General features: G+C 43.6%; 4 protein-coding genes, 1 long non-coding RNA gene and 1 pseudogene across 6 annotated transcripts in view; 4 read left to right on the forward strand and 2 right to left on the reverse strand.

Annotated features, from left to right (window-relative positions):
* Positions 1 to 34,193: 34,193 nt before the first annotated feature.
* Positions 34,194 to 161,383, forward strand: LGR5 (leucine rich repeat containing G protein-coupled receptor 5). The gene is made up of 18 exons (XM_072768773.1): positions 34,194 to 34,405; positions 91,789 to 91,860; positions 108,025 to 108,096; positions 117,206 to 117,277; positions 133,690 to 133,905; positions 135,868 to 135,939; positions 138,577 to 138,645; positions 139,970 to 140,041; positions 143,377 to 143,448; positions 143,607 to 143,675; positions 145,131 to 145,202; positions 148,854 to 148,919; positions 149,991 to 150,062; positions 153,945 to 154,016; positions 155,074 to 155,199; positions 156,262 to 156,407; positions 158,187 to 158,270; positions 160,377 to 161,383. The coding sequence occupies exons 1-18, from the start codon at positions 34,194 to 34,196 to the stop codon at positions 161,366 to 161,368; spliced, it is 2,628 nt and encodes an 875-aa protein (XP_072624874.1). The 3' UTR covers positions 161,369 to 161,383.
* Positions 161,384 to 184,463: 23,080 nt separating this feature from the next.
* On the reverse strand, positions 184,464 to 241,743 carry ZFC3H1 (zinc finger C3H1-type containing). Its single transcript, XM_072843278.1, has 35 exons — positions 241,098 to 241,743; positions 234,780 to 235,196; positions 226,798 to 226,862; positions 223,018 to 223,216; positions 222,555 to 222,778; positions 220,683 to 220,806; positions 218,191 to 218,288; positions 216,554 to 216,763; positions 216,201 to 216,365; positions 214,739 to 214,876; positions 213,584 to 213,705; positions 212,876 to 213,025; positions 209,847 to 210,021; positions 209,464 to 209,595; positions 208,348 to 208,890; positions 208,153 to 208,262; positions 206,832 to 206,963; positions 206,604 to 206,725; positions 205,539 to 205,640; positions 205,083 to 205,202; positions 203,381 to 203,564; positions 201,678 to 201,864; positions 198,793 to 198,981; positions 197,931 to 198,168; positions 194,960 to 195,065; positions 194,675 to 194,873; positions 194,017 to 194,111; positions 190,184 to 190,294; positions 189,818 to 189,922; positions 189,530 to 189,695; positions 188,368 to 188,468; positions 186,476 to 186,577; positions 185,792 to 185,831; positions 185,483 to 185,545; positions 184,464 to 185,353 (listed from the first exon to the last, which is right to left on the reverse strand). Exons 1-35 carry the CDS (start codon positions 241,708 to 241,710, stop codon positions 185,216 to 185,218), a joined length of 5,985 nt encoding a protein of 1,994 aa, XP_072699379.1. The 5' UTR covers positions 241,711 to 241,743; the 3' UTR covers positions 184,464 to 185,215.
* On the forward strand, positions 225,428 to 225,784 carry LOC140642546 (large ribosomal subunit protein eL36-like; annotated as a pseudogene).
* Positions 241,744 to 241,969: 226 nt separating the features above from the next.
* THAP2 (THAP domain containing 2) lies at positions 241,970 to 253,665 on the forward strand. The gene is made up of 3 exons (XM_072843279.1): positions 241,970 to 242,503; positions 250,550 to 250,745; positions 252,654 to 253,665. Exons 1-3 carry the CDS (start codon positions 242,433 to 242,435, stop codon positions 253,041 to 253,043), a joined length of 657 nt encoding a protein of 218 aa, XP_072699380.1. The 5' UTR covers positions 241,970 to 242,432; the 3' UTR covers positions 253,044 to 253,665.
* A 5,117-nt stretch (positions 253,666 to 258,782) lies between these two features.
* TMEM19 (transmembrane protein 19) lies at positions 258,783 to 279,944 on the forward strand. Its single transcript, XM_072843283.1, has 6 exons — positions 258,783 to 259,113; positions 260,340 to 260,453; positions 272,975 to 273,112; positions 273,496 to 273,750; positions 274,255 to 274,464; positions 275,810 to 279,944. The coding sequence occupies exons 1-6, from the start codon at positions 258,984 to 258,986 to the stop codon at positions 275,971 to 275,973; spliced, it is 1,011 nt and encodes a 336-aa protein (XP_072699384.1). The 5' UTR covers positions 258,783 to 258,983; the 3' UTR covers positions 275,974 to 279,944.
* LOC140642550 (uncharacterized) overlaps positions 263,035 to 288,358 on the reverse strand; it is a 49,506-nt gene continuing 24,182 nt past the window's right edge. The window contains exons 3-4 of one of the 2 annotated variants that reach the window (XR_012038997.1): positions 283,092 to 283,389; positions 263,035 to 264,271 (exon numbers count right to left, since the gene is read on the reverse strand). This is a non-coding gene — a long non-coding RNA (uncharacterized lncRNA). Of the gene's footprint in view, positions 264,272 to 275,848; positions 283,390 to 288,358 lie in introns of those variants that run through there. The other variant, XR_012038996.1, reaches the window with a different exon arrangement.

Genomic DNA, 288,358 nt, shown 5'->3' on the forward strand with positions numbered 1-288,358 from the left:
TTTTCTTTTTCTTTTTTTTTAAGATTTTATTTATTTATTTGTTTGTTTGTTTGTTTGTTTGTTTAGAAGCACGCAAGTCAGGGGAGGGGCAGAGGGAGAGGGAGATAGGGAATCTCAAGCAGACTTCATGCTGCAGCATGGAGCCTGACTGAGGACTCGATCTCACAATCCTGAGATCGTGTCCTGAGCTGAAATCAAGAGTCGGACGCTAAGCCGACTGAGCCACCTAGGTACCCTATCCCAAGGCCAATTTTCTTATGAGAGAAGCTCAGTGTTAGGGACAAACAAAGCCCAAGTATCAAATTAAAGTCCAAAGTAAGCAATCAACTTAAAAGAATATTGATTAATCTGTGCTTAGTCATTCAAAAGTACTAGTGATACAATTTCTTGTCCACTCTTATAATAGCCACCAGTTCATTACCTGTATTTCTGGAAAATATTACTAATGCAGTTGTTCATATGCTTTTTAAGAACCATAAAAATGGGAATCCCTGGGTGGCTCAGCGGTTTAGCGCCTGCCTTTGGCCCAGGGCGCGATCCTGGAGACCCAGGATCGAATCCCACGTCGGGCTCCCGGTGCATGGAGCCTGCTTCTCCCTCTGCCTGTGTCTCTGCCTCTCTGTGTGACTATCATAAAATTAAAAAAAATAAAAATAAAAAATAATAGAACCATAAAAATGAGGGCACCTGGATGGTTCAGTCAGTTAAGTGTCTGCCTTCAGTTCAGGTCCTGATTCCGGGGTCCCGGTATGGATCCCCACATTGGGCTCCCTGCTCAGTGAGGAATCTGCTTCTCACTTTCCCTCTGCCCCCAACTCATGCTTGCTCTCTCTATATATAGTGCTCTCTCACTCTGTCTCATAAATAAATAAATAAATAATAAAATCTTTTTAAAAAAGAACCATAAAAATGATTTTTATGTTAAATATTTAGAGTAGTCATAATGCTACATAGGACTTTAAGATGGCTTCCAGTGTAGCAATGCTACTGGTTTTCCTCTTCTCAGTTTGCTCCTATTTGGTCTGCTTTGTTCCTCTCAAATTCCTGATCTTTTAACACTTACTTGGAATATTGCAGCATTCCATCTTCCAATATCTCTATATACCTTGATTATTTCAACTTTTAGGGCTTTAAAGACCATCAAAATGCTGAGGATGGCCAAATTTATGTCACTAGTTCTAAACTTCAAATGCACATAAACAATTGCTTACTCAGTACTTCCACGTGGACATCTACCATATATCTCAAGGTTTATGTGTCCAAAATTGAGTGCCTGATATTCTAACGTCCCCATTTCTGAATCCTCTCCACCTCCATTAATAACAACATCTAGTAGTTCAGGAGAAAAACATTGAGGTCATCTTTGATTTCCCTCTTTCCCTCACATCCCACATCCAAACCATCAGAAAATATTAGCTCCAAACTATCTCTACAGTGAGAGAGATCAGAATAGTCATTACCTCTGGGAAGCTGCTGAGGGTATTGACAAAATGAACAAGGGGTAGTGGAAAGGAGGTGGGCAGGGGGATGGGGTGACTGGGTGACGGGCACTGAGGGGGGCACTTGACAGGATGAACACTGGGTGTTATGCTATATGTTGGCAAATCGAATTCCAATAAAAAATATACAAAAAAAAAGAAAAGTCATACAAAAAAATATTAGAGGTGAAATGCTCTATAGTCAGATCTGGGTGATGGTTATGAGGATCCATAAATATGTTAAAATCCATCAAATTGGTTACTTAAAATTCATGAATTTTACTGTATACAGATCGTACTTCAAATAATTATAATACATGTGTGCTATATGCCTTGGAAGGGTCAAAAGGACCAGGGTCTTTGATCACAAAAAGGACTCTTAAAAGATTAAATACATTACTCATAGATTTCCCCGGACCATCTCAATAAAACAATGGGATGGGATTATCTAGGAGAGACCAATTGAAGGGACTCTTGTCTAATGGAATAAATCCCAAAATGTACACAAGACACACGCAAAACTCAAAAATTTTATAAAAGCAGAACTAGTGTGGACTGAAAAAGACAGACAACAAATGAGAAAGGCTGTCAGACTTCCAAAATTCTACAAACAGTAAGCAGACTGATAAAACTACTCAGATACAAACCCATACTACTCTTCATGGAAGAGTATGGACAGCTTCAAAGGGGGAGCCATAAACCCAAAGACCTTGAAACAATGTTGTTTGCCCACCTAGATTCAAAATTACTTGGGACTGGTGACTTCTTTTTCCTTCCATTTTCTCTCTTTTTGAATGGAAATGTCTATAACTTTTATCCCATGCCCATCCCACCACTGTATTTTTGGAGCAGCTAACTTGTTTCTTGAGTTTCATAGGTTCACAGATGGAGAGGAATTATGCCTTAGGACGGATTACACTCAGAGCCTTTAATGTATCTGGTTAGATTATGAGATCTGGGACTTGTAAACTAGTGAGATTTAGATGAGGTTGTCTGGACTTTGAGAGTTGCTGTTGTAATTAGTTGAGACTTTGGGAGATGTTAGGATTGGAAGAATGCATTATGTATGTCGGACAGATCTGAATCTTTTGGGGGCCAGAGGGTGGGCTGTGGTAGGCAAAATACTAGCCCTCCAAAAATATTCACATCCTAATAACAAAAATCTGTGACTATGTTACATTACATGGCAAAAAGGACCTTGCCGGTGTGATTAAGTTAAAGACTTTCTAAAGATTATCCTGGATTATCCATGTGGGCCCAACATAACTATGAGGGTCCTTAAGAGATAGTGAGAAGGATCTGAAGGATCTGAAGATGGAGAAAGGAACCAAACAATACAGGTGGCCTCTGGAAGCTGGAAAAAGCAAGGAAATAGATTATCCCCTAGAGCCTCCAAAAGGAATGCAATCCTGCTGACCCCTTGATTTTAGCCCAGTGGGATTTCTGACCTACAGAATTATAAGACAATACATTTGTATTGGTTTAAACTTGTAATAAATTTGTATTGGTAAATTTGTAGAAATTCATTATAGCACAGATAGGAAACTAATACACGCACCTACAGTTTATTTTTAATCTGACAGAGTGATCCTGTTAAAACATTAGATCATATCACTTCTCCCTTAAAACTCTCCAGTTCAGAGGCACCTGGGTGGCTCAGTGGTTGAGCCTCTGCCTTTGGCTCAGGTAATGACCCTGGAGACCTGGGATCAAGTCCCACATCGGGCTCCCTGCAGGGAGCTTGCTTCTCCCTCTGCCTGTGTCTCTGCCTCTCTCTGTCTCTCACGAATAAGTAAATAAAATCATTAAAATTTAAAAAAAACCCTCCAGTCCAGTTGCTGTCCTCCTTCTTCTTACACAGAGCAAAAAGCCAAAGACCTTAGACCAACCTTCCAGATCATACAAATCTACTCCTCACCCTACCCGCCACACCCTCCCGACTCCTCTTTCCCTATGCTCCACTTTTCCCCTTCCTCACTGCTCCCTATTATGTCCTGTAGGCTCCTTCTCACTTCTAGGCTCAGCAGAGCCCATCTGTTTAGAATAGTTTTCCCCCAGATAATCTCATGTCTTTCCTTCTCAACTCCTGCAGGTCTTTGCTCAAATGTCACCTCTAAGTAGGCTTTTCCTCACCACCTTATTCAGAAGTAGACATTCTCTACCCCAACCTCTAGCACATTACTCTCCTTTTACAGCTTTAATTTACTTTTGTTTTTCAGAGTACTAATCACCCCCTCCCACGTGCATCCTATATGTTACTCATTTTGTTCACTGCCTCTCTTCTCCCACAAGAATTAAAGATCCCTCAAAACCAATCATCGCCGGATGCATGGCAAGCATTCCATAAGCAATTGGGATATAAATGAAGTCAATACATTATCTTTAGCAACTACAACAGAACTTGCAGAGGAACTTCCTGAGCTCCTTGTGGGCAAAAGCCAGGTCTTATATTGCTTACGGAAATGTCTCTTCCCCCAGCTCAGGACTAAACACAGAGTAGACGTGAAACACACATGTACCGACTTTATTATTTTTTGTGATAAAATACACATAAAATTTACCATATTAACCATTTTTAAGTGTATGGTTCTATGGATTAGTACATTCCCATTATTGTACACCCATCTCCACTATCCTAACCAGAATTTGTTCATCTTCCTGACAAACTGTGTACCCATTAAACAGTAATTCCCATTCCCCTCTCCCCCAGCCTCTGGTAACCCTCATTTTACTTTCTGTCTCTATGAATTTGACTGTTCTAGGTACCTCATCTACGTGGAACAACACAATATTTGTCCTTTGTGACTAGCTTATTTCACTTAGCATAATGTCTTCAAAGTCCATCCGTGTTGCAGAATTTCCTCCCTTTTTAAAGCTGAATGATACTCTAACGTATGTTACACCGCATCTTGTTTCTTTATCTATTGATAAGCATTTCCTTCGTTTCTACCTTTTGGCTACCGTGAATAATGTTACTATTAACATGGGTGTACAAATATCTGTACCAGTCCCTGCTTTCATTTCATAGATAGATAGATAGATAGATAGATAGATAGATAGATAGATAGATATAGATATAGATATATAACTGGAATTGCTGGATCACATGATAATTCTATATGCAATTATTTCAGGAAGTATCATACAGTTTTCTACAGTGACTGTACCATTTTATTTTCCCACCCATAATGCACAAGGGTTCCTCAATTTCTCTACATCCTTGTTGACACTTATTATCTGTTTCTTTGGATTTTTTAATAGTAGCCATCCTAATGTGTGTAGAGGTCTATCTCATTGTGGTTTTGGTTTGCAGTTCCCTAATGATTAGTGATGTCGAACATCTTTTCATGTGCTTATTGGTCATTTATATACCTTCTTTGGAGAAAGGTATATTCAAGTCCTTGGACCACTTTTAATTAGGTTGCTTTGTTGTTGAATTGTAGGAGTTCTTCACATATTCTGGATATCAATCCCTTATTAGAAATGTGATTTGGAAAAATTTCCTCCCGTTCCATAGATTGCCTTTCCACTCTCTTGATAGTATCTTTTGATGTGCAAAACTTTTTAATTTTTATGAAACCTGACCTTCTTTTTGGCCTCTTGGGGTTTTGGTATTGTATTTGAGAAATTTCTGCCAAATCCAATGTCATGAGTTCTTTGTCCTCTGTTTTGGTCTGTGAGTTTCATAGTTTTAGCTCCATGCTTGGGTCTTTGATTCAAGTTAATTTTTATATATGGTTTAATGAAAGGGCCCAAACATCATTTTTTTGCATGTGGATATCCAGTTTTCCCAGCACCACTTGTTGAAAAAAACTGCCCTTTATCCATTCAATAGTCTTGGCACTGTACTTCGGACATTTTAATTAAGTCACTTTGTAATGAATTCTGCTATAAGTATTATCTAATAAAGTTACAGTTTATTACATAAATAATAAATACACTTGCTGTCTCATTCCCTACTTCTAAAATTATTTGACTCTTAGGGCTCTTGGCTGGCTCAATTGGTAGAGCGTGTGACTCTTGATCTTAGGGTTGTAAGTTTGAGCCTCATATTGGGTGTAGGGATCACTTAAAAATAAAATCTATAAATAAATAAATAAATAAATAAATAAAGTATTTGACTCTAAAAGGTGCAGTACATTTCATTATATATCACTTGTACCTAATAGATATAGAAAACCTTTGAAGAATATAATAAAGTAGAATGCAGAGGAAATAAAATCTACCTAAAATGGAGAAAATGAAGAGTTTTAAGTCAATGGTTCTGAATTCCTAGATTAGTTAGACTCAGTTCAAAGTCAACCCAAGAGTTATATTGATTTTGTGTTTTCCTTCTTAATTTTCCTTTGCTCTACCATTCACCCTCATACTTTACTGTTATTATCCCCCGAGATCTCATTAACCTTAGCAATCATAATTCAATATATTTTAGTCACTAGGCTATCTAAAAGGAAGTAGAGAGCCTTATAGTGCTCATAAAAATAAAGCTATGGTAATGAAACTATATCTGTATTATTTTTTATTTTTAGTTTCTATTCAATATATGTATGTGATTAGTCAAAAATACAGACAAAAGTAATAGTGGTAATTGAAATAGTAGAAGTAGAGGAAGCTAATATTCATTGAATGATCATAATGCGCTAAGGACTTAATATTAAATTTCACTTAATCCTCAAAATAGCCATATGAGATAGGTACTGTTATTATCACATTTTACTGTTGAGGAGACCGAAATTTAGAAAAGATTTTATGCTCATCCAAGTCATGAACTTAATGGAAGAGACTTTAAGTCCAAAGTCTGTGCCTTTACCAGTTACACCAATACTTCACAAGCTTTAATCAGTAAAGTACAATTTTCATTTATTTGAAATATTTATTTACAAAATGTACTTCTATTATTATTTACTTATATTTTACCTTAAAATTAACTTCTTTTTAAGAAATGTTCTTTTTAACGATACCAAAAAGAATAAGAAAAAAAGTCTCTAATGATACATTAATACCTACTGAGACTGAGTATGAATCCTGCTCCTCTTCTTTAAGATGAAAAAGTCAGTGTTTGAAAAATATAACTGTAATTAACATCAAACTAAGACTGACTTTTAAATTAATCAGAAGAATGGAAAGAAAATTCAAAAACAGTGATTTACTCACTATCTCATCATCGAATGTTCTTTAAAGCCTATCATATCAAACAGCCTGAGGAATCATTTACTATTCCTTCTTGGCACCTGCCCTTCACCTTGGGGAAACAATACAGTGTTCTCAGTTGTGCCTGGAGGTGCTATTTATACCAAGAGCAAGTTAACTCTCCTATCAAACTACTACATAAGTGAAGTGTCTACAACAAGAGAATCCTCAAGATTTTCATGTCTACTATAAACAACAAGGGAGAGGGAAGAGTCTGGTGGGGGGAAAAGACAAGTTAATTTGCAAAGTCACTGATAAGAGGTCATAAATAGGTCTAAGAGAAGGTTCAGGTCTCTTTAAAAAAACAAATGGAATTAAGGATTAAGGAATAATAATGTCCTATTTAAGGCCAAAATATAAAAGAAAAGATAGATAAGATATTCCATTATAAGATTTCATAAATTGTAAATCTTTTTAAAATCTATACTTTAATCTTCACAAAGTGTCTGTTATTAATTTCATAAATACCATATCTTCAATCTAAGTATGAGACTATGCAAAAATTTTTAACAAAAGGACGATCTTTATTTTTAAAATTTAAGTTAGTATGCACTTAAATACCTGTGAATTTCTTTCCTCAAAGCAGACCCAGGTGCTAGGTTGAGAAATGAATGACTGCTCTACACCCTGACCTCAAGGCACCTCACATCCCCGCTCACCAAAGTGCACCACCAAGAGTTCTACTGTCACTCTGCCTTTCTCTATCTTATAAATAAGGGTAAGAGTATTTGTGAACCTATAAATGGAATTAAGTCTAATTAATCCAGAAAAATTTTGTATTTCTTGTTTATAATTTGTCTTGTTCGATTTCAATTATGAATGTTGATCAGCTTCATCAGTAAATAAGATTTTAAGCACTTGTATGTGTTGGAAACCATAAAAGAAGAAAAAATACGGGGGAAAAAATGAACAGTAGCTAATACTAAAATTTTTTCTAATAGTTAAATGATAATTACTCAAGAGCAGATTTTGAGGAATAAATACAAATAATAATTAAGTTATCTAAATTTAGAACATAGGCAGTTCCCTGACACTGATGGGTCAATGGAGAGTTGGGCCACATTTAGCCTGACTAGAAAGTACAATAATATCTGGAATATTTCCCCACAGGACAGGTGTCTTGGGTAAAAAGGAGAAGGTCCTAAAGGGCTCAGGAAGCCCGTACTGAGTTTTGGAAGACAACTCCAGCATGGAGTCACCCTAAGACAAAGGTAGGACTCCAACACAGACAACAGGAGTCTACGATGTGACACAGAGCTTTCGCAACAGCTAGACAAACCCTTGCTTCAGGGATCCTAATCCGGTACTGCGGAAGACAAAGCACAGGGAAGGCTGTTGCTTTGTCCTGAGCATATAGTCTGCAAAGTGTCCTCTAGTGTCCAAAAGCTTTCATTGCATGTCAAAAATAGAAACCTTTCTCAGTTCCTAAGATCAAGGACCCACTCCCTCTTACCACAGCCTGATACTCGGTAATCAACCTGGTGATCCTTATTTTTCAAGTTTCCACATGTTTTCCACTTAATCTTGATATCAGAGACAAAGCAAACAATGTAATCAAAAGCCTACTGATTTAGGGGCCTAAAGGAGGCAATAGAGAAATTATTCTATCACAGGCCCAAGCCTCGGAGCCATCCAATGGAGTGACATGAGTATCCCACTGTAATTTAAGGTTAAGTTGAAGCCTGCGGGCATTACAACAAGATCCAACTCAACCATCACTGGCATATCTTCAGATGGGAATATCCTTACAGGTGCACAGAAAGCAACTCACACCCCACACTCTCAGGTTCCATTAAATAGAATCTCCCATGTCCCACTCATGGCTCCATTTATATCTCCTTCCAGGAGTAATTGCCTCAATAGAATGTTTCCTGGCTGCAAGCACATCCAACACAAGATCTCAAATAATCAGTTTAGAATAAAACATATGAAATGAGATTTTTTTTATTTTTTTTTTTGAGAATTTTTTTTTAAACACTACATTTTGAAGTCTAGAGTCATGAAAAATGTGTAATTGATTTCCACCTCTCCTCGTGTGGAACTGTTTATTTAAACTTGTTATTGGATATGGAAAAAGTAACTGGCAATTGCTGAGCCCTGCAAGATACTCTATATAGGTGCCTTCATTTGATTTAATTCTTACAACAACAATCCAGTAAGATCGATATTATCCCTGACATTTTATAACCAGGGAGAGGGGCTTAAGGGTGCCGAGAGCCATGCCCTCCAAACCTCCATAGCTTCCAAGTCTTTCCCACCTCAGTAAATGTCACTACCACCCTTCCAGTTGCCCAAAGAGAAAAAAACCTATGTGACATCCTTGAAGTTTATGCATGTCTTCATGTCCACTACTCTCAGCAATCAGAATAACCATCATTTATTATTTGAACTACTGCAAGAGCCTCTTAACTCATGTCCCTGTTTCCACACTTGTCCACTCCATACCCCAGCCCACCACCCAGAGTGATCTTTGTGAAAACATAACTCATAACATAAACTGTGATTCCCCACCATATTTAAAATAGAAGCCACGTTATTTCATCCCGTACACAAAACCCTGGATAATCTGCCAAGAACTCTAACTTCAAGCCTTTTCTTCCCTCTCTCCAGCCATCAAGACCCATTTTCTGGAACACTGTGAGCTAGCTCCTAATCTAGGGCTCTTGTTCTCCAACTATCTTCACACAGCTCTTCACATGAAAAATTCATTGTCATTGATATTGCAGCTGGAATATCCCCTCTTCAGATGAGTCTTTTCTCATGACAACCTGAAGCAGCCCATTCCCATCATCTTATCACACTACCCAGTTTTATTTTATCGCAGTACTAATTACTCCTTGCTGTTTCCTTTTTTTTATTATTATTTTGTACTTCTTTCTTCCTGTATCCTCCCACTAAAATGCATGCTATTAGGTGCCCTGCCTGTCACATTTAGCATTGTAACTCCAGCACCTAAAACGCTGTCCAAGATATTATAAGGACTCAATAAATGTGAGTTGAGCAGTGCTTAAGCTGACACTGCTAGTTCCAGAGCAAGGATTAAAATTTAGGTGTCCATCGACGTATTCCTCTGACTACATTCTGACTCTTACATCAGTTTTTCTTGGAATATAATACATTTTGAATTTTACTACTTATTTTACATATATGACCTTTATCACCTCCTTAAAATTAAAATTATGCTTATCCTTCAAGGCCTGGTTTATTATCACCATGGTGCTTTTTTTTCATCCCCCAATCAAGTTTCATATTTCCTTCTCAGTATCAGTGAGATACTTATATTCCATTTTTGAAACAGCTTGCCTTGCTTTTTATCTGTCCCTCACCTAAACTATAAGTTATTTGAGACTAGGAATCATGTCTGATTGTTTTTCATTTCTCCCAATACCTATAAGACTGTCTCGAACATAGGAGTGATTCAATAAATTCTTGCTGAATTATTTTCTCTCCATGCAAAGATCCTGTCGATTTCCAGAAATACAGGGTGATCATAATACAATAAAAATCACTCAAGGAGGCAGAACAACCTGTTTATTGACAATAATGATACTTCCAGGGAATATGTTGGAATGACTAAGGTTCAAGGCAATATTCCACACATTCTCGAATGAATTCCATGGAGGAATAAATTGCATCTCACTGACTCAGAACCTATAAATATTTTTCAAGTAATATCTACACAGAATGTTAAATTCCAAACAACTTTTGAAAACCACTAATCATTTACATTCTTCCCCAAATGTCACACAGTATAAAACTGATGAATCTTTTGTGACCTGATGACATTTGTCTCCATTCCTAAAGGCATCATAATGGAAATGTGGTCTTCTATCATCCTGCTACAGTTGGTAAAAATCCACTAGATACTTTTTAAAAATATTTTGGGAACACGCAGTCATGCAAACCAATGTCTGCCTGTCCCAGCAGGGGATAGTAAAAGACTTTACAAACACCAGATGGGATTTAACAACGTTAGTAAAACATGAAATGCTCCAAGAGTGCTAAGTCACTTCATGAACAACTCAAAGCAAATATAGTTGATTTCCATTATACACATTTTTCTTGCTTAAGGAATTCTAAAATTTTCCAATAAAAGTTGTAGCGTAGTCCTCTAACATTTTAATTTCTCTTGAAATTAAATTATAATTATTTACCTTTTGGGTATTATGTATAGGTTACTATTTGCGGGTATATTAAAAACTTTCTAATTTCATCACAAGTCTAGAACATATGGAGTTCTAAATAAGCATTTACTTGATTTCAACATGTTAAATGTTTGCTTCCCCAGAAATTCAAACAATCCAGCGTGACTTTTTATTTTTGTCCTACCTAACTTTAAACTTATTACTATGCATTTATTGATATTTTAATAAATATTTTATAAAATAGTAATTGCAAACCATTTAATAAAATGTGCCCTAGAAAGCTATTGTTATCTAATTTTGTTTTAAAGGTGATTTTAAAACAAATCAAATTTAGACTTTTCAAGGAATGTAAGATTGTGATCATAAAATAGAATCAATTTTCGGGGATCCCTGGGTGGCTCAGCGGTTTAGCACCTGCCTTTGGCCCAGGGTGCGATCCTGGAGACCCGGGATCGAATCCCATGTCGGGCTCCCGGTGCATGGAGCCTGCTTCTCCCTCCTCCTGTGTCTCTGCCTCTCTCTCTCTCTCTGTCTATCGTAAATAAATACATAAATCTTTAAAAAAATAAAATGTTTAAAATAGAATCAATTTTCTAATTTATTCATGAGAGACACCGAGAGAGGCAGAGACACAGGCAGAGGGAGAAGCAGACCCCCTATGGGGAGCCCGATGGGGGACTCAATCCCAGGACCCTGGGATCATGACCTTGGCCAAAGCCAGATGCTCAACCACTGAGCCACCCAGGTGTCCCAGAATCAATTTTCTATTCAGAGTGAGCAGCATGGATAACCTTCATGCCCTCTCCCCACTCCACAACCCCCTCCCAAATCATGTATGCAATTAGATTTCATTGTGTGTTTCATTCAAATAACAAGCAGCAGGTTGAGAGTAAGAAGAGACGAAGTGTCTACAAATGTTCTTTCCCATTGTTTTACTTAGATTAACCATGAGAAAATGGTTTGCTTTGCCTAACCAACTCTCAGTAAATGGTTGCAATCGAGAAGAAAGCCCTTGAAACTCAACCTGAAGACTAAATTTTAGCTATATTTAATACATTAAGTATAGGCAATAAGGCAAATCTAGAAAAAATGTATTTGTGTGGCCCACATCAAGGGCCCCAGCCTTATGTGCAAGCAGAAATGCTCCTTTCTCATCCTAGGAACCACCCCACTTTGAGAAGGAAATAATTCAGAGCCATAGGGTTATAACAGAAATCAGAGCAGCAGAAGTCAAATACCTGCTGGATGATACTGTGGTCACTTGATGACAATCCTAAAACCAAAGAGGTCAAAGTCATAGATTCGCTCTACTGGGGGGTCAAGAAAGGGTCTCTGTTCACACTATATCTTTAATCTCAAAGAGAGTGAACATCACTGCAAGCAAATCTAATTATGTCATTCTCCCACTTAAAACTCTTCAGTGGCTCCCCTCTGACCTCAGGAGAAAGTTCAAACTCCCTGGAACGCCTTCCCAACTCCTTCAGGAAACGAGCTTGCTTACTTTTTCTGGTTTCCCAACCTGCCCACTCCTGATCTTGCCGCTGTTCATCCACAGACCACTCCCCAAGAACCCGCTAACCCTTCAACCTAGCACATCCCTCTCTTATTTTCTTCTGACTTATTCCCATTCATAACCCAAGTGTCCATGTAGAGGGCAGCTCTTTGAGGAAGTTCTGCATACCCAAAGACCTGGAACAGCAGAAAATCCTCCTGCAAGCTGTTCCCAGGGCTCTATACCTACATCCCATGGATATCACTGTATTCCAACTCCAGGGTTGTTTCTCTATCTCCTCTACTGGCCTGTATTATTTAATCTCACGAAACCCAATGAGGTAAGCCGTACTGAGCTATTTTACAGATTAAGAGATGAAGACTCAGAGAGTAACTTACTTAAGGTCACTAAATTAGTGATAGAAGAACAACAAAAACCCTATACCTTCCCTTAACCATCATACTATGCAGCCATCCAGGATGGAGGTGTTAATCCAAACATTACGAACTGATATTATAGTAAATAAGATCATATATGTATGTATGTTTGTATACATAAATACTGCTCAGCATAGGGCTTGTGACATACGCTATGTGCTCAATAATATTAGCCATCATCATCATCATCATCATCACTAGCATTAGTGTTGCTGCTGTTTATGCAGAGCTCACCTCCATGGGGGCAAAATTCCAGGAATCCTGACAAACCCAGGATCTTTCCAAACAGTGGGAATAACCATAAGTGATAATTTTCTCACACTATTTCCCCTCCTTTCTCGCCTCAGATATCTTTAAGACCAACCTGTCTTGTGCTTCTCAAGCAGACAAAACCTATTATTCTCAGTTGAAAATCCTTTTCACTTCCATCCACCAGCAATCACTCCTTGGTTACGGAGGGCTACATTAAAAAGTCTAAAAAAAGTATGTGTTTCACATCTTTGGTGTTGTTATTCTATCACTGTTTTAGCGTGATATCCATCTTGATCCTTCTGGCTTGACTTAGGCTCATTATATGTGAGGCCAAGGTAGAGTGGATTTTTACAAAACTCTTTATTTCTTTAGGGATGTGAAACTGAACCTTGTCCCAATGGCAGCAGCATCTATTTAAAGACAATCTGATTTTGTAGGAACTTAGATGGAAAACAATGAAAACAGGAACTGTCTGCTATTAAATATGTTTCCTGTAACCCAAGCTCAGTAAATTGAGTCTCTTGGTTTTGCTCTTGTTCCACCTCTGGGAGTCTTGTTTAAATCAACAGGGTTTTGTGAGTACAGATCAATGGCAGGATTTTTGGTTTCACAGAGAAACAAAGCTTTCCAGGGGAAAGAATCAGCCAGTGTACAGCAAGCACAGGGTCTTAATTGCAAGTACACCTTAGAGCTCTGAAAAATTTTAATTCATTGAATCTGGAATTTGTCCCTCCACGTTACAAACTAAGTGCGCAATTTAACATACTTGGCATTTTCTTTTTAAGGGCAATCCAAAATTTGAAATGCCTTTTGCATTACAGGTCCAAAAAGCCCTCATGAAAAAAAAATACAACAAAATCTTTGATTAGCATCTTATTCAAGTAGCAGATTGGAGTTGCAGTTTATAACTTTCAAGTTCCTTAAGAGTAAAGTTAACATATCTAGCCATAAAAATAGTCCAATTTATAAATGCCCATGCACTTTTTCCAATCAGAGATTCAGCTTCTTGATTTAGAATTCATTTTAAATTTCTGGGTAAGAGTGAAGAGCTAAAATTTGACCTCATCTCTGTAGTACGACACTAGATGATGAATCCAACTAAGCCTGTAGGTGTAGGAAGAGTATATCTCACACGATACACATGGCGCTGGGTATTTGGGGAGGTGGGAAGAAAGCAGAGGAATTGCTCAGGTAAGAGAACGAAGCCAAAGAAGAGGGCAGAACAGAGGGGAAATCTTGAGGCATCATCCTCGATTATGAGCATCTACGTAAAGTGCCCTCATTTCACACCTGAGCCCAACTCGATATTGCAAGTTCTAGAGATCAAGGGGGAACTCCTCAGCCAGTAGGGAATGAACCTCAAAGCACGAGCCACTTTCCAACTCTTTTGTCTTCATAGTCTTGGAGAAGTGGACAGAGCTCCAAGGTCTAGGAGAAACTTTTGGACTATTCGCAGAACTCAAGGCTCCTGGAAACATCAGAAGGAACCACAGTCCTCCCTAGGTGCTGCCTCCCCCGTCCATCCCAGCATGGAAAAAGGCCATCACATTCTCCATTCTGCTCTCCTGCGTTTGTGTACAAAATGTTCAAGGCTTTCATAAACACAAACCTGGTCTCATCACAGTGAAGCTCAAGAATCTTACATACTTGGGAGCCATGGCATTGTTCTCTGAGTATTTTTTTTTTGTCTCTGTTGGACCAAGAGCTTAAGCTCATACTATCTCCCTAAAATCTACGAGTATAATCTTTTTTTAAAACTATAGGGTAAAGGGATGCCTGGGTGGCTCAGCAGTTGAGCATCTGCCTTCGGCTCAGGGCATGATCCCGGGGTCTTGGGATCGAGTCTCGCATCGGGTTCCCTGCCTGGAGCCTGCTTCTCCCTCTGCCTGTGTCTCTGCCTCTCTCTCTCTCTCTCTGGGTCTTTCATGAATAAATAAATAAAATCTGAAAAAAAAAACCTGTAGGGTAAAAATAAATTGAACATTTTAATGGTTCAAGCACAACAATTTTACATGCATTTTCCAAGTTTTCCTAAGGAAAATGAAAATAGAATTTTTTAAGGTAAAAATAAGGAATTTCATAATGCCGAAGGGAGCTACATAATCTTTCATGCTCAATGCACTTATTAGCATGGACTTCCATGGTCTTTAGGGCCTCAGTGTATGTACCCTGAAAGTTTATGCAAATTTTGGGTATATACATGTGTGAGTATTTTTTGTAGACAGGGTTTATTGCTTTTATAAGATTTTAAATAGGGTAAATGGGCTCAAAAAATTTTAGAGGAGCTAAATTAATAAGAAGTTCGAAATCCCTATCTCATCCTATTTTTCAGCCCTTTAATGCCACAAAATTTTTGCCAAGGTTGAGCATTTTGCTTTTAAAGATACAGGTATAGACTGAAGATTCCACATAACATACGGGCATGTTCATACAACAGCAATCATCCTAATTGTTTACTCTTTTCCTCTTCCTGTTTTCTAAAGGAGCCATTATTAAATGAAGTACCCATTCTTCTCCAGGAGCAATCTCTACATCTACCGACCTATTCATAGTTCCACCTCCAGGTCCAAAGAGCTCAGAGGGAAAAGGTAGACTAATAATAATAGCCAGTATTTACTGAGAGCTCCCTGCATATGAACCTGGCCCTATGCAAAGCACGTTGTCCCATTTAATCTCCATAACAATCCCATTAGATTACCACTAGCAATATTTCCATTTTATACACAAGACTTAGAAAATTAAATCTTTGCCCAATGAGAAAGTGGTGGACCAAGGATCTAAACTCAGATAGCCTGACTCAAGAGTCAACACTTGAAGCCACTTCTCCAGAAGGACTTTTACAGCAATGTCATTGAGGAAGCTAATGATCAAGACAATATTTGTTTTTTTTTTATTCTCACCTAATAGTTTTTTTTATTGGTGTTCAATTTACTAACATACAGAATAACCCCCAGTGCCCGTCACCCATTCACTCCCACCCCCCGCCCTCCTCCCCTTCTACCACCCCTAGTTCGTTTCCCAGAGTTAGCAGTCTTTACGTTCTGTCTCCCTTTCTGATATTTCCCACACATTTCTTCTCCCTTCCCTTATATTCCCTTTCACTATTATTTATATTCCCCAAATGAATGAGAACATATAATGTTTGTCCTTCTCCGATTGACTTACTTCACTCAGCATCATACCCTCCAGTTCCATCCACGTTGAAGCAAATGGTGGGTATTTGTCATTTCTAATAGCTGAGTAATATTCCATTGTATACATAAACCACATCTTCTTTATCCATTCATCTGTCGATGGACACCGAGGCTCCTTCCACTGTTTGGCTATTGTGGACATTGCTGCTATAAACATCGGGGTGCAGGTGTCCCAGCGTTTCATTGCATCTGTATCTTTGGGGTAATTCCCCAGCAGTGCAATTGTTGGGTCGTAGGGCAGGTCTATTTTTAACTCTTTGAGGAACCTCCACACAGTTTTCCAGAGTGGCTGCACCAGTTCCCATTCCCACCAACAGTGTAAGAGGGTTCCCTTTTCTCCGCATCCTCTCCAACATTTGTTGTTTCCTGCCTTGTTAATTTGCCCCATTCTCACTGGTGTGAGGTGGTATCTCATTGTGGTTTTGATTTGTATTTCCCTCACCTAATAGTTTTTAGCTGAGTGGAAGCTTAGACATTATTTCATCACCCATCCCTTCAGGAGAGAAAACTAAAGAGATTTCACAATAGTAATGGAGAAAAAGAGATAGTGAGCCACAATAAAAAGGCAAATGAAGGCAACATAAAAGTACTTAAGGAAAATGGAAGAATAATTGATATTTACTAAACTGAGGTTCTCTTTCTCTTAAGTACTAGTTTTTTAAACTATCCAAAAGAGCGTGTGTGTGAGAATGTAAAACAGTGCACCCACTTTGGAAAGTAATTTGGCAGTCCCTCAACTGCTAAATACAGATATGACCCAGCAATTCTACTCTTAAGTATACACACTATAGAACTGAATACATGTGCCCACATAAAACCTACTTGTACACTCACATTCACGGTGGCATCATTTATAATAGCAAAAAAAAAGTGGAGACAACAACCCAAGTGTCCATTGACTACAGAAAAAATCAACGAACATGGTATATCTATAAAATGGAATACTGTTTAGCAATAAAAAGCAATGAAGTATTGATACGTGTTGAACCTCCAAAACAGCAATGCTGTTTGAACCTCCAAACAGCAAGCTAAGTGAAATAAGGCAATAACAAAATACCACGTCATAATATGATCCCATCTATACAAAAGGTCCAAAATAGGTAAATTTATAGAGACAGACAGTAGGTTAGTGGTTGCCAGGAGGCTAGGGGCAGGAGGAAATGGATGGAGAAATGAGGAGTGATGGATAATGGATGGAAGGTTTCTTGGGGGGGATGAAAACGTTTCTAAAATTAGATTATAGAGGATGGTTGTGCAATTTTACAAATATGCTAAAAAACTACTTTAAACAGGTGAACTTTGTAACACTAAACTGTATCTCAACACGCCTTCTGCTAGAAGAGTCACTCACCACCAGCAGGGGGGGCTAACACAATAGCTTTACCCAGTCTCTGCTCCCAGTTCTGTTTCCTGGGAGGACAGAAAAAGAATTATGTCCAAATTCAGAGAAAATAAAGGATAGATGACTTTTTTTCATCTTTAATTATCCCATCAAAGTAATATGAGTTGATATGAATATTAGCCTCTTTAAAAGAAACCCATACCGACACACTTACATACCCCAGCTTCTCAACTGCATGGTGTTCTCTGCAACATGTCTAGATAGAACAGAACAGACCATGACGTCTGACCCAATCCTTCGATGCCCCTTCCCTATCCCTTGCTTTTAAGGCAGTCTGTGAAATCCAGAAGAAAACTCGAGTTAGTGTAACTACCTATAAAACATCTTCACCGTTACTGACTATATACATGTACCTGCTGTCTTGGCTCGAGCTGTATATCATTGTGGTGCTTAGGGTGTGAGTACAAAATAAATTTTACCCTTTTTGTTGTGCTCCAGGCTGAGAAGTTTGTGAACGTGCATTCATTTACTTAAGAAATTGTATTGCGTATCTACTATAAGCCAGACAGTAGTGGCGGGGGGCAGGGGAGGCAGGTATAGAAACTGTCCTCCTGTGGCTTATGCTCATGTGAAGGAAAAGTGATATGGAGCAAACATACAAATAAAATGCAATCCTAAGTTGGTATAAGTACTTGGAAGTAAAAGCACAAGGTCATCAGAGAAATGATAACCAAGGGTCTAATCTAGATTGGGTCATCAAGGAGGACCTCTAAGGTGGTATCAGCTACCCTGACAATAAAGGAGCAAAAGTTCTAGGCAAATGAAATAGTATTATGGGAGACCTGAATTTAGAAAAACCTTGAAGGAGCTTCAAGAAGGCCTGGGGGCTGGAACACAATGGGCTGACGGGAAATGGTGCCAGCCTGAGGCTGGAGAGTAGGACAAGGGCCAGGTCCCATCACACCCCATAGGCTATAGACAGTAGTCTGTATTTATACTAAATACATAGTATTTATACTATATTTATATATTTATAATTTGTATATTTATGTATTTATACTATATTTATATATTTATAGTATTTATACTATATTTATATTAAATATAACAGAGAGTCATTGAGGAACTGTAAGCACGTAAGTGGGTTATCAGAGTTGCATTTTTTTTTAATGATAGTCACACACAGAGAGAGAGAGAGAGAGAGGCAGAGACACAGGCAGAGGGAGAAGCAGGCTCCATGCACCGGGAGACCGACGTGGGATTCGATCCCGGGTCTCCAGGATCGTGCCCTCGGCCAAAGGCAGGCGCTAAACCGCTGCACCACCCAGGGATCCCCCAGAGTTGCATTTTTAATAGACCATTCTGGCCATAAAGTGGCAGCTTGACTAAAGAGGCTCAAAGGTAGACACGGGGAAGAGCATGCTCATTTAAAGAAACCAATACTTTTGTTGTGAATGCGATGTGAGGTTGGGGCAGGTTGGGGGGTGTTGGGCAATGGGAAATTGTAAGATTATTCTAGAAAAACAATACATACTCTCTGGCCCATTTCATGGCAGGCTCCAGGATCTGCGGCATAACCCTGTGTTCACTGCAGTTCTCTCCCCACGCCAATCCCAGCTACATCCTCAAAAAAGATCAACAACTATGGAAAGTATAGCCAAGGAAACAGTAATACTGGTGGGGATTTTTCCCCCCTCTATAGGTTTAGGTAGAACCAATCCTAATACAGGAAAAAAAAAATCAACCCACTGAACATATTTCCCAGAGAAAATTTGTCTAATTAAAAAATGTATACGTGCTTCCTAAAATTTCGGCCCTGGTTGCGCCAGCTGTTAGAGTCACAATGGTGCATCAGATGAGGGTAATCAATTTTACACAGATGAGGAAAGATAATATTTCAAGCCGTTCTTTGGAATTAACTAAATTTGTATGCATGTTGTAGTGGAAAGAGCATGGAATGTAATTTCAGAGGACGTGGGGTCAGTCCCTACTCCACCACTTACCAGCTCGGTGCCTGGGCAACGTATCCAACTTCTCCAAACCTCTGGTTCCCCATCTGTAAAATGTATATGATGACAACCTCCACCTCACAGAGTGCTTGTGAACATGAAAGAGCCATGGTAAATGCTCAGTGGTTTTCCTTCCAGATCTTTATGGTAAGAATGTACCTCCAAAAATGTAATCAAGTTCCTCCGAATAAACTTCTATACAACAAACTTCTATAGAAATCATTCTAGAGAACTGCACTCTAATAACATTTTAGTATGATTGACCATGTAAATCTAATTCAAGAAGTTGAAGCATTTGGGGTCATTTTTTTTGCATTAAAAAAGGGGGAAACATGGGATCCCTGGGTGGCGCAGCGGTTTGGCGCCTGCCTTTGGCCCAGGGCGTGATCCTGGAGACCCGGGATCAAATCCCACGTCGGGCCCCTGGTGCATGGAGCCTGCTTCCCCCTCTGCCTGCGTCTCTGCCTCTCTCTCTCCTCTCTGTGCATTCTCATGAATAAATAAATAAAATCTTAAAAAAAAAAGGGGGGGGGGAAACAACTACTAAAGCAACTGGATATAAATTTTCAATATTGTAGAAGCACTCCATAGCGCTCCATATCTGGAAAATAGAGACACCTGAAATACATGGGATGGACAAAATGAAGGAATGATACTTCGTTTCTAAAGAATGAGACCATTAAACTTCTAACAAACAAGTTATATCTTGGAAACAAATAATCACCTTAAGAGAATTATGAAAGTACATTCAACATCCTAGGTCCATCAAGTCACTCATTATATGACCTTAGAAAAGCCCCTTAACCTTTGCAAATTTCAATTTCCTCACATAAAATGGAGATAACTAGCATCTAACTCATAGATTTACTGTGAAGGTCAGATAAATTCAGCACTTCTGCTTGACAGTGCCGGGCTCACGTAGGTGCTAAATAAATGTCAGTTGTTTTTTGTCTCAATTCCTAAAAGTCTGCTTTTGGTCTTTCTCAGAGTATTTTTGGAGTGCGCTATTTATCTCACATTTTCAAGTGGATTAAATGACTTCTATTGTTATTTCAAAAAGCTTAAGCGAATCATTCCAAGTAGACTCTGTTCCCGTCACTCCATCAAAATTGCTCTTATGAAAATTATTAATGACCTGCGCCGTGCTGAACTCCATAGACAGTTCTCTCTCTTCTTCTTCAATCTATTAGGAGCATATTTTACTGTTAATCATGCATTCCCATCTGAAATGTTTTATTCTCTTGGCTGCCAGGACACATCTTTCTCCTGACTTTCCTCCTCCCTCGCTGACCTTCACTGGAAATGTTTCTGTGTCCCAGTCTCTACAGTTGACCTGTTACAGGGTAGACTTCAGAGTATTTCAAGTCGGGTCTTGGATCTCTTCTCTTTTCTATCTGCACTCACTCCCTTAATAATCTCAAAAAGTCTTGTGGTTTTTAATACCTCCTTTCTTCTGACTACTATCAATTTTAAGTTTCCAGCCTAGAGTCTCTGGATGCCAGACATATATATACAACTACACATTCAGTACTTCCATCTAGACATATACTATCCTCTCAAAGTTAACATGTTCAATTTCAACCTCCTCCGTCCCCCAAACCTTTTCTTCCCACAGCCTCTCCATCTCAATCAATGGCAACTTCAATCCGTCCAGTTGCTCAGGTCAAAAACCCTAAATTCTTCCCTGATTCCTCCCTCCTTCTCACAAAGCCCACATCCAATCCATCAGTAAGTTCAGTCAGCTGTACTCTCAACATATCCAGGAGGCAGCCCCTAATCCTGTCCCTTGTCATCACCTCCCTGCTACCACCCTGGCCCAAGCCATCACTTGGGCTACAACAGCCTTGCCTTTTCATTTAGCTCTCCTCATAAATCATCTTTTCCCCACCTAGCAGACAAAATCATTCTTTTAAATGTAAATGACACCAAATGGCTCCTCGGCTCAAACCCTCCAGTGGCTCTCACCTCACTCGGAGTAAAAGCCAGAGTCCTTGCAATGACCCTTCCCTCTTCAGTGTCCTCTGGCTGCCCTAGCCTCCCTCCTGCACTCAAACATGGCAGGCCTGCTCCTGCCCATTCGTGGCCCTTTGCCTTTGTTATCTTTTCTGCCTGGAAAGGTCCTCCACGCAGAGGTCTGCAAGTCCCAGTTCCCACTTCCTTCAGGTCTTTGCTTCCACGTCCCCTCTCTGTGAATCCTGCCCTGGCCCCTCTACCTTCAAATTGCATCCACCCTCCTTGCTCACACACCTCCTAGCTCCCCATCCCTGCTTTATTTTAGCTAATTACCTCCCGCTTCCCTATATATTTCAGTGATGTATTTGTTAATTGTCTCTCTAGAATGTAAACTCTCTGGAATGTAAAAGGGCAAGAATTTTGGTCTGTTTTGTTTGTTTGCTGTGTCTCCAAAACCAAGAGCAACATCGTGCCTTAGCAGGCACTTAGCAACTATTGGTTGAATAAGTGAACATGATGAAGGGGTAGGTTTCCTAGGCCAAGAAAAGATGTTAATTAACCTCCTAAATATAATTAAAGCCTTAAGGCTTTTGGCACTTACGTAGATCAGTTTTAAATTTTAAAAACTTGCTTACGAAACAAAATCTAGTGTAGCACACATAACAGTTGGTCCCTTCGCATCCAGTAGTCTGTGTGTGGGGTGTGTGTCTGCGTCTGTATTTGTGTCTGTGTATACATATACGTACGTAAATATATATCACCCACTAGGCAAACACATTCCTTTTATAGTACCTCACTAAGTGTAGTGTATACATCAAACTAGAATTTAAGACTTAGCAATCCACCAAAAAAAAAAAAAAAAAAAAAAAAAGACTTAGCAATCCGCTGCTGCTCTTTTTCTTCCACCAATCTTGCTTCTCTTTGAGGGTAACAGCGATTACTCACAAAGCAGCCCCTTTTTGGAAGGATAGTTAATGTATAAGAATCTAAATTAGAAGTCAGGGAGCAGCTTCCCCTCCTTCAGGAGAGTCCTCAACAGAGTGAAAATAATCTACTACTTCTTTCTAGAACCCAAGCGAAATAGCCAAGAGGGAAGGAAGTCACAGGGCAGGCGAAATTCCCTTACAAGCTCTTTATTAATCACATTTTTTTTTATTTTCAGGTTTGCTTTTTGTTTTTACTACCATCTAGTACTTCAAAAAATTCTGATCTTAAAAAAAAAAAATTCTGATCTTCATAAGAAGCTATCCTGGAGCTCTGGCCCATAAACCAGCATAAGATCCTATGTTCTTCTAGTATCAGTGAAATATTATTATTAGAATAAAGGTTTTCTTTCACTCTTCTAACTCTACCAGTTAAAGAAGTGCTCCTTTTAATACTCTTTCATCATACACTTTTTAAATTATTTCTGTCGTCTTATCCATATTACATAAAATAAAGATTGTACATTTTAAATGGCTTTTAGTGAAAAAACTTTACGTATTTCAGCAGTTTCCAAGGAAAGAATAATTTTTTTTAAGTGTATATATTTTCCATTTGCGCTGCATAACAAGCTAAGTTGTTATTTATTTATTTTCTTCTCAAAGTAGTCTCTTCTTTGGGATTTCTCTCCATTTCCAAGGTCGGTAATATTCACTTTTTTTTTCTTTGTAACTAATACACCTATTCCTCGAAAAGAAGAAGACTTGCCAGATTTTTGCCACATGTTCTGTTTGGGGCGATGATCACAGGCTCTCAGTGTGAAGGTTGAAAGCATTTGGAATGGAAGAAAAGCATGTTGTCCAGTGTTTTGAATTTCATGGAAAAATACGACCTGTTCCGACATTTTATATATAGACAAATCCACAGCACAAAACAACGTTAGAAGTCAACATTTGTGTCAATTAACAATTGACTGTCCATTGTGACTGGGCACTAGAGTGGTCACTATAGATTTTTTTTAACACTCTGTAGAAAACATCAGTCTTGTTCTTGAAAGATTTCAATTTAATAAGTATCTAAGGAAGTTCAGCGATGTAACAGAGTTACCCATCTTCATGCTGAAGACAACACACACACCTCTTACAACCCTCAAAGCAGCCAGAAAAGTAAGGTGTAAAAACCCCATTTATCAATAGGATTCCTTGCTCCATTTTCAACGTCCCCTTGCCGCTAGGAAGAACTTGCAACTAACAGGCCTTCACCGCAATGATATGGCTTCATAAGCCATGGAAAAATAAAAAGAGAGAGGGAAAAAAATTGCCTAAATTTAAAAAGGCAGATGAAAAGTAAAACTGTACCCCCACTAACTGAGAAGGAGAATCATTGAATTAATATTCAGTGTCTGCTTCATCTTCCATGAGAAGGAGGACGGCTCAACAAGTTAATGATATAAAAACCATTCTAAGGAATGGAGCTTGTTTTTGCCTGTGATTTTATTTTATTCTTTCATTGGTAAATCTTGCTTCCCGAAAAGATCATTCATGGCACTCAGGTCAGTTTGTAAACAAATGTTTGTGTGTGTCTGTTTTTAATCACCATCTGTGACTCCCACTAGGCCACTAGCTTCAGGAGGCCAGATTTCTGGTCTACTCTCCCTGTATCGCCAGTGCCAAACACAGTGCCAAGCCCAGAGTACGTTCTCAATAAATATTTATTCAACAAATAAATAATTGTGCCTTTTATGGCCCTCCATGCCCGGCATACTTGAATCGGTAACAGCGGTTAATAAATTCTTACTGAATTGCATTAAGAGGATAGTCTTGAGGGAGGTGGTTCTGGAATTACAAATTGATTCATTAAAACACTGAAATAATAATTGGAAGTCATTTGTAACTTCCCTTCAGGCGTGTGCTTAATTTGACATAATTTTGTTAAACCGAATTCCGGTTATAGTTTTCTTTTCTGTTCATGCCCTAAATTATTAAATGCATTTCTTTTCAGCAAAACACACAAGTCAGACTCTCCTCTCCCTTGGATAAATTATTCCTTCAGGTATTCAAAATTATTAGAGGGTGTGCTTACATCAAATCTCCAGCGATTAGTAATTAGTCGTGGTGTTGAAAAACTAGGAGTATTTAAATGTAGATAGAGAGTATTCTCAACCAACCAGGTACTAGTTGCCTCATTGCCATATTTCTTCTGAATATCCCTCCTGGATAAGTAAGTGAAGAAAACCTTGTTTCCAACCATGTAGATGAAGCCTTGGTGTCCCACAGACACCTGCTTCGTGACAACTATGACGAACCCGTCCACGGACACAGAATGCCCACAGTATCTGATACTGTGCCTCCCCACCATCCTGGCAGCAGCCTCTCTTGGCTTCTTTCCCGTGCTTTATTTTAACTGCTCCTTTTTGGTTTCTGCTCCCTCCTCTTCCTGACTTCTCCTCTATGGGTGAATGGTCCTCAGATTTGTTTCCTCTCTCCCTTCAGTCTGGGAAGCAGCATAAAGTCGGGCCTGACGACATAGGTTTAGAGTCAGCCTGCTTGAGGCAAAATCCCAGATCTAACACTTTCTAGCTGGGTGACCTTGGGCCTCAGTTTCCTCATCTACCCAGCGGGAGTTTCTATAAAGTGAGGATGTTAACAGTATCTCTCTCATTGGGTTGTTGTGAAGATTCAATGAGACAGTAGCTATAAAATGCTCAGAACAGTTCCCAACGAGTAGTTAGTGCTCAACAAATGTTAGCTATTTATCTACCATCTCCCTCCTTAATTTCATCAGTCCCTACACTTAGATCCATCATCTTTCAATATCAGTATCAACCAGGACCACCTCATGAACCAAATTCTTAGACGTAAGACATCTACCCCTGCCCTCTCTCTGAGGCACCACCAGCCTGAATACCCAACTGAGTCTTGAGTCGCTCAAACTCAACAGAACCAGATGTGGACTCTTCTTCCCCAAGTCTGCTCGTTTTTAAGTAGCATGACCCTTCTTCCAAACAACCAACTTGGAAACTTCTCTGTGGTTGCATTCTAGTCAGCATGCTGGCACATAACGGTGCTCAGCAAGCACACACCGAGTCAATGGTCTTTCAGCCACCTTCTCCCTTCAGTGCGCCACCCACCCCGCTGCCCTAGTAAGCCTCCTAAGGAATAGTCTTTCACCTCACATCTTGTATTCGTCTTGTAACTGACTCATCAAACAAGCATTTATAGAAACTATGTTATGGCCCAATAATATAAAAAGGATTAAGAAGAGAGACATTTTATAAGAATAAATATTAAGACAGGTTATTAGGGTAATAGATGAAGCTTAGTAACATCCAAAAAAATCAAGGGAGGGGGATATTTATACCTTCAAAATGCATCAAACTTCAGTCACACTGTGACTTGGAAAAGCTCAAGTACCATAAAGAACTTCAGAAAAAAAAATGTACCAAAAATATTTGCCCCCATAATTGGTCAGGACACCAAGGCAGTGCCTGAGTTTTTGTTTTTTAGAGCCCTGCATCCATCCAGTCTACCATCGGGAGAACGCACTACAGAGAGGCCATTGTGTCAAGCCTGTGATCAAGAATCTATGTCTGGCTGAAATCAAAGAGTCCACATCAAGAAAGATTTGAAGCTGCAAAGGTCCACGTTAAGAGTCAGCACCTTTCATGATTTTGGAAACTTTTCTCAACTGCAAACTCAACATATCCAAAGTTAAATTTACAACCTTCTTTTCAAAGCCTGCTCCCTTTCCAGGGCTTAAAAGCATGGCGTTAGAGTCCAGGAGACCACAGATTCAACGTCAACTCTGCCACTTATTGGCAGAGTGACTTTGGAAAGTTACTTAGTTTCTCCGAGCCCCATTTTCCTTATTTGTTTAAGAGGGTAACTATATTTACCTCCAGGTTGAGAGGAATGAATGAGTAAAAGAATGTGCTTAAGTCACCCAGCATAGCACCTGGCACAAATAAGGACTCAAGAATGGTAACCATATTTTGCAGTCAATAATCAGCATCTACCCAGCCTCCCAGGCCAGAGACACCAGAGGTGTTACTGCTGTGCTGTTCCCTGGAGTCACCCAATCACCAAGTTCTGCCAATTGTGCCCCCAGAAGATTCCAGAAATCTAAGATCCGCCTCCTCCCCACGCCCACCTCTAATACGCTGACTGCTGCCTCCTGCTCAGCTCTGCAGACGCCAATCAGGACTAACTCCTTACTCTTGCTCCTACCTCTCATCTCTGACTTCTCCAACAGGACCCTGTAGAGACACCACTGTTCTCTTTTCCCAGAGATGAAATAGGACGATGTCATTCCCCTGCAGTAATGGGCCTGGGCCCCTAGTTGCAAAGATCAAGCCTGAGCTTAGGAAGATGGTATTTAGTACCCATTCTCACAATCCCCCTGCCTCGGTGCGTCTCTCCAGCTTTACCTTCTGCTGGTCTCCCAAGCTTCACGTGTATTCACCCTAAGCTGGAGCCGCCCTAATCATCACCTACAGACTACATTTGGTCCCCATCCGGCTCCCAAGGATATCCTTCTACTCCTCTTCACTTCACAAATTCCTGGTGCCCTTGTCTAGGAAGGCTTTCTCACTTAGTTGTTCCTCCTTTTTCACCCTAACTGCATTTTTCCCATCTCTGGATTTTACATACTGCATTTTAATGATCTGTTCTCCGTATCTGTCTTCTCAACTTAATAGTAAATCACTTGAAAGCGGGCGCCATATGTATTTATCCCCCATTCCCGGATCTGGGCATCTCTCCATACGCAAGAGTTGCTTTTGATTAAATACATTCTAATTAAAACTGGGAACTGAGGCTTTACTACAACTGAAAACCGAGGTATGCTGAATGAAACCCAGGCTGCTTCACTAGCAAATATTCCCTATCAAGGTGAACTCAAAATTTCATGATATATTTCTACTCTCATGTGAAACCACAGTAAACGTTCAAAGTACTCAAGTCATTAGCAAAAGAAAAAAAAAAGTGAAAGACCCATTTGCTACTTCCTATTCTACCGTCTCTATAGAGTCAAACAGACTTTGTTAAGGGGACAACTCGACAACTCTTGAAGAGTTCAGTGATTCTTACCTTCTAATCATGGAAAGTCCCCTATCATTGCCATATATTAAGTGCTTATTGCATGTCAAGCCCTGTAATGCATTAGCCCTTGTTCTGCTAAGGGGTCTACTATTTATTTGTCCTCACCTTGCAGATGAGAAACTGGGCTTCGGGGATGAAGCTGCTCCAAGCCCTACAGGTGGTAAATGACGGAGCAGGGACTTGAAGCCTAGTCTGTGAGAACCCCAAACTCAGACTGCACTGCTGTGCCACGCTGCCCTTCCCCTGTGACCCAACCAATGGCCCTCATGCTATTCACCCTCTCCCAGCAATCTTGAGGGGAAGTTAGGAAGAAAATGGGAGTGGGAAAAACAGAGAGACCGTAAACAAAGGAGAGTGAAGGTTAATAAGGAAATGAAAGGGATCAACTCTTAGAAAATAACTGTTTCTTGAAACTGCAAAGAGAGTTCTTTCTGCCAAGTACTGATCTAACAATCTAGGCAAAAGAAGAAAAATCTATGAAACTTAAAATTAAAATGTTAGCCCTAGTTAAAGAAAAATTAAAACAAACAGGCTCATTTTATTAATCCACAAACCTAACAACACTCAACAAAAGGTTTCTGTAAATTTTAATTGCAGCAATCTGGACAATGTTTTATTATGACTCATTTACTTGAACCACAATGTTTGTGCAATATATTTTGCCCCGCTTTATGGGATTGTAATTGCAGTGAAATGCTACTATGCATACTCAATTAAAATACACCAGACTTATCAAAATAAAGCATTTTGGGAAACAGCATACTCTGTATTCGTTTATTTTACTTTACAAATCCTGCAAATCCATAAATTCGTTCTTCTAGGTAAGCTCCACATTTTCTTCTCCTTTTACTATTTCTGCCTAACATCTCTGGTTTTTCTTGTCCGAAATATGCTTACCATTTGTTATTTATTCTTCAGTGCTTGAGAGAACTAACTTCTAATATATAGGATGTTTTCTACTAGCCATTTCCCAAACGTATGCCCAGAACAAGAGACGTAACTTCCTGTTACGTCTCTGCAAAGGACAACATGTTCAGGGATGGCCACTCACTCACCTGAGCTACTCCCTTTCTCTTCTAAGTCTTGCTCTTGATGATATGTGTTTTTTTTTTAAGTTTTTATTTATTTATGCATGAGAGACAGAGAGAGAGAGGCAGAGACACAGGCAGAGGGAGAAGCAGGCTCCATGCAGGGAGCCCGATGCGGGACTCAATCCCTGGACCCCAGAATCATGCCCTGAGCTGAAGACAGACGCTCAACCCCCTAGCCACCAAGGTGTCCCACTGATATGGGTTCTAATATTCCTTTTTTGTCTTTCTTTTTCCCCTGAAAATTGTTTATGAAATAAATATTCCAAATATAAATATAGGTCCACAATCCCCTTGCCAAAAATGCCAGGGTCCCAGATCTTGCCAAATGCAGAATTTTGAAAGATTTAAAAACTTAACTATATTGAGAAGGAGACCCCATATATTACATGAAACTCCCATGGGAACCCGGGATAGCATGCTGCAATCGAGGACATCAATATTTCTACAGCAAACTGAGTGAATGTTAACAGGAAATGCAAGAAAGACTCACATCCACTCAGTTCAGATTGTGCCACCAAATTTGTTCAGAAAACCTTTCTGTTTACAGAGCTCTTAGGATTTCGGAATTGCGGATGAGGGGTTGTAGATTTCTATATACTCTAGCAACATGCCTTGGGGGAAGCAGTTCTGGGAATAGGAACCTATTAGCACCTCATCATCGTTTTGGAATAAGGTCTACGCTCTATCTGAGCCCTGCCGGGTAAATAAGAGCATGTGTACATGGTAGACGGTTAGAAATCTGAAAAGTCTACTTCTAAAAAGACCAGGAAAAGATCCATCATATTGGGCAAATGGAAGGCTTTGTCTGGATACTCAGGTAGTCCTTAGCAGAATCAAATAAAGCATGTGAATAAGCAGTAAGTTCATTTAATTTGAAGTATTTTATTATATTTTTCTCACTTACTTTATTTTTAGTTTGAAGAGAAAAATCTATCTCTGGTTTACATGTGAGTTTGATTAGACATTCGTTCTCAGGAAGTAGGCCTCATACCAGTAGAACCATGTTCATTATCATACATGAAATAAGACAAGAGGATCAAATGAGCTAACGAATTGATAATATCATACACCACTGTCTTTTCTTTTAGCCTGCTGTGAGCATGTGGATATATTTAAAGGTTTCCTTTTTGTTGGATAATATCAAAGACAGATCCAATTGATTTTATACAACAGGCTATTTCAAAGTAATGAACTAGCCGAACTAATGCTTTCTTGCAAAATAAATAATTCTGGAAGAAAAATAGATCTCTATTCTTAAATCCTCCTCCCTTCCCAATTAATTAGATTTTGTTGGTGAAAGGAAGTTAAGAAATTCAGCATAAGCCTGATTATATCATGAATGTAAAATGAGCAGGGCAAATAATGGGCTCTATACGCTTTCAAACAAGTTAAATAAGTCCATAATAGCCCACCAGTTGTGTAAACACTATTTCACTATACTTGTAAAAGAAATATTGACTTACCTGTTAACTAAAATTATCCTGGCATGCTTCAACTAAGCTTATTAGTAATTCTTGTGGTGTACATGAATGTTTCTAGTTGTGGACTTTTATCAAAGATTAAAGAATTAGGAAATCATCCATTTAGCAAGCCCCGAAAGTAGACACGTACCAGATTGCGCTTTACCAGAATCGATTTTAGGAACTTGCAATCAAAGAGTCTGAGAAGCAATAAGCGATTTAAATTCTGGCATGAGATCTTCCATTACATACCAGCTCATTAACACTGAGATACCTTCCAAAATCATCAATAAGAACATTTCACCCAGACAAAATACTAAACAAATCTGCTTTAGCCTATAGCTTGCTATCACAGGTAAAGGTACTGTTGTTTTGCTCTGACATCTCACCTGTATGTATTCCTGTGAGTTGTCAAGAGAGAACAGAAATGCATATATTTAAGACGAAGAAGTTTGAATGTATACTTGCCTTTACTCTGCACATAAAGAGCCACCATTCTCAGCTCCAGTAGGGTCCACTGCAGCCCAAAAGACTATACTTTTTTTTTTATTAAAGAAAATATGTAATGGTGTCCCTGGCTGCCTCACTCAGTAGAGCATGCAACTCTTGATCTCGGGGTTGTAAATTCAAGCCCCACACTGAGTGTAGAGATTGCTTGAAAAATTAAATCGTTAAGAAATTGTTTTAAATGTGAATTTCTTTCTTAAAGAAATGACAGTAAACCCAAGATCTTATCCAGTTAAAGTCTATACATACATGTTTGGGGGTCGGGGTGGGGTGGCGGTGGTGGTGGTGGTGCTCAGAATTCTCAAGGGATTTGGAAAAGAATCTAAAGCCATAAGTCTCAGAATGTTAGTTCTATCACTGACTTGCTGGTCTCCATTAGGAAAACTACTTGCATTTCCTATCCTTAAAATTGGGGTAAGAATACTATCATCTCATAAGGTTCCAGGGAGGATAAATGTATAAAGGGCTGAGTCAATGCTGATGGTCATTATGATGCAATTTGAGAGCCTGATCTTATAAATTAAATGGCATTTGCCACAAAATAGACAAAGTGTTCTCACTAGAACTGTTGTTTTGTCTTTGGTGTGCAAGGAATCTGATTTGCTATGTTTTCATCTTTATTAGTTCAGACAAAGTGACTAACAACTAACCTACATGCATTCAATCAATAAAATTACCATTAGCCAAATCATTCTTACTTGCAACCTATGAGATTTTCTTTTAAGATCTACAAGACATTGGGGGTTTATCAAGTCACTCTTAAATGTTCATACTTCCTGTGCTTTCAGGTTTTTACTGAACATTCTTGCTTGTAAGTGATCACAACTAAATCCTCACTCACTACCTCAAACAAAACAAAACAAAATTGATTGATTCACCAACCTAGAGGTGATGGGTAGAAACAGCCTTAGATCCAGGTGTTTAAAAGATGACCCAAGGATTTTGTTTCTCGCTTTGCTAGTGCTAATCATGTCCAGTGAGTTTTCTCTACAGCAGAATGACACCCACCTACCACCCACCCCCCGAATCTAAATCTCCTTGTCCTTACAACTCAAGAAACCAGGGATCTTGTCCACCCTGGGGTCTACGAAAATCCCCTAAACAGATTCGGGTTGCTCTGCTTGGGTCGTAAACCTGCCCAGGGCAGGGAGGCAGAGCCACACAATAGACAGCGTCACCAGACCCACTTAAAGTTTCCCAAGGAGAAGTGTGGAGTGTTCCTACCTATGGGAAAGGGGAGAAATGTTGGCATGAAGACAGACAGACAGATCTATGACAGATGCTCATTACACCTGGCTTCATTAAGCACAGCTGCCTACCCCTTTAATTGAGTCAGAAATAGCCTCTGCTCTACATGAATTCATAGAGAAATTTCAATTCCTGAAAAAGAAGAGGAAAGGTGCAAACGCCCGTTGAAAATCTACTTTGCTCTAGGCCAAGTCCCAGACATTTTCACATTGAGAACGACGCAGGCAAATAATTATCCCCCTTTTACAGAGAAGGCATCTGAGACAGGTGGGCTCATTCCATGCCTCTGATCAAATAGCCTGAAACTTGCAGAGCCTACATTTAAATTTGGTTCTGCCCCGTTCACTCAAAACTGAAGTGTTATGCTCTCCTCGGCAACGCTGAAGTCAAGAAAGTATTGCCAAAAGTTTTCAGGCAGACGGTGGACACAACCGTATTTGGATGCCCATCTTGATAAATCAATCAGTCAGTAAATATTTGTTAGGTTTGGGGTCACGACCGTGAGCTCCAGTCCTATAGGTAAAGATAAAACAAATGGCATGGTCACTGCCTCCAAAGTTATCACAATAAAGTTGGCCAAATGAAACAAATATGCTTTCAAGAAAGCTGCAGAACTACATTTTGTGCTATTTACAACATACTGTTCAGTGAGACTCATCTTCTGTGGGATTCCTATCAGGAGCCTAAGGTCCCCTGTAGACTGCAAGCCCCTTGCGGAGAGCTAACTTGCCCCTCTGGTCGCGGCCGCATCACGATCCTCGCTTTTCTACAAATACTGCTTGCTTGATGATTAATGCAGACTGTGGGCATGGGAGGTTTCATAGAAAAAAGTAAATCTTGAGTTGCACTGACAGCCTAAGTAATCTAGGGAAAGAAAAAAAAGCGGGGAGGAAAATTAGCAATTAGAAGTCATTCTCTACCTGTGGAAGGGATGGCTAGGAGGAACAGGAATGAGGGGAGAGCAAGCAAAGTGATGGTAGGGGATGTGGTGTGCACCAAACACAGTCCAGAGCTGGGCACCGCACTGACGGCCAAAGACCAGGCTTAACTCACAGTTTGCAGTAGCCGCTGTCAAATTTTCCAAAATCTCTGGACCACAGTTCCTTTATTTGCAAAATGAGGAGGATGGAGTTTATAATTCCTAGGCACTCTGCTTCCCACCCACCCCCCAGCCCCCACCTAACCCGGACACTCACAAACTTGCCAATAAAGGGATTCACTCCAGAAAAGGACACATCCGTAATACTGATTCCAGTCCGGGTACCTGTTTAATCGGAAAAGCTGCACAGGTGATTGATGAGGCAGGTGTGGGGATCACTCCTTCAGCGAAGGAGGGTAAACATGCCTAACCAAACAGGAAGAGCACTTCCCAGCTGTAAAATTCAGAAGTTTATGTGGGAAATTCGGTGGGAAAGGCTAAGTGGGAGAAGATTAAGAGAGGCCTTGAGACCCAAAAGGGTTCTCCACCTTCCTGAAACAAGGAGGCATTGTGCCCCAGAGAGCAAATCGTGCGTGTTTGTAGGTTGATGTGACAGGCCTGGGCACTGACTTGTCCCCACGGAGGCCTTCTCTGCAAGAAAGCCCTAAGTCCCTTTCCTCCTTTCTCCCATCCGCTCACTTGTCTCACTTGTCTCACTGCAGGAGACGCACGTCCTGCTCTCGCCCCCCCCCCCGCCCCCCGGGTTGGGGTGGAGGTGGAGGGGTGCTGCATTCGGAGGACCCCGGAGCACCTGGCAGGTTAAGGCCCCTCGCTGGACGAAAGCAAGCAGCTCCCTGTGCACCTAAAGGTGCCTTCCCAGGGATCGTGAAGCACCTGGGAAAAGGAGCCCCCTGGCCCTCCGGCGCCGGGTTCAGCCAGTGCCCCCGCCCCTGGGGGTCAGGGCCCCGGGGGGGCAAGACTGCTGTGGGCGAGGCTTGGAGGGGCCCTGCCGTCTCCAGGGATGCCTGCCTCCTTACCCTGGTGACCGGGACTGTGTTTCTGGATTGAATTTTAGTCCTTTTTTTTTTTTTTTTAAATCACTCCGTGTATCCCATCCCTTATTTGACGTGGCCCTTCGCCCGGGGGTGGGGTCCCCGCGCCCCGGCCCCGAGGAGGGAGGGGGCCCGGGAGGGAAAGTGCGGCCGCGGGGGGGGAGGGGGGAGCCGGGCCGCGCTGACGTCACCGCGCGCGCGATTCGGGCCGGAGCGCTTTAAAACAGCGGCGTGCGAGCGGAGATGCTGCTCCTCGCCGAGCGGGCGGCCCGCCGCAGCAGCGCCCTCGGCCCCCGCGGCGGCGGCAGCGCGCACGGCGGGACCCGCAGCCCGAGCCCCGGCCCCGGCCCCGGCCCCGGCCCCGGCCCCAGCCCGCGCTGAGCGCCCGCGGCCCCGCACCCACGATGCCCGCCGCCCCCGCCGGTGCCCTCCTGGCGCTGCCCGCGCTGCTGCAGCTGGCGGCCGTGGGCGGCTCGCCCGGGCCCCGCGCGCTCCTGCGGGGCTGCCCCGCGCGCTGTCAGTGCGAGCCCGACGGCAGGACGCTGCTCCGGGCCGACTGCTCCGACCGCGGGCTCTCGGAGCTGCCCTCCAACCTCAGCGTCTTCACCTCCTACCTGTGAGTGCGCCGCGCTCGGCCGCGGCGGGGGCGGGGGGCGCACCGGGGAGCAGAGCGCAGACGCTCACCTGGGGGGTCCGGGGGGGCACATCGGGAGGGACAGGGCAGCCGCGCACCGAGGGGGGCACATCGGGGAGGAGAGGGCAGCCGCGCACCTGGGGGGCCCGGGAGGGCACATCGGGGAGGAAAGGTCAGCCGCGCACCGAGGGGGGGTGCAGATCGGGGATGAGAAGCCAGCCGCTCAGCGAGGGGGGTTGCTGGGGGGGCACATCGAGGATGAGCGGCCAGCTGCACGGGGGGGGGGAGTGCTGGGGGTGCAGGTCAGGGATGAGAGGCCAGCCGCGCACCGAGGGGGGGTCACATCGGGGATGAGCGGCCAGACGCACACCTGGGGGAAGACCTGGGGGGGTCGGGGGGTGCAGATCGGGGATGAGGGGCCAGACGCACACCTGGGGGGGCCCAGGGAGGGGCACATCGGGGAGGAGCTGCCGGCCGCACACCTTGGGGGATCCAGGGAGGTGCACATCGGGGAGGAGCTGCCAGCTGCACACCGGGGGACTCCGGGGGGTCCCGGGGACGCCGGGCGAGTACGCAGAGGGCGTCTCGGGCACACGCGCGAGGCCGCAGGGCCAGGGTGGCGGGGTCGGCGGGGGGGGGGGGGGCAGCCCGAGCGCAGGTTTAGGGCCGCGGAGGCCCCGCTGCAAGTGCAAGCCCGGGAAGCGCCGGGGCGTCGGCGCCGAGATGCGGCTGCAGGCAGGTCGCGGGCCGGTTCGCCTGGAACCCAGCGGGCGGGCGCCCGACGACCCCTGCCTCGACCTCCCCTCCGCGGCCTCCCGCCCCCGCGGGCAGCCGAAGGCGACTGTCCCCGAAGGGGAGCCCCGACTTGCCCAGCCCGGGAGGGACTCACTGTGCATCCCCTGCGCCAGCGCGGGATGGGATCTTTTTTTTCCTCTTCTCTTCTCTTTTCTTCTTTTCTTTCCTTTCTTTTTCTTTTCTTTTCTTTTTTTTTAAATGAAGTGATTAGAGTGTGGCAACCACAGGAGTGTTATCTCCACCTTTGGCTGCCCGCGCCGCCCTTTGAAGTGGCCGCGGCCCGTGTAATCTTTAACCGTCTCCCCCTCCCGGGGAGGAAGGGGCAAGTGGGGCGGGGGAGGGGGGGCGACACCCTCGGGATGAGCCCCAACCCCAACCCGGCCCGAAGGTAACAGGTGTCTGTGCAGCTGCGGGGACCCACACACTGCTCGCCCCCAGCCCCGTGCAGTATCTCCAGGCACCGAGACCAGGGGCAGCGGGTCACGGTGGGTCACGGGGTGGTCACAGGTGGCACGTTCAGGGCCTAATGGGAGCCACCGTCCGGGGGCCCCCCCCCAAACCCACGCAATCCCCATCGCGGCTTCTCTGATGTCCCTTGGCAGGAGCCAGTCGGGATGTTTGTGTGAACTCGTTCCTTCCTCTGTTCCGTTGTTTTCTGGAGAAAAGAAACATGAAGAGGCTTGCACAACACCTTCCACTACCTAGCCATTCTCTTTCTACAGAGACAGAATAGGACAGAAAAGAAAAATTCTGTTTTTTGTTTTTTGTTTTTTGTTTTTATTGGCTTTACTACTGCTTTGAAAAGAGGGGACCCTCCTGCGGGATAGTAGCATCAGCAGAGGGCAGTCCCCTTGTCATCTGCCATAAAGCTGTTGTTGGTGCTTTGCTTGACTTGAAAAGCTTCCAGGACTATTTCTTTCCCCACCAGGTTTCTCCAGTGGCACCCATAGCACAGGTAGTGACGTATTTGTTCACTGGTGATGGAGACCGAGACGGAGATGGCCCTTCCCTAGGATTTCACATCTCTTCTCCCTCAACAGCTTGTCTGTGCTGCCCAGTGAAACGCTCATACCCCAGCCTCTGGTTTAAAAATGCAAGACTCGTGGTTTCGAGAATCATGCGGTCTTCTGAATGGTGAATTTTTGAGAGCAGTTTGGCAACTAGATTTACGAGCCCGAAACTACTCTTCTCCACCTCCCTGAAGAAATCAGTTGGATACAAGGGAGGTGTACAATCCCCCCCGCCCCCAAACACTTACCTATGTAAGTCGTGCACTTGTCATAAAGCATGTTTGAGAATACAGAAAATACATTTATGAGTCGCGTCGGGATGCTTTTTTCTCCCACTTGCAAGAATGAACATTTGTTAGGCTTCTGTTACTAAAAGTTGGCATCAAATGCGGTTTCAAATTATTTCCCACATACCTCAGATGCACTTAACTGTGTCCTCCGTGTGTCAGGAGATCCTTCTGCCACCGTTCCTTATCTATCTATCACTACAGATAACCTCTTGGCGTTAGGATAGCATTAGGAAGTTAATTGTCATCGTTTTTCTCGTGCTGCTTGATGACAGCCTGTGCTCCAGCCTAAGGAGAAATTGTCTCAGTGCCCTATAAAATATTAATCTTGAAGGCTCTGAAACGTGTCTCAGGGAATGTTAAATACTTGCTCCTCGTGCTAAATCAGTCCTGAAGTGAACAACCAAAGTGCTGTGCTGCATAAAGGGGCGATTCCAGAATTCGGTCTCCACGGAGAGCTACAAAATGTCAGGAACCGTGGGATGCCCTTTCTTCCGGGGTTCAGGGGCTTGGGGTTTTTTTGGGGGGATTTTGTTTTCATGACCAGAGGAACTCTGCAAGCATCAAGGGTAGATGGTGCCCTCTTTTGGTTACACCTAGAATAATCTGACCGTGTCTGCCTTCACATGTGCTCTCCTAACCTAAAAGAGAAGTTTTTATTTACTCATATGCAAATAAATAAAGTATGTGTTATACCGGTTTACTTATTTTAAGAAATAACTTCCCTTTGCTCTTGAAAGAGACCACTAGGCTATAGCCCCATACCGCTGGGGCCCCGGCGTGATTAAGCTTTGGCAAGAACTTCAAAATGCGCAGGGACTGATGTGGGTCAAAAGCCAGACTACTATCTTTTATTGTTTGTAGTAGGTTATCACCATTTATTTGAGTCAAAATATTATCTCTCAATCTTCCTCCCCTCCCCACAAAAGAACAAGCGTTTCATTTTCTTCAAACAGATTGATGATGGCAAATTTGTGTGTACAGATTGCAGCTGTACACATTCGGCCAGTGGATTTGCCATAATCCGATAGCTGGCTGGCTAGTCAGACTCATAGGTAAAGAAAGTTTCCTAAACCTCTTCATAGGAGGCAAGGGCTATTTATGTGCAGTTTCATAAGCTTTGGTCCCCCAGAAAAGCTCAATCTTAAGCCAGTCTAAACATCAATATTAATTCTCTTTTTTCTTTTTTTTTTTTTTTTAACTGAACTGCATTCCCCAGTAGATCTGTAATTGGGCCACTGAACATGGTGGAAACACTGGAAAATTTCAATCTTCTCTTTCTCTTTCCCTCTCTCTCTTCCAGTCATTTTGGGCTCTGATTTCACAAAACAATAAATAGGCTTAATAAATAGGCTAATAAAGCTCACTCTGCATAAAATACGGAAAAACGCTAAGGTTGAGACATAAAAGCAGGCAATAATTGTTTACAATGTTTAATACATCTCTATCTACCAGTAATGATCTGTCAGAAATAAAGTAGCTCCGGCATATGATCTTATTATAGGGAAATTATTTTAATGCATGAAACGTGGATGTGTTTTGCTAATCCAGTCTTAAAAATAAGTTCCCCTCTGCCACTTAGATGTGTCTTTCATCCAGTTAGTGTGACATCCAGATAGAAAACTAAATCCTTAAGAACTTCCTAATATAGTTCTAGTAGAGAAAATATACTTTTCTTTATTGACCTGGAGCAGCTATTTTATTTGTAAATGCAAACTGAGTTTTTCCCTGCTGTTGCTTAAAGATGTGAACATTTCATCCACAAGCAAATTCATGTCACATGAACCAAAGCAACCGGGAGAATGACTTTTTTTTATTTTTTATTTTTATGTAGCTTGCTTACTTTTCCATATGTAACTTTATAACAAAATTTAATTTTACACATAGTTAGCAAAACTGGTATTAATAAAAACTGATCAAAAACCTCAATTATAACTAATTAAGTATGGCCCTGGTGTCATACATATGTTTTAAGCATTTAAGATGCAGTTTCAAAATTAAAGAATATTTTTAGAATCTTCTTTGAAATGGTTTAATATATTTCTGCTTCCCTTCAAGCAAAGAAAAGTATTTTAAATCAAGGAGAATGTTTGTAGCTTAGAAATGGTTACAAAAGCCTTTAGCTGTTGTAACAGTCTTAAATTTTAGATCAATTGCAAAATTTATACAGTTTGCTCTACAGACTGCTTTCAGAATTCGTTGAAAGTATAATGATGTCAGTGACTTTTCTTCATTTTGAAGAAGTTCTTTCTTTTCCCCCAGGATTCCCAGGGTTGCTTCAGTCGTGTTTTTGTTATGGGGGCAATTACTGAAACTAATCGACTAAATTATTCCGAGTGATTTTTCATTTTAAAGCAGTAGTTCTGATTCAATTTTTCGGCGTGAATTTAAAATAAGTATTTTATTGAATATGATCAACATGTGCACGACAGAGTTTGTGTGATGAGAATGAAGTTTTACATGTAAGAAATACGATCTTCAATAGGATCTTCAATCTTTTTTTTGTACTTATGCGTTTTTTTCAAAGTAAAGGAGCTCTGATAGCAATCACAAATGAATTAGAAGATTGGAATTAAAAAGAACTTTCGTAGTTAAATAAAATGTGTTTTGATAATGGAACTGTTCCCACTTGGATGTGTTTGAAGAATTTCAAAAACACTAAGCTGGTCTATGATTTCTTATAGTTAAATTTTTTATCTGAACGATTTGATTTTTTTTTTAATTTTCAAGGTATCTGTCAAAGGCATAGAACTAGTATCCATGTAAACGATTAACCTCAAATATATAATTAAAGGCATTGCAGAATATTTGTAGTTCTAAAACTGATACCTAATAACTACCTACCTTAGTAAAGCATTTTAAAATATTTTTTCTATTAAACTCATACGTTTAAGTAATTTTAGCTATAAATTGAAGTATGTCTCCAATTAATCCAAATCATATGCCATAAGATAGAAATGAAAAACAGTAGTGAGCTTTGCACTGAGCATTTTGTGGGGTAAATTTTTGTTCTTTTTCAGTTATTTCTATAAATTTAGAATAATGCTAAATGGTACATTTCCTCATAAACACTCCACAAGTGGATGTTTTTGGTAAATTGAATTCTTCGTGAAAAGGCAAATTCCTTCCTATGAGTTTCAACCTCTTCAATCCTGTTGGCAATGTTTTCCTTTATGGAGTCTCATTTTCTAGCAGAAAGACAAATCAGACTGGCATCGGAGCCACGACTGATCTATTACGTACCAAAGAAAACAAGCTGAATATCTGGTCCTGTTGCTATTTTTTATGTATCTTAGCAGAATTTCATGTGTTGAATGTATCCACGAGTTCTAACCTGCTGCAACTCTTTTATTCCCATATCTGTCAGCTTCAATCCACATTTGTACTCACTCATTATAGACGCCAACTTCCACACTCCGTTTCACCCAGGCAACTCATTTTCTACGGTAAAGGGAGATATTTCATGGGCTAGTAGGGGGAGATTTTCATAAAATTTTTCATGATTCAAAATTAATCTTGTTCTCCAGAGGCGGGAAGCAGGCTCGTTCTTGAAATCCCTGGTATTTTCTCCTACCTCTCCCAATTCTTTTTTTTTTTTTTTTTTTTTAAATACATGGAGCAAGCCCAGTGGAAATGCCTTATTTGAAACTGGTAGGGGGAAGTCATTTGATTTCAAGCGATGGGGTGACCTGACCTACCGGTGACACTAAAGGACTGTTAGCAGGGTGTCTGCCTTAGTAGAAGAGCTGTTTAAGGGACCCCCAGCTTCCAGGAAGAAGCTGGACTCCTTCCTCATCCCTTCATAAATTTATTACCCCTGTGGTCAGTGTTTAAGTCTGGGCTTGGAGAAGCAGAGGTTGGCTTTGAGAGGACACAGAAGAACTGACCATGTCCGTGAAAGCATCTCCCTTAAGGTCAGATGGTGTGACACTCCAGGGTGTGATGATGAGCTCTCCTCCCTTCCCAGCTTATCCTCCCCCCTAGACTGTGGACTTCTCCAGAGACGAGGAAATTTTCCACTTGGTAGCCCCGCGCCCACACCAGTGCCTGACACTCCCGGGATGTTCCCGAAGCATTGATGGTGTTGAAGGACTGGAGTTGGCTGAGCCAGCTGCTAAAATCCCAGTGGCTAAAAGAGGCCTGTCTGGCCGAGCCCCACTTGAAATACAATTAAATTGTATTCAGCTTAAAGGATGCAACGAGTTGCTGATTTTAACAAACACACCATAATTTACATATCTAAATCACTTTTATTGTAATAAGAGCTGACATTTATATCGTTTCTCCTGAGTACTAGGCATTATGCTAAGTACTTGACTTTTCCGTAGGCCCTGCAGAGGCCCTGTGAGGCAGATACTATCATCATCCCTAACTTGCAGGCCTGTCTGCATATTCCAAGGTATTTACATTGCTCCGTGGGTTTGGGGGCCTCTCTGAAATCATCTTCAGGGCCAGTTTACCAGAAGCATAAGAATACCGGCCTTCTAATTCATAGTCATGCTTCACGGGAATTATAATTGGTGCTGAAATATTTAAGCACTTTTTTTTTTCCCCAGGAACGCAATTTATGAAGCTCTAATACCAAAAATATTTCTTCAACTGGCTGGGAAATGGCAGTTTTTAATTTTTAGTAGAATGAGAATAACATTATATAGCTGACGACCAGTGTTTGCAGTTTAGTAGGTATCTTTCCATAGATACATTTTCCTACTACCACCAAAACAATGTTTCTCATCTCCAAGTCAGAGATAAATTGTGGTAGCTGCCCCAGCATCTTAAGGAGTGATCAGTTGACTAATAACTTCTAAGGCGAGGATAAAACAGATTTTTTTTCCTATGACCAGAGCTGTGTGTCAAATAAAGTAGACAACCTCTTTGGAACTATTTCTCCATTCAGAGAGACATGAACTTTCTTAATAGGCAAATTTTATTTGAATTTGTATTCACCTTTAAAACCGATAAGATGAATTGATGTCATAAAGGCTGCCTTACTGGCATTTGATTCAGAATGGAAATTATTTCAACGTTTTTTCTACTTAGATCTATCTGGAAACTGCATGCTTTAACAGTCAGGCCAGGGACACAGACTTCTGTGTGAACTAGAAATCTGGATAAATCGGAGAAAAGTTCCCTCCTTCGGACAAAGAAAAACTCTTCCTAAACCGTCCATCCTAGTTCATCAGTCTTTCATTTCCCTTGCTGCTGGAAATCTAATGTGTGTTAATCACTCACCGTACTACAAAGTCAACAATATGAAAAACCCCCAACTGGCCAATTAATTATAAACTGTATTCAGTAGAAAGAGCACCCCATCAAGTACGAATTGATGTTTAGGAAATGTCAGCTGCATACGGATTTAATCTCCAAATCCCCCTCGCATGCCCCTCCATTGTAGTTTTGTATTAACATCAACAATTTAAAATTCTTAAAAAAAAAAATAAAAAAAAAATTTAAATTAAATTCTGCAGCAGTCATTTGCAGGCGTCTCATTTGTGAGGCCTGCACATTTGTATCTGCAGTCGGGTGATCCTGCCTGCCTTTCGGAGGAGCTTGCTTTCGCCTTCTAACAAGGGCTGTGGTTGTCAAGGGGCAGGAGGGCCATCTCTGTCACGCACACACCAACACACACAGCCCCGACGTACCAATCAGAGACCGTGTCCTTTGTCCCAGTCGCACAAATGGAAATGATACATAAGGTTGACATGGCCTGGCGGTGCAGGGCCAAGGCTTTCAAGGGAAGACACTGAGTGGCTGGCTGTCTGGAGGCACCTTCAGTTTAGTTCAGAAGCTGAAATGCAGAAGACAATCGTCCTGGCAAAGGGAGCCCAGCTCCAGCTGAGAACGCGTGCACTGAGCTGACCTCCGTGGTCAGCCTGCCAGCTGAGATTAAGCTTCCCTCAAGTGGTCCCTTGTCAGCCCAGCCTTTTCCCCCAGTGTTGCTCATCTTTCACAACTGGAAGCCAAGTGTTTCAAACTGTTACTCAATTTTGCAGCCAAATTCCTTTATTTCCTCTTTCCTCCTCCTTTTCTCCCTCACACACGCACACACACACACACACACACACACACACACACGCACTGTGATGGCTAACCTTACATCCCTGCCTTCTTTCCAAAGCCTATACTCAGAAAGGAAGCTAAGAATTTTGATGTGTCACTAAAAAAAATAATAATAATAAAAAAATTAAAAAAAAAACAGTAAATATTTTTGTGCTTCTTTTTTTTTTTTTTCTTGAAACCTTGATTAAGGAGAACAAGGGACCTCTACAAAAGATGTCTATTTGCAAAAATAACCTGCCTTTGATCAAAAAAGCCACAGAAGTGTACTTCTCAGGGAAGTAGAAAACCACACATGATCTCAAGTGGAAAAAATATAAAGAATTTGCTGAATTTTTAACCTTAGTACATAACAAAGATATTATTTTAAAGTTGGTTGGTTAATGTGGGCTGTGTTAGAAATTTCATTGTGTTGTGTTTGGGTTTGCCCAATGTTATTTTAATGAGTTTATTGGTTCAACACACAAAACACCACATGGCACTTGAAGCTTTCAGGTTATAAATTTTCTTGTGAGGCGCTTCGTTGGAGTAACTCTGTTACATAATCAGTTGGTCTTTAAATCTATCAGCATAAAATCACTTCTCACTTTTTGTATACATATACGGACGGTGAAGATTATTTGATTATAAAAACCAAGTAAAACTGTCCATGGAAGGAGTCACATTCCTAAGTCATCTACTTTTTTTTTTTTTTTTTTTTTTTGGTATATATATATTGAGACTTCTGTAATAAACATTTATTTCCCAATGTTTGTTGACTGAATCTACAGAATGAGTTTGGAGTCTTCTCGTGAAACCTGAAATAAGAAATCTTCCTTATTTTCCCTTCAAACTTCCTGTCCTGGGAGATCCTTAGCAGACATGCCTGCATGTGGCTGTAGACCTATTCTGTGTCCCTTAAGAGTGTCCATTGCCCAAGAAAGTAAAGCCTGGGGGGGGAAAATGCCAAGAGAGGTGGAAAGACAAGTGAGGACATCTGCTACCCAAGAAACTTGGGGTGGGACTGAGAGACTACAAGACCTCTGCTAGGGTCCCTGACGCACAGGATGCACGTCTGTGTCTCTCCCTGTCCTTGTCCATCCCTCGCTTCCACCTGGCATCAGAGGCCTGGAAGCCTGCACCTTCCTTATCTCAGACACTTTCCCCTAGGGCTTCAAGCTGCGGGATGAAGGGAGGTTTAGAGAGAAGAGTCTCTCTTGGAATTAAAGTATCAACTCTTGATGCACCGAAATCGGGGTCTCTGATTTTAACTCGGGGAAGCCACAGCCCTCTCCCTGCAGAAGGCGGGAGGCCTGCACTCCTGCAGCCCCGCTCGGCAGCTGTTGTTCTCGGAGGCTCAGGGCCACAGAGGAAGTTCCAGATCTTTTTTCATGGACTCTTCAAGCTCGGGTCGCAGAAGGAAATCCTAGTTAAACCGGATTCTCCCAGGGTGTAAGCATATCTCATTTGAAGATCTCAAAAGTTTTAGCAACATGATTAAGTGACAAGAAGTGTGTACCTTCCACCTTACAGCTGCTGGCCGTGCGGCATCAAGTCCGCTCCCCAGGGTCTTGTAATCACAAGAAGTGTTAGGTGGACATAGCCTGGTCCCCAGTGACCAGTAGGTGGTAATTTGAAGCCCCCTTGGCCTTCACGGTAGAAACTCCTCAAAACGTAGCTGATTGCATATTGGGAAAGAAAAGGCTAATTTTGATAGATTGCTGTTAATTATACTACAAGTTCAGAGGGTGAGCCACGTGTAGAGGACGTTCTGCTGTAAGGAACTGAGGATCATCTTCTATGCGCAGGTTACCAGCAGGACCGACCCGTGTACCCAGGGTCACGTTACACTGTGCAAAAATGGAGTTTAATCGTGATTGCGGGAGCATTGCCCCAACTGCCCACATAACGGAATGCAAGTCCCTGAGCTAGGTTGTGGCCGTGTTCTCATGAGCCCCCGTGCTGTGTCCGCCTGAGGGAGTTAGAACGTGAAGGGCCTGTGAGGTCACCTAATCCAGCACCTTCATTTCACAGCTGATGACATTCCCCAAAACACATGGCTGGCAAAGGAGCAATCGGGCCCCAGCTCTCCTGAAAACCCCGGTTGACTGTCCCTTCTTGTCACTTTTTTATTCCGATGCCAGATAGCCCAGTGAACTCTAAAACTCCCAGTTACTTTTCCAGATGTCGCCAAATCATACCGTTGCTTACACGTGCTACCTACGGAAAATACGTGTGCTTAGCTTTTAACTGCGTCGTCTTTTTTTGGGGCCCATTGTGGGTACAGATAAAGTGTCTCTGTATCACCCAAAAAATCTGCCACATGGAAGGGAACAATCAGATTTAGTCTGACGAATAAATAAATAATAGTTCCCCAAATTTCTGTTCATAGTGGTTAAACGTGTGTTTAGTGTCATCGGAATTTCCTTTGCGACCTTAACCCGACCACGTTCAGATTGTCTTCGTGTCCCCTGAAGGTGCGCCCCACCTGCTTCGGCACCGAAATCACCTGAGTTCGGGCTCCCTTTGCTGTCTGCACCCGCGTCCCTTCCCAGCACACTCTTGTCTACACCGCAGCTCCGATCATGTCGCCTTCTATTCAATCCTCCAAACGGTTTTCTGTGGCTTTCACGATGAAGTTTAACTTCTCAGTTTAGCCCGCGGAATAGGCCTCTCTTGCCTCGCTCCTGCACACCTGGCCAGGTCCCCCACCTGGGCCCGCCCACTCTCCTCACTGCAGCCTTGTTGGACGCGGCCTGCACTCCTCCGCTGTTCACATGTGTTGGTGTCTGCTTGCAGGGCCTTTCTCTTTTTATTTATTTATTTATTTATTTATTTATTTATTTATTTATGATAGTCACAGAGAGAGAGAGAGGCAGAGACACAGGCAGAGGGAGAAGCAGGCTCCATGCACCGGGAGCCCGACGTGGGATTCGATCCCGAGTCTCCAGGATCGCGCCCTGGGCCAAAGGCAGGCGCCAAACCGCTGTGCCACCCAGGGATCCTTGCGGGGCCTTTCTGTGTCACTTGGCCGACTTCTGGGAGTCTTCCATACTCAGCTCAAACAAACAATACCTCTTCTGGAAGGCCACCTGTGACCCACCGCTCCAGAAACAAGAATCTGGAAGCTCTAGCTTCCCATCCTGCTGAGCCCACCTCCGGGATAGACCTCACCGCACGTGGTCATCCTACCTGTCTGCTTGTCTGAAACACTTGTCTGTTTTCAGTACTAGGCTATGTATAACCCCCCCCTCCCCGAATTATAGATTTTCTTGAACCAAAGGGATTTAGATCAGAACATACAAACCCCATGTATTTTTTTTTTCGGAATCCCTGTGTGTTAATCATGTGTCTCATATTCTGTGTTTTGTGATGTTTTGCTCTCTTATGGACGTGCTGACCCAGGAGAGAGGGCTCCTAACTCTCAGGGCTGCCTAAACCCCCTGGAGATAGAGATGACTCCTCTGCAAGTGTGCCTTTCATATGCAAACCAACCAATCCAAAGCCCAGACCCAGCGCCTTCATTTTTCGGTTTTTACAGGGCTTTTACACTCTAGGTCAATATTTCCTACCCTAATGACCCCAGGGCCAGGTCCCAGACAAGTCTGGACAGCCCCTGGACCCCAGAGCCTGCTGAAATTATTCCAGCTAGCCAGGTCCTCGCCTGCTTCACCTGTCTACTCCTTTACATGGGAACCCCAGTAGAAGTCCATCGTGCCCATGCTTTCCTCGTCTCCTTCTTCCTGACTGACCCTGGTGCTCTGGCCCCGGTGGATCCTGCAAGGCCCCAGGGGCTCCCAGCTCTTGGCAACTGCGAGGAACAAACTGTCTTTTCACCAGCAGTTGTCTCCTGACCTATTGGCCATCTCGTACCTAAACAACATCAAGACCTACATTTTAAGTCACCCTCTGTGCATGCATGCCCATCCTGGGCCATGCTCAAGGGAGAGTCATTTTCTCTGTCCAGGGGGCACTCTCCTGTCCCCTAAACTCAATGGAAAATAGCACTTTCCTGCATCTAAGATACAGGGCACCATTTTTCTGGCTGTCAGACGTGTAGCAGAAAGTGGGGCAAGCTGATATAATCTCTGGTCTCATATTGTGATAGCAGAGGTCCTTCCCTCTGAACTTGGCAGACTGCATTGTTTGTAAACTCCCAAGAGAGACAGGAAAAAACAATTCAGAAAGTGCTTTTATAACACTTTTGCCCTCGATGCCTCATGCGACCCCCATAGCTGGCGGTAAAATAGTCGTAATTCTCCCTACTTTATTTTTGTTATGGATTTTCTTTATTTTTATTATTTTTATTTATTTTATTTATTTTTTATTGGTGCTCAATTTGCCAACATATAGAATAATACCCAGTGCTCATCCCATCAAGTGCTCCCTACTTTAGAAATGAGAACTGCTTTGACAAAGATCGTAGGCCTGTCTGGAGTAACCCAGGCAGGTTGCTCCGTGTCTTGGTTTTCTCACGTGTAAAATGGCAATAAGTACATCTACATCGCGGGATTGGGAAACCCATTCGTGTAAAGCACTCTGCGCGGCACCTCATATACAGAGCACCCGTTACCTGTCAGGTGCTATTGCCTTTGCTGGCGATGAGGTTACACTTGTTAAAACACTAAACCCATGCACTTTTTGTTTTTAATTTTTTAAGATTTTATGTATTTAGAGAGAGCATGCACAGAGGGGGCCTCAGAGAGAGAGAGGGAGAGAGAGAATCTCAAGCAGACTGCGCATTGAGTCTGGAGCCTGACACGGGTCTCGATCTCAGGACCCTGAGATCATGACTGGAGCGGAAACCTAGAGTCGGTCGCTTAACCGACCGAGCCCCCCCCGGGTGGCCCTCAACCCATGCTTTTTAAATACAGTGTTGCCTTTTATTGCTCTTGCCCCAAGTAGTTAAATTTATTGCCCTAAAACTGTATAATTTTCCTTAAACAAGAGTTTCTACCTACCGGGTAAAAGAATAGGGGAAGCCAAAAGGGGCAGCTTCACATGAATAGTGCATCACCCAACACCTGTTTTAAGTTTAAAAGGTTCTGTTGTCTTTGATCCTCGGTATCAAATAGATAAAAGATTCTGTGCATTGAATGAAGTCTCATTCACGTGGGTGCCTGGCATTTTGTAGGCGCCGCACAGACCTCCGGGGTGGCTGGTAACTGGGCAGACGCTTTGTCACAGAGTGCGGGCCAGCGGCCTCATGCTAAAAGCCCACTCTTTAGACAGGATTCAGCGAATGGCCCGCAGTCTGTAGTCCTGGGCTGAAACTATTTTTCTCCTCTCATTTTCATTTTACCCCTCCCCATGATTTTTCCTGAGTAGGTAGGAACGAATCGGTGTGGGGATTCCTTGGGCTCTCAGAAGCCCAGTCTCAGCAGTTGACTTGCTGTAGCTGCAGGCGAGAGATGATGGATTGCTAGGGGGGGGCAGAGGAGACACAGGGAATCCGGCCTTTTCTCAGAGCCAGAGAGGCACCCAGGAAAACTATGTCTTCAACACAACAAAAATGAGTTCGATTTTTTAAATACATTAACAGCTGAAAAAAAATAATTCTAAGGAAAAAAAACCCATATAAGGAATATGTCTATCTGAAAATACCTTCAAAGAGTTGAATTTTCATGAGGAATGACGGTAGCTGTCTTTGAAAACAGGCAGTTAGTTCCGTGCAGTTGTGGGAAGGATCTTTGCAGTCAGCGATGCCAACGAGGCTAAAATTATTTCCTGGAGAAGAATAGATACCAATGACTTGACTCTGCGAGGGGGAAGGGATTCCAAGTTAAATACAGAGTCAAAGCACCACTCAGGCTTGTCTCTGAGCAGGGGGACCTTGGAATTAGGCCCAGGGATCCCCAGCAGAGAGGAGAGATGGGTGGGCGGTTATTGGACCAGACAGCCTTTTAATTCTGCTGGATGAGCCCCGGGTCACCATCTCTACAGATTCTCCGCACCCCCCGCCTCTGCAGAAGAGGCAAGCTGCTTCACCCCGCCCGTGACCAATGAAATCCAGAGAGCAGGTCTGAAAGGGACAAGGGAGATCTCCCCCTCTAAGGACACGTTCACATCTTACGACGTGCGAAAGGATGATTCTGGAATTCTCAAGTGCGCACTGAATCACTAAAGTAGGAAGCTGGTTTATTTTACAGCCCTAAAGCCAAAACCAAAGGAAGTTGCGGGCGGATGTCTGTGATGGTTGCCCAGCAGCTCAGATCGGGCAAGAGGGCTCTATCAGCCTGGGTTAGTAAGCAGTGTAGACAATCACCAAGCCAGGCCGAATCCGAGGGCAGCAGAAGGCGAACAATTCCAAACGGAGAGTCAGAAGGATCTCCCTCCAGCAAAGCCCAGTTCTCCCGGCAGAGAGAGGAGGTAAGAGGACAGCAACAGGCCAGAGGAGACTGTGGCAAGGACGGAGAGAATAAAGAAGAGTCCTGAAAGCCTCAAAGGTGAGGTCAACTGCAGGATGGGGAGAAAAGTGAGGTGCGGCCCCAGCAACCGTCTCCGCGGCAGGGTGGGCTCACCCCTGGGTAGATGTCAGTCCCTGGCAGTGTCTACATACCTACTCCGCCTGCTACACACACACACACACACACACACACACACGCACACGGGCAAGGCTTTGCATTCACACATGGAAGAAACTAACTCTTTTTGGAAACAACATCCAAATCTCCAAGCACAGGGGTCTACTCCGCCCATAGGATGGTGAGCGCCCCCGCATGGTCCTAGGAGCTGGGGTGCACACCCCACACCCTGGTGTAGCGAGACACACCCGACGTGCACAGGAGCAGGGGCTGGGTCCCAACTCCAGGCCGTGGTCCTCTACTTGTCTGCACCATAGCTGTACCTGGAACCCAATGCTGAGCATCCTGAGGCCTGGATCATGCACCAAACCAACCCAGGCAGCATCTCTGGGGGAGGAAGCTGCACTTCGGAATGATTTTTTACTCCCCCAGGGAAGCTTAATATATGCAGCCCAGTTTGGGGACCCACGGGACTAGGTCTAGCGAGTCACCCCACTCATCAGCCGGGGGCGCATCTCCGGCAGGACACCTACCCTCCCTGCTTCAGTTTGCACATCTGTAAAGAAAGAAAGGTGCAGCCCCTCCAGGGCTGCGGGAATCTGTCAGCCTGACATTTGCCCGAGGGTTCCAGGACAGGTGTGGCCAGGTGCTAGGAGACGGGGGGCGGCCACACCCGCAGGCCTCTTGCACCAAATCGGGAGCACTGTTTCCTCTCCTGCCACGAGCATTACTTGGACCGACTGTATTTGTTTTGCAGCGAGAGGGCCTCGTAGGCAGCCTCGGGAGCCCATTCATTTCATTAACATTAAATCAACAAGCAGACCTTCTTTCCACTGCTCTCCAGCAGGATTAATGGCTTTTGGCCTGATTTGTGCATCTAGCAGCAAAAGCTCTTGCTGAGAAAGCTAGCAGCCTTGACTAATTCCCAGCAGTGCTAACTTCATAAACTTACCATAAGCTTTTAACTTTGACTGAAGATTAAAGGTAATGACTTCTCGCTGTCACATCTGAACGTGTGATACTCGAGATGCACAGAAACTCTGTAGAAAGGACACGCTGTCTGATGAACTGACACTGCATAAGGTGTCTGCGCGCACGCGTGCGTGGGTATACATGTGCATGCGTGTGTATGGTTTTTACGCTGATGAAAATCCGCAGTTCTGCGTAGACTAAGATCCTTTTAACACAGAAAAGGATTTATGCCATAAGTGATCTACCCCAGATAGAGTATTGACAGGTGTCTATGTGGTGCAAGCGCGAGAGCCTGCGGTTCGAACTCGGTAAAGGCGCCAACGCAGGAAGGCCCAGCTTTGTGTGAAGCTGTAAGGCGACGGGCTGTTGAATATGAGCCATTTTCTAAGAAGCGAAATGATTCTGCTCTATGTGACCCCCTATAAATAATGATCCCACGTATGACTACGCTTCTATTTTTTTTTTCCTTCTAGACAGTCTTTAAATCCAAAATCCAGAGAAGTCTGCGTGAAGAAGAGAGAGGCAAGGGAAAAATACAATATTTCCAACCCATCTGACAAGACTACATAAAAAGCTTTTGATCAAAGGGCCTTAAGTACACTTTACTGGTGTGACAAACAACATTTTTATCCCTTTATTAGATTTATTTGCTTCTGAAAACTGCAGTGACCAGGGTGCGGGTCTGTGAAAGAAAGCTGGCAGGGTTGTGTTCTTTGATTCCTAATTAACACCTTCAGTCTCAAAAGAGAACCAACAGAAATACCATAAAATGTTGCAGCTGCATTGTGATTCCGCTTGGTTGGTTTGTTAAAAGTCGGCTGGGCATTGGCAGCTGCAATAAAGGGAGAGCTCAATGGCTGTTTTGTATTGTGCCCACTGAAGTGAGAGAAGGCAACCATTTTAGTTTTCAAATGGGCAGCTGCAGAGGGAGGTTTAAATGGAGCTAAATACAAGATTTACTGTTAATTTATAGTAAATAAATAAGGGAAAGGAACCCTAACTTGCAACTTCTTACAGTCACATAGGGACGCTAACAAGAAGTTATTAGGGACGACAATTTTTGCAGCTTTTGAGCAACTCGTTTGGGGAACCTGGCAACCAGGAATGGCACTCATTATTAAAACCCAAATAGCCTTTTTCCAGAGAGCAGAGCAAGCCAGAGCTTTGGAAGTTGCCATTTCCTCTTTGAAAGGTAAAGGTATATCTTTCCTGTCTTGGGTAATATAACCCCCTCGTCCCACTTCATTGAAACCCTCACATTTATTCAGATCGGAATTAAGTAAGACTCACACATACACACACACACACACACACACACACACACACACCCTCTTTTTTTTTCTTTTTTTTTTCTTTTTTTCTTTTTTTCTTTTTTTTTTTAAGAGCACAGAGTTGAATTTTGCCCTGGGTAGGGGAATAAAAGAGGCATTTAACTCTGGTCAGATAAATCTTACTCACATTCAAAAATGCAATTAAGGAAATATGTAAATCTAGATGTTTCATCAAATGCTGGCAAAGGGGTTACTGGTTCTTTTCGAACACAATGACTGGACTAAAGAACTTCAGTGTCTGTGTGAGGACCATTGTCCGGGCTGCGGTCCCTGTTGGAAACAGAGTCCAGCCTGGCCGTGGGAAACACCTACGTATTTGACACAGGCCCTCGTCCTGAGAGAAAGGGGGTGGGAGGGAGAGTGTGGCGATTTTACTGTTGCATTCTAATCAGCCGTGATCTGCCTAATTTGCTTTGATTGGAAGATAAACTAATTTTTCTATGGGCTGGATCAAAGTAAGCAGCTCAGCCAAAGCTTTCGTGTTATTTCAAAAGGGCCAAAGTAAAGAGGATCAGAAATCGTACTGGTGGGAGCTAAATACATCTTTTCGGCCCATCTGGGAGCATTGTTGGTTCAAAACAGGACAGTGACACAGAAATGGGACCCTGGCACAGGGTAGCCCCGTGGGCTGTGCCACCGTTGTAAGCGCCGGAGCCTGCAAGGCTGTGTGGCCGAGCAGAATGACCAAGGGCTGGCTGGTGATTGGCGTCCGTGGTACGGAGCCTGCTCTTCCCTGGGGACCCCTTCATCTGGGTGCATGAAGGCCCAGTTCTTGCCTCGCCCTGGACACCTGGCTGGTGTTGCCAGCGACTCAGCCTTGACGTGGTCACATAGGAGCTGGGGTGCCTAGATGCGTCCGCTGGCACCCCGAGCGGCTGCTCACAGACGCAGCTGGCTTGAGGCTCCACGACCCTGGACATACTCGGCCGGGAGCTGAGATCAAACTGCAAAAGCTCATCAGGAACCCGACGCTCCAGATGCTTCTATTTCACAGCCTGGCCCCCTGGGGTTTGTGCCCGTTACCAGCTTCGGGAATGCCGCGTCCTCGCCTCTTGCTTTTTTTTTTTTTTTTTTTTTTTTTTTTTGCCAAGCACCCAAACACATTTAGTTATCAGATGAGAAAGAAAGATTTGGAGAATATGGGATTCTGTGTCTTACCACCCCCCCAAAATAAATAAATAAATGTGCTATTTAATGTCACTTTATTTTTTTCTTGTTGATATGACCTTTGCTGTACTCCCTTTGCCAGGCTGTTGTACTCGATACAGTATCTGTGACCCTCCCGTAGGCGTCATTGCTTTTTGGGCTGCTAATCTCCTTTGCTAGGGCTTCTTAGACACCAAAGTGTACAGTTCATGTCGCCCTCAATGTGTCTTAGAGAATAAGCGGATCTTTTCACGGGATCTCTCCGTGAGGTTGGAGCTCAGCAGCCTTCAGGGTTATGTAGAAGCTGTTGTTGACAGAATGATTGCAAAGGAAACTGGGAACTAGAACCACCCTTCCAGCCTGCCTTTAAAATTCCTTGAGACAATCTGGCGGACTTTTGCTCATGGTCTTCTCCTCCTTTCAGAAAGCTGCAGTCGACATTTTAACTCGTTTATCGTTGTTTTAAAAGTTCTTTAAAAAAGAAAAAGTTCTTGGCCATAAAAAAATTAAATACATACATAAATACATACACACAAATAAATAAATAAATGCATATAAATAAATAAAAAGTTATTGGCCATAAGTGCTTAAAAATACCAAGAAGTCTATTTCACTTTCTTGTGGACTGTTGAAAGGTCTAGAAAAGATGGCAAGTCTCGGGAATAAGAACTCAGTCTACGGCTGGGGAGCAAATCCTCCGCTGTGTTAACATCATGTTCCTGCGTGTTCATGAACTCCCTCCCGAAATTAATGTTCGTCTATTGCCGACTGTTCTGGATGCAGAGAGGATGGCCGCGGGGCCCTCGCGGGGGAGACAAACATGAAGTAAAGGCTTATTTAAATTTATGTTATTAGAATTATGAAAAGAGGGGATGTGTGGGGGGCTCAGCGGTGGAGCGTCTGCCTTGGGCCCAGGGTGTGACCCCAGGGTCCCGGGATCGAGTCCCATGTTGGGCTCCCTGCATGGAGCCTGCTGCTCCCTCTGCCTGTGTCTCTGCCTCTCTCTCTCTCTCTCTCTCTCTCTCTCTCTCCTTGTGTCTCTTATTAATAAATACATAAAATCTTTGAAAAAGAAATGTGAAAAGACTGATGGGGACTTTTAGTGCGCTCCAGGGGAACCGAGACGACCGTCACTGTGCCTCCGGGACAGGAGGACGAGGTGGCATTGGCAGGAGGAGAGGGAGAGCATTCCGGACCAACTGTCCCACTCCAGTGTGGACACTGGCTGGATCCTCTCCGTGCTGTCGGCCGCTGCAACATGGAGCAGGAGGCAGGGACCTCCAAGGACTCGGGCTGCAGGAAGTCATCACACGGTTCCCCTCCGGGGGCAGGATCCTCCTTTCAGATCTGACCTGTCATCACCGAGAAGCATCCCGTAAGGACGTAGTTCCGAGGTCTGTGTGGCAGGAGGCTCCGCAGCCGTGTGCCGGTCCCGCCCGTGTACCCTGTGCTTTGCCAGCCGATCCTTTTACTGGGCACGCTGAACCCACTGCCCCCATAGTTCAAGAACTACGGACTCACTCGCTTGCACCCCCAAGAATAACCTGGAAAGAAGAAGCAGTTGTTGTGTTGCACAGGCCTGTGTCCCCACCTGCATGGTGGGGAGCCAAGGGGCGGGGGGCAAGCTCTGCCTCCACCCTTCTCTCGCTCACAGCAAACGCTTCCAGTTCCTCTTCACGGGGGGCCTGGTCAGACCCGGCTGTGCACACTTATTCATTCTTTAAACTATTCACCCACTTGCCCCTTACCCTCTCGACTAGGCCCGAGAACCCAAGATGAACCCAGTAGCCTCTGCTCTCTGGAGCTCACAGCGTAGTTGAGGAAGATGGGCTGGGAAACCAAGGCAGCCTCGTGGTCGGGGCCACATTCTGGAGCCACGCTCCCCGCTGGAGTCCTGATGCTGCACCTGCCACCTTGGGCAGAGCACTGTACTGCTCTGCGGCCCGGCCTCCCCACCTGCAGCAGGACGTTTCTCACGGGCCTGATCATGAGGGTCATTACGTGCACAGCACTTAGGACAGGGCCTGACACGCCGGCCACGACAGCTATGACCCTCACTCCGGGGTCAGTGTGGAGTCCTGAGGGGGCAGGACAAGGAACCCACTCACCCCCCTACAGCTGAACAGACTTGCCAGAGAGGATGGGCCGGGCCCTGCTTCTAGAGGCTGGGGAGGATGCTGCCCCACGGACGGGACGTGGCCCATGGAGGCACAGGAGCAGAGGCGCTACGAGCAGGAAAGCACATGGGAGGAAACTTCCTGAAGCTCTCCTTCAGTTCCTTGCAGGCACCTGTGCCTGGAAATGGGAGCGCTCTGAAGAGGCCGAGAGCCCAGAAAGCATCTGAGTGGCTAAGGGCTCCTGGGAAGACACCGAGTGTTCAGGGTGGAGAAACGTGCTGAAGCACAGTTCCAGTGTGGGCAACACCTGCCAGGTGAAGCCCTGGGCCTTGATCCAGGTTTTCCCTCAAACGACGGAGCTCCTCACAGTAGGCCACACCCCTGAGGCTCAGGGTTTTGATCTTGCCCTGCGACTGATTGATTATATGCCCACGGGGACCTTCTGTTTTGTCATCTGCTGAGTAAGAGAGGCCATCCAGTGTCCATTTTAGTGCAGTTGTCACCCTGGGTTGACTTTACATCCAGGAATGAAGGCTGGACTTGCAAGCCAAGGCCCCCGCCGGGTTTCAGCCACGGGGGTTGCATGTCCTCAACCCCCTGGGAGAGCGGCCGTGGAGTCAGGCCGGGGCCTCCTCCAGCTCTGAGCCCTCACCACGCTGGCTTCCGAGCCAGCCTGCCTTCGACCCCACTCCCATTCCCAGCTGTAAAACCGGGTTAGGTTGCTTCCTTCTCCGTGTCCTTTCCCAAACCCCCAGAGTAAGAACACATGAACCAACGGTTTCTGGATGATACTCTCAAGCCTGCTGTCTCTTGAAAGTCAAGCCCACCCACTTCTGAGGGTCAATCGCTGCTGTCCTGCTGAAAACCAGATTACGACGGCTGTTTCCCAGAAATGGCTCCTTATCCCTTCTCCTTGCCAGAGCATCTCCCATTTGAGGGTCATAATCTCAACTCCTGCCCCTTTGGTGACCATAAGGCCTGCATCTGGAATCCACCCTTGAGCTTTAGCTCGGCCTCCAGGCTTCTGTCGACCTATGAGCCCCCCACCCCATCCCTCCTTCCCTCGAGTCTCCAAAGGCTTTGCCAAAGCTGCCCCTCATCTTCGAGTTCCCTTCTTTCTCGGGGACCCATGGTTTATTCCTTCGGTGCACCTTTGATGGAGAGCATGCCATGCAAGGTACTGGAGGGGACACACAGGTGAAGACCAGATCCCTGGATTATCTCGTAGAAGTTTGAAATCTAGGGATCCCTGGGTGGCTCAGCGGTTTAGCACCTGCCTTTGGCCCAGGGTGTGATCCTGGGGTCCTGGGATCGAGTCCTACCTCGGGCTCCAGGCATGGAACCTGCTTCTCCCTCTGCCTGTCTCTCTCTCTCTCTCTCTCTCTCTCATAAATTAATCAAATCTTTAAAAAAAAAAGAAATCTAAAATGTTGGTATTAATTTATGTATTAAATGTGGTCACCGGGCAGCCCCAGTGGCGCAGCGGTTTGGCGCCGCCTGCAGCCCAGGGTGTGATCCTGGAGACCCCGGGATCGAATCCCACATCGGGCTCCCTGCATGGAGCCTGCTTCTCCCTCTGCCTGTGTCTCTGTCTCTCTCTCTAGCTGTGTCTCTATGAATAAATAAATAAAATCTTTAAAAAAAAATAAAAAAAAACAATAAAAAAAATAAAAATAAATAAATAAATGTGGTCACCTGGCATGTTATCCGACAAAGGGATTTCCCTTTAGAGATGGTTGTTCCGGAACATCGTCTTTCATCTACGTATGGTCGTGTCCCCACTACCTAGCATAGCAGCTGACACACATGTGCATCCTACAGATGTCTTCTCTGGTGGAAGGAGGGATGCCTCCCCTCTGTGCTGCTATTTCCCCAAATGGTTGCTTCTCTTTCTCCTTCCTCTCACCGCCGAAATTCTTTTTTTTTTTTTTTTTATTTCTTTGACAGAGGGAGACAGAGAGAGAGAGAGAGAGGACAGAGCACAAGCAGGGGAAGGAGCAAAGGGAGAGGGAGTAGCAGACTCCCTGCTGAGCAGGGAGTCGGATACAGGGCCCCATCCCGGGACCCTGGGTCATGACCTGAGCCAAAGGCAGATGCTTACCCGACTGAGCCCCCCAGGGGCCCCTCATTGCCAAAATTCCTGAAAGGGGAGGTGGTTTTCGCTGGTGCCATTCCATTCCCACCCACTCACTCTTCCATTCCTTGTGCAGTCAGCCTGCCACTCCCATCATCCAACCGAAATCACTCTCTCTTCCACCCGCCCCACCTCCGACTGCCAAATCCACGAGACCTTTCCTCAGCCCTCAGGCCTTCTAGACCTCTTTGCAGCATTAGCCCTGCCCGCTAGCACTATTCCCACCCTCAGCCAAGCGAGTGCGCTACCCTGCCAACCATCCAGTGCACGCGTTTTGGAATCCGCCAGGCCCGAGCCTGGCCACAGCCCAAAGCTCAGTTTCCTTATCTGGGAAATGGGGCTAATAAAGCCTACTATCTGTGTCTGGCACACACGCTCAGCCTCCTAATTGCTCCCCTGACCTCGCTCCTGTGACATGTGCGCGGCTGCCAAGCTGACCTTCCTGAGCTTCACCAACCGTGTCACTTCCCTGCTGGGGCAGCTCGGCCCCATCTGCCGGGGCCCCACGGCCAGCTCAAGTGTGCCAGCGGGGCTCACCAACGGGAATCCCGGAGACGGCTCCATTTGGCTTCTACTGGCCGCTTAATCTCTCTCTATCTCGCGTGTCTCCATCAGCAAATTGAAATGTTAGATTCATTTAGAGCTAATGCTCCAGTTGGCCATAAAAGTCGGTGATTTTACATGTTGGCCTCATTTTTCCATATTTTTCCTGGCAAATTTTCTATTCTTCTGGCCAATGGGAAGGGACCCCATTTCCCCAACATGCCCCTCGCTTTCCTGCCTCTCTACTTCTCTTCCCAATCTCTCTGGCCGGACTGGCTGCTTTCCTATCTCCACGTGTACAGATTCTTCCTTCAGGCTCTTCTCAGGTGTCATCTCCTCTTTCATGGCCAGGAGTCATTGTCCCACCCAGAGGGTATCGATCATCCTCTTTTACGTTGGATTCACCTTAGGGAAGTCCCGTTTGGACCACTGTTTCCTCACTCTTCCCCCACTGCCTCACCTTTGCACTTTGGTCAAGTCTGTCTTCCTCTTGCCAGCTCTGGTTGTGCCACCCCCTGCTTAAAGATCCACCAGGCCTTGACATTGCCCAACGCCTCTAATCCAACACCTTTTACCCAAAGCTTCAGAAAACTTCACTGACACGTTCCAAATAACCTTTGTTCTCTCATCTGTCAACCACTATTCACAGCAAACTTAAGCCAATATAACTGCAGTCATACAAGGAGACCAGTGAGCTGAGCTGCAAGGAGCCTGAATTTTTAATATTTAATTATATCATGACCAGGAAAATGCATTTACACATTAGTATAAAATCAGAAAATAGGAAAAAAATGTACTTAAAAAGACTTCAACTGTGATTACATTTTATTAAAAATTTGGTTACAGTATTATGGTTGTAGCACATTTATCCACCTAACAATAGGTCTTAGGTGAAACCCATAAATATTTCATTGTATTTATACTCTAGTTCAAGAGTTTATAACTGGGGCAAAAGTCAGAATCATCTATGGAGTTTTTTTTAAAGTCCACATTCCTGATTCTGACTGGGTAGACCTGGAAATGAACCTGGGCATCTGTGTTTGAACAGTGCCCCAGCGGCCAAGCTCACCGAATCGCACAACCCTGGGAACTGTGCAGTGCACAGCTCTGGGCAGCAGCCTGGCACAGTTTCTGCTTGCAGTCCCTCAGCCTCCGTTGAGTGCTACCCAGACTTTAGCAAAACCAGAAGCATTTGCGTTAGAATTTGCTTTGTCACTTATTAGTTGTGGGACTTGGAGGAAATTGCTTTATCTCTCTAAACCTTGGTTTCCCCGTTTGTAAAATGAGACAATCCTGAGACTTCCTTTATGGGAAGATCAAATCAGATCGAATCCAGAGTATTCAAGACAGCACCTGCCACGCAGCAAGTAATCAATAAATGTTGACTGTGACGATGACAATGATTATTTAAGTCCCTCTCTTGACAATGGTGATGATTTAAGTCCCTCTCTTCAAGTGTCTAAGCGGCCAGGTAGCTTCAAAACCAATTTACACAGTACTGAAGGAAATATTAACGTAAGTGAATTGATCCCTCTACTGGTAAAGATTATATATCTCTTATATTTCTTATTTATGTCTCTGAAGGTTATTAGAATGAGTTTTAGCATATATGAATTATACTTTATACATGTAATGTATGTGTGTGTGTGTGTAATCTCTAATATTTTAAGCGGCCATATAAAAGTCCTTGACCTTATCTGGCATTTAAGCCAAAAGAGTTAGGAGGCCTTTTTTTTGGCACAGGTAAAAACAAAGCCCTGTCTCAGAGGTTACTAGATAGCCCTTTGATGTGTCCACCTTTGGTCAAAGTAACATAGAAGCCTTTGCCAGAATATAAAATTATGTAGTGGAGCTTACATGTTAGTTTAATAAAGATTATTTAAATCATTTTTGCACCAAAATATCTTATTTTTCTTCACAACATTTACAGTTATAATTAAATAATTACTTGCCTTACAATGAGTTAACTGTCTGTTTCCATGACAAATATCTCAATGTGAGATTCCAGAAAGACAGGAACTATGTGTGTGTTGTTTACCATTGAATCCCCTGAACCCAGCGTGGTGCCTGCCACATAGTAAGTACCAAGAAAATGCTTGTAGAGTGAGAACAAGAAAGGAAGATGAGAAAAGGGAAATGGGGGAGGGCAGCACTCCCACATATTTATCCCAGAACCAGGAGCAGTGCACAGAATAAACTTGGAACCACATGTGAAATATAAAGAAGACTTAAAAAAACAACAACAACAACAACAAAATATAAAGACTATGACAACCTCAACTTACCAAAGTTTAAAATCTAACTAGTGTAGTGATACCTGAAATATTTAGAAATATTTACTGTCCAGTACACTTAATAAATGTTTTTAGGAAGATGATGACTGTTCAGGGGGGTTAACATAAGCAGAGGAGAAGTAGGACTCCAAGCTGATCCTGAAGATGGGGGTGAAAAAGAGACCGAAAAATAAACAACCAGTTAAGAAAAATCAGAATTCTATCACAGAAGCTACAGTGATAGCCCTGGAATAGGTACAAGGGAAATAGTCCTAAGTCCATATCAAAGTGAGTTTCAACAAGCTGGACTGTGGGAGGATATGGATATTGTTTGAGGATGTGGTGCGTTCAATACTGTCATTGCTTTGATTTATTCTTGTAGTGATATTTCATTTGAAATTCTTCGAACATTAAAAATCGGCATGAGATTTCTATGTTCAAAAAACAGGATTGGAGGTTAGAAAAGAAAAGTTTTCCTGGGAAGTAGGCTCAGAGCTGTAGATTGGAGGGCAGAAAGTTTCCTGGGGCATCAAGGTGACACCCGTAGTGGGGAGGGAGAAGTAGGACCGAGATGAGGTTGCAGCAAAGTCCTCAGGAGGCTCCCTCTAATTGCTCGACAGGGAGATTCAGGGGGAGCCCTAGCTGTGGGGGTGAGCCATTCGGTCCCGAAGGTGGGGCACCTGGACAGCGTGCCGTCACATTCCCTACAACTGGTCAAGAAAGAATTAGTCTGGAAGTGGGAGGGAACATGCCAGGCGGCCGTGCTTCTTAGGAGAGCAACTGGGCTTGACTCACTATATTGAGGCCGTGCTACTCTGAGAACGGCCAACCCACAGCAAGATCCTGAAAATGCTTTCAGACTTTAATTATTCTCCTCCTCCTCCTCCATTTTTTCTTTTTCTTCTGTTCCACAGGCTCCCTTATAAAGTCCTAACCAGTTTCCCATCTTAATCATATGTATACATGTTTCTGCATTTCTACTGTCCCAAGGAATGTGTATATGCTCTTTGGCTTTCCTCCACTGTCTTTAAACAAATCTCTGTCTCCTAAGATTCCCCAGGGAGTTATAGAAGAGCCTCCGAATGCTACCATGCTAGCACAGCCCCATCTCCCGAACAGTTGCATACATTTTCTCCCTTCCTATATTTACATTCTCCTGGCCCATCGGGTAAGCCTCATGCCCTTTAAAACCTGGCAGAGGTGTGTCTCTCAATTCCTCTAGTAGAAACTCACCTCAAAATTCCCTTTTTAGGTAACATAAACTGATTAACTGGAAATGAGAAAACAAGCAGTCCCTGGTAATTCACCCAGCGCAGAGGTTATCAGATGCCACTTCCTAACTACTCAGAAAAATCTAAGTAAAAATAATTTGGTGAAACAGCAGCAGCAAAGACAAACGTTTTGTTGGTCTTCAACCATGAGCTCCTGAAAGGCAGTAATTGTTGCACCTGTTCTGCACGCCTTTCCATTGCACAATGTCTAGCACACTGTTAGAACTCAATAGAATGAGATAATATTTTATCCAACACTGCACCTGGGAAGACTGGCAGGCTGCCACCAACTAGATGGCTGGTGTACTTGAGTGATTCCTGTGCCTTTAGGTAGAAGTAGAAAGTCATGAATTAAAGACAGACTGCTATGAGGATTATCCATTGAATAGAACAGTTTTTTGTTTGTATTTTTTTAATGAGGACAAAATATACTGGTATAATCTTTCTTTATGAATCAAGAGGAGAATTAAAGGAGCAAGGAGGATTATAAAATTATGTTACTTCTGTAATATCAATCCTGAGAGAGGGCTTAACATTCCTTCATTTCATTTTAGCAAAGATTTCCTTTTATTAAATCTGAGATGCTCTTACTAAGCTTGCAGTAATTCAGGACTTCTGGCTTGATAAAATACTATATGATGTGCAAATGAGGGCATCATACAGAGAAAAATTGTCTTGCATCGATACCTTTAAACTGGGAAGATGATGAAGAAATGCAATGCAAATAAATATAGCTTAAATAAAAGTCACCCAGTTATTTGGGGGATAAAAAGAAAGTAATACATTAATGATGACACTATTTTGCATTTATGTTACCTGCCAAAAAAAAAATAGAATCTATATATGATTAATGATATCCTCTGGCTGTCCTGGCCTTTCATGAGTAGTATCTAAGGAAATCTGGCAAATTATAAGGAATTAAAAAATTAAAAGGCTTTTTTTGGGTATCTAAGATCTGGTTGTCATTTTCAGATTTTCCAAATTTAAGGAAATTGTGGGAATAGAAACATAACTATGGTTCTTTCAGGAGCTATTATTAAATGAAATTGGCAACATGTCCTCACTGGAAATAAGGAGAATGCAACTGATTTGAACATTGCAGTGGATCCTGAGTGATAATGAGAGTTACCAAAATAGTTATGTGAGGCAGGGTCTGAATACTTGGAGAATGAGGAATGCAAAGAAGAAAATAATGTAGACCAGATTTTTTTTAACCAAAATAGCCACCGTTTATGATGTGCCAGATTTCCCATATGTTATCTTATTCACCGCTGATGCCAAGCCAGTGAGATGTGTTATTTCTATTCTATAAATAAAGAAATCAAAGTAGTTGAAGAATTTTCCAAGGTCATAAACCTAATAAATGGTGGAGAGAGAGGATCTGAAAAGAGGTCTGTCTGATTCCTACGCTTTCCCCAGGACTACACAAAGAATTTCCAAATACTTTGCCTTCATGTCAGCTATGATGACTACTTTAGAAGGTTGAAGTTTTCATGCATAAAAAGAGACTTTAAAAGGTGGTAAAGGCAATTGTACAATTGCAAGAGTGTTGCTCAAGATTTCACTGGTATGGAAGTACTTTTAGGATGGTTTTGGCCTGGAGAAATGGAAGCACCAAAAATTGCTAGGGACCTCAGGACCAAAGATGCTATGGAGTCTCCATTATTGTCATGATTAAGATCTGCATCAGGAATGGCCGGCTGGCATTCCAACTGTGTCTGGTTATCTTGATCTTTCTTGGGGTAATCAAAGTGGTTGGTTTGTTTGTTGGCCAGTTAGTAGTGTTGTTTCCTAAGGACAGTGTTATCTGCATGTAACTTCAGTGACCGTTAGTACCTTCAAAAAATATCTTGGATCAAGTCCCACATCGGGCCCCTGCATGGAGCCTGCTTCTCCCTCTGCCTATGTCTCTGCCTCTCTCTGTGTGTGTCTCTCATGAATAAATTTAAAAATATATATCTTGGAATGATGGTAGATATCAAAGTGGATATTTTCCACTGGACCTGAGACACTGGAAAAACTGAGGCCAAACTGGCAGGTGCCGTGAAAATGACACAGACGGTAATTTTAGTTGCCATAATTCTGAATATCGTGCCTAGAAACTACTTGTTCTGTTCATGTCATTTCCATGAAAATGCTGAAAGTTCTAGAGATGAACCTCAGGTGAAATCCCTCGATAGATATGCCTTAATTTCATGAAAATCCTAAGAAGTGTTTTATTGTTTAAACTCGTATAGCAACACTACATGCAAGAACATCCCAGGGTCTTATCCAAATTTTTATTAATTCTCACAGTATTTCTCTAAATTGGATGCAAATACTTTTAAAAATATTGAAGAGAACAAAAAACATTATGTAATAGTGATGTGTGATGAGCAGATTAATTTTCACTAGACATTGCGAAAGTTAAAAATTAAAACTGAATATTGTTCATGCATCAGACTTCATCTGCCTCGTTTCTATCTTTAAAGGCCAGAAACTGTGCTATAAATCATGAACTAGCAAGCAAGACAGCCCTCAAGACAGGTACAGGTAGTTGGAGCAGGACTACTGGTGCACTTGGAGAAATAAAATAAAATGTTGTCTCTTTTAAATGGTAACAATTGTAAAGTTGTCAAACTAAGGCTCTTATTTGAACTGATTACACTTGATGAAAAAAAACAAACTGTGACAAATAGGGCAATATTTCAGTAATTCACTAAAGAATGTCTCTACTCAAAGCTTTGTTGGGGGGGCTGCTGGGAGGGGAATGTCTTGTTTGGGGCACAATTGCAGAGTTGAAATAACAACAGCCCATGAATACCCTGGAGAAATGACTATGTACCCAAGGTGAATGCTAAAGCCTTCCCTCTTGAATGAGCCTTTTAATCAAGGCATTCTCTAGGTTCTGAAAAAGTCTTCAGTGGTCCTACCTAAAGATTAATGGGAAAAGCCGAAACTGAGTTGGCCTATTTGCAGAAACAATTTTAAAGATTTACTGATGGTTGACAAATGCCATTTAAGCTTTCAAAGCCAGCCATATGCTTTTGAAAAGGATTTAAAGGAAATCCTCCCACTATAGAAGACGACTTTGAAGAATCTCTGTGGTAGCCTCTGGTTTTTAGGTGTGTGGATGTGTTGCGTTTTCTCTTTCCTGCCTTCTTCACCCCTCTCTGCATCTTTGCTGAATTCCTAAAATATGTGGCTCAGAACAAGAAGATGATGAACCTTCCTCTAACGTATTTCCACGTTTGGAAGGTACCCGTATGCTTCCATCAGGGAGAATGAGATAAATCCTTCCAGACAGTTGTGCACACAGAGTGTCTTTCTCAAATACCTTTCTACTAAAATGGAAGCTGTAAATAGCGCCCCAGTATTGAAAGTTCAGAATAACATTGTCAAGTATACAATTAAAGCTTTTCAAAGGTGCTTGGAAATTTTTTTTTAGGTTTTTTTGGTATGTACATTACCTTAGACTTCTAGAATGTCATGGCCTCATAGACATTATAAATCAGATTTTAATGAACATTGGCATCGTTTTCCTTGCCAGTCAGTCTTCTGTGCATCTTCCCATTGGTTTTTTTTTTTTTTTTTTTTTTTTTTTATTTTTTTAATTTTTATTTATTTATGACAGTCACAGAGAGAGAGAGAGAGGCGCAGAGACACAGGCAGAGGGAGAAGCAGGCTCCATGCACCGGGAGCCCGATGTGGGACTCGATCCCGGGTCTCCAGGATCGCGCCCTGGGCCAAAGGCAGGCGCCAAACCGCTGCGCCACCCAGGGATCCCCCCATTGGTTTTTTTGGCGCAAGGAAAATGTAATTCAGCCTGAAGAGGAACATTTCCAAAGAGATTATATTCAACATGTTTCTTCATAGGATAAAAATCTGAATGCAGTTTTCAAGTATTATGCAATTATAAAATACCAGGTCACAATGTGGATTAGAATTGGCCCCACTTTATACTTTGTCATCACCTTCTTCTCCTCACTTCAGTGAAATCTCAAGAGGATTTCCTAAACAAGATGACACCTCCTATCCTCTTGACTGATCCCCGGATTGCTGGATGAATCACTTAGTGCTGGGTGCGGCCTGTGCAGCTCCAGCTGCCCCGTCGCTGCCCCAGGCGCCGGCGGGGTCGGGAGCAGCCTATGCTCTGGCCTTGTTTGCCCTTTTCGTCGCTGACAATGATCTGAAGAAAGCAACACTGACACAAAGAAGCCGAAAGGGGCAGGAGATGGGGATGAGGTCAAAGCAGAGAAACTGAGAAAATCCAGTGAAGTGGAAGCAGGGAGGATAAACACATGAGGGCTAAGGGCAGGTTTCTGTGCTTCCATCAGTTGGCCACCACCAACGCCACCCCAACCAAGGAAGAAATGCTCCCACTTCACTGCCTTGGTAATAGTTATGAGCCCAATGCCATGAAGGAAGGATGTGTACACATGAGCCTCCAGCCCCTCCCGCGGCAGCTAAAAAGCCTGGTACTCACTTTCCTACTCTTTTAAAAGTTAGCACCCGGTAAAGGCTCACCCACAACCAGAGTAGCATCACAACACACACACACACGGGACGATCTCTCTGGGAATGCCATCCTAATATCATACATGTTTCTCCCAAAAAACTTGGGTGACTCCTTGGGTACCCATACCCAACAGTATCTGAGTATTGGTACTTGGTCACTGAATCTAAACCAATGCCTCACCTAGTGGGAAAGTTACTCCCTTTCCGATTCTTTTTCAACCTGCTGGCTTCATCAGTGGGAGGACCTCAACGAGGCCTGGTTTGTCTTCCACATCTCTCTTGAACCCACTACATCCCGTTCTTTTCAAAGGGAATACGAGTTTCGGGCTCAGTTTGACTTGGCAGTTATAACGAGGAATCTAATTAGAATTTAATGACATCATTTGGTTTTCATTGTATATACTTTAACAGTTTCCTTCTATTTATGAGAGGTGATTCTTGTTTTCCACTTACAGGTAGGGATAGAAATGTTCCGTTTTTGTGAGACTTACCTAAGCAATCTGAGTCAATTAATATATGTCTACCTATCTATAGGTACATCGACACATGTGCCTAGCTGTAGATGTAGATGTATGCAGATATGTGAGGAATATAAAATCATAGTTCAGGGATGCCCGGGTGGCTCAGCGGTTTAGCACCTGCCTTCGGCCCAGGGCGTGATCCTGGAGACCTGGGATCAAGTCCCACGTCGGGCTCCCTGCATAGAGCCTGCTTCTCCCTCTGCCTGTGTCTCTGCCTCTCTCTCTCTCTCTCTCTCTCTCTCTCTGTCTTTCATGAATAAATAAATTAAGTATTTTTAAAAAAATGTTTTTATTCATAGTTCAGCTACTGTCCTTCTATGCCAGAATCATGACCGGATACTTGGGGAAACACAGAACTATGAAATAAAGTCCGAACTCCTTATATGGCCTATAAATCCCGCTATAATCTCTCACTCACTCCTGTCTCCGGGAGGCTCAGATCCCTCCACTGCCTCATGCACATCCTGTAACAAGTCATAACAACTCATGGATGGCAAACTGCATGTACCACACGTGGTACACGCTGGGCCCCCGTGTAGAGCACACGCAGTCTCTCTACCTACATTGTCTCCCTCATCCTTCTCCACGTATCCCTAGTCCTCCCTCTGGTTTTGGCCCTAGGGCACCCCCTCAAGAAAGCCTTTCTGCCCCATTATCTTGCCCACCCTTTGCACATGCTCCCCTTGTTGAATTAGGATCCCTTCCGTGGAGCTCCCACAACATCTTGGTTACATCTTTATTAGAGCATTTATTGATGTAAGAAAAGACGTTAGGGTTCCAAGCCGACGGCCAAGAAAGAATTCTTGAGACATCTTTGGTGCACAAAAGTGGTTTTATGAAAGCACGGGGCACAGGAGCCGTGGGCAGGAGGAGCTGCACCACGTGATGAGGAGCCGCCCGTTCTGTACTTTCAAGTTGGGAGGGGGTGAGGGATGGACTAAGTCTCTAAGGGATGGGGAAGCAAGGGTTCCAGGGCCTTGAGGGGGCTGGCTATTGTTGGGAAAAGGTCACTTATTGCCATCTCATAAAACCTGAGTCATGAGGCCCTTCGGATGTGTATCGGTGGTCATATATTTGGCGGGAGGGATGATCGCCAACACATATCCTGGGGGGTTTAGAGATGAAGGAAGTTTCTAAAGGAATTTTTATATATTAAAGTAGATTTACAGCATGCTGGGTTCGAGCTAACATTGCCTTTTGCCCTGAGCAAAGTATCAACATCGAGGCAGCTGCACCCTAGAGGAAGATCACTCTGCCCATTTCAAGGACTTGTCAATGGGCTGTAGGTAGTAAGGAAATTTAATGTTTTTTCTTCTGCCTTTGTTCCCACATCATTTATCACTTTTGTAATTCAAATTGTTTACCTCTCTTCCTATGCAATAAACCCCACGAGGACAGGAATTTCCTTTAGGTCTCTGACACACCTGTCTGGAATTTGACGTTGAGTCAATAAATGTTTGATCAATCAACACATTATTTTTATCTGGAAGGCATATGAGCAAGATATCCGATAAATAAACCTTAATAATAGTACAGTAAATGATTCATAAATAATGCAGCCTACCAAAATATGGCAATAGCCCAAATGCCCACGGTTGAGAAGGCAGGGGGGTATTGGTTAGTGACTGCTGATGGGCACAAGGTTTCTTTTTGGGCTGACGAAAATGTTCTAAAATTAGATTTTAGAGGGTTGCCCAACTCTGTGGATATACTTTAAAAAATTATTGACTGGCACACTTTTAACAGGTGAATTTTATGTGTGAATGATAGCTCAGTAAAGCTGTTTTATAAAAACAAGGTGAAGGCTCCAAGTCAGATCGTCAGATCCTCCATAATTTACCAGGTAGTGATCATGGGCAAGGTAGTTAGCTTCTCTGTGACTCAGTTTCTCTTCCACAAAACAAAAGTAATAATAGTACCCATCACAGAGGATCATTATGAACACTGAATATGCCTAGCACACCTAGCACACTGCCTGTGAAATGATAGCACTCAAAAAGCACCACGTACCGTGACTGCTAAAAGATTAGGTAGGGCACACGGAGTCGTGAGGGGGAAATGTGACAAATGTTAACGTACTTGTAATATGAACTGTCGTAGTTCTTGCACAAGTGGTGATATACCTGTAGCATATTGAATATTTTATGGTCAATACGCCATCCTGCATGCACCATGGACAGCTCATCATAAAATGCACGCATATACACACATTAGGTTACAGTTTACCCTACGGGACAACCCGTGAGATAACTACTACTTGTCCCCGATTTATGGACAAGTGAAGGAGTACACAGAGAGGACAACTTGCTCAACTTCCCGTGCCTCATAAGTGCAGAATGGAAGGCATCCGACCCCTCAGTCAGTGCCCTTTCCGGTACACCAGGGGTGCCCACAGACACCCCCCCAAAACAGGGCAGTTGCCCACGGAGAGCACCGGCTCAGTGGCAGTGGCGGACTTCACAGTGCTTTCCTCATTTAAACACATCTCCCACGTGAAACTGCCACAACAGGCCCTCCTGTCTTGTCTGAGGTTTTACAATAAGAAATATTCTTTTGAAATGGAAAATAGGCAGAGGCTTTGTCTCAAGAATGCTGTTAAATAAATATAACCTCAGAAAGGGTAGGCCTGGGGGGTCTGTAGCAGAAGAGTGTGAGCCTTTTCTCTCAACACCAGCATTATGACACTATTAAGAATAGCGCTTATAACATCTGACTTCAATCACTGTAGTCAGTAGCAAAAAATGTGTTACACATGGCGTATGCATACCGCAACACAAGTTGATTGTATGAAGCACATCCTATGATCAAAAAGGACAATGCAAAACTAATCCTAAGTGGATAGTAGAATTCACTTGGAACATCTGGGAACAAAGTTTATGGGGCTTCAGATTAAATTCTCTCTCTCCAAGAGTATTCGATGAATCCATAGGTCAAACTTCCCCCACATATGCTAGATTATAAATAATTAATATATGGTCAGAGCCATGTGTAGTATTTAATTCTCACTAAACCTCTGCTGTCAAAGGGATTACAATCTAGTCTGAGAGATTCTCACAGTGTTCACGTCTTACTGGATTTTATATTCCCAGCGCTTTCCGTGGATCTGGCACATGGAAGGCTCTCAGTTAAGTGTTGGTCGAGTCAATAAATGAGTAAATGAGTGAGTGAATTTGGGGGGAAGTTGCATGGCACATTTATAAATTAACATCTATCTACTCAACACTTTTTTAAATGTTCATCATTAATTTATTGAATGACGAATGAATGGACTTTAAATGCATTTCGTAATTCATTTCATAATGTATGTAATCGTTGAATCACTGTTGCACACTTGAAACTAATATAATACTGTATGTCGACTACGCTTCAGTTTTTAAAAATTAGATAAATAATATGTCGAATGATGGATGAATGGATTACTATGACAAGCTGCATTTTTGGAAAGAGACCAAAGCATGAATAAGATTTTCATTAATGTTCACTATCCTGTCTGTGTAATTCGTTTAAAAATGTTTTTACATGGAGAGACTCCTAACCCTGGGGAATGAACAAGGGGTAGTGGAAGGGGAGGTGGGCGGGGGGATGCGGTGACTGGGTGACGGGCACTGAGGGGGGCACTTGACGGGATGAGCACTGGGTGTTATGCTATATGTTGGCAAATCGAACTCCAATTTAAAAATATACAAAAATAGGGATCCCTGGGTGGCGCAGCGGTTTGGCGCCTGCCTTTGGCCCAGGGCGTGATCCTGGAGATCCGGGATCGAATCCCACGTCAGGCTCCCGGTGCATGGAGCCTGCTTCTCCCTCTGCCTGTGTCTCTGCCTCTCTCTCTCTCTCACTGTGTGCCTATCATGAATAAATAAAAATTTAAAAAATAATAATAAAAATAAAAATATACAAAAATAAATAAATAGATAGATGATAGATAGATAGATAGATAGATAGATAAAAATGTTTTTAAAATTTGCTTTAAAAAAGAAAGGTAAATTTGGGGTGCTAAGCTAAGTCTTCCTTAATTTTGAGCATATGTTTTTTTTTAATGAAATTGAAATGTGATTTCAAAGTATGGCACTCAGCGAAATTATGAAAGTTTTTTATATATATATATATATCTTCTGTATATATATACATATCTTCTATACACTTTGTGTTCATCAGGAACCATCAGAGTCGGGGTCATACAGGGCAGATGAGTAACACCTCTCTTTCCCAGAGGTCAGTTTTCCAGCAACTTTAGACAGAGCCAGGAAATGTAATAGGACTCTGAGCATCAAATATTACTGTACAAATCCCATACACTTAAGCCTCTTTGAAAAGGAGGCTTTGACTCTCTTTCACACTCTCTTTGGGGTTTTTCACGTATAATCTTGATAAGGTTGATTATTTAGCTTCTGAATGCATGTTTAGTATAAACAGCAATTATATAAAAGTTGAAGACTAAGAAGTCTTTCACTTTTCATTGATAACTGTGAGATGTATCAACTGGTAACCCAATCAATAGCAAAGGAGAAAGAATTTCTAAACTAAGCCCTCCAAATAAAACAACCCTATCTGCCATCACCCGGTGTACAGACAAGGAATCCTGTGGCCCTCACTGAACCGTTTCAAAAGAAGCTTCAGTGCAGGTACTGGTGTTTTTACAATGGTAACCATGAGCAATTTAATTTAAGATGGCATTAAAGTATAGAACCAAAATTTTTAAAGTTTTCTATATGTGGTTTTAACATTGAAAAAAAAATTAGACATTTTAAAGGATAAGATTCAATTTAAGTGGGTAACTCATATGTATGGAATATCTGTTCTAAGATATATCCAGCAAATGAGGGGAAATTTTTTCACATTTAAAGTTTATACATGAAAAAAAATAAAGTTTATACATGAGTGTTCTTTACCTTCAAAACCTTTGAAAATACTAGATTAATAAAAATATTTTAAAGCCACATGTGTTAATACGCTCTAGATTATGTCCTTGCCTATGTTCAGTTTCACGTGACAATATGTGGAAAATCAATTTACTTAACTCCAAGCTTGTAAGGCTCCTTTTAGACGATGGTAAAAACTATAAACAATGTGACAACTGACCATTTGCAGGAATGAGGCTGATAAAAAAAGGGAATTATATAATGCTTAAACTTGGGAAACGAGGAAAAATATATCATAGCATAGAGTTACTTTAAAGCTGTAATGTTGGCCAAGGGAGATTAAATTGCCTTTGGGGTGTACAGATGCAGAAGATTCCATTGGTGTGCTTTTCAAAGCAAAGACAGATGATATTAGGAAATAAAGCATGAGGACTTCTGCTTTAATCTGTCCACATTAATGTTTTGATCTATGACTAATTGGAATTGCAAGTCAGGTTGGGGAGATTCTTACAGCCAGTCTGAGGCTAGCAGACATGTAAAGTCTCCTAAAAATGTGTCTAGAAGGAATCCCTGGCCACAAAAGAAATAACGTGTGAAGAACTGTTCTGATTTAAGCCTCTTAGTGTGTCTAACTCAAAATGAATATGTAATATGCACAAAAAATGACACAAAATTCAGTGCTTGCTCCCAAGAGAGAACATAAAGTAAAATATATTACCCGACCCCCCGACCCCATAAAACATCACTCCTTTTTTTACATCTTTAAATAAAAGAAAAAGAACTATTGCCCCAGAGATGTACTAAATGCAAAGATGATTTCTCTGCTTCAAATCCTGCAGTGGCTCTCAGAGCCTCCAGGATGGTCTGAGCTTCTGTGTATGGCCCATGAGGCCAGCTGGCCTTGGCTCTGGCCATTGGCCCTCACCCCAGGCCTTGGTGTGTGGGGTCATATTGCGACATGAGCACTTCCATTCAACCCTGCCGCACCACTGGGGGCTTCTGGAGGATGGCCTGCTTTCCTAGGCCCTGATGCTTCTGCGCATGGTCCTACACTCCAGAAGTGCTCTTCCCTGTTCCACCCCTCCCTGGTCTCAGCCAGCACATCTCTCAAAGCCTCAGTGTAAGTGTTGGTCCTCTCAGAACTCTGGTATTAGGGGCACTGTGATTAACATAGGTTAATAAAAGGAAGTTCTTTGAGAGTTTGGTCGCAGAAGATTTTCATTCCTAACCAGCTAAGATCTGGGAGGGATTTTATGGGGAGATTGGGCTTATACTGGATTTTCTAGGGCTAAGCAACTTCTACCATTTTTATCCCTGCTTAGAAAATGAAGACTTTTATTCTGTACATTTCATTTCCTCTTTGGTCATTTTACTTCCACCTTGGGATCTTGAGAGCTAGCCTGGAGTTGCTAATAGGCTAGAAAAATCACCAATATGTCAATGCTTAAAACATAGGCTTCCTTTGGTTAGGAGGATTTTTCTCTTTGAGCTAAGCAGATGGGACTGACCTATTAATGAGGGAAGATTAGGGTACTCTCTGCCAGCCAGATCAGTAGGTGGACAGCAGAGTTACCCAAACCCCTCGGTTGGGACTCCAGCCACTCCCTTTGTTGTGGGTTTTGGGTTTGTTGGGGCTTTTTTTTTAGGATTTTATTTATTTATTTATTTATTTATTTATTTATTTATTTGAGAGAGAGAGTGCAGGGGGGGAGGGACAGAGGGAGAGGGAGAAATCTCAAGCAGATTCTGTGCTGAGCACAGAGCTCCACTTGGGTTTGATCCCATGACCCTGAGATCATGACCTGAGCTGAAATCAAGAATCCGACACTCAACCGACTGAGCCACCCAGGCACCCCAGCAGCTACTCCCTTAGAACAGCCACTTTACCTTACTATTACTCTTCTTTGGACACTAAAAACACTGCTGAAATCTTAACTCCTTCAAGAAGCCCTCTCTAACTAAATGTATTGACAGCTTTCTGGACCCGCAGTACTTACAGACTTGTTCTTGGAGGCATATAGACTTATAAGCGGAATCAGTACGGGTAAATTTCTTAACCTGCATCCACGTTGTCTCTATTTTGGGATTCAAGCATGACTGAGGAAGGGTTTATTTATATGGGGGAAACTTCTCGGAAGTATCGAAAAGAAATCGTGCCTAACTGCAGAAGTTTGGGTCCAGAGCATATGGGCGACGGTGGTGGCCCTGGTGATGTTGGGAGCGATAGAGCCCTGGATGCTTTGTAGTCTCAGGTGGAAAATGCCTGGGATGATTATCTGGGTATAAACTGATTGATCATTGATAGCATTTTGTTTGACACATCACTGTGGCAACTTTGGGCAGAAGAGGGGCTAAACAGCAGATACCATCCTGTGGTCAAAAACACGAGTTCTGGCATTGCAGATGAGTCATCCCAGCCAAAGCTGGAACTTCCAGAATGATTTGGGAAGGAAATCTGTTGGAGACTAAACCTCCTAAGTGCCGTGTGACTGGGAACCACACCCTGTAAGTGATATATCATGGCTATTTCTAATCAGGCTGGCATGGATTGGAATAATGAAACATTACTCCTAACACAAGTAGATATCGGAATAATTGGCCTGTGGCTCCAGCTTAAGAAAAATGTCAGAAACACATAAGAGATTACACATGCGTTTACCTCAGACAGCTGCAAAGTAGTTTGAAGAGCATAAACCTACAAAGACAAAGAGAAGAGGAGAGAAAATGATAATACAGGAGATGTCTCAACAAATTTGGGACAAGAGTTAGCAGAGACATGGCATACGGTTGGTCAAGCAGCAACCCAATTCCTAGAAAAGAGTATTTCTGAAAGTCCAACTACTGGTAAAAATAGGGAGGTTCATTGAAAGTCTTAATAAGAAGCAGCTAGACATCTCTTACCTCATACAGCCCGACAACTCTTTCCTCACCACCCAAACTTCCGGCACAAACGATAATCCTGTTTGAGGCCTGAAAAGAATGAGCCCGGAGAGACTCTGGCCTCAGATGTACAAATGGATGATATATATATATATATATGTGATATATCTATCACATAGATAATATATTATAATCAATATGTATTATAATGCATATGTATCTAGGTGCAAATGTATGATCACTTTGACCTAAAATAAAATTTAATTTTAATTTAAGGAAGTCAAATAAAAAAATAAGTTTCATATTCGTGAAAATGCAATTAAAAACTACACAGTATTGTACCAACGAAGAAAATCCTTGTCCTGTCACCAGTACTTTCTTCCACCAGCTGCGCCGGGCATTGTCACGATGACCTCCTCTCCTGATGCTCGCTGCCAGTCCCTGGTGGGCAGGATGGTCACACGGCTGTGTGCGGCCCAGCAGCACGGGAGCTGGGATGGGCAGTGGGACCACCAATGGTCAGGGTCCGAGTGTTAGGGCGCTCCTTCTTGCTCTGGAACTCGTAGTGAGACTTGTAAACCCACCTCCTCGAGGTTGGTACAACTACTTGCCTTGGTTTTTGTTTGGCCTTGGTTTTTGTTTGGCTTAATCATCAGCACGTGCTTGTTAAATTCCCACGTAGGATATTCGGTGCCTTTAACAAGATTCATTGTAAAAATACAAGCATGGATTTTCCCCCATTTCTTTTTCTCTTCCATCTTTTCTCAGTTAATAATGAGGCCTTTGATACAGCTTACACTGACATTTTTATATCTCTACTTATAATCTGTAGTCACACTTGGTGTGAAAGACCCTAAATGTCATACTTATGTCTACATTTTCTGAAGCTTTGTAACTCATTAACCAATAACAGTGAATAATTACGCCTTGGGTTGTTTTTAAAAGTTCATGGGTGACTTATTGGCTCTCTAGGCAACTCTGAGCATATAAATGAATGTTCCATAGCAAATGCTTAAGAAAAGCAGACACTTGCTTTATGACGGATGCTTGGGAAGCTAAAGAGATAAACCCCGTGAGTGGCAGCCAAAATGAAATCTTTTCTATTGCTCAAATTGGTTTAGCATTTGATCTTTTTCACTGTTGAGTGTCCGAGGTTTTGAAATCTCTCTTCTCTGGTCGTTGACTCGGCCTCCACACCTGGAAGGTTGGTTGAGGGGGAAAAGCGGTTTACCTGAAATGGAATAGTGTCCCTCTGGAGCTGCCCCAGCAGTCCCAGAGAGAAGCAAAGGCAAACATTAAGTTAGATTATTCCCACTGCTTAATTGAAAAGTATCACCACCACATGAAGGCACGTTTCGTCTTTCCTCTTTTGAAGGCGAGCAGCAGAGTGATGCAGCGTCCAGAGAGCTACGTTAGTCTAAAGAAGAGGAATCTTAAATCAAACTTTCAGGTAGTTGAATTTGATTCAAAGTCTATCTTGTAGCATTTGTTCTTTCGGAGACTTAGATTTCTGTTTTTACTATTTTGAGCTTAAAAATGCTTAAAAGCACTGCAAAAATAACAGGAGCTCATTGAGCATTAAGTAGACACTTCAAAGGATCTCAGAATATGCTTTATAAATATTTCATTCACATTCCCCACATGACTGAGCTAAGAACTGTAAAGATTTTTCCATTTAGCGGGAGGGAAAATTCAATTTAGGGAGAAATTTGTCTATGCAGGTTCAGCTACTGTCCAATAGCAAAATAAAAATACAGCAATTTTTATTTATTTATTTTACTGTCCAATAGCAAAATAAAAATGCAAAAAAACAAATACCCTATTTGTTTAAAACGCAGTCATGTTTCTACATCTTCCCTACTCAGCTAGAACTAATTCAAAAATTACTCAGCAGGACTGAGTTCCTTTTTATTTTTTTCCTATCCATTGTTCATTAATATATTTTCAATAAATAGATTAGCATTTATAGTCATGTTATTTTTAAAAGTTATTTTTAAGACACTGCGGCCAACTGTTTAAAGGCACCACGGCGTAGACACAGTGTTCTTTAATCTGCTTGCTATACTCTCCTCGGAGACCCACAAAAGCATACTTAGTAAAAATAATCCTCCCAGAAATAAGAAAGGAAGGGAATAATGCCAGAGAATGCAGCATTCATTCAGCTGGTCAGTCACTCACCAAGAGTATTTATTGATTGTCAACCCTGTGCCAGACGCTGGGCTAAGAGCTGGTGATTTAGCACACCCTGCCTTCGTGGCGTTCAGGAAAGGAAGACAGGAAGGGAAATAAAGAGGTGACCACAAAAAGGAAGGGTGGGGGAGGCAGCCAGGCAGGAGGAGGGCCGGGGTCGGCGGGAGGAAGAGCAGGGAAGGGGGAGAGGCCTGCTCTGGACTGGGAGAGGCTGAGAGGAGCACCTGAAACAAGGATCATTTAAGGAAGAAGAGGAGCCAAGCTTTGGAAGTAGGAGGGTGAGGTGCAGGTGAACGGACAGGACCGGCTGCAGGGAGGGAAGGGGGGGCTGCAAGGGGAGCTGTGCCCTGGGTGCAGGTGAACAGACAGGATGGGCCACAGGGAAGGAAGCCTGTCGGGGGGTGCTGCAAGGATAGCCGTGCCCTGGATGCAGGTGAACGGACAGGACGGGCTGCAGGGAGGGAAGACTGTGGGGTGGGGGGCCTGCAAGGTGAGCTGTGCCCTGGGTGCAGGTGAACGGACAGGACAGGCTGCAGGGAGGGAAGCCCGTGGGGGGTGGGGGGCCGCAAGGGGAGCTGTGCCCTGGGTGCGGCCAGGGAGAGGCCGGGGGCCAGGTCGAGCATGAAAGCCTAGGCCTTGGGGCCCGTCAGCCAGGCCTGAGGCATTTGGGTTTAATCTAAGAGAAAACAGGAATCCGCTGGAAGATTCCAGGCAGTGCCAGGGAATTGTCTGTTTTTGAAAGGCTGGCTTTGGCCTCGGTGCAGAGCCTGCTGGAAGCCCGGGGCAGGGAAGGGCAGGGGAGGGAGCATCGGGGAGCCTCAGGCCTCTGGGCCCCTGCCCTGGAGCACGAGCCCCCTTGGAAGTGACAGCTGTGTCCCTGGGGGCACGAACCCCGGGTGCAGGCCGCGGCCCAAAGCAGCCGGCCCCTGCTCCCAGCTCACCTGGCTGGCCTGGGCGCTGTCCCGGCTTCAGGCTCAGTGGGAGCCCGCCGGAGTGGGGGTCCTTGGGCCCTTCGGCCTCTGGGGACCCTGGGCGGGAGGCAGCTCCACAGGCCCACGTGGCCCCACATGGTGGCCACCGCTCAGAGGCCAGGCCGGCACCGGGAGGCTTGGCACGACCCCGCTCCTCGAGGGCGGCCCGGCCAAGCCGCGTGCTCGGCAGGCGAGGGTCCTGCAGGCGTCGGGCCTCCGGAGTTTTGCACTTGGGTCGGGCTGTGAGGGTGTGACTCGAGCATAGGGAAGGCGGATCTGCACTCGGGAAATTTGGGGACATTGACCTAACCCAGCGAGGCGGGACTGGGCCCTGGGGACCTCGGCCCACCACCAGGAAGCCCTTCCAAGGGCCCCACCCGGCCAAGGGTGTGAACCCACCTTAGGTCACTTAATCCTCACTGTGGCCCCATGAAACAGGTGCTACGACAGGATATCAAGAAGCTAAGGGCTCGGGGCGCCCGGGGGGCTGTTGGTGGAGCGTCTGCCTTCAGCTCAGGGCGTGACCCCGGGATCCTGGGATCGAGTCCCGCATCCGGCTCCCTGCAGCGATCCTGCTTCTCCCTCTTCCTCTGCTGCTCCCCCTGCTTGTGTGCACACTCACTCTCTCTGTCAAATAGATAAGTAAAATCTTTTAAAAAGAAGAAGTCAAGGCCACAAAAGCAAAAAAAAGGGGGGGGAGGGGGAGACAGGATCTAACAGCAAGGTGGTGGCAAAACCATCATTCAAGACCCTGACTTCCAAATCTGTAACCCACTTTCCTCTCCGCGGACCACGCCTAGATGACAGTATTTAGGCTCCATTTTGCAGATGGTACATAATCAACAAAGGCTTTTTGAACCCCTGGGATACTATAGGGTGATGAATCATATCTGCCTTTTAAATAATAACCCAGATTCTTCGCATGTGCTCAGCACGTTAGATGGAATAGGAAGATCTCATCCTGTTGGCGTGGAAGGATCCCTTAGTCACACCAGGTTGCTTGCAAGATCTTTCAGCATCCTGCTTCCTGCGCAGCACAGGAAAAACAATGGGAATTTCCACCTGGGTGGAATAAAGTGGGTCTAGTCCCTTTAATGAAAGCTCTTGAAAGATTTTCTTTGCAACCCGGGCCTGGAGTCTCTTCAGTGTAATCATTATGGAGCCATCAGACACAGCCACAGGCCCAGTGTCATCCACCCACAGACACATGCAGGGTAGATCCCAGAGCCTTTTACTCTCTTTCTTGTATATTTTTGTTGTCCAATAATTAAGCAATGAGTTTATCTGCTAAAAGGCAGGTATGGTGTGAAAGAGGAGTGGGGAGGAAAGGTTTTCCTACATTTCCTCTTTTGAAGAAAAAAAGTCATTAGGAACTAACTTCTGTCATCGCAAAAGGCAAAATGAATAGTCCCCTGTGTATAATTGGCGTGTGCCAGTTTAGCGATTCTCAGCCCGGGGTGATTGGCCCCCAGAGAACATCTATTTGGCCATGTCTGTACACAAGGTTCCCAGGGCCGCCGGAGCAAAGCACCCCCGACTGGGTGACTGAAACAACAGAAATGCATGCTCTCACAGTTCTGGAGGCTGGGAAATCCGAGATCAAGGTGTTGGCAGCGTTGTTTTCTTCTGAGTCCTTTCTCCTTGGCTTGTGGCTAGCTGGTTTCTCCCTGTGTCCTCACATGGTCTTCCCTCTGTCCCTGTGTCCAAATGTCCTCTCCTCATCAGGACACCAGTCCTAGCAGAGTAGGATCCACCCTAATGACCTCATTTTAACGTAATTGTTGAAAGAATCTGTCTCCAAATCAATCACATACCAAGTTACGGAGCATGAGAACGTCAGTATACAAATGGGGGGGGGTGCGGGGTGGAATATAAGTCACCCTGTCACAGTCTATACAAGTTCTTGGTTCCTACACCTGGAGGAGTGGTGATGCTCCTGGCACCTGGTGGGTAGAGCTGGGAGTGCTGCTCAACACCTTACGAGGCATGGGATAGCCTCCCTGCACCAAAAAAGAATCCTCAAGCCCCCAAATCAATAGTGCCAATTTTAAGAAACCCTGTTCTAGTTCCAAACTTGGTTGGTCTGATTTTTTTCTAGTGTAAAGAGAAACAGAATATATCACTCACATGAACATTCCTGTTGTGAGTTATAGCACAGTCTTGAGTAGGACTCTACTAATATCCGTATTCAGCTGCCTCACGCTGAGACCAATTTGTGGCATGAACGAGCTTCCTAAACTGTTTAGACAAATAAAAGGAGTCATTGTTAAAAGGGAAAAAAAGGAAGCACAATGTAAAATATTAGCTCCTTCATCCCTCAGGGGAAAACCAATCAAGATAACTTCTGGTGGACTGGAAAGGGGGAACAGAATGAAGAAGAGAGGACCATGAAGATTCCATTGAAATTGCTTGACCTCTCTTTCCTCCCAGATAAGTGAAAGGCCCGGGGTTCCAACTGGAATCCTGAAATCTGGGGCTGGGAGAGGAATGGGCCACGGGCTCCACACCATGGAGCCAAGAAGGACCCAAAATATGGATTCCAAAGGCCAAGTGGAAGCAGAGTGGATGGTCTGGGGGGCGGTGTTCTCAAATAGAGTCACTCCAGGGGCTAGCTAAGAGGTAAAAGCAGCCAGACGTGCCGCACAGAAGTGTGAACGGTAGAGAGGGGACTTTTCCGAGGCGCCTTCTTAGATAACATGGTACTGAAGAGTCAAAAAGGGTGAGGAAATATTAGGACCCGAGCTTAAGCTATGGCAGGAAATCAGATCATGGATTCCAGCTGCAAAGGACTGGTCCCATGGACCGGGTTCAGACTTTGGCTTTCCACTCAACTGCTAGGGTCATCCTAGGAAAGCTAGAGTTCTGTGTGCCTCTATTTCCTCATCTGTAAACTGGATTGTAACCTGAAGATTCCTTAGATGGTGTGTGTGTGTATGTGTGTCAGAGAGAGAAAGAGAGAGAAATGCTAGTTATTATTAATTATCTGACACAGGCAACTGTTATAATCAGTGAGACTAATGACCACTTAGAGAGTGGGGGCGACTGGTAGACAGGGTGTTGTATACGTAGATAAATAAGCCTGAGGCCTCCAGGATGGTCACTTGAAAGAACCAGGATGCACTCACTGGGGATATGAGGAAGCACCAGGGGGGAAAGGGAGAAAACGATAAATTCAGCTAGAAACGTACTGAGTTTTAAGTGACCAGTTGACTAACCACATGGAGAAGTTCAGAAATAAAGCTTGGAGAAGTACAGATCTGCAAACAGCTGCCCACCCAAGGCTGGAGATTGTTCCCAGAGACTAGAGAAAAACAGAAGAGATGGAACCTCAGGGAATTCCTGGATATGTAATTTTTCCTGGTGATTTCTGGTGATTGCACAGCCCTTTCGACTGTTCAAGGCACTACCCTGTAGCGGAGGGGAAACTCAGTTCCGAATCGGTTGAGACCTTTTGAAACGCTATGGCTAGACCTCTTACACTCCGTGGCCAAAGACCTGTGTGTTTGATGACGACAGTGCTGCTGCTGATGGCATTTGGCTTCTTTTTTTAAAAAAAGATTTCATTTATTCATTTGAGAGAGAGAGAGAGAACGAGCAAGGGAACAAGCGTGCCGGGGCTGGGGAGAGGCCCAGCTAAGGGCCTGGGGCCGGACATGGGGCTGGAGATGGGGCTGGACACGGGCCCACCAGGACCCGGGGTCGTGACCCAAGCCACGGCCGGCGCCTCACCCGGGGCACCCTGGCATTTGACTTCGTAAGTCTGCTTTCCCACCTCCTTGCCAACCCTGTCACGTTTGCTTCTCACGGTGATTTGCTGGACTTCAAATCAGAACAAGAACCTCACCCAGGACTCTCCCAGAGTACTTCCCTTCCGACCGAGGCCGCTCCCTCCGGCAGGTGCAGGGCCGCTCGCGACCACCGTGGGCTGCGGATCCGACAGCTTCGGGTGAAGGTTGGAAGGTTGGGTTGGCCTTACTCTTTTTCTTTGTCCATCCGTGTGCGGTTCCCTTTGTCGCCTGCCCGCCTACCCCCCGTGTGCAGCGGGTGCTCGGGGCCCAGACTCTCCAGTCAGTGGCCGCTCCCCGCGGGTGCTCAGGGGGCGGGTGTCCCGAGGGCCGGGCCTAGCGCAGCGACTGTGCAGGAGGCTGCGGCAGCCAGAGGCTCACCTGCAGCAGACGAAGGGCAGGGGAGGTCCCTGAGCTCAGCACACCGGGGGGCTGCGGGCGGGACAGCGCGGGGACTTCGGGGAGGCCAGGGAGGCGCTGGGCATCCAGGGGGCCAGTGACCAGGTGTGGGCGCATGGAGTCTCCCTCCTTGGCAGCTGCGCCCGGGGCTGCAGGCCCGTTGGTCAGTTAGGGCCTCTGGGTGCTGGCAGGTGGGTCCCTGGGGGCCTGCATGGACCCAGCCTGGGGGTGCAGTGGGCCCCATCCGCATCCTGTCGCTCAGTCCTGGGTGCCTAGATGCGGCCTCTACATCTATCTCTTCTCTTGTTACTAAATAATATAAGTAAGGTACATGACTACCCAGTCACGTTAACTATCTCTATTAGAAAAGGATGACAATGTAAACTTTTTTCAAATGAGCTTTGCTCTGAGGCTCTGTCTTTTAAGTTTCCATTAAAAATTTAATAAAGCAGGGGCACCTGAGGGGCTCAGCAGTTGAGCGTCTGCCCTCGGCTCAGTTTGTGACCCCGGGGTCCTGGGATCGAGTCCGGCATCAGGCTCCCCGCAGGGAGCCTGCTTCTCCCTCGGCCTGTGTCTTGCCTCTCTCTCTTTGTGTCTCTCATGAATAAATAAAATATTTTTTTAATAAAATTAAAAAATAAAGGTCATCAAATCAAATCAAATATTCTTCTGGAGTTTTGCAGGAAAGGGTATCCTGATGGCCAAAAGTCATATGAAAAGGTATTTGACTCTCCTAGACATGCGGGAAATGCAAATTAAAACCACAGTGAAATACCATTGTACGTTTAGCAAAAATGACTAAAATGTAATAGAGAAATAATACCAATTTTGATGATAATAAATGGAGAAAAACAGGGGTGAAACCATCGGAATTCTCATACACTGCTAGTGGAGGTATGACTCAACATAACCACTTTAGAAAACTGCTTGGCAGGATCTATTAAAGCTGAATATAGGGCATCCCGGGTGGTTCAGTGGTTTAGCACTGCCTTAGGCCCAGGGTGTGATCCTGGAGTCCTGGGATCGAGTCCCACGTCGGGCTCCCTGTATGGAGCCTGCTTCTCCCTCTCCGGGTGTCTCTGCCTCTGTGTGTGTGTGTGTCTCTCATGAACAAATGAATAAAATATTTTTTAAAAATTAAAAAATAAAATAAATAAAGCTGAACATATGCATACCCCAAGACCCAGCAATTCAACTCCTATACCCAATAGAAATGCATATTTCTCATGTATACGCAACAACATATATGTGTATATATGTGTGTGTATACATATTAGTATATATACACTCATATATATATACCCAATAGAAATGCATACATTGCATATATGCTCAACAAAAGATGTATTTAAGAATGTTTATAGGGGCACTACTTACTCATCATGAGCACAAACTGACCCAAATGCCCATCAAGAGTTGAGTTGTGGTATAATAACAAAACAAGATACTGTATTAGATTGAGATGGAATAAACTAGTGCTACATGCAACACATGGACAAATCTCATAAACATGATGAGCGAGAGAAGCTAGGAAAACACAAGAACTTGGCTCGGTACTACTAAGTGAAAGAAGCCAGTCTGAGAAGCCTACCTATTGTATGATTTCAACTATATGACGTTCTGAAAAAGGCAAAACTATGAAGAAAATAGAAGGTTCAGGATAACCAGGATTGAGGATTGGGGATGGAAGGATGAGTAGATAGAGCACAGAGGATTTTGGGGTAGTGAAAATGCTCTGTATGATGCTATAATGGTGGATACATTTGTCCAAACCCATTGAATGTACGACCCCAAGAGTGAACCCTCCTGTAAACTACAGAGTTTGGGTGATCATGAAGCTTCAATAGGTTCGTTTTGCTTGTTACAATTGTGTAACAAATATACCACCCTGGTGGGGAATGTTGATCACAGGGGAAGCTGCGCATGTGTGGAGGCAAGAGGCGCATGGGAAATTTCTGCAGTGTCCTCTTAAAACCGCTATAAAAAATAAAATGTGTTTAAAAAAATAATTATGCACCGTGTAATTCTATATATAGATAGATCAAAACCAAGCAAAACTAATATAAAATGTTGGAAGTCAGCAGACTGGTTCCCTTTGGGGGAGAAGTGGGTGGAAGGGAACATAAGGGAGCTTCTGAGGCAATGACTAGGTTCTATTTCTGGATTTGTGTGGATTTGTGAAGGTATGTTCACACTGAAAATTCAGTGGGCTGGACAGTTAAGATTTGTTCATTTTCCCATATATGTTACACTTCAATAAAAAAATGTTTTTCAAAGATACATTATTTTGAAGTTAATGACATGAGAAAATTATGTGGAAATAACATTATTCATACTATCATAAAATGCTACTCAAGCCTGCACCTTTCCCTTTGAAGTTCACAGGAGGGCTTATCTCTAGAAGCATATTTGAAAAGTGATCGATTTAAAAAGTGCTGGAATGGCTCCAGCCTGGATCCATTGTTAGCAAAGGTATCTGGCAGAAAGCTAAATGCTACTGGATCTCCCAAGATGAATTTAAAATGACTGTGCTTAGAAGAAATGGGAATAGCACTGCGCTGCTAAAGAAGAAAATATTTGTCTTCAACGGTGGCCGAGATTAAAGAACCATTTTGGGGAGTTGTTTTCTTAATTTGTTTAATAGCCACACTATAAGGAATGTCCTCTTTGTTCACTGATGCATGTACTGAGTCTCCCATATAAACAGAATAGCTGGATTTTAAGACAGTGGATTAAGTACCTAATGCAGTCATTCCTCCCACAATGTATCTAAAGAAATGATAGGAAAGATATTTTAGCAGGAGAAAGAGGAGAAAGGGAAAAGTAGAAAGAAGGAGAGGAAGAGAAAGGAGGAGGAGGGGAAGAGGACAGGAAGAGGAAGCAATAGTAGCAAGGTAGAGGCACTTGGGTATGGGAGTAGAAGGCGAACTTTCAATGAACAAGAATCTTTGAGGAATCTCTAGGACAGAAGCAGGCTGACTGAAGAGAAAAAGGGTAACACTAATTTTGAGCAAAAATCAATCATTGTGGAAGGTGGGTACCCTCCAAGTGGGTCTTGTTCCCAAAAGTGTCCAATACTAGAAGTGTGATATATACCTCACACTTAGAAGCAATGTAGCCATTTGATGAGAAACAGGATTTTTTTTTTTTTAAATGGATCAGGTAAAATCATCAGCTCACTTACAGGAAGGCCACAGTAGAGGAGAGTTCAATTCAGCATTCACCGAGTCTCTCTTTTATGGCAAGACTCAACTAGACACTAGAAGCAGTCTAATGGAAAAGAAACAAAAACCAAAAAAACAGCCACTGACCATGAGGAGTCCCAGCCTACTGTAGGAGAGAGGCCCATAAACGCATCACTTCAATATGATGCCATTAAATGTCTGGATGATATGGGAGGACAGAGGGCAAATCACTTACCCTAACCTTGCAGTTGGGGCAAAGGCTTCCTCCTCTTCCTCCCAGGAGGAGATGACATCTTACCTGAGCCTTGAAAACAGAAGGGAAGTCAATATGCCAGAGTAGTGAAGTATCGGTGTGCTGCGCAATGGAGCTTGTACGCAGGACTAACAAATGTGGATTTCATTTGGAAAATTATAGTAACTGAGAGGTCTTAAGTAGGATGGTCATTTGGCTAATTCTGCATTTTTGGATGTATCTCTAGTCATTAGAGGGTGAGCCTAAAGGGATAAGACTGATGATAGCAGGCAACCACAGAGTTGGGAGACAATTTCAGATGACTGAGGCAGCTGTAGCAGGGAAGAGGAAAGAGAGAGGACAAGAGGATAGGCAGATAGGATGAAAATTTTAAGAAAGGAAAACTTGAATAGTATCTAAGATTTGGACTTTTTGACAGGGAGGTAGTGATGGCACTCACTAGAAACTGGCACTACAGAAAAAGAAACAAGTTTGGAACAGGAAATAATTTTTCCATTTTGGACATGGTGCATTCCTGCAAGATCGCTAAATGGACGTATGCAGAAGGAAATCAGATTACATGGTTCTGAAATTTAGGGGAGAGGGATTAAGACGAGGAATATGGATGTGGGGAGTTATGGGCATCTAAGAGGCACTTGAACCCATGAAAGTAAGTAATAATCTCCAAGAAGAAAGGGCAGAGATTGAAGAGCGCTAGGCCAAGGGCGGAATTCCAGAGAACACTGACATTTACGGAATAAATAGAATAAAATCCCACAAAGGAGCCTATAAAGTAGAAAGGTTGGAAAATATGGAAAGAATCCTGAGAGAATGATGACTTGGAAACCAATAGAGTATAGAGTTTCCAGAAAGAGCAAATCTAATGCAGGAAAGAGGCTCAGTAAGTCCTGTGTTCCTTAAATCTGACAATATGGAGGTCACTGTTTCTTTGGCAAGAACAATTTCATTGAGGTATAGGGATGGGGAGCGGAGACTACTATGGTAGACGATAAACAACTCCAAAGGGAATGGGAAAGACTGAGTAGCAAGTACAGGAAGACATGAAATTGGAAGGTCCCACTTCCCATCTGTTTTAATAGTGGAAAAGACTCGATTCTGTTTATACATGGAGAGAGAAGAAAAATAGGTGGAAAATAGAGGAAGTGGAAGGAATTATTCATGGAGTAATGAGCTATAGCATCGTAGAGGGGATGGGACCCATAAGCAAGGCTAAGCAAGTAGAAAAGTATGGGTATAGTAAGGAGGGGACAAAAAAAAAGAATAAGAATTTTATTTATTTATTTCATGTTTGGTGGCCTACAGAATCTCGGTTGTTTCTGTGAAGTAAGAAGGAAGGTGTCCCATGATGGGAGTCATTGTTGATTAAGAGTTTTGAGGCAAGTGGTAAAGATTGGCCACAGTTCCTATGGGAGTGAATTGAGCAATCCCAAATAACAGGATTGTGCAGCTGTGTTGAGAACCCACAAAGATCATGAATTTATAGTCACCAGTCTGCACATTTGTGAGTTTCCCTTTTCTAGTAGTGCTCAGTACCCTGGGATAGTAACAGAGAGAATGAATTATGGTGTTTTTCCAGGGCTGGGATTTTGCCAGGAGAATGAAACAAAAGACAAGGGACCAGGGGGTTGAGGGTGTGGGTGAGGTAGCGATCCAGGTGACCAATGTGTGGTCTAAGCTAGATTCTTGGGCGAAGACAAAGCTTTCGTACTGGAGGTATCAAAGGACTAGAGACTGAAATAGAAAACTAAGCTGGAAAGATAAAAGCCTGTGTCAGAAACACAAGGGTCTGTAAAGCTAGATCTTGAATCGGGGTGAGGGGAGGGTGGGAGGCATTTGGAAATAAAGAGGCTAATGCATTCTAGGGAAAGAAAATCACATGTGTAAAAACAGATGCAAAGGGCAACATTAAGAATTCCAAGTGTGTGACTGGCCCACACATGCAGAGAGGAAAGTGACATAAAATAGAGGTGGAAACACACATTAAGGCCAGATCGTGAAGAGCCTAAATAGTTGAGGCCTTCGTTCCTCTACGAAGCCTGGAGCCTGCAGGAGTTCTCAGATGGAGGAGGCCCATATGGCCACAGCTGTGCAAGCCTGCCCTGAACGGGGACTACTCCGTCGGGGCTGAACTCCAGGCCAGGCGCTGCTTGCAAACCATTCCCCTTGTGCTTCTGCTTCAGTGCAAACAAGAGGATGCTTTCTGTCGCTCACATGCCCACCTACAGAGGAGGCCCCTTTTCCTGTGGATGCACCTGAGGGGTTGCCTTTCTTATTGGCTAACAGTGGCTCTGAGCCCACATAGATGGGCTCTTCAGGGTGACCTCACTGGCTGGGGCGTAGAAGATGAACTAGACCCAGTATGAGGGGGCTCAGTGATTACCGCATGGAGAGCACAACCATGATCCCCATCACAAGGACCTGACCAAAGGTAGCAGCCAGGAAGAAGGAAGGGAGGCCAGATCCAGAAGAAAGCTGTATGGAATTAATACTGGGTGTTTTAAGGACATAGGGAAAGCAGGAAAGGGAAAAGTTGAAGATGACTTGGGGATTGATTCTCCCCACTGGGTCCCTAGATCTGCCCACAATTAATGTTCAACTCACATTTGTCAAATGAGGAAAAACAATAGAGCTGCAAGCAACGAAGACATTGGCAGGAGAGAGCTACCGTCTGTTTGGACGGAAGTCTATTCCTAGGGAACAGTTAGGCCTCCTGAATTCTTAAGTGAGTCACAGAGCTCAGAGCACTCACCTGGAAATTTGGGGGCGGGGGGGGCTCCTTGCCTGAATGTTCCAATCACAGCAAAAGGTCTTAAATATCTCCGTGCCCATACTAGACCAATCAACTCAGGTGCTCTGGGGATGGGACGCAGACCTCAATATCCCATAAAGCTCCTGAGGTGATTCCAATACACAGTCAACTGCTCCCATAGAGCCTTGCAACCCCCGGTTCTAGATTTCCAGACATGGTCATCAACACACCACCACCAAGAGCGGGGTCAGAGGCAGGGCAGGATGGGTGAACATATCTGAGCATCTTGTCACAGTAAACCCTCCGTGTCTTATGAAATCTTGGTGCATGGTGGCCACTTCTTCAAAATTAATTCCCACATCTTGGCAAAAGATGAAAAAAATTAAAGAAATCCATCACGTTGTTTCACCAATGTTAGGAAACTGAATTATAGACAAAATATGGTGCAACATGAGGCCGCCTTTTAAAATCATCGTTTTGAAAAATAAACGTGTACGGGTTTGGAAATTATTTTAAGACTCCTGATTTCCTGCTAAGGTTATATGTGTTCCGGGTGCCAGAGAGACCAAATACTAAAAAGAAAGGTTTTTACAAATCATTTAAGTAAGAAAGAGAGTATTTTTGTACAGAGTTTTAATGTTCTCATTCTATAATTTTTAACTCAAAATTGACATGAAACCAAGAAGAGCATTGCTAATCAAAGAGTGGTCCAGGGAAGCGTCCTTCCCAGCACAAGGCGGTTTTTTACTGATCCACAACAGATAAGAATTTGAGAGTAAAGATTTGGAAATTTTTATAGTAACTGAATAATCTCTGTCAAATCACATAACAAAGTATTCAGCTCCTGTTTTATGCATTTTAGTGTTTTCAGTTCCCTTTTCTAGTAATTAATTTTACTATTTTTTAAAAAAAAAAGAATTTTAAACCCACGGCAAATTCAGAATTCTTTAAAGTTGGTCTTTCAGGATGGATAGTTTAGTTTGGGAAGCACCAAGCTAGAGGCCCCGTGTTCCACTTAACTATCAACGCAAAGGTTAACACAAGAAAAAAGGGAATGCAGACAAATTCTTTTTTACCTTATCTGCTTTGAATTTATATTTCAGAGGCCCACTTTCATTTTACCCTATTGATATTAGAAGCTGTTTTTCTGCCATAAGCTTACACGCATTGCTTGGAAGCTCTTTATTTTTTTTTTTAATATTTTTTTTTTATTGGTGTTCAATTTACTAACATACAGAATAATACCCAGTGCCCGTCACCCATTCACTCCCACCCCCCGCCCTCCTCCCCTTCTACCACCCCTACTTCGTTTCCCAGAGTTAGCAGTCTTTACGTTCTGTCTCCCTTTCTGATATTTCCCACACATTTCTTCTCCCTTCCCTTATTTTCCCTTTCACTATTATTTATATTCCCCAAATGAATGAGAACATATAATGTTTGTCCTTCTCCGACTGACTTACTTCACTCAGCATTGGAAGCTCTTTAAAAGAAAGCAGACTCGGGGCGCCTGGGTGGTTCAGTTGGTTGAGCATCCAACTCTTGGTTTCAGCTGAGGTCTGATCTTGCAGTCGCGGGTTTGAGCCCCACACCAGGCTCTGCATTCGCCGGGGAGTCTGCTTCAGATTCTCTCTCGCTCGCCCTCCCCACTTGCTGTCTCCCAAATAAATACATTAATTAATTAATTAATTAATTAAATCTTTAAAAAAGAAAACATATGTCTTAGAAAATAGTGGTAAAGGGACAGTTTAGCAGCATTTGCTCATTTTCTGAGAGGAACCCCCAGCATCAGGTAACACAGAGACGTTACTAAATCATTTTGGGAAGGGGACACACTCTTTAAGAAACAAGTCACTCAAAAAAAAAAAAAGAAAGAAAGAAAGAAACAAGTCACTCTTTTGACTGGAAACAGCTAGCAATACTCTAATAGCATAAACTACTCATCCAGGGACACTAGAGTTTAAATACAAGGAAGCCTGCCACGCGGACATTAATTCTCCCAAGACCATGCAGCTTGTGAAGGGGGAGAGTCAGGATTCAAACCCAAGACACTACACACTTGTTCCAGGGGAAACCCTGGGAGCAAAGGCTTATATAAGCTGCACTGCCAGGAACCTGAAATAGGATAATAAGTCAAATAGGATAATAGGATAATAAGTCAAAACAACAATGTTTATGAATCTCCTTAACATTTAATTCCCTTGTTCTAGTTAGAGCTTTCTGCATATAGACAAGAGCGAAGGTTGTCCCAAACTCATTTGCACATCACGCAGGCAAACCCAAGAGGCCAGGAAACTTCGTGCCAGCCCTACCAGCTGCCTTGACGTTGGAACTGGTTTGATCAGGGTTGCTAATCAACGTGCTCCCAAAGCAAACCCCCTTGATTCTTTTAGGACGTAAGTGGGCTGTCAACGAGACATAAGTGAGCACCTCAGATCTCTCTAGACGTCGCAGGGATTGTACATCCCCGTGAGGAATCCAGAAACTTCATTGAGTAGTTTAATCCATGTCTGTTCAGTGAACTAATACACCTTTGCTACTACACAGCAATATCTGCATGACAAATTTAAATTGCTAATCAATTATTTGGCGCTCTTACCTCGACCGAAAATCACCCCGATTTGTAATAAACGGAAACATAAGGGTTTTTTTAGTGTGTATTTTTGGCATGGTTTAGTTTGTGCTTGAGAATATAGCATTTTGCTCAGCTATAAACTGCTCAGTAGCAGATAATAAAATTTATAATTTTTTAAGCATACATCTGAAACATTTAAACTGAATAATTTATCTCCCTGTATATTGCTGACTTGTTAAAGAGTAAATGATCGATCCCTCAATTCTTTCCATCAATGATTAAAAGTTAATATTTAAGGACTCCTGCGTGGCCGGATTGGTTAAGCGTCTGCCTTCAGCTCAGTTCGTGATCCCGGGGGTTCCGGGATCGAGTCCCACGTCTAGCTCCCTGCTCCTTGGGGAGTCTGCTTCTCCCTCTGCCCTACTCATGTTCTTGCTCTCTCTCGCTCAAATAAATAAAAATCTATTTTTTTTAAAAAGTTAATATTTGATAAAGGAACCAAGCAATCCATACTGACATCAGCTGGTCAGACGCTATGGGGGTGGCCACTTAAATAACAGGAATAATTCGGATTTTTTTTAAAGCTCATGGGTGAAATAGGTGAAGGTGGTCAAAAGATACAAACTTCCAATTATATGAGAAACAAATTTCGGGGGATATAAGGTACAGCAGGATGAATATAGTTAATAATTCTGGGTTGTTTATTTGAAAGTTGCTACGAGAGTAAATCTTAAGAGTTCTCATCGCAAGAAAAAATGTGCGGTGATGGATGTTAGCTTAACTTAGTGCAGTAATCGTTTTGCAGTATAGACATATATCACTTCATCACGTCGGACGCCGAAAATTAATACCATGTCCTATGCCAATTGAGTCCATTTTTAAATAATTAATAAAAAGCCCATTGTCTTATCCTGAGCGAAGTTTTAAGTTTGTACACCTGACCTGAGATCATAATGAATCCTGAATATAATCTGAATCTTCAGGTTTGAGCAAGGAGGACTTTTTTTTTTTTTTTTTAAGTCAACCTTCTGCTGACTGTTGCATAAAGTCTTAGCCGGTCTTGATGACAATCTGTCCCACCACCGTAGGTCTTTTGTCCTCTGCGATACAGATGGCAGATGTCAACCATGCTGTGGGGTTATGTGGGAGACAGTAAAGAAATAGAAACATAAAAAACAGAATAAAATCTAATTACACGGCGTTTCCCTTAAAACAAAAATTGATTGAGTTCTGCCCAAAGTGGCTTGTTTCCTGTGCCAGGAACTACTGTGCCGGCCCAGCAGGAAGTGTGCTACGGAGCAGGATCACATTACACCCTTGTTTTATGGTTCATTTCACGTATTTAATGCAATCCGAGAACCTGCAAAGGGAACATGTTAGAAGGAGGGAATAGGCCTTTTTTTTGTTTTGTTTTGTCTTGTTTTGTTTTGTTTTTTTAAGTTTTCTTGAATCAAAACAGTGGTTTGTACAAGGTGCTTGTAGCCTTGCAGAGCTGCATGCTGAAGACGTTGCTCTTTGTGGCCAAATTCAGAGCAAGATGCAACGTAGGGTTCTGTCCCAGCCCGAGTTACGCCTGGTCCCTCTGCTGTCTGCCTCATGTCATTTCAAACATGGGGTGGGGGGACCCCTGGGTAGCTCAGTGGTGGAGCACCTGCCTTTAGCCCAGGGCCTGATCTTAGAGACCTGGGATCGAGGCCCACGTCGGGCTCCCTGCAGGGAGCCTGCTTCTCCCTCTGCCTGTGTCTCTGCCTCTCTCTCTCTCTCTCTGTGTCTCTCATGAATAAATAAATAAAATATTAAAAAAAAAAAAAAACCACGGGGTGGGACAACCATGCCCGGGAACAGTCTGGATCCTTTGCAGTTCCTCTACTGTGGCACAGGGCACCCGGGATGCACGGGGCTGCGGGGAGGCTGTGCTTCAGAGGCAAAGTAGCAGCTCACCTGGCAAGCAGAGGAGTGGGGTGGTTTGGCTGGTTTGCTTGAAAGCGTGTGCAGCAAGCGGCTGGACTTCCCCGCGGTGGCGCTCGCAACCCCTCACGTGCTGTCTGTCCTTCCTCTCCAGGGACCTCAGTATGAACAACATCAGCCAGCTGCCCCCGAGCGCCCTGGCCCGTCTCCGCTTCCTGGAGGAGCTGTAAGTACCGCCTCGCACTTGCTGGGGGACCAGACGGACCAAGGCCCGAGAAAACAAGCAAAAAAAAAAAAAAAAAAAGCTGTCAGCACCAACAATCTTGGCACATGAGGAAACGCTTAGTTGGGAGGGGAGGAAAGAAAAAAAGAATTGCCTCTGATTCTGGAAATCAACTTATACAAGAGTTTACCATGAGGCTACAACTTTCTAAGGTGAGACCCGGCCAAACAAATTAAAATTTTAAAACAAAAGCTGTTTAAGAGCGCTGGATGTCTCTTTGGAAAGAGTTAAGCAGCAGGATATTAAAAGTTTGAATACCGGCTCATGTTTATTAAAAAGAAAAAAATAGCAAGTAAAGCTATAATCAAAACCAAAAACTGCCGCTCGGTTCGGGTTGTGACGGAGAGGACGGAGTCCACGCTCCGTGGCACCGAATCGTCGCGGCCTAATCACTTTTAATCACTATTTTCCGACTCCCTAATTGAGCTGCCCTCAAGGCTTGAGCAGAAAGACGTGAAAGCCACAGAGGACTTGAGGCCGGGCTCTCCCAAAGTCACTGCAAAAAATAAATAAATAAGTAAATAAAAAGGGAGGAAGCTAAAATTAGCTAATGATACACAGAAGAATCTTGATTGAGTCTCGTAATCACTTGCCAGAAGATGAAAAAGAACTGTATAGTCCAAAAATCTGCATTTAAAAATTCATGTGATCCTCTTACCCTTTGGAGTGAGGGAGGCCGAGGGAGCCCCGTGCAGTCGCAGGCGCCGCGAAGAAAGCTTGGCACCATGGCCCGAGTCAGTCCTCCCACTGCTGATTAAAGGAGTTGTGTGGAGGCAACGACCTCTTTTGAAAATACTTATTTCATAAATCCGGGAGTCAGGGTCCAATCTGGAGAGTGATTGTAATGGTGCAAGTGCTGCGTGATCCACCGCGGGAAGTGGGAGGAATGTTCCATCTTAACCACATGACACTATGTCCACCTTTTCAGAAGGAGGGTATTCTCAAGTCTCCCCCCTTAGGGTTTCATCTGTATTTTTGATGGCCTTGTATTTTTAGCAAGTGCTGTTGTTTTACTACTGAAATCAGTTGAATATCTGCCCAGATTATTACCCAGGGATACGGTGGGGGCCGGGGGAGGGCTCAGATGATGAGACTGTCCAGCAAGTTTGTATCATTTGTGGGTTTTCGCTCGGGGTTGTCCAGGCTCCCCTTCGCCCCTCTTCTCTTTTCTCTCTGGCGATTTCCATCACTGAAGAGTAACCTTGGTCAGGGCCGAGTCCTCCTCATCTTGGTCAAGGCTTGGATGTTATAAATAACCAGCATTTTTTTGCTGGATGAACCCACGCGTGAATGAATACTGAGAAAACAGGACATGTGAACAGTTAGCTGCCTTAGGAAAAAAAACGGATGGGATAGACACTAGCCAATATTTCTAAAGGTTACCTGTAGCAAATTTCAAGTAAGGTTTTTCTCCTGATTTCCATCCTTCCCATCCTCCCTTCCTCACTGTAATTAATACATGATGCTCAGTCCCATTTACACCCTCCCAGACCGTATTTCGAAGGTGTGCATTTGCTCTGCTTTCCTCTTAAATGTCCTCACGCCCCGCGATGGCACAGGCCTGAGTCCTGAGTCAACATGCACCTCAACTGTAGACCACGAACTGAATCAATAAACCATTCACTTCCCCAAGGACTTTGTTCAGCAGAGTTCCTCCCTCCTCGACCCAACTCATTCAAAATAACTCCTCTTTCTTCATGAAGTAAACGTTAATTCTGTTCCAAGGCCGTTTTTTCAAAAGGTAATTGAGAAAACTCAAGGAAGAAAAATTTAAAAAAAAAAAGAGGGAGGGGACTACCCTTTGAAAAAGATATTTTTCTGTATTGTCTTAGTTTTATATCTGGAAAGTCCATTAAGCGTGTCGACCGTGGAATCACGGAATTTCAGAAATCGCAGGGACCCTTAAAGGGCTATTCATTCTAGTTTTTTCATTCTGTTCTGGAATTCCCTCTGCTGAGCTGGCTGACTTGCGGAATTCAAAAGCTAGACCGCTTTCACATATATAATCCTGTGTTGCATCTGACTGATGTTTCGAAGACATCGTTTTTCATTTCGTGGCAGAAGGGCATAGTATTCATAGAACCTGGAGAAATGCTCAACTCCCCTTGGTTTATTCCTTTGTTCCCAAGGCTAATTTTAGGGTGTTGTCTTTAAAACAAAACAAACCATAACGAGAAAGCACCTGTTTTGCAGAGCGTTGCGATTATGCCTCAGTTAGATTGCTGATCATTTCTATCAGACTTAGCTGTGCTTAAGTCTCTCTTCTCTTCCAGAGTGTAAGAGCTTCAAAATAATGACATGTTATATTATAAGGACAACAAATAGTGGTTTACTCTGTACCAGGAACTTTCAAAACACTATATACACGTTTTCCCACTAAACCCTCCTAACAGGAGATCCCTGGGGGGTCAGCAGTTTAGCATCTGCCTTTGGCCCAAGGCGTGACCCCGGGGTCCCGGGATCGAGTCCCGTATCAGGCTCCTTGCATGGAGCCTGCTTCTCCCTCTGCCTGTGTCTCTGCCTCTCTCCGTGTGTGTCTCTCATGAATAAATAAATAAAGTATTTATAAAAAAATAAAAATAAATAAACCCTCCTAACAGCCCCATAAACGTAGTTTGTTTGTTTGTTTGTTTGTTTTTAAGAAATGATGAACAGAGAAAATAAGGAACTGGTTCCAGATCATGCCCATAAAAGTAGATTTTTTTTCTTTTCTTTTCTTTTTTTTTTGTTTTTTAGTTTTTGTTTTTGTTTTTTAAGAAATGACGAACAGAGAAAATAAGGAACCAGTTCCAGATCATGCGATGGTTAAGTGTCAGGGCTAAGATTCAAACCCACCTTCGAAGCTACCCTCACAAAGTTGAGGGAGGCTTAGGAATTGCACATGGTTTGTCCGTGCATTTCTCTCCCCTAACAGGGCCTAGAACAGCAGTTTGCACAGTTGAATCCTTTAAAGTGTTGTGTTAAACTGAGTTTGGTAATGATCGGTCTGTCATATTCTCTGTCTGTGCGTTTGTGGAGGAATGAAAAAGAGACAGTGATTCATCCCTCGTCCGTCCCCGGAGCTTGACAAAGGTGTCACAGTTTAAACTCCTCTAAGAGGGATCCCTGGGTGGCGCAGCAGTTTAACGCCTGCCTTTGGCCCAGGGCGCGATCCTGGAGACCCGGGATCGAATCCCACGTCAGGCTCCCAGTGCATGGAGCCTGCTTCTCCTTCTGCCTGTGTCTCTGCCTCTCTCTCTGTGTGTGTGACTATAATAAATAAATAAAAATTAAAAAAATAAATAAAATAAATAAACTCCTCTAAGAATCCAGAAAATCCTAAAGGCACTCACTGGCTCCGCATTTAGAAATACACGGTTATTACAATCACTGGAGAAAGTGACTGCCTGAAGCAAGTGTTTAAGAAGAATAAAAGCGATCACCGTTCATGGTCTCCCCTTCCTCGTGACATTCTGGAATGCTTCCTACCTGTGCCACGTGTGTTGGCACACTCATGTCCTGCTTATCGTTTGTTATTCCTTTTCCTAACTCTGCATGGTGACCAAACATGCACAGGCCAAATGTCCTGTTGTGGCAAAGAGGAGGAGAGCCTTTTCCTTCCGGAAACAAAAGCAAAAAACAAAAATCGTATGAGTGTGGCAAGGCTGCGCTGTGTAGAGAGAAAAAGCACAGTATTTAGAGGCAACACGCAGGACTCTTGTCCTGTCTCTGCCATTCCCTAGCTGATAATCCACTTGGCCCCGCTGGGCCTGCGAGGGTAGCAGTGAGAGCTACCTGCCTGCGTCTTGGGATGTCTCTGAGAATCGAATGAAATGATGATGAGAGAACTTTGCTAGACTCTAATTCATGCCCTGAGCTGTATTAGCAAAATGGGAGCACCTTCGGGAAGATTCTAACCTCCCTCTTTCCTATTTCCTGAGCCCGATTGTGCGGCCACTCGGGGATCCAGGACTTGGGAAGGAAAAGTTGTTTCAAGCTGTGAACTCTAAAGGGTTTACAGGATCAGGGCGGGATGGCCCTTTACCACATTGGGACAATCCGTGCACTCATTGCGTTTCTCTCCAACAGTGTCTCTCTTGGTTCTGTTGATTTGGTTCTAACAAGGACTTGTCTTCATGTTCGCTCTTTGGACAAATAAAAGATCCTACATTTGAGCCCTCAGAGCGTATTTAGATGAGAAGAGCTAATGGGAGAGCATGCCTAGGGCGGACATCTACTGGTCCCATGAAACTTAGGTTCGTAGGCTGGTGAAACCAGAGGGGAAAATGAACTGTTACCATTTTAAACAGTGTGCGTTTGAAGGCCTTTGTTTCCGAGGAGTATTTTAAAATCTTTCCAGATTCTAATGCTATTGGAATCAAATACTCGATTTAGCCGTCAAGGAAACATGAGAAGCTCTAGGGAGGTCTGTTTTTAAGTTACTATTGTTCCTTGGAACTATTTGCTCATATTATGGTTGGCCTTGAAGAATCTCTACATAAATAGTAGATACCGATTATTGCAGATGAAATGTGTAATGAGAAATACCACCAAACTTCCTGAAAGCACAATCTATGCTTGTTACTTCTGCTTCCTCATCATGTTGCTGAAAGTGCTGAGAGCTGTCCTGCCTGTCTTTTGAGATTTTTTTTTCCTAAGGATCAAATGAAATGATGATGAAAGAACTTTGGTAAACTGTAATTCACATACTGGTTGTGTTAGTAAAGTGGAAACACCTTCATGCCCGTGAGTAATCTTCCTGCCCCTTGGCTTTGTCACAGTGCTCAGTCCCTTGTCTTTGTAGGTCTGGCAAATGATGAAAAATGCTGCCTCTTTGAAATTCTTTTTCTCTAATGTTATTTCATGGCAGTTATTTTGGTTCTCTTCCGAATGTCTACCCATATAGCTAGAGATAGACATTTAAGGAGCTGTCCCCGGGTGTGTGCACACGTGTATGTACCTTTTGTTATGACATTTTTGGCAGTGTTCTGCAAGTGCCCTACCTCTCTGGCTCCTCTTCTTTTTCTCTTTAGCATCCTTTCCCCTCCACTCCCAACTCCTATAAAATGTAGGTGTTCCCCAGATCATTGCAGTTCATTTCATTGTTTCCTTTCTCAGGTACTTTTCAGTTCATTCATTGAATACATCTTTATGGAGCCACCAGGAATGTAACAGAGAAGAGTTGCTATGGTTCACCCGCTCATTCAACAGGTCCCCATCCCAGGGGAGCTCACAGTTTAGTCAGAGACAGATATACTCAGTGAGGAAACCAGCACCTATGCTATTTGTATCAAGAGTGAGGAAGAACACAAACACAGGTGGAGAATAACTAACAAGAGAGGACAAGGATCAGAAAGTATCTCTAAGAAGATGACATCTAAACTGAGATCAGGAGATCAGGAGAATGAAAGGACATTGGTGGTCCTAAGGGCTGGGATAGAATGTTTCTGGCAAAAGAGTAGTGTAAGTAGAGGTCTTGAGGTAGGAAAGAACATGACATGTCAGTGGGCATGGAATAAGGTCATCAGGGCTGAAACATAGTCGGAGGCAGGGGGATTGACACAGGATGAGGTTGGAGAAGCAAAGACGAGATCATGCACGACCAATCAGGCTACGTATAGAATTCAAATAAGAGCAGCGGAAAACCATTGGAGGGTTGCGTAGAGCTAGTGAAGCAATAGGGTTTATGATTTTAGAAGATTTCTCTGATTTCTGTATGCAGAAGAGATTGGGGAATTACAGAAGCAGAGGAACCTGATAGGAGGCTACAGACCCATTAGGAGACAACTGCAGTTGTCTGGAAAGAAACCCAAGAGTTGAACTATTTTTGTTAAGATAGATGACCACCAAATCAATATTTCTTTTGTCTTTGACCGCTGCACCAGTGGTTCTCAAAGCATGGTCCCTGGACCTGCAGTATTGGCACCTCCCGTGGACTTGTTAGAAATGCAAATCCTGTGCCCCATTCCAACCTAGTGAATCAGAAATTCTGGGATTGGGCCCAGGAAACTGCCTTTAATAAGCTCTTTAGGTGATTTTGATTCATGATAAATTTGAGGACCATTACTCTAGGCCAGGGGTTCTTGAATTCTAGTGAGATCAGAATCTTCTGGAGTGCTTGCTAAACCTATCACTGAGACCCAACACAGCATTTCTTCACCAAGTTGGACGTGGGAGGGGAAGATGTCAAGAATTTGCATTTATATAACATTATCAGGGGATGCTGGTACTACTAGTCTAAGGTCCACATTTTGAGAATCATCTGCCAAGTGACACTTCCACCTAGCCTACCAATACTTTAAAACCTAACAAGTGCAGAACCAGATTTCCTCGTCCAGCCCCCCCCAACAAGCTTTTTCTCTTGCCTTTCCTGCTTGCCATCAGCATTCTTACCCAAATTTGTGATCACTGTGTCTGTCACTCCTTTTGTTCTGTAATTCTTTCTCTCACCCCCAGTATCCGCCAATTTCCAAGATCCAGAACCCACAATTCCACAACTGTCTTTCCCATTCGTTTGCTCAATTTTATCACCACATAGTTCAGGTTCCTACTGTCTCTTCTGGATAACTATTAAAATCCATTAAATAATCACCTCTCCTAATTCTCCAACAAGTAATGAATGAATCATCGTTTCTGGGAATGGAAACCATAAAGGCCTTTTGTTGATCTTATCAATATTATACTGAGAGAACTATTTCAGAGTTTCCCATCTTCGCATATGCATTAGTATCATCTGGAGCATTTTTAAAACTACTAATTACTGGGACTTATTCCCAGAGATTCTGCTATAATGGGTCTCAGTGGGGACCCAGACAGAATTTTTTTAAAGCTCTGCAGGTGGGCTGAGACCCACTGGGTTATATGGAAGCATCACAGCGCAGGAAGACAGTCAGGGACTCATCAGTTGATTGATAAGGGGGTCAAATGGAAGTCCGAAGGTGAGAGATGATTGTGAGTAAAGTTATGAGACTAGATGCCAGAAGACTCGTGAGAGGTAGTCAGTGAAACAGGGAATTCAATGAAGGGCAACAACTGATATTTTGGAGGCAGGGGATGTCTTGTTTTGATACGTGTAGGACATCCAAATGGAGGTGTCATTAACACAGTTGGAATGTGAGTCTTGAGCATGGTGACTGTGTTCCAGAAATAATGACTAGAGAGTTGTTTACAAAGAGGTGATTTGCGGGGCACCTGGGTGGCTAAGTCAGTTAAGCGTCTATTGATTTTGGCTCAGGTCGTGATCTCAGGGTTGTAAGATCAAGCCCCATGCTGGGTGAGGAGCCTGCTTAGGATTCTCTCTCTCCGTCTCCTTCTGCTCTTCTCCACCCCTCTCTCTTCCTCTAAAAAACAAAACAAAACAAAAAAAGAAGTGATTTTTGAAGGTGCTGGGGCAGATGAGAACCTTGAGAGAAGGTATAGGCTCTGTGTTTCCCAGTGTGGCCCTCACCCATATTAAAATCACCTGGGCTGATACAGATCCCTGAATCCTTCCCCTTAGAAACTCTTGATTCACTAAATCTGGGTTGAGGCCTGGGGATCTGAATTTTTTGTGGCTTCTCAGGAGATGACAATACACACTAAAGTTTGAGCACACTAGACAGAGAAAAAAGAAAAGATGTAAGGACAGAAACTTGAGGACCATCTATGTTTGGAGGATGAGAATTAAAAGAGGGCTAGCGAGAAGAAAGAGAGACTGCCAGTGATAGTGGTGAGAGCAACAAGGTTGCAAAGATCTGGAGAGCCATCAAGGAATCTGAGTAAGAAGCAGTGAGTACGGTTTTCTTCTGGCCTAAACCACAGTGATGCAGCTATTTGTGTCCTTGTGTTCTTCCTGTTTTAGATGGATTTTTCCTGACCAACCTAAGTTCCGGAGCACCCTACTTTTAGCCAAAGTAATGGTTAAAAACTCAAATTTTTGAGCCAAAATGCTATGATGAACCAAATTCTCTTGTGTAAACTTTTCTATGTAAGCATGAGCAAATAACCTCTCTCAGGCTCATTTTCCCCTCTGTAAAAGGGGAATAGTCGTGTTGTTTAATATGATTTTATAACAATTAAATAGAACAATATATGGAAAGTACTTAACATTGTGCCCGGCGCTTATGAATTAACTAATAAGGGGTAGATACTACTTTTACGCCACAAAGCACCGTATGTGGCATATTGGAAGTACTCACAGGAAGGGCACCTGGGTGGCTCAGTCGGTTAAGCATCTATCTGCCTTTGGCTCAGGTCATGGTCTCAGGTTCCTGGAATTGAGCCCTGCACTGGGCTTTCTGCTCAGTGGAGAGTCTGTTTGTCCCTCTGCCCCTCCCTCTGCTCGTGCTCTCTATCTCTCTCAAATAAATTTTTTAAAAAAATTTTAAGTACTCAAAGAAATTGCTGAATTTAAATTTGATACATAACGAAGGAATATTCTTCAGCTGTTTCTGGTCTGGTTATGTGACTGACCAGGCATCTTGGAATAGTTATGCCAGACCAGAAGCAACTGTAGCACGATGGCCAACTGTCTTTAGAAACAAGATCAAATGATCCATCAATACTTATTGATTCGGCTACCTGCTCTGTGGGAGCAGTAAGATTCCTGACCTTAGGAATCTATAATCCAATGGGGTAAACTACAAATAAAAAGGTAGAAAATGAACCTTCATAGACATAAAATATGTCCTACACGAAAGTTGACTGTGGACTGAAGTAATTAAGGGAAACCTCACAAAGGAGTTAATATTGAACTTTACTAGTCTGTGATTAAAGAAACCATAGGACTTTATGCCCTCTGAAGTATTATTCTCTGTTACCCTGAAGAGTTCATTTATTCACTCCAGTGGTCTTAGCCTTTGAAACTTGAAATCTGAATATCATTATCCTAATAATGAAAACAAAATGGATAGCTCACAAATACACAGAAAAAAAAGAACGATTTTTGACTGGACTTGACCAATGGGATATGCTTAACTTATGGAGGCGGAGGGATGGAAACCATATTTTTTTTTGAAAATCACAATTTCTTGAAACATATTAGGAAAGACACTTATTTCTTCCAATGGGAAGAAAAAGAGTTGATAGGATTTCAAGGTCCTTGCATCCAAGACTGCTAAATAGGCTTCAGCAAACCTTACCAAAGATGAATACCAGTGGGTTAATGTCTAAGCATCTGGGCCCTTCTGAGTAGCGTGGACATCTTATAAAAGAAAACCCACCACGGTGAGCTTGGTCAATTACAAAGATGATGCATTACATCCAGCAGAGATAAGATTAGTAGATGACATCTCATTAAGAGTTTCATCCTATTTATGTCTAACTCTTCATCATCCAGACACTTGGCTCCTTTAAGGACAACCCAAAACCACACTCATCAATGGACGGGGTGGCCCCAAAAGCAAGAAGAGCACTTAATCCGTAGAGTTGAATAATGAATGGCCAATCTGAATTGACCATGAGGTTTGTTTTCATCACTTTGTCTTTTGAAAGTCATCAATTACAAAATTATTACAGTTCTTGCTAATTTTATTATAGAAGAACTTTTTCACATGAGAATATTTTGATGCATCATGCAGGAATAGGAAACTTTAGAGATTTCATGTTTAAGTGATAGTTTAACTACAATTATTGATCACAACCCAGAAGAATGAAAAGACGTTTAGAAACAGTAACAGAGTCACTGGAAACTGATATCAGAAAATCACAGAGAAGGAAAACAGTACCAGAACACTGGAAATCAGCAGGTGTCATCCAGAGCTTCAGAACAGGAAGAGCGGGGGCAACTACTACCATCAAGCCTGATCTTAGCCGTCACCAAATTTCTAGAACAAATTAATTTTGCAAGGATGGCATGTGTGCTGTCCGGGTCTCATGTACTCTGTAAAAAAATTGGAAAATAAAGCAGTAATTTCTAGGAGCAAAGCATGAATTTGCTAAGTAGTCAGAAATGTCTTCTTTTAATTAATTAATTTATTTATTTATTTATTTATTTTTATTTTTAGAGAGGGGAGTGTAGAGGAGCAGGAGAGGGAGAGAGGAAATCTCAAGCAGACTCCCCACACAGAGCCCGACTCAGAACTCGATCTCATAACCCTGAGATCATGACCTGAACCAAAAACCAGGAGTCTGACATTTAATGGACTGAGCCCCCCAGACGCCCCAGAAATGTCTTCTTTTAAATCATAAGGGTTATCATATTCAAGCTCATCCTGCTCTGATTATTTAAGTAGCCCTGCTGCTACATAACTGCTGTGCTCCCTAACAAAGACTACATTACGTGTAAGTAAAACTGGGCAAAGGACACTGGTTTCCATTTTACATAAAACCTTTCTGAGCTTTGGTATCTTTACCTACAAAATATGGACTATAATAATCTCTGATCTATGTCCTGCTATGAAGTAAGGGAAAATGAAAATGTTACACGGCGAGGGCAGCGCCTGGGTGGCTCAGTCAGTTTAATTGTCAGATTCTTGGTCTCAACTCAGATCATGATCTCAGGGTCCTGGGGTTGAGCCCCAGATCGGGCTTGTCTGCTTAAAAATTCTCTCCCTCTCCCCTCCTCCAATGCACCCTTGCTCCCCCTCCCTCCCTCTCTCCAAAATAAATAAATAAATCTTTTTTTAAAATGTTACAAAGAAAAAAATAATAATAAACTGATTAATAAGTAAATAAAATTTTAAAATGTTACATAGGGGCACCTGAGTGGTTCAGCCAGTTAAGCATCTGACTTTTTTTTAAGATTTTATTTATTTATTCATGAGAGACACAGAGAGAGAGAGAGAGAGAGAGAGAGAGGTAGAGACACAGGCAGAGGGAGAAACAGGCTCCATGCAGGGAGCCCAACGTGGGACTCGATCCTGGGACCCCGGGGTCATGCCCTGGGCCGCAGGCAGATGCTAAACCGCTGAGCCACCCAGGAGTCCCCAAGCATCTGACTCTTGTCAGTAAAACTAACAATAGAGGGACAACATGAATCTTACATCTGGAGCAGTATCTTTAGGAATAAAAACGTTTTTTTATGCCATATAAAAAATATATAAAAAGTCTTCCTTATTAAGTGGTATCTTAGTATAGAAATGAAGATGATGGAAGAGATATTCCCATGAAATAATTTTAGAAATAGGAAAAAAAAAAACTTTCAGACCAATGGTATGTGGGTCTCTGGGGCTGGAACAGTTGCCGGAGATTTGTTAGTTCAAATCATCCCAGGAAAGATGTGTGCACAGTTCTCATTATCTGTGTATTTGTTTGAAAGCCTTCTTTCCTCTATAGTTTATATGTATTTGATTTTAGAGTTCCTGAGAGCATCCCACATGGTGAAGAAATCAGAGGGGGACCCAGTGATTGCCGTCAACGGTTGTTTTTGTCAGTGAGCTGGGACTTGCAGCAGCCCAGCAGGTAGCTAACAGCGCCATGTGAATCCCTTTAGGATGAGCTCCCCGGAAGCACAGGTTCCCGGGTCCACGGGTTAGTTGTGGATGCAGACTTGGGCTTCGCAGCCCTCGCCCAGGAAACAGAAACAATGCGTGGGAAGTGATAGGAAGGTATTTGGCCTGACAACGATTTCCACTAACAAGATAAGTAAATAAAAAGTTTGGACTCCCTCCCTTTCATCTCCAACGTCTGCATCTCAGGAACCATCAAGGCTCCTTGATGACCCTGGTGGCTTTGGTGGCCCAGGAGCCGAGCCCACGTTTGAAAGCTCTGCCCTGGACTCAGAAAGGTACCATTGAGGTTCGGGCCGCGAGCAGGGGCAGTTAGGGACCCTTGGGATGAAATGACCATTATCTGTCAGCTCAGTGTAACTGGTCAAGTCACATGTCACCAGCCAAGCCTGAGTGGGCCCTCGATCCGTAACCGGCTCCCACCCACACGCAGCTCCTTAGCAGGCTGCACCAGCACGTAGGGTAGCCGGCCGACGTGAGTGACCTACGCTATGGCCATAAACAGAAAGCGCTCTTCTTCTGGGGCAGCCTGTGTTTCACCCCGACCCTCGGAGGCTGCCGGCTGGGCCTCCCTGTCTCCTGCCCCACATGCCTGCGCCAGCGCCCCCACCTGACCTGCTCTGGTCACCCCCACACACACACTTCCACTCCACTCTCGCCTTTAAAAGCTCCTGGCAGAAGGACCAGTTTAAGGCACAGATGCGGGGCTCCAGGGGGCTCTGTCAGGTAAGCGGCGGCCTTTGGCTCGGGTGATGTCCGGGGCCTCGGGGTACAGGCCAGCCTCGGGCTCCGGGCTCCGCTGGGAGCCTGCTGCTGCCTCCACCTCTGCCCCTCCGCTGCTCACTCGCTCTCCCCCTCCTCTTAAATGAAGAAATAAAATCTTCAAAAACTAAACCACCTAAAGCCCAGATCTGATGACATGCCCTCTCCTGGGCCGTGGCCGCCAGAGCCCTGCGGGAGGTAGGCCCGGGCGCCTCTCCAAGTCACCCCTGCCCTTGTCTCCGTCTGTCACCCCGCTCCGGCTGCGCGGGCCTCCCTGTAGTACCCGCTCAGGGCCTTTGCACGACCGCTGCCCTCACCCAGGGGCCCGCGTGGCTCAAATGTCCGCTGAAACGCCGTCCCCGCCGAGAGGCTCCCGTGCAACCTCGGGGCTGAAATACTATCTCGCTGCCCCACACGCTGCTCGCCAGCCCCCTACCCTGGTGGGTTTCTCGGAGTGGGTCTCGTGTGGCGTGTTGCTGTGGCATCGCCAACGACTGCGTGGCCCGTTAGCAAGGAGGCTGGCAGGGCCTGGGCCAGGCGCACCTGGTGGGGTCAGAGCTGGGCATACCTGGAGGGGTCCGGGTGGGGCGCACCTGGCGGGGTCTGGGCTGGGCGCACCTGACAGGGTCAGGGCCGGGCGCACCTGGTGGGAGCCGGGCCGGGCGCACCTGGTGGGGTCTGGGCACACCTGGCAAGGTCGGGCCGGGCGCACCTGGCGGGGTCAGAGCCAGGCACATCTGGCCCCCCTCAGGCCTCCTCAGCACCCCACAACGCAGGCACAGGCTGCCGGAAGGAAGGGGAAGGCCATGTCCCCCTGCTTCAGCATGGCTGTCAGGAGCACGGCGACAGCAGTGCCCCAGAGAGCTTGGAGTGTGGCTGCCAGCCACCATGCGAGGACCAAGGGAGGTCAAGCGAGGCGACGACGCCGCAGTCGGAACACTGGCTGCAAACGTGGTCCCTCGAGCCCGGCATCTAGAAAGGTCTGTGACAGGGGAGGCCAACCAGCCTCGCCAGCTGATTAATCTGACTTGAGGGCCGGGCGGCTGCGCCCCGTGAAGCCCTCGGGGGCCCAGGGCCACTTGCGCCTCCCTGTCCTTGCCACGCCTTCCTCGGAGGGCTCTCCAGGCCAGCGCTGCCCGCAGGAGCTCCCCGTCAGGCAGAGCGGAGGACAAGCAGCCTCTCTCGGGGGTGACCCAGGACCCCCCAACGGCGCTCTGCTCACAGCCCGGTGCGGCTCCAAGGAAGGCCGGCAGGTGTGGTCTCGAGCCGGGTGACTGGACAGTCCACTAAGCTCTGGGTACAGGCAGCTCTTCTGGAAGGAGGGGGCGACGGAGGCAGGGGACAGCTGGTGGTGTCCACTCCGATGTATGGGGCAGCCCCTTCAGGGCCAGGCGCTGCAGAAGGGCCTACCCTGGATACACAGGATTCCCACACCTAGGGAATAGCCGGTGTCATGTCTGTGACGGGACAAGTGCACACCGGACGCGAAGTGGCCAGTGAACCCACTAGAGAGGCACAAAGTGCCCCCAAAGCGGGGCCAGGCCAAGGGGAGGTTGCCCATCAAGCTTGGAAAGCGAAGTGATGCAGTCGCTGAGAGGGCCGGGCAGGGAGAGCAAGGGGCCGGGGGGGATGCTGAGGCCAGCGAGCCTCGGGTGCGCGCACTCCAGCACCCAGCTCAGGCCCTGGATGGCGGGGGCGGCTGAGGATGCGGCCTTCCTTTCCATCTGGCTTGGGAACCGGTGAAGGATGCTGAGCAGGGCAGTGATAAGGTCAGAGTTGGTGTCCCAAAGACCACCAGCGGACGCAGGATGAGTGGGGGTGGGGGATCCAATGTGGGAGGCCGGCTGGAGGCCATCCTGGGAGCCTCAAGGGGTGTTCTAGAAAGACAACCTCATAGGAAACAAGCAAAACACCCGTGGACCCACCCCGGTTACATATTGGCTGACTCCCACGTCACCGACTCGCAGTGGAAGCCTTCACCGTGCTCTGCGCTGGCGGCCCTCACACTCTTCTGACCACAGGCAGGAGGAAATCACTTTCTTCCCCGCAAGCCAGTTCCACCAACATATTTCGAAACAAAGCTTTCATAAAATGGTACTTTTACTAGAGTAGAAAATTCAGTCTGTGGTTGTTGTACTTTGGGTTTGTTTTATTTTTTCTCGATTCTCTTCCAAGCCAGTCAATTTATGTCGGGTTTGAGAAAGACTCCCGTGGCCACCACACGGAAGGCAGGGGAGCACGCTGTGAAAGCTGTCCACGTCTCGACATGACTAGATTGGTTAACAGAAGGGAAAACAGATGAACCCAAGACGAGTCGGAGAAACCAGAGTTCCAGAGCTAGGGAGACCTGAATAGCTACGTTATCTCCATCTTTCACGGGATCAGGGAGGAAATGAAACTTAGAAATACAAACGTACTTGACAGCTAGAGCAAGATGACAATTGTGATCTATTCTCATTTCAAGTCGATTTGACTTGGATCGAACAAATCATGCTTCCTAATGCACGTATGAAAAGCGCCATTCAGAAGTTCTGTGTATGGGATCCTACTTACGTCAATCCTCAGAGTTTAGGGGCCCCTGGGTGGCTCAGCGACTGGGCACCTGCCTTCCGCCCAGGGCGTGACCCCAGGGTCCTGGGAGCGAGTCCCGCATTGGGCTCCCCGCATGGAGCCTGCTTCTCCCTTTGCCTGGGTCTCTGCCTCTGTTTCCGGGTCTCTCATAAATAAATAAATAAATAAATAAATAAATAAATAAATAAATAAAATCTTTTTTTAAAAAATGCTCAGAGTTTACTATTAGCGTGTGGACCCGCACAGGATGCTGATTGGAAGGCACACGCCCAATGGTCAGGGGACCATTTCAGTCCCATCAGGGGAACTCAGCAGAACTGAGTTCTGTCTCATTTGGAGATAATATCAAAATATGAATGTGAAGCTGTTAAGCCCTTCAGGAATAAGCGTCAGTCAAGTAGGCCCCTCCACCCTCTACCTCCATCTCCATCTCCATCAAGAAAACACAGGGGTGTCTTGATTCCCAGTGTTACCCGCCCCTCTCCAGTGTGATCAGCTCCGTAAAAGGTCCTGTGCTCTCCTGAGTCACTGTGTTGGTGGTGTTGGATTTTCCATCTTGTGGGACCATCGAATACCCAAGGTTATGGGACTTTGAAAAAGGACTGAACCGGATGCTCTGGGGGCCATACCTTGCCCATCTTTTTTGCATATGTTGCCACCTTGACTGTTTTCCACTCAGAAAAACATTATAGGCTTTTTAAGTTTTACCGGTTCATGATGTCAAAACCTTCCATTACATAAACCATGTTAATGTCTTTCATACTAAACACGCTTTATTGGTTTTCACTTTTTAAGGCATCGCTCAATCACACCGTTAATTAAGCTACTCTACCCTTTTCCGATAGGGTTTGGGGGAAAGAAACAGTAATAGTCTACATTCTTATTTGCCAACAAGTAAGAAAGTTGGGTATTTTGTGAGATAATTGCAACAGAAATACTCTTATGTTACTTATGCTTATAGAGGTTAATTGTAAAAATCATGTGACCATCACATTTGGACGATACAATTTTTGAAGGATATTATGTGTTGCTAACTTCTGTATAAAATTTTTTAGAAAAAAAATAAAATAAATAAAAATTTAAAAATAAAAAAAATTTTTTAGAAAGGAGAACTGCATATAGTCTAAGCTAGTAAATGATTTATTGTCTGATAGGTCATGTATTATATGCCTTCGCAGGCATCTCTTTTGCCAGTTTTTTTATTAGAAATTTACACAAACTTTTCACGGAATATGACAAGACAAAGTTTTTTACAGTTATCTTTGGCGTTTGTGGTTTGAACAAAATTCTATTGCATTTCTTAACAACTAAATGAATTCCACATGAAGAGAACTCTGCTCACTGTCTCTCCTCTCCTTGAAACCCACAGACGTCTTGCCGGAAACGCTTTGACATACATTCCCAAGGGAGCATTTGCTGGCCTTCACAGTCTTAAAGTTCTGTAAGTAAACAGAGTGTTATTTGTTATATATTTTTTGGTCATGTTTCTGTTTTTAGTGTCAAGTGGATGCTAATTAACTTGTAAAGACTAAAGTCCTCTAATAAGCTCTTTAGAACCATAAGATAATTCATTTAAATTCAAGTCTACTGGGTAGCCGGGGTGGCTCAGCAGTTCAGCACCACCTTCGGCCCAGGGCGTGATCCTGGAGTCCCGGGATCGAGTCCCACATCGGGGTCCCTGCATGGAGCCTGCTTCTCCCTCTGCCTGTGTCTCTGCCTCTCTCTCTCCCTCTCTCTCTCTGTCTCTCTCTGTCTCTCATGAATAAATAAAATCTTTTAAAAAATAAAAATAAAAAATAAATTCAAGTCTACCTTCACTGGTACTGCAGAACCACATTATACCTGGCTGGATTCATGTATGAAAAGAAATTCATGTCTTCTCTTCTAATTTAATATCTAAAATGCCCCTAAAGAAGCAACTTAGCTCAAACTCTTAATAGAGCATTTCCCTTTCCTTTTGTGTAATGAAGTTGGGGACAGTGTCTTGGATCATTTTCATCCCCAAGTGAATAAATCATTATGATGCTGACATCATGAGACCACAGCCTCAAACCATTTGTCAAGCTGGTTTCCATGTAATGCACCGAATAAGGATTAGCTAAAAAAAAAAAAAAAAAAAAAAAAAAAAAAAAAAAAAAAAAAACCTCCACCAAGTTTATGTTCCACTTGTGAATAGAGAAAAGCCTAGTGCATAACAAATATACTGAGTAGTTATTTCATTGAGAATCATTCATTCATTGAGACTTGTAAAGGTAGTTTTCTTATTATTTAATATCCAGTTTCCCAGTGTGTTCATCAGAAAATTCACTATTACTGAATACGTTTTTCTTCTAGTACTCACTGCTAGATATTTTTTCACTTTATTCCTGTAGGGAAAAAAAAAGTCACCTAGGTAGAGAAAATAGGTAACATGAGTTGAAAATCATACCAAAAAGAAAAAAAAAATCAAACCAGGAAAATTTTATCTCAGAGAATATACTGATAAATATCCTTTTTTCTTGAGATAAAAGTTATGAACTCTAGGGAGGTATTTGATATACTTCTCCTTAATGGGAATTGCATTTCACTGGCATGAGACACTCATAGGTTATTAGAAAAGCAGTTTTATTTAAAATTAGCATTTCATTAAAAATTAAATTTAACAGCAGAACCATCAGTTTGGTCTGCTTACATAGTTAAGTTTGATCCCCCTATGCTTAATTTGGTTCGCTATTAGTCAGAAATCTCTTTAGGTTGTCCTATTACCAAATCCTCATGTTAATTCATTACGTGGTTAAATTTTGAGCTATAGCATCAACTCTTTAGCGCACTGACAACTCCATGTACCCAGCAAAATACTTGGAACCATTCAAAATGCGTCATAAATTAATCAAGTTTAGATTAGACAAATAAGATGTTGTTTTGTCAAGGTTGAGGTATGTGCCACAGAGTATTTTGGATACTTGTTAAATAAATGATACTAGAATCAACTATTTTAATTCACTTCACAAAATGTGTTTTGGGTGTACTGAGCAAGACAGAGCGCACATGTGTGTGCATGCACGGGATTGAACACATTTTTGCTAAAAATACAAAAATCAATAGGTGTGGTCCATACCCTTGGAAAGTTTATAATATAGTGATGGGCTGTGGGGTCAGGATAGTAGGACGAAGACCAACAGATCTCTGATTCATCTGAGAAGTGTGTCTAGAAATTTATGCAAGACACTGTGGAACTCCAGAGGTTGGGAAACGTTTACTCTGGTCTGATGGGTCAGGTTTAGCTTCCTGGGAGAGATGTTTTTCCAGAGATGACCTGGGAGCTGAACCTTGGCACACCTATGAAATAGCCATCCATAGCAGGTGGCCACCTGAGGGGATAATGTCCCCAGAGACACAGAGGCAGCTCTAAGAAGGTTGGTACTCATCCTTTGGCAAAAGGTGCAAAGTATCTGGAGAAGAGCCTGGACAGATAGAAAAGGTCCTGGTCCCGGGGATCGTGTACATCACGGCAAAAACACACGGGCGTTATCCTGTTCTGGGCATAATGAGGACTCAAGGAAAAGCTGTCAACATAGGAGTGGCAGTTTCAGACTTAGCAGTTCAGCGGGATCGCTGTGCACCTGAAGAGGACCTTAGAGGAGCAAGACCTCTGCCAGGAGGGGTCTTCACTCTTCCTTTGCCCACTGATACTCAATGAGCAAATTCAGTCAGCAAATATTTTGAAAATGTGTTGACAGTAGAACAAGGGTCCTCAACCACGGTCACTTTGCCTGCCACCGAGTGGTGTGGAAATGCATGGGGACCTCTTTGGTTTTCCAGATGATCGGCACAGAGTAAACTGTCCTGTGATGTGCTACTCAGCCCAGCATAAAGGAATCTCCCGCACATGACCTGACGTCAGTCTGTCCCTCCAGGCCAAATGGAAATCAATAATATCTTCATGCATAATAATACTAAAAGGTTTTACAAGAAGTTCTGCATAAGCCTGATAATTTGTACAGGAGAAGTTAAATGGCATAAGTATATTCTCTTAAAACCATTGAACAATTCTGTTTATGCATTATTCCAGGTATTGAATGAAATATTTAGTTGAAAATAATGTTAGTGAGGTGGATTACTTCAAAAGCCACAGAACAAATTAAAGATGAATAAAGGCGGAGGTGTAAAACTTCTTAAAAAATAATTGCCATTAAATCGGAAGAGAAACATGAAACATAAGGGTCTCACTGAATTTCATTAACAGAGGTTGTTTTATAAATACTTTGTATTTTGGGCCCTTAAAAGGTTTAGGAGAATAGTCATTTAAAAAAAATCTAGGTTGTGACGATTACATAATAATTTCTTTATTGGGGGTGGCCTGTTGCTTTTGTAACCTTGCTCTTCCACTCTCCACCCCTGTCTACCACCCAACTTCTATGAAGGCAATAGTGTGATATTCCTTTTTCCAATTTGGCTTCAATTCCCCATTGCCTATATGTTCTCCAGGACCTCTTGAACGACTGGAGAATGAATGCTTGCCGCAGCGTGTGATGGAGCTTTAACATAGGATAAACGTTCCCTGTGGTATTTCAACCCTACCTTTATCTTGTCCTAGTGGAGAATTATTTTGACACTACTCTTCTCTATAAGGAAGTCATTTGTGAAAATATCCATGCTCATTTGTGAGAGTCTAACATTTCCTGACTTTCTCCCCTAGAACATCTAAAATTTGTCTTAACATGTTATCTTTATTTTAATAAAGGTTGTTTCCATCCTTCCCATAAAAATATAGTCTGTTATATATCTTAACTCTAGTTCTTATTCTAGCATCCATGAAGACCTATAATCTCATTCCCTCTTCTTGAACAGAATAGCTTCGGATCATGTTGTTCCTCTCGTGCCCAACCTTATTCATCAAAAGGAGAGGCAGATATCTGACTCGTTCATAAAGATGTCTCCTATCTGAACATCATGTGTGTAATGATACATGTATCACTTTATTATAAATTTCTTTTTATTTGTCCTTCATAATATAGTCAGGGCAGGACATTATACTGACTTTTTTCTTCAAAATGATGTGTAAATATTTTTTATGAATTTTTATCTAAATATAATAAAGAGGGTATTATAAAATATTTCATATTAAAGAGAGACTTGGGTCTAGGAGGAAGAAAGAAATAACTGATAACAGTATAGCATGATAAGAAAGGTAATATAAAAGTTATAGTTACGTGGGTCCCTGACCAGCATAGAGAGGGTAAGGATTTTTTATTAAAAAAAGAGAGAGAGTGCGAGAGAGAGGAGGAGAGAATAATAATCCAGTCCATTAAGACAATGAAGATAGCAACGCCCTCCTTGGCTAGCACTCTCTTATATCTGAAATCTTGCTACTGTGAACTCTGGAAGATCATTAATATTTAAGAGTACCCCTGTATCCTGGCCTCATAAAAAAATAAGTTATTGGTTCTGTATTGCAAAATATCCAATCCAATGGAATTCTGAACCAGGCTCTCATTTGCGAGGTTCATTTTCTCGTGTAGGCCATTGAGTCATCCTGCCACCCAGCACCAGAACCAAAGCCATGTGGAAGTAATGGGTAAAACCCACCGCAGGAAAGTCACCAGTAGCCAAAATTCTCTCATTGCCACATAGACTTACAACAGAGCCTCCACAGTTACTTGATATCTAAATGCAGAACAATTAGGCAGAAGGAATACCAAGCCACCGATCATGAGGAAGTCCCCTGGAAGTCCCCTTGCAACATAGGATTTCATCTCCCTTTGCTTCGCTGTACCTATTCTCAATCAGTCCTGTTGGCAAAAGAGATAACCAAACATTGTATTATTAAGAAGCATGGGGTGCTGTAGGAAATAATATTTTGCATGTTTAATAATTTAAAAATTTTAGATTTTTAATGAATTTTAAAAATAAAAATATTTTAAGATTTTTAGTATTTGAAAATCAGAGAAAGAAATTAAGAAAATATGATGCACAAAAAAAAAATGATGCAGCCATCCTCTGTCTCTAGAGAAAGTGTTTTATTTTCTTTTCTCACCCATATGCAAATGATAAAAATGAAGCTAACAGTGCCTGAACCCATATTCAGTTCTCAGTGCTTTCTGCTGATATTCAATGCACTGAATAAAGAGTATTTGCAAAAGAAATCAGTAGCCATGTTGTGAATGCCTTCTGTTTTAATTGCACTCCTTAGTGCTATAAACCCTTTAATTGTTTTGTCTCCCACTAGGCTATCTTAAACAAAAACAGAATTTTTTAATTAACTCACTGGAGACTTATAAGGATATAATGGAGATAACTTGCTCTTATTTTGTCATTTAAAAGTAATTAAATAGAAGTTCATTATTTTAGGGAAAGATCAGGACTTGAGTGATTTTTTTTAATTATAATTTTGGTATTTTACTGGTAGTAGAAGTAGTTCAAAAATTAAATAGCTGAGAGGTAGTGCAGGAGTAGCTCTAAAAATTATCATTGGCAAAGCTCATGTAAGCTCTGTTTTCTGAAACCCGATACATAAAACTTCAGAAAGAGTTTGCAACTACTTGATGAAGGAAAACCATCTGAATAAGTCTTATCCTCTACTTCAATCTTACAATTTTTTTAAAAGAAGTCCACCTTTTAATAGTTCCACTGTTTGGTTAGCAAAGCATAGAGGGACAGTCCAATAAATACTTTATAGAGTGATATATTACCTACAAAGTTTAGACATCGATTTAAGTCCATTATTTGTGTCTTACCATCATTTAAATTTATCACTCAATTACTGAGTGACTTAGAAAATCTTTCTGTGGTTTAACATAATATATTAGAACTACTTGGAAAAGTGTAACATACCCTGGAAATGTAAAATTGTAATATTCAGGTAAATTATGCAAAATACGGAATTCAAGCTACAGTTTTCCCAGTTCCTTAACACGTATGTATAGTGTGAGAGCTTCCTAAAATTTGACTTTGTTCCCAAGGAACCAATACACTTGACCCTCTTAATTTATGAAATGTTAACTGAATTCAAGTTGAATAATGAAATTATCTCGGTATACTTTTGGAACACAAGTGACATGATTCTATTCCTGATTAAACAGGATCTCAGCCGCGGTAAGAAAAGTATAAATTTTATGACCTCTGAATATTTTTCATGTCTTACTTATTTACAAACGCGTATCTGTGCAGATGAAAGGGTTATAAACGCCTTCATGTTTCAAACCTCAAACACCCCATCCATCACTCTTATTCTCCCATTTTACAGATAAATGACCAAGGGTCGGGGAGATTCCATGGGTTGCTCCTTAAGACTCCGCTCAGTGTAGCCTCAAGTCTAGGAGACATATGCTACCAGCAACAACTTAGTGCAGCAGAGGGTGATGCTTAGTGTGTGGTGCCTTTGCCCTTCAGCACTGGGATCACCTGAAAGTTTGTGCAAAATGCAAAATCTCTGGCTCCTACCCAGACCTACTGAACCGGAAACTTTGAGGGTGGGGCCCAGCAAGCTGCGTTTTTTTAACAAGTCTTCCTGTGAATTCTGATAAACCCTAAAGTCTGAGAACCACTGGCACAGATTTTTTTTGGGGGGGGGGTGCATTTTATCTTCTGGTCAATTAAAATGTCACATCCAGTATGATCTCATTATATTGCTCGTTTTGACAAGGAGTCCATCAATTCATACAAAAAGGGACAACCTTCATTGAATGCTTACCACGCAGCAAGGATTGTTCCATGTACTTTGGCTCATGGGATCATGGCAGTAAGCCCTCGGGGTAGGTGTTACTATGGGTCACTGAAATGTGGAGAAATTGAATGATTTCCCCAAGGCGACACTGCTGGAGGCAGGGGAGAGGTGGACAGATTCAAGAACCCACCCTCTTGGGCAGCCCAGGTGGCTCAGCGGTTTAGTGCCACCTTCAGCCCAGGGCCTGATCCTGGAGACCCGGGATCGAGTCCCATTTCGGGCTCCCTGCATGGAGCCTGCTTCTCCCTCTGCCTGTGTCTCTGCCTTTCTCTCTCTGCATCTCTCTGTGTCTCTCATTAATAAATAAAATATTTTTTAAAAAAAGAACCCACCCTCCTACCCACCCGTACCTTAATCATACCATCCGCCATGTGACCTGGGAATCTGTACATTGAGCAAATACCCCTCAGGAGAACGCTGCAAGGTGCTGCAAAAAGCACACCAAGGTCGGAGTCAGATGTCCCTGGGGCTGGATCCCCACTGGTCGCCTAATGTAAAGAAACGTCCATTGTGCAGAAGAGAACTAGACAAATGGTCTGAGATCCAAATGTAAGCTGGTAACCTAACAAACAGAAATGTTTCTGAAAAAAAAAAAATGTTTCCGCCAAATGTCTGCTTTCCTAAAATAGTCTTCTGCCTCTGGTTTACATAAACTATGGAATACAGGGGGAATGCCTGCAAAATTAGGGTGTTGTAAACATTTATGAATAAGATAGCAAAATACAAGGCATCTAATGGGGATTTTTTTCCTTGCTAGTTCACTGCCCGCAACGATATATTTTTATTTCTTTTTTTTATATTTTTTTATTTCATTGTTACCAGGTGTTTCTATTCCATGGTCCTCACGTCCTAAAAAGAACTGTTGAACCCCTGTGAGCAAAAGTGCAACAGCTCTGTATTAAAATAGGACCACACACAAGAAGAAAGGGGATCTTGAATAGCTTCCTAGTGTATCCATATTTCCATTTTGCCTAATTTATATAGTCATCAGAGTGGTCTTTTAAAAACATAAATAAAACCAGTGCTGGTGAGGATGTGGAGAAAGCATGGGGGGCTCTTGTCCACTGATGGTGGGAATGCCTATCAGGTAAGCCGCTGTGGCGAAAAGCATGGAGGTTCCTCAAAAAGTCAAAAATGGAAATCCCATACGTTCCAATAATTCCACTCTTGGGGATTTACCAAAAGAAGACAAATACACTAAGCAATAAATAATAAATTTATTTAAAAAAAGATAACTAAAAAAAAAGAAGACAAATACACTAGTTTGAAAAGATACATGCACCACTGTCTTTACTGCGGTGTCACTTACGGTGACCAAGATATGAAAGCAACCCACGTGCCCATCAGTAGGTGAATGGATAAGGAAAATGTGTGTGAGAGAATATTATGCAGCCATGAAAAGGATGAGGTCATGCCACTTGAGACCACGTGGATGGACTCGGAGAGTGTTATGCTAAGGAAAATAAATCCGACTAAGGACAAATACCACATGATTCCACTCATAAGTTGAATTTTTTTTTAATGAATAAACAAACAGAAAGCAGACTCAGGGCAGCCCCGGTGGCGCAGCGGCTTAGCGCCGCCTGCGGCCCGGGGTGTGATCCTGGAGACCCGGGATCGAGTCCCATGTCAGGCTCCCTGCGTGCAGCCTGCTTCTCTCTCTGCCTGTGTCTCTGCCTCTCTTTCGCTCTAAATAAATAAATAAATAAATATTTAAAAAAAAAAAAAAAAAAGAAAGCAGACTCAGACCTATAAATACAGAGGACAAACTGATGGTTGCCCGAGGGGGCCGGGGGTAAGGGTGGTGAGCAGAATCAGTGAAGGGAAGTAGGAGATACAGGCTTCCGGTTATGGGATGAATAAGTCGCAGTAATAAAATGCAGAGCCCAAGGAACACAGTAGGCGACCTCGTAATAACAGCCACGTAGGGGCCCGTGGTCGCTACACGTGTGATGAACATAGCGTAAGTCACATCAACAGGTCATGCACCTGAAACTAGGGTTACATTGTGTGCCGATTCTACTGAACTTTTTAAAAAGGGGGGGGAAAAAAACATAAATAAGATCCTATAATTTCCCTACATAAACCTTTCAATTCGTTTCTCGCCACACCTAAAGCCTCACCGGAGCCTGCAAGGCCTCCATGGGATGGCCTCAGTTTCTCCCAACCTCTTGCACTCACTCACTCCTCCTCACTCGGATCCTTTGCTGCTCCTTGAACGAGTCAGGCAAGTTCCAGCCTCTGGGCCTTTGCACTTACTCCACCCCCCCCCCTCAGAAATTCTTCCCAGATGTTCACACGAATTGCTCCCTGACTCCATTCTGGTTTCCACTCAACTGTCACCTCCTAAGAAGGATCTTCTCTGACCACCTTTAAAATAAAAAATATCACCCCTGTAGCCATCTATCCCAAATCCATGTTTTGTTTTCTATCCACAGTACCTATCCCTTGTCTGATACCATACGCTCATCCGTTCATATTTAATTATCTTTCAGTCCACACAGGAATGGGAGCTCCCCAAAGGGCCAAGACTCGGTCTGAGGCTCTGCTGCTTCCCTGACACCTAAATCAGTGCCTGGCACTGCTATGGCCGGTTATTATTGATTTTAACCGTATAATTATATAATTATTGATTAGGTTGAGCATCTGCCTTGGGCCCAGGGCGTGATCCTGGGGTCCCAGGATTGAGTCCCACATCAGGCTCCCTGCAGGGAGCCTGCTTCTCCCTCTGCCTGTGTCTCTGCCCCTCTCTGTGTGTCTCTTATGAATAAATAAATAAAATATTGTAAAAAGAAATTATTGTGAACCTCCTTTAATGCTTTTCTTCATCTGTTTTCACATGCAGCATGCTGCAGAATAATCACCTAGGACAGGTTCCCTCGGAAGCTCTGCAGAACCTGCGAAGCCTTCAGTCCCTGTAAGTATAAATTGCAGATGTTCTCAGGATCAATATGGGAAGGAGCTCAATATGGGAAATGTCCAGATGACCATTTTAATAAACTCCTTGGTTGGGGACCAAACCTACATAGGTGGTGCAGGAGAGTTTTCCTTAGAGCGACAGTCCTTCGCATCCTCATTAAGCAGTATGTGTGGAGTTCCCCATCAGACGATCCCAGCACCTGCAGTGAAAAGCCTCTCGTCCCTGCTGGGATCACAGGACAGACCATCCAGGATCTCGCCCTGCATTCCCCTGTAACATTTTAGTTCTGGAGGTCAAAGTAGAAATCATGCTTTCTCCTTTTATCTAGAAAAAAAAATGAGTCTCACAACCTAGATATCGTGGCCTCTTCTGTTTTTAGATTATCTGAGCTGCTTGCCATAAAATGTGTGCTGAGTCAAAGATTTAACATTTAAAGTTCTTTATGTTCATTAGGGGTCCTCATATCAGTAAATGAGGATCTAATGGTACGTCTTGCAGCCTCACACACACACACAACACACAGCAGGGGTGTTATCGTTCCTTGTTCTGAACACACGAGTTCTCCATCAGGAGTCTCCATTCTTCATTGAGTTAGAATCTCTGGATAAGCAAAAATGAGTTATTTCTCACAAAAAAAAAAAAAAGCCCTTTCCTACCAACTAAATGTTTTAGAGCTTGGGGTGCAAGCATTTGTTGACAGTGATTATTTGGCAAGACCGTGCCATGAGTGGCTGGCCAGGAAATCCTCATCTCCTCGGGATGTGTAGGTGTTCACGTCCCATCACATAATTCCCGATATATCATGTGTGATACCTGCTTTTGTCTTACTTGCACTGGAAGTCTTCCTCCCCCCAACAAAATACCGGCGCCCGGTCTGGCACGATGAGGGAGAGAAGTGCATTAAAAAGCCAAACACGTGCCGCAGACTCTGGCTGAAAAGCTGAAAAGTGTTTCAAAGGATCAATTGGTTCATCACGGGGCCCCCCGGGGGCTCAGTCGCTTGAGCCACCGACTCTTGATTTCCAGTCAGGTCATGGGCTCGAGGTTGTGAGGTCGAGCCCCAGCCGGGCTCCACTCTCAGAGGAGAGTCGGCTTAAGGTTCTCTCCCTCCCTCTCCCTCCGCCCCTCCCCTTTCAAAGAAGAAGAAAAAGTAAACCAAGAGAGAGATCCATGGGTCAGGGTCAATCGTTATATATAGTCTGCTAATGCTTCTCAGCGGCTGGCCCAGAGAAGGACAGAGAAGGACAGCGAGGTTCAAGATGAGACCTTCCTCCTTTGATCTTTTTCTTCTTAATGAAAGCAAATCTGTGCTTGGAGACCATGCGAAGGGCTGTAGCGCAGCCAAACGGCCTTCCCAGGGCGTCAGGGCCCTGGATCAACAGACGCACAAGGGCCCCTTTGTGGGCCCCACAGGGCTGCGGCATTTCAGGAGCGCCCTCAGGCCACCCCGGGATCGCTCCTCCTCCAGGGGCTGTGTGCCGGGGGGAGGGGGGGGGCCTGGGTGCAGCAGGGGGACCCAGACCAGGGTGGGGGGGCCCTGGGTGCAGCACAGGGACCCCAGGACTGGGGTGTGTGCGTGCTCCCTGCCCCCCATACCTCCTACCTGCCCCCACCCTGCCTCCTACCCACACCCCCACTTCTTACCTGGACTCTCCCCTTCTTACCTAGCCTCCATCACCCACACCCCACCTCCACCCGCGGTCTCCTACCCAGCCCCCTCCCCAGGCTTCTCACCTGGCCTCATCCCCCCAACTCGGCCTCCTACTCAGCCTCCCCAGGCTCCTTACCTGGCCTCCCCCCACCCAGCCTCCTACCCAGCACCCCTTCTTACCTGGCCTCCCTCCCTCCTACCCCACCCCCTCCCACCTCCTACACCCCCCTCCCACCTCCTACACCCCCCCTTCTCACCTGGTGTCCACCCCCCCACCCCCGGCCTCCTACCCAGCCCCCCCCCAGGCTTCCTACCTAGCCTTCCCCCACCCCGGCCTCCCCCCACCCACCTCCTACCCACACCCTCCCACCCCCCAGGCCCATGCACTGCAGCCAGTCAGCCCCTTGGGTCCCGGGGCCTCCTCTTTCTCTCTCTGGGAGTCACTACTTCTCTCACATTCCCCCTCGGCTCCCTGGGCAGCACCCTGCACCGCCGGAGCTGGGGTGCATCACCCCCGTGGCGCCTGGACTGGGGGCTTCTCAAGCCCAAAGCCTGAGGCTGTGTTCCCTGGGGCCTTCCTGCCTGGCCCGACGGTAACGCTAGGCGCCCTCCGAGGACCGGGAGCCGGAGCTGGGCGGCCCCCCGAGCTGTGCTGGAGCCCGAACTCCTGGCCTAACCCACACTCAGCTTTCCAGGAGGAAGCAATGTGTGCTAAGAATAGGACGGAGAACCGGGGCTTGCACTGTTGTGTGGACTTAAAATAGCGCACGTGCGCCTATTAACTCTGCTGACAGTCTGGGGCCCCTAAAGACAGGAGGCCAGGCTGCTACCCTAACGGGTCCATCACAGCCCCCGCAGCTCTGAGCTGCCCAGGAAACCGGCCTCATCTCCGTCTTGATCAGAAACCTCATCCTAACAAACTCTGGGGATCGGTGTGGCCGACACGCTTGGGAAATGACCATCCGCATTGTTCTATGAGCTCAGGAGTGATCCACATACCCAGAGCGGCCCATCCCCACTGAAATAGATCCTTGGTACACCTGCTCCACCCTGTGGACTTGGCTTCATGGAATATGGTTGGAGAAACGGGATATATTAAAATCGGTAACGTTGCTGTGAGCAAGAGACGAATCGTGCTCGCGTTTCAAGAGACGTCATCTTCATTCATTTAACATGAGCGAAAGTCATTCGCCTTTGTCCATGATTAAAGCACACAGGTACACCTGTGTTCTTGTAACCCGCTCCTGATGCTTACGAACTCCTTGCCTAAAGCCTAAGAGGTCAAGGCCGTGCGCCAGAGCCCGGCAGCCCAGAGCTGGCCCCTGCACGGCACGGCTGTCTGCTTCTGCATGGCAATGACCGCCCAGACACCAGGTGGCTTTGGGTAATGTGATCGAATATAACTTAACTTCCTTTCTGTCTCTTTGGGACGGAATAGGAAATGTAATCAGAATTCACAATGAGTTGTATTTCACCAAGAAACTGTTGGCATAATAGTCATCTGAGGACTAGGTTCAGATTACAGTGATTTGATGGAAACCCGAAACTTCCCCTCCCGGGCCCTCACACCTTTGTATCTGTAGTTAAGAGATCGGTCTATGAAAAAGAATCACTGCTTCATCCGTTGACAGTCATCTCGCCGCCCGTGGTGAAGTCCAAGGTGATCCAACAGAGTGACGTAGGCGTGTCGGCCCAGTGTTATTTAATACACGTTAGTTCTCGTGGGTTCCACGTTCGCGCTGGAGAAGCCAATTGTGTTGACGTATCTGCAGTGTGGTCTCTATCCTCCGACCGGCTGATGTTCATCTTCAGAGCGTAAGGCCTTGTTTTTAAAACCTACGGAGAACACGTAGCTCGTGCCCGGACCATGATGTGCCCCTGCATCTTGCAATGGCAGCTTCCCAGCCACCGGCTCCCCCTCTGAGCCCTGTGAGGCTGTAATAGCCTCACCGGCCCACGGCCCACTGTGTGGGGTTTTGCTGCCAAGAGTCCCCAGGAGAATAAGCAAGAAGAAGAGACGAGGAGGAAGGGGCAGGGCTCGCAGAGCTGAGCAAGAAGCAAGGCAAGCCTAGAACCAGCCACCGGCTTCTCCCTCTGACATCCAGGAGCCTATTGGGTTTCAGACCCTGGATAAAGACTGGGAAGGACGGAACAAAAGACAAGGTGCTGTAAGCAGACAAGAAGAAAGCAGGGTGAGGTAACCCAGAGGAGAAGTTTAAAAGACCAAAGGGATTAAAAAAACAACGAAAAACAAACAATGGTTTCGTATTAGTGACATTATTCCTTCCACCTAAGATGGTCTCCCGAAAGAAAAATTACAAGCTTACGCAATAAAAAGGCACATCCAGTAAGTAAAAAAAAAAAAAAAAATTTAGTTTGGTTTTTTTCCACCAAAGTGCCAGCATATTAGGTACAGCCTGGGATGGAGGCGGACTTAGATGTTGCAGAGGCCGCGGCGTGCGCCTGATGCACTGTGAGGAGCTCACTTCCCGGAGCCACGTGCACACCAGCACCCAGCGACCTGTCAGGAGGACAAGGTTTCCTGGTCTCCCTCCCCGCGTGCAAGCAGGAGGCAAAAGCTATTTCCAGAGGGGGGCCCTTCCTACAGCGCGTTTGCTGCGAGTTGGGGCACAGTCCTCAGGATCACGTATGGGACAAGAAATGCGAGCACTTACGGCAAGGCCCCCCGCCTGAGGCTTTCTGCAGCGGGCCCTGTGCCCGGGCCCCGGGAAAATCCCGGAGGGGACCGTCCTGTCAGCTGGATAAAGAGCCCCGCGAGAGCGAGGATGTCATCGATGAGCAGTAAAATGCCACTTTTCTCAGTCTCGTGATAGGAAAGGAGGCCTTCCTTTGGAAAATACGTTAGACTCTGAAGAAGCCAAAGGAAGGGCCTCACTGGGAAGGCGCATGGCCAAAGGGGGGCTGTGTCCCCCCTCCTCGGGGTAGGCGAGGTCAGGACAGAATTGCAAAAAGGCACATGAGGAAGCAGCAAAGCCTGGGAAGGCTGCTGGAAGCGCCCCAGGAGGTCAGCCCCCCGGGGTCATGGGAGCAGCAGCCCCTGCTCTTGGTGAGGCGCGTGTACACGGCTCCGTCCTGGAAGCAGCATCCCCCGGGGACGAGCCGAGATGCTCCCTTCCTCAGCAAGGAGGAGGCCGGAAGCTCAGAGGTTCAGTGACCTCCTCAAGGTCATCGGGCTCCTAGCGGAGTCAGGCCGGGGCTGAGGCTCAGCTAAGACCTCCCACATCTGCACGTTTGCCACCGCGCTACCTTGCGGCCTCCGGAGTGCAGGCCGGACAATGGGCGCACGGCCGCGGGTGCCGGAGCTCCTGGGAGTGAGCCCTGGAAGGGGGCGAGCCAATCACACCTGCCCTCCGGAGTGCTCCGGGGAGGTTGGCAGGGGGGCAGGCGGTGCCGCAGGTGGCTGGAGAGGGGCAGGGGGGCAGGCTGCTGAGCAGCGCCCGCGGAGCCCCGCTGTCTCCCTGGGCCTCGCGCTGCCCCGGCCTCTGTGCCTGTGGGTGGGGCTCGTCTCCACCCTGTTGATGCGGGAACCATAGGCACGAAAGGGTATCTCGGCCCTTCTGCAAAGGTGAGAGTCGATCAGACAAAGACAAGAGGGAAGAACATTCGAGACGGAGGGACTACGCAGGCACTGGTCGCCGTCGGGGAGCCAGGGCCCTCGTGCATCAGGGCCAGAAGCCAGGAAGCCAAGGCCACAGGGCTGAAGCGGGAAAAGTGCGCTGCAAGGTGTCCCAGCAGAGTCCAGCAGGCGGCCGGCCCGACACCCCGAGGGCCGTTGGGGGTGCCAAGGCCTTGGTGTCCGTGGCCAGAGCGGACGGAGTCCACGGGAGGTGCGCCGGCAGCAAGGCCGTCGTCCGGCCTGGGTCACCGGGACAGTCTCGCAGACGGAGGACTTTACCAGGGTTGGGCCCGTGGAGATGGCAAAATGGAAACAGGCTTGAGAAATAGGTGAAGTCGCCGGCACTGGGAACGAATTGGCGACGGAGGACGCAGGAAGACGGGGAGTCGCGTGGGTGTTAGTGAGGCCCGTCGCCGAGACCAGCAACACGGGGACCGGGGCCGCACGGGGGGGCAGCGGCAGGAGATGACCGGCCTGGTCTCGCACGTGGGTGCTGTGGAGGAAAGACTGAGTCGAAACAGCTGGAAAGGCGGCCTGGCTCCCGAGGAAAAGGGAACTGTGGGTTAGGTCCTCCCACCATACAGTCCCCTTCACCTAACGTCTCGTTTGTGATGATTGTCTGGCTGCACTTTAGGAAACAAGCTCCTTAAATGTTGGATGGACGCGTCTAGAAAGCGTGCTCACGCCTGCCACGTTTGCCATCAGGTCTCCAGCACCCGGAGCAGGACCTACAGAAAACGTGCTCAGGAAATATTTATTGAGTTTATTGCACCAAAGCCCTAAGTGATGTCCTCAGCATCTGCTCGGACCAGCCAGCCTCCCCTGGGGGGCTGTGGCCCCATCCCCGGCTCTCCCAGGTGCCAGGCTCTCACCTGCCACCCGGGCCTCTCCTACCTGCCCTCCCGAGCTGGCGGTTGCGCCGCAGGGCTTCCTCCGGGGCCTCGGCGTCGATGTGTCCGCACGACTTGGCTTTCCACGGTCTCAGCCCGTCTCTGCTTTGGGAACCCAAGGGGCAGGCTCGGGGCAAAGGGGCTTAAGAGGGACTAATTCCCAACTGTCAAACAAACGAGTCGCAGAGGTGAAGAGGGCCGGACAGGGATCGTGATCGTCGTAGTGTCCTAATGTGGCACGGTGACAGACAGACGGTGACCGCTCTTAGCGTCGTGAGCGTGGAGTAGCCCGTAGAGCTGTTGAATGTCAATGCCGTGCGCCTGAAGCCACGGCGGCGACACGGGGCAGGTCAACTGTACCACGATAACTTTTTTTTTTTTAAAGGGGGGAGGGAGTAGGGTTCGAGGAAGGACCTTAATGTGAGGCCTTGGAGGGCTGGTGAGATTCAGATGGGCAGGAAGGAGGGGATGCTCCTGGGGACAAGGCCCCGGAGTACCTGGGGGGGGGTGGGGGCGAACCCGCGACAGCCTGACGGGGACCAAGAGGCCGGTGGGTAAGGTGGACGGCAAGCCCTGATGGGACAGGCACCGAGAGGCAGGTGGGTAAGGTGGATGCTGAGCTCTGATGGGACGAGACCGAGGGGCAGGTGGATAAGGTGGATGCTGAGCTCTGATGGGCCGCCCCAGGAGCCGGGCCACAGCCCAGGGAGTGATTGCAGAGATAAGAGATCAAAGGCAGGGGAGCAGCTCAGGGACTGTTGCAGGCCCCGCAGGTGTTAAGAGATAAGAGGCTGAAGCAGACAGTGGAGAGTTTGGGAGATAAAGGGAGAGGGCTTGGTGCAGGATTGGCTGGAAGGCTGAGAAGATCCAAAAGAATGACCTGCAGGTTTCAGGCCCTGATGGGCCTGGGAGACCAAGGCTGCCCTTGGCAAAAAAAAAAAAACAAATAAATAAAAGCCTTTGTTTTCTCTGGAGAAAAGTGAACCTGGAGATGGGAATGCTCCTGGTGCTTGAGGCCCTGATACAAAACTCATAGCAGCAGGGACCCCTGAGGAGCTGAGCAGGCTTGCAAATTGACTTTAAGACTGGGTGTTATTCAAAAGAAAAAAAAAAAAAAAAGACTGGGTGTTATTCTGTATGTTGGCAAATTGAACACCAATAAAAAATAAGTTTATTATTAAAAAAAAAAAGACCCAGTTGTCACCGCCCAATGGCGCCGCGGACACCGGGTCCCTTAGGTGGCTGTGGCCAGGCCCACTCGCCCGCTTCTAGGGTTCTGCTGTCCCGGGCACTGGAGGCTGTCTCGCCCCCCAAGCCGCGGAGATGAGCCGACTTGCTCACCTTTTCAGAGTTTAAAGCACTAATTTATGTTCCTGGTTTACAGTAAGTGTAGCGACGAATAGGATGGGGACTAGAAAGGGAGGCACAGAACCGCCCACGTCAGCTCTCGTGCTGCTCCTGTGAATTCACACATGTCGTGCGTTGCCAGCATATGGGTGGGATCTCATCCAAAGAGAAATCCCACCTTGTGGTCACTCGGCAAATATTAAATAATAGTAAAAACAGCTCCTATTAGTATAAGGAGTTCTATAAATCAACATGAATCCCATCTCTAAGAGCTCCCAGCGATACAATTCTGTCCCAAGAGTATTATCACGACGACCTGACAAATTCAATTTCCAGTGATCCCCTGGCTCCAGGGCGATGCAATTTCCAAGCGGTAGAACTTGACCGTAACAAATATTTCAGCTGCCACATCAGATTGTATGACGTACGAGCTTGGAACTCTGTGCTTTTCACCTCACAGGCAAAGCAAGGTAATCACTGAAAATGCTTTCGTTTTTTAAAGATTTTATAAATAAACTAAATGGTTGTGTTCTTCTGACCCTTCATGGATTGCTCGGAGTGGTCTCAGAAAATGCAGGAATGTCCGTGCCAGTGAGTCAGTCATTCCCGTTAGACTTAGAGAGAAAATTGCTCATCCAAATATAAAACAGAAAGGTCAAAAAAATAAATAAATAAAAAATAAAAAATAAAATAAAACAGAAAGGTCAGTGATGAAAACGCCATGCTTCTCAATTGTGTCAATTGAGAGAACCCCCATAAACTTCTATTATACCTGCAGCTGCAACATTTTCACACTTTTGGCTTTTTTTTCTCAAGTCATCTATGTTAATAATTGACATCAGCACAGCCATCTCAGATGCGGAATTAGCCAAGATCTACGGCTTATCTTCCGACTAACGCTTTCTTCCTTGTAGTCTGTGGCTTATCAAAAAACATTCTCAAACAGAGATATGAGTCTGTGTGATACATTGGCAAGGTATCATATATGAGATAGATGTAAAGGGCCTTTTTCTGGAAAAACAATAGCAGGCATGATCTCATAGCTTCTCTAATCCCTACAGTAATGCCACTGATAAATCAAAAATTCCTTTCTGGAGTAGGGAACAGATTGGCAAATTGTTTCTCTTAAAAGAGAAAAACGTGTAAAATCCAGCATCTACACATGAAAAGATCATGGAGGAAAAAAAATCTTTAGACAAAAGGTAAGAACATGAGCTTTTTACATGTTCTTTTTGGTTTTTTGTGTGTTTTGTTTGTTTTTGTTTTTGTTTTTGCCATGGCCTGACATGAAAGATTGCTTTTCTTGCCCGTAAGTCTTCATCACACAGGACACTCCGTGCTCACAGAGTGTAATGTAACATGTGCACGTTCACAGCGAACATGCGGTTTTATTTTGTTTCTAGTTCACATAATACTGGGTAACATTCATCCCTGCTCTTGTGTGATCCCCACCTGCCCAGGCGCCCCGGAGGGCACATGGAGTCACGGTGGGGCCCACAGCCGACAAGTGACCACGTTCTCTCCCGCGCGTCCATTTGGCCTCCTTTAGCGCAGTTATCCAGACTAAATGTCTACCTTGGATACTCAAAAGCACCGAAGCCTGTCAGGGTGACCTTGGATGGCCCTGACAAGTTCCCGGCGGCGAGGAGGGACGACCCCAGGTCCATGAGGGACAGTCCCGTTGGCCAAACAGTTTGGGCAGCAGATTCCCTTTGGTAATTATGGAGTCCTCCAACCTCAAGGCCTCCCTACAGAGAGGTAGTTATTTCAACACATGCCCCACAGTCTTGACAGATCTGCTTGGCCTTGATGGTAGTCCTCAAGGTCACACTGCCCAGACTCACACTTGATGACAATTCTGTTCTTGCACCAAGTGATGTCATAGTTTTCCTCAGCCATGTTCACCTTCTGGGCCTTTCTGGGCCTTTCTGGGCCTTCTTGACCTTTGCGGGCCTAACACAGAAGGTGTGTGTGCTCCTTTGTCCGTGATGGGAGGCTTCCTAGACTCAAAACACGCAGCGTAGCTACTGACCTTACGTAGGAAGGATTACGGGGACTAGAAAAGCGGCAGGCCTGCCAGCCCATAGGACCCCCTCAAAAATATGTCCATCTCCATTTAGAGATTTGAAACGACAAAGGGTTAAGAACCTTCAGGAAAAATTCGGGAAACCTTTGTTGGGGGGGGAGGGGGGCGGCGGAAATGTTATCACTCCCTAAACGTGAAGATTTTTCTCAAGTAATAACACCTGTCATTTGTAGAGCGCTTTACTACTTACAAAACACTTGCACATGTTTTCTCGCTTAATTCCCGCCGCAGTTCTGTGACCTGTTATGCTCTCCAGATATAAAAAGTGACCCTCGGAGAAATTAATTGGTGTGTCTCCACATCTCAGGATTAATCACTGACGGAGACTTGACTCAATTTGTCTTGATTTTTCTAATTCAGTGCACTTTCCAGGAACCACATGCACGTAGTTGTTACCACATAGAAAAGAGCGTGAAATGTCTTACCTATCAGTTTGCTAGAATTTATAAGTGACGGAAGGAGCATAAAAGGGGTCCCATTTCCATACAGTGATCACTTTGCAGAACACCTTTCGAGACCATGATGAAGAGGTTTTATTTGCCTAAAAGGTGATGGGTCCACTCCCGTTGTTTAAAGGCTTTAGTTCGCTACACCTACCAGCGTGCAGGTTTTGTGCTACGTCTTCACAGTCTTGCTAGATACTTAAACGCCAAGACCCCCAGTAGGACGTGTCTCTGAGAACGTGCTATCACGTGTCACCTCTCCTCCCTTACCTTTGGAATGAAGATGTGCCACTCGCTAAAGTATCGGGAACAAAACCCTTTGCCCTTTGTGATTCTACACGTGCACGTGCACACACATGTCATTGTGATGCTGAAGGCTGAAAAATAAGGGTAACTTCTAGTAAGTCTAAGTGCGGACACCTCTTAATTTTTTTTGTTTGTTTTTTTATAAATTTATTTTTTATTGGTGTTCAATTTGCCAACATATAGAATAACACCCAGTGCTCATCCCGTCAAGTGTCCCCCTCAGTGCCCGTCACCCTGTCACCCCGACCCCCACCCACCTCCCCTTCCACCACCCCCAGTTCGTTTCCCAGAGTTAGTAGTCTTTCATGTTCTGTCTCCCTTTCTGATATTTCCCACTCATTTTTCCTCCTTTCCCCTTTATTCCCTTTCACTATTTTTTATATTCCCCAAATGAATGAGACCATATACTGTTTGTCCTTCTCCGATTGACTTACTTCATTCAGCATAATACCCTCCAGTTCCATCCACGTCAAAGCAAATGGTGGGTATTTGTCATTTCTAATGGCTGAGGAATATTCCATTGTATACATAGACCACAGCTTCTTTATCCATTCATCTTTCGATGGACACCAAGGTCCTTCCACAGTTTGGCTATCGTGGCCATTGCTGCTATAAACATCAGGGTGCAGGTGTCCCGGCGTTTCATTGCATCTGAATCTTTGGGGTAAATCCCCAACAGTGCAATTGCTGGGTCGTAGGGCAGGTCTATTTTTAACTCTTTGAGGAACCTCCACACAGTTTTCCAGAGGGGCTGCACCAGTTCACATTCCCACCAACAGTGCAGGAGGGTTCCCCTTTCTCCACATCCTCTCCAACATTTGTGGTTTCCTGCCTTGTTAATTTTCCTCATTCTCACTGGGGTGAGGTGGGATCTCATGGTGGTTTTCATGTGTATTTCCCTTATGGCCAGTGACGCAGAACATTTTCTCATGTACTTGTTGGCCATGTCTATGTCTTCCTCTGTGAGATTTCTGTTCCTGTCTTTTGCCCATTTCCTGATTGGATTGTTTGTTTCTTTGGTGTTGAGTTTAAGAAGTTCTTTATAGATCTTGGAAACTAACCCTTTATCTGATATGTCATTTGCAAATCTCTTCTCCCGTTCTGTAGGTTGTCTTTTAGTTTTGTTGACTGTTTCCTTTACTGTGCAAAAGCTTCTTATCTCGATGAAGTCACAATAGTTCATTTTTGCTTTTGTTTCTTTTGCCTTCGTGGATGAATCTTGCAAGAAGTTACTGTGGCCGAGTTCAAAAAGGGTGTTGCCTGTGTTCTCCTCTAGGATTTTAATGGAATCTTATCTCACATTTCCATCTTTCATCCATTTTGAGTTTATCTTTGTGTATGGTGTAAGAGAGTGGTCTAGTTTCATTCTTCTGCATGTGGATGTCCAATGTTCCCAGCACCATTTATTGAAGAGACCAGACACCTCTTAATTATCTCTGTCGTGAGCAATGAAAGAAGTAGCATTTTTCAGACCCGAAATTCACCGACAACATAGGATTCCTTTTGGCCAACTTTTAGGCAAAATTTGAGTCTACCTTTTTTTTTCTCAGGGGTTTCCATGGTCAAAAAATAAAAATACAAATACAAACTGTAACCAGCCTCAAGTAATAATAATTTAAAATCATTAAGGCGATTTATAGTTTGGTGTATGTGTTCCTTTAATCATGAAGCAACCCTATAAAATAGCTGTTACTCCCATTTTACAGGTGCAAAGGCTGAAGTCTATTGATTTGACCACGGTCACACACAGCTGCTGTGCACTGACTTGGACCTGACGTTTCTCGTCCCAAATCTCTGCACTAATTCAGATTTTAAGCTGCCTACACACACACACACACACACACACACACACACACTTTGTGTCTTGGCATGAAATAGAAATAATAGCAAAGAAACACTTAAAAAAGTGGAGCTATAGAGTGCAGTCATTTTTCTTTGTCATCTTTGGTAATATTACAGAGCTGTGTTTTTCGATGCTCTGTGGTGATGTTTTTCTTATACGCCAGCACTTAAATATTGCATTTTCCAAGCATATGAATAGAAAATGCCCAGCAGCCCCAAACCAGATTGACATGATATGATCTTTTTGTTTACTCACTGAATAGGCACAACTTGTGCCCTGCCAACGGCTTTGTCAGCAGTCTTAACCTTGTTCTGTGAGAACCACATGTACGAGGGGCCTGATAATGAATTCCATACTCCAGTTTAGCCTTAGGATCTTCTGTTAGGATTGAATCAGGTAATGCCTCTGGGTGTGAACAATACACCACTCGCTGTTTGGGCCACCGAGGCAGGTGGACAAGGACTTCCAAACACGGCATTTAGAAGAACTGTGGTTTATGGGGAGCTTCTTAAATGAAGGAACTATTTTTTTTAATTTATTTTTTATTTGTGTTCAATTTACTAACATACAGAATAACCCCCAGTGCCTGTCACCCATTCACTCCCACCCCCCGCCCTTCTCCCCTTCTACCACCCCTAGTTCGTTTCCCAGAGTTAGCAGTCTTTACGTTCTGTCTCCCTTTCTGATATTTCCCACATATTTCTTCTCCCTTCCCTTATATTCCCTTTCACTATTATTTATATTCCCCAAATGAATGAGAACATATAATGTTTGTCCTTCACCGACTGACTTACTTCACTCAGCATAATACCCTCCAGTTCCATCCACGTTGAAGCAAATGGTGGGTATTTGTCATTTCTAATAGCTGAGTAATATTCCATTGTATACATAAACCACATCTTCTTTATCCATTCATCTTTCGTTGGACACCGAGGCTCCTTCCACAGTTTGGCTATCGTGGACATTGCTGCTAGAAACATCAGGGTGCAGGTGTCCCGGCGTTTCATTGCATCTGTATCTTTGGGGTAAATCCCCAACAGTGCAATTGCTGGGTCATAGGGCAGGTCTATTTTTAACTCTTTGAGGAACCTCCACACAGTTTTCCAGAGTGGCTGCACCAGTTCCCATTCCCACCAACAGTGTAAGAGGGTTCCCTTTTCTCCGCATCCTCTCCAACATTTGTTGTTTCCTGCCTTGTTAATTTGCCCCATTCTCGCTGGTGTGAGGTGGTATCTCATTGTGGTTTTGATTTGTATTTCCCTGACGGCAAGTGATGCAGAGCATTTTCTCATGTGCATGTTGGCCATGTCTATGTCTTCCTCTGTGAGATTTCTGTTCATGTCTTTTGCCCATTTCATGATTGGATTGTTTGTTTCTTTGGTGTTGAGTTTAAGAAGTTCTTTATAGATCTTGGAAACTATCCCTTTATCTGATATGTCATTTGCAAATATATGAAGGAACTATTGAGGCAGAGACCCGTTTTAGTGCCACACTCAGGACACCTGGGAGTATTGGTACCTGAAGGGATAGGACTGTGCAAAATTGCCCTAAGCTTACAATGTGGAAGGCAGATCATGTTCTTTTCTCGAGGGGAAAAAAAGTGATGCCTAAATTATAAACGATAAATTAATTTTTTTCATAAATTCATCTATCCAGAGAAATGGGTTTATTAACATTGAAAACTGAGACCCGGGTCACTTCGAGATCCAGCAGGGACGTTAGCGGGAACCTAAGGCTGGAAGAAGACAGGCCTCTGTCTCGCGCTGAGAGCCTTCACTGTAAATGGGCCCCAACGTTTGCACCGAACTTTAAGATGAGTCATCTTCAGGCCTCTAGAAGCCACTTGCTGCATCACATAAGCAACTGGCCATGATCCTACAATCTGTCACCTAGAACGTGGAGGCTCGTATTATTTAAATAAAGTCCCCGGTCTTTAATCGGTGTAGTCGTTACGAGAGTTTCCCTCCGTGCTTCACTTCTGGTCAAAGGAAAACCATCACCTCCTCCCCCTGATGAAATCATTTCTGATTTGAACCCGGGCTGAACGGGTTGTCACTGGAGGCATGAGGAGGAGGCAGCGTTGGGTTTTCCTAAACCTTTCGGGTTCTGTTTATTGGCAGGACCTTGAGATCCTTGGAACCTGCATTTATTGTTCCCTCCCATGACCGCTGCCCTCCTGGAGATGTGCTCGTGAGGGGGCTCTAACCCCAAACCCTGCAAATTCATCCCAGGTGACCTTATCTCAGTTATTGTCAAAACCTGGTCCAGGGCCAGGCATCACTTGTCCCCATTTGGTCAAGAAGAGGAGGAGCCGGGGACGAGTGAAGTGACAAATGTGACCAAAAGCGAGGAAGCTGCTTTCCAAAGAGATTAGCTCCCCACTAGAGAGACTTCTATTTCTAAACTGTTTAAATTTGGTTTGCAAGGGATTATTTCATGATCCTGGTGTGCCTCCTGCATCTGTTTAGTCTTAAATGCTTCCTAAAACATTTTTCAGAATCCACTCGTGATTTTCTAATCCTTCCTAATACATGGGCTGCTTAAAATGCAACCCTTTTTTTTTTTAAATCCTAGCTTTGGAAATGCAAACAAATGTGTGAGCCTTACGAACAAATTGGAAAAGTGAGTGAGGGTCATTGGAAGCATAGCAGAGTGGTGGTGGTTCCGTTGTTCACGCACCTTACAGAAAATTGCAACTTCCAATAAGAAAAGTCCAGTCGTTGTCACTACCGCCGGAGTTTCTGTTGGGTAGGGACGAAGTAAGTGCATTGCACTCCCTCTGCTGGTTCTGAAGCTGCAACAGCCTGGGGACCAGACCTCTATCAGACATAATGGCCTGCAAAAAAATAAATAAATAACGGTGTGTGGAAGAAAGAAGCAAAAGCTGGGAAAGCTGCTAATTTTATTATTATTTAAAATGTTGGGAGAAACAAATACCTGCCTCATGCAGATGGTTAGAAGGAGCCAGAAAGCTGGCAGTTTTTGCGCGCTCAGCACTGTGCTGAGTAATGGGCGGGGGGGGGGGGGGGGGGGCTGCATCTTCTCTCACTGCGGGTTCGCCCTGCAGCCTGCATGACCCCCGATCCTCACCCACAGCTCGGTGGGCAAAGCAGTGGGATGGTGAGTTTGTGTGTTTGCACAGCAGAGGCCCAGGGGCGCCGGGGAGGCTCGGCCCTTTAAGCATCTGCTGGGGGCTCGGGTCATGATCTCAGGGTCCTGGGGTCACAATCTCACGGTCCTGGGGTCATGATCTCAGGGTCCTGGGGTCGCAATCTCATGGTCCTGAAGTCACAATCTCACGATCCTGGGGTCACGATCTCAGGGTCCTGGGATCACGGTCTCACGGTCCTGGGGTCACGATCTCAGGGTCCTGGGGTCACGGTCTCATGGTCCTGGGGTCGTGATCTCAGCGTCCTGGGTTCACAGTCTCACGGTCCTGGGGTCACGATCTCAGGGTCCTGGGGTCACGGTCTCACGGTCCTGGGGTTGCGATCTCAGGGTCCTGGGGTCATGGCTTCATGGTCCTGGGGTCGCAATCTCAGGGTCCTGGGGTCACGGTTTCATGGTCCTGGGGTCACGATCTCACGGTCCTGGGGTCATGATCTCAGGGTCCTAGGGTCACAGTCTCACGGTCCTGGGGTCATGATCTCACCGTCCTGGGGTCGCGATCTCATGGTCCTGGGGTCATGATCTCATGGTCCTGGGGTCACGATCTCAGGGTCCTGGGGTCGAGCCCTGCAGTTGGGGCAGGGAGGAGGCTGCTTGTCCCTCTCCTGCTACCCCTCCTCCTCCTCAGGCTCACTCTCTTTCTCAAATAAATAAATAAATAAATAAATAAATAAATAAATAAATACAATCTTTAAAAAAAAAAAGAAAGGAAAGAAAAAGAAAGCAAAGGCAGGTACTCAGCTTGGGGTGAGGGGAGGGCAAGGGGCATACCTCCCGGCGTCAGCGGGGACACCTGACAGACCGTGGCCCAGGGGCCACTTCCGTGCACAGAGGCGTGTGACCCACCTGCCTGGAGGGAATCAGAGCCCGGGGGTCTCCGTGGCCCCAGCAGCTGTGGCCGGGCGGCGCGAGGAGGGCCCACCGGGAGAGCCACCGCGCCCCACGCCCTCTTGTTCATCACACGGGGATGGTTTTGCCTCCAAGTCCTCGTCCTGCCCAGGTTGGCCCTGGTCACCAGCCTTCTGTCTTCCTCCCCAGGCGCCTGGATGCCAACCACATCAGCGCAGTGCCCCCCGGCTGCTTCAGCGGCCTGCACGCCCTGCGCCACCTGTGGCTGGATGACAATGCGCTGACCGAGATCCCCGTGCAGGCTTTCAGAAGTTTGCCAGCCCTGCAGGCCATGACCTTGGCCCTGAACAAAATCCGCCACATCCCAGACTATGCCTTTGGGAACCTCTCCAGCTTGGTGGTTCTGTAAGTTTTCTCTTTCTCTCTCTCTCTCTCTCTCTCTCCACTTTCTGAATTTGCACCGCGGGACACTGGCCCCAAGTGCTGGTCCTTCGGACCTCGAGTAGGGATGTTTACAGGGAGGAAAACCCCCCGAGCTCCTCCCCCAAACGACTCACGACTGTTCTCATTGCATGAAGACTTTCGGGCCACATGCAGTGCGCAGCTGCTGGGCGCCACACAGCAGTGCTGTGTCCCGGAGCTCACGGTTGGCCCCCCGACGGTCGCCCACCGCCCGCTGGCCCTGGGACTGCGGGGAATCAAAGCTCCTCATTTCTGGCAATACTTAGAATTCAGGCCAAATTGCAATGCGCCCTTCGTGTTATGTAGGCTTGAAAATCCTTTTTGAGCTCCTCCCAAGGGAAGGGAGGTAGGGACAGAGCGTTGACAGAGAGCTGTGCATTCATGTGGCTTTTCCCTCCCCCCGATGGGTTGAGATTTCATTATGTTAAGTAAACCAAAATGGGTCATAGTTTGAAAAATAATAACCATCTTTTTAGGCACCCTCAGTGCCCTCCCCCATGTGTTGCATGTGGAAGATCTTCAATAAATGTCACAAAGATCTCACATGAAACCCACATCGATTTATTAGAACAAAAACCTCAGTTGGGGCGCCGGGTTGGCTCGGTCGGTCGGGTGTCCAGCTCTTGGTTTTGGCTCAGGTCGTGATCTTAGGGTCATGCGACCGAGCCCCAGGCTCGGCTGTGCATCAGCACGGAGTCTGCTGGGGGTGCTTTCCCCTCCCTCTCCTCCCGCTCTGCTCCTCCGCCCCCTGCCCCCCTCAGTAAAACAAACAAATAAATAAGATCTTTGGGAAAACACACAAACAGAACCTTAATCTAAAGGACAAGAAACCTGGGGTGATATTGGCCAATTTCTGCTCTGACTCACGCATGTGAACGTGATGCTCCTGACCCACCAGAAGCTGGGGCCGTGCTTTAATTTTCTCCCCCGCCTGAAGGAGTGGATTTGCAGAGATCCAGCGATTCTTTGTCACCCTCTGCTCCTTAGGCCCATTTTCCAAAAATCCCTTCGGTCTTAGACCAGTTTTCAGTCATGTGCACAGCTGTTCTCATTGGCCCTGACTTAACTGACTCACCAGGGAACCAGAGATGATAATCATACGCATTAATACTGCGTCGAGATAACTGATCTCCTTGGGCAGCCAAAAAAAAAAAAAAAACCTGATCACCATCCCCTGTGGCTAAAATTGTTGTTGCCTGGGTCCCGCCCCAGGAATGAGGCCCTTTCTAGGCCAGCAACTGTAAGAGAAAATAGGCTCGGGAGGCTAGGACTTTCCCTCCATCCTTCATTTGTCAATAATGACCAGAATCTCTGCTTAACGCCCGACGTCCCAAAGCTATGTTAACAACCTGCATTTCCCTGTATCGGTCGTGTTGCCCATGCTACTCGACGCGCCTTGATGTCTCAGACCCAAAAGGTAAGACTGTCATCGCCTATTAAATTCTATGGTACAGGGATCCCTGGGTGGTGCAGCGGTTTAGCACCTGCCTTTGGCCCAGGGCGCGATCCTGGAGACCCGGGATTGAATCCCACGTCGGGCTCCCGGTGCGTGGAGCCTGCTTCTCCCTCTGCCTGTGTCTCTGCCTCTGTGTGTGTGTGTGTGTGACTATCATAAATAAATAAAAAATTTAAAAAAAATTCTATGGTACAAAAATAAAAAATAAAAATAAAAATAATTAGTTAATTAATTAATTAATTAATTAATTCTATGGTACAGACTCATCTACGATGAGAGTGGATGGGTCAGTTGGCCTTTCAGGGAAAAAAAATTTTTTTAAGTTAAAGCATTTCCTCTATGTAATGAATGCATTCTCTCTAAGTTTCTTGCTTTTTATGAAAGCAATCAGAATGCGCGAAGTTTCCACGCGCACGCCTTCCTGACTGTGTCTGTATCTTCTCCTACAGGCATCTCCATAACAATAGAATTCACTCCCTGGGAAAGAGATGCTTTGATGGGCTCCACAGCCTAGAGACTTTGTGAGTTGACCTTTTATTTGTTTCCTTTTTTCAGTGTTTTCATGAGTATTCTGAAAGAATCAAGATGGCCTTAAAGCCAAACCTGCTGTCTGGTTTGGTTAATTGCTCTGAACAGATATTTACGGTGGCTTCACCTCACACGCGCGTGCACACGCAGCTAAGTAGCAAAACTGAGATTTCATTCTAATGGGACGAGGGTGGTAAATTAGTTAGGGCCGTTATAAGCTAAATGAGATGTTCTCAGCCGAGCAGCGACGGGTTGCTGAGGAACGTGGGCTGTGGGTGTCAGGGATCAACTCCTCGCGAGTCTGCTCCTCCCTGCACCCCCCACGAGGATTCCGCCCAGGCGAGTGCTCTCCGATCAGGGCTCTCCCATCTGAGATGAGCAGGGATCCCCCTAACAGACAGCAGAAGTGCACACGAGAAAGGAGTAACGGCTACCATTTGTCGGGTGCACCCACCTCCAGGGATCGCACAGCCAGGTGCGCGGGTTCAGCTGACCCCACGTGCACCCCGTGAGAGCAGCTATCAGCCTTCCATGCTAAGCTCTAGTCGGGTGAAGTCGCTTTGCCAGCGTGACACATCTAGGCGGCTGCATGGCTGGGGTTCGCTTCTGCTCTAGCCTGGCCCGGACATCCGTGTTTGCCCGTGCGCACTGCTTCCAAAGGTCAGGGCACAAGCCCAGATCTGAGCTGGCACCTCATAGAGACAGTCCAGCGCTGAGCCCCGGGGCCCCCCGGGCCAGCCACCCCCCACCGCCCTAGTGAGGAGACAGGCAGCGAGCGCCCGGAGTGTCTAGAGCAGGGCACGTGCTTCCAGTTGTGCCCCTCCTGCCCCCAAGCTGTTAACACTCAAGTGCAATAAGCCACACAGCACCACCGAACCCACACGGTTGGCTCTGGGCAGGCTGTGGGGTGAGACACCAAAGCCCACCTCCTGTGGGGCCAAGGAGCCTGTCGGCCACTTGCACCTGGAGCTTAGTTTTTGCACGTGCTCGGAGTAGCTGCTCATCGGGTCCGGGTGTGACGATCTCCCGACGGGCCACCCGCGGCTGGTGGCCTTCTCGAGGCCCCTGGGTGCTCATGGCCTCCCGCCCAAGGTTGCTGAAGCCACTCTGTGTTCCCTCTTGGGAGGGAAGCACCACCCTCGTGGGGAGATGCCGCAGATGGAGCTCCCCAGGCGGACCAGGCAGACCGTTGAGGTCGATGTAGGGGCTTGGGCAGCCGTCCCTGCGAGCTCTTGGAAAACACTTGGGGCTCTTGGGGCCGCAGGGCTGGGCGCGGGATCTTAGTAGTGGAAAGCACCCTCCCGTCCCTTCCAACGCAGGAGGAACAAAAACCAATGCTGGCTTTCAAGGTATTTCCATAAATAGTCTCCCTCCCCCGCCCTTGGTTGAGATGAGGACCTGGTTTCATGTAAATACCGAGGAGTAAAACATTTCAGGGCAAATTCATCTGAGTCTCCTTGCCCTCCGCCACCCACTCCCCCCCCCCCCGCCCCGCCCCGGCACCTTGCCCAGGGCTACAGAGCATCAGTACATTGGTTCCTCCCAACCTCTTCCTTTCCCTCACAAGAGACCCAAGTCATTTATAAGGACCCAGTCCTCGTTTAATCAAAACAGAGCATCTGGAGAGATTCACAAACAGGAAGAAAATTTATGTCCACAACAGACACAGTTTTCCTGGCGGCACTACCGCTTAAGGATGGCTCGTGCCCGACAAGCAGGGCTCTCGATGCTTGCCTCGGTCAGATGATCTCCCTTAAAATTCAAAAGCGGTCCTTCCCCATAGAGGAAGATCTGAGCATATCTGATCGGCTGGCCCAAAGGTCCCTCTGCGTCATCCGGGACACCTGCCATTCCCCCGAGCCCAGGACGCAATGGCTTTTCCATCCGAAGCTGTAGATACGAGGCGGAGTCAGTCTGAGTGATGGGACTGAAAAGCCACTGGTGTCAGGACAGCTAGGGAAACGAGGGGTTGAAACGGCCTGGCCCTGCTGTGTCTGCGTGGCGGGGGGGGGGGGGGGGGTAACATGGAGCTTGGCCTCAAAGGACAAGGAAAACCTACTCCTGGTCTGAATCATGTCCTGTGACCCTGCAGAAATTCTAGGCCTCATGCCCTTCCTGGGAGGGCCCGTAGCACAGAAGCCTCTGAGGACGCGGGCTGGGGAATCCCGGGCATTCTGCAGGCCTCAGGGACAGAGCAGCCCTCCGAGGTGCCCTTTCAGGGGACACAGAAAAGCAACGGGGAAAGTCAGCGTGTGAGGTGGGAATGGGGGAGGAGCTGGGAGGGGAGGCAGGAGGAGTGCTGAGCCAGGTTCGGGGGAAGAGCTGGTCGCAGGCCCCTCAGCCTGGCCCCTCAGCCTGGCCCCGGCCCCCTCCTGCTGGGCCAGCCCTGCCCACGGCTCTAGGCCCCCTCTGTTTGTCAACACCTCGGTGCCCTGAGCCGTGTGATGACCATGTTAAGCCAGACGCTGGTGAAGGGCTCCGTCAGCAAGCCCAGACCCTCTCTCCGTGAAGAGAAGGAACGAGAGCTTTCCTCGGTGGCCCCTTGGAAGAGCATGTCAGCTGTCTCCATATGTGTCGTATGCATGAATTTTTTAAATTAAAAACTGAAAATACTGTTTACTTATTTGCAGAGACTTAAATTATAATAATCTTGATGAATTCCCCACCGCCATCAGGACACTCTCCAACCTTAAAGAACTGTGAGTATTTAGGACAGATTTAATGGGAAAAGTCTATTCTTCGTGAATTCACTTTAAAATATGTTTGATTTTTGTACAGAGCATGACTGACGAGAAGGTTTTCAACGTTTGTATAAATGATGGTTAAGTACGCTTAAAATATATTTTATTCTACTGCCAACAAACATCAGATCATCTTTTTTAGACATGTAATGGATTTCTCGAATATACGTATATGAGAAAAAAATACATAGTTCTCTGAATCATGCTCTCTTCCTCAGCTATATTCCCCTACATTTATACACTTCACACGTTTATAGAGAACTGTCATGGAATTCAGCTGCCTGCTGAGTATTTTGAAAGACAAGCTTTTTAAGGTCATGTAGGTCTAGGACTAGAGAAATGAAATGCATGTGTCTAGTACCGCGCTCGGTGCTTTCACCTACGTCATTTCCTATCCTTTAGATACTTGGTGAATCATGTTTAATTTTTACAGACCCACAGTTTTACCAGAGTTAAGCCAGCTTTCAACTGTTAGGTTGCATACGTTGTCTTTGAAGGACTCCATTCAGTTAGCTCTTCTTCGTATCTAAAAATATAAATAACATACATAAGGAATGTTCCAGAGCTCAGAAAGGACATGGAGGCTGTTCTCTTGGCCAAGGGAAGTAAGACACACAGCTAAAGGAGTAGACAATAGAGCCCGTTGGAAGAGAAAGCCTGCAGGGTGGCGGGGGTGGGGTCTCCCTCGGGAACCCGCACATGTGGCTTGACTGGGAAACCCTCCGGCCTGTGGTCCCGCAGCCCAACTACGGCCCGGCCCTCACCTCGTTCCAGCCGCGGCCCACATGGGACCCACAGGAGGGTCAGTGTGCTCAGACCGACGCACTGAGCGCCTTCCCTCAGCTCAGGACACCTTGTCCTCAAAAGGCGATTACTTAAATCTCTACTTGACAGCAGCTTAGGCCAACATTGTTTTCTGGTCTCCTCATATGGGGTCAGAGGAGTGATCATAATCCTCTCTCCAGCAATGGCTCCCCCTTTCCCAAGTGGTTATACGGCGATGCCCTCCTGGATGGAAACAGATGAGTCTTCCTTTTATGACATTAGGGTGTAAGTTTCCATAAAGCACCACTGTTATTTTCAGGTTCTTTATTCCTCTTTCAAGATGACAGCTTGCGATTTTTCCTCCTAGAGAGCACATGCGCTTCGAAACACGTAGAAGAAATGAGCCTTATCCTCTGGCTATCGAAGATGGTGATCATTGCCACCGGAAGGGGGTACTGTTACATGATGTCACCCTCCATGGCATTGTCTTAAAACAAATGTTTCCCTCTCTTTCTAGAGGATTTCACAGCAACAATATCAAGTCGATACCGGAGAAAGCATTTGTAGGCAATCCTTCTCTTATTACAATGTAAGTGGCCGGGGTTCTTTTTGCTTCTTTTCCATCCTGAAATGTAATACATATTGCACTTTTAAATATAATAAAATGGGTGTCCTGTATGGTCTCGAGTTTTGTGTTTATCAAAATAAGATTCTTTACAGAGAAGCGTACGCAGAGATGTTTTGCCGGGTTTTAGCTGAATGCCGAAATAACATAAAAGTTTCTTTTTTTTCCTAGAACCTACAAGCGTGCATGGCATTGTGCTTCATTCCCCCAGATGCCTTGTCTCCCTTCGCAGTAATCTTAGGACTTACTTTTACATATCTCTATTTTCTAAGGAATAAAACTGATTTTTAGAGACTCATTGTCAAGGTCAGCTAGTCATTCAGAACGTGAATCCAAGTATACTAGAAATGGAAATTATTTTTTTACAGATTTATTTATTTCTGTGGGAGAGAGAAGGAGCTGGCGGGGGGGGGGGGGGGCAAAGGAAGAGGGAGAGAGGAACTCAAGCACACTCCGCGCTGGGTGCAGAGCCAGATGCAAGGCTTGATCCTAAGACCTTGAGATCAGAACCATTGTTGAAACCAAGAGTTGGAGGCTGACGCCAGCCAAGTGTCCTAATAAATTATTATATACAAATAGGAGTCCTTTATGGCAATAGATTCCATTGACTGCAGGTGTTGTGGGGAAGACTGTTTCATGCTAGGTCTCTGCATCTATTTGTTATCAAACCCAAGCACCAAGTCACATTTATACAATCATAAGCTAGGCTGTAATTCTAGAAAGGTGCATATTTTCTAAAAAGTCGTATATCAGAATTCATACGCCCTAAAAGCATAAAATAGACCTAGAGCTATGGCTTGTAATTAATGAGCTATGTGTTCCACCGTCAGCATGGACAGAAGATGGGCCACGGGTAGACGTATGGGAAGGTGAACACAGGTGTGAGATGGGTCGTAGTTAGAAGAGCTGGTGGGTCCGGGGCGGAGGACTGGCCTGGTCTTGCAGGAGGGGCCCCAATAGGCAGGAGGAGGGTACAGACAGCTGTTGGACAGGACTCTAGGGGCATTTCTTGGCAGATATTCATCCCGTGCCAACTTGATTAAGAGGCTTTCTGGAACCGTGTAGTATCCGTCACAAATGAGCTGGAATCCCAATTAGCCCTGACAACTGAAAAAAAAAAAAAAAATACCATTCATCGTTTCTGAGATAGCCTGACAGCATGTTGGCAAACTAAGGGTTTTAAGGTTTATTGCCAATAAACATTAGGCCTCATTAGAGAGTATTTACATATTAAAAGTTGGCAAATTGCATTGCTTTTGCTTCTTTTTTCCTCCCAGCCACAAGACTGGGTTTGTTTGGGTGCTTTTTTAATCACTCTTTTGATATGCTAATACCACTCGAGAAAGGACTAACAATTCCCAAAATTTATTAGTGCTTCCACCCAGTATTTTATGGTGTTCACTGTTTTCTCCCTGAAACTCCCCTCTCCTGGCTTCCCCATCCTCTCACAGATCCCCAATTCCCAGTCTATGTGGTCCCACTGGCCACCTAGTCCCCATGTCCCCAGGCTGTGGTCCCGTCCTCCGCCTCAGCTAGCCTTTACCTCAACATTCTTGTCAACCTGAGGCTCATCCCCGCCACCTCGTCCATCGCCCCTCCAAACCGCCCCCCATCTCCACCGGGAACAGAGCTGTTGCCCTGAAACACAGCGTCCGTCTTGCTGCAAAACATACGGAGATTCAGGATGGTCTAGAGTCCCGTCTCCTGACCAGCTAGCTCTCCACAGCTCTCCTCAACCCCCGACGCCACAGCCCACGTCGACAGTGCTTGTAGAACCCAACTCTTACGTCCTTTGCCCCTCTGATTCCATCCTCTCACTATGCTTACTGAAACTCTGTCTTCCAGGGCCCATTTCAAGTGACATTATATGAGGTTTTTTCTTGATCTCTCAGGAAATCTCCTTCCCGAGAAAGCTGTAGTCCTTAGTTGTGTTTGCGAAACTTAGAACACAAGCGTGTGGATTCGTATGCGCCCAGTGTACGTCCATATGTATACGCAGGCTAACCCGATGGCATGCATCCCAGCATATGATATGGACAAGGGACAGTGTCATCCATTGAGGAGAGCTCCACTTTTAGTTATAAAACTGACATTCTAGCTCTAGCTCTTTCTCTTATGGATTATCCCACTCAAGGGAGGAGGGCAGGGGACAGGGGCACAGAAGGGGACTTAGGTTTGTTGGGTGACAACTCCAACCCAGGGACTATGCCGGATGTTACAGGAGCATTAGCAAACTAATGTGTAGAGCAATTTGTGCACAAACCCTGCAACTCAGATTTATTATCCCATTTAACAAATTAGAAAAGTGAAGTTCTGGGAGACGCTGACCTTGCCAAAGTATCTGAGCCTCAGTTTCCCCCTCCAGAAATGAGATAAATAGTATTTAAGTGTCTGTGCTATGGATCCCATAAAGTCGTTGAGTTGGTCGATTGAGCTTTGCATGTGGAAGTGCTTTATCAACCGGGACGTGTCACGCTGTGTTCCATTCCCACGGATTCCGAGCTTCCTTGGGGCAGCGACACTTTATCCATCCTCTTTGAGCTCCCAGAACCTGGGATAATGTCAGGCACGCGGTAGGCACTTGGCGCCCGCCCCCTTCATGACTCCACCTGTAGACTCGCACAGTCCCGCCTCACACCCAGCACAGCTGACGCCGAGCGATGTGTGTTGAACGTCCCTGAGCTGGGACGTCTCCGCTACGAACTATCTGCAGGGCTTCACCGACCAGACGGTCCAGATACCTCTACACTGCAGACTACTGTAACTCAAAATATTTAAGTTCTAAGAATGCCTCACCTTTTAAAGCAGTAGGTGATCTTTTAAAAACCTAATATTACCCCCCAAAAAAGCAGAATATCCGATTTCCTCTCAGATCATCCGAGGAGTCCTTCACGTCTGTTAGGGGAAGATTCGGCCCAAGGGTCTAACCTTCACGTGGAAAGAGAACTTCAACTTTCTTTCTGTAACGATGCAATTGCCAGCACCTTGAGTCACCTTCCGGCCTCCTGGTGGCTCTTCCACAGACACTGGAGGCAGAGAAGGGTTCGGGGACACCCCCAGCCGCCACCTGTCCCTTCTCTCTGCCCTGCTGTCAGAAATTCTCATTCTTACACATTTCTCACCCAAAGTGTCCTCAGAGTTAGAACGCCCTCGAGCTTTGCTGGTACCGAGGAATCGGGAATGCCACGTGAGCGGCATCGGCAAGGGCACACGGATCCCTGTGTTTGTTGGAATTTTGAGCAGGTTTCCATTTGTCATTCAACTTTTGTACTAAGGCTTCGGTGTTTGCGTTTTTCCAGACATTTCTATGACAACCCCATCCAGCTTGTCGGAAGGTCCGCTTTTCAACATTTACCAGAGCTAAGAACTCTGTAAGTGCTTCTCTTACAGGCCACTTGCCCCGGGGCAGGGGGGGCGGGTGTACACACCGAGTGACCGTCTCACTTGGTGAAAGCGCTTTGCAGATGGCACTAAAGTTGCCCCTTCCTGGACCCTCCTTCTGATGGTGCTCCTGTCCCCCTCCTCCTAGGACTCTGAACGGTGCCTCGCAAATAACCGAGTTTCCAGACCTGACGGGAACGGCGAGCCTGGAGAGCCTGTAGGTACCTGGCCCGGCTCTGGGCTCTGTGCAGGCGGCTCCCCAGAAACCCAAGGGGCCTGAGTGGGAGGGCCTGGGTGGGAGGATCTGGCTGGGAGGGCCCGGATGGGAGGACCTGGGTGGGAGGACCCAGGTGGGGGTGGGAGGACCTGCGTGGGAGGACCTGGGCCGGAGGACCCAGGTGGGGGTGGGAGGACCAGGGTGGGAGGGCCAAGGTGGGAGGACCCAGGTAGGAGGATCCAAGTGGGAGGACCCAGGTGGGGGTGGGAGGATCTGGGTGGGAGGACCCGGGTGGAAGGATCTGGCTGGGAGGGCCCGGGTGGGAGGACCTGGGTGAGGGTGGGGGACCTGGGTGGGAGGGCCTGGGTGGGAGGACCCAGGTAGGAGGATCCAAGTGGGAGGACCCAGGTGGGGGTGGGAGGACCTGGGTGGGAGGACCCGGGTGGAAGGACCCGGGTGGGAGGATCTGGGTGGGAGGACCCAGGTGGGAGGACCTGGGTGGGAGGACCCAGGTGGGGAGTGGGAGGATCAGGGTGGGAGGACCTGGGTGGGAGGACCCAGGTGGGGGATGGGAGGATCAGGGTGGGAGGACCTGGGCCAGAGGACCCAGGTGGGAGTGGGAGGACCAGGGTGGGAGGGCCAGGGTGGGAGGACCTGGGTGGGAGGACCTGGGCCAGAGGACCCAGGTGAGGGTGGGAAGACCAGAGTGGGAGGGCCAGGGTGGGAGGACCTGGGTGGGAGGACTTCGGTGGGAGGACCTGGGCGGGAGGACCCAGGTGGGGGTGGGAGGATCAGAGTGGGAGGGCCAGGGTGGGAGGACCAGGGTGGGAGGGCCTGGGCGGGAGGACCCAGGTGGGAGGACATGGGCTGGAGGACCCCGGGCGGGAGGACCTGGGTGGGAGGACCCAGGTGGAGGTGGGAAGACCTGGGTGGGAGGATCTGGGTGGGAGGACCAAGGTGGGAGGATTCGGGCTGGAGGACCCCCGGGGGGGGGGGGGACCTAGGTGGGGGTGGGAAGACCTGGGTGGGAGGACCAGGGTGGGAGGACTCGGGCAGGAGGACCCAAGTGGGAGGACCCGGGTGGGAGGACATGGGATGGGAGGAGCAGGATAGGAGGATCTGGGTGGGAGGATCTGGGTGGGAGGATCTGGGCGGGAGGACCCAGGGAAGGAGGACGTTGGATGGGAGGACCTGCGTGGGAGGATCTGGGTGGGAAGACCCGGGTGGGAGGACATGGGATGGGAGGACCAGAGTGGGAGGACTTGGGTGGGAGGACCTGGGTGAGAGGACCTGAGTGGAAGGGCCCAGGTGGGAGGATCTGGGTGGGAGGACCCGGGTGGGAGGACTTGGGTGGGAGGACTTGGGCGGGAGGATGTGGGATGGGAGGACCCAGGCGGAAGGACCCGGGCGTGTGAGGCCTCGGTGAACGAGCGACGCCTGCTTGTGTCTCCACAGGACGTTAACCGGCGCCCAGATCTCGTCCCTCCCTGGAGCGGCCTGGGACCAGCTGCCCGCCCTGCGAGTGCTGTGCGTAGGACAAAGTGCTCTCCCTGCGGGGGGGGGGGGTCGCGGGGGGTCGCGGGGACCCCTTGTTCCCGAGGCCCACCCGTCCCCCGCGGGTTTCCCCTGGCCCCGGCCCCTACCAGCAAACGCGCCTGAACCAGCCTAGACGGCGTCGCTCCCCCGCGGGGCTGTCGGGGCACCGGGAGCCAGAAGGGCCGGAGCCCGTGGCGCCCACGCAGAACACCGGTCGGCAGGGCAGGCCCGCGGGCAGTGCTGGCGGCGAGCAGCGCTCCTCCGCTGCGGGGCGGGGGCGGGGCGGGGCAGGTGTGGGTGCAGGTGCGGGGGCAGGGCAGGTGCGGCTGCGGGTGCGGGTGCAGGATGGGTGCGGGGCGGTGCGGGTGCAGGTGAAGGTGTGGGGCGGCTGCAGGGGGAGTGCGGGTGCTGGGCAGGTGCGGTGCAGGTGTGGGTGCGCGGCGGTGCGGGGCGGGGCAGGGGCAGGGCAGGTGCGGGGGCAGGATGGGTGCGGGTGCAGGTGCGGGTGCGGTGCCTCGGCCTGACGCCCCCGGGTAGAAACGGCTCCCAGGGGCCTTCCGGGCACGCGGAGCCCCCCACCCTCCCCTCTCTGAACAGAAGGCCCTGGGGATTTGAAGGGCCTTGTCCTGACCTTCCAGGGTCACCCCCCCCCCCCCGTTACCGCGCGAGGACCCTGAGCCTCCTGTGGCGGCCCCCGAGCCTCGTGAGCTCTTTCTCCCCGGGCACCCGGGCACTCGCAGCCTGTGGTTCCAGCGCAGGCCCCTAGTGGCGCAGCTACGGGCCGCTCAACGTGGGGTGGGAGGGCGGACCTTCGGCCACGGGCCCCCCGCCCTCCGCCACCCGCCCCCCGTGGTCTCGCCCCCGCCACAGCCTCGGCGGGGGGGGGGTGAGGATGGGGGGATGGGGGTGGGGGATGGGGCAAGCGCCGTCTTCATCCCGCGCCGCCCGGGAGGTGTGATACCGACGAGGAGACCGGGAATTCGGGGCTGCAGGAGGGCAGCAGGGTCCGAGCTCGCCGCGGGGCCCAAGGAGCCGGTCTACACCGCAGGTGTCTCCGCTGCGGCCGGGGCAGGCCCCGCGAGAGGGGAGGCGGGCGGGCGGGAGGCTGGGGCCGCAGTCCAGCTCCGCAGGTACCCGCGGGGTGTCGTGGGCCGGTTACTCGTCCCCGCGGGGCTCCGTTTCCCCACCTGTGCGGCGGAGACGCGCCCCTTCCCTCGGGGCAAGGCATGAGGGTCGAGGGGGTGACACCCGCCCGGGCAGGGCATGAGGGTCCAGCGGGCTACACCCACCAGGGCTCACACCCAGAGCACGAGCTCAGGCGGCCCCAGCTCCTCCGACCCCTCTCCCTTCCCTTAGGCCGTTCTTCCTCCTTCCTTTTTCTTTCTTCCCTCCTTTCTTTCTTTTTCTTTCTTTCTTTCTTTTTCTTTCTTTCTTTCTTTCTTTCATTCTTTTTTTCTTTCTTTCTTTTCTTTCTTTCCCTTTTTTTTTTCTTTTTTATATAAAGATTTTATTTATTAATTTATGACACACAGAGAGACAGGCAGAGACCCAGGCAGAGGGAGGAGCAGGGTCCCTGCAGGGAGCCCGATGCAGGACTGGAACCCAGGACCCCAGGGTCACGCCCTGGGCAGAGGCAGGTGCTCCACCACCGAGGCCCCCCGGGGTCCCAGGCCCCTGGTCCTTCCCCAGCCCCCCTCCTCCAGCTGAAAGGCCTGAGAGAGCAAACCCATCACCCGCAGGAGCTTGTCGTTCCCAATGTGCTTGGGCCTGTCACTGGGACTTGTTCAGGGCGGGTGGAGCAGGCTTCTCCTCCAAGGGGAGAACTGAAGGGGCCCTACTGTGTGGCCACCTGCACTGGCCCAGATGAAGAACCAGGGGAGGCCGAAAGTACAAGCCAGGGTCACAGCCTCCACTACACTCCACTTGATGTTCTGGAAGCATCAGTGTGTGAGCCCCCCACCTCGGGCTGCGGTCCTCGCTGAGCACCTGTTACCCTCACCCCCAGGCCTCTTTGCCCCCATGGGAGGGCCTGGGCTGGGCCCGGCTCTCCCCACTAAGCAGCTGGTGACCTTAGCAAATTATTGGACATTGCGCAGTGGTGATCGGCGTCTCCCTCATGAGGGGACCACAGGGAGCAAATGAAATAACTTAGGGGGCGGCCCAGGTGGCTCAGTAGTTTAGCACAGCCTTCAGCCCAAGGCCTGATCCTGGAGTCCTGGGATGAAGTCCCACATCCAGCTCCCCACATGTACCTGCTTCTCCCTCGGCCTGTGTCTCTGCCTCTCTCTGTCTCTCATGATAAATAAATAAAATCTTAAAAAAAAAATGAAAGAAAGAAATGACTTAGGTGACACCGTGAACATGGTGTCTATAGATGACAAGTGCTCAGTCGGTGTTAGCCGGGAAAATCATTAGGTGGAAGGTGGTAGAAGGGGACACGGTGTCTATGTAGAAGAAGGTTTTGTGCATCGTGGAGGAAGAGCCGCGCGGGCGGGTTTACGACCCCCGGGCCACCTGCAGATGAGTGAACCAAATCATGAGCGGCTTTCATGAGACATACGTGCATTTTCTCACAACCACTGCTTTTTTAAAAATATACAGCATTTTGTTGACCAGGTGCATCTGTGCATAGGCGTGGGGCCTGGTTTTGGGGTTTGTTTGTTTTTTTTCCTATTTTTTGTTTGGTTTGGTTTAGTTTGGTCTCGAGCCTCTTGGATAAACTATGAATTTGTGTTTGCAAACAGCTTCATCTGCATTTTTATGTGTAGTAGGTGAACTGTATTTCTGTGTGAATTCCATTCATGCAGTAACTGTAGAAGAGAGTGATCGACTAGGAGAACAAGATCATGAAAAACCCTCCTCGAGCACAGTGTGGATTTTTCAGTTGCGTAGTGCTGATCTGGTTTTAAGAATTAGAATCAGGCATGAAAGTGTGTTAGTTGATTAGCTGATAACTTTTTAAACATGAGACAGGATTTTTTTTTTTAAAGTATCTATGTTACTTTATCTACCAGCTTTCTTTTTTTTAAGCTTTCTGCAAATTACCACGGCTTGTTTTAGATTAGTTATATTATACCCTAAATACGTCCATATGTTTTTGTTATTCTATAATTTGTTGAGTTTTGGCTGAAGACTTTCTTAGGTTGTTTTCCCCCTTGCGGTGATTGATTTCAAAGTTAGTGCTACGTTTCGAATTGTTGTTGGGTTGTTTTTTTGTGTGTTTGTTTTTTGGTTTTTGGCTTTTTTTTTTTTTAAGTTGATTAGAAAAGAACCAACAGTGATTCTCTTAGCTGTAGAGCTATAGCAGCGCTCAGGGAGGCACAAATCATTTAATTTAATTTGTAGTCATTTCGGTAAGATAATAGCTAGAACATTGTAGATCATCACTAACAAAATATAAATAAATCCTTTAAGCAACTTATTTAAATCAATTAAAGAAGCACAACAGCTACATTTCAGTAAATGTTTGGCTCTACGCTTAATCCAATAATGCCCGGGCCTACCGGCTCCACGTCAGGGCCGGGGAGACGGTCGGGCTGGCCTTTGGGAGATGCGTCCCTGTAGATGGGAAAGGAGAGCAGAGCATGTTTCCTCAGGATTAATATGTAACAGACTTCCCCTTTCGTACCTTCTGTTTTCCAGAGATCTGTCTTACAACCTGCTGGAAGATTTACCCAGTTTTTCAGTCTGCCGGAAACTTCAGAAAATGTACGTCTATATGAGTCTCTAAGTCACCTGACCAAAAACGAGAGCCAAGACTCACATTTCCAGGGGTCACTGGTTTGCTTGCCCCGCGAGTCCCCGGGGAGACATTTGGCGCTTTCCCTTCTCACGCGCACAAGGTGTGACTGGGTAGGATGTCTATTAAGTTCGGGAAACATAGATAATATTATTTTACCAGGCATTTTACTGTAAGTAAAGCATTTATTATGCTTCCGCCCTCCCCCTTCCCCAAACTTGGCTTATGATGGAACTTTGGTGTCATTCGAGCCTTGAATTTTTTTTAAGATGCTATTTATTTATTCATGAGAGAGAGAGAGGCAGAGACACAGGTGGAGAGAGAAGCAGGCTCCATGCAGGGAGCCCGACGCAGGACTCGATCCCGGGTCCCCAGGATCACGCCCTGGGCCGAAGGCGGCGCTAAACCGCTGAGCCACCCAGGCTGCCCGAGCCTTGAATTTTTTTAAGCTTACATATCCAATGAGCAGTATTATTTGTAAAAATGGGAGGGATTGGGGTCTGTTGGGGTGTTCGTTTCACAGCAGCCACCTCTAGAGGAGGTGCCACTTCCACATGAAACATTTTGAAACTCCTTCCTTAAAATTGCCTTCGTAAAACGTCGGCTCTGCTGCTTTCAAGGCATACTTCAGTTTTGATCAGAACACTATTAACCATCTATCTTTTCCCATTTCATTTTTCTCTGAATGCCTTCGGGCACCTAAGAGAGAGAAAGAAGAGCAGAACTGTCCCTGAAAGGTGAGGGTTGGGTGCTCTTGAGGCCCAGAGGCAGAGCCAGGCACCACGTGGCTGAGCGATGCCCGCGTTTGGGGCGGAGGCCCACGTCCACCCGAGGAACTCCTGCCTCGAAAGAGGCAGCGCTTACATGTAAAGGTTGGGATGCCGATGCCGTTCTTTAGGCTAAGCAAGATTGTTAAATTGGTTGCTTGACAGTCACCTGCTCCTTTGGGTGAGGGCAGCTAATCCCTCTGTAGCCCTTCTCCGAGGACTAATCTTTGAAGCCACTGACTCTGGATCAATCTTGGACCTCTGTCATTTCAGAGACCTGCGACATAATGAAATCTATGAAATTAAAGCTGACACTTTCCAGCAGTTGCTTAGCCTCCGGGCGCTGTGAGTACCGCCTCCCGGCACCTTCCCCAGCCCCTTCCCCAGCATCCTCCCCCTACGCTGGCATCCTTGGGCCTTTGTGCCGAGTTATGCTACATAAAGGCAAATATCTTGCTCGTGATCATGTCCAGGAATATATGCAAAAGCAGTAAATTTGCAGGCTTGGAATTTGGCTAAAGAAGAAGGAGGCCAAGTCGTTGAATTGCCTACGAAACATGTGTCTGCCAGCAGCCCGGAATTGCTAGGGGTTGTTTCCCACACAGGGATGGGATGACCACCCAGTTCTTCCCACCTGCTCGTGTCTCCTGGGTGAACGGTTCCCAGTAGGTGTTGCAAAGGGCTTACGAATCATCGGGGGGCTGCGGGAAGGAAGGCGTCCCCACCCACCTCCTCAGTCAGAATCTCAGGTGGTTCCTAACCATCTGCAAGTGGGGTACTTGCTCAAAATACTCTACTTTGAGCAAGTACCCCAAGGGTTGAGTACCACTGCCGTGGCAAACGCTCCTGTTGACCAGATGATTAAGAATTGTAAATAGAGTATCTAATTCCACTCCATGAGGGAAAACACCATCTATTAATCATACATCTAAAAAAACAAAAAAACAAAAACAAAAACAAAAACAAAAAACACCTTGGTAACAGATTGTTTTCTGGGGCAGTTAAATCTTTTTCATCTCAAAACTGAATTTCAATGTGATTCTGATGGATAATGACAATATCTAATCTTTAAATTCTGGTATATTTTCTTAAAAACGCTTTTTTCTCTAAAGTATTTCTTTGTGTTTTTTAAGGATTACTTATTGGGGCACCTGGGTCCCTCAGTCCTTGAAGCATCTGCCCTCAGCTCAGGTCATGATCCCGGGGTCCTGGGGTGAGCCCCACGTTGGGCTCCCTGCTCAGCGGGGCATCTGCTTCTCCCTCTGCCCCCACCCCCGCTCGTGCTCTCTCTCTCTCTCTCTCTCAAGTAATGAAATTTAAAAAAAAAAAAGGATTTATTTATTTATTTTAGAGAGTGAGGGAGAGTCAGGGGGAGGGGTGGCATAGAGAGAGGGGAGAGGATCTCAAGCAGACTCCCCCCAGGAACAGAGCCCCTGGCAGGGCTCCATCTCACCACCCTTAGATCATGACCTGAGCTGAAATCAAGAGTCCGATGCTCAACACACTGAGCCGCCCAGGCGCCCCCCACCCCGAAGTTCTTCTTAATACTTAAGAGACTATACCCTTGAAAAATAGTCTTTTTTTTTTAGATTTTATTTATTTATTCATGAGAGAATAGAGAGAGAGAGGCATGAGATACAGGCAGAGGGAGAAGCAGGCTCCATGCAGGGAGCCCAACGTGGGACTCGATCTCGGTTCCCCAGGGTCACTCCCTGGTCTGGAGGCAGACACTCCACCACTGAGCCCCCCAGGCGTCCCTACACCTTTGTAAAATAATACTCGTCCTCCAAACATTTTAAATTTATCCTTAATTATCTTCTCCTAAAAATTTACCATGAAAACTATCTTGTTCTGAATTTAAACGTGTTGCCCTTTCCCTATTTGTCACGAGTGTGAGCTTGTGAAGTGCTTGCACTTTTTTTTAACAGACATAAAACAAAAATCCCTAACCTATTTCCATTACCTGCCGTGGTCACCCAGTTGGAGTTTTGGCTGCTTCCCAAAGTCGGTCCCATTTTAAATGGCGGATAGAGTTGGTAACGGTCCCTGCAGCCCGGCAAGTCGCTGCTGTCGCAGAACTCCAGTGTCCCCACAGGAAATGCATACGTAGATTTTCTCACAGTCACATGAAATGAAAGGCGGCCCCCTACCGACAGCAGAAGGCCCTGAAGGCCAGAGTCTGAGTCCCCCTGAATTCCCGCGGCTCCTTAGAGTTTACGGGTCACCCACCTGTCCCCAGGTGGGCCAGGCTTCTGCCCCGGGTCCCCGCCCTCCTGAGCGGCCTGTGCCCCACGCCGCCCCGCTCTTCATCCCATCCTCCGCACGCACTGTGGCTCGGGCACCAGCGTGGTCACCGCGCCCCCAGCCTCAGGGTCTCCTTCCAGGTGCAGGCGACCCTTCCCGCCCCGCCTTCAAACTGCGACCGCAGCCTGGTCCTGCAGCCCCCGATGCACCCAGGCATCGCCAGGCCTCTGCCCCATGGTGGCCGTCCCCGGGCCAGAAGCACAGGGTCCCCGGCCCTGAGGCCTGTCCTGTGTGGCCCGCACAGCGCAGCCCTGGGTATCTGGCACCCAAACCCCGAGCGCACCGTCTACTGAAGAGCTTCCAGCAGGTTCTGAGCCACAGCCAAGACCCTGTGTCAGCTGGGCTTAGAGGCCAGCCCCTGACCTCATTCTGCAGCTTTGAAAGAGGCACTAACTGCCTGGGCCTCAGCCCCGAGCTGAGGGTTAGAGCCACGCAGAAACAACACCCTGGGCTCCTAACCTCCCAGCGGTCAGTGTGCAGTCATGACCTCGGTACCTGCGGCCAGAATGCGCACCTGGCCGCCCAGGGTGTGTCGGTGAGGGGCCTGGCGGGGCCAGCTTCCACCCGGCAGCCGGGGAGGGGGGGGGGGGGCGGGGGGGCGGGGGGGCAGGGGTCAAGGTCGCGGCCAGGGTCAAGGTCACAGCCAGGGCCGAGGAGGGGGCCACGCTGGAGAGCGGGGCGGGGATGACTTGCTCCCCTGGCCCTCGAGCTTTTGTGAGCTGCTGGAGGGCGCTCTCCTCCTCCCACTGCCCAGCCTCCACTGGAGCTTCCCACTGCCTCCACCCCCCCTTCGTGGCCAAAATCATTTTCGGTTCCCAGACCCATGATGGACCAAAATAAAAAGTTTCATCCAGGTTAGGGAGCCTTTCACATTCGACTATGAATGTTCTGCGAAGAGCATCTCCCTAGGGAAACGCAGGAGGGCCGGCCTCATACGAGCCACCGGGAAGTGGATGGTGGCCGCTTTCAGGTTCCTCACAGGCCTACACCTTGGTTATCCCCATTAGTTAGGCATTTCACTTTATTTTTTAAAGATTTTACTTATTTATTCATGAGAGACACAGAGACAGAGAGTCAGAGACTCAGGCAGAGGGAGAAGCAGGCTCCCTGGGAGGAGTCCAACGCAGGACTTGATCCCAGGACCCCGGGGTCACGCCCTGGGCCCAAGGCAGATGCTCCACCACTGAGCCCCCCGGGCATCCCCAGTTCGGCATTTTAAAAATACAAAATTTAAGTTCATTTTTCCTTTCTTTGAAATGTGTAAGTTCTTATTCCTGCTGAATCATCTCCATTTCAGTGCGTGTGTGTGTGTGTGTGTGTGAGTGTGAATTGTAGGTTTTTCCTGGTAATCAAAGAATTTGACTTCCCAACGTATTAGCCCCTTTTTGATTTATTTTGCAGTTAAGAATTTAAATGTGCATCTCTGTTACTGGGATTTTTTTTTTTTTAATACTTCTCAGTGTTTCTCCTGCGGCCCCGACGTACCTGACAAACTCAGCCACAGCGTGTGGCTGAGTTTCATTACGTTTCCAGGATGTTCTCCAAGTTTACTTGGTAGTCAGAGGAAGACCCTCCGAAGCTGAGGTCCCTAACTCCTCCTCTGCCCCCACTCATCTCAGAATTGCCCTCATAAAATCTAACGAGCATGTTTAAGTCAACTTTTTAGCAGAGTAAAATCTAAAATATCCTCTTGAATAATATTCCCTTGATTAATTTAAAACAAGATTGATGTAAAGCTCCAGCCTTAGTCACTTTGTACTATAGACATCTGTATCTCGAGGCTGATGTGATGGCCTAAGTGTTTTGTCCTGAATGGAAGCTAAGTTTTGGCAGAAGAATGAATATATGTGGTAAAACTTCACACAATCTTATATATATGTAAAATCCTCTCACTTGCCTTTCTTTTTTTTTTTTTTTTAATAGGAATTTAGCCTGGAACAAAATTGCCATCATTCATCCCAATGCATTTTCCACGTTGCCATCTCTAAGAAAGCTGTGAGTGTTTCATGGCTCGTTGGTGGCATATTTTATGTAATTGGGGGCCACCTAAATTCATCGGAAACATTGGTTTTGCTGAAGAGGCCACGATGCACACACTGCCTGGCCCTTAGTGCTCTGCACCCTGGAGCTGGATGGGACCAGAGGGGGGGGAGCCCACGCCCCTGCTGACCCTCCCCCTAGGAGGCCCTCCCTCCTCCAAGGCCCCCCCCACCAAGACCACATGGGCCCTGACCCACCTAATTGACGATCTGCGTGGCAGCTGGTTCTGGTTATTGAGGTGAAATTTTCCATTTTCTCTGAGCAGTCAGGTGGGGCAAAATAGATGTCATTTCAGTTCCAAAGGGTTTTCTTTTCTTTTCTTTTTATATTTTATTTATTTATTCATGAGACAGAGAGAGAGAGGCAGAGACACAGGCAGAGGGAGAAGCAGGGTCCCCGTTGGGAGCCCGATGCAGGACTCGATCCCAGGACCCCAGGGTCACATCCTGGGCCCAAGGCAGCTGCTCAACCACTGAGCCCCCGGGTGCCCCCTAAAGGGATTTCATTTCCTATTTGCCATCCCGACGAAGAGGTTTCCTGTCCCGATTCTCCTCTGCGCGGGACTCCCTCCAGCCTGTCCCTTGTCGACTGGACCGAGAGGGAAGGAGCTGGTCAGCCGGGGGCGCGGGGACCCAAGGGACTAAACCCACAGCGCCTCCCCCACCCCAAGCTGAATCCGCTCCACCGCACTTCTCGGATGACCTGTAGCTCCTTCTGATGTCTGATGTCCCCACCAGGCAAAATGCAGCTGAACGCAGAAGTGACAGTGCAGGTGCCCCCGAGACATCCCCCCGGCCCTGCAACTCTGATCGTAAACCTAAAAGTTATCAGGAGCTAAGCCCAAAATGGTTATTTCTACTGCCAGGGTATGGACCCTGCTTAGGTGTCCTTATGGAGCAGTTTAATAATCTTTAGGTTGCTTTTTTCTTTTTTTTTTTCTTTCTTTTTTTTTTTTTTAACATCGACACTTTCTGCTAACACAGACCAAAAGCCAATTGTTGATGTTTTGCAGGGACCTGTCGTCCAACCGCCTGTCGTCCTTTCCTGTAACGGGGTTACATGGTTTAACTCACTTAAAATTAACAGGAAATCATGCCTTACAGAGCTTGATATCATCTGAAAACTTTCCAGAACTCAAGTGAGTTTGTCATTAAAACTAATAAGATACATTTGTGGTCATGCGAAATAATAGACGTGTTAGAGTGGTTTTCGAAATTTATGAGGTCATGGGACTCCTTTGAATTGCATTTCATGCCCTCAAGTCCCCCACCCCTGCGGCACGGTTAGGACGACCCCTGCAGGGGGAGAGCGTCATCCTGACCGCAGTTCCTTTCTTCCTCGAAGATGCCCCCCAAACCCCCGCATCCTAGCCTTCACCGGAAGAGTTGGAAAACCACCGATCCATGGGGTAGAAACTAGGACACGTAATTAAATAACATTATAACATGATCGCAGTCCTGCTTACTTTTTAAGATTTACCTAGCTTGTTATACATTCTAATAAAATGTCCGAAATGGCTATTTCTTTGAGGAAGTAATGCTCTTTAAAACCTGTTATGCATATTTCTGTTTAAAAAAAATCCCTTGAAAGACCATATATATACATATATGTATGTAGTAGGTATGTGGGGGGGGGTACATATACATGCATATTTTTTTAAGACACACTACAGTTTACATACTTTTAGAACCATAACCCCAAAAGAGATTTAGGAAGGGAGAAGAGAGTAAAAAAATCTAAAAATGCCCCCCAAACAACTTTTTATTGTATTTCCTTCGTTGTTTGCGATATATTTTTAACAGTTAGAACCGCAGTACGTATACGGACTTACATCATGTTCTCACTGCTTTACCTTATGTCACACTATAAGCACTTTTTAATGGTGCTACAATTTTCCTAGCAGTTCTTTTTCGACTTCCTTATTATGGAAATTCCCAAGCACCGAAGTAGAGACAATAATAGAATCTGTGCATCGCCCAAGCTCAGCAACTATCAACATTTCATGGCAATAACTTTTAATGACTCCGTTGTTATTATAAATAGCGCAGTAATGAACATCTTTGTACACAGTCATTATTTTAGATTATTAATTAAGGCTAAGACCCAAAGGCAGAATTAATGAGTGAAAGAAGATGAAGACGGTATTTGACAACCTGTGTCTTTAAGCCTGTGTTTTTTGCTTGGTTTCGTTCATTTGAAGGGTCATAGAAATGCCTTATGCTTACCAGTGTTGTGTATTTGGGGTGTGTGAGAATGTCTATAAAATCTCCAATCAGTGGACTAAGGATGACAACAGCAGTACGGATGACCTTCATAAGAAGGATGCCGGGATGTTTCAAGTTCAAGGTAAGACCTGCTACGTCACAGTGATGAAATCCTATCCAGAAGGGTCTTGAAAAATCATCAAACGGGTCATCTGAACTCGGGACAAGTCCCTATGTAAGCAGCCCCAGCAAGACGGTACACAATCCCAGTATTTAGAGACGCCCAGAGAAAGAGAAATACCCCTTAAGATTCACTCTAAAAGTTCATCTTTTCTGTAGGTGACTCCTTCATACTTTTATTAATAATTCAATCCCCCTTAGCATGTACTATCCTCGGGGATAATTCTTAATCATCACCAGTATTTTCACAAACTTTTAATTTATTTTTTTCACAAACCTTTAAAAGGGCCTCCTCCTCATTGGCTTTATTTTTTTAGCCGTGTTTCTGAGCGTCCTTCTCCAGAAGATAAAATCCATTTTTATTCTTACGGCATGAGAGAAGCGGACCGTACAGGCACTTAGACGCCTCCGCATGGGAGCAGAAGGGCCTAAGCACCCCACTTCTTATCCAACTAATTCTGAAACGTTCTCCCCTCCTACCCCCCGCAGAGGTATCTGTCACGAAGGTGAAATGAGATAATGTCTGTAAGGCACTTGGCTCCCCTTGAAGTAAGAGCTTACTTAAACAGACAGCAATGCCCCTGAAACCACACGTGTGGGAATGGGGAGACGCCACGCGGCTCCCACTCGCCTCTCCCTGCCAGCCTTGCAAGTTTGCACAGAGTTGCACAGACGGGCTTCTCCTCCATTGGGCCCTAATGATCTGTTGATTCCCAAGCAAGTGTGATTGTGTCTGTCTGCATGTTACTTCATTTATTTTTCTTTTAAAGATTTTATTTATTTATTTGACACACAGAGAGAGAGACAGAGAGCACAGGCAGGGGAGCGGCAGGCAGAGGGAGGGGGAGAAGCAGGCTCCCCACTGAGGGGGGAGCCCGATGCGGGGCTCAATCCCAGGACCCTGGGATCATGAACGGAGTCGAAAGCAGACGCTCATCCGACCGAGCCACCCAGGCACCCCACCATTTCTTCATGTACACGCATCAGTTTAAGGAGCTGATATTGTAGCCCATGGCTTTTTTGTTTGAGGCCACAGGAGGCATCTCGCTCGGGTTTTTCCCTGAGTTTTTGCTCCCTGCCTCATCCATGCTAATTTTTACTATAGTCACTCAGGGGGAAAAAAAAAAAGGTAAGCATGCCTCACGTGTGCCAGGATACACGATAACAAGAGAGTCAATGTTCTTCAAGGAGTTTATTTTTAAGGGCAGTGATGCCGTGTGTTGGATCAGAAAGCTCCCATTGCAGAACTAGGCGCTAAACCGAGCACCACTAGTGTCCTGCTTGGTCCTCTGTTAAGCACAATCTCCCGGAAAGGCTGAACTCACTGCACCTGGTTCTCCTTCTTGGGCCCCGAGAGCACAGCCCAGAACATTCGCCCACGAGGCTCCCCCGGTGTTGGGGGGGCTGGCACCCAGTGTGAGGTCAGTGCGGTTCGGGGCCCTCGTGAGCTGCAGGGAACAGAATGAGAGCTGAGGCGCTACGGCGGTGGGTGGGGGGGGCCTGGGGCTCCCTCCCTCACCCCCGTTTCCCCGGAATCCTGTGTCATCCAGTAGCTCGAGGAGAACATCCCCAGAATAGATTGCAAGAAAGCCAGAGCCCCGGGGGGAACGCGGGACCCTTGGCCTTCAGTTCCCTTGGCGCCATCTCGTGTCTTGAGGATAATGCAGGCCTCTCTCCCCTGGGATGTGGTCTCCAGCCAAGAGACCCAGAACCCCCATTACAGGGCTTCTCGTTCCTGCAGATGAGCGGGATCTTGAAGATTTCTTGCTGGACTTTGAGGAAGACCTGAAAGCCCTCCACTCGGCGCAGTGCTCACCTGCCCCAGGTGAGCCGAGCAGCGTCTCCGCCCTGCCCCTGAGGTCGGGGTGACATACCCGCCACCTGTCCCAGCAGAATTGCTTCCGAGGCTCTTCTATCCCTCCCGTGGGGACCTTTAGGATAGAGACGCCCATGCCCTGGGGTCAGTGTCCGGTCATAGGGTTTCTGCGGAAGACCTTTGACTCAGATCAGTGAAAACGGAGGAGTCAGTCGGGTAGTTAAAAGCGTATGCCAGTTTTTAAAAGATTTTATTTATTTACCTACTTATTTGAGGCAGAGGGAGGGAGGGAGCATGGGGTGGGGGTGTCCTTGAGCAACAGATGGGGAGGCAAAGGCTCTCGAGCCGCCTCCCCGCTGACCCCGGACCACACCAGGGACAGCGACGCGGGCCTGACCCTAGAGTCTGACCCTAACCCACGGAGACACCCAGGCGCCTCACCTGAGCATCTGCCTAGATATTGGCCATCCAGCCTGAGCTGGCATACAGCTGTCTTGCTTCACGTCATCAGTTTTTTAAATTTGTATTTATTCACGAGAGACACACAGAGAGAGGCAGCGACACAGGCAGAGGGAGAAGCAGGCTCCCCGCGGGGCCCTCTATGTGGGACTCGATCCCTGTGTTCCGGGATGACACCCTGAGCCGAGGGCAGGTGCTCCACCGCTGAGCCACCCGGGCGTCCCTATCACTTATTTTTTTAAAGTGTCATCTTCCCTAAATAGCCATTTGATTAAAGCAAATAACAGTCCATACAGACCAGCAAAATCCTGTATATGGACCTCACAGAGCTATCCCAGTCCCAGGAACAGGGTGGGCCAGGCGAAAGGAAAACAACAGCCGAGAAGGGCTGAGATCTTAGTTTCAACAACTAGCCTGTCTCTTGCTCTCAGACATCAAATGTCCTTATCAACCTGAGACCAGGTTTTCCTGAAATGCACCTCTACACTACCCACCCTGCCTCTTCTACTCCTGTGGGGTACGTCCTCGAGATGCTCTTTCTCTGCTTCCAGAACATTCCTGAGGCATTCTAGAAAAACATGTAGAGGGAAGCCCCGGAGAGCTGGCCCTGCAGCTGGCCCCGAGTCCTCCGTCCCTGGGGGACTGGGATCAAGGGACTTAAATCCCACCCACCCCCCCACCCCGCGGTTCTCTGCGTGTAGCTGCTCCAGCGGGCAGCCTGTGTTGGCAGGAGGAGGGGGAAGGGAGGGGGGAGGGGGAGTGGACGGGGGAGTGGAGGGGGGAGAGGAGGGGTTTTTTGGGGGGAGGGGAGCAGCCTCAAGGCGCCTGGAGGGGCAGAGGCGGGGAGGGGTTTCCGGGGAAGCAACCGAGAGGTCCCTGGAAGGCGGGGTGGTGGTAGGGGGTGGCCTGTGGGGGAGGGAGCCGCCACAGGTGTTTGAAGGGCGGGCGGGGCTAAGGTGGGTAGGGTGTGTGTGTGGGGGGGCAGCCGCAGGTGCTTGGGGGGGCTGGAGGGGCGGGGTGGGGGAATGAGGGGGCGTGAGCGTGTGTCCGAGGGAGCCACCGCAGGTGCTTGGGGGACCGGGGCGTGGGAGGGGCCGAGGGGGTGGGGGGGCGGCGGGGTGGAGGTCCGGGGCTGGGGGGCCGTGTCCCGGGAGCGGCGTTCAGGTGCTGGGGGGTGGAGGTCCGGGTGGGGGGAGCAGCTTCCAGGTGTTGGGGGCGGAGGTCCGGAGGTAGGGGAGCGGCCTCCAGGTGCTGGGGGTGGAGATGGGGGGGGGCCGTGTCCCGGGAGCGGTGTCCAGGTGCTGGGGGTGGAAGTGGGGGGAGCAGCCTCCAGGTGCTGGGGGTGGAGGTGGGGGGAGCAGCCTCCAGGTGCTGGGGGGGAGGTGGAGGGAGCAGCTTCCAGGTGCTGGGGGTGGAGGTCGGGGTGGGGGGGGCAGCCTCCAGGTGCTGGGGGTGGAGGTGGGGGGAGCAGCCTCCAGGTGCTGGGGGGGAAGGTGGGAGGGGAGGCCGTGTCCCGGAGCGGCCTCCAGGTGCTGGGGGTGGAGGTGGGGGGGAGGCCGTGTCCCGGGAGCGGCGTGCAGGTGCTGGGGGCGGAGCTCCCTCCGGGTCCCGCCGGCCCTGCTGACGCCCCCGCTCCCCCCGCCCGCCCGCCCGCAGGCCCGTTCCAGCTGTGCGAGGACCTGCTGGGCAGCTGGCTGACGCGCGTGGGCGTGTGGACCGTGGCGGTGCTGGCGCTCGGCTGCAACGCGCCGGTGGCGTGGACGGCGCTGCGGGCCCCGGCGGGCGCGTGGCCGGCGCAGCGGCTGCTGGGCTGGCTGGCGGCCGCCGACCTGCTGACCGGGGCGGCGAGCGCGGCGCGGGCGGCGGTGGACGCGGCGACGTTCGGCAGCTTCGCCCGGCACGGCGCGCGCTGGGAGCAGGGCGGCGGCTGCCGGCTGCTGGCGTGCGTGTCGCTGTTCGCGGCGCAGGCGGCCGTGTTCGTGCTCACGGCGGCGGCGCTGCAGCGGGGCGCGCGGGGGGCGCGGGGGGCGCGGGGCGCGCGGGCGGGGCCGCTGTGCGCGCTGCCGGCGGCGGCCGTGGCGGCGGGGCCGCTGCTCGGGGCGGCGGCGCGGGGCGCGTCCCCGCTGTGCCTGGCGCTGCCCCCGGGCGGCGCGGGCCCGGCGGCCTTCGCGGCGGCGCTGCAGCTGCTGAACGGCGCGTGCTCGGCGGTGATGGGCGCGGCGGCGGCGCGGCTGCTGTGCGCGCCCGCGGGGGACGCGGCGGCCCGGCACGCGGCGCTGCTGCTGCTCGCCAACTGCGTGCTGTACTGGCCGCCCGCGCTGCTGCGCCTGTGCGCGCTGCTCGGCGTGGCGGCCGCGGGCCCCGAGCTCAGCAGGTTCGTCCTGCTCGTGCTGGCGCCGCTGCCCGCCTGCCTCAACCCGCTGCTCTACATCCTCTTCCACCCGCACTTCAGGCCGGCGCCGGCGGGCGGCCCGCGGCGGCCCAGGCCCAGGGAGCCCAGCCTGGCGTCCGTGAGCTCCGACGACGCCGACAAGCAGGCCCCCGGCGACGCCACGCAGGCCCTGGTCGCCGCGGCCCGCGACCCGCCGCCGCGCCCCGGCCCGCAGGGCTGCCGCCTGCCCTCCGTGCCCTTCGTGCCGTGCCTCTGACGCGGCCCCCGCCCCCGCCCCCCCCCGCGGGGAGGATGACGGTGGGGGTGGGGGTGGGGACGAGCCGCCCCCGCGGGCAGCGCAGGCCCCACCCCGGCCCCCGGGCGGCCGCCGCCGCCGCCGCCGCTGCTGTGCGGGCCCCGGGGCGGTGCCGCCAAGCCTTCCCGGAAGACGCTCCACGGTTCCAACCCGCCCGGCTGACGACTTGGGGGCCGGGGGCGGAGCCACCTGCTCACCAAAGAAGACCTAGACCCGAAAAGACGCTTAGATGGAAGGTGGTCCCCAGCGGGCAGGAAGGAAAGGCCGGGACCGCAGGACTCTGCTTTTAATGCCCGCCCCCCGCCCCGCCCTTTGCCCTTCCTCACAAAGGATCCTTCCAGGGCTCCCCCGAGTGGATAGTGCAAGGCCTCATGACCTACAGTCACGTCTTAGACCCTTAGAAGATGTTGCAGCTCTTTGCAGAAGACAGTCCTCAACAGGCAGTAAGGAAAGACCATGGCCCGCAGGACTCTGTTTTTAATGCCCCCCCCCCGCCCTTTGCCCTTCCTCACAAAGGATCCTTCCAGCCCCACCCCCCCACCCCCCCAGTGGATAATGCAAGGCTATACGAGCTACAGTCATGTCAGTCTTAGAGACGCCAGGTTTTATGTATCAGCAGGTGGTTCCTGCTGATGTACAACTGCCTACAAGTGCTTTGAAAGGAACATGAGCTTAGATGCGTACCTGGCCACCGAGGCTCTCGGGGTAGGAGCCAGGTCTGCTTTGTCGCATTCATGGTCGCCTCCTTGCGGTGCAGAGCTCAGAATAAAAGTCCATTGCCGGCGATGGATATACCTGGGAAAGACGGCGAGCAACCTGGGAGGGGTTTGGGTGGGTGGGTGGGTGGTTGGTTGGTTGGTCTTCAAGGGAGTGCAGGCTCCTTGCAGGAGGCTTTATCAGGTGGTCCGAACCGATGTGCATCTTAAGGAACTGATCCAACACAAACCAGCACAAGTGAAATCCACTGGCATAGAAGCTTCTCGCACACACATTGCTGGTAGCTCCATGCAATGATGTCTGAAACCACTTTGGACTCAACCGGGGATGTGGTGACGTAGCCTTTTTACTTAGCTTGGGTTTAGCTGTGTCCTCTCTGGACCAACCCACTTGATGTCAGGAACATGACTTCTCTGCTTATCCCATACGTAATACAGGTGTTAAGTATCTTATGAAGCAAGATCATTAAATACTAAAGGTCAAAGGATTAATTTGTAACGTCTGTTATACTACATTAGCTTCAATACATCCAAACCAAAAGACCGTTAGGTAGATTTATTTTTATATAAGCATGTTTATTTTGATCAGATGTTTTAACTTGGAATTGAAAAAAAATACATTTATGAGATGTTTTATAAGATGTGTAAATATAGAACTGTATTTATTACTACAGCAAAGATCCAGTAACACAAAGGGCCATGATAATGAACCATGTACAGTGGCATAATCTTCCGTATATATTGTGCTTCTCTGCCCATTTTCTTAAAACTCATTAACTGTATATAATATGTGTAAATGTATAGTACTTGTAAATAGATCCCAAACTTGCTTTTCTATTGGGTACAAAATAAGATAAATTTGTAATAAAATGTGTGACTATAAAACAATATATCTTCAGCTCTTTTATTGAGCCCAGAGGTGAATATATGGTCTCCTAAATGTTTGTTTTTTGTTTTTGTTTTTGTTTTGTTTTGTTTTTTTGATGAATAAGTACCTCTGCTATGTATTTGCACCTTAACATTTTAGGTATTGTGGACTTATCTTAAGAAGCAAATCCCCCACAAGAACAAATCAAGGTGTCTCTACCAACTCCCGGATCGTGTTAAGTGGGGCTAACAAGCAATTTTATCATGGCAAACGACTTGGTAAAGTTTACTGCCCCCGGTGAGGATTTGGATTTCATAGCCAGAACCTATTTCTTTTGCAGTGTAAGAAGAAAGAAAAAAAAAATCCACAGCTAGAAAGAAAGATATAAATAACAAATCACTGTTAAAATCATCCAACATGAAGATGAGTTTTTCTATCCATCCTCCCTTTAAGAAAAGCAACCACATTTCATGACCACGTGAAGGCCAAGACGTCTTCCAAGGACTCAAAGAAATGTGCTGTTGCCCTTCAGTTCCCATCCCCCGACACATAAGAAATGAAATGATTTTCCCCGACATCCTGTGCCAAACCCTCCCCGCTCCAGCGGGGACTCCAGCTGCCCCCATGTGGGTTGCGAAGCGAGGCTGTCAAGTCTGGTTGGAGGCCCAGCCTTGTCCCATATTTAATTTGACCCATATTTACTGAACACTGAGTCCCCGGCCCTGAGCTCACCACCACCCGTCCTGTGTAACCATATGCCTCAACCTAACCACCCTACCAGGTATCCAGTGGTGTCTACTGGGCCACCCGCACTGTGGTGTCTACTGGGCCGCCCGCACTTGGTTTGTCTTCATCTAACACCAGGGTTCTCACATGAGCTCCTTCCTCAGACCCCAGACAGCGGATACAAAAGTTGCCTCTAGAACAATGGAGCTCAGTCCTCCCTCTCAACGTACTTGCTTTAGAGTACCTGAAATTAGGGACCAGTCCCACAGCCTGCCTCTTTCTGCCCCGCTCAAGAAAACACAAGTTGGCGATGTAGCTTTTTTTTTAAGGGAGGGGGAAATCCAATCTGACGTGTTCCTTTAAAAATCCACAAACTCTATGACTTTGTTAGCAAAACCTAGTTAAGATACTCCTCCCACCAAACACAGCCCTATCAGCGTCCCATAAATGCTCTCCACTGTATTATGGCAAATGGGAACGGCTGGAATTGCATCGGCAAATAAATAGACCTACAGTGAGAAGCAGGAAAGATACAATCGATCGGCGACCGATGGAACAGCAGCAAAAACAAAGACCAGAGGACTGTCAACTGGGGGGCTAGTCTAGGGGGGTAACTGTGTTTTCAAGATGGATTTGCTCATTCGACAAATACCATGTGCCCACGATGAGCCGCATCCTGTACTGGGGTTTCTTCGCCAAGCCTGGTCTGGAATTTGCACCCTAGGGGAGGTGAGGTAGACAGTTCACAAATATAAACGAGGAAATACGCGATAGGAACCCGAGTGAAGGAAAGGAAGCTTCAACAGCATGGCAGGAGTGACTGGCCACTCTAGACGGCCTCTCCATAGATTTTTTTTTTTTCAGATTCCTTTGAATATAGAGCTCAAGAAAAGGTGCCCAGAAAGGCACCTTTTAAACTAAGATATTATTCACAAAGGAGCTACCTTCGCTTTACTATTCAACCGGTGACGTCAGTAAAACTCATCGTTTTTAGTCTCCCTCTTCATAGGTCACCCCCAACAAATCGTTTTAAATGACATTCTAATATAAAAATAGGTGGCTGTTACTGCACATAATTTATTCTCACAACTACTGCTAGAGAAAATCATTCTCGTACAAAAAAGAAAACATCTTTTCATTTTGTTTTGGCCCAAAATGGAAAAGCAAGGTAGTGAAAAGCAATAAAAGTATAGCAACCTCCCTGTGTATTATTTAGAACCTGGAAAGCTTCAACATCTGAAAAACTAACGGTGTTTGGCTTTTTTTCTGAATCTTATCCCTACATGTAGCTCAGGGGCCCATGAGCCACCATGAGAACGAGTCCTAGATAACGAGATGGGGCTCCCTGCGATCACACGAACTCCCTTCATGCTCTTCTGCATTTGGAAACTTGGTTTTACAGTTCAACTATGTAGATAAAAGAGACTGTCCCGCCCCAAACCACTGAACACTGACACTCTTCTTTCTTAGGCCTCTGAGGCCCTAAAATACAGTTAGGTCTGGGAGGCTGTTCCTGTAACCGTAGCCCCACTTCAATGAGCTCCTTATGAGCATTTCTGAAGATGCTGGACTCAGATTCGACTGACTCCTTCATCTCAAAGCCAGGTTCCAGCGTGTCTGACCCTAAAAGCCTATAGGGTAGGATGATAACACAGCCTTAGCTTGTCTGGATGAAGAAACTAGAAGAAAATGAATGTGATGCACTGGAGAAGCATCGCCCGCCTTGGGTTTTCCAACTCTGGCCACATTAAGACGTGACTTCCCATTCTGGTTGCTACATTTTATTTTATTTTATTTTTTAACATTTAAAGATTTTATTGGCCATATTAATCACAAAAGTTTTAAGTTATCTATAAATTCTTAGAATGTAAAAGTAAGCAGAGAAGAAAAACTAAGTTTAAGAGGTGGTGGGGAAGCAGCAATTTAGTGAAAAATTCTTCCATCGAAGTATGTTCAGACATCTTTTTTCTCCAGTAAAATTTTATGCAACTTAGCTGCATCCTCATCTATTTTTACCCAAACTAACATGGTAACAGGGATGATGGCATCCTTCTCATTGATACATGGATTTGGAACACATACAATAAGCATGTTGTTTTTTCCGGTTTGAATACATGGCATATTGGGTGGAATAACATTCAGCAATGTTTCTTAATTGGTGTCAGCCCACATTAAAAGTTGCGTTTTCTGATTTACTGTAGGTTTTATTATTTATTTATATAATTTTAAAATAATTTAATTTATTTATTCATGAGAGCGGCAGAGACATAGGTAGAGGGAGAAGCAGGCTCCCTATAGGGAGCCTGATGTGGGACTCCATCCCATGACTCTCGCTGGGATCATGCCCTGAGCAAAAAGCAGATGCTCAACCACTGAACCACCCAGGCATCCTTACTGTAGGTTTTTTTTTTTAAGCTTTACTAATATTTATTTATTTATTTTAATAATAAATTTATTTTTTTTTTTGGTGTTCAATTTGCCAACATACAGAATAACACCCAGTGCTCATCTGTCAAGTGCCCCCCTCAGTGCCCGTCACCCATTCACCCCCACCCCCCGCCCTCCTCCCCTTCCACCACCCCTAGTTTTAGAACATTAAAAACATGCTTGTCCATGAGTCGAGGGAATCTAATGATGTGGATATAGGGAAATGATAGCTCATCAAGGTAAACCTGACGGGCACGCAGCTGGCTCAGCCCGTAGAGCATGCAGTACTTGATCTCAGGGCTGCAAGTTCGAGCCCCACATCATGTGCAGACATTACTTAAAATCTTCCAAAGAAAAGACTGAGAATGTTTTTCCCAGAGAAAAAGAAGCTCAAGAAAAGCACTTGAGATATTCGAATAATTGAAATTTAGTAAGTGCTTTCCTAAGTAGCAGCTCATAGCAGGCCAAATAGTAAAATGGTTAAGCCCAGGGATTTGCCACGGGTCAAACCCCCGTTCAAATTCTAGTTCTGTTGCTACCTGTGTAGTAACTGGGCAAAATATTTAATTTTTCTTTCTTTCTTTTTAATATTTAATTTTTCTTAGCCTTGACTTTGTCCTCACTCAAATGTCTCATAGGACCAGGGGTATTAAGAGCTCAATGTGTATAAAGCGCTCACCACAGCACCTGGAACAGAGCCGATGTTTAATAAATGACTGCTGTCTTTTTTCCCCTTTACCAACAGCCCTAGGACATAAGCAAAGCGGCATCTGCCATTTTGTAGGTAAACTGAGAGTCAGAGTGAAGAAGTGACTCTCTAAGATAAAAAAATAAAGAGCTATGATTAAAACTTGGATTTAAAAAAAATAAATAAAAATAAAAAAATAAAACTTGGATTTTACATAATAGCACTTGAAAGGCAGTCGCTGGATGACCCAAATTACTCTTTTAGAGAACAAAAACCACTTGGTGGATAACTCAGGGAGGCAGAGTTGGGCTTAATGTAAGCAAGATTCACTTCGTCAGATGTCTTGAATTCCAAAGACAGTCTCTTATATCGAGCGAGAAGCTACATCAAATAATGGTTAACTTCTCAATTCTCAATGTTGTAGATGAATTCTTGGAGAGTGTGGTATTGTGATTTAACATAAGAAATATGTATTTGGTCTTATTCCCCATTCCTAACAGAGTTCCTAAAACCTTTGGAATTTCCTAACTGATGAGAACCACGAAAGTCTGTTCTGTTATGTTAAGGAATGACTTTGGGGGGACTCCTAGGTCACCTAAGGATGGAAGCTGGTTGCCAGAGGAGCCAACCCTGTGATGAGAGGGTCAGAAGCTTCCGTCTACCCCCACCCCCACCCCACCACCTCCCCGCCCCGAGCCCTGACCCTATCCTTGAGCTCCCGGGAGGGAAGGGGACTGGAGATTGAGTCCAATCACCAGTGGCCAACGATGTAATCAATCATGCCTATGTGATGAAGCCTCCATAGAAACCCAAAAGGCTGAGAGCTACCAGGTTAGTGAGCATGTAACGTGGGGACAGTGGCTGTCCTGGAGTACCCGTGGAAGAAGCGCCTTCCCCCATACTTTGCTGGACGCATCTCTTCCATCGATTTCCAAGTTATGTCCTTTTATAACGAACCGGTGGTCCAAGAAGTAAAATGTTCCTCCTCTATGTCCCATGAGCCGCTCCAGCTCATAGATTAATTGAACCCTAGGAGGGTATCTTTGGAGCATCCCATCTGCAGCCACTTTGCCAGAAGCACAACCTGGGACTTGCCACTGGCATCTGAACCAGTGGGAGGGTTGAACTGTGGTTGCGGGAAGGAAACCCACACATGGGACTTGGTGTCGGAAACGTAGAGGAAATTTTAGAGATGTAGGAATTCGCTGGGCAAGGCGGTGAGATCGTAAACCAACGTCCTGAAGGCTGGAGCACGGAGCTGTGGGTCACGAGTGATGGCATTCTGTCCATCCATTTCGTGACAACGAGGAGCAAAGACTTGGGACTTAAACCCCCTCTTAGAGACGCTCAGGCATTGTGGGCGGCTCTTAATTTCTCCGGCTGTTCACTGTCTCTCATTCTTCTTCAAACTACCGATGAACTTGAACTTTCCAAGGGTATAGTAGGTTTGAAGCCTCTTTCTCTCCTGCTGCTGTCTCTCCTGGGTCATGAGAGGGGCAGGTAAGGGCCAAGTAAGCCGGAGGGTCACAGTCCAAAGTCACGGGAGGCACCAGCCCAAAGGTCATGTGTAGCCAGGCTGGTGGACACATACCAAACTCTACCTCGGTTGTTTCAAATCCTTATTCCCCCCTTTTTGTCCTTCTTCTTCCTCTCCTGTGTTTTCTACCCTATGCTGTACACACTAAAGTGCTGAGGTGACAGTCAGTAGTCGTGGCTAATTAGGGCCTTGTGACCATGCTGAGGGAGAGTAGAGCAGCCGGGAGGACACCGCGACAATGGGAAAAGCAGGAGCCTCGGTGGCCCCGTCAGTTGAGCGTCTGACTCTCCATTTCAGCTTGGGATGTGACCTCAGGACGGCTACATCCAGCCTCGCCTGGGCCCTGTGCTCCGGGGAGTCCGCGTAAGGTTTTCGCTCTCCTCCCCCCATTCCGGGTGCATGTGCTTGCTTACTCTCTCTCTCTCTTTCAAAATAATAAGTGTTTTTTTGAAAAAAACAAACAAGAATCTCCTAGGAACACAGGGACAATAAAGCTGGGCCTAAGAAATTCCATGTGGTGTTGGAGACCTAGGAGCCTTCAACCCAGCTCTAGGAATGGAACATGCTTTTTACTCCTTAAATTTATGGGTCTCTCACCTTTATTTTTTTTTCTCTTTTTTTTTTCTCTCACCTTTAAAGTGACCCAGTCGTTGTGCTTCCACTCCTTCCACTGCTACCAATGGACCATCTCCACTCTGTAGCTTCTCTTTAATGCACAGTTGGGGTTATTTATAATTTGGGGTCATTCACGACCTCAACCTGGCATCTCCCAGGAGCCCCCACCATGCCCCAAGTCTCACTGTAGGACCCCCACTTGCTCTCCTTGCTGTGGCTCATCCTGGGTCTTCCACTCCTACCCTAGAAGGGTAAGACGTCGATGGACCGCTGTTGTCCCCGGGGCCAGAGCTTCGGGGGCTACGCAGGCCCAGACACCACTCCCCAGGTGATGCACAGGCTGCCTCTGCGTCATGTAACCCTTCCTGATCCAATTAATCATGGTGGTGATGAGAAGTCAGGGGCATATGGCCAAAGTCCCGACCCTCAGGACTTACTCAGCGTCATCTCCCTGTCAGACTGCCTGGGCATGGATCTTCTAGAAGAGTCTGGGGGCTCTGGATTGGCCCATTGGGTACATGTGACTGAATTCGATTCTCCTTAGTAAAGGAAACAGATCGGAGGTTCTTGTCCAGCCCATGGCTGCACCATGGTTGCCACCGCTTCCCGGCCGCCACCCCTATCATATCCTCCTTGACTCCAGCCAGACCAATCAGATAGTCTTTCCAAAGAATTCGGAGTTAGGACACTGAGGCAGTCTAACTAAGTCAGATGATAATGGGATGGGTGCTTGCACCGAAAGCTCCAACGGAATTTGGTTAGCATGAACACCCCCACCCCCACCCCATGCAGGGCCTGGGACCCCCGGGCAGGCCGCAGCCTCACCTGTCCCCCACCTGGGCTCAGGGCCGCAGGGCCACCCCTCCAGAGGCCCGCTCGGCTGCCAGTCGGGGTGCTTCGCTCCACGTTGGCGAATTATCCCTGGGCCCCCAGAACCGGAGCTCAGTCTCCAGAAGGCGTTCTCCGAGGAGTCCCGTCCCTTCTCAGCTCAGGCCGCAGGCACTCCGTGGCCCAAGGCAACCTCCCCGGAGCTCATGGGCCACAGACTCCAGAGGCCTGTCGTCCACCGAGGCGGGGACATCATGGAGTGGAGGCCCAGCCTTCACCCCACATCAGAGGCCTCAGGCCCGTGCATCCCTTCTCTCCGCCTGCGTTCTAAGGAACTGAGAAATCAGAAAAAATGAAGCACATAATGGGTGGATGTGTCACATTTTTTAATAATAAACTTAATATTGCAGGGTGTGCCTTCAAAGCCTCCATGAGCGAGCTCTCGAGGATCAGCGGTCTTCTCTTCCCAGACACAGGCAGCCCTGGGTGACCCAGGCCTCCCACAGGGGCATCGGCTTTCCCCTTGCTACTTCAGGGGGCAGCAGACTGATGGTTCCTGTGCACAGACTAGCTCCAAATTTTATATTTTTAGCTCCAAATTTCCAAAAAGAGAGGAAGGGGGATTACACGGGCAGGCCAGAGCCCCTCCTGGACTTTCTAGGAAGGGTTAGCTCATCTACTCCCCTGAGAGAAGTAGCCTGAGAGGCCAGGGTCATGACAGAAGAAAACACTTCTCTACTGAGAAGTAATTATCAAGGAATACTTTTTTTTTTTTTTTTTTTGGCTAGTAACTATGATTTGAGTATTAGATGTATTTTGTTACCTGGAAGCTTGGTTATGCCGGGCGGTGTCGGTATTGTAGGACACCTCAGTGAATTAGGAGCTAAGCCTAGGAGATGGGTCCTGTTATCACCCCCGTTTTATAGATGAGGAAGCCGTAGTACAAAGCTGTTTTTGTTTTAATTTTATTTTATAAGTCATCTACACTCAACGTGAGGCCTGAACCTACCAGCCTGAAGTCAAGAGCCAGCCAGGCGCCCCCACCAAGTTCTGATCAACACAGATTGGATCCCTCGCCTTGTAAATAGTAAGGGTAGATCTCAGAGGTTCTTTCTTTCTTTTTTTTTTTTTTAAAGATTTTTTAATTTATTTATTCATGAGAGGCACAGAGAGAGAGGCAGAGACACAGGCAGAGGGAGAAGCAGGCTCCATGCAGGGAGCCCGATGTGGGACTCGATCCCGGGTCTCCAGGATCACGCTCTGGGCCAAAGGCAGGCACTAAACCACTGAGCCACCCAGGGATCCCCTCAGAGGTTCTTTCTTTCAGGAGCCACACGACTGATTTTCCATGTGTGGCCCCTAGGAACCTAGAACTTGACATTCTTGGGCCTCGCTCCAGACCTAGTGCTCGAGGACCTCCAGGGCTGGCGCCCAGCAACATGGGCCAACCGCCAACCGGCCCTCCAGGTGATGCTGATGCAGGCACACGGGCTCCTGCTCTCCGGCCCAAGGAGCCTGGGTCCCTGGGGGCAGGGTGGGGTGGGGGGTGGAGCCAGCCCTGCTAAGGCAAGGGGAATAGGAAACAAATGGAAAAGTGAAGTAGCCTTGGAGTGTAGAGAAAAGGGGAGTCGTAGAGGCAGACAGGATGGTACTTATTTCAAATTTAAGAAAAATTAGTGGAAATGTTGGCCAAAGCCTTGACTAAGAGAAATATTTGTAAAGCATCTCCCTCCTGTGTTTGACATTTGTCTACAGGGAATTCATGTAGCTCACATTACAGCACATCAGGTAGGTAGTAAACATGCACCGGGTGGTCACGCGGAGGAGGAATCGAACGTGGTGACCGTGGTGACCGAAGCTTCAGGCTGTGAAGCCGGGGGCCTGGGGGCCAATCCCAGCTCTCGTGCTTCCTAGCGAGCAGGTGTCTTCACTTCCCCTTCCAGAGTGCTCGCTAGGACACGGGGTTGATACCCACAGTAAACCGCATCTGTCAACAAAGTTCATTTTCCAATTGACTATAGAAATCCAGGGTGAAGTGGGGCACGGAGCTTTATTAATTATTGAAGAATTTATTTTCATTGGAGGGATTTGCAGTTCATGTTTATCTGATGCCTACCTGATTGAGACCTCAAAGTTTAAATCTCCATTCCCCCGTAGGAAAAGATCTTGCTCAACATTTTGGTCAAAACTTGCTAACCACTGAGAGGTTTATTGGAAGCCACAATGAGGAAATGGTCCACAAAAAAAGAAAAAAAGTACTGTCGTATTTTTTTTACCCAAGGCTTTTGTCTTAACAAGAGCGGGAATTGGCCCTCTGTGGTATGGAGGGGCCTTTGATCTAAAGTAGACCAAATGCCGTTGTTTCTGATTAACATAACTTTATTTTCCAATAGAAAAATGAGAATTCTTGATGTGCTGCTTTGTTGTGATGATTAGAAAAAGATTGTGTAGCTGATTTTTGCCTGCTACGATCTCTGGAATATCCAATTTTTCTTCAGAGCACCTTTTTAATGAAAAATATAGTTTACATATTGGTCATGTGTGACTGAGGCATGTCCAGCCAAAATTTCTTGGAGATGGACGATAGCTCCTCTGTGCAATTTTTCCAACTTAAATAGTTCGTGGACAATGAGATGTAAAGCAAGCTGGGTTGGTCATATGCTTGTTCCAATGGCGGAGATGCACGGGGCTGAGTAAGAAGCAGATGGCACCACCTGAAGCAGAAGGGTGCAGTCACATTTTATTTTTTTTAAAGATTTTATTTATTTATTCATGAGAGAAACACACAGAAGGAGAGAGAGAGGCAGAGGTACAGGCAGAGGGAGAAGCAGGCTCCATGCAGGGAGCCCGATGTGGGACTCGATCCCGGGTCTGCAGGATCATGCCCAGAGCAGAAGGTAGATGCTCAACCGCTGAGCCACCCGGGGGTCCCTGCAGTCCCATTTTAAAGGGAAATGAGGGGGCAGCCCTGGTAGTGCAGTGGTTTAGTGCCGCCTACAGCCTGGGGTATAATCCTGGGGACCAGGGATCAAGTCCCACGTCGGGCTCCTCTGCCTGTGTCTCTGTCTCTCTCTCACTCTCTGTGTCTATCATGAATAAATAAAAAAAATAAAATAAAAGAATCTTAAAAAAAATAAAATAAAGGGAAATGAGGGAGGTGGATGGGGGGTGGGGGTGACTGGGTGACGGGCACTGAGGGGGGCACTTGATGGGATGAGCACTGGGTGTTATGCTATATGTTGGCAAATTGAACTCCAATTAAAAAAATATGTAAAAAATTAAATAAATAAAATAAAAATAAATAAATAAATAAAATAAAGGGAAATGATACCAAAGTGATAGAAATCCCCCCCTCCCATCTGCTGGCCTGTTGATAAGAGGAGTTTAGGAGTCTCTCCAACATTTGGACATTTGGTTATACTCCTTGTTCCCTGCTTCTGTGGCTCTAGGTCAAAAAGACCCACCTTTGATGTGGGAAGGTCATTCTGTGCAACGAGTATGGCCTGTCTAGAGGAATCAGTTTGACTATTTTCAGGTAAAACATCCCTCCCCACTTTTTGACACAATGATGAATTGAAGAACTGCTGAGACCACTCTGCACCCAGAGGGGTTGGAATGCAAAGGCTGTCTCAACTGAACAGGCTCTTTGCTTTTTATTCCCCTCATTTCCCCATCCAGTTAGGACTAGAATCCATTTGTGCTGGGATCAGTAGCTCCTGAAGTAGTTCAAGCATGGGTGTGACATCTGTGAGTCCTTTATAGTTTGGCCTGCCTCCTCTGCGGAGACTGAGGAGGCTCCGGCTGCCCAGATTGCACCTGGGCTACTGATGGGTTTCCCTGCTCATAGGGAACTTGCCTCCCCCACCGCAGCAGCCGGGCTCCAGGATCTCCCCCTGCAGTGGTCACGCCCTTGGGTAATCCCCTCCCGCACTGTACCCGGTTGGTCTGCATGGCCAGTAGCACATGGCAAAAGTGATGGCATGCCGTCACCGACGTTAGGTTATAAGACGCCAACTTCTGTTTTGGTGTCATCTGTCTCTGTCTTGGCATATCTCTGTGTCCCCCGGCTCTCTCTCTCTGGGGAAACCAGCTGTCATGACACAGAGCCATTTAGGCAGTCTATGGGGACATCCAAGTGGCAAGACGCCGAGGCCCTGAACACCTATGTGAGCAAGCTCCAGACTGACCCCTGGGCTCCAGCTAGACCTCGGCCGAGGGCCTGCACCCCCGCCAACAGCTCGCTCCAACTCCTTACGAGACCCTGAACCAGAGCACCTAACCGCCTGGCTCGGCCCTGACGGATTCCTGACCCGCAGACTTGATGATGCAAAAGCTTGTGTTGTTATAAACCGCTTAGTTCGGGGGGAAACTTGTTACACCGCAGTAAGTCACTCCTGCAACGTCCCTGTGACTACACCAGCAGCTGTCATCCAACAGCTCTTAGATTTCAAGAGCACGTGAAGATTTAAGACTCGTGGAGCTCGCACCATTCCCGAGCAGGTTTTAGAACAGAGCATCGATGACGACGTAGATCTGCGGTGAGTAGTGTTCCTGAGACTTGGTGGGTGCCCACGCAGAACGGGACAGAGCCTGAGGAAAACCATGCGACTTACAGCCACTGTGTTCCAGATAGTTAAGTAGATACTCCAATGGTTCCGGACATTTCTTATTCTCTTGCATAAAAAAACACGAATTTCCCTCTACCCTAGAGCAGCACTTCTCAAATTCCAATGAACATAAAATCACCCCAGAATCGTTAGAACACAGACTCCAGTTCCGTAGGTCTGAGGGGGCCTGACCTCCTGCACATCTAGCAAGTTCCCAGATGCCCCAGATGCTGTAGGCCCAGAGGCGCAAGGAGGATCGCTGCGTCGGGTCAGTACGTCCCCACACTAGGGAACCGCCAACAGAGAAGGCTGCGCCCTCTCTCACCTCTTTGAAGTCCATCCCATCCCTCAGCACCACGATGCTTCCAAGCGTCCAGTAGACCTTTGCCAAATACGTATTGGCCTAAGTTGAGGATAATAATTATATCACAGCTAATTTACTTGCCTATTCCACTTCCTCGGTCCCAGTGTGTTCCTCAGGCCTTCCTTACCCTCAGGAAGCTTCATCAGTTAGCATGCTCCTCCATGCTCCTCCATGCTCCTCCATGCTCACCCACGCTCACCCATGCTCACCAACGCTCCTCCATGCTCCTCCATGCTCACCCATGCTCACCCACGCTCACCAATGCTCCTCCATGCTCCTCCATGCTCACTCACGCTCCTCCATGCTCACCAACGCTCCTCCATGCTCCTCCATGCTCACCCATGCTCACCCACGCTCACCCATGCTCCTCCATGCTCAAGTGCCGGGCCGGTGCCCTGGGGAGTCCAGTGAGCTTTCCCAAGGTCCTGCGGTGGGTGCTGAATTTCCAGTAGAGCTCCCCAGCGCCAGCCCGGCTTCTCATCCCAGCCCCAGTCCCTACATCTCTAGATATACGACTCTCTGACCATCCGGTCTTCCAGACTCTTCGATTTCAACATGAAGTCACTGCTCGAGCGGCCTTATTCATGAGGTTGTGGACTTGCTCCACTTTCTGTCCCCAGTGTCTTAGGCAGTGATGCCATTGGTTCTTCAGGTACGGGGCCACAGGTGCTGAGTTTGGTCAACCTGCCGGGTCGCCCGAGGATCAGAACTTCCGCTGAATCTCAGAATCTCATTTTAAAAAGGTGCGGGGAGGGGAGGGGAGGCAGGTGGGCTGATGAGAATGAAAGCTGTTGAATGCCTGATCCTTCAGGGGTAGGTCTCTGGTTTGAGGCAGAGCGGATCCTGCGGCACCCTCAGCGCCACCTCCCTCTGGGCCTCACTCCCGGGCCCTTCACGGCATGCTGGCCAGGCGGCCACCAAGCTCCAGGCTTGCATCCTTCCAGCTCAGTACCCAAAAGAGCTTTTCTCAGTAATTCCCTCCAGGCTCCAGGACTGCTTCTCGGTGGACCAGCTTAGCTCACTTTAGACTTCAGGGAAGTTGCCAGGGCAGGGCACGGCCTGTAGCTGCCTTCCTGCATTGTCATGTACGATGCTGGTGGCTTAGTTCCTTAACCTCTCTCAGCTCTGTCATCTGTAAAATGGGGGGACCCCTGGGGAGCTCAGGGGTGTAGCGCCTGCTTTCGGCCCAGGGCATGACCCTGGAGACCCGGGATCGAGTCCCGTGTCGGGCTCCCTGCATGGAGCCTGCTTCTCCCTCTGCCTCTCTTTGTCCCTCAGGAATAAATAAGTAAAAAGAAAAAAAAATATTTCATAGGAGCACTGTGAGGATTTAACTGTTAACAAACCTGAAGCACTTACCAGAGTTGGGGCCTCAGTGTTAGCTCCTGTACGAATGGCTGCCTGTGAACCTACATGGGCCCACTCACCCTGGGAAACGCACTTTCCCCTCTTCTATACCAAACAGGAGATTCATGGAGCAGGACTACGGACCTGGAAGGGATGTTAGTGGTTTGCCATTAGAAAGTCACTAACGTCACCCTATAGTCTGTTGACCCTTTGATGGTGGTGTGACAGGGAGGCTCAGGTGGCCTTCATCCTTGACTAGACCAGCCTCCCTTGACGTGGCTATGCGCCTGTCCCAAACGATGAGACTAGAGCAGATGTGGTTACGTTCAGCTTCTGGCAAGTACTCAAGAGGGAAAGTTCATTCTCCTGTTTCTTCTTTCCTGCCAATCGTAATGTGAACCAAAGGGCTAGGGCTGGGGCTGGAGAAGCCACCTCGCATCATCGAGACCACCCCCCAAGATGCTGTCGCACAATTGAGAAAGAGGCCCACCTTCCCATAGAACTTGGGGTCCAGGTGACCCTTTGTGTGAATTTTAAAAAGGCCCCTGGGCAGCCCGGGTGGCCCAGCGGTTTAGCACCGCCTTCAGCCCAGGGCGGGATCCTGGAGACCCAGGGTCGAGTCCCGCATCGGGCTCCCTGCGTGGAGCCTGCTTCTCCCTCTGCCTGGGTCTCTGCCTCTCTCTCTCTCTGTGTCTCTCATGAATAAATAAAATCTTTAGGGATCCCTGGGTGGCGCAGCGGTTTATCACCTGCCTTTGACCCAGGGCACGATCCTGGAGACCTGGGATCGAATCCCACGTTGGGCTCCCGGTGCATGGAGCCTGCTTCTCCCTCTACCTGTGTCTCTGCCTCTCTCTCTCTCTGTGTCTATCATGAATAAATAAATAAAATCTTAAAAATAAATAAAATAAAATAAAATCTTTAAAAATATATTTTTTAATAAAAAATAAAAATAAAAAGACCCTTTCCTCCAGGCTGACTCTCCCTAGGCCCCAGTCCGCTGATCACAGGCTCGACGGCACCACCTGCCGGTTTGGCCCTTCAGCCACATGCAGGAAGTGACCTGCGGACCTTCAGGCGGCAGACCTCTGGAGAACGGGCCGCGCACACCCAGCAGCAAGACTGGGGCTCTGGGGTTCTCTGGCCACGCGGTGCCACGCCGGGCAGCCTCTCCTTACTTGCATTTGTACTTAAACCTCCACCTCGTTTAAGCCACTGCTGTTTGCATTTTTGTCCGTTCTGACATGGAGGACATCCAAGTGGCAAGATACTGAGAGCCTTGGATTTTATTCTCGGCTGTTTGGATTCATGCTTTCTATCCTCCCTACCCCCCCCCAATTATATCACGTTGCCTTTATTTAGTAGCACATTAATCAACAGCCAAAAGTGAATGCTACCGATTTCCCTCTGTTACACATTCTCTGGTTTTCTTTTCTTTCCACCACTGGGACTAGAGCTTCCCCCAGACTTGGAATCATTATGGTAGAGTAAAATTATGGTTAAAGAAATAAAAAAGCATTTCTCTTCTAAGTATGTCCCCAGAGGGTTGTCTTCCAGCTTGGGGATCACACAAACTCTTGCCTAATTAGGAGGTCACTTTATTACTCCTGCCTGGCCTGCAAGAGTAAGCCAGCCGGAATTGGTCAATGGTGCCACGCTCTTCAGGCGCAACTCCAAGAGTGTTGGCTACTCTCTACACCTCAGTTAGCAATGCATGCTTTCCCCACCCTTCAAGAAGCGGAAATGGGGCCCCAAGTTAAGTGGTCCTTCTCCCCCATTACACCACCCAAATAAGCTAACATGCTGAGAAACCTCAGAACCTCAGAACTGGTGACACAGGATCTTCATACTGCTCTCTTCTGACTTAAACCTGAAGTAAATACCATCTGCTAATGGCTAGTTTTACCTGTTATTTTGGGCAGGAACACCACTAAATTTAAGTGGTAGTGCTTTCCCTTGTTTCTTAGGGACGGCAACTAAATTGTGCTGGAGTATTTGATCACATGCTCCAACTGACGGTAGGGTATGTCCACAAAATTTTACAAAGCAAACTTATTTTGTACCATCTCTTTGCCCTCAAGATATTTCTATGTTTAAAAAGATAATTTCTGGGGCAGCCCGGGTGGCTCAGAGGTTTAGCGCCGCCTTCAGTCCAGGTCCTGATCCTGGAGACCAGGGATCGAGTCCCGCGTTGGGCTCCCTGCATGGAGCCTGCTTCTCCCTCTGTGTCTCTGCCTCTGTGTGTGTGTGTGTGTGTCTCTCTCTCATGATTAAATAAAATCTTTAAAGAAAAAAAAAGATTTCTGCCATATAATCTCTCGGCACCCCTTACCTATTTTGTGTATGTGGAAACAGACAAGAAGCAATGAAATGCCCTGTTAGGATTACGCACTGGTTAATGGTGGAGCTAAATCACATCCAGATCTTTCAGCTATGTGTTTTTTTTCATTATTCACATTGGTTCATACCCCTCTATTTCCTGAAACTATTCCTTTGTGGCTCCGTTTCGACCAGCATGAAATGCCAAAGCTATCCACAGGCAGTCTCGTCATTTTGAGTGTATGATGTGCTGAGCGGGGGATTTGTCTTGGCCCGGGCAACAATGTCCCGATTATCTCCACTAATGCAAACAGCTCACCAGTCCTCTATCACTCTTCCTAATCGGTCCAGCTCCCTTAGGCTGTTGGCTATCATTCTTTCATAAGCTTACATCACTAGGTAAGAGCATTTGCAAGATTTAATTTGCTTCATTGACCAAACACTATTGTCAAACCACCTTTGATTTTGGTTGAAGTTTGATAATCTTGAAGTTTATGTTACCAAGTTAAAGGCAAGTGCAGTATCCTCTTTTAGAAAAGCTGTGCAAACAGTTTTCTTGTTGGGATTTAGGCTTTTACCCAATTTACCGAAGATGGATCTTTGAAGAGTCACATTCATTTATGTTTTGGGTGGTCCCCCAAATTTATTAACATCTTCTATATAAGTAAAATATTTGTTATTCTACGGTGTTTGTGATATGCAATTGACTCACATGTTGTTAATATTCTATTCGCGATCATCTATGCAGTAAGTTGTACCTTTAAATTGGAGGAAAAAGATTCAGGCCCACGAGCACTCACGGAAAAATCACGTAAGACAAATCAAATTTGCCTCAGGTATTTCGGATCCTCTGCTTTCTTGATGAAACCAGGAAGCACACATTCCTTCTAAGCTCATGTGAAATTTTTTGCTCCCCAATGGAACTACTTTATTCCTGAGTCCCACACTGAAACATTTCTTGTGTTGGGCTAAAATATGTCATTTGGAAAAATCAGTTAAAAGCACTGTAAAAGCTGGGCTGTCTCCAGGTAGTTCTTTTAGAGACAGAAAAATAACCGTGAGTCTCAAGAGTCATGGAACAGAAGTTTGTAGCCTTGGCGGGGATTGAACAGGGCTCTGCAGCATCTGCAGATCCTGGTAAATGTTCAGAGGAGCATTTTATTCAAGCATTACCCACGGAGTTAGGGGAAAAAAAGAAAACGTCAGTTGTAGCAGTTGGAATTCCAATCAGACTCTGCACATCAAGGCTGTTTAAATTGGGCCTGACAAGACTGACTCCTATTCAACATGCTCATGTGGATTTGGAAGCCCAATATGCCCCGAGACGGACATATGAGGCTGGTATGGAGTTTAACGTGTCAGACTCGTCATCATGTCTAATATTTGTGAATAAATTAGTACAAAGTTGAAGCAGCTTTTCAGGAAGTTGTAAAAAAAATGTACAGGTTTATAGACAATGTGAAAACCCTTCTACAATATTCAGGTATTAGTAGCATGTAATTTTTGAAAATATTACTGGCCTTAACTTTTATGAGTTAGCCGATGATTCACTTCATCCAAGAAGACTTTCCCAACCTTTCCCAGCCCAAACTCAGAGCCCTCTGAAAATGTTTCCTTGGCAGGGAGCCTGGGTGGCTCAGTCTCAGTTGGTCAAGCATCTGCCTTCGGCTCAGGTGATGATCCCAGAGTCCTAGGATGGAGCCCCTTGTCTGGCTTGCTGCTTCTCCCTCTGCACTCCCTCCATCATGCTCTCTTTCTCTCAAGTAAATAAATAAAATCTTAAAAAAAAAAAAAAAACTCCCTTGGCACATACTCTTCTGTTAGATTCATGGGCCTCTCTTCTCATCTTTGCATATACCTAGCACAAAGCTCAAGTTGATTTTTTAAAGATTTTATTTGAGAGAGAGAAGAGAGAGAGAGCATGAGTTGGGGGGTGGGCAGAGGGACAGGGAGAAGACTCCATACTGAGCAGGGAGCCCAACACAGGGCTGATCCCAGGACCCGGAGATCATGACCAGAGTCTAAGGCAGATGCTTAACTGACTGAGCCACCTAGGCCCATCAGATTGATTCTGAAATGAAGAAAAAAAATGTGATTGTTCTGTGGAGTCTCTGAAGACTTCTGGTGGGTTCTCTCTTGTAAAGATCAAATGAGGGATCCCTGGGTGGCGCAGTGGTTTGGCACCTGCCTTTGGCCCAGGGCGTGATCCCGGACACCCGGGATCGAATCCCACGTCGGGCTCCCAGTGCATGGAGCCTGCTTCTCCCTCTGCCTATGTCTCTGCCTCTCTCTGTGTGTGTGTGACTATCATAAATAAATAAAAATTAAAAAAAAAAAGATCAAATGAAGAGTGGAGACAAATTCTACATCCATTTTACTACCTATGAAAGACACAGCTGTTATCTACCTCAAAGATGTCAGAAGGAAAAAAAAAGAAAAACTCTTCACATTTATTGCAGACACCTCAAGTAATACAAAGTACAGCCTAACTATTACTGAGTAGGCTATGTGAGGGGTGGTGGGCCATGGCAATGAGGGCAGGGCGGGGCAGCATGTCCTTACCGGGCTGACCCCCTAAATAATAAATGCACTACTGAAGAACACCTACAGAAAGCCAGGGGACTTCCTGGTGGTAAATGGAACACAGCCCTAAGAAAATAAAACTTTTTTCAGGGGCACCTGGGTGGTTGAGTGTCTGTCTTTGGCTCAGGGCCTGACCTCGGGGTCCTGGGATCAAGTCACACATCAGGCTCCCTGCATGGAACCTGCTTCTCCCTCTGTCTGTATCTCTCATGAATAAATAAATCTTAAAAAAACAAAACAAAACTTTTTTCCAGCTCAGCTCTATCACCTACATTCAGTATCACAGATTGGAAAGACAAAGATAGACCCAATTGCAAAACTGTGAGGTTGAACAACAAAAGAAAGTCAAGAATGTTCCTTGGAAGTTGGCCTTTTCTTGAACAGTTCTTATTCCAAAATGCTCTGTATAATCGCTATTAATTTGTACTGAGGGGCAATGCTACATCTGCAGGCATGATACCCAAACCTAAAAGGTTACTGAAACTGTATTTCCCCATTCTTCCCTCACACTAATGTCAACGCACAGATATGAAAGCAGACTAAGGAAATTAGGACTTATCTGAGAACACACGACAGCTTTAAGCAAGAATTAAGCTTTGTATTATAGCCACATGCTCCTACTTTTCCAACAACCTTGAAAAATAAATATCTGAACTACAATCTTCAATAAAATCTCTCTACATTTGTTGTCAGTCTTAATCACCTCTTGCTTGTCCGCTTAGTGCCTTTAGCTCTTAGATGTTGCACCTGGAGATTCCTGCCTGCTTTATGATGGAGGTTTATATGCCCCTTTAATTGAAAGCAAACCGCCTTAGATAATCCAGTGACAAGTTACAAGGTCCACTTTCCGTTAAAAGGCAAATAGAAATATTAGGCTGTTCTCTAAAATGGAGAAAAACACATAAAAATAACCCCGCAATCTGCCACACCACTTCCTTTACCAGAGATAAAGCCCCGAAGCCTAAAATGCCCCTTTTGTATTTCCCCCGCGGTGGGAGCAGGGGAGAGCGAACAACTGCAGTTCTCAGGGACTAAGCTTTCCTCGCTGTTTGCTGTTTGCCGCTTCTCTGCCCAAAGACTTCAAGTCGTACAGCAGGTTAAATACCGTATTTATACTACCACAGTAACTTTATCAACTTTAATCCCAAGTTTTAATATTCTATGTTAAAAGCATTTAATTAAAAAACGGGTAAAAATATGGAAGGATGATCAAAACGCATACATACTCCTTACTTGTAAGCAGTGCGTTTTTGTTTTTTTTTTTTGAGGTTAAAGTGGATTTGTAAAATGACAGGAAGAAGGGGTGACATAAGACAGTATCTTAAAGGTAATTTGTCAAAGAGCTTCTTCATTTTATTTACTTAAAATACTTTTTTTTTAAGTAAACCCCACCCACAATGTGGGGCTTGAACTTATAAACAAAAGATCAAGAGTTGCATGCTCTACTGACTGCTGAGCCAGCTGGGCATCCCAAGCTTCTTTATTTTATTTTAAGATTCTATTTATTTATTCATGAGAGACACAGAGAGAGAGGCAGAGACACAGGCAGAGGGAGCAGGCCCCATGCAGGGAGCCCCAAAGTGGGACTCGATCTGGGGACCCCAGGGTCACGCCCTGAGCCGAAGGCAGACGCTCAACCGCTAAGCCCCCCAGGCATCCCAAGCTTCTTGATTTTAAATAGCAGTATGACAACTGATCAAAGAGGAAAAGAGCTGCGTAACACACGCTAGGTCTTCTGCCTGCATGACTAAGCACAATACGTGATGGGGACCCCTGGAGTTGTTAATGTATAGCCTGCATGGCTGGACCTTGGAGTTGATGCACCAAAGCATTTTCTTCTTTTTTTTTTTTTTCTTCAGGGAGAGGGTATAGGGGGTGGGGGTCAGAGGGAGAGAATCTTAAGAATCTTAAGCAGGCTCTATGTCTAGTGTGAATGAAGCCTGATGCAGGGCTTGATCTCATGACCCTGAGATGATAACCTAAGCCAAAATCAAGAGTCAGACGCTCACCTGACTGAGCCACCCAGGTGCCCCAAAAGTATTCTTTTTTTTTTTTTTTTTTTTTTTTTTTTAAAGAGAGAGAGAGAGAGACCACAAGCAGGGGGAAGTAACAGAGGGAGAGAGAAAAGCAGACTCCCTGCTGAGAGGGAGCCCGAAGTGGGGCTTGATCTCAGGACTCGGAGATCTTGACCTGAGACAAAGGCAGACACTTAACCAACTGAGCCACCCGGGCACCCCCAAAGTATTCTTTTTTAAAAAAGATTTAAAAGGTACTGCTGGGGCAGCCCGGGTGGCTCAGCAGTTTAGCGCCGCCTTCAGCCCAGGGCGTGATCCTGGAGATCCGGGATGGAGTCCCACATCAGGCTCCCTGCATGGAGCCTGCTTCTCCCTCCGCCTGTGTCTCTCTCTCATGAATAAATCTTTTTTTAAAAAAATTAATTAAATAAAAGGTACTGCTGATGAATTGTTAATTCAACAAATGTCAAGTTTAAGAATACACAAAAGTTCAAAATGTAGCACTGTCTCAAAAAAAAAAATCTATTGAGACATTTCAGTTAACAAAACCGTTATACTATGAGGGAATAGACTGAAAGAATTTTTTCTAAGGACCTAACATGGTGTTCAAAAAACAGCAGGAAAACCTTTAAGGTTAAACAGTTAAATGCATACAATGGAAGAATATGATCTTCCTCCCATATTTCTTTGATTTAAGGGAAAATCAATTAGCTTCTTTTTGATTTAATGAAAGACACTAGACAAGTAGGTTTCATTCTTTACATCACCAACAGCACTTGCTAGCCAAATATGCACCATCCAGTGCGCACACAGTGGGGCCTCAAAACATGGTTTTGTTTTGACTAAGAATTACATGAATGTACAGATGTACAAATGTGCCTACTACTTCAAGGGGGCTGCTGTTCTGCCTCCAACAGTTAGATTAAATTGTGGCTATAAAACCAGATTTGTGAAACTGTGTCTGTGTGATTAACCAATTTTCTACCAGGTGCAAATAACCGACTACAGACCGGGAAAAAAAACTGCAAGGTCTTCTTTATATTTGGTCATACTGATATTCAACATAAGCATGGCACTAAGCAAACTACAGTTGGGAGATACTTTCTAAACATCGGGTCGTCAGAATGAGGAATTTAATGGTAATGCAAACCTATGTGTTCGCTGCCTTGAAAACAAAAGAAAATCTACCTTGTGGTAAATTAAAAAAATCACTGGAAATTTTTTTATGGGAAAGCAGGTTAGGCTACAGTTACAGTGAAAAATCCGTATCTCCTACTTCAACCCTTTCCCACCACAGTGTGAAAAGTGAATAAAGACAGCAACATTTTTTAAAAAGTTAACTTATATTAAAAATATTTTGTTTATAAACAATTTTAATACTACAAAGTAGTATTTCAGTACAAAGCAGTTCAAATATTAACTGTTCTTTAAACTGTTAAACTTTATTATAAATTAAAATTTCTTTACAAAAAAATTGCACATAATATTTGACCACTCTTAGGTTCTGATGCACTGGCATTTGCAATAGTTTCTTTAATCTTCAAGTTAAACAGTCTCGGCAAGGAGTCCAGAACGTAGAAAGGGCAATAAACAACCCTGTTAGAGCATTCAAGTGCAACTAGCAGACTTGTGGCCATGGCAGTTACACTTTCCTTAAGGTGGACTGCTTAAGTTTTAAATCCTGAAATGAAGAATCTCAAAAGGTTTAAAGAAGAAGAACTAAAAGGGACTGCCTGCTTTTTACTGTAAACACAGCCCTGGAAATTAAATCCCAAACAAGAATCTCTCAGGCATCAGAGAGTGTCAAGTGAATCAGGAATAGCACAACATAAAGAAAGGGGGGGGGAGGGGAGTAAAAAATAAAAACAAAAACAAAGCAAAATTAAAATAAATGTCAGTCACTTTGAGGAACTATACTTACGTACATGATGTTATGAGAATCTGGCAGGGCCCAGAAGTAGGCCAAACAGGAAGTTCATTTATCCAACCGAAGAGGGTCATGTTCATTGCTTCCGGTTTTGAGGATAGATATTGTAGGGGACTTGATATGATCAGTAATGCTTGTCTGCCTTACGCAGACCTTAGCCAGGGATCAGCCTAATCTTGAAGGATCATTCAAATAATTTTGGCAATTATTATAAGGACTTAGAACTGACTGCACCCAGTGTTCAGTGATTCTTGCTTTCTGTTTTGTAACTGTTTAAATTTAAGAGCTCATTTAGGCTGACTCCAATCTCTTGGCACTTGGAAACTAGTTTTCTCAGGTTATCAGTTTTACCTCCTTCTGATGCTTCAAACAAGAGTTGCTGTAAAAGACAGGGAAGCACAGAAGTAAGACTTAGCTAGATTTTGAGCATCACCACATCAATGGATATGGCACATGCAGAAAATTTATAGGAAAACTTCAAGATGAAATAAAAGATAAAAAGCATTACATCTTTCCACAGTGATGCACAAAGAGGTAACTTCTGTAAGGCTCTCTGATATAAACGGTGGACCTATAAGATAGATATATACACAATTCCATCAGGAAACATGATGAAAAACACCTTCATAATCCTAGTTATTTCACTGGGACCTCATCATATACAAAATGGTTACATTGGGTTTTCAAGTTTCCCAACGTTTAGAGCTCTTAGCACGTGAATGTTTAGGTTTTAATCCTTTTAAACTGAGGACACAACAAAAGGGGCCGAACAGCTTAAAAACAAAGTGACCCATCTGATAAGTCAATCATAGCTTACCTCTCTCTGTCCCTTTAGAACAATCTCAGCAGCAATGGCTCTAAGGGAAAAAAAAGGAATATAGAAAAGGGAAAAGAAAAATTTATATATTTTTGAACGAGATGAGACACTACCACTGGCAGAAAGCTGACTGTGGGAATGAATCTGAGTACAAAACTTCCTGAAAGTAACAGGCTAAACTTCCAAGGAGGGTAACCTATAGTGAAAAGAAAAATTCAACAATTTTTATCAACTTTACAAGAATTAAGCAGACCAGTGTTTTGAACATAAATAACGTTCGTTAAAAATACTCGTAATTATAGTAGAAACACCTGGCACTAATAATACCTTTAAAAGAAAGACGACACCAGACTATAATACGGGGAAACCCCACGTTTAAAAAAAGATGGTCTTAAAATGTGTGTAACAGATTTGTTTTATAGCAGTACTGTTATTTAAATGTTCTGCTTCAAAAAAAAAAAAAAAATAGAACTCCATCTACTTTGCTTTTAGAAGCAATGGTTAATAAGAACTCCCTTACTCTCCGTAGAAAACCTCAGCAAGTGCCAAAATAAATCTAAATTAGAGCAGAGATCTGTCCAGGAAAAAAAAAAAAAAAGATGTCATTTCAGATTTACCTGTCTGGAGCAAACCTTACAAATAAAAGCAATAGCTATAAAAACATGTACATGATTGCTGCATTACATTTTCCAGGTGGCCAGGCATGTTGGAATATTATATGTAAACATCTTGGCTTGAAGTTTCAGAATCTGAACATTGCTTTCTTCCCATTCATGTTGAAGTAGCCTGCAAAGTACATTCAGGAAAATGAACAAAAGCATTGCAAGTGTAGGGAACCCCAAATGTGCTCTATGAGCAGAATATTTGATGAGGTATAATTTTTGATTAGTTATAATCCCTCAAGGCTACTCAGCAAGTAACTATAGAATGTCTCTTACAAAAATTGCCCTGGAACAGGAATAGGCAAACTAGCAAGATGCCCAGTCAAGACCCCTACCATATTCAACAAACAAAATAGGCCTACGTAGTCCTAATAAAGCACTCACTCCACATGCTCCCTCCTCAAAATTTTTGAAAATGACTTGATATATTAATGTAATTTCCTTGTATTTTTTTAATTAAAGAGTAAATATAAATATGAATGTTTATTGGATTAAAATCTAAGTACAGTGACTAATTATTAAGTTCTCTATTTGGGGGAGGGGGGATAACTACAAGGAAATAACTACCAAAACAAGTGGAGCTTTAACCATTAAAACCAACAATTACCCTATCTGTATTCCTAGAAGCCTGTCCTAATAGAAACTAGTCAAAATATAACATTTTCTATTTTTCATGTTTTACCAAAGATAATGCTTTATTTTTTTTAAAAAAAGATTTTATTATATATACATATGAACAGGGTGAGGGGCGGGGGGACAGAAGTAGCAGGGAGTCAGACGAGGCACTCGATCCCACCACCCTGGGATCATGAACTGAGCCAAAGGTAGACACTTAACTAGACTGAGCCACCCAGGTGCCCCAAAGGTGATGTTTTATAATAGAAATTTCTGTATTAGTTTCCGTAGACTGGGACGCTTACTAAGAACTTTTATTATGAAACACTATTTTTGTCATAGCCTTAGGCCTTTACATTTTTTTCAATCTCATACCATTTTCCCACATACATGGTTAAGTGGAATATAAATAAACATAATATTTGGTATTTTAGGTACCTTATTGATCCACAAAACAAACTTAGAAACATAAGACAACTGATGCAGTGGGAGTGACTGCACACGAAGAAGCCAAAATATTACCATGGAGGGTACCATTCTGAATTAAAATGCACAATTCTTGGGGGTGAGAATAAGTTTACTCTGTTAGAGCAGGGAAACTACAAAGAAATGCTCAGAAATCTCCCTCTCATTCAAGGTATAAAATCCCTAGATAAATGTTTCTCAAATGTGATTTGAGGGCTCCAGCTCAGGAATCTGCATTTTATTTAGTATTTATTTTTAAAGTACTTATTTTAGTACTTATTTTTAAAGTAGGCTCTATGCCCAACTCACAACCCTGAGGATCAAGAGTCACATGCTCTACTGACTGAGCCAGCCAGGTGCCCCCAGGAATCTACATTTTAAATAAGCATCCCAGGAGACTCTGATGCATGCTATTACCTGAAAGCAACTGACCTATATGAAAACAAGTCATAGTAACCAAAATATATATAGTTGGCTGCTATCTCTGTTAACACTTTACAAACCTTTTAAGTAATATTCCTTTGCTGTGTAAAACATGCTTCTTGCTACTAATGCATGTGCTGAGGACAGATGGCATGTGCTGAGGGAACACAGATGAATTTTACTTGAATTGTATGCCTCTTATAACCTGTAGTTTTCTAAAGTGACCAGATTTTTACACTGACTTTTACATGAATAGCTGTATATTGCTTAACAATTCTGAAATTAAAGTAGTATGTATCAATGAGAAAATACTAAAGAAAAGACTATTCTTATCAAGTTTTTAAGAATAATTTTATATGAAGAGCTATATACTATTAAGCTGAGACCAAAAATAATTTTATTTTTTCTTACCTCAGTGCAAGTCCAGAATTAGTTGGCATAATTGAGCAAAACCGTTCCAAGGTTTTGGAATGCTGAGTCTTTGGAACACAGCTCAAATAAAAGAAAATAACCTGTAAAGGTTGAGGGGGGAAAATGAATGCAACAAAATGTGAAATCCAATTACCTATGTGTTTTAATGAGAAAACCAAAATGGTCTTTAAGACATGAATGTATAAATTATAATAATGTATGATGCTGTGAGTTACAGTTCCTACCATTAATTATATTAGTGACTTTCCAAATATGAATTAGGAAATATGATCTAGTGATGACAGCCATGGACTGAGAACACTGACAAGAAGCCAGGAGTCCGGGTTTACATTCCTGAGTCTACCTTTACTTGCTGTATAGCTGGGCAAGTCATAGGACTAATAATACCTGCCACATCTTGCTCATGGAATGCCCGTGTGTAAATGACTTAATGTCCATAAAGTGGTTTGAGATCCTGGGATAAAGAATGGCATAGAAGTACAAAGCATAATAATTGGTTATCCCGATTAGCAACAAAACCATCCCACCAAAAAATAAAATACATATATGTTTTAGTCTACATGGAGCTTTAATAGGAGCTTTTAGACTACATTGTACTGAATGAAAGGAGTCTCTGAAAAATAAACTAAAACAAACCTCTGCTTCCTTTCCTATAAGAAAATAACCTTATAAATATATTAGTCATTCTACTATTAAAATTCTAAACAGCATGTAATTTCAGCATTTTTATGCTCTACTTATAGCTAATATTCAATTGACAAATAGTAACTAAAAACAGTAGGTACACTGTATATTATGGTATTTTTCATTCAGTAAAATTTCCAACTAATCAAGCAAACATTACAGGTATCATTTTAATTACTTCTTTTAATCTTTCTTCTTTAATATGTATTAAACCTTAACATCTCTTCAATGTTAGATTTTCTTAAATATAACAATCAATATGCACATTTTATCTTAAAGGGCTCTGTTCCTAGATTTAAGACATAAGAAGGAAACATGGTCAAGAATAACAGTAAATGCTAGGAAAGTGATCCTAAGAAAAGCTCTACTGACATCAAACAAGAGATTTGCTGTCATTTTTTTAAGCCCCCTTCTTTTATACAAATAGCTAAAGAAAAAAAAGTTTTTAAGTTCTTACCCTATTATGAAATTCATAGTTGGACCAGTAATCAGCACTGCTAAAAGGAATGGGGTATCGGGCAGGGACTGTAACCAAACATCTATTCACTAAATCAGTAAAAAATTTGAATTCTTGGACTTTGTTTCTGGATCCAGCAGCTCTATTATTGGCAAAGACAAGATAACTGCCAAAAGAAAAATATTATAATTAAGGCAGTGTTTCTCTCACTGAGAAAACTGATCACCCCTTTCCCCACCATATCCCCTTATTCCAAATCCCATTCTTATTAAGATGAACTAAACTTACTCCATCCAAATCTTCTGCACTATATCAGATCTCATGGCCACCCCTAATGCTGCCTCATATGCCTCCACTGTCTCTTTAATACTTGATTGAAGAGGATGACAAAGGCTGTTTAAAAAATGAAGGAAAACATTGTATGTCTACAACTCAATTAGATTAGGTAAAGGAATGAAAAAGTATTATTTTAAACATTACAGATATTATTACAATGGAATCCTTCTTTTGATGTTTCTTCTTTAATAATGTATAAACCTTAGCATCCCTTCAATTTTGCTTCAATGACTTTAACACCAAATTAATTTTAATACAGTGTAATTCAGTAATAACAAAGGCAAGTCTAATATGCAATATTTCTCTCTAATGTCTCACCAGTAAATCAGCCATAAATAAGGAACTTGGTAGTTAAACATCTCATCATCAAAATTCCCTTTACATAAACGGGCTGGAATGTCAAGTGGTCCTGGGATATTTAAAAGATACCTGAAAAAAATAAGAAACCAACAAACCTCTGTTTGAAATTATGCCTATGCACACATGGATTACTAATACTCACGAAACCAAACCAAATCAAAACAAAACAAAAACACTTCTGCTTCAACTTAACTCTCTTTGAAGTATTTTTGTAGTCTTGAAACTTTATTTTCACATGTATACCATACTGGTTTGGTCACATCTCTAGAATTTACATAGTCTATTTTATACCCACATGAGTAACTCCTCTTTAAAATGAATTTATTCTAGCCCCCAAATTAATCATCTAATTAAATCTAATGAAAAACAGGACAAATGGGATTACCATGTCTCTAAAATCCTCCCACAAAATCTATACTTGTAAAGAAAAAAAATTCTTTTTTAAGAATTACAAAACTTGACATCTGAAAACAGTCTCTTTCTCATATACATACATACAAATAATGTACTATTGCAGGTTTCATTTTAGATAGGATATCATAGTGTATTCTGTAACAAATGGTCCATAAGGCACTGGTCAAAAGAGGTCTGAGGTCTGTGAGCAAATAAGACTGGGAAATACTGAAATTTACAGCCCTCTCTTAAAAAGCCACATTAGGATATTTAATAGGATATTAAAGGCTGTACTGAAGTCAATCAGTGAAGAATCTATTTGACTCACTAATTGAGGTTTCTCCCCCAATATATCTGAATCTGTGTGTACAACATTTACTAACATCTGCAGGGACAGTGTGTTTAAAGGAAACACACTGATCTCTTGGATCTAAAAATTATTTCAAGGAATTAGGTTTTAATGGATTAGAGAAGCTGTATGGTAGCAGAGGGCAGGAGGAACCATAAGCAAGAGAAGAAATGGGACATCTAGAAGTCAGGTTATCACCTTGCAGACTTGGCTATAACTAGCTATAGTACCATGAGATAATCACTTAACTTCTAAAGATGTTAGATTTGTCAACTGAAAGCTGATGTAAGAAGAGATCCCTTCAAATGTAATCTGTGTGAGACTCCATCCCTAGGTTAACTTCAGTAAAATGAAATCCCCAAGTTAACTTTTGTGGCTATGTACTAATCTTCAAATGGACTTGAAATGCATGAAAATTACCTTACCTAGTTCTTTCTTAAAAAAAAAAAAAAAATTTTTTTTATTTGAGAGAGAGTGGGAGGGGGGTGAGGGGGAGACAGCAGAGGGAAAAGGAGAGCAGCAGACTCCCCGCTGAGCACGGAGACCAATGCAGAGCCTGATCTCACAACCCTGAGAACATGAAGTGAGCTGAAATGAAGAGCCAGATGCTCAGCCACCTGAGCCCCCACACATGCCCTCTGTCTTTATAGTAAATGTTACATAGAAAGGGAAATGACAAGATCCAACTCTAGGTAAATATTATAATATATAGGATATTCTAAGCATTTTGCTTTACAGTTTCTACTCGTAAAGTGGAAAAAAAATATTGAACCTAGCAAGAGCACTGACTTATCCCATTGATGATCTGGCTACATTTATAAATTTAAATTCTCTCACCTACTGCCATTTTCCTAATAATTGACTTTAAAAAGATTTCTTAAATTAACAGAAAATGTATACTCTGTGTAAATAAGGTCTTCAGTTTAAATAAACTAAACACAAGATACTCTTTTCTTGTAACTCTTGGTATACTGTGAATTATGACTATTCCCATGGAAAATTTAAAAAAGCAAGGGGACTTAGTAAACACTGGGAAGATTATTTAGAGGCAGCCCATTTCAAAATGTTTATCGACAGTCTGCTTCATTAAAGCTGACATCAAGAAGATCTGAAGATCTTTGGTTAGCTACCACTAGAAACTGGCAACTAAACCAAGTACCTCCATGCCCAAGGGAAGACCAGAGCCAGCAAATCTGTAAAAAGTTCAGTTTAGGGTCTGTCCTACGCACAAATTTGAGACATTAAAAAACTCTAACTTAAACATGGACAAAGCGGGGATCCCCGGGTGGCTCAGCGGTTTAGCGCCTGCCTTTGGCCCAGGGTGCGATCCTGAAGTCCCGGGATTGAGTCCCGTATCGGGCTCCCTGCATGGAGCCTGCTTCTCCCTCCTCCTGTGTCTCTGCCTCTCTCTCTCTCTCTTTCTCTATGTCTATCATGAATAAATAAATAAATCTTTAAAAAAAAAAAAAAAAGCATGGGAAAGCTGAACAATCTCTAAGTTCCTTATAGAATAGTTTAATTCTTCTCCATTAATTTGTATTTTAAATAATTCTTTTATAACTGTAAGGTATTATTCTAGATGTAACAGCAGAAAGAATTTCAGAAACTACTAAAATCACTATGTCAATAAACTGGTTACCATAAAGCAGACATACAGACTCAAGTCTAGGAAAGAATAGTGACCCCAACTTTTGCCAAATCTCAAATAAGACTGGAATGTTCACAAAATATTCTAGGGTAGACAGACCACCAAATTAACAAAACATGGGTTACTTTTTAAAAATATGGTTTTTAAAAAATATGTTTTTATATAATACTGCTACAGCTACACTGTAGGATAGGCAGAGAGCACCTAAGAAAAATATATGTAAGCATTAGACTTGCATATGTAAAACCAAAATCTTATCTGTGCTATTGTCTACAACAAAAAAATTTTAGGAGATTTTCACCTTACAGACCTTCCTTCCTTTCTTAAAATGTTTTTACTTTTTTAAGAATATTTAATTAATTTATTTGAGAGAGAAAGGGAGTGAGCGAGAGAGCGAACACAAGTTGGGGAGGAGTAGAGGGAGAAGCAGTAGGGAACCCGAAGCGGGGCTCAATCCTGGAACTCTGGGATCCGGACCGGAGCTGAAAGCAGATGCTTAACTGAATGAGCCACCCAGGTATCTTAGGCCTTCCTTCTCTCAGTTCTTCATAACAAAAAATAAAAGTATTTTCCTTTCATGCTGTTTTACTTGGGATCAGGAGATTATACCTACTTTTGTAAATTAGGTTTTATTAGAATACAGCCGTGCTCATTCATTTACATGTTGTCTATGACTACTTTTTCCCTAAAACAGCACAGGTGACGAGTAGTGATAGACCACATGACTTGCAAGCCTAAAACATTTACTATATGGCCCTTAAGTGAAAGTTTGCTGATCCCTAGAGAGAGATGAGGAGGAAGGAGGGAAGACAGGCCGGCCCCGCCCCTCCACCTCGCCAGGCCAAAATAATTCCTTATGATTTCCTGCAGCCTCTTGCAGTAAATACAGAGCTCTACATAAGTTACTGAGAAAGTGATGCTTGAGAAAAGACTTTAAAAACTTTTCACTCTGTACTTCAGAGGTTAGAGCAGTTCTCTTTAGACTTAAAGTAAAAGGTTTATTATTTATATCCATTTGAGATCACCAATCAAATAAATTAAAATTCATTTTTTCAAAACGTATGAGAATTATCTGAGGCAATCTCAGATAGTATTAAGTACTATAGTTGCTATAGTATTAAGTGCTAAGTTAACAATAACAATGAATTAAAAGCAAAATGAGTCACTATTAATATAAACCTTCCTTTGTTAGTCTTTCATCCAAAGAATGCAAAGTATATTACATCTTTTCTGTTTTTATTCAATTCTACTGCCCTCATAACAGTTATGTAAAAGTATTCAAGGATTTTTTTCAATTAGTCTAAAATGTAATTAACCCACAAAAAAAAAAAAAATCTGTCAACTTTCCACTAAATTATATTATCTTTTTCTTCTATAAAATCAAGGGTTCAACAAACTTACCGAAACAGATCCAAGTTATTATACTTCTCAAACCCAGGTTTAAAGAAGGATGCGATAAATTTCCCCAAAAATGGAAGAAGATTATCTCCTTGATTCTATTTTTAAAAGAGGAAGGAAGGATACACATTAGACTTAGAATGTTTAATTACATCTGTCAAGGAAGGAAAAAAAGCCCTTAACCGCCCCCACCGATTACATTAAGTTTTTTGAGTAGGTGGGGGTAGAGATAACTTCTATATTCTGATCTCCAATTAAATGCAACCAACCATTAAACAGCTTAACACCCAATATACCACGACTACCAACTGTCCAAAAAACTTCTATTGCATGTTTAGCACCGGTACTAAGTGTGTTGGGGGCTCTAAATCTGATTAAGACATGGTCCTTGCCCTCAAAGAGTCCTTAGTATAGTATATAAAGCAGCAAGAAACAAAACTACAAAGCAATATAATAAGTGCAATGATAGAACTATGCAGAGTATTTCTAGCAAAGAGAAAGAATACCTAACACAGTTTGCAAAGGGAAAAAGACCAGGAAAAGCTTCCTGGAGAGGCTGATCCCTAAAACATCTTAAAGAATAAGAAAATGTAAAAAAAAGTAAAAAAGAAAATGTGAAACACAAAAACACCTTTAAGAATTATGAGGCTTTTTTTCTTACTTGTAAGATGAAGAATTTGCACATATGATAAAAAACCTCTGCGTTCTGAGGATTTTTTTCAAATGCAGTAAGCCATACTCCCCTGGCTTTGTCATGCTGATCTGTTTGCAAATATAAAGCAACAAGGGCTTCCAACAATTGGCAGTTCATGGGACATGTTTCCAATAAACGTTTACAAAGCTCCACTGCAGCCTCATACCTTAATAAGAAAAAAACATGTCTAAACATATGAAAAAAATCAATTTTTAACACAAGGATAACTGCTGGTTGTCAATCAAGTTTTACCTCTCCAGAAGCTGGTGCAGAGCAATCATGTTTGTGTAAAGTGGAACACAGACCTCTACTCTCTCCTCAACCGTAAGGTTCTCATCTGTGCAAGCTTTCACGGCATCTATCCAAAAATATCACAGTAACAGAAATCAAACATAAAATGAATGGATTGTTATTTAAATTCTGAGAGGGATACCATCGAAACACAGCAGCTTACTCTTTTGTTGGACCATCGTCTTATCCTTTACTGAAATCCTGGCTTATTACTACCTAAAGGAGGTATTTTCAGATATCTCCAAACTCCATAAAACTCAATCTCTTACCTTCATATTCCTGGTAATAAAACAATTCGTTAGATACGAGCTCTCGCACATCTCAATGTTTTCACTTTAAAAACTATGTCTGCATTTATCTAAATTCCTTAAAACTGATCTAAAAAAAAAAAATCAAAGAACGAATTATCTTTTTTTTTAAATTATCTTTTCATCTTTCTTGACCCAATTCAACAGGCCCTGCTGCTCTCTGTTCTACAACCATTTAAATGTCTCCCCCTACACCAGATCCTTTCTTTACTCCTTCAAAACAGGTCTTTTCCCCTTGTAGTCCCCACTCTGTGTCTCAGAGAGTGGGTCACTGTTTCACTTTGCACAGCTGTCACCCATTTCCTCCTTGCTCAGTGGTAGCAAGAGATCCCGGATTTACAGTTTATAAGTGAATGTCATTCCGAAAATGCACTTCTGAAGTTCATTTATAAAAATCATCTAAATAAACATAAAAGCCGATCTCTCCATTTGTTTTATTTGATTAGCATTTGATAATGTTCTTCTTTTCAATTTCTTCTTTATTTACATGTCTTCTTGGTCTCATTCATGGACTATTCTTTCACTCCTTACTGCTATACTCTTTTTTTTTTTTTTTTAAGATTTTATTTATTTATTCATGAGACAGGGGGGGGGGGGGCAGAGACACAGGCAGAGGGAGAAGCAGGCTCCATGCAGGGAGCCCTATGTGGGACTCAATCCCAGGTCTCCAGGATCACACCCCAGGCTGAAGGCAGCGCTTAACTGCTGAGCCACCCAGGCTGCCCCTGCTATACTTTTTTTTTTTTTTTAATTTTTATTTATTTATGATAGTCACAGAGAGAGAGAGGGAGAGAGAGAGGCAGAGACATAGGCAGAGAGAGAAGCAGGCTCCATGCACCGGGAGCCCGATGTGGGATTCAATCCCGGGTCTCCAGGATCACACCCTGGGCCAAAGGCAGGCACCAAACCACTGCGCCATCCAGGGAATCCCCCCTGCTATACTCTTAAATGTCCCATTTCCTCAGAGAAAATATCTCACTCCTTCAACTATGAAATAATTTACAGCAAAAGCACATTACAAACTGTAAAGCACTACAATAGCTCCTATGTTAATAACTTTCAAATCTATTTTTCTATCCATAATCATTCATTTAAGGTCCACTTCCTTATTTCCGTCTGCCAACAAGCATCTCCACTTGGACCACCAATTAATTACTCTTTTTTCAAAAAAGATTTTATTTATTTATTCGTGAGAGGCACAGAGAGACGCAGAGACACAGGCAGAGGGAGAAGCAGGCTCCATGCAGGGAGCCCAATATGGGGCTCAATCCCAGGACCCTAGGATCATGCCCTGGGCTGAAGGCAGGTGCTTAACCGCTGAGCCCCCCAAGTGTCCCACCAATTACCTACCATTCACAAATACTATTCCTACTACCAAAATCAGTCTTCCCAAATTTACCTGTTTTTAATCAATACATTTTCAATCATCTTGGACTATTTCTTCTCTTCTTCCCTGACATTTAATCTGTCCCCCACATCTCTATGTGAGTTCAAATGTTGCTAATTAATATTCCCTCTTTCCCAGGTTACTTTTTTTGTGCTTCACTTTTGGCCATCAGCTTCTCGTTATTTTTGTACCTTTGGGATCATTCCTCTGCAGCACATGCTTCCTTTCTTCAAGAACCACTGTCATCAACTCTACCACACTTACAAAGTACTTGAAAATGTGATATTATTCCACTTACCGAGCTTAATTCCTACTATTCTACAACATAAACCCTCGCTTTGATAAGGATCCTCCCTTCAAATCCATTGTTGCACCAATTGCTAGGTTGCTTTTTGTTTACTTAGCTCCCTTAACAGGAATATCCTCCTTTTCCTTCCTTTCTTCGCTGGTTTATTCAATAAATATTTAGTAAGTACTTAGTAAGCTGCCAGACATTATATGTCCTTGGGAAATACAGAGATAAGACAAGGGTCACATCTTTGAGGAAGCCAACTATGTCACATCAGAGTCAAGCTTCAAAGTCCAGCTCCAAGTCCTAATTCTTCTATGAAGACTTCTTTCATCATGCCAACCTACAATAATCTCTTTGCTTTGGGTTTATGACCTGTACAGTATAATTCTATAAATCACAGACCTTTGTCTCTTCTGTAAGCACAGAATTTAGACTACATACCAATACACAGTTACATGGCCTCATACATTTAATAATTATATCAAATGCATAGATTTTATCTTCTGATTATGCTATATACTTCCTACCAGGAGGAAATAGGCTTTTATATCTTACTGTTTTCCATAGTTACCTGAAAAAATACTCTCTTCTTTCACCTTGATGGACTACTTTAAAAAAATTACCTGGTTCTCTAATTCAGTCAACTCAATAAACCTATATAATCTCTATTATCTACATATTTAGCTGATCTCTTTTGCTATAATCAGAAAAATTATGTAATGTAGTTCCTGGCTTTCATATACGCCAAAGGTCTATCTTACGCGATTCAATTCCTAACCATCTTTTTTTTTTCAATGCGTAATCTTCTAAGCATTAATATAACAAAGTGTGAAACTATACATACATATTTGTGAAACATATACATACAAATTTGTTCCTATTAATTATGAAGACTTATAAAGGGATAAGCTGACGTTCTATATAACTTATAAACATTTATCTTACCTTCAAAAACTGCTAGTAACATGTCAGGATTAGTCTTTACATCTTGAACTGCTTGCCATGGCATTACAAATGATTCTGTGTTAACAATTCTTGAAGGATTGGCATTAGACGGATCATAAAATTTTGAAGGGAGGACGTTGAACTCAATAAGATGTATGTAGGCCAGCCATGCCAAACATCGATCGCCTGTTTTAAGGTATTCAGCTACTATTCCACCATTAGCTGATTTCAAAGCATTCTAGGTAAAATGAAAAAAATTATCTGTGTTTTTTAAAATAATAACTCCTATTCCTATTAAGATTCAAATGTAAAGGCAAAGAAGTATACAAGTGTCATATTTCTTTGGAGTAGTTCTTAAATACCTAAGTCAAAATATTGATAGTCACCAATTTTTTTTAATGAAAATAAAGCAAGATGTTAATACCAGATTTTTACTGTGCTAAGGTTTATAATTTATGAAAAAAGATTCAATTTATTTGTACATTTTAAGTGTCTTGACATTGAAGGTCTAGTAAGATAAAAAGAAAACTAAACAACAAAGAAACCCCACCATACCCATAGAGGAGATTTTCACTATGGACTAATTTCTTTCCTCCTTATTGTCTGAATATTGAAGTTTTATTCTGATAGGTACACAGCATACATTATTTTCATTTAAACCTCATTAGCACTCTTAAAAAGGCATTATCCCCATTAAGCAAATGAGGCAACAGTCATAACTTTACACAACTTACTGGTAAGTGGCAAAACCAGGATTCAAATCTAAAGTCTGTGTTCTTATGAAATAATGCTAACCTATAATGTTTTAGACCTTTAAAAAATTCTCTATAAAGTATAACTAAAAGCTGTAATAAATGTTTACCTGTAAAACTGCAAGTGCACTCTGGCATCTTCCAGTAAATATGTGCAGCTGAACTCTAAACAAGAGAGCCTCTAAGAGCTGAAAGGACAGAACATCTGATGCTTCCTGCTTGGCTGCTCCCATGAGGAACTCCACCATCCTTTCACATACATAATCCTTTTCTTCAAATGTGCTTTCTAGGTGCAGAAACTACCCAGAGAGGTTTCATATAATTACATTTTGTAAAACAAAACAAAACTGTAAAGCTACAGATTTTCTACATTTCATAAGATGTTATATTAAATCTTCAATTTCTGCAAAATGGATTAATTATAAATATATATAAACCCATCTTCCTGGGGCATCTGTCTGGCTCAGTCAGTAGACCTTGCAACTCCTCATCTTAGGATCCTGAGTTCAAACCCCACGTTGGGCACAGAGCTCACTTAAAATAAAACAAGAAAAAAACAGAACAGCACCCCCCAACTTCCAGTATTATAATCTAGATTTCCCTTTCTACAAGTTGCAAAGTGGAATCAAATGAAAACTAAAACAATACAGATGTACTCTTAGAATCACCACTGAATTAACTTCATCTCTCCTTTCCTTGAATCAACAAGTAAATGGCAGTAAGACCATGATAGATTACAAAAGTTCAAGCATTTGACAAAATACAGCATCCATTCCTGATCAAAACTCTTCAGAGCGTAGGGATAGAGGGAACATTCCTCGACATCTTAAAAGCCATCCACGAAAAGCCCACAGCAAATATCATTCTCAATGGGGAAGCACTGGGAGCCTTTCCCCTAAGATCAGGAACAAGACAGGGATGTCCACTCTCACCACTCCTATTCAACATAGTACTGGAAGTCCTAGCCTCAGCAATCAGACAACAAAAAGACATTAAAGGCATTCAAATTGGCAAAGAAGAAGTCAAACTCTCCCTCTTCGCCGATGACATGATACTCTACATAGAAAACCCAAAAGCCTCCACCCCAAGATTGCTAGAACTCATACAGCAATTTGGCAGCATGGCAGGATACAAAATCAATGCCCAGAAATCAATGGCATTTCTATACACTGAGACTGAAGAAAGAGAAATTAAGGAGTCAATCCCATTTACAATTGCACCCAAAAGCATAAGATACCTAGGAATAAACCTAACCAAAGAGGTAAAGGACCTATACCCTAAAAACTATAGAACACTTCTGAAAGAAATTGAGGAAGACACAAAGAGATGGAAAAATATTCCATGCTCATGGATTGGCAGAATTAATATTGTGAAAATGTCAATGTTACCCAGGGCAATTTACACGTTTAATGCAATCCCTATCAAAATACCATGGACTTTCTTCAGAGAGTTAGAACAAATTATTTTAAGATTTGTGTGGAATCAGAAAAGACCCCGAATAGCCAGGGAAATTTTAAAAAAGAAAACCATATCTGGGGGCATCACAATGCCAGATTTCAGGTTGTACTACAAAGCTGTGGTCATCAAGACAGTGTGGTACTGGCACAAAAACAGACACATAGATCAATGAACAGAATAGAGAACCCAGAAGTAGACCCTGAACTTTATGGTCAACTAATATTCGATAAAGGAGGAAAGACTATCTGAGGGGGGCACTTGACGGGATGAGCACTGGGTGTTATTCTGTATGTTGGCAAATTGAACACCAATAAAAAATAAATTTATTATTAAAAGAAAAAGTTTACAAAAGTTCAGGTCTTTGGTTACGTACAATGTGCTAAAGGTTTATGACTGTATACAAATTTTGAGAACAGGCATTCATTATCATACATATGTGGCGAAATAATTAAAAAGAAATTAAGAGGCCCTTTAAAGACCAAATAACTCTAAGGAAAAATATCACACCCTATAAAAATCTTATGATGATCAGTAGCATTAACTTTGGCACAAGACTCCAGGTCAAAAATCAAGCATCTTTCACTTCAGTACCTGAGTTAGGAGTAAGAGTGGCCAAGTTCATTCAGTAAGGAATACCATGTCATCCAGATGGATCTGTTCTGAATTTCAGTTAGCAAGTAAGTGACAGATCTGACAGTAACAGATTGCAAAATCTTATGACTGCTGAATCCAGCTGGCAAAAGTTCAGATATTAATGAATATTTTACAAGTGGATTCATTATAATTTTAAGCATGGGTAGGAAACATCTCATTGACTCAGAAAATAAAGAAACCATTTTCTCACTAAATCTTTGTATCTTGGCAAAGTTCAATATTACCATGAATTATAGATTAAGATTATTTTCGTAAGTAATGAGGATAATACAAATATCAAAATGTTTCTTGGCATTCATGAAAATGTTACATAAATAGAAGAAATTTTTTAAAATTGTTTTTCAGGTGCTTTGCAAAAAAAAAAAAATTTTTTTTTTTTCACATAACTTTTGCCTAAAGTAAAACTGCCTATGAATAGCTAAGTGTAAATGTTTTAAAATGTGTGTATTTTGGGCAGCCCAGGTGGCTCAGCGGTTTAGCGCCACCTTCAGCCCAGGGCGTGATCCTGGAGACCCAGGATGGAGTCCCACATCAGGCTCCCTACATGAAGCCTGTTTCTCCCTCTGCCTGTCTATTTTTCTCATGAATAAATAAATAAAATATTAAGAAAAAAAAGTGTATATTTTTTCCTTACTGATTTAGTAAACAACAAGAAAATTTACTTCTTCACTAAATATTTTCCTCTTGTTTATTCTAAATTTAAACCTGACCCAGGAGTGGTTCTGAGGTTATGGGACAATAAAAAGTTATAATATCTACATGCAGATAAAGCATATTACTTTATTAAGCTACATATTAATTTTTAAGATGATCCAAAGAATTATCAACACACAGATACACACACACAGACACACACAGAGAACTATTATCTTTTTCTACTCACAGTCCAAAAACTCTGATAATCAGGAGCATATTCAACAGCTGTTTCACACATTTCCTGCACTTCTTCCTTGGTTCCTCTTTTGGAGAACAATCTGAGGTAATGGCACCAAATTTCTGGATTGTCTTTATTGTTTTCCAAAGCTCGAGCCAGAACATTTAAAGCAGAATCCAAGGACTCTGAACATAGCCTACGTGTTTAAAAGAAACAAGAAGTTGTTTTTTTTTTTAAATGCTTCAAAATACTCTTAAATCAGGCTCATCTAATGAGTCCATTTTAAAGTTCCAGGAACCTACTGAGAAGTTAGAATCACCTAAGAGAGTTACATTAGGATTTTAAATCACACCAGTCCAAAAAAGGTCCTAATTTCCCACAGACCTAACGATTCCTTTTTAAGTTGATATTCAGGGAGTATTTACCAGATAAAAATACAATGTTATAAAACCCCTATATTATCAACTTGAAATGTACTTTATGTCCATATTCAGCAATACCTTTTATGAGTTACAGTCTTCTGGGAATGGGAAAACAATTCCCCCTCAAGGCCAGCTACTGTCAGCACAAAATATCAAAGCTTTCAATGTAACAGTTCTTTTCAAAGGTCAAAGGCTTGCTATCTCTTGAAGAAGATAACTGTCTCTCATGATTCTATTCATAAAATAATGTACAGTTCTTTTGGCCTTCACTCAGTAAATGAGTCAGAAAAGAAAACACTGTAACTTATCCCATTAACATGGAGATGACACACAAGGCAAGTTAAATAAGCACCGTATTCAGGTATGTGTGATATATTAGCACTCTAATGCTGCCTTACTGAAAAAGCTTTTATGTCAAGTTGTTAGACGGACATTAATAGCTTTCTTAAAAAATTAAATTATAATGATTTAAAATTATAATAATAAAAGACCATTCCTGCTAATACTATCAAAAAGTAGGAATTAGAAAATACAATAGGTTAGTGAGAAAAATCACTTATTTACCTTATACAAAGACACATAACACCACCCATAGAAAAAATGTCAATTCATCAGAATTTAGGTGTTCCTATAGAAGCTTTAAATCTCTACATAAAAATTAACATAAAATTTAACTTGTTCTATTGTACCAACATAATTTTAAGACTATCACTACTGGGGATGCCTGGGTGGCAAAGTTGGTTGCACAGCTGACTCGGCTTTAGCTGAGGTCATGATCTTGGGGTTGTGAAAACAAGTCCTGCATGGCGCTCTGTGCTCAGTGCAGAGTCTGCTTGGGACTCTTTCTTTCTCTGCTCCTCTCCCAGGTGTACTAGTACATGCACAATTTCCCCCTCTACCTTTAAGAACAAATAAATCTTAAAAAAAAAAAAAAAAATGGTTCCTATCACCACATGCCTTAAAAACAATCAATCCTTATACCACTCAGAATTTACTGTATTAACTAATCCTACTCTGAAAAAAGAGCCTACCAACTAGAGTTAAAAACTGGGGCTAATTTATTACCTACACTGAGCCATGAACAGAACTCAAGATCTTATCTTGAAGTTTTTCTAATGGCTTTTATTTTTTTTCTCTCATAGCTTTTAAACAATAGAGTGCTTTTGGCTTTGTCAAAAACAAGACTTCATTGATACCATGATGGAAATATGATTACCATAGATGAAATAAACTTCAAACACAAAAATATAAATGTGCAACAGTTGACACAAAGATTAGAAGTGGACCTACCCATCATTCTGATTCAAGTACTTGTACGCAAGCTTGAGCCAAAGTTGTACATGAGAAGGATTTTCAAGCACACTTGCTTCTAAATTAGCAATGTCATCAGTTTCATTTGTAAAGTATCTGACGTCATCTGGGGTGACAACCGTATCTAAAGCCGGAACATTTATCCGGTTCTCTGGCTGGAAGGCTGGAAGGAAAAGTATCATGAGCTTTACACTTTCTCTTATCCACAGACCAAGAAAACAATTGGCCTCATCTTTAAAATAGTCTAAAAATCTAAAGATTCAAAATATATGCAGTAGCTCACTTTAAGGTAGAATGTCATATAATTTACAAACCAGGGGGATCCGTGGGTGGCTCGGGGATCCCTGGGTGGCTCAGCAGTTTAGCGCCTGCCTTTGACCCAGAGCGTGATCCTGGAGTCCCAGGATCAAGTCCCGCATCAGGCTCCTGGCATGGAGCCTGCTTCTCCCTCTGCCTGTGTCTGCCCCTCTAGATCTATCATGAATAAATAAATAAATAAAACCTTAAAAAAAAAATTTTACAAACCAGAACACTTCTAAAAGTGAAAGGGGTGTTATTAAAAACTACACCAGGATTAATAGGTATAAACTAGGATTCTGCTGGGCAAACCAGAAGTATGATCTCTACTTTAAAGGTAAGTGGCATAACTTGATAATTCACATTCACTAAATAGTAAAAAAAAAAAAAAAAGTTATTAATTATGAAGGTAATTTATCCTACATTTAGAGAAAAAGTACATTAGCGTAAATAAGCACATGAGAGCATGTACCTATTAGATATCTGCTAATCCACAAGTAGTAAACAAATTATGTAAACTTTAATAAGAATGCAAACTTAGTATGTGCTTGACAATATAGCACTTCTTCATATTTGCTTTTTTCATTCATTTATTTATTCTTTGTGTGAGCCTACTGCATGTAAGAAAGCACAGGCTCGAAAGCTAAACAAAATACTACACCTGCCCACAAGGACACAGACCAGGCAGTAGGCAATCCCACACAATGAAGAACTGTATTAAATGCTAAATGGCATCACTGTTCTAAAAAAATAAAATATAAAATAAAATAAAATAAAAAAATAAAATAAAATAAAATAAAATAAATAAATAAAATAAAATAAATAAAATAAAATAAAATAAAATAAAATAAAATAAAATAAAATAAAATAAAATAAAATAAAATAAAATAAAATAAAATAAAATAAAAAAGGGGATGCCTGGGTGGCTCAGTGGTTGAGCATCTGCCTTCAGCTCAGTGCATGACCTGGGGTCCTGGGATCAAGTCCCATATCGGGCTCCCTGCAGAAAGCCTGCTTCTCCTTCTGCCTGTGTCTCTGCCTCTCTCTGTGTGTCTCTCATGAATAAATAAATAATCCTAAAAAAAAAAAAATAGAAGAGGGATCCCTGGGTGGCACAGCGGTTTAGCGCCTGCCTTTGGCCCAGGGCGCGATCCTGGAGACCCGGGATCGAATCCCATGTCGGGCTCCCGGTGCATGGAGCCTGCTTCTCCCTCTGCCTATGTCTCTGCCTCTCTCTCAATCTCTCTGTGACCATCATAAAAAAAAAAAAAAAAAATAGAAGAAACAAAAAGCCGAGCTACTAGATACACCAAACATAAGTAAAGTGTTAGAAAAAGATGGAACATCAGAATTTAATGATTCAGGGTCTTAAATTACTTCTTACCATACTTAATTGGTCCTGTAGACTGTTCCTCATCACTACTGAAGCTATTCTCTGAAACAGGTTTCCTCCAAAATTTTGGCTTCCACTTTCTTTTATCTTTGTAGGTTGTAAATGGTGGTGCTAAAGTAGACAGGAGAAGATTATTAGTTGATATAACTTGTTTTTTATAGTTTTAAAGGCTACCCAAACAGTATTCAGAAAGAGCTAAAATTATTGTTAGTCAGAAATGACATACATATGTATTTTCTACCCTAGAAAAAGATGTTTGTTCTACCCTATAAACATGTTACATACATATATACATATACATATGTATTTTAGAGAACATAATGCCATCCATATATATTTTGGAAAAATTTGCTCTCATAAACTACAAGGTCCTTGTGTGTGCATGTGTGTGTGTGTGTGTGTATGAGAGAGAGAGAGAGAGAGAGAGAGAGAGAGAGAGATACTCACTATGGCCTTTACTTTCATTGATATTGCTAACAAGGAGAACAGCCATCTGGTCCATTGACATTCGATCTTTATTTATTCCAAAAAGTTTCTCAACATATTTTTCTGAAATTAGAGGAATGTTATCCTCACTTACAAAAAGTATAAAAAACATGGATTACAGAGACAAGATTAATTGAAGAGTATATAGTGAAGAGTAATTTAAAAATTAAAAGAAAACATACATTACTAGTCAAAAACACATATGCCTCCTGGAAGGCAAGGCCTCCATTACCTTAACTACTATAGCAAATCTTACATCATGCACCCAAATTGGGTTCCAAAAACAAAGTATTTCTTGAAACAAACTATAAACAAGTGAAAATTAAAGTCCCAAACTGAGAATGATTACATAGATTCAGTGACTTTATAATTACCCTGTGTTGTGGTTAACACTAAGTTTAATAATCACCAATTCATTTACTTCCAAAACACTTGCAGTAAGGTTTAATATTTAGCAATAAATCTGGAGACAATCTTAATAATGTTTATTCACAATGTTTGACATTAATCTATGCTTCCTACAATATCAAAGTGTATAAAGCCCTTTTTATTTCTTTGTAGAATTTGAAACCACATTCATCTTAATTTCTAATCCTCCTCTATTTTTAAAATAATAAATAAAAACAGGTCTGTCTTAAAATCATTAATAAAATTGCTATACAAATATGTTAACATATTCTTCTAAATAAATTGAACCTATAGATAAGCTCTGTCCAAAGCACTTCCCGCAATGATGGAATGTGTGCAATATCCTATCGGTAGGTACTTAACACCAATGAGCTATTGAGCTCAAAAGTAGCTATCAAACACTTGAAATGTGGCTACTGCAACTCAGGAAGAAATTTTAATTAATTTATACTTGAATAGGAGGATATGGCTAATGACTACAATATTAGAGCAAATCTGGATAAAATGCTATAGGTGAATGTGAATTACTGCAACTAAAGACATCAACAACTGAACATAACATTTTTTAATTGCCTTTATTCAAATTTTCACTTGGGGGAACAAGAGGTCTTTAAATACCTGCTGCAGCAGCAATTTCTTCATCAGTGCTTGTCTCTGAACAACCAATCAGAGACAGATTATACGACAGAATGTCCTGGAACAGCTGCTTTCGGCTAAGTGTGTAATCCTGTGTATGCTGCCTAAAATAAAATGACAACACAGAAAAGATAATCACGTATATATCAAAGCCAAATAACCAAGGTTGCCTTTTAGATCATAAAATATTCACAAATAAAAACTACTCACCATTGACAATCATCATCATTACATGTTCCTGTTAAATCAAAACGGCAGAAACACTGATCCGGTTCAATCATGTTACTGTATGATACTGAGCTTAAGGGAAGTTTTTCCTTGGTTCGATAGTATGGACTAAATCTAAGGAGACAAAAGGAGGGGGTACATTATACTCCATACACATTCCCCAGAAAATGAAGAAATTTTTCATTTTTCTCAATTAAAATTTCTATACTTTGAGCTATTATCTACTAACTTAGAGCCAAAATGAACTCTAAAAAAACAGAATATCAACTGGTAGGGACAACTATTTTTATACCTAGAACACAAAAAGATCTAAAACATAAAACAACAAAAAGCCCTGTATTTTAAAAGTAGTGTTTTCCAGGCTGCCTGGGTGGCTCAGTTGGTTGAGTTCGACTCTAGATCTTGGCTCAGGTCATGATCTTAGGGTCCTGAGATCAAGCCCTGAAGCAGGCTCTGTGCTCAGCAGGGAGTCTGTCTGAGATTCTCTCCCTCTGCACCTCCTCATGCTCAAATAAAATCTTTAAAAGTACTGTTTTCTTATCATATAATAAAATGGTATATAACATTCATATTCCTTGCACATGTTACCAGGCAACAAAAAAACTAGGGGAAGAGTCTACACCACCTGATAGGTGCTTTATTATGATAATTAAATCCTACCCACTTAACAGTCTCACAACTTCTGGAAGTCTTTTTAAAGAGACAACCCCCACAAAGTTAATCATCTGAGAATGTCTAAATCAATTTTATGAAAGCTGGCCAATGCATTCCTTAGAGTAACAGTAAACTTCTTTTTAAAATTTAAAAATCCTCATTTGATTCTAGTTATTTTTCCTAAAATCCCTAACAGACAGTAATCCAGTTTCTCCACAATTCTCCCAGTAACTTGGTAAGAATAAACCCAGTATGAGCTAAACCTTCCTGATATGGTTCAAATCTGACAATAAGGCTATTTTATTTTCCCTAAATGACCAAGTTCATTTTTAGTCACCATGACACAATTATTTTTTTCATTATTTCATTATCATAAAATATCCAAGATTATACTGTCATTAAGATCAAGGAGCAGGGATCCCTGGGTGGCGCAGCGGTTTGGCGCCTGCCTTTGGCCCAGGGCGCGATCCTGGAGACCCGGGATTGAATCCCACATCAGGCTCCTGGTGCATGGAGCCTGCTTCTCCCTCTGCCTGTGTCTCTGCCTCTCTCTCTCTCTCTGTAACTATCATAAATAAATAAAAAAAAAAAAAAAAAAAGATCAAGGAGCAGTCCTGAAATTCCAGCTCATTGAATGTTTCTTTTATACCTGTAGGACTTAAAAACTAGAAGAGGACTATGGTAGGGTCTAAAAGGACACGGCTTCACTTCTGTTGTTTTACTCTGTGCTGTCACAAAATCCACATCCACAGAAATCTCCTACGAAAGAAAAAAGCCATTACATAAACCAAATAAGGCTAAAATGAATCCTAGATTTTATAAAGCATATGAAATGTTCAGTTACCTGACCATGTAAAGCCTTTTCTGTAATGCCTGTAGTGGTTTTTAAAATCAACTGTTTTAAGCTATCAGCTTTTGAATATAATTTCTGTAATTCACCAATTTTTAACCCCAGAAAAAGTTCTGGTTTTTCCACTGTATTCTTAGTAGGTTTGTTTATGCATTCTTTGTTAGGTGTATCAGTGTGCTTAAGGTTAGGTTTAGTAAAAGAATTAGACTCTAAAAATGATCTTCTTCGTTCCCTGTTTGAACCAGACAAAATCTCATCATCAACATCATTTTCCTCAGTGTCCAGACTTAATTTATCTTGAGTCAGATCGTGAAGCGACGGTTGAGGTAAAGAAAATTCAGGTTCCTCTTCCACAACTGGAGCAATATTCTGTTGTTCCTTTGCTTTAAGGGCCCGTGCTTCTTTTAGTTTCTGAATTTTCAGGGCATATTCATATTCTAGCTTTTGTAATCGTCTTTTTTCCATAGCAATCAGTTCTGCTGAATGCTTTCTGGGACTTGATATTGGAGAATTGTCCAGTCTCATCATTTTGTTTGGCTGGGGGAAGAAAGTGATAGACATATTTTACATGGCTATGATTTCATAAACAATTTTTGGTAAGATAAATGTGTTATCCCTACAACATAAGGCCAACATTATAAAACTAAATCACTGATGAGAGTAAAATATAAAAAGTCCCCAAAAGTTATGCCAGTTAATCTGGCATAATCTATGGAAAACAAAAAACAGGGATCCCTGGGTGGCGCAGCGGTTTGGCGCCTGCCTTGGGCCCAGGGCGCGATCCTGGAGACCCGGGATCGAATCCCACGTCGGGCTTCCGATGCATGGAGCCTGCTTCTCTCTCTGCCTGTGTCTCTGCCCCTCTCTCTCTCTCTCTGTGACTATCATGAATAAATAAATAAAATCTTTAAAAAAAAAAAAAAAAAAAAAAACAAGAGTCAAAACAGTAACTATAAAATAAGACTTTCAAAATGTGGATGTCATTTAAAAACAAAGCTTTAATCTTTCTGAATATGCAGATAAAAAGTTATTTTATATATATCTTACCCTCAAAATTATCATGAAAACTTTCCCCTTTCCAAAAAGAAAATATTCCTACAAACAACTTACTCCAAGGCGATCTTGTTCCAGTTTACGTTTTCCTATTTCTTTACTGGCCACTGCCTTTGCCCGAGCAAGCTCTTCTCCATACTTTAGAGTCAAAGCTTTCTTAATGGTAACACGTTGTTGAACTTTGTGAATCTGAAAATACAGGATAATTCTGGAAATATAAATGTAAACCTTAGGAGAGGAAATACCTTCTTTAACACAGCAGCTTTAGGGTATTCACCTGAAAATAAAAATATTCCAGTATCATGTCACAATGGAAAACAATACAAAGGTTCTATATTTTGATGGTTGTGATTTATGCTTTTGTTTGACAAAAAATTTGGCCCACAAAAATGTGCAGTAAACATGAGACTACAATAGCTTAATTTAAAAAAGAACATTACTTGTTCCTGAAGCTTCTTTAAAAACATTCTGTTGACACTGAGAATTTTCTCTGTTGCCTGAAGCTGTTCTGTAAGTTTTGTAATCTTTGTTTCAGCATTTCGAACGGATTCTTTCTTCTTAGCTTCTTGCTGTACGAGATTCTTTAAAACAGATTCATCTTTCATCAAGAGAATCCTAATTGGGAAATAATAAAATTCATATGTTTTTAAACTAGTGGACTAACACCATCAGAATAAAATATTTACAAAGCAGTAGCTCATTTTACAAAATATACTGCAGTGGGTTAAGAATCCGACTCTTGATTTCAAGCTGTGAGGTGGTAAGACTGAGCCCCCACAACCAACTCTGTGCAAGGTGGGGAGTCTGCCTAAGACTCTCTCTACCTCTCCTCCTCCCACCTGCAGTGCATGCACGCTCTCAAATAAATAAATCTTAAAAAATATGTGTATTGCTAACACACAGATAAGAATTAAAAGGATAATTGGGCAGCCCTGGTGGTTCAGCGGTTTAGCGCCACCTTCGGCCTGGGGTATGATCCTGGAGACCCGGGGTCCAGTCCCACATCGGGCTCCTGCATGGAGCCTGCTTCTCCCTCCGCCTGTGTCTCTGCCCCTCTCTCTCTCTCTCTCTGTGTCTCATGAATAAATAAATAAAATCTTTAAAAAAAAAAAAATTCTAAATCTTAAAAAAAAGAATTAAAAGGATGATTACTTTCATATTCACTAATCACAGAGGTATTCAAATATATTATTACATTTTATGAAAGGAACTATAAGGGGGATCCCTGGGTGGCGCAGCGGTTTGGCGCCTGCCTTTGGCCCAGGGCGCGATCCTGGAGACCCGGGATCGAATCCCATGTCGGGCTCCCGGTGCTTGGAGCCTGTTTCTCCCTCTGCCTGTGTCTCTGCCTCTCTCTCTGTGTGACTATCATAAATAAATAAAAGTTAAAAAAAAAAAAATGAAAGGAACTATAGGTCTGAACAATGTGAATTACAGTTAAAAAACTACTACTAGTAGATGTGACTGAATCTGACCCTATATAACCCCTGAAAGATGAAGACTTAAGACAAAAACTGCTTTAACATCATTTATAATACTCTTAATACATAAACAAATAAGCATCTAATAAGCATAATTAAAAGCACACTTACAAATCTCTAACTCATAAAGCAAGAAAAAGGAAGTCTGCATTTTTAAACAATATACAGATGTAAAGTTTGGAACTGAGAATAAAAACAGGACAAAAAATAAATGTATGGATATAAATTTTCATTTTCTCAACTACTGAATATTATAGTTAAAAATATTAAGTATCTTTCCCAGGAGATACTATATTTCAACAGTTACGAAAATTGACATCTAGAAAGAATCATACAGAGAATATGTGATAGAATGGAGAATAGAAAGATTAAAGAATTTTTTAAAACCTTTTCACTTTTTATTAGCTATTAAATAAATGGAACCTAAATGAATTTATTTCAATCTCCTTTAAAACATACAAAATACCATTTCTTATTCATAATTTTTTTTTTCTTATTCATAATTTAAGAGATCTATGGTCACCACAGCATTTTATTTATGGAGCACATTTTTCAGATCTCTAATATCAGTAATGTCTTAAGCATTACTGTATATCACAGTTTGACCAGGAGCAGGTTTTCTTTCTTAGTGCATAAGATAATGGCATGCTTTAGAAGTAATAAAATATGGTAGTTAGCACGAAGACAAATATTCAAAGTTGAAGATGTTTATAAACACTATTTTAAAATGTATTTCATTTTGTTCAGAATACTTAATCTCCAATGTCTTGTTCAGAAATGGAGAACAGAACATACTTTTGTTTACTTATAAAAAATTTACATAGTCATTAACTCCTTGAAGGATCTATGGTGCCTTACCAAAATACTCCAAGTTACATTGTTTTTTCATGATTTAAAAAAGATAAGGTGGTTGTAAATTTCTACCTTTTTCCTTTCATTATGTAACTATGGGTGGGTGAACTTTTGAAACTTGCTTTAAAAACCATTAAATTATTTACACATTGTTAATGATTTTTAACATTAAGAGTTAATTCCTCACTAAGATCAATTTTTACAATCAAGCTTGGAGTTTATGAATTAGTTATTAAAAACAGAATAAGGAATGTCTTACCATTCTTGAATAGAACCTCCCTGTTACATGTGTAAACTTACAGGGGGACTAAGAACAAAATTCATTAAATGCTGATGTTAACTAAAGCCATTTTGTTCTTCATCAACTAATGATTTCAAGGTGTATGGAATGAAAAAGATGTATAGCCATATCGAATATAATCATTTCTATCAAACATATGCTAATGGTCCTCATCACACACCAAAAAATTTGTAACCATATATATGGGGATAGATGTTACAAAACTTACTGTAGTGACCATTCCCTAATATACACGTATACCAAACCATTATGGTGTACATCTGAAACTAATATATGTCCATTAAACCTCAATAAAATAATTTAACTTGCCTAAATATGCTAATGAATTCTATGATTCATTATGTTCATCCTGTGAGGTTATACATTTTCAAAATTCTGAAACACCAAACAACACATTGATTTCACAAAACATGTAAGTTTAGGATCATAAATTAATATTCACACACTTATAACATTTATAATAATGCCGTATTTGACTATGTGTCTTACTCATCAGACTGGGTAATGACTATTTACAACAATCAAGCCCACCTTTAACAACATATGGTTCCAATGAAGGTATTTCAAAAAGATATCAAAGTTTTAAAAAAAAATCCAAAACAAGTAATTTCATAAATGTTTTTAGCAGTGACTAAGCCATGTATATATCTGCAGGGAAACAAATCTTTCAAATCTTGATATTTCTAAACATTAATACTATTACTTTATGTAAATGTGTAATTCAACAAAATGACAGCCACTCCAGTATACTTGTTGACATACACCACAAAAATATATTATTCCAATATATAACATTTAAAAATATGCCAATATTTAATGAGATAAAGAGGCTCACCTATGTTTTTTAAGTTTTGCTTCTGCATCTGTAACCTGCTTAGTAACCATCGCTATTCGGCCAATTCCATCAATTTCCACATCAGAGTTTGCTGGGGATGACGAACTTGTCTTCAGCTGATCTGATTTAATCAAACGCTGTTTCTCTCGACTAAAATAATAAAAGTAGATGAATTATACCAAAGCATAAACTAAAATTATTTATCCTTAAACATCTATTCTATTTCATAAAATAAAAATATTAGTCATATTGGCTAATAACGATGATGATCAATAACCATGACAAAGATGCCATTCAAAGCTGAAAGTCTGCATGGTATAGAGTTGTCAAATCACTATGTTGTACACCTAAAACTGGTACAACACTGTGTGTCAACTACATTTTAATTTAAAAAGAGAAGAATATTGCTGATTCTACTAAGTATTTTTTCAGCTTTACTAAGGTAAAAGTGACAAAATTATTTAAAGTATAAAAAAGTTCATAGTAGTAGTAGTTCTCCTTTATTACAACTTTCATCTTTTTCCAAGCTGTTTATATCTCAGTGTGCCACTGTATTCAAGTCTATAAATGATCACCTGTGAGTTATCTTGGATAAAATCAGCATCACTCATGACAAAAAATTGTGTAAAGACTAAGTACTGAAATAGCACATACTTTTAAAGTTAATTACCACTTAATGGTAAATGGTAAGTGGTAAATGCCACTTACTTGGCAATTTCTTCCTTTAACAATCTATACTCAATCTTCTTTTCTTCAGGCAAGGCTTCAGGTGTCCTCATGGGATCGTTTTCTTTTTCAGATTTTGGGGGTACTTTTGGTTTTGAAGCTTGCTAGAAAACAGTTGAAGTCCACCAGATCAACCGCTTTTAATAATCCCACACTAAGATTTGCACTTTACATTGTAACCCACTGTACATTTACATATTTAGAAATAGAGGAGTAATTCATAATTATTTCCTACTTCTTTTAACAAGGCAGCCTACTCTACTAACCACAACTTAATTGTAAGACCTAGTAAGCCCTACAGTTTTAAAATAATTGAACTAAATCATAGTAACCAACATATGTAATAATAAGAATGAGGGTAAAAGTTGTACTTAGATTATAAATTTAATAAAAACTGTCATCTGGGCAGCCCGGGTGGCTCAACGGTTTAGCGCCACCTTGAGCCCAGGGCCTGATCCTGGAGTCCCCTGTCAGGCTCCCTGCAGGAAGCCTGCTTCTCCTTCTGCCTGTGTCTCTGCCTCTCTCTGTATGTCTCTCATAAATAAATAAATAAAATCTTTAAAAAAAGAAAACAAGGGATCCCTGGGTGGCGCAGCGGTTTGGCGCCTGCCTTTGGACCAGGGCGCGATCCTGGAGACCCAGGATCGAATCCCACGTCGGGCTCCCGGTGCATGGAGCCTGCTTCTCCCTCTGCCTGTATCTCTGCCTCTCTCTCTCTCTGTGTGTGACTATCATAAATAAATTTTAAAAAATTAAAAAACAAAAAAACAAAAAAAAACAGTCTTCTGGTAATACGATACAATTTTAAATCAGTAAGTTTCCTTCTGGTTATATGATACAATTTCAAATCAGTAAGTTTCCTTAGTACAGAGACAATTATCCACTCAAGTTTTGCTATTTTGAAAAAAGGATTAGTCAATTAGTCAATTTAAAAAAAATTAAGTGGGTTTTTAATAGTTAAATCTAACTAAATTTATACATTCTTCATTATATAAAATCCTAGATAACACAAATAATTAAAATATTTCTACAATTCAATATATTAGAAATCTAGACCTCTAAGGTCTAATTTTCAGGAAAATAAAAACTTTAATGATTACTAAGACATCATCTTTCATCTTTCATTATTGCACTTACCTCAGCAGTTCTTCTTGCTTCTTTAATCATAGACTCCAATCCACCAAAAACACTATTTGTTGACTTGGAAGCCTCTCCATCAGACTCACTGTCATCTGAATCATTCAGTGTTACAACCACTGATTTATGCTTTGGAAGCTGCAAAGATAACATGTTACTTTTGATGACCAAAGTATTCATTTCTTGACTTTACCCCAACTAAAGTGGCCTTGGATAAGTCTTGAATTTCAATTCTTAAAAATAATGAATTCCAAGTAGATAGTCTATGGTTTCTTATGGTTATGTTGCATAACTAGCTTTGTTCCATTTCACCAAGACTGGTTATTTGTCGGCCACAAAAAATATTCTCTATTTTCAGATATGGAAATATCTTTCTAGATACTAGTATGATCACCTGTCTCATTAAGTTTTATTTTCTCGGGATCCCTGGGTGGCGCAGCGGTTTGGCGCCTGCCTTTGGCCCAGGGCGCGATCCTGGAGACCCGGGATCGAATCCCACATCGGGCCCCCGGTGCATGGAGCCTGCTTCTCCCTCTGCCTGTGTCTCTGCCTCTCTCTCTCTCTCTCTCTGTGACTATCATGAATAAATAAATAAAAATCTTTAAAAAAAAAAAAAAAAAAAAAAGTTTTATTTTCTCCAACTTTCTTTCTTTTTTTTCTTTATTTTGGAGATGGGGAGGGACAGAGGCTGAGGGAAAAAGAATCTTGAGCAGGGGCTCAATCCCACGACCCTGAGCCAAAACCAAGAGTCAGATGCTTTAACCGACCGAGCCATCCAAGTGCCCCATTTTCTCCAACTTTCTATATAAAGAACCATAATGCCACCTAAATTAATAACTCTTTACAACCAAAAAATTAATAATTCTACATAGTTATTGACAAAACTTTTTGGCTTTTGTGGTTATACAGAGAGAGTAAGTGGCCAAAATTGGTTTACCTAACAGAGGCAAGATTTCCACTTGGCTTTACTTCGTTATTTTATTTCAAAGCCATTGGAAACAAGGTAAAAAGAAACTGTCATTTCAAGTTCTTTAATGGACATCAGTAAATATCATAAATGAATTCGGTCATTATGGTACAGTCATTAACTGGAAAAAATATGAGCAGAACATAAATTAAGATGGGAGAAATAAAAAATACACATACAATTTGCTAAAAGCAACTCTAGAACAAAAAAATCTAAATGGACCAATTTATATAGAAAAAATAAAGTGAAAAAAAATGGCAGAGGAAATGATGAAAATAATCCTTCCCCCCCCAAAATTATCACTGAACTATACTAGTTTTCAAGTGAAGAAGCCACTCCCATTTCACTATTAATAAAAAATAATAAATTTTTACTTATATGTGATTATATGTACATATATAAATAAACTAGGAGTTAGGGAGTAAGACAGCACAATTTCATAAAAATTTCTCATAAACTATTAACAGTAGGATTCAATACTTTGCTTGTTCTTACCGAGATGACAGTTCGTGGAAGACGAGGTCCTCTGTGAAACTTTGGATTCTGTATCCTAGGCTGAGATACTGTATTAATACTGACTATTGATAGATTGCTTCTTGGCACAGGCTGTGAATTGTTCAGAACTGGAGGTGAAGGTGGGTCACTATTACTGGATGTTTCCTGAATAAGGAAAAGAGAAGTATGAAATATTTTTAAACAAAAAGAAAGTTCTGTCATCTTGAAAAATCTCGAGTAAATCAGTTTCAGACTTATCACTACTTTACTGAAACGCCCAGTGAATTCCAGAGAAAAGCAAAGCTAAAACAAGAGTCAAGAGCACCACCTAGAGGTTCAAGCACCTAAATTACCTCTGGCTTAAAAGCTCTTTTATTTGCAAGAGATTTAAGTAGCTCTTCTCGAAGCAGCATTTCTTCCTCCTCTTCTTCATCTGCAAAAGGTGGTTTTGGAGGCTGTTCTGGATCTTCAGGTGGGAGAGGTGGTAAAGGTGGTAGAGGAGGTAGAGGTTCAAGAGAAACACACAAGCCTTCCACATAAGGCTGGCTCAAAGGTGGCATAGACTAGTTATTTTTAAAAGAGAAGAAATAACAATTACAATGAAAATTTTACAAATTCCAAATATTTATCTCTGGAGCAACAATAAATTTAAACAGATAAACTTTAGGTTATTACTTTAGTTGTAAGCATAAGTGAACAAAGTGTCCTATACATCTTTAAACTAAACCAAATTCAATATTCAACCATGAAAAACGTGTAATTTTTGGAATAAAAAAATCAACAATATTTGAAACATTTAATTTGTGAACTTCCAGGTAATTAACTATATACACTTCTCCATTCCCTTTATTTTCATTCAGCATTCCAAAAGACAGAAATCAAATTTTATGGGGTCTTTCCTCTAGATACTACCTGAAAACAAGTGAAGATACTGAAAACCAAGAACACAGGTTATTTAAGTAAAAAACAAAAATTAGGCATGTACTATTCTTACATCTAAGAATAGTACCGAGTATCTCAATAACTGTGTCAAGAAAATTCTCTTAAATCCCTGCACAGTGGCTTCTTAGAAATTATTTATAAAGAAAACTAAATTTATACAAATCTCTGAGTTTGGATATATTTTTGTTTCAAAGACCTTCCAGTATTTCCCTCGGCATTTAATTCATCCATTCTCCATTTCCCAAAAGGAAACATTTCAAGGAAGAAGAAAAAAGTTTTCTCTCAGTCTGCTCTAAAATATCCCTCTCCAAAAAATAAAAAATAAAATAAAATATCTCTCTGACTTTAGGCTTCCTAAGAGGACATCCACCCAAAAACTGTGAAATGGCAAAGTTCTCGCTAACCTACTGAGAGCTCCAACTTGATCTGTAGATTCTTTCAATCTAGAAATAACTTTAGAACTTTTCTTTAGGATTCCCCTACTTCCTTTTTTCTTTTCCTTTTTTTTTTTTTTTAATGAGGGACTGGCAGTTCTTTTAAAAGGAAGGGTAGGTGGGGGAAAAGAAATTAACTTCTATATACAATGCTCTTCCTTTGCTGAAATTTCAAATTAAAAATAACTGTATTCATCAAAAGAGGAGAAAGGAGAGAGTTTATTTCTAGAAGTATCCTAAAGCACTTAAACCCCAACTGCCAAAGAAGATAATCCCAAACAGTAGATAATCTTACTCCGTTTTGAAATAAATTTTTGGAATAGCTACTAGCTGAGAAGGAAAAAAGGAAACATGCTAATAAGTATTGAAAGGAAGTACACAGGAGATTAAAAATTAGCTATGGAAAACATCTACCAAATGGACAGCCTGCCAATACATAATTAACTATTTATTCTGTAGGTTTCATAGTTATTAATTCTGGTGAACAATTCTAAATTAAGATCTCTTCAAATATGAACTACTTTTAGTTACATGTCAGTTTTTCAAAAAAAAAATTAGAAAAGACACAAAACAACGGAATAATTTTCTTAAAAATCACATCAATTCTCACTTACAGAAACCTGAGGTGGTGGAGGCAGAGAAATAGATGGTGCTGGAGAAAAATACCCCAGTGAACATTCAGAGAAGAATGGTGGTTGCACCGGTGAAGGGGCTGTAAAACAATTTTTTGTTAGAGGAGTTTACAAACAAATATACTTTTTTTTTTTTTAACAAATATACTTTGAAAGGAATAAACTAAGATTATGATATGCTTGAAGAAATATAAATACATCTAAGTAGATGTGCAAATTAATATCTTTAACCCCCATGAGACCTTTCCACCAATTCAGTATTGTCCCTTATCATCATAAAGTCAGCCTTCCAACCTAAGTTGACAATTAGTGTCTTAAAACTCTCTCCTTCTGTTCCACTTTTCACCTAATAATGGAAACAGGAAACAGTGCAGGAAAGACAATAGAGCAGGTAACAGGCAATAGAGCAGGAAAGATAAGAAACATACTTTTTCTTTTTTACAAACATATTTTTTAAGGAATAACAAAATAAAAAATTCCCCTGAATCTACTGAACTATCCTAACCAAAAAACAAGTAATGTGGTAACTTCATTCTTCCCTTTGTGTGGAATGAAAAAATGAGCTATTTAAATTGTATAGACAGCAAACAGGAGTAGGAATGAAAAGAACCACCTTCTTAATGTATTAAGAAGTTAAATGGGGATCCCTGGGTGGCGCAGCGGTTTAGCGCCTGCCTTTGGCCCAGGGCACGATCCTGGAGACCCGGGATCGAATCCCACATCAGGCTCCCTGCATGGAGCCTGCTTCTCCCTCTGCCTGTGTCTCTGCCTCTCTCCCTCTCTCTCTCTCTTTCTCTCTCTCTCTCTGTGACTATCATGAATAAATAAATAAAATCTTTAAAAAAAAAAAGTTAAATGTATACTTTGTCACATTTAATAATTCTGAAATAGAATCAATGCATTTTTCTTCCTTTCCATTTTTCTTCCCTTCCCTGCTACTAGCAGATAAAAATAATTGTGCATTTTATCTTCAGTGGTTTCTTAGTGAAATATGGCAGATTCAGACTACTCTTGCTACCCAATAAACTATATATAAACTCAGGGAAAAAACTTAGTATATATAATAACTACTTTTTATCCCAGCTGTATCACAAGTCAATATGGCTATTACCCATATGATTTATATAGTTAACCTGTACCCAAAATATACCATTTGAAAATACATCAGCCTTTAGAATATTTTACTTCTTAAAAATAAATACCTGTAGTGAATACAGCAAAAAGCTAGAATTTGACAAAGCTGAGTGAAGAGTACATTCTCTATTAATTTTTTACAAAATTCTTTTCAAAGTATAGTTCGTAAAGTTATTTCATAGAAGTATAAAGTATTAATATTGCCAGTACTTGGGAATTTAATAAATTATCTTAACAAACCCAGAAATAAGAAAACTTAATACTGATCAAAGAGAATTAAATTTTGAAGTCAGAACATAATATGAAATAATCAAACACAGCCTAAAAACAATAACCAAAAAATAAGCACTTTTGGTAAACATACCCAAATCATATAGATTTTTCTTTGTCTCTATCTACACACACTCAAGTAAGATTCCAGTGTTGATGTGTTTTGACAATGTGACCACAGGGAGAAGTACACTGATCACACAATCTTTCAAGTAAGTATTCCAGTTCCTAGAATGCCAACTGCATTCAGTTATCTGCCCATCTTGTGTTTTAATTAGTGAGAAAATATGTCTCCCACAGAATCACCCCTGAATATCAACTAAAGTCTCCAGCCCTCAAGAATAGTCACATCTTAGAGTATGCAATCTAAATCCCTGATCAGTTCTAACCAGCCTCTCCTAAGCCACTAGTAATACCACTTACCATCTCCAAATTCCTACAAAGTAACATCACTGGAAGGAGAAAGGAAGCCCAAAAACGATAAAGATTTTTATGACTAAAGCAGAAATTATGATATAAAGGTAACTTAAGAGATCAAAAGTTTACTGTGGTTATTTTTATTTAAAAGCGCTGCTCTAGGGAAGCCCGGGTGGCTCAGCGGTTTAGTAACGCCTTCAGCCCAGGGAGTGATCCTGGAGACCCGGGATCAAGTCCCACGGCAGGCTCCCTGTATGGAGCCTGCTTCTCCGTTTGCCTGTATCTCTGCCTCTCTCTCTGTCTCTCTCATAAATAAATAAATAAAATCTTTAAAAATAAAAATAATAATAATAATAAAAGCACTCTCTCATCTTTCCCACAATCCTCATTTTTTAGATCAAATAGTTAATAGCACAGTTTAAACACTGTCTTTTTATTTAAATGCTATCTAGAAAGAAAAATCTGAAAAAAAAAAAAGTTAACAAACGTGAGGTTTGCTCTCAAAGTACACCATTAAACATTTATGGTTACACAATTCACCAGCAAAAGTCACTTTCATTACACATTTCTTTCAAGGTCTTGGTTGGTTTTATGATCATTTTCCATTTATGAAAATTTGTGAATATGAGAATGTTTTAAGCTTTGGCTCATACCTGGAGAATTGGTTTCACTATCTGTATCCATAGCAACTTCTTCATAGTTATCATATTGATAAATACCTCCTCCACTATCAGTAGGTTGCTTATCTAAGGATCGTCTTAGGTCAGGATCTGAAGACTAAGAACACAAGATTTTTTTCAATTTCAAAGCATTTTCTGTCTTAGTCTATTGTTAGGCTACAAATTATGAAACAAATGACAGTGATCTAAAGAACAGTATCAAAAATCATATTCCTCTATAAATTTGATGACACCAAGTTTTTGAACACTTATGGACTCTCCCTGTATGAGAAACTAGATGAATAAATTCAAGTTTTAGGTCATCAAAAGACTGTATTTTAGGGGCACCTGGGTGGCTTAGTTGGTTGAGTGTCCAACTCTTGGTTTTGGCTTAGGTCATGATATCCTGGTTGTGGGAGAGAGCCATTGCATTGGGCTCTGTGCTCTGCAGAGTTGGCATCAGATTCTCTCTCTCCCACACTCATTTTCTCTCTCTTTCTCTTAATCTTTTTTTTTAAAAAAAGGACTATATTTTAGAGCATTCTGAAAAAATCCAGTAACATCTTAGTTATGAACACACTGATGACAGCTGAAAATTAGAAACTCTTAAGTAATGGGCTTATGTGGTTTTCTTTTTTTTTTTTTCTTTTTTTTTTAAGATTTTATTTATTTATGATAGACATAGAGAGAGAGAGAGAGGCAGAGACAGAGGCAGAGGGAGAGGCAGGCTCCATGCCGGGAACCCAACATGGGACTTGATCCCAGGTCTCCAGGATTGCGCCCTGGGCCAAAGGCAGGCGCTAAACCACTGAGCCACTCAGGGATCCCCTTATGTGGTTTTCATTTTGTATTTCTTACAATGTTTCACTCACAAAGACAGTTCATAACTAAAAACTAACAAAACCTACCCAGATTGACAAAAGAGTTATGTGAAAACAAATATGGTACTTTTCTCTTAAAAAATATTCTATCAAGGGACACCTGGGTGGCTCAGTGGTTGAGTGTCTGCCTTTGGCTCAGAGCGTGATTCTGGGATCCTGGATGAGTCCTGCACTGGGTTCCCCGTAGGGAGCCTACTTCTCCCTCTGTCTGTGTCTCTGCCTTTCTCTGCCTCTCTCATGAATAAATAAATAAAATCTTAAAAAAAAAAAAAAGTCTATCAAGGTACGTTTTAGAAGTTCAAAGTATATTTATAAATTCCTTGCTTAAGCAAACCTAACTCTTGACTCTCTACAATTAAAGAGCTCTTACTTAACATCCCTGTCTTCTTCAATAGTTCATTCACAAGTATAATTTCAAATATACCACTAAATTAATATTAAATCTCCAGTTTACTGCCTGACACCATCCATAAAAAATAATGACAATCATTATCAATGACTTTACTTAGTAAAGGTTCACAAATGCTAAGTAACTAAAGTAGCCACAGAACCAAGGCTATTAGGATTCAACATTCTTTAAAATAATCCATACCAATTGGTCATGATACACTTTCAATTCTGCAAAACTAAACAAATGTTTAAAAAAAACTAAACGAAATTCTGCCTATAATATGCTTAGGGTATGGCCATTTTTAGTATAAATCCTCACAAGTTAGTAATCCTACTTTCTTCTAAATAGAGAAAGATAAAAAAATCAAAAGCAGACTTTGCTAACCATAATTTTTGGCTTTCATTTCTTCTATTTCTAATATCCACAACTATAGGAAACTCATTCTCAAATTAAAACCAACCTTCCCTTCTCTCCCAAAGTTATAACAAGTTCTATCAAACACAAGAACTCTATACTTTTTCTTAGCTGACTGAATTTATGAAGTAGGACAATAAGGACCCTTAAATTTGAATAATATTTTGATTTTATCTTTACCTTACTTCTTGATCTCCTCTTTCCACCAACCAATTTCATGAATCGATTGTACTGCTCTTCCTGATTTGAGAGATCTCGAATTTTTCTGATTTCTTCTTCTCTTTTCCTTCTCTCTTCTTCTTCAGCTTGTTTCCGCTGATCCTCTTCTTTCTGTCTTTCCTGTTCTTTTTGTTGTTGTAGCTTCTTCCATGCCTTTGTTTGCTGCTTCCTTAATGCTTGTTTAGCTTTAAATAAAAATACAGAAACATCAGTATCCATTAGAGTTAGAATTTTCTAGATAAAACAAGAACTTTATAATTTATTTTCATTAACTATATAGCTGCTCATCCAAGTTCTGTTTATATAGAACTGTGTCCCCCATTCAGGGACCTATAATTCCCTAAACTCAAACTTTTCTGAATTAAAATCTTAAAACTATATTGATATATGAAGTCAGTTAAAATAATTTAACAGAAATGATCACCTGTAGTGCTAACTTTTTTGGCCGAATGTGTTTTTGTACTGGTTTTAACTTTTTGTTGTACACTTTTCGTTTTAGTCAACTTTTCTTTGCTTTCTTTCATCACCTGCTGTTCTTTTTGTTGCCATTTTTTACTGGCTGACTGAAGAGCCAAAAGACGAAGTTGTAGTTCAGACAGTTCCTCTTCATCTTCACCAAGTTTCTTTAAAAAAAAAAAAAAAAGTTGCAATTGTTTAGTTCTATTATTTGACCTTAAACATTTCACCAACCCAAACCTTTCCCAAGATCAGAATTTAGCATTAGTTGTAAAGCAAATATTTAAAAGGCAATTTAAGTCAAGCAGGGAACCTAAACTACTTACCACATCCCTACACCCTAATCCAGTCTCTATTATATACAGACAGAAAATCAATCTGTGGAAGGGGTGTGTGTGTGCAAGCTGAAGGGTTAGAGGGGGTGAGTATAACTGATGGAAAAGGATGATACAAAAAAGGAAAATTAAGGGTCAGAGATCAGCATTTAACTGAGTTTCCCAAATAAGAAAGTAAAAATCTTTGTTTTTTTAAATTTTATTTATTTGAGAGAGAGAGAGAGAGAGAGCGCACAAATAGGAGGCAGTGAGAGAGAAACAGGCTCCCTGCCAAGCAGGGGATCCAACATGGAGCTTGATCCCAGGACCCTGGGTATCATGACCTGAGCTGAAGGCAGACATTTACCCGCCTGAGCCAGCCAGTTGCCCCAGAAAATAAAAATCTGATGACAGTGAATCCAAGAAGAAATGGAAGCAGGAGAGGTCAAAAATGAAGAATGAAGCAGTTCCATAGTCATGTGATTTACCAGTCTTACAAGTAATACACAGAACAGGTACACTGAATGTCAAGACTGAAATTTGTGAACTTTAAAAAAAAATACACATTTTATAATTCTTTAAATGAGATTTACTTATATTTGAATATTACTTGTTCTAAAACTACAGATACTTACCTGAATATTTAAAATATTTTGAGGGGCACTTGGGTGGCTCAGCAGTTGAGGGTCTGCTTTTGGCTGGGGTTGTGATCCCCAGGTCCTGGGACCAAGTCCCACATCAGGCTCCCTGTAGGGAACCTGCTTCTCCCTCTGCCTATGTCTCTGCCTCTCTCTGTGTCTCCCATGAATAAATAAATAAAACCTTTTTATAAATAATTTATATATATATAAATATATATAATACATATTTTGAACACCCAAGACTTTTCTTTAGGGATGCTATAACAGAAAAATAGGTTAAGAGCAAATATTTGAAAGCTTTTTTCCAATTGAAATATTAATTTTTTCACTCTACCTTTTTAAAGATAATTTTAAAAATCTATTCTCTACATTTCAGTTAAAATTAGTTGAAAATGTGAGGCAAACTAACAAGCAAAGATTCTCAAATGGAGTAGATGGATTTGGTGGAGAGAAACATATTGGGACTCCTCTGGCCTCTCCATTCTTTGAAATTAAATGCAAAACTATCTATGTTTTTCCTTTATGTGTATGTATAAAGAAGGAGTGAAGCAAAAAATATTAAAACTCAAAAAAGGTTAAGGCCCACTTACCTAATAACTTCTACTTAGAGGTGAATTATAATCACATTTTGTCTATCTCTGATTAAACTATTTAACTCCTAAGCATAAAGAAAATATTGGGTCCCTCCTACTGGTTTCATTTTACTATGAACTATTTATTATAAATGTATAACTGAATTGTCTCTATGCATTTCAGTACTTCAGTTTATCCAAGCCAGGATATAGATACCCTTTCCACTGTTAGGAAATACACTGTTACAAATGAGTTGAAAAATTAACCTTTTTTTTTTTTAACTCTAAGTCACTTAAACATACCAAATTCTACTGCTTGGTCCTGACAGTCTAGAGCTGGGCTATCCAGTGTGGTGGCCATGAGCCCCATGTGGCTACTTAAATTTAAATTAACTAAAACTGAATAAGAAATTTCGTTCTTCAGCCACACTAATCACATTTCTAGTGCTTTAAAGCCACAAGTGGGGATCCCTGGGTGGCGCCTGCCTTTGGCTCAGGGCGCGATCCTGGAGACCCGGGATCGAATCCCACATCGGGCTCCTGGTGCATGGAGCCTGCTTCTCCCTCTGCCTGTGTCTCTGCCTCTCTCTCTCTCTCTCTCTCTCTCTGTCTATCATAAATAAATAAAGAAAAAAAATTTTAAAAATAAATAAATAAATAAAGCCACAAGTGATTAATAGCTACCATATTGGAAAATGCGAATAAATAACATTTCCATTATTGTAGAAAATTTTATTGGATAGTGCTGATCTAGAGTGTTTAAAATGAAGCTATCGTCACTTAAAAGTCTCTGATTACTTTCTGCAACTACTCCTTTTGGAATAAAACATAAAAGTTACTGATTCTGGCCTTCCGCCACTGGAGCATCGAGCAGCAGCAGCCGTCTGCAGCCATGGCTCTGCGCTACCCCATGGCCGTGGGCCTCAACAAGGGCCACAAGGTGACGAAGAACGTGAGCAAGCCGAGGCACAGCCGCCGCCACGGGCGCCTCACCAAGCACACCAAGTTTATGCGGGACATAATCCGGGTGGTGTGTGGCTTCGCCCGGTACGAGAGGCAAGCCATGGAGCTGCTCAAGGTGTCCAAGGACAAGCGCGCCCTCAAGTTCATCAAGAAGTGGGTCGGGATGCACATCCGCCAAGAGGAAGAGAGAGGAGCTGAGCAACGTGCTGGCGGCCATGAGGAAAGTGGCCGCCAAGAAGGACTGACCCCCTCCCTACCCCTGTAATAATAAAGCCTTCTCGGGGAAGAAAAAAAAAAAAGGTTACTGATTCTGTCATACAATTGTATGTTAACTTAAAGCAGCGACTTGGTCAGCCAAGAGCACTGAACTTCATTTAACTCCTTGCTCTGACACTTACTTACTTTAGGCGAGTCACTTAATCTACCCATATGAATCTTACATCATCTGGAAAACAGATAATGTCAGCTTAATTTATAAGGTTATTGTTGAGGATATTTAAAAAACACATACACATGCACATGCGTATGTATACATATGTATCTATTACATTATCAGTCTTAAATTCAGGATCATCTCTTTCCTAAAGCTTCTAGACTCCTTGCATCATTTTAATTTACTCATAAAAACTAACTGAAATCTTCAGAGAAGGAACTGAAGATATTTCAGATCTCTAATTCAACAAAGAAAAGGCTTGGGCTATTGAGAGCTCTTACATATTAAACGCAGTGCTTGGTGCTTCTGTACATTATCCTGCTGAACTTCACCACAATCCAGAGAACAGATGACACTGAACTCATTTTGTAGAAAAGAAAATAGAGGCAAGCAAAGGCAAAAAGCTTACACAAGATCACTGAGCTAGTAAGAGGAAGCTAGACCTGAATAGTAGTAGGTCGAGATCTAACTCCAAGGATTTCCCCCACGCGGGATAATCCCCCTAAAGCAGGAAAACAAAATCTCTGGGTAAAAATTAAAAGTTTCAAAAAACTAACAAACCAAAAGATCATCTGTGGATATGTATAAATAAAAACAAAACAAAACACTTCAGTTACCAATTTAACTGAACCCAATGCAAAGATACTCCAGGACATCTCTCCAGATTTTACCTTTAAGGCTTATGTCCAAATGGAGGTAATGATGAAAGAAATGATGTAAAGAAAATAAGTGGAAACAAGAAGAATCTTCTTTCAAAAGAACAGAGCAATGCGGTATAAGAATCAGTCTTAGAGAGACACCCAATTCCAAAAAACAGTATCTTACCTTTTCAGAGAGAATGTCTGAGGCACTAATTCTTCTTGTTAAATTTTGTTCTTTATCTTCTAACCCTTTAAAATAAAACAGCATATTTTGAATACTAACACCAATTTAAAATAAAATGCTGTATATTTAGTAGTACTTATTTTAAGGGGTCTCTCATTTTCACAATCTCTGAACAAAAAGAGAAGAATGCTGTTAGAATGAAAATCTGACCAAACTTTTCATATTAGCCTCATTTCTGAAAGTTATAACGCAAAATGATTCAAAATATTAAGTTAAAACTGTATTTTGATAAAATGACTTATGAACTGAAAGTAATCATTCCATTAACAGAACTTACATTAAGCTGGCAGTACCTTATGAGCACAACATTATCTTAAAAACAAGTACGAACCACAAATTTCAAACTATAAATCTAACTTTACACAAAGTTTATAAAACCAGGTAATTGTTTAGTTCATCAACTATGTAGTTTGGCATTGTCCTACCACTGTTATGGGTCTCTACAATAAAATTATTTCATTTTTGACTCAATACTTCCAAGATGAAAATTGGTTTTGTGCAGTCATGTAGTGTTTTTATAATTATTATCTGGAATTCTAAACTGAGCTAAAGACAATCATCAGGATATAGATGGTAGTTAAAACCATATAATTAAGAACACCCCTGGAGAATGCAACACAGAGGACATCAACAGTTAAGAAATTTCAAAGGAAAACTATTTTTTTAAAAAAAGAAGAAAATCAGAAATTATAAAAAATTCCAGATATGTATAGTATTACCAAAACCCCAAAATTTCAAGTTTATGAAGAAACACATTACTGAATATAGTAGTTATGTCTACGCCCTATAGAATATTCTCAACATTGCGGCCTAACAGATCCTTTGAGAACATAAAACAAATTTTATCAGTCTTTGATCGAGCTCTCATAGCAATTTCATTCAGAGTAAAAAACAAAGGTTTTTTTTTTTTTTTTTTAATTTTATTTATTTGACAGAAAGAGAGCACAAGTAGGGAAGAGGGTCAGAGGGAGAAGCAGACTCTGTGCGCTAGGCAGGAAGCCCGATGTAGGGCTCAATCCCAGAACCCTGGGATCATGACCTGAGCCTAAGGCAGACGCTTAACCAACTGAGCCACCCAGGTGTCTCCACAACAAAGTTCTTATAAACCTCCACATGATCTATCCCAACCTATCACCTCTGACCTCTTCTCTCCTACTATTCAGCACCCCCACTCTCCTTTCTTTAGTGGCACAGGCCTCCTCCCTTTTATTCTCCAAATATGCCAGGTATCCTTCTGCCTTAACAGTAGTTATTTTAGTTCGCAGATTCTCAAACTTTACCAGGTACTAGAATCAACAAGAAGGCTTGTTAAATTTACAATGTTGGGCCCCATTTCCAGAGTTTCCAATTCAGTGTATCTAGGATAGGCCCTAGGCATTTGCATTTCTATCAAGTTCCTAGGTAATGCTGGTCCAAGGACCAAAGTTAGAAAATCATTGCTCTAGCTCTTTATTATCTGCCTAGAAAGCTCTTCCTTCAGATATTCACTTGGCTATTCCCTCACTGTCTTCAAAGACTTTAAATCTCACCTTCAAATTCAGGCCTCCCCTGATCACTTATTAATACTGCAACCCACAGTTACTATCCCCCTACTTAACCCTGCTATAATTTTTCCATAACTGTTATTTACTCATCATATTTATTTTTCCCCCTTCTAAAACACAAATCCATGAAGGCATAAATGACTGTCTATTTTGTTCATGGATATACTGCCAAGAACCTGGAATAAAGTGCTCAATTTCTGAATGAATGGAAGAATGAAATAAAAAATGATGGAAAATTAAAATTAATTTTGCAATTCCATCAAAATAACTCTGCCCTGATTAGTTTCAGTAAGGAATAGAAAAGCAGATTGCACTGGATTAAAAGGGAATGAGAGGTAAAGTGGAGAGAGTCAGCACAGGCTAGCCTTTCAAGAAGTCTGGATGAAAAGACAGGGGAGGAGAGAGTGATTACATTTTGGGAGGAAAACCCAAATATATTTATACCAAGAACCCCTTAAGAGAAAAGTGGTTAAAGATGAATCAAAGCAAACAACAGATGGAGTAAGGTCCCAAAGAAGATAGAAGTTAAGAGCCAGGAACACAGGTTAAAACAAGGTGGCCATAAACAAAAATGAAATGAAGTGAAAATCAATAAGGATGTAAGTTTACGATCAGAAAGTGAAAAGCATCTCCCTCTGCCTCTCCCTCTGTGTCTCCCATGAATAAATGAATAAAATCTTAAAAAAAAAAGAAAGTGAAAAGTTGAAACTTGAGTGAGATAACCTGAATAAAGTTGAACAAGGAATAAAGTTGAGTAAGAGGCAAATAAATAAATAAATAAAGGTTTAGGTTTAGAAGAGTTGTTGAAAGAAATGGAAAAGCAGCTGATCACCAACAACTTAAAAGCTTAATGGCAGAGCTGAGTCTTCCTCAAGGCTGAGGGCAGGGCTGCAGTGGGGGAGAGAGGATGCATATGAAGAAACTAATCAATACAATTTATTCAGATAAATTTTAGCTTTTTTTGGTTTTCCTCCAATTTCTCTTCCACACTGCTGCAAGTTACTTTTCTAAAACATACACCTGATAACATCATTTTCCTGTTTAAAAATATTTGCTGGCCCACCTGACGTTTAAAAAAATCTAAATTCCTTAGCCAAGACATTCAAGGCCCTCTGTAACCTGATTTCAACCTACCCTTTTATAAATTTATATGCAACTGTTCCCAGAAACATACCATTAATCCCACACTGCACTCATTTTAGATCAAACTCCATTATTCTTTAAAAGTTCTCTATGCTTTATCTGATCATTTGGTTCCTTCTTACTTCCCAAGTCAGAAAGACTCATTTTTTGAGACACATATCAAACATTTCCACTACTATGAAAACCTTCTAAACCCAGGTGGACATATTTGATCCTTCCCTGTATTACTGCAGGCTTTCATACATAACTCTTACTACACTCTGTGATAGTTACCTGCATGTATATATTTTTTTATCCTACGGAGTTATACTTTTCAAAACTGCCTGCCTGGAATCATTGTGCTAAAGTCTACTCAGGTGCCTGGCTGTGGCAAATGCAAAAGCAAACCCTCTCTTGGAAGTCCCATCTTTGTCCCAGGCCTCAAAAAATTACCACCAAAAAAATAAATAAGTAAAAAGAAACAAAAGTGAGCACTTTAAAAAACAAAAAGGAAAGAAGAGAAAAAGAAGAAAAAAAATCACTAAACTGTCAAGAAGAGGTACCAAAAATGGGAACCAGAAATGAGACCCATAAAAACGTCAGATATTAGAAATTAGCAAAGGAAAAAACAAACCAGAGCAAACCTATGGTTAACACACTTAAATAAAGATAAATTTGAAAAAAATAAGCAAAAAAATCTAAAAAGACCAAAGTAAGTTTAAAAATAAAATAAAAATGAAATAATAAAATAAAAACTGTAACTGACATTTAAAAGTCAATAGGTGAGTTTATTAAGGCAAATCAGACAAAGCTAAAGAGAGAATCCAGGAACTGAGAGACACATCAGAAGAAATTTTCCAGAATGTAGCACAGATTTACAAAGAGATGGAAACTTAAAAGAAATTAGAGAAATGGAAGATAAAGTGGGATCATTTGATTTAACAGATATACAAACTTCCAAAAAAGAAAGAGAATGGGAAAATATTTTAAGATAATGACAATTTTTCAGAATCAATGAAAACAAGAAGCACAAATCCCAAGCTGAATAAAAATAGCAATCAATTCATTATAGTTAAACTCCAGAATATTAAAGACAAAAAAAAAAAAAAAAAAACGGTTTTTAAGGCAAGCAGAGAAAGATAAATTACCTTCAAATTAGAAACTATTAAGACTGATGGCTGACTTTTCAAAATCAATAATGGAAGCCAGAAAGTATCTTCAATATGTTGAGGATGTAATTAGCCAATCTAGAATTCCAAACCTAGAAAATTATCTTTAAAAAAGGGCAAAGAGGGGATGCCTGGGGAGAGGGGGGGGGGGTGTCAGCTGTTGAGAGTCTGCCTTCAGCTCAGGGCGTGACTCAGGGTGTGACTCAGGGTGTGACTCAGGGCGTGACTCAGGGCATGATTCCTGGGATCTGGGATCAAGTCCCACATTGGGCTCCCGGCAAGGAGCCTGCTTCTCCTTCCGCCTGTGTCTGTCTCTCTCTGTGTCTCTCATAAATAAATAAACAAATCTTTTAAAGGGGGGGGGGGCAAAGAGTAATAAGTTTCCTATCCAGCAGACACATCCAAATTCTAAAAAATGTATATCGAGCATAAATGATTCTAGACAAAGAGTGAGCTAAGAAAGTGTTAAATATATGAGCAAAGCTTGGCAAATACTGGCTTTTTGTATGTGGAGAGGGTAAAGACCTTGATTAATTTTAAACATTGATAAGAATTCATGTTACAATTCCTAGAGGAACCAATATGAGACAAGAAACTTAATATCTAACTTCCAAACTTGTAAAAGGGAAAAAAATTGTATTGGGGGAAAAAAAAAACAAAAAGAGTCAAGAAAAAAAGAACAAAAAACCAAATATCAGTAATCATGAAAAATGCAAATGGACTATGTATTCTAGTAAAGGACAAAGACTGTCGACTAAGTTACAAAAGAAATCCAGTTCTTCCCAAGAACTGGGAAGCCCCGGTGGCTCAGCGGTTTAGCACCACCTGCAGCCCAGAGCATGATCCTGGAGACTCTGGATCGAGTCCCACGTCAGGCTCTCTGTATGATGCCTGCTTCTCCCTCTGCCTGTGTCTCTGCCTCTATGAATAAATAAAATCCTAAAAAAAAAAAAAAAAAAAAGAAATCCAGTTCTATTCTAGGTACAATTGACATTTGAGGCATGAGAATATGGAAAGACTGAAAGAATAGAAAATGATATACAGGGATCCCTGGGTGGCGCAGCGGTTTAGTGCCTGCCTTTGGCCCAGGGCGCGATCCTGGAGACCCGGGATCGAATCCCACATCGGGCTCTCGGTGCATGGAGCCTGCTTCTCCCTCTGCCTATGTCTCTGCCTCTCTCTCTCTCTCTCTCTGTGTGACTATCATAAATAAATAAAAATTAAAAAAAAAATAAAAAAAAAAGAAAATGATATACAAGGTATATATACTTATCAAAAGAAAGGAAGTGTGACTATTAGCATAAAAGAAGTCTTTCAGGCGGAGCCATTACTAGAGATAAAGAAGGCTACTACATAATAAAGAGAATAAGGAGTCAATTTCTCAGCCTCAAGGTATTTGAAACAAAAACCATAAATCCACCACCACAGTGGCTGATTTTAACAAATCTCTCAATAACTAATCAAGCAGATCAAAAAATGAAGGAAGATGTGAACATAAAAAGCTTGATCCATACATTCCTTTCAAGCACACACGAAACAGTTATTAAAAAAATCACATACAATAAAGCAAGTCTCTACAAATAAATATGACAGTACCTACATTTTCATTCTTTCTTTAATATCTTATTCTGGGGCCCCTGGGTGGCTCAGTGGTTGAGCATCTGCCTTTGGCTCACTGGTGATCCTGAAGTCCTGGGATCGACTCCCGATTCAGGCTCCCTACAGGGAGTCTGCATCTCCCTGTGCCTATGTCTCTGCCTCTCTCATGAAATAAAATATTTAAAATACAATAATAGGGCAGCCCTGGTGGCGCAGCGGTTTAGCGCTGCCTGCAGCCTGGGGCGTGATCCTGGAGACCCCGGATCAGTCCCACGTCGGGCTCCCTGCATGGAGCCTGCTTCTCCCTCTACCTGTGTCTCTGCCTCTCTCTCTCTCTCTGTGTGTGTGTATCTCTATGAATAAATAAATGAAATCTTAAAAAAAAAAACAATAATATCTCATTCTGACAATATCTTATTCTGACAATATCTCATTCTGACAATATTAGGAATCAGTAACAAAAAATATTAAGAACCTTCATGTTTGCAAGTTAAGAAACACACTTCCAAATAGCCTATAAAGGTCAAAGAAAAACAAAAACTAGAAAATATTTAGAAATAAGTGGGAAAAAATTATATATCAAAAAGAGCTAAAGTAGAAATTTCATTACCTAAATTGATCTCAATAGAAGATCTGAAAACTAGTAAGTTTTAAAAACTATGGACTTATTTCTTGGGAAATTTAAAAACTTATAAATGCTACAAGTAATAGAAAAGTGAGACACTTTTTTTTTTTAGATTTTACTTTTTTGAGAGAGAAAAAGAGAGGGGGGAGGGGCAGAGGGAGTGGGAGAAGCAGGTCCTGACCTGCGCTGAAGGCAGATGCTTAACTGAATGAGCCACCCAGGCAACCCCCAAAAATGAGATTCTTAGGCACAATTTTTTATAAACTTTACAACTTACAGGAAATGGCGACATTACCTAAACCGCCTTAAACAGAAACAGAAAGCATGAACAATCAACAGTATAAAACCTTCCCTCAAAAGATTCCATTCAGGCCCAGATACTTCTACCAAATACCTACCAGACAACCTAGAAACAATTCAATCTTAATTTAGTCCTGAGAATAAAGAAGGAACCACTTCTCAACTCAATTTGAGCATATCATAACCTTATACTAGAACTTGGCAGGGAAAAAGAAAGGGAAAAAATTATAGGCTATAAAGTTCTAAATAAAACATTAGTAAATCATTATTTACGAAGACTTTTTAATTGCCCAAACTGGAAGAACCCAAATATCCCTCAAATGGAAATGGATAAACTGTACCATTATCCTACAAAGGCACATTCAGCAACAAGAATGAAATAATCATATACACAAACACATTGATGAATCTCAAACACACTATGCCACTTAACTGAAAGAAGCTAGATGCAAAAGGCAATATACTGCATGATTCCACTTATATGACATTCTGGAGAGAGCCGAACTATAGAAAACGGTAGTTACCTGCTGGACTGAAAGTTGGGGGAGGAGCATGAGAGACTGTGAGAGTTGAGGAGAAACTGTTTTGTATCTTATTTTTTTGTTTGTTTGTTTAGTTTTGTATCTTAATTGTGGTGCCTGGCAATGGTTACCCAACTGCCTGCATTTGTCAAAACTTAAAGAGCTATACCCTAAAAAGGGTAAATTTTACTGCATATTAAGTTATTCCTTCATAAAAAGACCAAAAAGGAAAAAATTAACAAATCAAATCCATGATGTACAAAAATGACATATCATGAACTGGCTGGATTTATCCCAAATATTAAAGAGTGGTTTAACACTATAAAATTAATTAATATAATCCATTACACTAATAAAGGAGAAAAATGTTCTTCTCAATAATGAAGGAAAAAGTGTTATAAACTTCAACATCCATTCATGCTGACAACTCAAACAAGGAATTGGGGGAAAAAAACTTTTTACCCAATATAGGAAACCTCCAAAAGAAGCTAACATCATGTTAAAAACAAACATCCAAAAGTACTCCTTAAGTTAGGAAACAGAGATGTCCACTGATAGACTTATGTTAAAAATTGCATTACAAGTCCCAACCAGGGGCAGCCCCGGTGGCTCAGCGGTTTAGCGCCACCTTCAGCCTGGGGTGTGATCCTGGAGACCCGGGATCGAGTCCCACCATCAGGCTCCCTGCATGGAGCCTGCTTCTCCCTCTGCCTGTGTCTCTGCCTCTCTCTCTCTCTCTCTCTGTCTCTTATGAATAAATAAATAAAATCTTTTAAAATTAAAAAAAAAAAAAAAAATAAGTCCCAACCAGCAGATAAGGCCAAAAAAGAAAGGTCAGAATGAGGGGGGGAGAGGGGAAAAAAAAGGTCAGAATGAAACTAAACCTATCATTATTGAATAATATGCCTATGTAGAGAGTGCAAAAAGAATTCACAGAGAAATATTAAAATCATGTCAATGAAGCGCACCACCAAAAAAAACAGTTACCCCACAGCGAATGAAGAATCATCTTAGTGCTAATTGAAAATCTTAATTCCATTACCTTGACTAGGTTCAGTAGTGTCAGATTTCAGGGAGAGCTGTTTTGTTCCATCTTTAACTTTTTTCAACCGGTTCTTATCCCCTGGTAAAGTCAATTTTTGCCTGAGTGGTTTCAATTCAAATGCCTGAAAAGTTTTGACCTGTGTTTTTTCCTCGGGAGCTACTTCTTTACTTGGGTCCTTTGTAATACTGACGTTATCAGTGCTTGTTTGGTCCTCAAAGTTCAAAGTTTTAGGATCTTCCTGCACATTCTCTTCTTTGCTACTCAAAGCTAGTTTTTCATCCTTATTGATGCATTCTAGTTCCAACTGTATTTGCTTATACTTCAAAAGTAAGTCTTCAAAAGTTTCTTCCCCACAGTTTTCACTTTTTGACGAATAATTTTGTTTTCTTGATGGAGATCTTCCAAAACTTTTGGCTGAACAGCACATTAAGGAAACCAGTTTCCAAAATTTTTCCAGTAAGTTTAACAAAAACACGTTGTTATAAATTGTCTCCCCTTTAACTTTTCAAAAAAAAAGGTGAATTAGTATTTTAAATTACATTTAACATATGTGCTAATGCCCACTTTCATAATGTGCCCATGTTTCAAATTTAACCAGTAACCATACAAAATAGTCCATTTAGAAAATCACTGGTGTCAGTTATTTTCCCCACAGTACCTCTAGGTATCCCACCTACTTAGGTTATATCAGCATGCCTTCTGTAGTAATCAGAAAAGCCACAATAAGCTGGATGTTAAAGATTCCTTTCTGAAGGAAGAGAGGAGAAACCAAATAGTTTGTCACAGATGTGGATAATTTACACTTCCGATAGGAGGAAACATTTCTTCTTTTTAATTAGTTTCTAACCATGTCTCAGATTAAAAACAAACAAACAAACAAAAAAAACCAAGGAGATAAAGAACACTGACAACTACTAGTTAAAACTAGTTTATAAACAGGAAGCATTTTCTTAAAAATCTAATACATAACAATCTTACTATCTAACATCTGCACAACTAAGACAAGGAAGACAATTATGTTACAAAAAGAATAAAACCTTCTATAGTATTCAAAATGTATCTTATAAACTCATTTGTCTCTGAAGATAAGAATAACTCTACCAAAAAAATTTTTTCCTAACACAGTGATACATAGAACATGTAAATGGCTTGGAAATGGCTACAAAATTCCAAACTATAATTTTTACTCAAAATAATTCACACAGGTAAAAAGTGTTACACCCCACTTCTCCAGCCTAGAAATTAACAAGATTTAAAGACAAGCACTTTAAGGGGGTTTTAATACAGTATGTCATTTACAGATCATTTCAACTGGCTAGGATGTAACACTATAGTCCCCTAAAGATGGAAACTGTAATGTTTAACAACTTACAGGAGAATCAATCTCCACGTATTTTTAAATTTCCCTAATGACCAATACAAGAATGAAAATCACCACCAATTTTTTTTTTTACTACCAATAATTTTAGAAACTAAACCAGCATTACAACTCAAAATCTGAACTGTTTTAGTAAATCTTTGGTTTTGTGATCTAAGCTCTTCAGACCCAAGGTTCTTGAAATACTAGTTTCTCATAACCTGTCTTCTTCTTTGACCAATCTGCCATAAGCTGGCTGAGTTGGTTTATCCATCATGTTTTCAAACTTTATTTTACCTGGCCTCTCTGCAGCTTTGGACACTGCAAACCACTCTTCTTGGCTTCCCTAACTACACTGTCCTGATTTCCCTACCTTCTTTTCCCCTCTATGTCTTCGTGACCTAACTCCTGCAATAATGGTGCTTTCCAGTAAGCTCTATTTAGCATCTTTCACTTTTCCTTTTGAACATTCTAATGCACTACTGTATGTATACGTAATACAAGAGAGAAGGTCTGGCTTCATGATAAATATTTGGGGTTTTATCTTCCACAAGCCAGCCCCTATTCTGTTGCTGGACTAATCTTTCTAGAACACAAATCTGATCAGATCTGTCCCCTTGTTTAAATCTCATTAAGAACGGAGTTCAAAGGACACCTGGGTGGCTCAGTGGCTGAGTGTCTGCCTTTGGCTAAGGTCGTGATCCCAGGGTCCTGGGATGGAGTCCCACATCAGGCTCCTGGTGAGGCACCAGCTTCCCCCTCTACCTATGTCTCTGCCTCTGTGTGTCTCTCATGAATAAATACATAAAATTTTTTTTAAAAAGAGTTCAAAATACTTACAATGGTATATAAAGCCTTCATGATCTGACCTGTACTTCCTTTCCAATCTTACAATTTCCTTGTTCATCACAACGTACACATCGTTTTGTAGTTAGGTTTCTCTGTTCTTCAAACTGACCCCAATTCAAAACTGAAATGTCACCTATGTGAACCCAGAACGTTACTTGCTTCCTCTCCCACCATTATATACTCTTTGTACATATTCTCGAATTATCTGCAGCTACACCTTACTTTTCAATGGAGCCATCTAAAGATAAAACTGAAAAAATAAAGACAAAACTGAAGACCTTGGAAAGATTTGTAGAGGGAAAAGATTCAATACACTAACAACAGGAAAATGAGGAAAAGCAATTGAGTTACAACTATAATCTCTGTCAAGGCTAAATGAAATCTCCTATTTCTGTCTAATACAGGACAAAGATGACACCAACACTGAAAAGATTTAATTTTAAACTAGTTAAGATGCAATTTTTAACCGAAATGTTTTATAAAAAAAAGAACTGCTTTTCAACTGTAGGTGAAAATGAAATGACTTTCTACTGATGAGAGACACTGGCCTAATTATGTTAGCTCTCATCAGATTAGAAAGTTTAAAACAGCAGTCATCCAAAGGAAACATGCTAAGCGGGACTGATGAAATGTCTATCATTAAGAAAAATTTTAAATGAATGAAACTGAAAATAAGTGCCACATTAGAATCTGCTTATTATATTTCATTAAAGCTGCACCTACCATGCCTTGATCATTACATAAAAATGTTAAAAAACAAAACAAAACAAAACACTTGTACTCCTGCTACTTCACTTCTAGATGATGAAAATGAGCCACAGTACATTCCCTATTCTTTCTTTATCCTTTTTTTTTTTTTTTTTTGGAAACTCTACCCCCAACATGAGGCTTGAACTTACAATCTCAAGATCAAAGGTCACATGCTCTACTGACTGAGCCAGCCAGGTGCCCCAACACCCTAAGTCTTTTTTATTTTTTATTTTTATTTTTTTTTTATTTATTTATTCATGATAGTCACAGAGAGAGAGAGAGAGAGAGAGAGAGAGAGAGGCAGAGACACAGGCCGAGGCAGAAGCAGGCTCCATGCACCGGGAGCCCGACGTGGGATTCGATCCCGGGTCTCCAGGATCGCGCCCTGGGCCAAAGGCAGGCGCCAAACCGCTGCGCCACCCAGGGATCCCCCTAAGTCTTTTTGAATGTAATTATTTATAAAATAAAAATGTCATTACTCTAAGTGCACAGTGGATATATGAATAAACCTGAATATAATCTTGGTATTAAGGAACCTGAATGAATAAAATTTTGTATTACAAAGTTTGTTCACATTATATAAAAGTAGCTGAACACTATGTTTTCCTTCACAAAATCTTACAAAGAATACCACCTCTAGGATGGATTAATGATACTTCACGAGGAAAACAATGAGCAGAAGATCAAAACAAGCATCCTTTTCCTTAAGTGCAGCATCTGTGAAAAGAAAAACAGCAATACAGCTCATTTCTGCTAAATTACTACAGAAATCAGACTTGATATATTCCTGTAATTTTTTCCACACTGTATGCTTGTTTCTAATAAAAACATATAAGCTAAATAATAAAGGTATAAATTATATAAATAAAGGCCAAAGTGGTATTGAAAGATTGGACAGAAAAAAGGCAAGGGCAGGAGCTGGGCAAGCCCCCTCATCACCACCTTCTCTAACACAGTTTAAATGAAGAAAAAGCTCTGTGCCCCCACAGTACTTTTTACACATCTCAATAAGAACTTTTTACATTAAAACTCTATTTATTCACATCGGTCTCTCCAACACAAATTCTAAGTTTCCTCTTTTGCATTCTTAAAAAACACACATGTAGGGCAGCCCAGGTGGCGCAGCAGTTTGGTGCCACCTGCGGCCTGGGGTGTGATCCTGGAGACCTGGGATCAAGTCCCGCATCGGGCTCCCTACATGGAGCCTGCTTCTCCCTCTGCCTGTGTCTCTGCCTCTCTCTCTATGTCTCTCATGAATAAATAAAAATAAAAAATAAAAAATAAAAAAAAACACACATGTATGTGCTTTAACAGCCTGTTTTTAGATTCAGAATCAACAACTAACAAAAACTTCCTTAAAAAGTTATCTTGGGGGCAGCCTGGGTGGCTCAGTGGTTTAGCGCCGCCTTCGGCCCAGGGCATGATCCTGGGGACCCGGGATGGAGTCCTATGGTGGGCTCCCTGCATGGGGCCTGCTTCTCTGCCTGTCTCTGCCTTTCTCCTTGTGTCTCTCATGAATAAATATATAAAATCTTTAAAAAAAAAAAAGTTATCTTGGGCACAGTTTTTCTTTCCTTTTTTTTGAAAGAACATCTTCTATCTTTTTTAAAAGTCAAATCCTTCTATGATTTTCTTTGAAACAATCCTAGGTGCTCCTCGCCTAACTTGTGGTTGCAGAATCAAGTGTTTTCAGGGCCTTAGCCCCAGAAGCTGCTGTGTACCTAGATTCTTATTTCTTGCCCCTTTACATGCTGACATCTGGGAAAGACCATTTGATCTTGAGAATTCTACAAAAACACCCTTGAGGGTCTTCCAAACAAACGTCATCACGTGTAAGTTTCATATAGAATGCGTTAAAAAAAAAAAAAATCATTGTACCGTAGCAACTACAACCGGTGATCACTGCAGGTGGCAAATCATCTTTATGCAGTCATCACGAAGACCTAGTTCTACAAACCCATCATAAGCTAGCAAACCTTCAGGTGGCTGACGCCCCAATATAAACCTTCAGTAAGCTCAAGAATCTTAAAGATAATGGGATCTGAGGGAACAACAAATCAGGTATTTTGCTATTTTCCACCTCCCCATAATCTCCACCGTCTCACACGCACACCGCATGGCGTTCAATACGCTAAAATCAGAACACTGTCTTTCTCTCTCTAACCTACATGGGTCAGCGCTGGGTCATAGAAGGTCCCAAAACTTTCGTGTATGTGCTGCCGGGGCGGGCACAAAAGCACAGAATGCCCCACAACGAAACATAGGAAGAGGAGTCGTCGTTTTAACAGAGAGTCGCTTGAATGCACCACCTGTGACTTGGACTTGCACGCAACCCCCCCCCCCCGCCCCCACTTAAAAAAAAAAAAAAAAAAAGGCCGCGTGTGTAAGAACAGGCCGAGAAGAACCTTAAAGGGCGGAACCGTGCAGGATGGAACCTCACAATTTTCCACGTCAAGGTTCGATACGGTGCAAGCAACCGGATCAGGCCCTAAACTGTGCATCCCTTTTTATTTATTTATTTATTTATTTATTTATTTTAATTCCCTCCTCCTCCCTGTAGCACTCGTAAGTCAACCTGGCACGCAGACAAAAGTTCCCGCCGCAGCGAGGGAGGGCGCATCAACCTGAGCTCAGGGCACCAGGGCTGCGGACCGACTAGGAGGAAATCTCGTTTCAGACTTCCCGGGGATCACTTTCGCCGGTTTGGCCCCCGAAGCGTGATACGTTAGCTTGCTTAATTAATTAATTAAAATAAAATAAAATAAAATAAAATAAAATAAAATAAAATAAAATAAAATAAAATAAAAGCAAATCCAGAGACACAATCCACTGCGCCGCGCGGCGACCCACCGAGGAGCCACCTGCTTGCTGGGAAGCGCAGGGATGGACAGAGGGACGGACAGAGGGATGGACCCAGGGACAAATGCAGGGACGGAGCCAGGAAGGGTCCCAGGGACGCACCCAGGGACGCACGCAGGGACGGACGCAGGGAGGACCCGGGTAAGGACCCAGGGCAGGACGCAGGGACGGACCCAGTGAGGGACGGAGGGACGGACCCAGGGATGGACGGAGGAACAGACAGAGGGATGGACCCAAGGACAAATGCAGAGACGGACGGAGGGATGGACCCGGGGAGGGGCCCAGGGACGGACGGACGGACGCAAGGAGGGACCCAGGGAGGGACGGAGGGACAGACGGGGGAATGGACCCAGGGACGGATGCAGGGAGGGGCCCAGGGGCGCACTCAGGGACGGACGGAGGAACGGACGGAGGGACGGACGCAGGGAGGGACCCAGGGAGGGACCCAAGGAGGGAGGGACGCAGGGCCACCGGGGCGCGGACGGGCAGGTGAAGGATACAGCTCTTCCGAGGCGGCGAGGGCTCCCGCCAGCTCTGGCCGCCGCCGAACCCCGAGCCCGCCGCTCCGGCCGCGGCGGGCCGGCCGCCGGGCTTGCCTCCCCGCTCGCCGCCGCCGCGGCCCCGGCTCCAGCGGCTGCCGCCGCGGTACGGCCTGCCCCGGAAGCGGAGCCGGTCCAGCGCGATGTGGCTGCGCTCCCAGAAGGACGGCCGCGGGCTGCCCTCCGACAGCGGCCCGGGCGGCAGGCGGGCGGGCGGCGGGTGCGAGCGGAACGGCTCCTTGGGCCGGTAGCCGGCGTGTCCCCGGAGGTGGCCCCGCTCCGCCGCGTGGCGCGGGCGGCAGAGGCTCCGCAGCTGCTGCTGGGACGACGACGACGACGAGCCGCCGCCGGACGCGCCGCCGCGGGCCGCAGGGGGAGGCCTCCGCCGCGCGTAGGGCAGCAGCCCCCCGGCCCCGCCGCCGCCCCCGCCGCCCCCGCCGCCGCTGCTGCTGCTGCTCCGGCTCCGCGCGTCGCTGTGGTTGTCGTCGTCGCTGATCTCCCCGTCCTCCAGCTCGCCCTCCTCCTTGGGCGACAGGCCGCTGGGCGCCGGCGCCGGAACCTCGGCGGCCGCCATCCGCGCCGCCGCCCCGCCCGACAGCGCCCTCCGCCGCCTCGGCTCCCCGCCTCGAACGCCGGCCTCCCGCGGCGGCTGCTCGCTCCGCCGACGCGCTCCGCTCCCCGCCTGCCCCGCACCCCGGCGCCTCTCGCCGGGCCGCCGCGGCCCGCGTCCCCTCGCCCAGCGCCCCCCGGCTCTTCCGCCTCGCGAGAAAGGGGGCTCTGCCCGGGGCTCGGCCCGCGACGTCACTTCCGGCGGCGCGCAGGAAGCCGGCCGCGCAGCTCCCGCGTCGTCTCGCGGGACGCCGCGGTGGTCGCCGGGATGTGTAGTCCCGCCTTGCGGGGCGAGCCTCCGGGGCAGGGAGAGGGGGGTTCGGGTTTTCGGGTTTTCGGGTTTGTGCTTCCCGCGCAGCGCTCGCGCCCCGCCCGGGCTCGCCGCTGACGTGGACGGCCCGGGAGGCTCCTGAGTGATGCGGGGAGCGTTGTAATGGCCGCGAGCGCCTCGACCGAGGGGGCGCAGTGATCCCGCTCCGTTTTAGGGGGGCCCCTTAAGGGGGAGGCTAACGAAGGCGAGCGCGGCTCCGGGGCCGTCTGCTGCGCGGGCTCCAGGCCGCCGTGCTACTAGAGACCCCGGGGAGGCTGACCCCCCCCGCCCGCACCTGCAGCTGCACCTGCACCCGCACCCGCACCCGCACCCGCACCTCCGCCAGCGCCGCAGGACCGGATGACGGCGACGGGGACATGCCGACCAACTGCGCCGCGGCGGGCTGCGCCACTACCTACGACAAGCACATTAACATCAGCTTCCACAGGTAAGCGCGGCGCGGGTTAGGGACGCGGGCCCTCAGGTGCAGGGTCGCCGCTGCGGGCGCAGCCGGGGCCCAGCTGCCGACCCCACCGCCGGGCTCGTGCCCAGGAAGCAGCACTTCTGTCCTTTGCGCTGCCCTTCCCCGCCTCTGTCCCCCCCACCCTTCCCCTTTTTCTTTTTTTCTTCTTCTTCCTTTTTTTTTTTTTTGGTCCTTTTTCTCCCCGCCCTCCGGGAAAGATTAACTCACTTTGAAAGGGAAATCCGAGTCCCGCCCGGTGCTTACTCCCTGGGGGAAAAGTAAAAGGAGCATCCCGTGATTTCGTGCTCCGCGATGCATGGGCCTGGGTCTGCACGGGAATGGTGCCTTCCAAGCAAGCGAAACCTCCTGCTGCCGTCCAGATCGGGAAGCCAGGGGCGCCCCCTCCACCCCCGGGGCAGCACCTGCGTGACCCCGGGTCGCGCGGTCGAGTCCCCATCGGGCTCCCTGCAGGGAGCCTGCTGCTCCTCGGCCTGGGTCTCTGCCCCTCTCTCTGTGTCTCTCAGGAATAAATAAAATTAAAAACAAACAAAAACAAAAAAAACGGGAAGCGATCACTAGCCAGGTTGGCGTGGGAAGCATTTAGGTGCCTACCAGCCCCGCGCAGGTGGGTGAGCGCAGAACTGAGCTGTCAGTGCGGAGCCCGGCTTTCCTCCTCACTACGGTGCTGACCTTAGGTGTGGCTCCTCCATGGCTGCAGGAGCAATCCAGTCTTTCCTTCTGTCTAACCGGAGCCCTTGAGAACATTTTGAAGGCTGTGTGAAATACAGTAAGTACTCCATAAATGCTTACTTTCTCGGCAAGTGCCTGCAGAAAAGCAGCCTTGAAAAAAAAAAAGTTCTGTGCCAATAGTTCCGATTTATTATTTTTTTAAGATTTTATTTATTCATGAGAGACACAGAGAGAGAGGGCCAGAGACACACACAGGCAGAGGGAGAAGCAGGGAGCCGGACGCGGGACTCGATCCCAGGACCTCGGGGTCACGCTCTGGGCCCAAGGCAGATGCTCAACCACTGAGCCACATGGGTGCCCCTATGTTTTATGTTTTTATTTTTTATTTATTATTATTATTAAAGATTTGATTGATTGATTGATTGATTAATGAGAGACAGAGAGAGAGGCAGACAGAGAAGCAGGCTCCATGCAGGGAGCCCGACCTGGGACTCGATCCCGGAACCCCAGGATCACACCCTGGGCCCAAGGCAGATGCTCAACCACTGAGCCACCCGGGTGCCCCTATGTTTTATGTTTTTATTTATTATTTATTATTATTATTATTAAAGATTGTATTGATTGATTGATGAGAGACACAGAGAGAGAGAGGCAGAGACACAGGCAGATGGAGAAGCAGGCTCCATGCAGGGAGCCCGACCTGGGACTCGATCCCGGGACCCCAGGATCACACCCTGGGCCCAAGGCAGATGCTCAGCCACTGAGCCACCCAGGTGCCCCTATGTTTTATGTTTTTATTATTTATTATTATTATTAAAGATTTTATTGATTGATTGATGAGAGGCAGGGACCCAGGCAGAGGGAGAAGCAGGCTCCATGCAGGGAGCCCGACCTGGGACTCGATCCCAGGACCCCGAGGTCACGACTCGAACCAAAGGCAGCCACTCCACCGCTGAGCCACCCGGGCATCCCCAATAGTTCTGATTTTATGTATCTCACAACTTAGTACGATCTTAGAATATCCTTGACCCTTTCCTTACCTAATTATCACTAAATGCTCTCTTACTAAAAACTGCTACTTTGGGCAGCCCTGGTGGCACAGCAGTTTAGCGCGCCTGCAGCCGGGGGTGTGATCCTGGAGACCTAGGATCCATACCCACATGGGGCTTCCTGCAAGGAGCCTGCTTCTCCCCCTACCTGTGTCTCTGCATATCTCTCTCTCTCTCTCTCTGAATAAATAAATAAATAAATCTTTAAAAATAGTAATAAAATAAAATAACTGCTACTTAAAAAAAAGTCCTTGTGATGTTTCTGTTTTTCAGATATTTCATGGGAATGTAGCACTTCATTCATTCATCGAACGTGTACAGGATTCTTGTGCCTGACATTGTGCTAGCAATCCAGAAAGTTCTTTTTTTTTTAAGTTTTATTTGTTAGAGCTGGTGTGAGTGGATGGAGGGGCAGAGAGAGAGGGAGATAGCAGTCTCCCAGCCAAGCAGGGACCCCCCCCCCGGGGGGGGGGGTGCTGCATCTCCTGATCCTGAGATTGTGTGACCTGAGTTACAATTAGGAGTCCAGGGCTTCACCTACAGAGCCCGGCTGGCACCTCCCCCACCCCCAGAAAGTTCTTATACTCCTTTAGTTTAGTAGGTAGTGAGAAAAACATAAATAATTATAGTTAAGTGCCGCAGAAGAGACACTCAGGGATGTCTAACTTAGCCTTGTAAAGTCAAAGAACACTTCTTAAAGGATGTGAAATTTCAGATGATAACCAAAGGATGACGTAGATTTAGTCCTGTATGCTACCTTACAGATTTTCTCTTTTATTCAGTGAGCATTCGAGAAGACCTGAGGGTTTCTTAAAAGAATAGCATGATGAGATTTGCATGTTAAGAAGCCCTCTGGCTGCAGTGTGGACAATTTACAGTGTTAAAGTGCTGGTCAAGGATCATCAAGAGAAGAATTTGATTAGAAACGAGCTTATTCAACCTTAATTCGCCCACTCTTTCTTTCACAGGGAATTCTCATACAGTATCAACTGAGCTACACAAGGTACTTCAATGCAGGCACAACCAGCACTAGATTAGAAGAGGTGAGAGTTGAGAAGAAAGAGGAACTTGCAGGAAAACAAGGGAGAGTCCACCAGTAACCTAGGCCAGTAACTACTGACAGAAGGGGAAAGAAGTAGATAGACTTAAGAAATGTGTGAGTAGGAGGCGCCTGGGTGGCTCAGTGGGTTGAGTACCTGCCCTCAGTTCAGGTCATAATCTTGGGGCCCTGGGATGGAGCCCCACGCCGGGCTCCCTGTTTAGTGGAGAGTCTGCTTCTCTGCTTCTCCCTCTCCTTCTGTTCTACCCCCCCTCCATGTGCACTCTCTTTGTCTGAAATAAAATCTTAAAAAAAAAAAAAAGAGTAGAAACCACTGTATTTGGTAATTTGATGTGGAAGATGAGGGAGAGGGAGGAGTCCGAGGCACCCATCATCTTGAATGTTTGAGAGATACACAGTGATACAGTAACATGCATATTTGATGATTTGTCTTCTATGAAATTAATGTGTTCATGGAAATTCAGATCTTAACATTATATAATAAATTACATTCCTATTTCGTAAATACAATGTTTCACCAACTTCTTTCCTAGGGTGTTGATAGGTTTATCCCAGTGTACAACTTAGGTTGCCTATGCTCATTGTCCTGTTTTTCTTATCTGTTAGCCCACTCCAGTCTAAGTCCCCCCAACAGTCTCCTGAAACTGCTCTTGCTAAGATAAGTTATCGCTCTTGTATTTCTTTTTCATGGCATGTCTTCATTTCCTCCTTGAAATACTCTACTTTTGAATTATTTGATACTGATTTTGTGATTTTCATCTGGGACACCTTCAGTTTTCTCGGCCAGCCCCTTCCTTTCTCTGCCCCCTGACCTAGGTCTTTCCACTCTTATCAAAATGATTTCAACTGTTCCTGTGGACTCAGTTAACCCGTCGAAGCCTTGGAAATCAACATCTCCAGTCCAATCTTTCTAATGAGTTCCAGACTTATATAGGCCAAGTGTCTCGGTATATCCCTGGTCTCTCTTCAGTTCCTCGGGTTCAATATGTCAGAACTGTACTAATGAGCTTGCTCTTCCCCTAAAACTACACCAAGTCCCATACTCCCTTTCTCAGTAAACGAAAACACCGTCCACCCCGAAAGTGAGAGGATATCCTCCCTTGACTTCTCCCCATTCCCTCTTGATTGGATTGTTACAATAGCCTCTTACCTGGTTCACTGCTTCCATTCACGCACTCCTGACCTCTCTTCTATAATCAATGGTGTGTTGCTAAAGGTTTAACAACAGGATCGGGATCTCCAGGGAAAGGGGAAAGCACTGATTTGTGGTGTTTGCCCAATTCCCATGGCTGGTTTCAAGCTACCAATATGAAATCACTGATCACAGAGTTGGGAAGAAATGTGCAGTACCACTCTGTTCTATAGCATTTATATCACACAGTTATAACAGACACAAACAATTTTAAGAATAGAGGCAATAGTAAAGTAATAAAGAAATTATGGGTTTCAGTGTTTACTACCTTTGTTCTTCATTTAATTGCAAACTTATGTAATTTTTAATAATGGCTATATTTAATAGCCAGCTAAAACATTTTAGGTTAATAATTACCCTCTAAATTAGGCCTTTTAATGGCCTACCAATGCTATTTTGGATATGACTTCAAAATTACTCTTAACTTAGAAGGCTCTCCAGCATCATTTCATGTCATAACACTACACTACTCCTACCCTACTTTCCCTATCTAACTCCTACTCTCTTAAAGCCTCCTGACTAGGGTATCCCTGGGTGGCTCAGCGGTTTAGCGCCTGCCTTGGGCCCAGGGTGTGATCCTGGAGTCCCAGGATCAGGTCCCACGTCAGGCTCCTGGCATGGAGCCTGCTTCTCCCTCTGCATGTATCTCTGCCTCTCTCTCTCTCTCTCTCTCTCTATGCCTATCGTGAATAAATAAACAAAATCTAAAAAAAAAAAAAGCCTCCTGACTAGATTAGCTCTTACTGTTTTATGGCTCCATGCCACCCTGTACTTACCCCTTTATTACGCTCATGAACTTGTAATTACTTTTATTAATAAATAGCTTTTATTTAGTATTTACTGTGTACTGCGCACTGGGCAAAACATTTACTCACATTTTCTCATTTAATCCCTGGAACCATAGTAAGTACCATTATTACTTCACTGTATAGGTGATAAAACTGAAGCCTAAAAAGGCTCAAGAATTTGTCTGGTGTCACTCAGGTATCGCACTGAAGAAACCAGGATTTGCACCTCGATTTGACGCCAGAGACAACATTCTCAGCCACTCCTTTTTCCTGCGTAAAGCCATTTGATTTCTACCCTTCCCATTACAATATACCCTCACATAAAGGGTAGATACCATAAAGGTTAGGTCGGTTTTGTCTACCACTATGTCCTCAGTGCCTACGACAGTCTTGGAATATAAAAGGCATTCAGCTATTATTAAAGACTCAAGCAAAGTAGCATTATTTAAAACACTGGCTTTTCCAAAACATCTAATGTTTCTGAAAGTTTGGTTCTATTACTGGTAGACAAGAATATATCCAGCAGTTACCACCATGTTAATTTTTTAGTATTTACAACAGGATTTATTATGACTTAAAGTAAGCTTATGGGCTATATCTCCTACCCTTCAAAAATGCTGAGAAAAATCCAGACACATGAAAATAAGGTTAATGCTGTATATAAATATTGTCCAAAATCAAATATAAAATTGCTGATTATTTTTATTTTTCTATTTCAACACAGATAACTAAACATTATTTAGTAATGATGAATAATCCCCTTGGTTTGTTCATTCTTTGATTCACTGAGAAAGTTCATGGAGTGCTTACTTAACCGGATATAATGAAAAGCATAGCTCCAACCATGAGATACTTACGATATAGGAGTGGAAGTAGAAAAGTAAACCATTAGAATACAAATGATATTCTATATGATATATAAGAACATCTAACCCAGTCCATGAAAAATTTCCTTAGGAATGTGGGATTCCTAAATTGAATCTTAAGGAAGGAAAACTAACCCAAGTTAAAGTTCAATTAGGCATCAGGTTTCATAATCAGGGAGCTAGTTGGCTTTTTTTTTTTTTAAGGCTTTATTTATTTATTCATGAGAGACACACAGAGAGAGAGGCAGAGACACAGGCAGAGGGAGAAGCAGGCTCCATGCAGGGAACCCGACGTGGGACTCAATCATGGGTCTCCAGGATCACACCCTGAGCCAAAGGCAGATGCTCAACCACTGAGCCACCCAGGCATCCCAGGGAGCTAGTTTTAAAAAGAGCTAGAGACGCTTAGCTGGCTCAATTGGTAGAGCATGTGACTCGATCTCGGGGTCTTGAGTTCAAGCCCCATGTTGGGTGTGGAGCCTATTAAAAAAAAAAAAAAAGTCTTCTACAAAGAGCTAAAAAATTTAAAGGCTGAAAAATAATATCTGAAAACCACTCTTCATACATCTGAAGAATATTATAGCAATGATAATACAATGATACTTATTTGTTCTGCATCTTTATTGAGGCCCAAACAAGAAATGTGCTTGTAAACTAAAGTTTGACTTTTACCTGAGGCTATAGGAAACATTTCCAAACCCTTAAGTATTGGAACAGAAATCTTTGAAATGAGAATACATTATTAGTAACAGGTGAGGGCTAGGTAGAGTAGATAAATCCTCCATCACAGGTTTCTTTCTTTCTTTCTTTCTTTCTTTCTTTCTTTCTTTCTTTCTTTCTTTCTTTCTTTTTTTTACTATCACAGGTTTCTAATGAAATTTCTAGAAGCCTACATACATGAAAACATGAACTGTAAAGTGACATACAAATGTTAATATTTTCGGATTAGGGTATGTCTGGGTGGGGTGGGAGGGACAGGAGGTGGGGGTGGGAGGGTTCTTACCAGTTAGTCTGGGTTTTCGTCTGCCTGAGTCCCTCACTGCTGGTGATTTGAGCAAACCTACTATATCTGATCGAGCCAAAGTTGTTGCTACCTAGGAAAGCTTCACTTGGGGGTTTCTGAGCCACATGATCTTTTAACATCATTTTAATGGTTCTTTTTAAACACGAGTCAGTTCATAATTAATACTTAAAGGATAAAGTAGTCAAACTAAAGAGCTCAACTCAAACTTAATACATATAAATTTTGATTGTCATGTTCTCAAGTTAGCACAGTTTACCACTAGAATTTTGGGGCAGTCTCATATTTTTCTCCTTGACGGGTGTACACTGGTACATACATATCAGTATATTTTGTATTTAAAATAACCATGAAAGGAATGACATTCCTGCTGGGCTTGTCAGCAGCATTTTACTTTTAGTAATAATCATGCTTCCTACTGTACTATATAGCTTAAGAGTCCACTTTTTATTTTTTATTTTTATTTTTTTAATTTTTTTATTTATTTATGGTAGTCAGAGAGAGAGAGAGAGAGAGAGGCAGAGACATAGGCAGAGGGAGAAGCAGGCTCCATGCACCAGGAGCCCGACGTGGGATTCGATTCCGGGTCTCCAGGATCATGCCCTGGGCCAAAGGCAGGCGCTAAACCGCTGCGCCACCCAGGGATCCCAGAGTCCACTTTTTAAAAATATGTGCAGTTTACATGGAAGTAATACAGTGAATTGTTAGTTTATATTGTTTTACATCAGTTACGCCAACATTTGTGGAGCCCCTACTGTTTGCAAGGCATTGTGCTAAGTGTTAAAGATAAATAGATGATATAATGATCAATATGTCCTCAAGAAACTTATAATCTACTTTTATTTCACTGGAAATTTGTTAAAATGGAAAAATTACAAAAGAATGCGTTAAGTGTGTGACAGTGAAGGAACACAGAGGAAGGAATATCAGAATCTGTCTAGGCTTTCCCTGATAAAATTTAATCTGTAGATATTTGATTTGTCCTGACCATGTACATATGTCAGCAGCAAGCTGATCACAGCATTGTGAATAATGCTTATAATGGTTCTACATAACCTTGATTTATATAAGTATAGTTTATTTTTACTGCCAATGTTAAGAACTAAGTTGGGAAGAAAGGTCATTTTAAAGGCCTGAAAAATAAAAGCACTCCAGTCAGTTTTTCATTAGTTGTTTTGCAACTTGTAAAAGATAGCATGAATTGGTTTTTGTTCCAGTGTCTGGATATTAAAATTTTGTATATAAGTGGAAGATGCTTTAAATCATCATCCATCTTAAAATTTAAAATTCCTTTTAACCATTACAACCAGAAGTGTGATTGTTGGAAGTTGAATTGCCTTTTTTTTTTTTTTCTTTTTTTAAAAGGTTTCCTTTGGATCCTAAGAGAAGAAAAGAATGGATTCGTCTGCTTAGGCGCAAAAATTTTGTGCCAGGAAAACACACTTTTCTTTGTTCAAAGCACTTTGAAGCCTCCTGTTTTGACTTAACAGGACAAACTCGACGACTTAAAATGGATGCTGTTCCAACCATTTTTGATTTCTGTACCCATTTAAAGTCTATGGTAGGTAACATTACTTTTCTTTTACCCATTTTTACCATTTTTGGTACCCATTCTTTTTTCTTTACAAAGTAGAACAATTCAGAATATAATGAAGTTCATATATAATGATATGCCTCAAGAAAGTCACAAAACTTCCTCTTGTGCAGTAAAGGTGCAGGCTGCAGTTATTGCTCAGGTCTCCTGACTCCAATATTCTTTCCCCAATCCAAACTACTTTTACTGTATTGGAATTTTACATTACTTCCAGTTATTATCAATAATTGAATCAATGGTAAAACAGAAATCCTAAGTAAAGAAACCTCCAGCATCATTCTGCTCTGATGTTTAAGATAACATTCAAAATGGGTGTGAAGAGCTTTAAGAATACCACTCCCCAAAGAATCCCAGAGTTATACCAGAGAGTGTAAGTTCAGAAGAAGGCATCACAGAAAACTTCATTGAGCTCAGGCATTTAGGCTGGAGTTTGGGCTTGGACTTTGGAACGTAGGAGAAGATTCTTAACCTTGCACAGGACAATTACGGTAACATGATGAGAACAAAAGCCAATGGGTTGAGGGATAAGTAGAAAACAATTAAGTGTTAGGTAAGTGATATGTAAAAGGAAGGACAGAATTAAGGTATATGATGAATGTATTAAAACAATATTTCATCTAGTTGGGGAAAATCTGATCAGAGAGGAAAAGGTATTTGTCCACAAATGAATTTCTGTGTTAATAAATGTTTGTTGAATCAATAAAAGATACAAACTTATGAAGTTATAACCTAATCTGGGAACTTAAAGTGATTTAATAGTTGTGGGAATATAAATCAAGACGGTGAGTGGCAAAATGGGGTGAGATCCTAAATTGTAAGTTTGCCATGTAAAGATTTTTTTGTCTTTAGATAATGAGGCAAAGGGGAATCTAGCCAGTTAGAGAAACATCAAATCTGTCAGAAAAATTATTTTGGTAGCAGAATATGAATGAGGTTCAGAATGAGTGGACATCATTAAAGAATTTTTTAGTGGGATGCCCGGGTGGCTCTGCGGTTGAGCATCTGCCTTAGGTTCAGGGCACGATCCCAGGGTCCTGGGATCAAGTCCCACGTCGGGCTCCCCACAGGGAGTCTGCTTCTCTCTCTGCCTGTGTCTCTGCCTCTCTCTCTCTGTGTCTCATGAATAAATAAATAAAATCTTTAAAAAAAAAAAGAATTTTTTAGTATATTCAAGCCATATGTGATTATAGGCTTGGTGTAGGCCATAGCCTTAAGGATGATGGAGAGAAAGGATTGATGATAGAGATATTTTAAAAGTAGAATTAATTGAACTCGATGACCAATTGAGTAAAAGAAATAAAGGAAAAAAGAGTCCTTAGATTTGGGTAGAAAGTTCCTAGGCAGATTTTAAATCCTTGAATGGAAGATATAACTATGAACATTTAGTAAATCTACTCAGAAGCTTATTACTTGGGAATAATTTTTTTATTAAGTAGAACCTCAGTTTTGAAATATCAAATTGAAAGAATAGTATTTACTTAAAAAAGAGAGAAATCAGTACCACAGAAAAACCAGAACCAGATGTTTACATACATTATATTGGTCTTAGAAATTTCAAAATATTTTTAAAGTCTCCACAAAATCATACTCAGTAACTTGAAAGAGACCTTGGAAGTCCATTGTCTATTTTCAAACAATGTTTGTATCCCTCTGGAGAGAAAAGACAAAAAGAAATAAGGTGGCTGGAGTTAATTTAACAAGTTGAGAAACTTAAATCCACAATTACATGTGACGGGCAGGTGATGTTGCCAGTAAAACTTTTAAAATCAGTTTTTACAAGAGGAGTTTAATTACTTTTATACAAAACTAGGAAAAATTTACTTATTTGTGATATTTCATAATTTATGTTCAACCCTCTAATTTTATTTGGCTTAGAAACTCAAGTCAAGGAATCTTTTGAAGAAAAACAACAATTGTACCCCAAAAGGACCATCTAATTTAAAACCAAACATTAGTAGTCAGCAAGTACTACTTGAACACAGTTATGCTTTTAGGAATCCTATGGAGGCAAAAAAGAGGATAATTAAACTGGAAAAGGAAATAGCAAGCTTAAGAAAGAAAATGAAAACTTGCTTACAAAAAGAACGCAGAGCAACACGAAGATGGATCAAAGCCACGTGCTTGGTGAAGAATCTGGAAGCAAATAACATATTACCTAAGGGCACATCAGAACACATTTTACCAACTGCCTTAAGCAGTCTTCCTTTGGAAGATTTCAAGATTCTTGAACAAAATCCACAAGATAAAACATTACCAATTCTATAAAACAGTCATTTAAGATTAATTGGTCTACAAGGAACTTGAGGCCCATCCTTCATTCTATTCAAAGGTAAAGATATTTAAGGAAATTATGCCAAATTGGATATTTAATAAAGTTTTACTTAAAGTAACATTATATAATTTATGAAGACTTGATTATAAAAAAAAATGGAAACTTTCTATGAAACTTTTATTTGAAAAAGAATGGAAGTGCCTTACTTAAGAATTACGTACTGAAAAATTTTGCTAAGAAATTGTATGTTTGCAAGGTGTTTTTTTGTCTTTTAAAATTAAAGAACTGTGATATGTTTAATTTAAATTGGAAAAAAATTGTTTTTCCTGTACCAGTGTTGGGATATTACATTCTAAATAGGATGCTAAGTAGGAGTTAACCAACATTAAATATGACTTTAAAACTGCTGGGCTTTGTATTAATTGAATCATTATTGGCACTGGATTTGGAAATTTTATAGGAAAAAATTCTGAGGTATAAGGCAAATTCTGTTATTTAGTTAAACTTTCTGTATCTACTCACCAATAAAAGTGAGTTAATCATGGCTTCCCTCATGAAAATATTGGCTTTTAAAATAGATTGTAAAAAAAATAAAATAAAATAGATTGTAAAATATTTTGAAAATAATATTTTGGGGATCCCTGGGTGGTGCAGCAGTTTGGCGCCTGCCTTTGGCCCAGGGCGCGATCCTGGAGACCCAGGATCGAATCCCACATCAGGCTCCCGGTGCATGGAGCCTGCTTCTCCCTCTGCCTATGTCTCTGCCTCTCTCTCTCTCTCTCTCTCTGTGACTATCAGAAAGAAAGAAAGAAAGAAAGAAAGAAAGAAAGAAAGAAAGAAAGAAAGAAAGAAAGAAACCCTTGTGGATAGGTGATTTAAAAAAAAAAAAAAAAGAAAATAATATTTTGAAAGTGAAGTACTCTTGCATCATCCAAGCAAGGTAAGGCCTCAAGAACCTCAGACTAGTGAAAATAGGTAGCCGATTATACATCGTGAAATACTCTAGACATTGTGATCTAGCTTTTACCTTAAATAAAACGATAAATTCATATTATTTTTTTTCCTCATAATAAAAATATTTCATTTTCAGTTCCAAAGATGTTACATTAATTAGGCAACATGATACAAAGTTCTGTTAGGAATACCCCCTTGCCCGCATATATGTTGATACCAAAACTCTTACACTGTTTTTTCCCCATAAGCCCTCATTAGGTTTAATCACAGAAAGGTACTTACCATATTATATCTTCACAACTTAGATGGAATCAATCTATTGTACATATCAGCTTGCTTTTATCTCCCTTTTTAGCGAGTCTAATAGAGCAACTGTACTGCAGAAGGGAAGTGAAATGTATTTTCTATATAAATACATGTGTCTGAAAAGCTATGCAAATGCTAATTATTTTACAAAATAGAACTATGATAGTTTCCACTTGAACTAATTAAGCGGTTCACCATAATTCACCACATAAATTTTTGATTTTAATAAGAATCCTTCCCTTCAAATGTGATTTTTGGGAAAATCACATTAAATTTATTAATGTGTAATCAAGTTATTCAATCTTAGTTCAGGCTTCTGACACTACTATATGAAAGTAGCATGCATCTACCTAACCAAAATTGCTCTAAAGTTCTTCCTTTAAGGTAATAGCTATCTTATTTTATAAAGAAATTTGGCGGTTTTATCAGGGTGAAAGTTTTGTTTTTGATAGTATTTGCTTGGATCCTAGCAATAGTCTCCTTCCAGCATTAGCACTCTTTCTTTTAATAAGGATTGCCTCCCAACCAACTAGATTTCACAAAGGCAAGGATAAGAAAAGTCTGTATTATTATCATCAGGCACTTACAACAAATATTTATGAAAATCCTTTTGTGAATATTGTAAACCTTGTTAGTCATTTTATTTTAAATATTGGACATAACTCCTTGGAATTGTCATTTTGTTTTTTTTCTACTATGGTTTCAAATATCTCTTCACTTACTGACCATAACGTTATACCTCAAAATAAGTTGGGCTAATAATCATTTAAACATAAACTGTTTTCCAACAATAAACTCTCATGTAGTTCATCACCCCTCTCCAATATAAAACAAAATACTAATTAATGAAGGTCAGTTCCTATCTACAATAGTATCTTGGTGTCTTAAGGTAACATTTTAAAAATTACCCCAAAATCCCATAAAATACAAGCTTTTGACAAAGTTAACTTAGACTTCATTATTATTTGAGACTACTGAATAAATTACCACTCAGTAATTTTAAAGTAAATTTTTTTGGTGTTTTCTCCATGTCATTGTCAGGTTACTGTCCTGATAACATGCTTTAAATTCTCCCTGCATCAAATTGTTTCATTAACATACAGATACTTGTCTACCTTAAAACTAGGTTCATTCATAGAGAAAAACCTAAATCTTTTTAAATCCTGTTTTCAGTAGTTGATAAACTTATCATTTTGACTGTCTACCATCTGCTCTTTTTCATCTGCTGGACCCAACACATATCCTCTGTTCATTCTCTGTTGTTATTCATTCTATGCCTGCCAGGAACTAACCTCTACAAAGAACCAGCAAAAGGCTAATGACTTTATATAAAGATGACATGATTATCTGCCCTTAAATTCCTTAAGAGTCTCCTGAGAGAAAAAAAAATATCTTTGTAATACAATATGATAAATGTCATAAACAAAATATATGTGAAGTGCTTTGGTAAATGCTGTTGAGTTAGAATTTAATAAGTATAAACATTTTAGACCTTTTTCCCAAAAAACTTATCCCTTGAAACAAAACAGATTTATTTATTTATTCAAAATACTGTGTCAAACCCAAGTACCCAGATTTATTTGACATTTGATGTTTTTATAAAATAACGATCTACTAACAGATTTTTACAAATAATTCAGCTCAGAGTCTTAAAGTTAACAAAGCCCTATGGTATGCATTAGCTCTCTTGTCCTTTACAAATATTCTGTGGTGGGTGGCATTATCTCCAATATACAGATGAAGAAATCCTTGTTAATGTTATTTATTTACTTAGACGTTTAATGTGTGCTTATTGGCACAAGGAATAGAAATGCCAGCAGTCCAGGAAGTTAAATCCTAAATTGAACAATGGTGTTCAGCCTTCAAATCCTCTGCTCTGCCCTCCACGTTTTAGCCCCCTATCCAAAATATCAATCATGCTATTAAAGTAGGATGTCCTGTGTCTCAAAAAACTAAAATAAAAAATTTTTACATGTGTATATACTTAAGATAGTCTGTGAAGTCAGTATAGAACTTTTCTAGGTAAACTTTATAATGTTTGTATTTTATCTCATTTCTCAATATTAGAATACGGGTACATTTTAATTTTGGTATAATTGAGAAAATAGCTCATCTTTATGCCAGAATGTAGTTTTATTTAGGTATTTAGACAGTTGGAAAATTTCTAAAATTGATGATTTTATAATGTATGTTAAACAATTACATATTGTATTCTGAGTATGTTGATATTAAACATTTTTTTACAAGGAAATTACTGTCATTCCTATTATTTTACAAAAATGTACATGAATATCTCTGGGGAAATCTTTCCCCTAAATGGACCCCCTAAAATACTTCTGTAGAAGTCCTTGCCCCTAGATTGAAGCAAATTGTAAACAAAATAAAGATATGTAAAGCCTAGAAGAGGAATTTTAATTTTTGTTGCTCAAATTATATCCAAGCATACATTATAGTTTATTTGCACTGTTTTTTTTTTTAATCTTTTGGGTTTTTTAAAAGATTTTATTTATTTGAGAGAGAGAGAGCAGGACCTTAACAGGAGAGGGGGAGCAGAGGGAGAGGGCCAAGCAGAGGACACAGGGCTGGATCCCAGGACCCTGAACTTATGACCTGAACCGAAATCAAGAGTTGGACCACTCCCTGAGCCACCCACGTGCCCCTGCACTGGCCTATACTGGTCATGCAAACCTAAACCAGACATATGAAGGGCTATAAAAATTCTCATAAACACCAACATCAGACAAGGTTGCCCTGTGACTGATGAAATGATGGGGAAGAAAAAGCAAGATCAATCCATAATTTTGTCCAAGAGACAAAAAGAAGGTCATTAGGCAAGCCACAAAAATAATATTTTTTAGTCTGTGAATAATTCTATCCCGTTATCTGGTGTGACTGATACCGGCCAGCTTGCTGTGAGAATCCAATTCTTTACCTGTAGTGAACACGGTGAGACAAAAACAAAGTGCGCACAAAATTTCTGCAGGAAGACTGTATTTACATGTAGTGAAATAAGGACACTATTTAGTTCTTCTTCACAGATTTGGTTCTTAACCAGCTAATGAGGGACGCCTGGGTGGCTCAGTGGTTTAGAGCCTGCCTTCAGCCCAGGCCGTGATCCTGGAGACCCGGGATGGAGTCCCGCATCAGACTCCCCACATGGAGCCTGCTTCTCCCTCTGCCTCTCTCTCTGTGTGTCTCATGAATAAATAAATAAGATCTTAAAAAAAAAAATCAGCTAATTAGATGTCTTATTGAGGAAAGGATGTTAAGTTGTTTTGGCATGTTATTTAAATGTGGAAGCATGTGTTTTTAAAAAGTAGTGGTAAAAAAAAAACGAATTACTTTTCAAAGTAGAAGTGCTCTGGGCTAGAACACATTTGAGTAACTGGATCGGAAACTCCTTTTCCTCCTTACATGGTCAGCATCAACTGAAAAAGTTCAGATATGCTGTATTTATCCATTTTAACCCGGGCACACAAGTTCATTTACAATAAAATGCGAAATAAGCCACCGATTCATACGTCATGTTAACGAGATGTTCTGCTGAAAGCGTGAGGGGTGCAGGAACAGATTTGCACAAGTTGAACCCCGTGGCCGGAGTGGGTCGGGCCTCATGGTCGCAGGTGCAGCAGCCGCAGCAGCCGCAGCAGCCAGCACGTTGTAGGAACTCAACGCTGTGCTGGTTTGAAGCAGTTTTCTCAGGGGTAAAATCGCTCCCTCCGCACAACATACCCCCCTTGCCCTAAAACGTCCACGTTTAGGGGCCCCCGGTGAAGCCTCGGACTCTTGATTTCAGGTCCGGTCGTGACGTCATCAGGATGCTGGGAGGGAGCCCCACCTGGGACTCCAGGCTCGCGGGGGACTCCCTGCCGCTCTGCCCCGGCCTGTGCTCTCTATAAATAAATAAGCCTTGGGGAAAAAAAAAAAAAAAAAAAATCCAGGGCAGCCCCGGGGGCCCAGCGGTTTAGCGCCGCCTTGGCCCAGGGTGTGACCCGGGGGTCCTGGGATCGAGTCCCTGCATGGACCCCACTTCTCCCTCTGCCTGTGTCTCTGCCTCTCTCTCTCTCTCTCTCTGAGTCTCTCATGAATAAATAAAAATCTTTGGGGGAGAGTAAAAAAACATTGCATGGCATGAACTCTTTTAAGATAAAAAAAGTACTCCATTATGCACGACGTGGACTCTACAGGGTCTAAATCCATCTGCGTTCCTTTTCTTCTATTTCCACCCTGGTGGTGAAGCCCTTCCGTGTCCGCCCGGACCCAGGGCTCCCGGGGCTCCCCTGCTCCCGCCCCGACCCGGGGGGCTCCCCCGGCACCTCCTCCGAGTGCCCCCGCGTGCCCCCGCCCCGCCCCGCCCTCCAGCGCTCACGTGAGCGGCGCGGCGTCCTGGGCGTCCCGGGCGCTTGCGCAGGAGCGGCGCGGGCGGGGCGGGGCGGGGCGGCGCGGGCGGGGCGGCCGCGGGGTGTGGGCGCTCGGCCGCTGGGGCCCGTGGACGCTCTCCCGCCTCCGAGGCGGCGCGCCAACCCCGGGGCCGCGGGGCGCAGGCGCAGGTGACGGCCGAGCCCCCGCCCGCAGCCGCCTCCCCCCGCGGGCGATGCGGGCCTGGCCTTGGCGCCCCCGCGAGCCCCGGGCCGGCGACCCCGCCCGGTGAGTCGGCCCCGGGCCCCGAGCCCATGTCGGACGCCGCCGGCCGCGCGCGCACGCGGTGCCTGAGGATGATCGCCCACGTCGCGCTGCTGAGCCTCGCGCTCTGCATCTCCCTGGCCTTCTGGGTCGTGTCTCTGACCGCCAGCACCTACTACGGTGAGCAGCGGGGCCCCGGGCGCCCCGGGCTGCGGCGGGGCTGGGGGCCGGGCCGTGACCCCGGGTCGCGGGATGCGGCCCCGCGGGGCTCGGCGGTGCGGCGCCGCCTCCCCTCACCCCAGGGCGTGACCCCGGGCCCCGGATCGGTCGCCTTCCCCCCCCCACCGCACCCCCAGCCTGTGCTCCCTCTCTAATAAGTAAAATCAAACGAAAGAGCCTTTCATAAATGCTGCTTCTGGTAATACTAGTTAAACCTGTTTCAAAGGACATTTTTAGGGACACCTGGGTGGCTCACGGTGGAGCACCTGCCTTCGGCCTAGCGCGTGACCCCAGGTCCTAGGATCCGTCCCACGTCGGGCTCCCTGCAGGGAGCCTGCTTCTCCCTCTGCCTGGGTCTCTGTCTCTCTCTCTGTGTCTCATGAATAAGTAAATAAAATCTTTAAAAAAAATAAAAATAAAAAAGGGATCCCTGGGTCGCTCAGCGGTTTAGCACCTGCCTTCAGCCCAGGGCGTGATCCTGGAGACCCGGGATCGAGTCCCACTTAGGGCTCCCTGCGTGGAGCCTGCTTCTCCCTCTGCCTGTGTCTTTGCCTCTCTCTCTCTCTCTCTCTCTCTCTGTCCCTCATGAATAAATAAAATCTTTAAAAATAAAATAAATAAAATTTAAAAATAAATAAAGCAGAAGCCAAGGTTCTGGATTTTTATGTGAAATCTCCTAACCTTTAAGTATTGATTCCCGATGGTTTGAAAACATCACGCTTAGCCAAACAGAAGAAAACCTCTGTGGGGTGGATGCAGCCTTTGGAAAGCTCAGTTCCTAATTTGTTGAGTGCAGGTGCGTAGCCTGTAAGAGTGATACTTCAAAAAAATAAAATCTCTCTGAAAGACAGAAAGAATGATAACTGGATCCTAGTAAGAAAGTAGTTTGCTCTGTACAACTCTTGCGATTTAATACGTGCCTCTTCCCAAACAATGGGGAGCTACAGATTCATCTCCAATCTCCAGATACGTAGGAAACATTGAAACTTGGACGGAACCTACGTGGTCATTCCCCAGAAGGATTGTCTCTTTGGTAAACATGCAAGTCTCAACATAGCCCTTTTGCTTTGGTGACTTTGTCTCAGCTTCCCTGCTTACCATAGTGTCTTAATCGGGAACGCAGTTATCAAGGCTTACAGCCAAGACTCACCTGTGTGGGCTTCACACAATTTGTTCTAATTTTTTAGGCAATTTACAGCCTATTTCTCCTTGGCGTTGGCTGTTCTCTGTCGTCGTTCCTGTTTTGATCGTCTCCAATGGCTTTAAAAAGAAAAGTCTAGACCACAGTGGGGCCTTAGGAGGTATGTTTCTCTTTTGAATGTTTCTATAACAAGTGTTTGCTTCTATAATTTACACTCATGTTTTCTAAATTCTGAATATATAAGATCATAAACCCGGTTATGTATGTTAGACAACAATAAAGTTATTTACTGCTCAGCATTCCTGTTGTGTCAAAATTTCAGATACTGATACTCACTGCAGTGTACAGATTTAACCTTGTTATTGATACAAGTAGATTAATAGGATACATTTTTTTGAGTTCCTTGATTATTCTGTTCTTTTAGTTATATTATCTGCAGCAGAAACATGGGCACGCTCCTTTTAGGTGTACAGTAGAGAAGCTGTTGGAAAGAGTCACTCTTGAAAATTGCTATTAGAAGCCTCCAGCAAAGTGGTCCAAGCTAAATATCCTAGATTTATTTTTCAGAAGTGAGTTAGAAATAGGCCAAGTTTTTGTTATTTTAGGACATATTTATTTATTAAAAGATTTTATTTATTTATTCATGAGAGAGAGAGGCAGAGACACAGGCAGAGGGAGAAGCAGGATCCATGCAGGGCGCCCGACTTGGGACTCGATCCCCGGTCTCCAGGATCAGGCCCTGGGCTGAGGGTGGCGCTAAACCGCTGAGCCACCTGGGCTGCCCAGGACATATTTATTGAGCGCTCTGCTAGAGACTAGGGTTGTGGCTGTGAATAAGGACAAGGCTTCAAGTTCTTACGGAACTTTTATTCTTTAGAACAGCTAGGTAATAAAATACATAAAACGATATATAATGATAATAGTTCATGAGAAAAATTAAGATAATAAAGTGTGTGTGTTGGGGGATACAGGTGTTCTTTTGTAGATAGGGTCAAGCATAACCCTTTTCTCTAAGGAGGTAGTTTGACCCAAGACCTGAAGAAGCCAGCAATGAGAAGGTCTGAGAGAAGCGTGTTCCAGGCTAACAGAATAACGTGTGCAAGGACCCTGACCTACACCCTGGCCTGTTCAGGTGTGAGAATAAGGCTCATTTTGACTGGAAGATAGTTAATGAATGAATGAATGAAAAGAAAGAAAAGAAAGAAACTAGAGAAAAAAATAAAGATGTAGGCAAGGACCAGGTAATAGGGGGCTTAAGCGGGACACAGTTAAGGTGTTTTTTTTTTTTAAGATTTACTACTTTAGGGCAGCCCAGTTGGCTCAGCGGTTTAGCACCGCCTTCAGTCCAGGGCCTGATCCTGGAGACCTAGGATCGAGTCCCACATTGGGCTCCCTGCATGGAGCCTGCTTCTCCCTCTGCCTTTGTCTCTGCCTCTCTCTGTGTGTGTCTCTCATGAATAAATAAATAAAATCTTTAAAAAATATATATATATATTAACTTCTTTATTTTGGAGAGCAGAGAGTGCATTGGTTTGGGGGAGAGCTCATGCCAAGGGGGCGGAGGGAAGGTAAGAATCCCAAGCTGACTCCCCGCTAAGTGAAGACCTTAACGCAGGGCTGGATCCCAGGACCCTGAGATCATGACCTGAGGGAAACCATGGCATCTTTACTTGCAATTGGTACCCTCCAAGGCCTTGGGAAGAGCCCTAGCAGTGTGCTCTCGTGGTCCTGTGGTTTTGTAAACTTTACAAAGGTGGACATAATTTTGTATTCTTTTTTAAAATTTTTTTATTTTTTTTAATTTATAAGCTTCAGGCCCTTTGAAGCCTTGACCTACCTCTTACAGGTTGCAGTAAGAATAAAATCAGGTTATCACTATACAGTTATTAGCTCAGGGGCACCTGGGTGGCTCAGTGGATTGGATGCCGACTCTTCATTTCAGCTCAGGTCATATTCTCAGGGTCCTGGGATTGAGCCCTGAATTGGGCTTCCCGCAGAGTCTGCTTGTCTCTGTCCCTCTGCTCCCCCACCCCACACTTGGCGCTCTCCCTCTCTCTCTCTCTCTCTCTCTCAAATAAATAAATAAGATCTTACAAAACTTCTTAGCTCAGAGCACAGACATAGCCAACATTTATTGGGTGCTTGTTACTATTATGTACAGTTCTTCAGAAACATGCTAATTCTCTTCATAATTGAGAAACATCTTTCAAGGTCTTTTTTTCCTTCTGCGGCGTAGTTGAGAATTGCAGTTAACCGACATATTGACATTCTTACATCTTATCTTACCATATAATGGATACTAGGAATGGTTATGATTTATCTACTTAGCAAATGTTCATGCTGTGCATACTGTGTACCAGGCACTGCTGTTAGCACTTTGAAAGTATTCGCTCATTTAGAGCAAATAATTTGAACCATCTCTATTTGAATATGATTATACAGAGTTATGCTTTATAAAAAAAATAGCCTTTCTCCGGACACCTGGGTGGCTCAGTTGGTTATGCGTCTGCCTTTGGCTCAGGTTGAGGTCTCTGAGTCCTGGGCTGGAGCCCCTGGCCCTCGGGCTCCCTGCCAGCAGGGAATCTGCATCTCCCTCCCTCTCCACCCCTCCCCCCTGCTTGTAGGTTCGCTCTCTTTCAAATAAATAAATAAATAAATAAATAAATAAATAAATAAATAAATAAAATATGTTTATTTTTTAATGTCCTTTCTCGGGTAGTCTTGCCTTGGTTTTTATTGTTCTTGACCCGTAGAAAGAAGGGTCCAGTCCTTCTTGAAATTCTGTCTTCCTGTGGTTTCCGTATTGTATATTGCCCTGCTTCTCTTCCTTTCCTGATCTCTACTTTTCTTTTTTAAAGACTTTAGTTATTTGAGACACTGAGCAAGCAAATGAGAGAAAGAGCACAGGCAGGGGGAGGGGGAGTGGGAGAGGGAAAAGCAGACGCCCTGCTGAGCTGCCCCCCACACCACTCCGGGGCTGGGCCTAGGGACTCCCAGATCCTGACCTGAGCCAGGGGCAGCTGCAGGCCTGCGTAACCCCTGAGCTACCCCAGGACACCCCAGGACTCCGCCACTTCAGTCTCTTTCCTGCCACCATTTCCTTTGCTGCCTTCTAGCCCTCTCCGCCTCTCCTGGCTAGCTTGATGTAGAATGAGAAGGTATGTATTTTGAATCCTGGGACTGCCACTTGCTGTCTCTGTGAACTCTACCACATTTCCTGACTCCTTGGATCCTGAGTTCCCTTCACCCCTTATGAAATAGTTCTTAGGGCTTATTGGTGAGGGTCCAACAGGATAATGTATGGGACATCTTTTTACACTGTAAGGCTTTATATAAACATTCGCCGTTAGTGACTTAATCTGCTTTCACCATGTTATAAACTCTTTGAAGACAGGGAGTGCATCTTCCGCTTCTGTGTCCCATGCTTTGAATAAGTGCTCAGGAAATATATGTATATTGATCATTTCATTCCATGAATATTGGTATCTTTTATTGAGAGCGTTTTTTTCGCCCCTTAAGGACAAAAAACTGTGATGCTAACTCATATTATACACAGTCCTTGGGAGTACTTCCTGTAGTAGGACTACAAATTACGTAAGCTCTCAGCATTGTACTTTTCCATCCGTACAATGAGAGGGAATGATTTTATCTACAGCATTGACCTACTGTGAAGAGTTTCCATGTGAAAAGTTTAGCATAGTACCTGGCACCCGGAAGCATTTTATGAATGTTACTGTTACTGTTCACCTCCCATGACTGCTGTTCACAGTCCTGGGCGTCTCACCGTGGTTTGCTGTGTCGTGCCTTCAGGTGCTTGGGGTTGGGGAGAGTTTCCAAACTTCCTCAGGATGCGGGTGTTCAAGGAGCCCCCCGTGACACAGGAACACGTACCTTAGTGTTGATAGAAGGGACAGGGCTTGAGGCAGTGCTTAGATGGGCGCTGAAGTGAAAGTCTCTGGTGTCTTTGAGAGATTATTTCTAGAATAAGGAGAATCACATGGGGGGATATATGGAAAAGTGATTATAAACCGTAAAGCACTGTGTAGATGATTTGCTCCAAGGAGGTGTCATACAGTCTTTCATTGTGTTCTTTGAACTCACTATCTGCCATCAGATTTTTGACTTGACAAATTTAAATATAATTCCACTTACGAAGACTCTTAGTGGCTTACCATTTTTTTCTTTCATTCATTCATCCATCCATCCATCCATTCAGCAAATGTATAGTTAGGGTCTCCTGTATGCCACACACTGTTCTGGGCACTTAGGATTTCGTAGTAAACAAAATGGATAAAAATCCCACCATCAGAGAGCTTACGGGTTAGTTAGGGGACAGAGATGATAAAAGAGATGGGTTTGAGGCATTTAATCCCTATAAATAAATGCTGTAAGTGTAGTGAAAATGCACACAAACGGAGAATTATCTAGAAAGCCCAGTGGTTGTGCTTCATTCTCACAAGAGTGGCCTTACCTCTTTTGGGTCACCATAGTTAGATCTGGTGTTCAGTCTTTCTGAAATAGAAGCCTTGTTTTGTCAGGAACCCAGTTGACGAAGACCTAAGAAAACCAGTTTATGTTGTCACAGGCACTGGTTTAGGCGTCAGAATGCCACTTTGTCCATCTGATAAAATAGAGACTAGTCATGCTGCCTGGCTGGCTGTCAGTAGAGTGTGATTCTTGATCTCAGGGTCGTGAGTTCAAGCCCCACATTGGGCTTAGGGGGCGTACTTTAATAATAATGATAATAATGAAGTATATCTTTTAAATATATTTATAGAACTAGTCCATTGCATGCTCTGTTGAAGTCAGGCCATATTAGAAGTCAGCTTATAACTATAAAGTTTTTTTGGTGAGTACTGAGTCTGGGAAATAGTCAATATGTTGCTGGCAGGCCAGGTCTAGGATCTGGAGGGGTCCCACAGGACTAGCCAGCAGAGTCCCTGGCTGCAGGATAGAAATCAAAGGTGAGCCAGCAGGAGGTGAAAGCAGAATTTATTGAAGATGTAGAAAGAGTGCTGTTACAGTGTCTGGGAGACTCAAGAAAAGAGAGTCACATCTTTGTTCGGGGCCAGAGGTTTTTACTGAGGTCTGTGGTCCATCGTGTGTTAGAACAAAGGTGAGGGCCTAGGTGTTATTCCTTGGAGTCGGGAGTCTTGGCATAGATGTCAGATGCCAGGTGGTCTAGAATATGCATGTGATGGCTTCCTCGGGTCATTCTCACCTTGTCCTTCCTTAGAAGTTATCAAGTCCAGAGAAATCCTTGACTCCTGTCCCTTACAAAGAGGACATACACTGTTTGCATTATGAGGCACGTATAAGGTGGGAGTTTAGGTCCTAGCAAGAATAGAGGAGAAGGAGCAGAAGCAGATGTTTATGGAGTCCTTCAGTTTCCTGTGTCACATACTGCCAGTCCTGAGGTCAAAGGGTCCCATCTCTTGTACAGGATTCAACAAGTTATGCCAACTTCTGGTTCTTTGGCCATCATGTTCTGTATTTTGGGTTAATGACCCTTGTGTTGATTCCCACAGCCTTGCTGTAGGTAGATTACCTGTGATAACACTTGATTCGATTTGAACTTACTAAATTTTAAAATTCTAGTCCTGCCTTTCCCTTTTCTGATTCTCAGGGTTATTATGCCTAGGTCACCTTAGTTGAAATTTATGGTATAACTCTACACCTGCTATTAGAGACATTTGTAGACTGTGTTTTACTTCCGCATATGGCTCTGTTAAGTTCAGAATTTACCTATTTAAAACTCAGGAGACAGCCATAATTCTTGAATCTTGAAGTGCTTTGAGAGCACCCTGTTGTGCATATCAGCTCTTACCAGTGACCATTAGACTCCAGAGGGAGATGGAATAGATAGGAACTCGAGATAGCAGTTACTAATTTAAGAGTTGAGAGATAGCAAGAAGTTGCAAAAAAATAACCAAGATATTTTTAGCCTACATGAAAAATATCATTCTTTCACAGTACATTGACTTCAGTTTACTTTCTCATTCTGAACCTGTCGTCAACAGGAACACTGATCACTTCACGTGGTATTTTAAGGCAGCTGAAGTAAAAAGGATGTAGATGATTTGCAGCATTTCAGTGTAGGGTGTTTTAGGGCCATCCTACCCTGTGTTTGTTTAAAGACAGTGGAACAAATTGTTGACAGTGACTATCTGTAGAGAAGGGATGAGAGGATGGGGGTGCACAGACACATTTTGATTTTTACTATGTATACTTCATGTTTGTGGCTTTCCCCTCCAGTAGTCACGTGCTACTCTTGTAATACTTTAAAACCAATTGAAAAGAAGTGATCATTGGGTAACAAATCATATTTATCATTAATGTTGTTACAATAATAGTATTGAATTACAAAAATAGTGTTGCTGAGGTTTTACTATCGGAGCTGCTATTATTACCAGTGATATTAGTAAACATTTATGAAAGGCTTCCGAGATCTGGCTAATATAATGTACTGTAAAAATTATCTCATTTTGCTTTTCACAGCAAACCAGCGAGGTAGGAATTGTTGTTAATCTAATTTCACCAATAAGAAATTGAGGCTTTTTTCTTTTTGAAGATTTTATTTGTTTATTTGAGAGAGAAAGGAAGAGCAAGAGGGCGAGCGTGAGTGGAGGTAGGGGCAGAGGAAGAGGGAGAGGGAGAAGCAGGCCCTCCTTGAGCACAGCCCAACGCAGGGCTCAGTTCCAGGATCCCATGTTTGCCACCTGAGCAGAAGGTGGATGCTTAACCCACCGAGCCCCCCAAGTGAACCAAGAAATTGAGGTTTACGATTAGGTAACGTTTAGTCAAACTGCTATAAATTAAGGAACCAAGATTGAACTCCAGAGCTGAAGCGCTGTATTAGTATTTCATATAGCATTACGCTATTGCTTGCACTTTCAATTAAAATGTGCTAAACTGGGGATCCCTGGGTGGCTCAGCGGTTTAGTGCCTGCCTTTGGCCCAGGGCGTGATCCTGGAGACCTGGGATCTAGTCCTGCGTCAGGCTCCCTGCGTGGAGCCTGCTTCTCCCTCTGCCTGTGTCTCTGCCTCTCTCTCTCTCTCTCTCTCTCTCTCTCTCTGTGTGTGACTATCATAAATAAATAAAAAAAGAAAAAAAAAGAAAAAAATAAAAATAAAATAAATAAAAATAAAAATAATAAAATAAAATAAAATAAAATAAAATGTGCTAAACCTGAGTAACATCCCAGTATTTTGAGTGTCTCTGGATAGATCAGTCAGTAAATGTATCAGTAGTTGTGGTTCCTGAATGTTGAACTAACCAACAGAAAGAGTTTCTGCAGAAATAGAAATCTGGTCCCCTCTTCTATTATTTAAGAAAATACTATTTAATGGTTAATACCTGTTTAACTTCGAGCAGCCCTGGTGGCTCAGGGATTTAGCGCCGCCTTCGGCCCAGGGCGTGATCCTGGAGACCCGGGATCGAGTCCCACGTCAGGCTCCCTGCATGGAGTCTGCTTCTCCCTCTGCCTGTGTCTCTACCTTTCTCTCTCTCTGTGTCTCTCATGAATAAATAAATAAAATCTTAAAAAAAAAACCTGTTTAACTTTCTATTAATAATTTTGTTTAATGTTTTAATAAAAATCTTTATAGAAAAAAAAATCTTTATAGAACAAAATTGAATGTTTATCTTAAGAGTTACAGAGACACAAAGAGTTCTTTGTTTTATTTGTTTTAATTTTAACCAGTCTCCACCTTCAGCAGGGGGTTTGAACTCATGACCCTAAGATTAAGAGTTGCATGCTCTACCGACTGAGCCAGCCAGGCACCTGAAGAATGAAAATTGTTAATAAAAGTAAAAAACTAACTTAATAAAGTTAGGGATGGAAGAATTTGTACTTAGAAATACAAGCAAAAAAAAAAAAAATAATAAGCAGGCAGCCTAGACAGAGCCACACATGATAACAGTGGCTCAGTGTGGTTATCACAGTCTGGGAAATCGGTCCCCAGCCCTAAGGGCCAGATGAATTTTTTTCAGACCTCCCGTACCCTAAACTGCAAATTTAGACTTGAAGCAGCCACAATCAAGAGAGCCTAATTACCAAAGAATGTAAATTTCTTGAGTGCCACTGATCCGAGCGCTCAACAGCAGAGTTAGCATGTTCTCTCCCCAAAAGGAGGACTATAAAATTATTATTTAAAGGGTGCTTATAGGGGTGTCTGGCTGGCCTAATCAGTAGAACATGTGACTCTTGCTCTTGGGGTCATGAGTTCAAGCCCCACATTGGGCGTACAGCTTAACTTTTTTTAAAAATGTGCTCATAAGTTGGAAAGAACACATACAGAATGTGGCCTTTTATGTAAAGAAAATAAGAAACATGGCGTTATATATTCTTTATAAAAAGAAACACGGGAATGATAAACTAAGAAACAATAGAGTTTGTTATCTACAAAGAATAGAGGGAGAACAGAATAGAGAGAGCGGGGCAAAGGGACCTGGGAGGAAGTGACCCCTCTCTGAGTATGCTGTGTAAGTTTGACTTTTGAGAGCATGCTAATGTTCTGTGTATTTAGGAAATAAAATAGTAAGGATGGGAAAAGGGGAAATCCAAAACTGAACGCAAACTAAAGCAGATGAACCCAATTATATTTTAAATCAGTACTGTGAACACACTGGAGGGAAAAAAGGAAAATTTACAAACATAGCATTTAACTATATTCCTTCGATCTTGGATGAAGGGAAGGGGAGACTTGCAATCCCTTAGGATTAAAGTAATTACTAACCAGAAGCTTAAATTTGTCGTTCTGCTACTTGTTTCTCTAGGTCTTACACTTTTTTGTTCCTCATTTTTTGTATTAATGTCTTCTTTTGTGTTTAATTTTTTTGTAATGAAATTTTTGAATTCTTTTTTCATTTCCTTTTGTGTATAACTATTTTCTTTGTGATTACAATGACAATTAATTTAACATCCTAAAGTTACAATGTTCTAATTTGAATTTCTGCCAGCATAACATTGATAACAAACTCTCTTAATTTCTCTCTTACTTTTTTTTTTAAGATTTTATTTATTTGAGAGAGAGAGAGAGAGCATGAATGGGAGGGGCAGAGGGAGAAGGAGAGAGAGACTCTCAAGCAGACAACACGCTGAGCGTTGGGCCCGACACAGGGCTTGATCCCAGGACACTGAGACCGTGACCTGACCTAACACCAAGAGTTGGATGCTTAACCAACTGAGCCACACAGGTGCCCCTTTCCTTTACTTTTGAAAAATAGTTTGCTGAATATAAGCTTCTTGTTTGACAGGTTTTTTTTCTTTCCTTTTCACGCTTTGAATATATCACCCCCATGCCTTCTGGCCTCCAAACTTTCTGATAAGAAATCTGTTGATAATCTTTTTGAGGATCCCTCATATGTGATGAGTTGCTTATTACCTCTTTCTGCTTTTGAGATTGTCTTTGTCTTGGAACAGTTTGATTGTCCTGTGTCTCAATGTGACTTTCTTTAAATTCATTCTACTTGGAGTTTGCTAAGCTTCTTTCTTGCATGTTTATATGTATGTCTTTCACCAAACTTGGGGTGTTTTCAGAAAAAAAAAAAAAAAAAAACTTGGGAAGGTTTCAGCTGTTATTTCTTCAAATAATTTCTCTGCCCCCTTTCCCCTCTCTTTTCTCCTTCTGGGATTCCCACGTGGGTGTTTTCTCCTTGATGGTGTCCTTTATGTCCCTCAGGCTCTGTTCACTTCATTCTTTTTTCTTCCTATTTTCAGACTGATGAGTTCCATTGTTTGTCTTTAAGTTCATTGATTCTTTCTTGTGCTTGCTTATATGTGCCTTTGAATATCTACTGAATTATTTCCAACTCCAGTATTCCCTTTCAGCTTCTCTTTAGGTTTCTCTTTATTAATATTTCCACATTGTTCTCTTGACTTCATGTCTTTAGTTATTTGACCATGTTTAAAAACAGTTGGAAGTCTTTGCTTAGTAGGCCCACCATCTTGCTCTTCTAGTGACAGTCTCCATTGATTTTTTTTTCCCCTTTGAATGGGCCATACTCTCCTGTTTCTCTGTATGCCTTGTGATATTTTTGTTGAAAACTGGATATTTAAATCTAATCATGTCAGAGGCACCTTGATGGCTCAGTGGTTGAGCATCTGCCTGTGGCTTAGGTCATGATCCCAGGATCCTCAGATTGAGTCCCACATCGGGCTCCCCACAGGGAGACTGCTTCTCCCTCTGCCTGTGTCTCTCTCCCTTTCTGCGTCTCTCATGAATAAATAAAATCTTAAAATAAATGAGTAAGTCTAATAATGTGGTAACTCTGGAAATCAGAATTTCCTATGTCCCCAGTGTTTGCTCTTTTTGTTTTGTCTTGTTTTTGATTATTGCACCGGTCTCTGTGCCAAGGATCACCCTGAGGAGTAAACCTAAGACCTTCACAGTCTTTTCTGAGCCTACACCTTTCCCTGGGTATGCACTGGGACTTTCTGATTTTCTCTACAAATGCAATTTCTTTTGAATGTCCTAGCCTTTAATGTCTTGCTCTCCAAAGGAGAAAACACAGAAAAATGAGGGGGGGGTTGGCATTGAGCCTTTAAATCCTTTGGAACTCCAGTCAGACAAGAAAGGGCTTGCAACAGTGGGGGAGGCGGTGGTGGAGTGCAACAATGGCTGCCAGCCTCTGTGTCTATAGCTCCATAATCAGAAGCAGCAATCGATCAGAGTATAAATCCTGATATTTGGAAACAAAGTCCTTCTTGCCCTGAACTGGCTCCCGTAAGCTGTGTGCAGGCTGCTCCTGCAACTCCTGCCTGCCTGCCGTGGTGCTGGGAGGGTAGATGGGTGGCTGGTGCACCGTTAAGACCTAAAATTGACCAAAATTAACTGCCGTTTCCCTTCCAAGCATTCCCTTAAGGTCATAAGCCTTCAGTAGACTGCAGAGTTTCCAAACAGCTGTGTCAGACAGATGCGCCAGCCCAGGTGTTGTCTAGGTGGGAAGACATTTCCTAGCACTCCCTACTCTTCTGTATTCCCAGAATCCTCAGTCTCATTCATTTTTACAGGATTAACTAACCATTGTGGTAATAGAAACACGGGTACTCTCTTTCTTCAAGCACCAAGTTTTACTCATAAGAACTTTTTCTTTCTTTTTTTTTTTAAGATTTTATTTATTTATTCATGATAGACACTCACAGAGAGAGAGAGAGAGGCAGAGACACAGGCAGAGGGAGAAGCAGGCTCCATGCTGGGAGCCCGATGTGGGACTCGATCCTGGGACTCCAGGATCATGCCTGGACCAAAGGCAGGTGCCAAACCACTGAGCCACCCAGGGATCCCTCCTAAGAACATTTTCAAATTTTGCAACAAAGGCTTTTAAGGATTTTCTGAGTAATTGTGGCACGGGAAGGGGGGTGGAGGGTGGAGAGGGTGGGCAGAGAGAGAGGGAGAGAATCCCAAGCAGGCTTCATGCCTAGCACAGAGCCTGACACCTGGGCTCAGCTAATAACCCAGAGATCATGACCTGAGCTACGCAGGTGCCCCTGAGTAATTTAAGAAGCTAATTCCAGTGATGTGCATTTTCTCTATAGGATTACCTAGAGGGGGGCGCCCAGGTGGCTCAGCTGGTTGAGCATCCCACTCCTGAGTTTGGCTCAGGTTGTGACCTCAAGGCCTGTACTAGGCTCCACGCTCAGGGGGGAGTCTGCTTCCATCCTTCTCCTGATGGAACTGTAGGTATTATAAGCCTTCCTTGAAATTGGTCACTCATAGAAAAATGAAGGATGTTCCTTTTCTTCTTTGCCCAAGTAAAAGAAACAAATGAAAAGTCAAAAAAAAATTTAAAATCACATTCACAGAGCAGGCCGGATGGCTCAGCAGTTTGTCACCACCTGTAGCTCAGGGCCTGATCCTGGAGATCCGGGATCGAGTCCCACATCAGGCTCCCTGCATGGAGCCTGCTTCTCCCTCTGCCTGTGTCTCTGCCTCTCTCTCTCTCTCTGTGTCTCTCATGAATAAATAAATAAAATCTTAAAAAAACAAAACAAACAGGGGATTCCTGGGTGACTCAGCGGTTTGGCGCCTGCCTTTGGCCCAGGGTGAGATCCTGGAGTCCCGGGATCAAGTCCCACATCAGGCTCCAGGCATGGAGCCTGCTTCTCCCTCTGCCTGAGTCTCTGCCTCTCTCTCTCTCTCTCTCTCTCATAAATAAATAAATAAATAAATAAATAAATAAATAAATAAATAAATAAATAAATAAATATTAAAAAAAAAAAACTTGTGTTAAATTATTTAAAAAAAAATCACATTCACAGAAAATACTCCATTTTTTAATTCCACATAAAATCCAGGATTATTTTCTTAGATTTACATAGTAAAACACAGCTGAGAAACACCATCTCCATTTTCTGACATAGTTTATAAGGCTCAACAAAAGAGCATGTGAAAATTTTGAAAAGTATAAAAAGCTAGCCTTTAGGTAGAAAAAGAAGATCCAGGCTATGGGGGTAAAACGTAAAAATAATTCAATTAAATCAAATCAACATTTAGTTTACTGTGTGGTAATATCTGAGTTGGTAAAAAATGAAAATGTATTGGAGATGTACATTTCAGGTTATAATGTGAACAATAACTGAAAAAAAATCCCATTCTTTTCTTTCTCCCCATTCTTTTTTTTCACAGCGTTGATGTATGGACTAAGTATAATTTTGTGTATATATGTGTTTCTTTCAGGGCTTGTGGTTGGATTTATCCTAACCATTGCAAATTTCAGCTTTTTTACCTCTTTGCTGATGTTTTTCCTTTCTTCTTCAAAACTCACTAAATGGAAGGGAGAAATAAAGAAGCGTCTGGATTCAGAATACAAAGAAGGTAAACTGAATTATGTTTGACATCACTTAAAATAGTAATCTTTATTTCATCCTAAGACGTTATAAGCTAATAATCGGAACATGTTTAGACTGTTGAAACAGATAAATTTTATATAAGAATAACTAAGTAGTGGCCTAATTTAGCTTATCATCATTTCACCACAATAATAAGTAAAGCAGAATTTTAGAAGCATTAAAATCTATCATTCTAAACAATATAGAAGGTAAGCAAAAGTACCATCCAACTTTTAGTTATTTTTAAAATTTTAGTCATTTTTCTTTCTTTAAACTTTAAAATACGTTCGTGTAATGTAATGTAACTGCATGATTTTCCTTTGAGGAGAAAACATTTCTTGTGTTTTTTATCCATTTGTTCGCGTGTAGGTGGGCAGAGGAATTGGGTTCAGGTGTTCTGCAATGGGGCTGTGCCCACAGAGCTGGCCCTGCTGTACATGATAGAAAATGGCCCCGGGGAGATCCCGATAGATTTTTCCAAGCAGTACACCGCTTCCTGGATGTGTCTGTCTCTCTTGGCTGCACTGGCCTGCTCTGCTGGAGACACCTGGGCTTCAGAAGTGGGCCCGGTTCTGAGCAAAAGCCCGCCGAGGCTAATAACAACCTGGGAAAAAGTTCCAGTTGGTGAGTCTTTAAGTTTCTTTAAAAAACAAAATGCATGGAAAAAAAATCTGATTTATTGTGTTTCTTACTTAAGAGCCTTTTAAGAATTTTAGTCAGTCTCCCTAATTGGAAAACTGCTGTCGGCTGTTAAATTGGTGATAAGAAATAGTATTTACAGAAAATGTTAGCAAGTCCTAGCTAATCTAGAAATGCAAAGACGTATCAGTAGGAGAGGAAAAGGAAGAGAATGAGAGAGTATTTCTTGAGGACCTGTTACGTAGTTAGTGCTTTAACATATACCTCACTTCCGTGTTACTATTATCAACAACTGCTGCTGCTGCTGTTACACTTTTTGTCGTCGTCATCACCTGCCCTTAAGTAGACTATGGCCTTTGGATTATATGAAAGAGAACCTTTTCTTTGAATTAGTCTTGATAAGAGAGGTTCCAAAATTTTTTGCTTTCCTTGATTTCGTGTGTTTGCTGATTGTTAACTAGATTATTTTCTGTCTGTATTTTTTTTCAGGGACCAATGGAGGGGTTACAGTAGTGGGCCTTGTCTCCAGTCTACTTGGCGGTACCTTTGTGGGCATCACCTACTTCCTCACACAGTTGGTCTTCGTTAATGATTTAGACATTTCTGCTCCCCAGTGGCCAATTATTGCATTTGGGGGTCTGGCTGGATTACTAGGATCAGTTGTGGACTCATATTTAGGAGCTACAATGCAATTTACTGGTAAGACCTTAACTTTATTATTATGAGTTATGGATGTATTAAATGGGAAAGAAATATGGGGGAGAAAACCTTGGCAATGAATACAATCCCAAAGACAGGAACTTGAGAGGCCAGGAATGACAGGATAGAGTCTTTCCTACAATTTTGATTTTTAAGGGTTTTGTATGTGTATGTGTGTGTGTGTGTGTGTGTGTGTGTGTGTGTGTGTGTGTTAAATTAATTGAAAGAGAATTAGTCCCACTGAGCAATGAGTAGAAGCTGTTCAGGAAACACATGCTTTTGCTTTGGGGACTTCACCTAATCCCAGGGAAAGCAGAACATTTGGGATCAGATCATTTTTAATGCTCCACCTTCCGTTTGCTTTCCAAGCCCATTTGAGAGAGAATGATTATATGACTCTGTTCACATACGACCTGTTTCTCTACTGTGACATAATGCTTTCTGTCCCCACTGAATTTTTAGTCCAACTCAAAATATGTGGGAGAGTTGGTTTTCCCCAGAATTTTCTAGGCTTGGCTTCTGAGGCTCTCCTGTCACTTCAGTGTCCTGACATACTGTGGTAGGTGTGTATTTCCTCCGCACTCTGACCAACCGTGTTTCCTCCTTTGATTCACAGTGAAGAGGCTGGGAGTTTGGAGTTTGCCTGTGTACAGTCCTTCCAGTTCTCTTCATGTGCCAAGATAATATACTTGCCCTTCTGCTTTGCTCCCCACCTATCAGAGTGTTCTCTCAGATTCATTTGTCTTATCTAAATACTAAGGAGGAAGCAGTCTGATCTAAGTTCAAGCTAAGGTCACTAATGACACACGCACACACACACACACACTCTCCCTATGTTTTTGTTGGTTGGTTGATTTTTGTAGAAGCCTAGGTTTTATTCTAAACTGGGCTCTAACTGGGGAAGTTTCTGATCATGTTGAGTGGGTTGAAAAAATGTTGGCTGTGGGAAAGATGTGTGCCTCCCCTGTGCTGGACCCATGCTGGATCCTGGGTCGCCACTGCCGAGGCTGAAGACTCGACCCTTATTCCCAGGGACCTCGCAGGTTGGTCTTAGAGGCCTAGTATTCTAGTTTCATGCTCTCTCTGCTTTTCATGTCCTTCCTTCTTCCTGTGAAGGAATTCCAGCAGTGTTGGGAGAACAGTATCGAGGTGTACTCAAAAGGACATTTCAAAAAAGTCCATTGTAATCAAGGGTTCCCTATCTCACCATATAATTACCCACTGAAGTCAGTTAATAGGTCCTGAGAGTCTTTCAAAGATTATATTCTTCAGAGGAGAAAAGCTAATCTGTTTTTAAGTCAAGTCATTTGGACTTTGCACTTCACTTGCTGCTTTTCCCCTCCAGGTTTAGACGAAAGCACTGGCATGGTGGTCAACAGCCCAGCGAATGAGGTGAAGTACATAGCGGGGAAACCCATTCTTGATAACAATGCAGTGAACCTGTTTTCTTCGGTCGTTATTGCCCTCTTACTCCCAACTGCTGCTTGGGGTTTCTGGCCCATGGAGTGAACTTTTTTTTTCCTTTACAAAGGTTGAAAACTGTGGTAAAGTCAGCTAAATTTGCAATTCCAAGTTTCATCCTAAGAAGAATAATTGTAATGGCAAAGAGGAAATACCAGCTCTTCCCATATTCCATTGTGATGAAATTCCACATTTTTCCTCTCATTAACTCCTCTGTAACAGCTGACCTCTTTGTAGTGAAAGATATGTGTGCATAGACCTTATTCATATTTTTCTTCTGAATAGGGCTTCTTAAGCAATGAAACTATAATGTCCCTATATATTGCTGAGCTGAAAGTTCCTACGTGGTAAATATAAATTTTGTTTTGTTTAAACCAGTGTAGGGACTAAAAGTATAATGCCACTAGTACCAGTTGCCCAAATTTTAGTTTTGGGTAATTTAAACTGATGTGTGTGGAAGCCTGAATAAATGTAGTCCTGGACTTCTTCCATTACTTGCTATTTCCAGTTGTGAAAAGTGTGGAGTTTAAGTTCTTAGTATGCTACTCCACATTTGTTTTTCCTTCCTCAGGGTTAGAATGAAAATAAAGTATATGTCTTTTTCATATGACCATTAGAATGCACGAAAAAATTATTTTTAAGTAAAAGTGAAAGAGATTTATCTTCTATCTAAAAAAGTGCACCTTACATTTCAGTTGATTTCTGAGCAGAAATTATTCTGAATTCAATATTTGTTAATGTATTTTCTAGCCTTCTTTGAAATTTGTATAGGAATCTGTTTTAATTTGGCATCCTGAATAGTTAGAGTCACTGGAAAACTATTGTAATTAGTTTTTTCGTTTGCTACCTAGAATTCATTGGAAGATGCTATGACTTCTATTCTGAGCTTAAGTTATGCTCTCCTGTACAATACAGACTCAACTAAAATGAATTCTACTTTTCTGTTTTGTCCTTCACTATAATTTACTACTGTATGCTAAAGGAGTTTGATATGGTATGGATTATTTTGCTGAAAGTATTTAAAAATATTTCTTATGTGGTTTCCATACATCTCCCTCTGAAAGAAAAAGCAAGCAAGCAAGCGAGCAGTTGACACCCTAAACCCAGGCAACAGAGGAGATCTTAATCATTGGTTTTCACCTTTGGGCGTACATTGGAATCACTGAGCATCTTTTCAAAGAAATACTTGTGTCTGGGCTACACTTCCAAGGATTCCAGTTTACCTGTTCTGGGGTAGATAGAGCCTGGGTAGTAGGACTTTTTAAGGGCTTGAGCTTACAACCCTAAGATCAAGAGTTGCATGCTCTCGGACTGAGCTAGCCAAGTACAGGGTGTTTTTAAAAACACTTGCCAAGGCCTCCTCTAGACCAAGTAAATCAGACTATCTGAAGGTAAGGCCCAGCATAGGTTATTTTTAGAAAGCTCTCTAGGAGATTCTAATTTTAGACAGGTTGAGAACTACTAAATCAGAATGTCCTAAAGCACTCTATGTAAAAGAAGCTTCAAAAGAGTGGGGTTTTTCCTTTTTATGCAGACAACTGTTAGCAGCAGCACTGTATGCTGTCTTGATGCATTAATAGCTTCTGGTAATTATGCCGTGTCCTATACATCACTTAACAGATCATTGCTGTGTCAGTTTGTGATGCGGCCTGCTTATTCCTGTAGCTGTCCCAACATGCTTTTTCTCTTTTCCTGGTGAGTCAGCCTCATGACAAACCATGGAATAAAAATATTTATTGCAACTAATTTTGGGTTTGGTAAAATCACCGTATCATTAGCAATTTTGGGAAACACTGCTTGACAAGCCTTCTTCAGAAACCTAGGGCTAATTATGTTTTGGAATCACAACTTTCAGATTTTAGAAAACTATAACAGGAGATACATTTTACTCAGACTTCCGCAAGAGTCTATGGTAGCCCCCATTCTCAAATACGCTGTTTCTATGGAATGTATGAATCGCACCACTACATGTGATGACTGAAGACTATGAAGAGCCTAAGGTCAGGTCAGTTTTGTCACCAAATTTAGGGAGAAACTGTTTTCAGAGCTTTTTTGGATATGAGAATTACAAGCAAAGAATTGTGACTCTTCTTAAACGTAGATGTATTTTATTGTAGCATCCTTTGTAATTGGATATTTAACTAGTTCAATCTGTTCTTCCCCTTTACTGAGTGAAACTAAAATAAACGTCACTTTATTTTTAAAATAAAAACACTTGGGCAGCCCAAGGTGTGATCCTGGAGACCTGGGATCGAGTCCCGCATCGGGCTCCCTGCATGGAGCCTGCTTCTCCCTCTGCCTGTGTGTCTGCCTCTCTCTCTCTCTCTATGTCTCTCATGAATAAATAAATAAAATCTTTAAAAAAAAATAAAATAGGGCAGCCCTGGTGGCGCAGCGGTTTAGCACCACCTGCAACCCAGGGCGTGATCCTGGAGACCCTGGATCGAGTCCCACGTCGGGCTCTCTGCATGGAGCCTGCTTCTCCCTCTGCCTCTCTCTCTGTGTCTCTAAGAATAAATAAATAAAATCTTTAAAAAAATAAATAAAATAATCTAATCAAATCAAATCACTTTCGGGGAACCTGGTTGGCTCAGTCGGCTAAGCGTCTACCTTCAGCTCAGGTCAGACTGATCTTGGGGTCCTGGGATCAAGCCCTGCACTGGGCTTCCTGCTTGACAGGGAATCTGCTTATCTCACTCTCCCCCAGCCCCTCCCTCCTGCTCATGTTCTCCCTCTCTCTCAAATAAGTAAAATCTATAAAAAATAAAGTAAACCAAAAATAAATAAAGACACTTTTGTCAGGGCGCCTGAGTGGCTCAGTCTCTTAAGCGTCTGCCTTTGGCTCAGGTCATGATCCCAGGGTCCTGGGATCGAGTCCTGCTTTGGGCTCTCTGCTAAGCGGGGAGCCTGTTTCTCCCGCGCTCTCTGCCCCTCCCTCCCGTTCATGTTCTCTCTCTTTCTCTCCCATGTGCACTCTCTTGCTCTCTCTTAAATAAAATCTTTTTAAAAAATAAATAATTATGGGATCCCTGGGTGGCTCAGCGGTTTAGTGCCTGCCTTCAGCCCAGGGCGTGATCCTGGAGACCCAGGATCAAGTCCCATGTCAGGCTCCCTGCATGGAGCCTGCTTCTTCCTCTCCTGTGTCTCTGCCTCTCCCTCTTACTGTGTCTCTCAGGAATAAATAAATAAAATATTTTTAAAAAATTATTAAATAACCATACTTTCATAGAATTCCATGTAACAGTTCATAAAACAGTATGTCCTGCTTACCTAGGCAGCCCAAAGGTGTACATACCATTTCTTAACATACTGTTATGCAGTAGAGGAGAGGAAGGTGTGGGGCTTAAGGCTTTTGAAGCTTTTGAAGGAGACCTGAAGACTTGAAGGAGTAGCATTTGATGATGCATCGGGACGTACCAGAGAACAATGAATTGCTACAATAAGTCACTCCATTCTTTCTCATTACTTGGGTTACGGATGCCTCAGACAAGGTGCAAATATCTTTCTTGTTTCTAACTCCTGTATATGCAGGACGCTGGCTTCAGAAATGCCAGCCTCATCCCAATTAGATAAAGACAGTATGGAGAAAAATCATGCAAGGTGAGCTATCCTAAACTGCCTCCTGCCTATAGTATGGACAGCTGCCCCCAGTTATGCATAGTGGGTACGCTGGAACCCAATCATCTGATGTCCCTGGTGTTTCATCTGCTTTTCTAATGTCATCACAATGAAAAAAAAAAAAAACAAAACACATTAGCCATCAAATTTCAGGTGAATTTACAAGCTTTTAAAGATAAAAACACAATTATGCAGCTAACTTGTTTAGTCTAATGGAGTATCTGTTGCTGTAATTCCAAAAGGTCCTGAATATTTTAAAAAGATATAGGTGTTCAGTATATGTTTGTTAAATACAAGTTGTTTGACTGTAATCAGTGTTTCCATCAAGAGTCACTGAAAGTTGATAATCAGGAACATTTTTATGGAGGAAAATCCAAAATAAACCAGTTTGGCTACCTGAATTTCTGAGCACTGTGATGATTCCAACATTTCTCAATTGTGTGATGCGCTATTAATGGTTTTGGAACTGAGTCAGGAAATGATAGTAAGGGCAAGGATCCTAAATTGTTCTCTCTGCCAAGACCAGACATGTTAACTCTCATTCATCACCGCTTTCAAAATGTATTTTGTATATGTGGCAACTCTTTTTTATGTTTGGATTTTTTTCTTTTTGTTTTTTTTACATTTATTTTTTATTTTTCTTAAGTAATCTCTACGCCCAATGTAAGGCTTGAGCTCACAACCTCAGGATGAAGAGTCTCATACCCCACTGACTGAGCCAGCCATGTGCCCCAGATTTTTCTCCTTTTTTAAATATTTAATTGCTTATGTAACACACTGAATCTATTCTTTTAATTTTTTAAAAAGATTTTTAAATTTATTTTTATGAGAGAAAGAGAACGAGCAGGGGAGGCAAAAAGGGAGAGGGAGAAGCAGACTCCCTGCTCAGTGAGGAGCCAGACGTGGGGCTCGATCCGAAGACCCTGAGATCATGCCAGAGCTGAAGTCAGACACTTAACCAAGTGAGCTACCCAGGTGCCCCTACACTGAATCTGTTCTTTTTAAAATATTAGAATATTACGGCAACCCTGGTGGCCCAGTGGTTTAACACCGCCTTCGGCTCAGGGCGTGACCCCAGGGGCCCCGGATGGAATCCCATGTCCCCATGTCCGGCTCCCTGCAGAGAGCCTGCTTCTCCCTTTGCCTGGGTCTCTGCTCCCCTTTCTCTCTGTCTCTCTCATGAATAAATAAATAAAATCTTTAAAAAAAAGGGGGGGAGTTGATGTGTTATTTCTATCATTTCTACCATCAAACGTAGTACTTTTATCAATCCAGAAAATACTCAAAATAATCTCTGGAAATTACCCCTCTTCCCCATCTGCCCTTCCCTGTCATTGTTTTAAATGGTAGCCCTTTTCTTTATAAACTTCCTTATTAGCAATCAATTAAAAGGATAAGATGGGAGTTAAGCATAATACAATGAAAAGTAACGGTGAACATTCAAAGCAATACTTCTTATCTTCACTTTTGGATTGTTGCAAAACTTAATATTAGTATCACACATCTCTGTACCTGTGTAGTATATTTTGAGTGTGATTTTTTTTTATTTAGCTGTTTGCATTTGGAAACATACATGGCAAACACAACACCTCTGACAAAATTCTCAACATGTTGTCATAGAATTCTAAAACAAAGAACCTTAAGGAATATTCTCAGCCAAATGGTCAGACTTGAAGCTAAGAAATATGTATATCATCTCGTATGAGTGAGAGCAGTGTTTTCTAACACGTACACCTCCCTCTCCCTCTCTCTCTGCTTGCGTGCTCTCTCTCTCAAATAATTAACTCTTTAGGGACGCCTGGGTGGCTCAGCGGTTGAGCGTCTGCCTTCAGCCCAGGGTGTGATCCCCAGGGTCCTGGGATCCAGTCCCACATCGGGTTCCCAGCAGGGAGCCTGCTTCTCCCTCTGCCTGTGTCTGCCTGTCTCTCTGGGTCTGTCATGAATAAGTAAATAAAATCTTAAAAATAAATAAATCTTTAAAAAAATTAAAAAAAAACTAAATGGTGATACCATATAAGATTACTAGAGAATAAAGTCATTGGAACTGGATGTGGTACATTTCTGTTGTGATTGTGTAATGTTGCACCTAATAACTCAATTGTAGTTTTAATAAAATTTGATCCCAAAGTTGATATTTGTAATGGACTAATATATTATTGAACAACATTAATTCCTCGGGATGCCCGGGTAGCTCAGCGGTTGAGCATCTGCCTTAGGCCCAGGGTGTGACCCCCAGGGTCCAGGGATCGAGTCCCCCATTGGGCTCCCTGCATGGAGCCTGCTCCCTCTGCCTGTGTCTCTGCCTCTCTCTCTCTCTCTGTCTCTCATGAAGAAATAAATAAAATCTTTTAAAAAATAAATCCTGAATTTTTTTCCGTACAGTGGGGCACTAAATTGTGTCCAGACACTAACCATTCTCAAGTGTGTTTCCTCCGTGATTAACAAAGCAAGCGTCTCTTGCAGTTACACAGCCTGTACCCAGGCACATATAGAAATATATTTTGAAATAACCTTTTTATTTTGCTTAATTTTAAAGTAATGTATGGTGGACAGAAGGTTAAGGCTGGGGTTAGCTTGTGGGACGCCTTTGTGGGCTCTTAGGAAGTTGCCCGCTGAGCCCCCCTTTCACAGTGCTTACGCCAGCAGATGCACCCCCGGTTCCCTTCCCGCCTCACTATCTGTGGATGCGTACCACCCCAAACTTAGTGGGGTAAAGCACAGACCATTTAGCTGCGTATGGTTCTGTGGTTGGCGATTGGGTTGGGATCAGCTGGGAAATCCTATTCCATGTGTCAGCTGGGCCCACTCAGGGTTGCGGTGGGGGACTAGGCAGGAAGGCCTCGGTTCTAGGATGGGCGCCTGATGCTTACTCTTGGCTGGAAGGGTACGTGACCCCCGTACGTGACCTCCCTGGCCTCCTCCAGCCTGCGTGTCTTTATGCCATGACACAAGTGGTGCAAGAAAGCAAAATGGCAGCTGCAAGTTCTCTTAAGGCCCCTGCCTCCAAAGTCTCATGATGTCATAAGGCCAGTACAGTTCAAGGGGCGGGGAAATGGACTCCACCTCTTCGTGAAGGACAGAGAGAAAGGTGATAGAGAGGCGGGATGCCTCGGGGGCTCCCAGCCGTCCAGCCTCTTTCTGCAGGGACATTCTCATTTCTCAGGTCGCCCTCCTGGATAGGACCAAGCCAACCTCACGCTAAGGTTTCACCGGGTGACCTACATAAGCTCCCTGGGGAAAATCTCTTGCCTTCGCCACCCCTGGAAGCCTGGAAGCGCTGGCCGATTTCAGTGTAGCGGCCTACCTCTGGCTAAAGCATCAAAGAGTGAGTCAGGCGTTTGCTTGCTTTTTGGAATTGCTGGCAGGGCATTCTTAGCTTTCTCAGGCATGAGTCAGGCATCTGTCACCGCCCTGTGGCCAAAGGAACCCCCTGGGTATGCCAGGTGTCCCCTCCCCACGGGATTCACAGCTCAGCCACCACCTACTTTAAAGGAACTCGGCACCACCCTCCTTGCTGAAGCTTTCTCTTCCGACCTCCCTTTACTAACCGTGGTCCCGGGAGCCCAGGAGATGTGCAGAATGTCGTGGAAGGCTGCGTGTGGTATCTCACTTCAGTCTCCTGAGGTCTATCAGCCCAGCGTGTGCAGCAAAACAGCAGTTGGAGTCGTTGCCAAGCTAACACAATGACCTCTCAGCCCCCAGCAGCTCAGCTGACTGAGGAAGGCCTGGCGGGGAACAGTTAGGGGGACTTGAAGAGATGAAGAGAGGAGTACAAGCTTGACAAGTCAACACGCTCCCTTCCAGAATGGAGCACATCCAAAGACTTGAGTTTTGAAGGGGTATGACCTGATGGGAAAAAAAATGTTCACTGTGACTAGTGAGTAGGTGGAGGACAGTTGTAGGATGCGAAGCCAAAGAGGTAGGTGGGGGTCCCCTGGTGAAGAACTTTAATACTGGCTGTGGGATCTTGGCACTGAAAACAATACCTGGGCAGCCCCGTATTGAGGTTCAGCAGTTCAGTGCTGCCTTCAGCCCAGGGCCTGATCCTGGAGACCCGGGATCGAGTCCCGCGTCGGGCTCCCTGCATGGAGCCTGCTTCTCCCTCTGCCTGTGTCTCTGCCTCTCTCTCTCTCTCTCTGTGTCTCTCATGAATAAGTAAAATCTTTAAAAATAAATAAAAAATAAATGCTTAAAAAAAAGAATTAGATCCCTAAATGGTAGGAGTATGATAAAATGGTATGTATCCACTCAATAAATCCCTTCTTTCCCTTAATTTCCACCCCCACCCACAGCCAAATACCCTTAGCGCCTTCGAGGGAAGAAATAGGAGACCCCACAAGCAGGAGGTGCTTGTAAACGTCCAGATCACCACAGTCCCTGCTCCACTTTTCCCAGGGGCAAGAATGGAAAAACCGACTGCCTTGAGAGCACATGTGGTCTAAACCATCTTAGGGTCGTGCCCGCCGGCCTACTTTCCCAAGAGCTGGATGGGCTTCACCAATTTTTTTTTTAAGATTTTATTTATTTATTCATGAGACACACACACACACACACACACACACACACACAGAAGAGGCAGAGACACAGGCAGAGGGAGAAGCAGACTCCATGTAGGGAGCCCGACGTGGGACTCGATCCCAGGACCCTGGGGTCAGGCCCTGGGCTGAAGGAGGCACTAAACCTCTGAGCCACCCGGGTTGCCCCAGCTTCACCAATTTTTACATAATTAATAAAAACAGGTTAACATGTGCTCCTGGAAGCTCCTCTTACTACCCACCTCCTACCGCCAGATTTTTGTGTCCCTAATCGTAATCAGGGTCACTAACCTGCCCCGGCACAAATGGTCTCATAATCAGCATCATAGAGCAGAAGAAAAGCTAGACTCTCACACAAAGGAATTAGAAACTTTTTACACAAAGCAGCTTGGTTTTAGTTTTCTGACTTGAGAACATTCAAGCACATGCAAAGTAAAGAAGACCGTGGGTCCCGATGGAGCCACCACCCGGCCTCAACAGCGGGGCGCCTCGCGGCCACTCTGGGTGTATCCATACCACCCCTCACTCCCAGGCCTCACGGCATCTGTCAGGGTACTGTGCCTGAGCTAAACATTTCCACACTGACATACACACGGGGATTTATGTTTATTTATTTAAAAGATTTTATTTATTTACTCAGGAGAGACACACACACACAGAGGCAGAGACACAGGCAGAGGGAGGAGAAGCGGGCTCCACGCAAGGAGCCCACGCAGGAATCGATCCCAGGACCCCGGGGTCACCCCCTGAGCCGAAGGCAGATGCTCAACCACTGAGCCACCTAGGCGTCCCACACAAATATTTTTAATTGTACAAATGACAAATGACACGCCCATGTGAAGGGCACCCCTGTCAAGATACAGAATATTTCCATCACCCTAGAGCTTCCCTTGTGTCATTTCCTTTCATCCCCTCCACTTCCCAGAGGTACTAATCACAGACTAGATGAGTTTGGGCTGTTATAGAACACCCTATAAATAGAATACAATATGTGCTCTTGTCCATTGGGCTTTTTTAAAAAAAATTATAATATCTGAGCTTCATCTAAATGGTTGCACATATAAATCATTTCTTCTCTTTTTTTTTTTAAGATTTATTTATTTATTCATTCAGAGAGAGCGAGAGAGAGGCAGAGACACAGGCAGAGAGAGAAGCAGGCCCCATGCAGGAAGCCCGATGCGGGACTTGATCCCGGGTCTCAGGATCACACCCCAGCCTGCAGGCAGCACTAAACCGCTGTGCCACCCGGGGCTGCCCAAATCATTTCTTCTCATTGCTAAAAAGTATTCTGTTGTATAGTGTCATAAACAACCTCCAAGATGGCTCTTGATTCAATCCCCTTCCATATGGAATAGAGCTCGTCTGTGCTACCAATAGGATTTTTTTTTAAATAATTATTTATTTATTTATGATAGACATAGAGAGAGAGAGAGAGAGAGAGGCAGAGACACAGGCAGAGGGAGAAGCAGGCCCCATGCCAGGAGCTCGACGTGGGACTCGATCCCGGGACTCCAGGATCGCGCCCTGGGCCAATGGCAGGCGCTAAACCGCTGCGCCACCCAGGGATCCCCTAGGATTTTGAGGGGCGCCTGGGTCGCACATCGGCTTAAGCATCTGCCTTTCTGCTCAGGTCCTGGGATCGAGTCCTGCTGAGCGGGGAATCTGCTTCTTCCTCTCCCTCTGCCACCCCACCACCCCCCAACCCTGCTCATGCTCATGCTCTATCTCAAATAAATAAAAATCTTAAAATGATTTTTAAGAAATCACCGTGTGTGACTCCCGAAGCTAGGTCATAAAAGATATTACAGTTTCTACCTTGCTTTATTTTGGATCATTCATTCTGGGCAAAGCCAGCCTCCGGGTCATGAAAACACTTATTAAGCCAACAGGGGAGAAGCCCATGTGGGGACAAACTGAGGCCTCCTGTTAACAACCAGCACCATGCGATACAAATCCTCTTGCCAAGTCTTCTACCCGGCACATCCTTGCCTGTGACTTCACGAGCAATTCTAAGTCCGGACCAAGCTCCTGAATTCCTGACCTGTAGACACCGTGCTCAGATGTCCGTCCATCTGTAGTTTTCCTTCCTTGATAATGTCTTTGTCCGATTTGGTATTAAGGTCATGTCGGCCTTCAAGTGTAAGTTAGGAAGTGTTACCTTTGCTTCTATTTTTTATAACATTGTAGAGAACCGGTTTCTTCTGTTCCTTAAATGGTTGGTAAAATTCACCAGTGAAACCATCTGTGCCTGGTGCTTTCTGTCTTGGAAAGTTATTACTAATTCAGTTTCTTTAATAGGTAGCCCTACTCAGATATTTCTTTTTGTGTGAGTTTTACTATCCTGTGTCTTTCAAGGAATTGATTTTCATGTTATCAAATTTGTGGGAATGGTTGTTTGTAATATTCCCCTATCATCCTTTTAGTGTCCATTAGATTGGTAGTGATGAGGGATCCCTGGGTGGCGCAGCGGTTTGGTGCCTGCCTTTGGCCCAGGGCGTGATCCTGGAGACCTGGGATCAAGTCCCACGTTGGGCTCCCGGTGCATGGAGCCTGCTTCTCCCTCTGCCTGTGTCTCTGCCTCTCTCTCTCTGTGTGACTATCATAAATAAATTAAAAAAAAAAAATTAAAAAAAAAAAAGGTTGGTAGTGATGATATCTCTTTCCTTTCTGATATTAGTAATTTGTATTTTCTCTTTACTCTTTTTAATTTCTGTCCTTTCTTCTTGGTTAGCCGGACTAAAGGTTTTTCAATTTTATTGATCTTTCAAAGAACCAACTTGTTTTGTTAATTTTCTCTTTTTTCTGTTTTCAGTTTCATTGATTTCTGTTCTAATTTTTATTATTTCCTTTCTTCTGCTTTAATTTGCTTTGGATTTGGGATGCCCGGGTGGCTCAGCAGTTGAGCATCTGCCTTTGGCCCAGGGCGTGATCCTGGGGTCCTGGGTTTCAGTCCCATGTCGGGCTCCCTGCATGGAGCCTGCTTCTCCCTCTGCCTGTGTCTCTGCCTCTCTCTTTCTCTCTCTGTCTCTCTGTGTGTGTGTCTCATGAATAAATAATTACTTATCTTAAAAAACAATAATTTGCTTTGGATTTAATTTGTCCTTCTTTTTCTAGCTCTCCTAAATTGAGAGCTCAGACTACTTTTTTTTTTCCCTAAAATGCATTTCAATGCTATAAATTTTCCTCTAACCACTACTTTCACTGCAACCCACAACTCTGGCTGAGTTGTACTTTAATTTTTACGTATGATAAAACATTTTTTTAAAATATTTTATTGGGGCAGCCCAGGTGGCTCAGCGGTTTAGCGCCTGCCTTCAGCCCGGGGCGTGATCCTGGAGACCCGGGATCGAGTCCCACATCAGGCTCCCTGCATGGAGCCTGCTTCTCCCTCTGCCTGTGTCTCTGTCTCTCTCTGTCTCTCATGAATGAATGAATGAATGAATGAATAAATAAATAAATAAATAAATATTTTTTATTATGAAGTAAGTTCTACACCCACTATGGGGCTTGAAATCATGACCCTGAGATCAAGATTTGGAGGCTCTACCAAATGAGTCAGCCAGACGCCCCCAAAATATTTTTAAATTCTTTTTGAGACTTACTCTTTGACTCATGTACAATTTAGAAGTATATTGTTTAATCTCTAAATATGTTGGGATTTTCCAGCAATCTTTGTTATTTCTAGTTTAATTACCTTGTGGTCTAAGGGCAAACTTTGTATGATGTCTATTTTTTTAAATTTGTTATGGTGTGTTTTATGACCCAGAATGTGGTCTATCTTGGCAAATGCTTCGTGTAAACTTGAGAAGAATGTGTATTTAGCTGTTGTTGGATGAAGTGTGCTAAAAATGTTGATTATACTCAGTTGATTGATGGTGCTCTTTGATTCTACTCTATCCTTACTGATTTTTTTGCTTGTTGCATCTGTCAAGTACTGATAGGTATTAAAGTCTCAAACTCTAAGAGCAGATGTATCTCTTTCTCCTTGCAGCTCTCTCAGTTTTTGCCTCACATATCTTGAAGCTCACTAATTTTTCCTTCAGCAAGGTCCAGTCTACTAATGAGCCCATCAAAAGCATTCTTCATTTCTATTGCTATGCTTTTTATTTCTCGCATTTTGTTTTGATTCTTTCTTAGGATATCCAGCTCTTTGCTTACATTACTCATCAGTTTTTCCATATTGTCCACTCTTTTCTTTAGAGCCCTTAGTATATTTACTAGTTATTTTAACTTCCTTGTCTCATAATTCCAAAATCTTTGCCATGTCTGAATCTGGTTCT

Source organism: Canis lupus, chromosome 11 (genome assembly GCF_048164855.1).
Source record: "Canis lupus baileyi chromosome 11, mCanLup2.hap1, whole genome shotgun sequence".
Lineage (NCBI taxonomy): Eukaryota > Metazoa > Chordata > Mammalia > Carnivora > Canidae > Canis > Canis lupus.

Bases quoted from the DNA above. Each gene is read 5' to 3' on its own strand.
- ZFC3H1 (XM_072843278.1), bottom strand. From the start codon at position 241,710: ATGGCGGCCGCCGAGGTTCCGGCGCCGGCGCCCAGCGGCCTGTCGCCC. The intron at 223,217-226,797 runs GTAAGATACTGT...TTTTTTTTAAAG, and splicing joins CAGACATTCTCTCTGAAAAG to AAACTTGGTGAAGATGAAGA. The intron at 208,891-209,463 runs GTAAGTTGTTTG...TTCTTCCCCCAG, and splicing joins TGGAACAAGATCGCCTTGGA to CCAAACAAAATGATGAGACT.
- LGR5 (XM_072768773.1), top strand. From the start codon at position 34,194: ATGCCCGCCGCCCCCGCCGGTGCCCTCCTGGCGCTGCCCGCGCTGCTG. The intron at 143,449-143,606 runs GTAAGTGCTTCT...CCCTCCTCCTAG, and splicing joins TTACCAGAGCTAAGAACTCT to GACTCTGAACGGTGCCTCGC. The intron at 148,920-149,990 runs GTACGTCTATAT...CTGTCATTTCAG, and splicing joins TGCCGGAAACTTCAGAAAAT to AGACCTGCGACATAATGAAA.
- TMEM19 (XM_072843283.1), top strand. From the start codon at position 258,984: ATGTCGGACGCCGCCGGCCGCGCGCGCACGCGGTGCCTGAGGATGATC. The intron at 260,454-272,974 runs GTATGTTTCTCT...TGTTTCTTTCAG, and splicing joins CCACAGTGGGGCCTTAGGAG to GGCTTGTGGTTGGATTTATC. The intron at 274,465-275,809 runs GTAAGACCTTAA...TTTCCCCTCCAG, and splicing joins AGCTACAATGCAATTTACTG to GTTTAGACGAAAGCACTGGC.
- THAP2 (XM_072843279.1), top strand. From the start codon at position 242,433: ATGCCGACCAACTGCGCCGCGGCGGGCTGCGCCACTACCTACGACAAG. The intron at 242,504-250,549 runs GTAAGCGCGGCG...TTTTTTTAAAAG, and splicing joins ATTAACATCAGCTTCCACAG to GTTTCCTTTGGATCCTAAGA. The intron at 250,746-252,653 runs GTAGGTAACATT...TATTTGGCTTAG, and splicing joins GTACCCATTTAAAGTCTATG to AAACTCAAGTCAAGGAATCT.